The sequence below is a fragment of the Nipponia nippon genome, unplaced genomic scaffold (assembly GCF_047370975.1).
Source record: "Nipponia nippon isolate SJK-2023a ecotype South Korea unplaced genomic scaffold, ASM4737097v1 scaffold_15, whole genome shotgun sequence".
Lineage (NCBI taxonomy): Eukaryota > Metazoa > Chordata > Aves > Pelecaniformes > Threskiornithidae > Nipponia > Nipponia nippon.
The window spans coordinates 750628-1002734 of record NW_028262331.1 but is presented as its reverse complement, the minus strand read 5'-3'; the positions used below and the strand labels follow the sequence as shown (position 1 = coordinate 1002734).

Below are 252107 nucleotides of genomic sequence, written 5' to 3'. Positions count from 1 at the left end.
GACACAGTATTTGTCTCTGTTGAACTTCACGAGGTTCCTACTGTCCCATCCATCCAGCTTGTCAACAAGGCAGAGGGATCTCCAGGTCCCTTCGACTGACTTTATCTGAACCTCAATGATCGCTTCTTTCCAGCACGTTTTCCTGAACAAAAAGCTGCCGGACTATTCCCAGGATCATTGCTGCTGCCGTTTTTGCAGACCGATACAACATGTGCTTCACTCCAGACTTCTGGAAAGCAGTAGCTTTAATGTTAAATTGCCTGCTTCAGTTGACAGAGCAGCTGCTACATTCTTCGTCTCCCTGAGCACTCTCAGCTCTACCATGTGGATCTGGTGTTTTCTTTTTTAATGTATCATTTTGTTCCAGCACTTTTTCTTCTGCTAGCTCAGGACTAAGATATACATCTGCTTTGCAAACATCTGGGATGGGTTAAGAACATATTTCTCCCTGCTCATAGGATGGATTATGGAAGCACTCTTTATCTGCTTCAGTGCAAAGTCACCCAAGTTAAGTTGAACTGTCAAAAGGAAACAGTTGGGTTTCCAGATGCCTCTGCTGCCCTAAAGCAAATCTAGGGGTGTTCCCATGTCCTTTTCTACTTCTGAAGCCATTGACAGGGTCCTCCAGCGCAAGGTGGAAGGAGGCAGAGGCAGATTTCACCTAGTTCTGGTTATGATTGCATTTCAGTCCTGGCAAGTGTTCAACACTCCCTCTCAAGTTAAATCATTCCTCCTGCCCCAGGGCCCTGGAGACACTGGTTTCTCACCAGTGCAGCCTGCCTAGAGGTGCTGGGAGTTTTCAGAGGCAATCAGACCCTCCTGTGGGTCCAAGTGATACCTCTGCTCCAAGGAGGCATCTCGGGCTCACACTAGCTCCAGGTGGCTTGTGGTCTCCCCTTGGAGGCACTGAGGTCTCCCTTTGACTACTGGTGCCCTTCCCTGCTCCTCCAGTCCCTGGGTTGAGGACCTCAGTCGAAGTCAAGATGTTTCTGGATTTCCACCAATATCTTCTTTTCCCTTCTCCTGTTCATGGTTTCACAGCCTTTTCCCTCCTGACAGACTTAAAGTGATTCTTGTTCCTGCCCTCTTTCTTCACTCAAATTTTGTGAGCCCTTAGTGGCTTGTGCAGATGCTGAAACAGCCTCTACATTCAGCTGAAGGACTTTAATTTAATTCCTTTTGTGCTTAGGGCATTTTTATCAGCTTCCTGATTCTCTTGAAAATTCCCTGTCTCCAGCTCAGAATGATCTTTCTCATTTTTCCCATGGTTTCTCCGCAAAACATTGACACTGTGTTGGCATGTCATTACTGGCAGCTCAGTTTTCGTTGCTATAGCACTTTGTCTCTAGTTACTTGAATGTCATTCCTTGAACAAGTGCCCCATAGTTAAGAATCAGCACTTGGATGGACTTCCCTTGATTTCTGTAGGTGCTGGATCAGGAATGACATCCCAGCCACTGCCAGGCCTTCAGGTATTTAACTCCTCTTCAAACCAAAGGAAGAGGCAAGCACCCAAGTATCTTGGAGACCCTCACTCCTGTGGAGCACACCATGGGGGTGAACGTTGCCTCTTCATCCTCTCATCCAAGAGTAAGTCCCATGAGCACATGGATCTGCTGGGTCAAGGCATCACCTCTACGCTGGCTTGGTGTGAAGTCCAAAATCTTGGACAACAGTCTTCTCCAGTCTTGGATTTCAAGGATATTTCTGTATTCACCTCCAACAGCTCTGTCTCACCCAAAGACGCTGGCACAAAGCCTTCCCAACGTCTGCCTCATCCACCTCACCAAGGACTGGGCTTCCTTCTGCAATGCCCGTCATCAATCACCTCTCTGCACCTGGGCATGATCCTGGGGTGAAAGAGTCTCTCCAAGTCTGTGAGCTCTTCTCCCTCACTTCTCCTCTCCTGAAAACACAATCCACTAACCAACGAGCATGGGCACAGGACAAAAAAAGCAGGGAGCAGCTACAGAGCAACACATGAGCTCTCATGGAGCTGGTAGGTGGGCAGCGAGACACGCACAGCCCCTGTTAAACCACTGGCCCAAGAGCCCTCCTCTTACCGTGTGGTCTGTGCAACAGCACAGTGCTTACCGCCCCTTTGCCACCAATGCTTATGGCTCTTTTCCACATCCTTGTTCACTATCTATTTATTTAACCCTCAGCTGGCACTGGCCAACCCCTTCTTGCACTCTCAGAAGGTGCCTGGCTGTGCTCCCCTGCCCCTGGAGACCACCTTTAAGGATGTTGAGCACCACACGTAAGAGCTGCAGTCCTTTCTGGTTTCCTTGCTCCCTGAGGAGGTCTTGTCCAGCTGATGAAAGGGTTGGTCCCTCATTGAGAGCCAGGCATGGGCTAAGTACAACGCTTCCAAATCATGAAGCTGATTTTGAGCTATCTGACAGTTAGCAAGGATGAGAAAAATGTTTGAAAAGAGGAAAACATATTTATTCTGATGCTTACATAACAGAGAAACAGCTGAACGGATTTTGTTCAAACCATCCCCAAATAATTCTTCAGTTTTTTGGGCTGAGATCAAGCATGAACAAACTCAATCCAAAAGGATATTTTTTGAGCGATGTATAAACAACTGAAAATAGGGGTTTCGGCTGGAATGTGTGTCTCAGCCGTAACTCCAGTGTTGCAAGAACGGTTCGTGTGTGCTTCTCCGGGGAGCGCGGTTTGGCGGCGACGTGCGGGATTTAGCTCTCCAGTCTCGCATCCTCCCCTATTGGAGAGGGCTCCTTTACTCTAAACTTAGAAGTATCTTATGGGATCTGTTCCACTCGTGATGGGGCCTCGCTGGCAAGCAGCTCCAGTGTGTAATTGTCCTGTCTGGTAGAAATGTTCCCTATGTTTGACTTCAGACTGGCCCCTGCTCCATGCCAGCATGTTGCTGCGATACTGTCTGCAGCCACCCCGTCATCAGTGCCCAGCTGCATCCTCGCTGCTCTCCTTTTTCGCACGTCGACTTCAGATCTCCCTTATCGGCCGGTATCCAGGTCCTGGCTTGTCCTGCTCCCAGAGTCTCTGCTCCTCTGCAGTGATGCTGAAGTGGGCAGACAGACCATGTTAGAGGGGCAGGAGTCTCCCAGAGGGGTGGGCTGCCCGGTTCCTCGCAACCAGCCTGCTGCCCTCCTACCCCGGCACCAGTGCAGGGAGAGGCTGTTGGTATCATGGACAGGGCTGATGTGGGATGGAGGAGGTCCCAAGCTGCGGTCCCCTCCAAAATGCCCACCAGCTAATGGTTGGCCGTGAGCTAGCCCAGGGAGCCTCTGATGGCCAGGAGGTCACGGCATTGCCTCCCCAAGTCCTTTTTAATCTCACTGCACTCCTGGGAGCCAAACTCCTTCACCAGCCCCTCTGCCAGGTTCGTCCATCTCTGCAGAACTGTGAAGGTCCTGGGCAGGGCCAGCTCCAGCGGTCACCAGTGCCCCACACAGCTGGCCAGGTGTTGGGACAATGTACCACAAGTGGGCCCTCCACTCCAGCCAAGCAGGTTCCTCTGCCCCTTCCCCAGAACAAGCGCAGAATGGTCCTGGCTGTAATATTTTGCCTGGCATGGGCATGCTCTAGACGAACACGCTTGTTATTTCTGTCTGCTCATCCTGACTTTGTAACAGTGACTAATGCTTTTTCTGGCTGGGAGAAGGTTTAGGGGCACGTTAGCAAAGTGACTGCAAGGAAACAGGCAGCTCCTCTGATCCCCTATCACTGGCGACACCACTTGTCCCGTTTATCCAGGCAGGAGTGGTCCAGTCATTGGTCTCATTGCTGGGACCTACAGAAACCGTGCTCTGGGGGCCAGCTGGGGACATGGCACCCTCTGAGCTGGCAGCCAGTCCGGTGTGGGGCAGCCTGCCCTCGGCAGCATGTCTGGGCAAACACTTTTTTCCTGCGTCTGGAATCTTTCCGATGCATCCAAAGAGACCGAGCGTGGTCTCAGTTCAATGCTGAGACCGTGCCGGAGCCCACGGGCTGAACACAAGGCACGTACAATTAATGTTTCCAAGGAGAAACTTGAGGCACAGCACTGGAAACCTGCAAAGCTCTCAGAGCTGCCTCCAAGCCCCATGGAAGCAGCAAACCTTGGCACAAGGTGGGAAGGTGGGGAGGACGGGGAGCCAAGAGGCAGCATGACCAAGCAACCCCACGCCATGTCCACCTCCTGTGTTCCATGCTGTCTCGGCCAAGCTTGCATTGGAAATGAGCGGTGCATCTGGGGCAAGGAGAAAGGGCTGATCCTATCAGAGAGGGTCTGGCGGAGGGGGCGTCCAGCTGTCAGTAGGTGTCCTGTCATGAGCAGGCATGCCATCACGGTGGAGAGATCAGATTTTATTTCCTGTTTCTTTCTGCAAGCAAATTTTTTTGCTTCCAAACTTTGTACCCATTCCCATTCAGACCTTGGCCTGAAACAGTGACAAATAAATATGACTTTTTTTCCACTCTGAAGACTGTCCAGCACCACAGGACAAGGTGAATTCAGATGAAATCCGGGAACTGGGGTTCATTGCCCCCTTGGACAGTGGGGCGTCCTCTGCTTCGAGGTGATGAGGAGGAGGTGGAGTGATGGGTTGCCTTGATGGTGTTGGGGACTGCCTGCTTTCAAACCAAGGCTTCTCCAGCAAGCAGAGAGACATAGTCTTTCTGTATGGAGGGCAAGACAGATTTGTCCCATGTTTGCAAGGGTACATCTGCAGGCAAATGCTATGGTATGAGGGTTTTTGGACCCCTCATCCACAGACCGCAGCTTTCCCCAGCCCTTGCTGTTTGGAGAACCCTCAACCGCTGCTGCAAGAGCTGGATCGGGAACAGCCAGCAAGAGCAGATGTTTCTGTATCATCTGCCAGGATCCTAAAGCCTGGCCATGGGTCCGAGAGTGACAGAGGCACAGTTGTCCTCGGGCTACAATCAGTCAGAAAGTGGTGCTGCCAGTGAAATCACCTCTCCTGTGGCCATCCTAGCACACCAGTGGCCAGCTCGCAGCCTGGTTTGGCTGGTTTCTGCCTCCAGCACGTCTGAGGTTGCTCTGCTGTCAGTGTGGCCTTCACTGGCTCTGGATTGCCACTTCCATTCCCAGCTCCTTCTCTGCAGAGGCCCATGCTGAACAAAGCCCTTGGCTCAGCAGCTGCTTTGGGCTGTCAAGCGGTGCACTCCAGGATGTAAGGACACGGAGGTCAGGATCTGCACTGCTGCCTGATTTCCAGAGTTTTTGTCCAGGAAAGCAGCAGCCCTGTGCACGTCACCATTCAGGACAAGCTGGAAGTCCCGCAGCCTCCCCATCCAGCCCAACTCGTGCTGGTCTGCGCACCTCTGACCCAAAACCTATGGGTGGCGAGGTCCATCCCTGCTGCTGGAGACAACCCCGTGCCCGTCCCTGCCATCTTCTCCTCCTGAGAGCTCTCCTCTCCATCTCACCTACCTCGCAGCACATCACCTCGGAGCCAACACCCAGGCGGGCTGTTAACATCTCTCTCCTCCCTGCAGAACAGACTTGTGCCTGGCTAGCTTCTCCTCTTCTTATCTGCAGCATCCCTCCCCTCCCGCCCCTCCCAGAATCCCCCCCTGCGAGGACCTTGGAGGCAGCTGTAACCAGATCGAGCCCATCCCTCCTGGTATGCTCTCAGATGAGCCCCATGGTGCTCCCACCATCATGCAAGGCCTTCACACCCACAAAAAGTGGTTTGAGTTATTCCCCGTTCTCTCCCCCGGTTCCTTTTTGGCACCTCCAGATTTATTCCTTCCATTGCAGAAGTGTTTGGGATTCCTCTTATCTCTGAACATGGACTACATTCATATGCAGGGGATGTCATTTGATTACATCCAACCCAAACTTTAATCCCTCTATGTAAAGTCTCTGTTGTGCTTAGTCTGTACTGTTTGTCTATGTTAGGATCCTTTCTGAATTTCATTAGAGGAAAGACTTGCTTAAATAATTTGGGAAACAATTTGGAAATACTTTTTCTTATAAAAGCAGTGAGTTCAGTGCGCTGTCAGTCGTGGATTTATATCGCCTTTGTTTGTGAACATCCAGATGGTATTCTCTGACTATTAAAATGCTTTTCATGATGTTCACAATGATCATTCACTTAGAAATTCCCACAGGAAGCTGACAACCCACAATTTGTCAGTCTCCTGCTTGAAAAGCCTCAGCCAGTCCAGCGAGGGGCTGAAACCATCCCAGCCCACCAGGTGACACGACTCCTTTTGCCCGGTGGGGACACCTCACAGGATCAGTGCTGGGGAGCATCTCGTCAGCACCAGGCACCGATCAGGCATTTCGGAGAAGAGGCAAGCAGGTCAGGCACTTGGCTCTCCCTCGAGTCCATCCAGACATGTCCCCCAGGAGCCCCAGCCAGCCCCGTTGCAAGCCTGGCCGCTGTGGCAGCTCTGAATGGGAGCTGGCTTTTCGGAAAGCCTGGCCCCGGCTGCGGTGCCGAGCACCGGGAAACCTGGCACTGAGCTCCTCTGAAATCTGGCTCTTGACACTTAATGACTTTTTCTCATACGACATGCTCTGTTATTTAACTAGGAATAAAAGTCGGATGTTGATTGCCAGACTCTCTCTTCATCCTTTGCTGTTTCTGAAGCTGCTCTGCATCAGCATCCCTCCCACGTTCTGCTGCTTTCACCATTGCTCATGATTTTACGCAAGTGCAACGATCGGCTCCTTGGGCAGTTTCTGTTCTCCACCAACGCCTGTCCCTGGCCTTGCTGAGCTGCACCAGGATGGATCATCCACCATCTGCCACGTTTGCTCTCAGGCAGCCTGCCTGCTGTCCGAGCCAGGAGGAGGACAGTTCAATGATGCCACCTGGATCTTGTTGGGAAGCACAGAAGGTGCCACATCGTGCAACAGCCCCATTCCCCCTCCTGAGCCAGGCACTGGTAGGTCCCCTGATAGCTCCTGCCAGAGCAGGGGTTGCTCCTGCTGACGAGTCACCCCTCCTTGTCTACACCAGATGCCAAGCCCTTGCTGTGTCCCCATGCTCTCAACCTGTCCTGGCCCCAGAGAAGCTGGTGGTCCCCATGCTGCACCATTGGTGCTGATACTTCGGGACTTGCTTACCGTGCCCCAAACCTGGGTATGGGGTGGCTTTGGCCCTGCTGCCTCTCTGCAGCACGTGGGAGAGGTGGGGGGCTTTTTCCAGGGTTATTCAGGTGCATTCCTGCCTCCTCTCCTGCCCTCTCGCCTTGCCTTCCCTCAGCCTCTCTCCCTGCCTGGGCTCGGGATGGCTGAACTTTCGCCAGCGCTGGAAAGCGGCTTCACCGCCACGGAGACGGCGTTTCCTCTTCTCCAAAGCGCTATAAAGCCAGCCGCGAGCCGGCCGCTCAATCCCAGACTGGCCGTTTCTGTCCAAGACCCACGCATCCTCAGGCGCGGCACGGAGATACCCTGCGCGTCGCCTTGCCGCCCTTCATCTCGGTCCAAGCATCCCTGGACCGTCCAGCCAGCCCACTGGACCGCCCTTCCTTCCTCCTCGGGGGGAAAGAGAACAGCCCAGTGACTGCGCATTTACGAAGCGAGGTCTCGGACGCCTCATTTTTCTGCTGGCTCGCCGGGGATGGGAATTGGCTCCAGGTGTTTTTGCTCGGGTCTCACATGCGGAAAGGGTGCTGTGGAGGGAGAGGCTGTCTGCTGGGCTCAGCTGGGGCCACCGGCCGCAAAACATCGCACTTCATCAGCTCCCTGGGGAGCGCGGCACAGTGGGGGGCGGTGGGTGAGTGCCTCCCCCCTTCACACATCCCGGTCGGGGTCAGCTCGGCAGAGGGAGGGAGCAGGAACTGCCATCCTAGGAATGGCAGCCACATGGGGAAAATGGTTTTCAGCCCCAAATACGTCTCCAAAATGAGAACGGGTCCCGCTGTGGGCTGGCCGCGCAGCAGGCACGCTTTGCCACGCGAAGGCGCGCACACGCGTGGGAGGCGTGCACATGCACGAGCATCCTCGCGTTGCTAAACACATGCCCCGTTATACAAACAGCGCGCGGCCGGCCAGGGAACGCTGCACCACCGGCCGCGACGTGCCAGAATGAACACACACATCGCCGAGTGCACCTCATTTACAAAACACCACCAGACACACACTAAACACAAACCACATGTTGGCCGGCGCGCACGCCCTCCCTGCGCAGACCAGCACAACAACGCCCGCCGCCAGAGACGCGCATCGACACATGTGCGCGCACACCCCGCCAGGCATACGCTGCCCAACGTGCTCCCCACGAGCGCACGCTGTGTCCCCGTGCACCTCATTCCCCTTGGAAGCATGCACATCTCCAGCCAGCCCCACACTGATGGTGGACCTGCCCTCCGCATGGGGACAACATCTCCTCCTGTCCTGTCTCGCTCCTCCGTGATGGCGGTGCCAAAGGCCAGGACTGGGAGGTGCCCTCAGAGAGTCCTGGGAGATCTCCTGCTCCCTGGTGTTGTTGGTGTGGCAGGGATCACCCATCCTTGGGATGAGGGACACCTGCTCCGACAGCCTGCAGGCATCAGGGCACCCTGCCCTGCTCTGCTGCCCATGCCAGGAGTGACAACAGGAGTGAGGGACACCTCTGAAGAAGCAGCAGGAGCTTGAGGACCATTAGAAGCTCTCAGCAGAGGAGGAAATCCCAAGTCCCTCTGATGCAGATGCAGAGGAGCTGACTCTGCAGTGGGAGGTTGGGAGCAGGTCTACACCCTCCACCAGAGAAGACCTCAGCACCGAGAGCTGGGACTAGTCTTGCTGTGGACAAGACGTCTTGTCCTCCACACATCCAATACACCTCAAGGCTGGGTCTCATCTGCTGCTGGGCATCACCTTAGCTTTCTTGGGTCATATGCACACACACCCCGAGCCCAACCTCGGGGCTCCTCAGGCTTTGGTCCGTGCAGCCCTCCACTGCAAGAAGGGCTCCTTGACCCATGCCATGCTCCTCTCGTGTCCATTTAGGGCTCCTCAGGCAGCCCAGCACTGGTGGGATTCTCTTGAAGCTCATCAGACCCCAAGCGGAGGGTCTGGACCTGGGCTGAGACAGCACAGTCACACCTACAGCATCCCTGCCCAGGGCTGTATGTTTGAAGAGTTTTTTCCTTCAGAAACACAGCCAGGAGGAAAAGTAAGAAAGCCGCCGCACGAGAGTTGGTCAGAAACACTTAGACAAGACATTTCTCCATTGGAATGTGCTGGCTCATCGCAATGTTTTGTGGAGACAGTTTGATTGCAGTCGAACTCTGCCAAGAAACTGCCAGACCTGCTGCCTGGCAATCCTCCTCCTCCCCCTGCTCCTGAGCAGCTGCCTGGGGCATGGGCAGCAACCCAACAGCCTAAAGAGTCTGCAAGCCCCAGGTCTCCACTCACCGCTCCATGAGAAGCTCAGCTCCCATGGCTGGCCTGGGCTTTGGCTGGAGGACAGAGCAGCAAGAGGAGTAGCGTGAAGTCAGCATTCCCAGGAATTCCCTGGGCCTGGGCGTCAGGGCAGCCAGCTTCACATCCAAGCCCCCCGCCCTCCCCAAAAAAATCTGTTGACTGGAGAAGCTCTGTGTCTTGGGTTCATTCTACGTCCAAACAAAACCAAATCTTCAAATGTCGATTTTTTTTTTTTAGAAATCCAGACTTGCTGCTCTACCCGGACCCAGCTGCCATGAGCGCTGTGTTGGTACCAGGATCCAGCAGCTCCAGGAGCTTGGAGCAGTGGTGAGGGGCTCATGAGGGGCTCAGTCCCTGGGAAGAAGTGTAGGGACCTGATAGGAGAAAGCTGCCCCCTGTGTCTGTCTGCTGAAGGAATGACAGTCCTCCCCAGGTGGGTTCAGAGATAAACTTTGGATAAAAGGTGGGGAAAAGCTGTGCTAAATGTCAGTTATGCACATAAATCCTTCTGACGTGAAGACGTGAAGACGTGAAGTATACATGTTGTTGTGGCAATGAAACAGGGACCAGATCCCTGGCCAAAACTACTTCACAGCACGGGAGAAAGATTTCTCTGCTCTTGGTAGAAAAGCAGAGACCATGCATTTTGGCCAAGATTTGGGGTGTTCATTGCTGCGCCCAAGATGCAATATCAACTCTTGGGAAGGATCCCAGCATGGGGACAAGCAAAAGAGGTGGGGGATCTCCATCCTTGGAGGCTTTCAAGCTTCAGGTAGACAAAGCCACAGCCAACCTGACCTCATGTTGGGGACGGTCCTGCTGTGAGTCAGCCTGGATTTGATGTCTCCAGAGCCCCGCTTCCCACCAAACCTTGGCAGTTTCTGGGAGAACCACCCCAAGGGGATGTTTTCAAAGGCTAGACCTTTCCTGCCAGGAGATCCAGGTGCTCTGCCCACAGGCTGAGGCCCATGTTTCATATGGCTGTTTCTCCACAGTCACATTCCTGCCAGCCAGACTCTGATCACGGGCAGCCACAGACCAGGCAAAGAGACCATGCTTCGTGAGACGTGTGGACGGCTGACAGCCTAGCAGCAGCTGTGCAATTACGGGTGAGGGATCGCCTCCAGCGAACACAAGGGCTCTGCAATGTAATTCTAGAGGCGGTAGTTGTGTCAACGCAGTGCACTGTTATGGGACAGGTAATTCAATCCGGCCCCAGATTTCGATTAGAGACTAAACAATATAAAAGCCACATGGCATACGTGAAATGTAATTGAATGTTGGCTGGCTGTCAGCTCTCAGAAGCAGCTGAGATGAGGCCCATCACTTGCGAGTGAGTTCCTGCAGTCCTGCTCCTCCACTATTTAACATGAAGACAACATGATTAATGTTATAAGTGATTAATGGATGAAAAACATGATTAATATTGTCTGCAGATGGCACAGGCTGTGGTGGGAGAGAGCAACCACTATGCCCTGTGAGAAGCAGTGTGTTTCTAGCCACGTATGAAGCCACTCCAGCAGGAGCAGAGCCCAGACCAGGGGCTCTGGCCCCATATCCGCAGACCGAGGGTCCTGACCCCCATTCCCATGTGTGGGGGGCTCCCTCCCAGGAGGCGGCTTGGGGGTCTGGCAGGTAATTTGTGATCACGCCCCCCAAAGCAGTGACACGGGGGAGCTGGGGCAGACGTGGGAAAGCTGTGAGTGTCCTGGTGTGCCCCCACCAGGGGCTCTGCTCAGCCCACATCCATCACAGGGGAGGCTGGCTGGATGAAAGGCCAGAGAAGAGTCACAAAAATTATTATAGAGAAGAAAGCAGACAGCATCAGGAGCCGCTGAGCTACAGGGGACACTTTATAATCTCCACAAAGATGTTGTGATGGGCGGTATATGGGGGCTCCATGTCTTTATTCACAGAGTCGTGTTTGCAGTCCTTTCAGAGACTGATTGCATTAAGCAGCCCCTCTTGAAGAAGAGGACAAAACTTTGTCCCTGGGGAGTGACAGGGAGGGAAGGTCACAGGTACAGCAGGGTGGGCAGGAGCCAGCGTCCCAGCAGGGAGCCGGGAAGGGACAGCTCACCGTGGTCAGCTGTGGGTGCTGAAACCCTCACGAGGTAAAGGGGACAGAGACCACAGAAAACCTTTGGAAGGGCCAGCAGGACAAGGATGCAGAGAGCAATGTCTGTTGGGTGAAACGCAACAGCTTTTCACCCAACAGTGCTGCAAGGGCTGGAAACAGACAACCCCTGTTGGGAGCGCTGGGTAGGTCCTGGTGCCCTGCGAGTGGTCCCAGCAAGGGAACCGGCCCAGCACCGATGGCAGAGGAGGTTCCTGGGCTCTGGGAAGGACCCCACATCTCTCCTTGGACCAGAGAGCCCTGCGGGCCAGGGGGCAGGGGGGCACCCGAGCAATCGTGCTTTGCTTCCCCGGGAGCGAACTGGACCATCTCAGGTCCACCCAGCTCCAGCAGTGACCATTCCCCCGGGAGGTGGCCAGGGGGATTAGCAGCACATACCAGCCATGAGCAACCGCCGGGTCAGCGCAGTGTGGATCAGCGGGGCTTTACCGGCTGCCCCTCAGGGATTGTCATGACTCAGTGGCACACTTTAATAAATAAATATTTTTCCCTGCAGAAATAGCGAGCTCAGCCAAGCTATGCTGCAGGGAAGGCTGGCAAGGGGGACGCCCTGGGGGATGACCCCCTCCCCGGGCGCCGCCAGGACCTGCAGTAAGCGATAGTGGCCCTGGTCCCCGAGGCCCCGCGGCTCCCGGGGGACGACCGGGCTGCTGGCAGCCAGGGGAAGCAGACATGCGTGTGCAGGCAGGAATGTTTGCTCCGGGCAGGTCCAGCCCCTGTGCTATTTCTGATCCCAAGAGGCCCCAAGGGAGGGCTGTTTATCAGGGATAGACTGTACCAGATTGACTTGGCATCTTTAAAAAAAAAATAAAGCTCACTTTTGGGTTTTATTTTTTTTCTTTAGACAAGAAGTAGTTATGAGGAAGGCTGGAGAAGGAGGGTGACGCAGGATCATTTGGGCTATAAGGGAGAGGATGGGGTGTGCTGGAGGGCCAGGCACAGCAGCTAGCAAAGCTCCTTACAATGCATTTTTGGGGCCAGGTCATCAGCATCCCTGAAGAACAAGAGGCACAGCAAGGATTATGGCGGGTCAGGAGGCTTCAGAAGAGCACAAATGGGTGATACTGAGAACTGGAATAAGAGAAAATGGGCATGGCGTGATGCTGCAAGGAGGTTTTGCGTTTAGAGCTGTCCATGGGAGCTGTGCCGTAAGAGGTGACTTTGTCTGGTGGAAGCCCCTGAGGCAAAGCCAGGCTGCAGATGTCAGCAATGTGTGGTGGCTGTGTCAAGAGGATCAAAGGGTCAAAAGGATCCTGTTGTCACCGAGGGGTCCTGGGATCAAGGAGATGGGATCCTGGTGGATGGAATCTGCCACCTCTGTGCTACCACTTGTTCACGATGTGCCCTTGTCCTCTCCTGGGAAGCACAGATCCATGGTGGAGCTCTGCACAGGCCTCCATGCAGCTCCGTGGGATCCTGGAGGCTGCCCACTGTCTCATGACTATCTCCTGTCCAGCCATGTGCTGGACTGGTTGCTGATGCTGGTGGGGGGGCATCTGGACCACTCAGAGGCGAGGACAGAAGTACTGCGTGGCCTTGGCTCGCTGGAGGGACCTGATGGTTGGGATTTCATCAGAGCTTCCAAGGAAACAAGACCTTGGCCGTTGCCAAGGGTTGTCTCAGGTGGGGTATAGATACCTTTCAAGTGTCCATGCGGGTCTGGAGGTGTCACTGGCCCATGGGATGAGCTCCTGGAGGATGCACACTGGGCATCCCAAGCACGTGGTGGGGCCGAGACAAGCTGGATTGCTCCCAAGTAACGGGGAGACTAAAACAGGAGACACCTACCTTTATCCCACTCAGAAGGAAGGTTGTGAGGACCCACCTTGCTGCTTGGAGCCCAAGAGGGCGCAGGGCATGAGAAGGAGCTACAGGGCTAAGGGGCATTATCAGCCACAGGATGTCCTGGCTGGCAGGTACCCAAGCCTGCGCCTGGGACAGTCTCCCAGCTGGGGAATGGGGCCAGCAGAGGCACGAGGCTGGGGATGGGGACAGGGATGGTGATGACAGCGGTGATGTGGCGGAGATTGTGGCGCTGGCTGCGCGCACACCCGTTGCTCACGGGAGCGAGCGGGGGCGCGTGGGGAGAGCAGCCATCCCCACCAGGGCATCCCACAGCAGGGCAAGATCTGGCACCAGGTGACTCCTTTCAGGAAGGCTCACCCGCACAGCTCTCCAGGACTTGCTCTCTGGCACTGGGAGCCAACTTCCAGGAACTCCTGGCTGCCTGGGAAAGCCTCGGCTGCCTGCACGTCTCCAGCCTTTTAAGGAGCTTGTCCTCCACAGCTGAACTCCCCCTGCATTCTCTGAGCATCCCGGACGGCGCGGCGCAGGCTTGGCCAGCTGCGCTCCAGCACGCCGTGCACCACAGGCAGGGTGAGCCAGGACCCTGCAGCACCACGGCTTATGAGGCAGCGGAGGGGACTACTGGGTGGGAAAGGGCCTGGGCAGGGATTTGAGGGCTCTCCAGACTTGAGCACTGGCAGAAGGTGCTGAGGTGCATCACCGTGACACCTCCACTGAGCACCACAGTGTGCGTAGGTAGAGCATAGAGCCGCTGGGTTGGGGCTGTGTGTCTACACAGGGGCAAACGCACTGGGCAGCATAGCAGGAGGGCATCCGTGGCTGTGTGCAAGCACACACACACACACATGCATGCACTGCTGCACCTCCTTCTCTGCACACATGCGTGTCTGTGGACACGGTCCCGTTGGTGCATGTTTGCCTGGGTGCTCCCATGCACAGCCCATTTGTGCCTGCGTCCTGAGACACGTGCACAACTCCTATCTGTCTTAACAACCATGGCCCCCATCTTCTTGTGTTGTGCTCGCGTGTGCATGCCATCCTGCCACGGCCAGGTGTGTGCAAGCAGGTACGTGTGTGTAGATGTGCACATGTGGCTCTGCCATCACCACGTGAAGCCAGTGCACGCAAGTCTGTGGGAGCCCCGCAGCGAGCGTGGGGCGCTCGCTGACTGCGTGCACATGCGCCCTGCAGTGTGCGCACCCACCTTCCCACTGTGTCCGAACCCCCCAGCAACTGTGGGGGTCCGGGCAAGGGGCTGCATGTGGGCAGGGGAGGGCACAGCTCCTGCTGTGCTGGTTGGGACCATGCCAGTCCCCACGTGCAGTGTCATCCCCTGCCAGCTCTCCTGGCAGTTGTCACTTCCAGAAGAAATTTCAGGGTTTGTCAAGGGACATGGCTTCCTCCAATTGTCCCCCGTCAAGCAGCGGTGCCGGGCTGGGCATGGGGCTGTGATTAGCCCATGGCCTTGGCACTGGGGACACCAGGGCCAGCACCGTGCTAGGTGGGGCAGCGAGATAAGGGGCCCAGACAAAAATAACAGCAAAGCCAAGGCTGCCAAGGCACTGAGACGGGAGATTTCAAGACATGCACCTTCCGGAGGGACACCTTGTTCTTAACAGGGAGGTCATGGCCAGGGGAGATCCGCGCCCATGCCCTGGCGCTGTTGGAGTCAGAGGGGCACCTTGCTGCGGTGTCCCCTGTGTCCTGCTGGTGCTGAGGACTGCAAAGCAGGGTTAGTGGGTGGCAGTGGATGGTGGAGCTGAGAAGCAAGGAGAGGCCATCGCTGCTGGCCTCTGCCTCCCAGCTTGTGGCACAGATGTAGACCCCAGGGCTTGGCCACCTCTCCCAGCTCCTTGCGGCAAGAGACCTGGAGTAACCTGAGGTTTGAGCAAGCGTTTTGTGGCTGGACGGGAGCCTCCTGTGCTAACAGAGCTGCCTGGGGCTTGCAGCAGGCACTGTGCCTGGGTGAGAGGCTCAGACCCTGGCAAGCAGCGTGGGACCCCTCTGAGCACGACACGGGCTGGGTGGCTCCGCGCCATCCCAGCAGAGCGAGGATCCTGGGTGCGAGGCTGCAGGGCAGTGCCCAGCACCGAGGCGGGTTTGGAGGAGGGAGAAAGCACTGGGTCGGCTGAGTCCTCTCCAGCCATGGGAGCGCTGGAGCCATGAGGAAAATCCAGGATAGCGCCAGGTGCAGGGAACCCAGCCAGCACAGACCACATCTTCCCCAGGGCTGTGCCTCTTTAGAGGCACATCTCATGGAAAAAGTGACCTGTGAGGTTCCAGGTTTAGTTTCTTACCACACGCCTTGTGCATTTTTCAAGGCCACTTTGGTTTTTGATCAGTGGTTGGGGAAAAAAGTTGCTGACAACTCTTTCATTGAAAACTTTGTTTTGCATGACTCGTTATAACTGAGCATCTGGGTCCTTAGACTTACTTGCAACTCTCTCCATCTGACGACAGTTTGGTGGAAGTCACTGTGAGGTATCTCTCTGTTTTTCCAGCTGGGATTTTCCATGACCATGAGCAGAAGCCCAAGGGTGGCAGCAGCACTCTGGGTACTGCCTTGCAGCACCAATTTGACAGTGGCCAAGGATCCAAACTCTGTGCTGCCCCATCCTGGGTCCAGACACATCCCACAGTGCCTTGACACAGTATTTTCCAGCCTTTCCAGCTACTTGTTTCCTCCATCCCTCTTCAGCATCAGGAACGTGTCCTTTAGCATCTTTGTCTCAGCCCAACCTCTGCTTGCTGCCAGGGGCATCTTAGAGGGCTGGAGGTGCCCCGGCAGTGCTTGCTCCTTCTGGCACACTTTGGGCATCCTATCCCATCCCAGCTCTGCTTCCTCTGAACACTGCCCATCCCATCCCTCCTGGCAGCTGCTGCTGGACAATTTCTCATCCAGAAACAACTCCTGATAGTCAGGGTGAGTCCTGGGCAGGGAGAGCTTCCTGCACAGCCCTCGATAGGCATTTCGGCCAGCCAAGGGGCCGTGGGAAGGCAGAAAGCCTGGAAAGACCCATTCTCTTCCAGACAGTCGTGTCTCCAAGGCTGCTGTCCCCCAAGGTCCCCTCATGTAGATAACAGCCTCCTCATCTGTTTGCCCAACCCTGCTGCCTCAAAACTGCCAAAAGCTTGTTGAGCAGGTCAAGGTCGTGATTCTGCTTGTCACATGTCTGCAGGGTGGATGAAGAGCCCCGAGGCAAGGGAAAGGGCTGGAGCAGGGGAAGGAGGCTTTGGGCACAAGCTGCAAGGCTGCCTGAGAAAGGAGAAGAGCTTCAGGAAGGAGGAGGAAAGGCCAGGGGTCCCCAGTGTGGGCACAGGACTGCTTGGCCTCCAGTACATTGGCGCACAGCTGCCAAACTGCCAACACGTGGGGCTCAGAGTGTGCCAAGCCCATAGATGTGGTTAGGAGGTGCCCATGGGGCACAAGCCAGGAGGAAGAGAAGCTGGGTCTGTAAAAAGTGTCCCCTGCCCCCAGGAAAGCCCATGCCAGGCTGGCTTTGCTCCCCCATGCATCTGTGAGGGGCAGCAAGCACTGGCAGCGCCCAGGCAGTGCCAGCCAGACCCCTGTGCTGAAAGCAGCCCCTGGCAGCACTGCCACAGCATTGCAGCCAGCACAGGGATTGCTCTGCGGGGAGGCATTTCCCATGTTGCTGAAGCATGGCTGTGCATTGCCCAGATGCCTGGACTCCCTTGTGCTCAGGACATCCATTCCCTGTGGGCTTGCACGCTGCCGAAGCAGTCGAGGTGGACAGCAGGTTGCATGCTGAAATGGTGAGCAGCCAGGAGCTGGCAGTGCCCGGGCAGAGCGGGCAGGTGGGCTGTGGGCAGCCTGCCACATTCTCTGTCCCAGTCCGAACTGGCAGAGGGCCCAGGCGGGCAAGGGGGGAAGGCTGCAGGAACTTGATAAAGGGTGTGGAGGGTGGGGACGCGGGGCTGGCTCCAGGCTGCCCAAGGACAACCGTGGTCACAGCTAGGATCCCAGGGTCAGCACCAGCTGAGGGATGCTGAGGGGGACAAGGAGTCTGGCCTGGAGAGGTCAAAGCACCACAGGGTGAAGGATGGAAACAGGCACAAACCTGCCTGGCCCTGATGGGGAGGGACCGTGGTGTCCTCACCAAGCAGGGAAGGGGTCCCTGCAGCCTGGGCTGGCTCAGATGCACCTGCCTTGCTCAGGGAGCCAGCACCAGCACCCAGGTCCCATGAGCAGCCTGTGCACAAGAGACATGAAGATACCGGAGCAGAGCAGTCATGTTCTGCTTGGGCACCACCTGCACGTTTGTTCTGTCCTCCCTCCCTGCTCACAGGACCCCTGTGTTTTGGAGCTGCGAGGGGCTTTGGCTGGAGCTCAGTGGTCCCTGAGCTGTCTAGGACACCAGAGTCCAAGGCTTCCTCCTGGGCTCCTCCGAATGTGCCCCCAAGGTCATCCCCACCCTGGCGCCGTGCTGCCCAACTAGTCCACCAATAGTTGGGAGTGCTCAGCCCCTCGCTCCGCAGGCAAAGGGATGGTCTGGCACCACCACAGTGGTTCTGTGTGCCTCAGTTTCCCTAGACATGGGCAGATGGGACACCAGGGCTTGAATATGGCTTGTGTGGCCCAAGCAGAGCAGGACTGGGAGGGGATGGTGGTCTGAGACCCACAGGGCACCGCACTGAGACCACAGCCAAGGTGGGAACCTGCTGGCACTTGCCCCAGTGGCTTCCCAGCAGGATGACGCTGGCTGGTGCCAAAGCAGTGGGTCAAGGAGCTGGGGATCAGTGCAGAGGGCAGCCCCGTGCTGCTGCCGTGCCGTGCATGGCCCTGGTAGCTGAGCTCCTGCCCCTCTGCTCTCCATGCTCCCATCCACTGGTCGGACCATGGGCTGGCTTGCTCCTCCTGCCATGTCCCAGCACCTTGCGTTTCCCTATAGCACATCTCAGAGGGATGCCCTCCCCATGGCACCCTGGGGGTCCAGCTCCCTACTGCCAGATGAGGGCTGCTCGGGCCGCCGCTGCCTGCCAGGACGTGCCTGCTGCTGCACTGCATCACCTCTCATCTCCACTCCGGCAACCAAAACAGCCGGCGCTCTCGGAGCCTGCCCAGCCCCAGCCCCTTGTCTGACCCAGACAGGCCCTGCTGCGAAGGAACAGGGGGTCAAGGGCCACACAAACATCTGGAGGGAGGCGCGGTCCGTCCTGCATCCGTGCAAAGGGGCTCCCTGCGGACAGGCAGCACTTGGGGGTCAGGGGTGTCCCCAGCGGCTGTGCCCCCAGCCCCCTGCCGTGTCGGGGAGGGGGACATGCTGGCAGCATTGCTCAGACACAGCCGGTCTGAGGACTCCCAGCAGCAGTGCACAGCTGGCTTGCCGGTCGCCGGCACATCTGGAGCCACTCAGGCAGGCCCAGACAGCTGCCCACAGAGTGCACAGCAGCGAGGGCAGGGCTGCGTTGCCACTCTGCTGGAAGGCAGGCCAGGCCTGGGGCAACAGGGGTGCTACTGCACCCCACTAGAGCCGCACCAGGGCGTGCTGCTGTCCCCACTCACTCCCCTGCCCTATCCCCAGAGGATCTCATCTCCCAGCGCTGGGACAGCATGCGAGGGCTGGGCTGCAGGGACCGGCTGAGCAGCAGAGCTGGGGCAGGGTGCCGTACGGCTGCCGTGCCAGCCGACCCGTCCAGGATGAATGGGCTGCTCTGCCAGCACCCCCTTGCTGCCCACAGGTGTCTCCTGGAGGGGACAGAGAGGAGGGATGGACAGGAACAAAGGACACGAGCAGACTGCAGAGGGAGGATGGCAGCAAGGCATGGGCACAGCTGGCTGGGGAGGGTCAGATAGAGCAGCCCGGCTGCCCCTTGTCTTGTTGGACCTGGGTGTTAGTATCAGCCATCCCTATGGACCCTGGGGTTCTCCTCACATGCAGCCTGTGTCCTTTGCCTGGGATTCCTGCGTGCTCCCATGTGAGGAGCCAGGAAGATCTCAGGCAGGCTTTGGAGCATCTCCTGGAGATGGTCACCCCATGGTGAGGGAGCACGTGGGTGAGTGGGGCCACCAGCACCACAAAACACGTCCCAGACCGACTCCTGCCTAACAACTCCACCAGCAGCCCAGTGGAGAGCCCCAGCACAGCCCTCCTGCCCCACCATCCCTCTTTAGACGACCTGCCTCTCCCTTCCAGTAGGGGACGATGCAGCCCCCCAGAGCAGATGAGACCTGGGTGCCCTCCTAGGGGCTGGAGGGTGGGTCTGTCAGCTCTTGTTGTCATTGCCACGAGCATCACTTCTGTATAAAACAGGCAAAAGCACCAGTTACATTGAAATGGGGCACAGATCCAGAGGTGAAATCCATCCCCTCACCCAGCGCAGCCTGTTCTGCCTCTTGAGCAGATGAGCCAAGCCTCCGTGGTGCCCCCATGCCTTTCCCTACCAGGCACCACCAAGCACCGGCCCAAAGGACAGCTCAGTACAGCCAGTCCGCCAGCACCCTGTTCCCCACCACCAGGGCTCAGCTCTGGTCAACATAGCAGAGGAGAGCATGGCCACCTGAAAAAGACGTTCCCCCTACCCTCTCCAAGGCAAGGCTGACTGCTTTAGAGCAAAGGGGCTCAATCTGTGTGGTTTCTCCATGCCAGTTTGGCCAATTTCTACCAACCTACCAGCCCAGGGAGGCTCTTGCCTGTGGACCTGGTGGAGTCTGTGCTGCCTGCTGCGGCAGCTGGACCACCTTCAGAACATCTGCTGAGCACCAGCCCTTCTCCAGCCAGGGAGGACCCGCTGCTGCCCACCAACAAGCTGGCAAGGGAAGGGGAGAGAGGGAGTGGTGTCCCAGTGCCGGAGTAGAAAACATCATTAAAGAAACATCAGTAGCTCATCAGGGGAAAGCAAGGCTATTCTAAATTAGTTCAGATCTAGATTAGGCAAGAGAGGTGAGTAACAGCGTGGGCTGGACCCATGTAAAGTTATTGGCTCAAATAGACTAAAAAATATACTAAGAAAAAAAAAAGGAAAAAGAAGAAATACCATATTCAGGTCTGGTTTGTTTATTCAGAAACAGAGAAAATTAAAACTTAAGTACTAGGACAAAATATGCCAGCTCTAAATTCTGTCTGAGATGATGATTTTATTAGCAAAGAATCTGGATCTCAAGTTATGTCTCAAAACAACACAAAACCAGATGCAGAGGTCAATACTCTCATGCCTAATAACAATGCTTTCAGTGACATCCTTAAGGAAGAGATGGACTCCTCGGTACTGCAAGAGACTTTTCGAACAAATTTGGACAGCAAAGAAGACAGCAAGATTTCGCTATTAGAATCTGCAATTTAAGTTGAGACAGAGCATAATGGAAGCTCTGTTCCAAATGCAATCCCATGACATCACTAAGACTCAACAATTAACATCAGCTGCTTCCCAAGTAGTTTGAAAAATGGAGATAAAGTCATAACTCGTCAGCTGAAGTCATCCCATAAGAAAAATCAGCGGTATCCTATAAAAAAGGGGGCTTGAAGTCTCAACCTAAAGACATTTCCAAAGGGAATAACAGCAAAACTAGTAGGAAATAAAAAGTATGTGAAAGTCATACAACTTGAAATGTTCATGGTAGAACTAAGACAAATGTCAAAAAAATAAAATTCTTGCAGCAGAATCCAGTCCTGTGGACAAACACTCTCCACCACCAACCAAAGAAAAGACATCTTGAAGGTCAGCAGAGCAGGTCCCAACTTTCCAGGTTTGGAAGAGACTACCCAGTTCCAGAGAATAATCTGGGCATGACAACAGTGTTGTCCACATTAAAAATGCTGAAGAAAATATTCGGAAAACAAAACCTAAAGATTGTCACAGAAATGGTTAAGAGATCCTGCGACAAAAACAAGTACTGGGGGCACTGAGACCAGATGGCATCTGCTATTTGTCTTAAAATCTTTTCTTCACTGCACTCAAGACAAGCAAAACTTTCCAAGCAGTCCTGTAACGGGGGGGTTGCAAAGTGACACAGGGGAGGTGAGAGTTGGCAATGAAGAATGAAGGTTTGGACAGCACAATGTCTGGCTAACTAGATGTCTCCCAACTATTTGAAAAGTTAAGATTGATCGGATGAGAGCTATGACCACTTCAGCAGATGCAGGTATCTCCCATGGGGACAAAAATGGAGACAGATGAATGAGACGCTCCGCAGATCGACTTCTGGTTGCCCGTCGAGTGCAATGGCTCTGCGTGGATATGACACAAGTATCTCCTCCAGCTCCACTCCTATGGATGTGAGAGGCACTGCAAGTGCTGTCAGTGGTATCATAGCTTGCTTTCAGCAAGCCAGATCTCTATGCCAAAGCTGCAATCGAGACATGGTTCATGTCTGGCACAGAGTCTCCCAAGAGCACTTCTTGGCTTTGCTTGCTGCTATCTGTCCTAGAGGAAAAGTTGATGAGGCTCCACCACAAAAAAATGCCACTATCAGTCCCTGCTAATTACTGGCATTTAAGATCCCATAGCAACATGCCAGCCCTGGAGAAGATATTAAGACCTTTTGCAGTTTGAAACAGACAAATATGGCGCCGCAACCATTATAAAGGCACCCAGCCGGGCTGGGAACAGTCTCCAATACCATGGGGAACCCTCTCTTATCTTTAAAGAAAGGCATTTGGCATTTTAGAGCGTGTTTATCAGCAGTGCTGATGGTAAAAAGAAGCTCCTTTAACTCTTGAAAGCCAAATAGTGAAAAAAACCTGTTTCAGATGCTTTGTACTTGCGGTCATGTCTTATGGTCTCAGAGCGGGAAGATGAATGACTGAGATGGTTGGATGGGATGACCAACAAATAAGCCACCATGACCTGAGGGTAGGAGCTTGCAGCACATTTGCATCTAAGCAGGAAGTAAAGCACAGAAAAGCACTGAATGCTTCACGTTTAGGGAATCTCAGAGAAGGTACGAGGCTGATCTCAGAGGAGTTGATAGCAGAAAAGAGGAGGAAACTGAAGGACACGGAGGTGAAGGCTGCCCATCCGCACTCATTCAGCTCCTGGGAGCAGAGAGCTGCTCACACCCTGCACAGTCCCCTCCATGGGTTGCTGTGGATGCTGCTTCAGCCCCCTGGTCCCCCAAAAGCTGCTGCTCCAGCAGCTCGTGCTCTCCTGGCTCCTGCTCACCATCGTTTCAGGTGGCCAGAGGAAAGCACACGTGGTGCAGCCACAGGGCGGGCTCCTTTCCCTGCTCCTAACTGTGGGTTTGGTCTGTGATTTTGGTTTCCTCTCTCATCCTGGGCCCTCGTGTCTGCAGACAGGAGCTCCCAGCAGCTCTGCGCAGTGAGGAAGGTCCAGCCCCCATGAGACCCTGACCCAGCTCTTGCTGCCCATGGAACCCCAGAGGAGTGACTGCAGGTTTCTAGAGAAAACCAAATCACTGTTGAGGTTTAGTCCCTCTCTGGTGGCCTGCCCTGAGCGACTCACACACAGAGGTGAAGACTGCAGTTAGCAAATATTGTGGCTTTTCCTGTGGTGCCTGCAGCTTGGCAATGAGGGAAGAGCTCATCCAACTGAGGACACAGTCTCTCAGCACTAGGTCCAGGTCTACAGACTCGCTGCTCTCCCACTTCCAGCCCATGTCCCAGGGGCCTGGCTCTGACCATGCCCTCTCTAACAGGAATATAAAGCCCACAGGAACCTTTTCCCACCTTAAAAATACCCACATTTTGCCTGGGGAGGCAAAGAGAGCACAGAAGATGTGAGATGGCCACTGATCTGTTTGCTTGACTGCCTGGAGGCAACTGGATGGCTGATGAGCATCATTGAGCAGCAGCCAGCAGCAGAGCACTGTTACTGTGCTTGCGGTCTTTCAGATGCATCGAATTTATGGCCATGAGGCCATAAATATGACTTGAACATCAGAGGCCCAACAAAGTTGCCCTGTGACCATCGAGACCAGGAACTATCTTTTGGCTTAAGATCCTCTGCCGGAGAGGCAGCCAGTCTGCATGTGACAATACTGAGGAGAATTCAACCTCTGCCCTCTGCAATGAGTTCCAGTCATGGTCAGTGTTGAAATATGTGCTAGTCCACATTTGAGCAGGTCCAGGTTTAACTCCCAGCCTTTGCGTCTCGTTATATTAATTTCTCTGCTAAATAAAAGAGCTCCCGAGTACTCACTTTGTGTTTTGAATTTGCAAGGAAGCAAGCCTTATGCAATCATGTGTCAGTTCCTCATACCTTCCTAATGTGTGAAGCAAATTTAGGCAAATTTGACAGACAGCTAGTCGCCTTAGGAGGTAACTTTTAAGGATTTTTTAAAATGAGGCAAACGTGTGGGAGGAGAGAAGCTCTGCTGGTTTCTCTCCCTCCCCATAAAATTCCTCCAGGGAAGAATGTGGAAAAAGCGTTTGTTGGTGTCCACATCTTTCCAGAGCAGATGATCTGGGAGGGGATCTCTTACTCAGACCTCCATTATCTCAGTTAAAATATTGACCCACCAGAAGACAACCTTGGAAAAGTTGTGCATGGAACAGGACATCCACCCCATGAGCTCCTTATCACCGGTAGGGAATTATCCTGCAGTCTCCCATCCAGCCCAGCAGCCCGAGATTTGGCTGCTGGCTCCTGTTCCTCGGTGCGTGGTCCCTTGAGCCTTGCTATCACGGGGGGCACTCGCACCCGAGGGTATCAGTGCCTGGGGATGAGCGGAGACCTCGGAGACAGTCTCTCTGCCTGCACAGCGCTCAGATGCTCCCCGCTCCTCCAGATTTATGCATGCATCACTGGATTTTGCAAAGGGATTTTCCAGGATAAACAGTTGAGATGAACTCATGGAAATCTGTGGCTTGTTAACCCTCGTTAACGGCCTCTGGCAGGAGCCTGGGAACTCGGATTCCCCGTGGGGGGCAGCGGTTTTTAGGGAGAGCTGCTGGGCACGAGGGGCTGCACAGGTGACCGTGGTGGTGGGGCTGGCAGAGCTGGATGTCCTGTTCTCCAGTTTCTCAGCCCAGTTAACATCACCTCGGAGAATGAGGTCATCGTAGCGGTCAGACAGTCTGGGAAAACACTTTCACAGCTCCAGGAGGATTTCCTTTTTCCTCTTTTCAATTGTTCCTCTGTGCTGCCCCCCTCTGCTCCCCCCTCCCCATCCATGTCCTCAAGCCTCCTTTGCACTTGGGCAGAGGCAGGCTCCTGGATGCTGTGCTCAGACTATTCCTTCAAGGAGGCAGGAGAGGCAGCTGCAGCCTGCAGAAGGGCTTCATGGGTGCTGGGGGAGACCCCGGTTGCTGCAGTGGATTCTGCTCTCCCCGTGCTGTCGCCTGGCCATGGGAAGGAGGTGGCTGCAGAGCTGCTCCTGGCTGCCTCCGGTCAGCCCCAACAAGCACGTCCCATCCCTGGGTGCAATGGGGTGTGACAGGGCAGTAGCTCTGTCCTTATCCTCCTCTTGGTCACCTACTTAGGACAGTGATGTCTGCTCAGCGTGACAGGCAGGAGGACCTCTATATTTTGTCACCAAGAATATGGAAGTCCTTGAAGATGGAAGTCTTCAGAGTAAATATTTATCCAAAACTTGTCTTGCGCCAGCATTTGCCAGGATTGCAATGAGGCTCCCTTTGCTTCCTCACTGCAGCTCACAGATCTAGAGATGCAAAAGTCTGGAGATGTCCCCCAGGGTCCATCTGTGGGCCCCTCTGAAGTCGTTCCTGTGGGGCTCCTCCAGAAACCCTGTGACCACGGCTGCCATTGCCCTCCAAGACCACGCTCAGCCACCCAGCTCTCCACGCTTGCTGATGCTCCCCCTCCTCTGACATCCCTTCCAGCCCCAGCACATGGCTGCACAGCCTCACGTCCTCCCTGCTTCACCAGAGACTCCTTGGTAGGACCTAAGAGTTACTCTCATGTTTAACAGTGACCACGTCTTCCACCCACACGGTGCTGGGTGCGCATGTGCAGGATGTGTCCCTGACCTGTGCAGGTGGTGGGCGATGCAGGACCAACCTGCAAGGAAAGTCCCTTTTGGGTTGGGAGCTAAACTGGGGCATGGGAAGGAGGGAAGGAGAGACAGGGTGTGAGAGAAGGACTGGGTTGCACTGGCCAAGCTCTTGTGCAATACAGTGATGCTGCCCTGGGGGTCCCAAGGAAGACTCCTTCTGCCCCAGTAGGCCAGGATTGGGCCCTTGAAAAGGATCTGCTGAACCCCTGCTCCCCTGTAATGCCATTAACATAAAGATACAGGGATCTGCTTTGTCTGTCTGGGTGTCAGGTCCTGCCTGAGAAGCACTCAAGGCTGCTCCAGGGGAGGTAACCCAACCGTGGAGGATCCCGTGAGGCAGCTGCCAGGCAGGCAGGGCTGGCAGCACCTGCATGGGGATCCCTGCCAACCTACATCCACTCCACTGCTCGTGGACATCCTAAGGCCTCGCACTGAAGGGCAGTAGGAGCGGGCGGGCGGCAGCTATCGCTGAATCACGTGGTGTTCATTCAGCAGCATTGCCCTCCCAGCTGCTGATGGTTTGTCTTGTGCATCTTGTTCTGAACTCCTCAGCTTCACATCCCCAGGACCCTGGTCCCTGAGCTGCTCAGGTGCTGCATGGTCACTGCGGTACTTAGCACCCAAGCAAACGAAGAAGTGGAGCGTGACACAGGACCCACATCGCATGGAGCGGCTGGTTTGGGGCATGTGAAGGACAGCGTTTGGGGAGCTTGTGTGCCTGTGGCTTTCCGAGGGATCAGACTCTCACTTTAGGGCACCTCTTCATTCAGACGTTGAAGGGGAACATCCAACATGGCCAAGACATCAAGTAAGAGGCACCCTCAGGACTTGGTGTCCTGGCACTCACCCCTGGGTAGAGAAGGTCCTGACACTCCTGGGCCAGGCTGGCCTTGGAGGGGAGATGTTCTTGAGAAAAGACTGTGTCCCACAGCCATCATCGGGTGCTCCACAAAGCATTCAGGGAAAGGCGATCTGCAAATTCACTTTTCCAAAGGAGCTGCCAGACTTGTCCATGGCTCCACCATGGCCCCAGGCTTTTGCACTCACAAGCTGCTGCCTCCTTATCCTTTCTGCACCGCAGTGTTTATTCCCGTCAGTGCCCACCACCCCTCCTCACCTCGGAAAGTGCTCCCATATGCAACATCACTCTCCCCTCCAGCTTGCCGCCTGCCCTCTGCCCAAAGCAAGCATTCCAGCAAGAGTTCGCCAGGGTGCCGTTAGACATGACCTCAGGCCAGTGTGCAACATGCTGCAGAGGTGCCTGCTTTCCTCTGGGGGAAATCCACAGACCAGCTCAGATACAGGAATACACAAACCCGTCTGATATGTTCAAAGAATTACTGAGCATCTGCAAGGAGAGGGAAAGAAAAACAAACACGCGGATGAAAGGATTCCTGGAACATGACAAAAAGGAAAGAAAAGGAGACGGGGATGAATAAGGCCACCCAGACAGGTCCCAGGCTTTTCTGGGAGCCCACCATCCCCTTGAGGACAGGTACCTCAGCACCTGCTCGGTGGCCAGACTGTCACCACCTGCCAGTCCCCTCTGTTCCTCCTCTCTGAAACATGCAGTCAGACAAGCCATTTGGTGCAAATTCATCAGTGAAGAGGTCCTTTCTGCAAAACAGGGACACTGCTCCTTAACTCCCTGACCTCTGCCCTGACCACTTGGAGCAGCTAATAGTTCTGCAGCTATAAAATGAGCTTCATATCTCATCCTGTCCCTTTTGCATCCTCCCCAAGGAACTCTTCTTTGCTTTCTTTGCATGAAACATTCAGCTCAGGGCAGACTTTTCTTACTGTCCTTGACACCAATCACATCAGACACATCCATCCGTCTTCCAGGGCTCACTCCACTGACATTCAGAAGTCTCCCAGATATTGTTCCATCTCCCCTTTTTCCTGCCCCAATATCAAGCACATGGTTTCATCCATCTAAAACCAAAAATGAGGGCAACCTGTGCTCTTCCAGAATAACCAGAGGAGCTGCAGCTCTAGCTGTACTCAAGAAGACCATTGGAGGAGGACGTTGAGAGTAATTCACATCCCTCAGGAGATGCTCAATGCTGGTCTACAAATTCCACACTGCAGTGCTGAGTTCCCAGGCAGGGATAATCCTCCAGTTCCTATGCTGTGGAAACCTCTGTGGTCCCCAGCAAGGAGCAGGGATGGGGCCGCAGATCTCTAGGAAAGCCACCTTTGGCAGCCTGAAGTCCTGCTTGCCCTGATGGACCTCCCATCTGCAGCTCTGCCTTTCCCCACAGAGCCCAAATGTTGCTGAGGCAGGGATGGGTCTACTTGGTGTCACCTACTCTCAGGTGTCCTTAGCCCTGGGATTTGAAGTCACTACAGTGCTTTGAGGCTCAGAGCCTCTGTTCATTGCTGTGAGGATCAGGCCCACAGCAAGAGATGTCTGGCTCACAAAATAAAGGGATGAGGGAGGATTCCCCCCTTGGTCCTCATGTGCAGGCAGCAGCGCTGCAGCCAGGCGCTGACCACGGGGACAGAAACAGGTCCGCACTACGCACAGCCAATGCTGCCTTCATGGAGAGAAGCAGTGCATGGGCACAGCTCGCTCACCTGCAACGCACAGACCTCTGCCGCGTTGAGGATGGTATTTTAAAGAGCTGTCAGTGTCTTAATGACACCAAAACTTGGAGCTGAAAAGGGGAGATGAACCAGCAGGAAGCTGTTTGCTATCAGGACTGGTTTTCACCCTGCACTGTCTCAGAGAGTGATCAGACAAGGAGATGCAAGTGGGATGGGTGGGAAGCAGAGATCTCCAGGCAAAGGAGGGAGGCAGACGCTTTTAGTGGCTTTAGCCTTTGGACAGACTTTGCTGGCTCATAAAACAAATCAGAATGGGCTTAAGAGAGCTGTCAGTTTGGGACCAATGCTACCTGAGAGATCCCATGGGAGACTGGCTTGCAGGATCACAGCATCAGAGCTGGGAAGGGACCAGCACCAGTGGGACATTGACTGGTCCTGAGCAGCTGGAGGCTCTGGGGCACTTGGAGAGCTGAGGCACATGGGCAGCTCTCCACTGCCCCATGTGCAACCCCAGGCTAACATTAGGTCTGGGTCCATGCCCAAGTCTAGGTCCAGGTCCAGGTCCAGCTACTGCTCAAGGCATGGCTGCATAGCAGGTGCCACTCCAAAGGGAGCACAGGGCAGACCGTGCCCTTGGGGGCTGGCTAACATGGGGACAGCAGGAGGATCCTGGCAAGAAACCTGGCCCCACCACTTCTTGCCCACGTGTCTTCTCTACAGGGACATCTGAGGCTCTCCTCTCCTTGTCTGCTCGCTCCCCACAGGACCCAGCCCCTGCCCCCTGTCTTTCTCCCGCCATGACCACCTCTGATGCTGGACCGATGGGTCCAGTGATAAGCTGGTCTCCAAGGGGTGCTGTGTGGCTGCAAAGCCTTTTTGCAGCTGTTTCATTGGGTGCTATTTGACCTCATGAAGGTGAGGCCTCCTGGGGTCCTCCCTGGGAGGGATGGGATGGGGATGAATCATGCCTTGATGTGGTGTGCAATGGCAATATCAGCCAGTGCCAGCACAAGGCACCCTGAGCACACCAGTTTATGGGGGCAGCACTGGGAGAAAGCAGGGCACGGCCGGCACAAGACACGGACTGAAGCTCAGTGGCTCTTTCTGGGCTGCACAAACGTTATTGCTCCTACATCCCAGGCTGAGCTCTCGAGCCAGCGAGCGCCAGCACCATTAATAGTGCAGTGACAGTGTTTAAATTGGAGCTGCCACCGCCGCAGACACAATAACTCCTCGTGCCCGAGGAACTGATTAGCAATGACCCGGTGCTGCATTTTCCATCACCCTCTGCGGAGCGAGTGAGGGATGTGGCTGGAGGGGAAAGGGTGCAAAGAGGACCTCTGGGGCTATGGTGCACCCTGCCATCACCAGGTCCTTTCCTGCAGCTGTGCCCCGTACCCTCTCCCTCATGTCCAGCCGCTGGAGCCCCTCCTGCAGAGCTTCAGGGCTGCGCTGCGACTTATTGTCGAGTGTTTACTGTCATTGCCGGGGAGACATTAGTTCAGATTATGTCAAAACAAAGTTATTCCAAGCTCAATCCTAGAGAAAAATATTATTGTAAGCAGTGATTGGCGAGGGGCGGTGTGTCCACCGCCAGCAATCCCAAAGCCCAGGGGGTGGGGGGAGATAGGATCTTTGTTTTCAAGCCAGGCTCCCAGCCAAGAGCAGCCAAAGCCGAGGTAGAAGGGAGATTTTGTGAGGCGGCCAGCAATTCAGGTCAAAGCTTCTTTTTCTCCAGAAAAAAAAATCCTTTAAACTGTAAAGAGAAAGTCCTGTTCCAGCCCCAGCCTTGGCCAGGGAGCATATGTGCCATATTGTCCAGGAATTGAATGTAAGGAATCCAGATGTGCCATGTTATCCAAGAATCACATGTAGGAAGTCCAGGAGTGACTTGTTATCTAGCAATCACATGCCAGACACAGCCTGTTAGACAGGGATTGTATGCAAGGAATCCAGATGTGGCACATCAGATGGGGGCTGGATGCAAGGAATCCAGATGTGCTGCATTACCCCGGAGCTGCGGGGAGGGATGAGAAACAGGCAAACACATGCCGGCTGCACCTAACCTGAAAGTGCAGGTACCCAGCGGGCTCCCGCCGTAGCTCAGAAACAGATGAAAAGCAAAAAGTAGCCTCAAAACCAGGGCCTGCGAGCAGGGCCAGGCACAAGCTAGTGGGGTGGGGGACCCGGTGGGGTGGGGGACGCGGTGGGGTGGGGGACCCAGCCGCCAGCTTGCAGCAGGGCAGAGAGGAACTGGCTGGAGGTGGAAGGAGCTCTGTGGGTTCAGAGACTGGGCCTGGAACTGGGGTCAGCAGGGAGCGGTGATGGTCCTTCTCACCAGTGCTGGACAATGGCCCCAGGGCCACAAAAAGAGGTCCAGGAGCAAGAGGGGCCTTGACGGCAGCTGGCGGAGGAAAGGAGATGCACCAAGGAGGAGAGGAGACGATGCAAGGGTATAAATGAGCCTAGAGAGGTGCAAATAAGGACAGCAAAATGCAGGCAAAGTCTCAGGAGAAATTCCCAGACAGTGAGATAGAGCGGGCAGTGGACACTTCTCCCCAGGGCTGGAAGGGGATGGATGGGAGCTGTGGAGCTGGCTCCCCAGGGAGGACAGGGGACGGAGCCGAGAGCAGCCCGGCTGGGCAGGGTGCCCAGCGGCAGGAGCCACCTGGCCTGAGCCCTGGGGAGCTGCACGGGGATGTCTCAGCAGGGTGGTCACCGAGACCACCCCAGGTCCCATCCCAGGCCGAGCGGCAGGTCAGGAGTAGCACAGCCCGCTCAGCCAGGGACATGGGCACAGTGGGAGGCTGCGTTCACACAGGTGAGCTGGCACGGATGCTACCACCACCCCAACGCCCCAGGAGTCCTTTCATGACCCTGGGCAGCGCTATGGGAAAGGAGATCTTCCCCAACACATGTCCCCTGGGACCACCACCTACTTTGGCTGGAGGAAAACAGCTCTGGAGAGTCACAGTCCCACTCCCAGCCCTTCCTGTGCTGCCAGGACATCTTCCCAGGAGCTAGGCAGAGCTTCAAAGCAGCTGGTACCATCCCCTGGCACTCAAAGCTCATCTGGTCCCATCCCCAAGGGAGACTGGGAAGCAGTCCCATCGCCCTGTTGTGGGGCGATTCAGTGCCAGCTAGTGATCTAGTGCTGTGAGCTTCCCATAACAGTGCCCTACAGGGCTCAGTGCGCTGCTCTGACCACATCCCCTCCCCTTCAGCATGTGGTTTCTCATCTGCTTCTTCTTTCAGCATCTATTTTTGTCACTCCCTGCCGCCCATTGAATGAGTACCACAGAAATAAAGCACTGGGCAGTTCTGGGGACTGGCCGAAGCACAGGCTGTGCAAATGGCACCAGGCAAAATGCCCGGGATTATTCTGGCACTGAAACAGTCTCTTGAGAGACTGGGCAGAGCCCTCCCGTTCTCCAGAGCTTCTGGAGGATGAGGCACCCACAAGATGGACATAAATTGTTCCCCAGCCACGGTGATGCACAGAATCAGCGAATCCTCCCTTGCTTTTTGAGGTCGGGCTGTAGGATGGAGCAGAGGAGGAGGGAGCGGGCAGGGGTAGGACAGCAAGGATTCCCCCAGGCAGATGGGCAACATGGCAGCAAGCATCCAAGCAACTCGGTGGATGTTCTGGGAAAAGAGCAGCACCCAGTGCCTGATCCTGCCCGTGCCATCTTCTGGGCACCTCTGCTGCATGATGACAGGCGCTTGTCTGTATTATCATGTCTGGTGGCTTATATCTCTATCCCATAGCATCCTCCATTCCTTGCACTGCCTCATCTACCTCCTGTATCATTTCCAATGTCCACCACCATCCTGGTTTCATGGTCCTCTGTGGGTGGCTTGTGGCCTGAGCAGCTCTTTGCTGCTGGACCTGGACCCAGATGCACTCTCCTGCGAGCACTCGGACCCTTTGCTTAGCTGGATACCCCCTACCAAAGGGTAAAGCCTTTTTCCCCCATTAAAACTACTCTGTCCCCTCTCAGCAGCCTGTCCTCACCAGGGAGGAAGGGGACATGAGCAGGGACTTGCTCCTGCTCTGGGAATCTCCTCCATGCATGGTCTTGCTGGTCCTGTTGGACAGCCTGGAGTGGCTCTCAGCGATGTGACAATGCTGTGGCTTGTGAGCAGACACCATGGCTCCCTCTCCTTTGCAGCTGTGGCCTTGCACTACCTGGCCCAGGTACTCCCATCCTCTTCCAGTTCCCAGCTCGGGTACCAGAGCTGACACCCTTTAGCTCACGTGCCTGCACTGCCTTGCATGTGAACCATGACAGTGGAGAGGTGACAACCTGTGTCCCCTCCTCTCACAGACCTGGCTCACAGTAGGTGTCCTCCCAGCCCTGGGAGCTGCAACATGGTCCCTGATCCTCCAGTTCAACCACAACACTGTTTCCATGTCTTCCACCCTGGTGCTGCCCGGAGCCCTGAGGTTGATCAGAAACCTTCCTTTAACAAGAAGCTGTGCACACCGTGAGCACACCAGCCGGTTCCCCACAAGGGCCATGAAGGAACGGGATGAACACCATGATTTGATCCTTGTCAGCAAAGGTTACCTGGAGAATTTCTCCTACAAGCTGGCCCAAAGCCTGGCTTGCCGGAAGATATTGCGCTGCAGCGCCAAAGCTCCAGGCAACGGTGAATCCTTCCAGCATCCAAAAATCTCCTCCAGTGCCTGGTGACCCTCGAGGAGTGGGAAACTGCAGCTTGTTTCAAGGCTGAATTTGTCTAAATTAGGTTTCCAGCCAGTGGACCGTAGCATGCATTTGTCAACGCTCCCGAAAGCCTCCCCCAGCAGGAAACATCTTTATGTGCAAGTACCTATAAAAATGATCACGTCACCTCCCAGGCTTCTCTGAGTGAGCGGGATAAACCGAGCCTCACATCCTGCAGTTCATTTCCCAGCCCGTGGGACCAGGGGTCCATGATGAGCGGACATCACGTCTGGTTGCACGTCCCCCTCCCTGGGCCATCAAGCCCTGCCTCCTGACAGATCTCCAAGCCCTTGATATTGTCCTGTCTTTCCAAGACTTGTTCAATGTCAGTGTCAGCATTTCAGGGACTCTTCCAGCAGCTCATTCCCAGCTCAAGGGTGTAAGTTAACTGGGTCTGTGGGTCTGCAGTTGCACAGCCTCCTCCATTACAGATGTTAATTTCTTAACCCCCCCAGGATTGAACGTGTCTCTATGCTTTGACCCAAGCATGGACTGGAGTCATCTATTGAATACTTATGGTTTTGCTTGTTACAGTTTGATGCCATTTGCTTTGCGCAGTGCTGGGACTGGGGGTTGGCTTGGTTTGGTCATCCTGAATGTATATTTTCAAAGACTTCTCACTGCCATTAGCCAGTGACAGCTCGTTGATTTCTTTGGCTTCCCCTTCTACCACCTGCACACTTTAACCAGCAGTTCTTTACGTTGCTGCAGCCCTCCCTTTTCCCAGTCCTCCCTGGAGTGCTCCAGCTTCTCCAGCCCACGGGTTGGACCTTGGTTTTCAACGCATCCTAGGCTCTTGGCAGGAAGCCTTCTCCACGCAGGAGGAGATGTCTCCCGCCTGCTCTGCATAAGAGATGGCAGGACAGATGGGAGCATCCCATGGACCAGGCAGACACTGCTTGAAATGCTAACCCTGGATATTTCATTGCCGCACCTACAACCTTCTCCTAGGCTACAGCAGAGCTGTGTCCAATTTTTAAGGGTCTTGAGAAACTGAATTGCACCATTTTGATGCTCAATAACAACCGATGGGAGTGACAGCCCCTGTGTCTGTCCACAGCCAGCCGGCCAGAGCCCTTCCTGAGGTGGACAAGAGCTTGAGCCACGGCTCTGCTTGCCTGATCACACCTCTCTGGTGGGATGGAGCAGCCCAGCCAGGAGGATGGTTGCTCTGCTGGGTGTAAGAGCAGATCCTTTCTGAGGTCTTCACCAGATACCATTGTCCCATGGTCCCAGGAGATGCCACCAAGGTCTCTTTTCTCGCCTGAGGGCCACTCTGCTCCACACCACCAGCCTTCCCATCACCTGACTCTGGCTGCTCAGCATGAGTCACCCCTCCAAAATGCATGGTCAAAGCAGAAGAAAGAGGATAAGGACAAGGGAAAGGCACGCTGCCCTCTCTGAGGCAGCGAAACAGAATAAACACTTCGGCCTTCGTTCAGCTTCCCTCCCTCCACCCCAGATGCCGGCCAGGCTCCTGCCTAGTTCCCACCTGCTCCATCACGCAGGGCAGAGTGGTCCTCCCCCTCCGGCTGCGGGCCACGACGCTTACACATCCAAACCGCCTCTGACAGCTTCTTCCCTGGGAGAATTATTTTGGTGTATGAAATCATGGCTTTTGGGGCACTGTTGGGATGTCCTTGAATGAGTCCCAGTTTTTGCTAACACCTCCCACTCTAAATTTACAGTCCCAGCCAGTCACGCCAGCGATTGTTTTGCATTTTAGCAAATTGACCTTTCAGATGTCCAAATAAACACTCTGTTCATTGACGTCCAAGGCGAGCGCAGCCACGCCGCTCTCTGGTGCCTACAGATCCCCCATGGCCGAGCCCAGCAATTAGCTTCTCGTTAGCAGAGCAAAACCCACTTGCTCGTTACCCTGACAGTGTCCAGAGCTTTCCATAACGACCGTCTCTTATCTGTGATTGTTAGAAACTCCCGGGAAGTTACATTGCTGGCTGCACAAGACATCCGTTAAGCCTCTACCAGGCATCTCCAGGGAAAGAGCTCTTTCCCTCCGCAAGCCTTTCCTGTAAGCTGCAGTCACGTTTCCCCTAAATGACCCCGTCTCTAATTAAAGAACCTGGGCTGTCCGCGGGGCTGCGTGTGGATGCCAGAACTATCAGCGACAGTGTCTGTTCCTCTCCTGCCCCTGAGTTGAATCAGTGCATCTCCCCGCAGCCGCTGTGTGCCCGGGGTCATGGTGCTCATCGAGCCTTTTTATCAGCTGTTCCAGTGCTTGAACAACCCTTCCTGGCAACAGTGCTTCATTCATTCCTCATCCCATTTTTCCCTCCCTGTGAGGCAGTAAAATACTTTACCTTTGGGGGTTTTTTTCATTATTCGCCACAGATAGCTCTGCAAACACCCTGAGTTCGGACTAGTCCTTTGCCACGTTTTTGGCAGCCCCGGGAATTGAGTCCCTCCCAGCCGCCTTCGTTCCTAAGAGCTGGTTTGTTTGCCGTAACTCGCACTATTTCTGGCGATGGTTTCACTAGACTGACTGCTGCCGCTATATTTGTATCGTCTGTTGGGCAATAGCATGAGGAGACTTCATGTTTCTAAAACTGGCTATTTTTGGGACACGTGTGTAGCGATGCTGCGGCTGAGGTCAGCCATCCAGCCACGCGCATGTGCCAACCTCCTGGAGACTCCCCTACCCCATCCCACCTCGTGGGACATGCTCTGACACCCAAGTGCCCCAAACCTGTGCCAAAGGGCTCAGCGCATCAGCGCAGGTCACTCACAGTGAGGACCATCCAGCAGCAGCCGACTTGGGGTCGTGTGCCCACCAGGCTCCCCTCATTCACACATATGGTCCACACCAAGCTCTCAGCGCCTCCTTGATCTCCCAGGGGGTGGGACCACTTGCAGGAGGAAAGTTGGCAAGGTTTGGATGCTAAGTTTATGAGGTCTCCGCATGTGGCTGGGTACTGGGTATGCTCTGCTAGGCAATGGAGATGATGTGGGTAGTCCTTGCTTGTTGGTCACACCAAGAACTGCTGCTCCAGGAGGTGCCCATCCAGCGCTGCCTGCTGTCTCCCACCCCCATGTTACCCAACAGCGCATGTGACTGGTCCATCAGCAGCGGTGTGAACCTGGCTCCAAGCATGTTGCGTGGATCATTCCCTCTCGATGCACCTCCCATGTTGTCCGGATGCCTCCGTAGGGATCAGCCAGGGAAGGAGTGTGGTCACCTCTCCCCCGATGGAGCCACATCTCCAGCATCAGGGTCTGCATCAGGCCAAGCTTTCTGCACCGTGTGGGAGAGGGCCAGATCCCACCACGCCAAAATGGGCACTGCTGACAGATGTTCCCACAGGTGGAAGGACAGAGGCCATAGCATCCCTTGGATCTCCTTCCCCCCCAGGCGGTGGGAATGGGAAAGGCCGTTGGCTCCAGCAAAATGCTGGTCTCCTCCAGGAGAGCCCTTCTCCCACGAGACAGACCTTTCACCTTGAAGATCTGCAGCGTGTCATGCTGTCAGGCTCGGGTCCATGGAAGGAAGACGCAGGTCCAGAAGACAAGGTGGCAAGGGCTGTCCAGGCTGCTGCTTGTAGCTGACAAAGATGTCCAGGGGGGCTCATAGGTCTCGACGGACACTGGTACCCACCTGAGCTCCCCATGGGTGTGGAGCAGCTCTGTTCTGGGTGTCCTCAGCATATCCAACATGGAGCAGCCCCTGGGCCACTGCGCTGGGTTTCGGAGGCGCCGTCAGCAGCAGCGCAGGCGTCGGTGACTCATGGAGTGAGAACAGGCAGTTCTGCAGGACCGGGGAGACAACAACAGTCTGAGATTTATTCCACAAAGCAGCCTGAAAACAAACCCGAGGAATGTTTATTATTTTTCCTATGTGGCAGGGAAATAAAGCACGATTGTCTCTCGCCTGGAAATGCTGGCATCCCCACACACGGTTCCTCCGCTGAGATAGCGTCCGCAGCTGGACACTCCCAGCCTTGAGTCAGGGCTGCCTCTCCGTGGTCCACACCGCAGAGGAAGGAAGATTTATGGAGTGACTGAATCGCTGGGATGGAGCCCACTGGGAAAGGTCATCCCAAGCCACAGGAGCACCTGCCACAGCCGCAGCCGCTTGGGTTTTCTTTCCCTCCAGCACAGCCCCTAGGCTAAGAGTGATGGATACGGATCGAGGAGGGATGCCATCAGCCCTTCCCCCAGAGCTGTTTCCCCCCTGACCGGGGGAATGCACTGTTGGCATAAGAGGGCTGGGACCTGCTGTGGGGCTGCTACCTCGGGATGCTTGTGTTGAGTCCACACCTTGCACACTGGCTGCAGCCTCCCTTGGCATCCTTCCAACCCACAGCCCCACTCCCTCCCCTCTCCGGACCCCCAAGCCCCCCCTGGCTCCAGCAAAGGCCAAGCAAGGTAACACTTGGGACGTCATTGGTTCAAACAGCACCCACCCCAGCCCAGATCCTTGGCAACGAGCAGCCAGCAGTGCTGGCGTCACCAGGCAAGATGTTAGAGACTATGCAGACTAGGGAATATCTAGTGCCTAGACACCCCTCAGACAGCACAGATTCACCCCAAAACCCAGCTGGTCTCACCCTACATCACATCCCATCCAGATGCTCTGTTTTGCTCTGGTAACACAATGCTTCCAAGAGATGCAAACCTTTGCATCCCTTCCTGGGGTGCCGTTCCCCAAAGGTACCAGGGCTGCACCCTCCTGGGGTGCCATTCCCCAAGCTGCATCCTCCCTTTCCCAGGATCAGGAATAGCAGCACGGAGACTGGTACGAACGGGGTGGGCATGGGGATGGAGTGCAAACACTGCTGGGAGAAGAGCACTGCTGGGAAGGGAAGGTGTTGGCAGCACTCGGATTAGCAGCTCATCAAGATGCTAAAACATCTTAGTGCGGCCTCACTGGGCACCCAGGCTGGAAAAACAAAGGACGGGCTGCTCCAAAGGGTGGATTGAAGCCACTAAAAGTCAACGTCAGGAAGATGAGGAACAGACTGGAGTTGTAAAACTTCCAAGTGAGGAGACAGAGGACCATCAGCCCACCAGCAGCGCCGCCGCCTTAGGATTTCCAGAAGTGGGTGAGGATGGAGAGGGGAAAGGCTGTGGGTACTGCTAGCCCATTGTCGTGGTTTAACCCCAGCCAGCAACTAAGCAGCACTCAGCCGCTCGCTCACTCCCCCCCGGTGGGATGGGGGAGAGAATCGGAAGAGTAAAAGTGAGAAAACTCATGGGTTGAGATAAAGACAGTTTAATGGGTAAAGCAAAAGCCGCCGCACAAGCAAAGTAAAGCAAGGAATTCATTCACTACTTCCCATGGGGAGGCAGGTGCTCAGCCATCCTCAGGAAAGCAGGGCTCCATCACGCGTAACGGTTACTGGGGAAGACAAACGTCATCACGCCGAACGTCCCTCCCTTCCTTCTTCTTCCCCCAGCTTATATACTGGGCATGACGTCATACGGTATGGAATAGCCCTTTGGCCAGTCGGGGTCAGCTGTCCTAGCTATGCTCCCTCCCAGCTTCTTGTGCACCTGGCAGAGCACAAGAAGCTGAAAAGTCCTTGACTGGTGTAAACTCCACTCAGCAAGAACCAAAACATCAGTGCGTTATGAACATTATTCTCCTCCTAAATCCAAAACACAGCGCTCTACCAGCTACTAAGAAGAAAACTAACTCTGTCCCAGCTGAAACCAGGACACCCATACACACTGACTGCAGCCGCCCCAGCTCATGTTTTCCACACACCGCCATCCCCTTGACAGGCCAGCCTGCAAGCCAGGCTCCTGCAGGCCAGGGGCCTTCTCTGCGATCCGGTCTTGCAAGTTTTTCCAGCTTTGACCTCAGTCCTGCTGCAGCACATGGAGCCTCGGCAGGCTTGGGAGGGCTGGAGCTGGTCCCACTCCCTGCCCTGTCTTGCAGGGCCCAGCTTTTTACGAATCAAGAATGTTTTTTTAAAATAATTTATTAAAAAAAAAAAAACAAACCTTCATGGAGAGCTAGGGAAGCCTATATGTGTGAAACTAAGCTTCAAAAGGGCAGGCAGAACCGGTCTGTGCCTCATAAAATAATGTATTAGGAAAAGATCCTTAAATACCACAGATTAAAAAAAGCAAAAGCATCTGGCACAGCCCTTTTACAAAGAACATCTCTTGCCTGAGAAACTTAATTGTTTTGTCAGGAAGAATTACTGGACAAGGCCAATTAGAGCTGGATTTTGGTTCGGTGCCTGGTCTGATGGCCCCAAAGATTAGCACCCACACGCATCTGTGTCCCAAGCAGTGCCACACTGGTTCTGGCCCAGCATGTGGAGCAATGTCTGGGAACTGCTGGAGAGCACAGAGATGTGTCCTGGTTTACGTGGTCACCAGCTGCCCTAAGAGGGGGTGTGGGGTCCGTTCCTGAGCCCCGGGACCAGAGGGGCTGGACTGCTGTTGCACAGAGACATGAAAGCAGCAAAGCAAAGCCCTTGAACCCCAGGATCCCACAGCTGGTCCATGGGGGACATCCTCTGGAGGGTCTGGGAAACTGGACTGTGGAGAATCGCCCTGAGAGCAGGAGAGGACAGTGAGGAAAGATGAGTTTGCACGGTGATGGGGCAGCAGGACCATCGCCAGGGTGCAGGCTCGTGAGCAGAGGCACCGTGTCTGGGAGCAGCCCATCACAACCCGCTCTGGTACCTGGAAGAGGATGTGCAGCTCCATCGACACAGCAATGCTGGTGGGTCAGGACCATCCTGGTGTCGGGTGCTGGAGCCAGGAGGAGGGTCACATCCCAGACAAGTACGCTGGAAAATCAGCTTTAACCAGAGGCTGCAATGAACAGCCCAGGGCTCAGTAACGAGGTCAGGGTCCCAGGACACACTCAGGGAGCAGCCCCATCCTGCCTTTTCTCCAGTCCTTTTCTGCAAACCTCCTTCATGGTTTGCCACTTCTCTGACAGCCCCCAGTGGTGCCATCTCTCAGTGCCTTCAGCCCCTCAGGAATGACTGTCACCTCACTGGGAAGTGTCCCTGTCCGCTATCAGAATATAAATGAGTAACTGAGGTTGGAAGGGTCCTGTGGAGGCATGCAGTCCAGCCCCACCCGCCCAGCACAGCAGGTCCAACATGATGGTGTTGGCTGCTGCCGTCTCCAGCCAAGTTCTGAACATCTCCAAGAGCGGATGTCCCACCACCTCTCTGGGCTCTCGTTCCCATGTTTGACCACCCTCGTGGGGAAAAAATTTCCATCAGGAAAAATTCCAACAACAATTCCCTGTATTGTAACCTGTACCCATCACTTCTAGTTCTCCTGCTGCATCCCAGCAAGCTGAGGGTACCAGATTGTGTGAGGCAGGGAACGGTGCAGCCCCCGGTGCCCCTTCCTTGCTGCTCCCCTCATCCTCCTCACCCCCATGGTCCTGCTACATCGTCCCGGCCAGTCTCCTGGCCCCCTGGTGAGGGGACGGGTGGCTGGTGGGAACGCTTGCCCTCGTGGTAGGTCCATGTTTGCAGGTGCCATCCTTCCTGGGAGCCTTTGCCCTGGCCGCACTGCAGGGGCTTTGGGCTCAGGGCCAAGGGGAGCGTGGCGGTCTGCGAGGGCAGTGCGGGAAGTGGAAAAGGGCAGAGACAGGGAAAGCTTTGGAACAGCCTTTGCTAAGGGAGACATCCATTCACGGCAGACAGCAACCCAAAGCATGAGTGAAACCAGACCCTGGCGGAGAGATAACAGAATAATTACAGTGAAACTGGAATTCGAACCATGGCTTGCTTGCTCTCAGCCGAGAAAAGAGCAGACAAAATAACAAAAGACCTACCACACGCACACAGCCCCGGGCACCGGCCCCTGCCTGCTGGGCACTGCCCCAGAGAGCTCACCCTTGGCAGGAGCCAGGGCAGGGGGTCGTGCCCAGAGTCGGATGGGGCTGGTGGCACCCAGGGATGCTTTTGTGGGGCTCCTTATGGTATCCAACCTCTGCAGAGCACTGTCAGCCTGGGGGCCAGATGAGCATCCCACCCCACTCTGGGGGCTATGCCCACCGGCCCCCAACGGGTAGGGAAAAGAGGGGTCTGAGATCCCACACGCTTTGCCAGCATCACCCCTGACGCCAGGGCTGCCCAGGACCTCGCTTATTTAATTAATGGCTGGGATTTTTTTTTTTTTGCAAAACTGGCTGCAGTCATGGAGTCTGAGCCCTGGCAAGACACAACCCTGGTGCTTCACTCTGGCCATGGGGGATGACCCAAGGCAATTCCCTCTTCCAGGCTGCACCCCATAATTGTAAAAATCATTGCTCCTCCTTCTGCATAGGCGGGAGGCTGAGGGCCAAGCAGGGGAGAGCCCCCCTGTCAGCAAGGAGCAAGCAGGAGCAAGGGTTGCCTCAGGTCGGGATGGATGTCTGACAGGGCCATGGGGAAACAGGCTGCTCCTACCCAAAGCCCCACCAGAGAGCTCAAAATAGCAGCAAGCCTGGTGGCCATCAGATCTCTAGGTCTTGCTCCCCACTGCAGTCCCATCACTAACCCATTCCCCCACCAGTATCAGTCACCCTGGCAGAGGGCAATCAGGGACAAGCCCAGGGACAGCAAATCATAGAATCATCGAATGCTTTGGGTTGGAAGGGACCTTAAACATCATCTGGTTCTAACCCCCTACCGCAGGCAGGGACACCTTCCACCAGACCAGGTTGCTCAAAGCCCCGTCCAACCTGGCCTTGAACACTTCCAGGGACCAGGCATCCACAGCTTCTCTGGGCAACCTGGGCCAGCGCCTCACCACCCTCATAGTGAAGAGTTTCTTCCTTATATCTAATGTGAATCTACCCTCTTTCAGTTTAAAGCCATTACCCCTTGTCTTACCACTTGTAAAAAGTCCACCTGCAGTCTGTCCACTCGCTGACTTGGCTCTGAGAGGAGCAGAGCATCTGCTGTGGATGCATTGCCCTGAACTGTACATCACCAGTGGGTTTAGGGCTCTTATAACACCATTCAGGGCCATGCATCCGTGCCCACCAGCCCCGCACCCCAGCAAAGTTACCGGAGCAAAGCGCACTCTTCCACAGCCTGTCACCCCCATCCTGGCAGCGAGAGACCCCCCAGAGAGCTGCATTTTGGGGTGGGTTTCCCTGCCTGGGCAGGTTTCTGGGCTGGGAAGCACCCGTCACACCAGCCTAGGAACAGGGCAGCAAGGGGGCTGAAAATTTGGGATTATGGGGTGTCATCCTGGGCATCGGACCCCTGGCACTCTCATCATGGGACAGAAAACATAAACTGGTCCCTGGGAAAATACATTGGGAAGGGGGGTCTCTCATCACTGCTGAACCCACTGCTCCCAGGATTGGTAGGGGGCTGCCCGTCTCTGCCTGTGAGCCCCTGCGAGGGGACGGGGCAGCTCCACGGGGCACCGTCGGCCCCAGATGGCCGCAAGCTCTCCACTCGGTGCAGAAGCACACCATCCCAGGATGTGCTTGTCAGGAGGAGGAAAGCAAACCATAAATCACTCCAGCTGTGATGGGAGCTGGGTCCGGGCCATGACCGTGGCAGCCCCTTCTGCTCCCTTTGCCAAAGTGAACAAGCAGGGCACAGGGGTGCTGGCTGCGCTGCCGCGAGACGCAATCCGTCTGCAATGCTGCTTGTCCAGCCAGGGGGCTGGGCAGCTGCAGTGTATATTTATATCAAACAGAGGGAAAGGTTGTATTATTTAATTTTATTTTTTTTTGCAATACAGCAGGAAATAGCTGGGATAGTTACATACCTGGCGAGATGGCCGAGGAACCAGGGGCCAAGAAACATAGAAGATCTGGCATCACCCGGAGCATCTGTGCTGCACACAGCTTGGAAGCATCCGGGGCTGCGCGTGTATCTGCGTTCCTGACAGGGGAGCAGTGGGTCACAGCAAGGACCCCCACGGATGGCCAACACTTTGGGAACTGGTGGTGAGCAGCCAGCATGTGCGGGGTGTCCTGAGGTAAAGCACTGAGCTCCATCCACCCAGCGGTGAAGCACGGCTCTCCAGCGAGCTGCAAGTAAGCACACAGAGCCCAGCTGCCTTCCCACCTTGGGGCGGGTTCAGACACCCCCTCACGTCCTCAACACCTGGTTTATCTGCTGACCACAGCCCAGGAAGGGACCAGGCTCCTCCACAGCCCACGGGGACCATAGGAGAGAGGTCCAAAGCTGCTGAGTCCTTGTGCCTCCTCCTGTCCCAGCCAGGAGCCGGGACATCACCGCAGAGCAGTTCACTGCTCCTGCAAGGGACCGGGCATCAGGCTGGTCTCTGGGGTTGGCAGTAGTAGAGGTTGAACTAGGGACCTCCTGAGGTCTCTTCCACCCAGCATTGCCATCGTTTCTGTCCCAGAGCCAATGCACATTAAGCTCGGCTGTCCATCCCGGACACCCCATGGTGAACCCCAGACCAGACATCCTCCTCCAAGGCCTGCCATGCCAGCCGGGGACTCACTGCTTGCAGACCAGACCTGGTGAAGGTCACCTGGCTGTGGCACCAAGGGGTGACCTCCCTGCCTCAGCCTCGTGGCAGGACAGCTCCAGGGGAGAGCAGCCATGAGTACTGCTCGGTCTAGAAGAGGAAGGCTGTCTCTGGCTTGGCCAAGCATGTGATGTCAAGTGGGCTGCAAGAGACCAGCCCTCAAAAGCAGGCATAGGATAAACCTGGAGACTCTCCTAGGGCTTTGGGCACAGAAGTCTCCTCCAACACTGGTACTTCACTGCTGCTATCTGCAACCCCCAGATCCCAGTCCTACCAGCAAAGCATGCATGGTCTTCATTCAAGGGCGTTGAGGATTGCTCTTTGGGAACCACATTTGCACACAGGTTATAATAGTCCCAGGTGATTCATGCTCCCTGCTGAAACAGCATCAGATGCCTTTCTGCAGTCAAGGATCAGACACAGGCCTTTTCCACCTGCCTTTTCATTTGCTCCAGAAGGAGTTTCGCTGCCTTCCCCCTGCGCTGAAAGTGCAGTGCCCCAAGGCACCATGCATCCCTGTACATCACCACCAGCAGAGGTGAGCAGCAGAAACACAAGACCCACACAGGGTGACACATCCTCAAATACTTTCCCAGCTTACAGCAGTTTGCAGCTCATGGACCTCCTGAGCCAGAGCCGAGCCTTTTAATGTGATAATCCATGGTGGATTTTTCTTTCGTGAACTTCAGCTGAACCCACCCTTTGAACACACGTGAGCTCCTAGTTTACTTGTTCTGAAAGATAATCCACAGACGAGATTTCTTCAGCCAGTGTTCGAAGTGCCATAAGACAAAAGGCCATCAGGCTTTTGAAAATACGGGGTTTATCCAAACACCCTTACCCAGACCTCCAGCCCACCCTAGCCTGAGCTCTCAGCCCTCCTGGGAGGTCACCAGCTGCACTCCCCACCCAACGCCAAAGCAGAAAAGGAAAGTAACCAACCAGCCATCCCAGAGCCAGCCATGGTCACACCTCTCCAGGACCCCTGGGACCACCAGGGACCACCTTCACCTTCCCTGTAGACCCTTGAAAGTATATCAGCCATCTCCACCAGGTCACGCTGCATCTGCCCGTGCATTCATGTTACCCTGTCTCTAATGATTTAATGTCGTTTCCACTGTCTGGGCCCCTCCTCCTTGTTCTTGAGATAATTGCAGAGATTTCCATTTTGCCAGATTCCTAGCCTGTCTCTGAACTTACTCCCTTAAAGCCGTTTCTGAAGGACCAGGCAGCTGCTCTGCGGTATCCTCCCTCGCACATGCTTCCCAGGAGTTATTACATAGCAGTTCTCAGTCCGTAGTCTTCGTTTTGCTGCTCTCCCTCCTTCCTTTTCCAAGACATTAATTGCACATCCTCTTCTAGCTGCAACTGTGAGTTAGGATAGACCCACCACTAGACTGCCTAACCAGGTCATTTGGATCAACATGGGTTGGAGAGCATTCAGGCAAGCAGCTCAAGCCAGGAAATCCAAAGATGCAATCCTCCGGCAAAATCCTCCAAAGCTGAAATCTTCCGGCAAAGGGAGGGCAAGACTCAACAGCCAGGAGTGCTTGGTTGACATCGTTTCAACCACAAGAGAACGTATCGTCGAGCTCTAGGTTGGATGAACTCTCAGTCCATGGTCACCATCACCCAAACTGTTGTCACCATCTCAGCCCATTGCTCTCTGCTGGTCAACCCAGACTCAAAGACACTTCTCTATCTTCTGTGCATGCTTTCCCTGAATGTGTTATATGGTCCATGCCTGGTGATTTGGTTCCAGCTGGAATTGGCAAAGCTCAGCTCAGGTTCAGCTCAATTCAAGAAAAAAATAATGGTTTGAGCTATTTGGCTCCACTCCCAAGGGAACCCCACAATCCTCATTTGGGCAGGATGGGCAGGGGGTGAAGCAACCGAGGGATCCTCCATCCCTCCTACCAAAGGCAAGCTGCGGGGCTCACAGCAGAGCTGGGATTCACAGATGCCCCTGCAAAAGGAAGGCCTGGGCTCCAGGAGGTAACGCAAGAGCCTGAGAATAAAATAAATAGGGGCAAACAGGTGCAGCAGCCCACCCTCCTTCCTGAATAGCTGTAGAGTTGGGTGCTAGCGGAGAGAATTACAAATTGCTTTTTAAGATTCAGATACCCAAATGCCACCTAAGTCCCGGTGTAGACAGAGTTGAGATGGCTTGACCTCACTAAATGTCCAGAAGTGCTTTAAGATCATCAAGATGGACCTCAACAGATAAGGTCCAGACTACCCAGGGCTCACCATGCTGTCTGCTTGGGCTACACCCAGCCTCACCGAAAGCACTGAGTCATCTCTTACAAGCCACAAGAAATTATCTGTTTATTTACGGCCACTAATCCGCTCATATAATTCCTGCTCCAGTGAAAGTTTGCACCTTGCGCTGAACTTTGCTGACTCCAGCTTCCACCCCCCTGGATCTCATCCAGCCTGCCCTGATGCTTCCCGGGAGGTGGCAGTCACTTCCCGGGGTACGTGGCCAAACCAGAGGGCATTTGACCTGGGGAGTCACAGGGATCTTGAAGCTGGGCTGAGTCTCATGGGTGCCACCTGGGCGGTCAGGCTGATGGCAGGGGAGGTGGTCGGGGGGATTTGCACCCAGCCATGGTCTGCAGCCCTACCTAGAGTCCCAGGGACATGCTCCAGGCTTTACACAGGGATGGGATCAACGAGTCACGCTGTGTCTCAGGGCAGGAATGGGAAGCTCCCGGGGTGTGCCCGGGGAGGGACGCCGAGTCACGAGGGTGCTGTCCCACAAGGGACACTGAGTCACGGGGCTGAGGTCTGCCGCCGTGTTCACCACGCGATGGCACTGCCTGTGGGCGTGGGAGCGGGGAGGCGGCGGCGTGGGGTGAAACGGGTACCGGACGTGATGGGGTGTGACGGAGCAGGCAGGGGTTGTATGGGTGTGGGTGGGAGCAGGTTCTCAAGGTGCGTCAGACGTGGCCAGGGTGGGAAGTGGAAGTCGCTGGTCAGGGGAAGAGAGCAGATGGCAATGGGGAGCAAGGGGGAAGGGGGAAAGTGCAGTTGGGACAGGCATGGGAGTGAGGTCCATGGAGTGCCAGAGGGACAGGAGCACCGTGCATGGGGCGGGGGGCAGTGGGGATGGAGCATCGTGCATTTGGGGTGCAGAAGGGGTGGGAGCACCATGCATTTTGTGGGTGTTGGTCTCCTCTCCCAAGTAACAAGCAATAGGATGAGAGAAAACGGCCTCAAGCTGCGCCAGGGGAGATTTAGGTTGGATATTAGGAAAAACTTCTTCACCCAAAGGGCTGTCAGGCCCTGGCCCAGGCTGCCCAGGGCAGGGGCTGAGTCCCCATCCCTGGAGGGATTTAAAAGCCGGGGAGATGTGGTGCTTAGGGACATGGTTTAGTGGTGGCCTTGGCAGTGCTGGGTTAACGGTTGGACTCGATGATCTTAAAGGTCTTTTCCAACCTAAACGATTCTATGATTCTATGATTTTGTGTGCAAAGGGTGCGAGCACCATGCACTGGGGATGCAGGAGGGGTGGGAACACTGTGCCCTGGAGATGCAGGAGGGGTGGGATCACCAGGTCGTGTAGGTGCAGGTAGGATGGGATGCGGGTGACACACGTAGAGAGGCTGGGGCTGATGTGGGAGCACGGTGGCCTGGGGATGTGCTCGGTGTGGCAGGGAAGCCCTGCTGCACAGGGGCCCTGGGGAGCATCTGTGACCAGAGCCCTGCAGGGTGGCAGGCCACAGCCGGGGTCCCCAGGGACTGCGTGTGGCATGGGCAGCATGGCTCGCTGGCAGGAGGACAACCCTTCCCAGCCATGCAAGGAGTCATGAATCAGCTATGTGAGCTGCTCCCCCAGTCTGCCTGCCTGCTCCGTCGCTCTGATCTCCAGCCAGCTCTGTGCCGTGCCACGCTGATTTATATCTCAGCCTCTTCTTGCTACCTGGTCATGAGCCATGCGGGCGTTAGGGGCCAGTGCGGATGGTTTAGTGACAGCAGCCCTGGCCGTCATCCATCACAGCAATGCCTGGATTTACAAACTGAGAAGCCGAGCAGGAGCCCGGCGATCCGGGGGTGCTCGTGGTGCTGAGTGCTGTGTGTTAGGGGGCAAAATCCACTTGTCCCTGGACACAAGAGGGCTGGGTTTTAGGGAAGGACTGGACAGTTCAGGGGCTGATGGACTCCGGCCACATTTGGATGCTGGGAAAGGAAAAGGCTGTGTCCTCCAAGCATGCAAGTGCGGAGCCATCCCAGCCCATGGCAGCGCTGGTGTGTGACACCCCCCCGGCCACCCCATCCGTCCTGCTGTCTGCTGCCTCCTTGGCCGCAGGGACATGCACCCTCCTGCCTCTGCCTCCCCACAGGGGCTCTCCAGGTCCCTCCTGCCTGGCACCCCATGGGGTGTTCCTGCCCTGCCCTGCTCGTGGCCCAACTCTGCACCGTGGGGCGAGCCACAGAGCACCCCGCTTCAGCAGGGCACATCCTGCGTCATTTGGGGCTCAAGTGCCCCATGGGATGTGCAGCAGAGAGCTCAGAGTGCCATCAGGGGTCCCTTCCCAGAGCTGTGCTGCCTTGGGATGCCCTGAGGACATTCCCTGTCTCTGGCATCCTCCCCACACCACCAAGGAGGTGGAGAAGGGAGGGGGTACAGAGATGAAACACGCAGCCCACGACCCTGACACCCTTTGGTGTCAGTCACAGAGACCATGGTGACTGTCACCAAAGTCCTCTGGGCCAGAAGCTGCCAAGTCCCCAGCTGGCACCATCAAGCATCTGTCCCCCTGCCCATCCCCAGGGAACACGTCCACCCCACGGCTCAACCTAGGGGCTGGAAAACACCCAAGTGCCAGACTCTGAGCACCCATGGGCGCGAATATTTGGGACCAGAGAAGCATGTGCAAACCCCCATGCAGCACAGAGCCACCCACGCAGCCCACGCAGCCCACGCAGCCCACGCAGCCCACGCAGCGCACCCCAGCCCCTGCAGAACATCCTGCCTGCCTGTTCGTCATGTCTGAAGGCTACATGGAGAAGCTGGACTCTCAGCTGCTGCTGAAGGCAGCATCGTGCTGCTCTGGGGGTGTCTTTTGGCCATCGTGGTACCCAGGACCTGAAGGGCCCCTGTCCCACGGGGTGCTCTGCGTGGGGCAGAGCACCTCCGGGGCAGGGCGATGCACCAGGCTGTGGTGCTGGGGCGGGGGAAGCAGAAGGGAGGCACCTGGGAGGGCTGGCAAAGTACAGGCTGAAGGGGTTTGATTGCTCCATAAACTGGAGGTGGAGGTGGGTGTCAAGGCAGCCCTGGGCTGGGCTCAGGCTGGCGTGCCTGCGGCTCCTGTGAGCTCCCAACAGCCGATGCCGGCGGGAGTCGCTCGGAGCAGGACACGCAGGGCACTAACAGGGGTGCTCACTGCAGCCTCCAGCCCGCATCCCAGCCCTCACCCCACGAGCACAGCCATTGTGGCTGCTGATGGCCTGGGACACAAGGACGTGTGTGTGACCGCTGCAGTGGTCCTTTGCCATCCCTGGGCCCAAACCACCATGCGGGTCCCACCAGCCTCAAGCTCTCAGCATCTCAAACCACCCAGACCTCTCAGGGTGCCCACAAGAGCACAGGCCTCGTGCACACACCTTCCTCTGTGCTCCTGCCGGGGACCATCTGTCCGTTGCTAATTGATGCCACTGGGCTTATGCACGGCCTCATGGGCAACCAAGCAAGCCTCTGGGGCATGTGCAGCCATGGCACCAGGCATCCCACAGCTCCACCCCATTGGAGAGGGTTAGTGACTTCCCTCCGGGATCAGTTTGTCCGGGTGACAGCGTTAGTCCCACCCTGAGGGCCAAGGCCATGCCAAGGATGCCCTGTACTGGTCTTTGGAAATGCAGGCCCACCTGCCCAGTGCATGAACTGCCACCACACCCGTCACCCCGGTCCAGGACCGGCTCAGATGTGGGACCTGCAGGCAGGTTAGGAGCAGAGGACATTGCTAGAACTGGAAGAGCGCAGCCTGGAGATGCCTGGCCCTGCAGGGGATGCAAACCCAGCTCAGACTTGGTCTTTCCCATCACCTGTCCCAGCTCAGTGGCAGGTTCAAGGGCAAGGGACCCATCTGAGCTGCCCTTCCACCCCTGCACCTCCCTCTTGGTGAGGGAGGGCAGGCGAGGTCATGCCCGAGGTCTGTGGGCTCGGGGTGGCCAGCCAAGCCCCTGCCTCAGGGACGCGCATCACCCAGCCTCCCCGCTGAGGGGTGATGGGGACACCCCACCGTGGCGGTGGCACTGAGCTGGCCCAGCCCCAGCTCCAGGGTCCCAGTAGGACAGGGCGATGCACCCCATGCAGCCGGCACAGCCAGGGCACAGCCAGACCCCCTGTGCCCAGGCAGGGCACAAGGACGTCATCCCAAGGAACTGCACCGCGGCAGCAGGACAGCACGTGCCCGAGTGGGAGCCCTCCAGCGCCAGGCCACGTGCTGGGACAAAGTCCAGCCTCGGCACCGGGCACGGGGAAGCTCCAACCTGCCACAATCTGCTGCCACCCTTTGCAGGAGTCCCCACTGTCCTGCTGTGCATCCTCAGGGGACAGCCTGGATGCTCCGACGTTGGCAGCAGGTCCAGTCCAAACCCCGGCTGGCCGGTGCTGGGTCCAAGCCAGCCCAAAGCCGCTGTGATGCCGGGCGAAGCTGTTTGCACAGCTGTGTGCGGCACGGCGGAGCGAACCAGCCCCAGGAAGGCAATGTTTGGAAAAGCAACGGCTAATTTGGGACTGGATCCATGCAGGTCAAGGCTCAGGGAAGGCATGACCCTGCTGCGGCCCGGAGGGCAGTGGAGCCAGGGCAGGGGGACGCTGGCAGCGTCCCCTGCCTCTGGTTTATCTTGTAAATGAAGGTCAGACTTCAATTAATGGCAGAAACCGTGCTGGGAGTGTGAAAGCCACTATTAGAGGCCCAGCCACAAAGCCGTCGTCACCACAGTGCCGGGGAAGGAGGTGCAGAGCTCGGGGGCAGGACTGGACCCGTGTTGGCAGCTGCAGAGGGGCCAAAGTGCCTGTGGCAGTGGCAGGAGGTGTCGCAGGGCCGCAGCCCCCTGCGGACCCCATCCGGGAGCCGTCCGTGTGTCCTTGGCATAGGTGGGAAGAGCCCCAGCCCCACGCGTCCCCTCTGCCGCCCGCCGAGGGATGCTGCGGGGGTGTCCCCGGGGGTCCCCCCGGGGGTCCCGGGGCAGTGCCACGCCGGCGGTGGCCGAGCGCGGGCGGAGGGCTCCCTCTCGAGGTCCCCGGCCAGCACTGCCCGGCCGAGGGGCAGGGCCAGCCCCACGCGTGACCGTGGGCAGGTCCCCACGGGGCTCCCGGAGCAGCTGAACGGAGGCGAAGCAGCCGCCTCCGGAGCGGTGGCCAGGAGGACGCGGGGACAACGGAGGAGCGTCATCAGGCTGCCCGAGCTGCCGAGCAGGAGGTGCCGAGAGCCACAAGCGTGGCCTCGGGGCGGCCACCGGCTCCTTCAGAGCACCCTCGTTTTGCTTCCATCATTAATTAGCAGCTGGATTTGTGTGGTTCGCTCCTGGAAAAAGCCAGAAGCCAAGCGATGGGTCACAAGAGTTGAGGGGGTCCCACAAGTTTGTCCCACGTCCTCCCCGACGAACGTCAAAGGTTGGTTTAGCAGAAGAGTCACTCCCAACACAGTGGAGACGCACCGAGCAACGAGGGTGCGACCTCCCATGGAGAGCACCTCCAGTTGGGGTCCTATCTACCCAAGAGCTAACGAACGTCTCTCGTTAATCTGCTGGCTATGGTACATGACAAATGCTGGGCAGCTGGATCAAGGGAGAAGGTACCGTACCCCCTCCTTGTGCGTCGCGTTGGCATTCACTGACGTTTCTTGTCCTGCTTCCCATGAGCAAAACCCAAATCTGATACAACCAAGACGTTCTGCCTCCTTCACAGCCACGCTCCTGTCCTCTGTCCCCAAGCTCTGCCTGCTGCGACCCCTCGTCCGTGGGCAGCACGGACCGACGGCCCACGGGGCTGGTTGGGCAGCTGGAGGTGGGTGGACACGTCAGGACGCACAGGACCTGCCCTGGCGGTGGGTGCCCCCGTTCCCCGGGGGGGCGGGAGAGCTGCTCAGCGTCAAGACATCACCTTTACAGGCGGTAGGGTGCGACGGGATGGGTGCGGGCGGTGGGACAGGATGGGTGCGGGCAGTGCGGTGGGATGGGTGCAGGTGGTGGGATGGGATGGGTGCAGGCAATGGGACGGGATGGGTGCAGACGGTGGGACAGGATGGGTGCAGGCAATGGGACGGGATGGGTGCAGACGGTGGGACAGGATGGGTGCGGGTGGTGGGACGGGGTGGGTGCGGGCAATGGGGTGGGATGGGTGCGGGTGATGGGACAGTGTGGGTGCGGGTGACGGGACGGGGTGGGTGCAGGCAGTGAGACGGGGTGGGTGCAGGTGACGGGACGGGGTGGGTGCAGGCGGTGGGGTGGGATGGGTGCAGGCGGTGGGACGGGGTGGGTGCGGGCGGTGGGACGGGTTGGGTGCAGGTGACGGGACGGGGTGGGTGCGGGCGACGGGACGGGGTGGGTGCGGGTGACGGGACGGGGTGGGTGCGGGCGATGGGACGGGGTGGGTGCAGGCGGTGGGGTGGGATGGGTGCAGGCGGTGGGGTGGGATGGGTGCGGGCGGTGGGACGGGGTGGGTGCAGGTGACGGGACAGGGTGGGTGCGGGCGACGGGACGGGGTGGGTGCGGGTGACGGGACGGGGTGGGTGCGGGCGGTGGGACGGGTTGGGTGCAGGTGACGGGACGGGGTGGGTGCGGGCGATGGGACGGGGTGGGTGCGGGCGGTGGGGTGGGATGGGTGCAGGCGGGGGGGGGGGATGGGTGCGGGCGGTGGGACGGGGTGGGTGCAGGTGACGGGACGGGGTGGGTGCAGGCGGTGGGGTGGGATGGGTGCAGGCGGTGGGGCGGGGTGGGGGCGGGCGGTGGGACGGGTTGGGTGCAGGTGACGGGACGGGGTGGGTGCGGGCGACGGGACGGGGTGGGTGCGGGCGGTGGGACGGGTTGGGTGCAGGTGACGGGACGGGGTGGGTGCGGGCGATGGGACGGGGTGGGTGCAGGCGGTGGGGTGGGATGGGTGCGGGCGGTGGGACGGGGTGGGTGCAGGTGACGGGACGGGGTGGGTGCGGGCGGTGGGGCGGGGTGGGTGCAGGTGACGGGACGGGGTGGGTGCGGGCGGTGGGACGGGGTGGGTGCGGGCGGCGGCGGACCGCGGCCGCCGCTCGCTCGGCGCTGGCAGGGGATGCTGCGGGTGCAGGCGCGGCGGGGACCGCGCAGCACGGGGAGGTGTGGGGCGGGAGGAGGGGCCGGGCGGGAGGCGGCCGTCCCGGGGGCAGAGTCGCCGCGCGTGGGCCGTCAGGGAGGCCAGGGACTGAGCCCACGGGGGACAGAGCGGCAGCGGGGGGGGGGGACGGGGCCTGGGGACGCTGCAGGGGGCGAGCGGTGGCCCCGGGGCGCTCGGCGCCAGCTCTGCCAGGGCGCGTGGTGCCACCTCCGTGGGCACTTGGTGTCACCCCTCCGGGGCATTTGGCGTCACCGTCCCCGGACACTTGGTCACCCCCCGAGGGCGCTTGGGGTCACCCCGTTAGCACACTTGGTCACCCCTGCCGGGACACTTGGTGCCACCCCCTCGGGACACTTGGTGGCCCCTTGGGGCACTTGGTCGCCCCCCTCCCCCGGGGCACTTGGTCACACCCGGCCTACTTGGTCCTTCCCCCCCCCCCGCCCCTGGCGCACTTGGTCGTGCCCGCCTCGCCGTTCTCCCTAACGGAGCGGAACGGAGACGGCGGCCAATGGGACGCTTGGGGGCGGATCCGGGGCGGGGGCACGGAGCCAATGGAACGCTGGGGGGCGGATCCGGGGCGGGGGCACGGAGCCAATGGAACGTTGGGGGGGCGTATTCGGGGCGGGGGCACGGAGCCAATGGGACGCTGGGGGGCGTATCCGGGGCGGGGGCACGGAGCCAATGAGACGCTGGGGGCGTATCCGGGGCGGGGGCACGGAGCCAATGGGACGCTGGGGGGCGTGGCCGGGCGGTGCGGCGGGGATGCGGCTGCCGGCGGGGGTGCGGGAGCGGGTGGCGGCGGTGCACGGCGGCGGGGCGCTGCCCCAGCGCCTGAGGCTGTACGACGGCTGGGCCGCCCGCTACGAGCAGGTACCGGGGGGGGGCCGGGGGGGGCCGGGGCCGGGGCCGTTGCGGCGCCGCTGACCGCCGTGTCCCCGCAGGATGTGGCGGCTCTGGAGTACCGGGCACCGCACCTGGCCGCCGCTTCGCTCGCCTTCGCCTTCCCCGCGCCCCCCGCCGGAGCGCGGCTGCTGGACGTGGCCTGCGGCACCGGGCTCGTAGCGCGGGAGGTACCGAGCGGGACGGGGGGGGACGGGGCGGGGAGGTAAGGGTGCCCTGGGTCCGTCTGTCCGTCTGTCCCCGCAGCTCCACCGCCGCGGCTTCCGCTGCCTGCACGGCGTGGACGGCAGCGCGGGGATGCTGGAGCGGGCACGGAGCACCGGCCTCTACCGGCAGCTGCAGCGGTGCGTCCTGGGCCCGGAGCCGCTGCCCGCCCCCGCAGGTAACGGGCCGGGGCCGGGGGGTCGCTACCCCGGGGGGTCCCCCCCGGTGATGCCACGCGTGTCCCCGCAGAGCACTACGACGCCGTGACGGTGGTGGGGGCCCTGGGCGAGGGGCAGGTGCCGAGCGCGGCCGTGCCGGAGCTGCTCCGCGTCACCAAACCGGGTGAGGGGGTGTCCCCCGCTGTCCCCTCGCCGGCGGGACCCCCGGGGTGGCAGGACGGGGACACCGGGTCCTGGCAGACGTGGGTCCCCGGCTGGGTGCTGGCCCTGTGGCACGGCCAGGACGTGGCCTTGTCCCTGCTGCCAGGTACAGGCAGGGACGTGCGGTGGCACCCAGGTCCCTGGCCCTGCCTGCAGGCAGGGTTCAGGCAGGGGGACATGGCAGGAGGTGGCACTCCCAGTGCCTATGCTCAGGTGTTACGTCCTGCCTGTCCCCTGCCCGCTGGCCTCCTGGCCTGCCTGTCCCCTGCCCACTGACCTGCTGGTCCCCTGCCCGCTGGCCTGCTGGATGACGCCCAGCAGGGTCTCACTGCCTCCCCTTACCCCTCACCTTCCCGAGGGGATGCCGTCCCCATCAGGGGACACCTGGCATCGCCGTCACCCATCCCCTTTCCCGGCAGGAGGCTTCCTCTGCCTGACGACGAGGAGCAACCCCTCGAACCTGCGGTACAAGGCGGAGCTGGAGGCAACGCTGGAGAGGCTGGAGAGGCAGGGAGCCTGGCAGAAGGTGCTGGCCCAGGAGGTGGAGCACTGGGAGAGGGCCACCTCCGAGGAGGAGAGCACCCAGGGCACCGGCTACATCTCCGGGGTGGTCTACATCTATCGGAAATGCCCCGTGCCCCCCCTCGAGGAGGGCTGAGAGCCAACGGGGCTCTGGGGAGGGGGACAGTGAGCACTTGGCCCCTTGTAAAACCCAACCCAACGACCCCCTCCTGGAGCAGGGCGGCTGCTGGGGGGTGATGTTTTTGGGGAGCGTCCCCATTCCCTTCCCCGGCTCCTTCCCCCCTGTGGTCTGGGCCCTGGCGACCTTGCCTGCTCCTCAGCGTGGGGAGGGTCTCCTGGTGTCACCGGGGTCTCCTGGGCACTGCCATTACCTCTGACATTCAGGTACTGTCCCCGACACCTCAGCCCTCGCCGTGACATCTGGCAGACCCACCTGGCTGTTCAGAGCCATCTCCTGTCCGGGATGTCTTCTCCCCGCCATGCCCACCTCTCAGCCCTCGTGCTCAAAATCTGGCTCCTCCTTTGTTTCCCCACCCCAGACTCCCATGGTCTTTACCTGGGGACCGTTGGAGGTGGGTCCCCATTGCCACATCCTGCGGCCCCCCCATCCTCATCCTCCCCGGGAGTTAACCCAGCGCACCCTGAGGTGCAGGAGACCTCCGCATCCGAACCAGGAGCAGCTATGGCGACAGGACACCCAGCCGGAGGAGCAGCTTTCCAAGCGCCACATCAGCCTTTCATCCCCCAACAGCTGCTTAAGTCTCTCATTTCCCTGCAGCTTTGTAGTTAATGGTCTGGGTGGGAAATGAGGCTGGAAGGGACTTCAGGAGCCAGTGGCCGCTCCCCACTCAGGAGCCGCCCGGCATCGCCTGCCCAGCCTGTTCCCCAGCCCCTGGCCCTGCTGCCTCCACCCCTCCTCCTCCGCTGCTCCCTTGGGAAGGTTTTTACCCAAATCTCTTGCTGGGATATTTCCTTTTTTTCCTTTTCTTTTCCCCCAGACCTGTTCCTGCTCCTCCTGTTCCCGTGGCCCCGGGACACAGGTCACTTCCTTCCCCTCAGGAGCTCTTCCCAGCGGGAGGCGGTGGCTGTGTCTGTCCCCGTCCCCAACCCGGGGCATCCCGCATCTCCCACGCTCGCCCTCCCCGTGGCTCTTGTCACCCCTCCGCATTGCCCCCCCCAGGCCTTGGGGGCCTTGTGCCCATTGTGGGTAGCCGCGCTGCTCCCCTCTCCCCCTGTTTGTCCCCAGCGTTGTCCCCTGGGCAGCTGGGGGTCGTGGCTGGCCCCATCCCTGCACTTGGCTGTTGAATAAACCCCCTGCCTCCGCTGCCTGCCTGCCGTGCCTTGTTCCCGCAGCAGTGGGGCTGCGGACCCTCTGGGGTGGGCAGGGGAGGGTGGCCAGGAGCTGGAGAGGGGGGATTTGGCTTTTCTCTGGGGTCCCCTCCCAGTCTCTGGGGGCTCAAAGGACCAAGCTCTGGGAGCCTGGTGTCATCCTGTGCCCCCTTGGCTCTCGGCACCTTCTCCCTGCCTCAGTTTCCCTGCTGGGGGACGTGCAGGGAGTGCCCTGGCTGGCTACCGCCGCGTCCTCCTGGGGACACGCCAGGCGCTGGGGCAGCGGCCCCCGGGCTGGCAGCAGGCTGGCAGGGCGTGACACCCATGGGACACGTCACCGTCCTCCCCCCACCGCGCCGCTTCGCAATGAGCCCAGGCAGCTTTGGTGGCACCACGGTGTTTATAGTCCACCGCGAGCGCAGCCCCTGCGCGCCAGGGAAGGGGACGCACGGGGGGACCGTGCCAGGGGGCGTGGGGACGGGCAGGAGGAGGCAGCGCGTGGGCAGGGGGGGTGGCGCGTGGAGGCAGGACGGGGACGGCGGTGCTCTCCCTTGGGCTGGCAGCCGGGCGCGGTGGCTCACACGTAGTCTTTCATGGGGTAGCTCATCGGGCTGCAGGTTGTCACCGCTCTGTACTTCTTGGGGTAGCGGTCCTGCTGGAATGGGGGTCCCGAGCAGCACAGGATGCCCCCACCAAAAAGCTGGAGGGCACTGGAGGCCCAGCCGATGTAGAGGGCAGCCCCCAGCTCTCTCTTGAGGGCCTCGGGCACCATGGGGTTGTAGAAGCTGCTGACGATGTTGTTAGCAGACCAGGAGACAGGGATGAGCAGCATGATGCTGGCCAGGATGAAGATGACACCTGCCACGACGGAGATCCTGGTCTTGGTGCTCTGGTCATCCATGCAGCGGGTGCAGTCCGCCCCCGAGACGGCGGTGAGGAAGGCAAAGGAGGCCACGAAGATGGAGGCCACCACCAAGGCGCGAGCCGCTTGCAGATCGGAGGTGAGCTCCAGCAGGGAGTCGTAGGCCTTGCACTGCATCTGCCCCGTGCTCTCGTACACGCAGTTCATCCACAGCCCTTCCCAGAAGACCTGGGCCACCACGATGTTGGAGCCAATGAAGGCTGTCACCTTCCACATGGGCAGCGCACAGGTGAGGATGGAGCCCAGCCAGCCCAGCACAGCCAGCGTCAGCCCACTCAGCTGCATCGTCATCGTCGCCATTGACAGCACCTGCGGGGACAGGGCACAGCCATCACGGACACGGCCCCGAGCCAGGGGGCTTTCTGAAGAGCATGGGCTTCATGCTGGGTGCGTCCGGTTCCCCATCTGGGTGGGAAAGGCTGCAGGCCAGCATGGGGACGTGTGGCATGGAGCATTGATGCAGGCCAGCATGGGGACATGTGTGGCATGGAGCACTGATGCAGGCCAGCATGGGGACACTTTTAGCATGGGACATTGCTGCAGGTCAATATGGGGACACACGTGGTACAGATCGCCCAGGTCCCGAGGAGGCCGAGGCGCGGGAGCCCCCGTGCGTCGCGTTAGCAGCTACATTGTCCCCACGGCACAGGGCAGCCCTCTGCCATTGCCCCAGCTTGGCAAGTGTTAGGGAGGGGAAGGCTTTCGGGGAGCAGGATGAGGGGCTCGCTGTGCCCATCCCAGCACGCTCCAAAGCGCAGACCCCCCACCGCCCCCCACGCTCACCCCATGTCCTGCCGTGGCAGCCACCCCACAGCACCCGCCCTGTACCCTGCTCCATGGCTGGTGCCTCAGCCTCCCTGCCCTCCCCGGCCGTGAGCATCGCACTGGCAGGCACGGGCAGGCGAGGCAGCCCCCTGCCCTCACCGCAGCCCCCTGCCCTCACCGCAGCACCGGCTGCTCGCCGTTCAAGGGCAGGTTTTGCTTTGCCCTCGGCAGCCGCCCTGCAGCACCCTTTGGACCTGGGATTTCCCCTCTGGGGTGCTGGAAATGGGTCATAGCTCAGGTCTGCCTCCGATCCTGGCTGTGGTGCTCAGCGCTTTTGGTGATACCCACGCTTCCTTTGCACTGGGAGCAGCATCGAGACAGCAAACCCCTGGCGAGGGGCTACAGAGCCCAGGGTCACCGCAGGCATCACCCCTGTAAGAGGGGTGGCTGGTATGGGGTGACACGCCGACGGCTCCACCACGGTCATGCACGGCCACCGTGGCCCCAGGCTCAGCCCAAATCACTGCTCAGCCCCATGTGGAGCAGAGCCCCTGTACCACCATGGGGCAGAGTGCACCCATGGGTGCTGGCACCCACGCTCGGCAGCCGGGACCAGCTGAGTTTTTATGAGCCCTGAGCGGCGGCAGAGTATCGGCTGTGCAGGAAGTTTCGCCGTGGTTTCTCCAGTCCCGGTTTCGGTTTCTCTGGCCTCTCCTCCCCCATTGTGTCCCCACTCCTTCCCCAGCACCTTTCATCCCTCGGCATCCTGATGGACACCCGCTGCTGGGACTTTGCCTCCCCTGGTCCATGAAAGCCCCTTTGGCCCAAAAATAAAGTCCCTCTCTCCCAGAGAAAGGGAGATCAGCCTCCCGGGAGGCCAGGGGGCCAGGATGATGGGAAGCCATCCTGGGCACCCTTCCCCAGCCAGTGGGACCTGGACCGTCAGAGACACCCAAAACGGGGCACAAGACTGCCCACAGCGGGGACGAGCGGTGGCCCTGTGGATCCTGGCAGGGCTGCTCACCAGAGAGCATCACGCTCGCATTTCCACCCGGCCACCTGCACCATGGAGCCACGGGAGCGTTTTCCAACATTCCTGCTCCCAGGGAAGGAATGGGGGAGCTGGGAGCCCTCAAGCCCCCAGAAGAGACACCAACAGCCTCGTGTTTGCCAGGCAGCCGGCGTCACCCGTAGTCCCTGTGCACCCCGAGGCACAAGGGAAGAGCATTCCCAAGCCGGTGTAGCGCCGGCTGCGCCCCGGCACGGCTTGCCATGCCGGAAGCGAGATAGGCAAAACACCTGGCATTGCCCACGCCGGCCCCGGGGTGCTCCCAGCCGGGGCTGTCGAGTGGCCCCGGGGCCAGCGCGCCCCGACCCGCCCTCGCCGGCGCCTGCCACCTTCTTCCTGCTCAGGTGGGAAGATCGTGCCGGGACAGGCGTGGGCAGCCCCGACGCCACATCCAGTGCCGCCAAGTTACCGTGCCACAGAGGCACCCGTTGCCACCCCCCTGGGGAGCAGGGGCCCCGGGTGGCCTGGGGAGGGGAGCGGTGGGTGATGCCAGGGCTGGAGCAGGGGTCAGGGGGCGGCTGGGATTGCGGGAGGGTCTGGAGAGCAGATTTGGGGGATCTCAGGGGGACGGGGGTCCGCGGCACAGGAGCACCGGGCTGTCCCGCCACCGAGGCGGGCGTTGGAGAGGGCAAAGAAAACGAAGCACAGCAGGGTCTGAGCAGCTGCCGTTTAATGTGGGAAGGCTGCGACGTGAGGACGGACAGCAGCACAGCCGGGGGGGGATGCCGAGGGGGGCCATGGGGCTGGGTGCACCCCATGGGACAGCACTGGGTTTGGGAGCCATCCCCCTCCGCGCGGGTGCACAGCCCCGCTCCGCTCCCACCTCTCCGACCGGTTCTCCCAGCCCGGCTGCTGCCTTCCCACTCCCAGGATAATGATGCCCCCGCCCCGGGGAGCTGCCGCGAGAAATCACACGTCTGTAGAGCCGCTCCGAGCCCCAAAAGTAGGTCAAAGTCAAAATTCAGGGTATCGGCAGGTGAGAGCCCCCGCCGCCCCTCGAGACCCTGCCAGGGTCTGCAGAGCCACTGTGTCCCCATGACCACGTGGGACAGGTTCGCTGTCCCCACCGGCACCGCCACCCACCCCAAGGGACGCGTCCTGGGGGATTTTACTGGGCGAGAGCCCTGTGCCGCCCGCGGGACGGGTCCCTGGGAGCTGCATCACCGCACGGCACACCCCGATACCGGGAGCCAGGAGACGCTCCGGGGCGGGGGGAACGGGTGGTGTTGTGGAGAAGATGCCGCAGCTGGGTGCTCCGGGGGGAGCGGGACCCCCGCCGGGGCGGGCAGCCAGGACAGGATCTCCCTGTTCCCCGTCTCAACCGAGATTAAAGAACCAGCTTCAATCCCCCAGTGAACAAAGGCAGCTCTGTCTGCCCTCCCTGCCCTGGCACCTGGCCCTCCCCGCCCCGGCACCCGGCCAGCCCCCAGCCCGGCCGGGGGGGGTCCATGGGCCAGGGGTGCCCCAGGAGGTCCCGGCTCCCCGCTGAGGCTGGGGGGGTCCAGGCGGGCGCAGAGGCTCCTAGACATAGTTGCTGGCTGGAAGCGAGCGAGCGGCCGTAAACTTGGCGGAGTAGGGCTTCTCGCCCCGGGGGGGGCAGGTGCAGCAGAGGATCCCCCCCCCCAGCAGCAGGAGGGCGGAGGCCGCCCAGCCCACGTAGAGGGACGACCCCAGGTCCCGCTTCTGGGAGTCGGTGACCAGCGGGTTGTAGAAGTCCCGGATGATGGTGTTGGCCGACCAAGAGATGGGGATGAGGATGAGGATGCCAGCGACGATGAAGATGATGCCGGAGACGATCATGACCTTGGCTTTGGCAGTGTCATCCTCCACGCAGTTGGTGCACTTGCCACCGGCGACGGCGAGCAGGGTACCCAGGATGGCCAAGATGATGGCCACCACCACCATGGCACGGGCGGCTTGCAGGTCCTGCGGCAGGGCCAGCATGGAGTCGTAGACCTTGCACTGTATCTGCCCCGTGCTCTGCACCACGCAGTTCATCCACAGCCCTTCCCAGATGATCTGGGCCACCACGATGTTGTTGCCGACGAAGGCCGTCTCCCGCCACATGGGCAACGCACAGCAGAGGATGGAGGCCAACCAGCCGATGACAGAGAGGGCAATGCCCAGCACCTGCAGTCCCATGGAGGCCATCATTCGCTGCCTGCACCCCTGCCCTCCTCCTGCAACGCAGTGCCGGCTGCCAGGACCATGGCAGGCGTTATATGCCTTTGCCGAGGGAGGAGCACCGGCCGCCACCGCCGTCCTGCTGCCGGCACCGGATGGAGGGGTAAAACCAGTTTCCCGGGATTCCTCCGCTTGCATTTCTCCCCGCAGCGATGACACTTAATATCCCGGCTGCTCCCATGGAGGAGAACGCAGGGGACCGGGATCAGGCCACCCAGGCGCAAGAGTGTGCCCCACTTGCTGCCCGTGGGCGGGCAGGAGATGCCAAGGGCAGCCGCTGGGGCTCAGCCTGGGATGCCGAAGGGGAAAAGCCAGTGTCCGGGCATCGGGATGTCTCTGCTGTCGCTGCCAGCACCTCCTGCTCCATCACTCGGATGGGGTCCCTCCATGCTTTCATGCCTCAGTTTCCCCCCAGCTGGTGGGGCGGCTGCTCCAGCAGCGGTCCAGCCTCCGGCCCCCCGTGGCCCTGCGCCGGGGAGCAGCATGCTGTCCCTGCCCCGCTGCCAGGCTCCGTGCCCAGCAGGACACAAGCAGCTCTTGTTTGTTCCTTGGCATCCATACCAGCTCTTCCCAGCCCTCCGTCAGGCCTCGGGCAGGAGGTGTCACCACCCAGACCCACAAACCGGTTGGAGCAGCTGCCGGCTCCCCATGGAGGAGAGACGGCGCTGCCCGGGGCAAGGGGGGGGCAGACCCCAAAACCCACCCCACCTTGTGCTCCACCACTGAGCCGGCGTTCACATGGCAGCCCTCGGTCCCAGCCCTACCCATGTCCTGCTGCCTGCTCTGCCTGTGCTGCCTGCACTGCCTGCACCGCCTGCACCGCCGGCCAGGCTCAGTGGGTCCGGGCTGCGGTGGGCAGAGGTGGCCTCGAGGTGTCCCAGTGCCAGCACTGCCCCAGTGGGGACTGGGGTGCCAGGCGCAGGCAGGGCAGAGGGGCTGGCAGGGCCATGTGGTGCTGGCAACATTTTGGCACAACCGGCCGTACCCGCTGGCCACGCTGTGCCGACGCCAATACTGATGCCGATGCTTTGGGCGCTGCCTGACCTCTCCTCCTTTAATCCACGAGCCTCCCGCACACATCCCCTCCTCCTTCCCTCCAAAGTCCCTCCAGCATCCGCACAGGCGCAGCACGAGGCCAGACAGACCACAAAGACGGACAGATGGACATTGCACCATTCCCCCACCCTGGCTTAATCCCAGGCCTCTGAAAAAAGATAACAGGGCCTGAGACAATCTTGTTTTTTCCAAACGCTGGGGTTACCGATACGATCCAATCACTTGTGCTAATTATTTGGTGTGATGGGCTCTAGAGCTGTCACTGCCTACACCGGGATGTCCCCGGGCATCGCGCCCTAACGCGGTGGGATGAGCCGGGTGCTCCATGCGCCGCGGTGCCACGAGGATGCCAGCAGCGCCTGGGCTGGGGATGCCGGTGCCCGGCGTGGCAGGAGCGGGCAGGGCAGAGCCCAGGCACTTGGGGACTCGGGTCTCACTGCAGACCCTGCACAGGTCCTGCCTGCCCGACCTGTGCCAGAGGAGCCACCCAGTCCGTCTGTCCTGCCGGAGTGCCCGCATTGCTCACATACCGGCATGCCCTGGGTGGGCCGGAGCCTTGCGGTCAAGGACTCCCTTTCATCTGCAGGGCTCTGAGGCATCGCCGCCGGGGCCAGACTCTGCCTGAGGCTGAGCGTGGCTTTCACTTCCCAGCCGGCTGCCGTAACCACCAAATTATTTGGGGTTGGAGAGAGGCACGCGCCCACGTGTGTGTGCGCCTCGCATGGGCCATGTCCCCACAGGCAGGTGGGGCCATGCCTCCGGGCTGGGGACAAATGGCAAGGTGGGGACAGGGACTGCTCCACGCATGGAGCATCAAACGCCCAAGCCACTCACGCTCCCCCTCGGAGGCAGAGCAGGCGCCAGCACAGCCCTCCGACAGCCAATTACTCTAATTAAAGCCGGAACGTGACATACATTCGAACTGGCGGCTGCCACCCAGAAACAGCCCCCGTGCCTGTCCCCACGTTCCCCAGCAGTGCACTGCCGGCCAGCACAGCCAGCCCCATGTCCCCGGCACTGCCGGCCAGCAGGACAGACGGACGCGGGCTCGGCAGGGAGCGGAGGAGCAACCTCTGACCCTTGGGGCAGCACCCTGTCCCCAACACGCACGGAGCCAGGGGATGCTGGTGCAGCACGGGTGGGACTGCGGCACTGCCGAGCCCCTCGGCACGCACGGACACCAGCCCCACAGCCCCGGCCCAGCTGCCCACACCCAGGTGCATCCCGCAGGACCTCAACCCCAGCTTCGTCCCAGTGCCACCTGCAAGGGGACATGGCGCATGGACGTGCCGTGATGGGACCACAGCCTACCCGCTGAGCAGAGAGCTCCTCCACCCCCAAATGGAGTGCTCGTCCCATCCCGAGCTGTCACTACCTGGTACCCGCTCCAGCACCCAGCTGGGTGTGGGAGCCCTGCCCCGAATCCAGTGGGATTTGCTGGACCCATCCAGTCCCTACTACACCACACTCTAATGGGGTTGCTGAGGGCAGAGCTCACATCCCAGCACATCAGCCACCGGCCCTCCGTGTCTCGGGAAACACCCTCTGCCAGTCGGGACGATTCATCGGGATGGGGACATGTCGCATCCACGGCTGGCAGTGAGGCCATCCACAGGCACGGAGGTGGCATTAAACCAGGTGTCACCGCGATGCCGGGCACCGCCGGGTGCACAGAGGAGGCTGCGCCGCCCTGACCTCGCACAGGGCAGAGGACACCCCGCAGGGAGAGGGCTCGGGGCACGAACCCTCCGTCAAAGGGCTCGGGGACATCCCCACCCCGGACACGGGTGACATTCCCACCTCACGCACACACCCAGCACCGGCTCAGCCCCGCGCTGCTGAGCCGAGAGCCTCTCATCCCCCAGCACCCATGCACAAACTCGCCGCCCCGGCTACCTCGAGGTCCCAAAAAGGCGGGTGAGACTTGCCGGCAAGCAGCGATCCGCTGGGATCTCCCCCTTCACATCCACCAAGCAAGGCACGGCCGCCAGCCTTCCCGCCCAGCTGCCGGTGGCTGGGGATTAGTTACTGGCAGGCTGGAGACTGAATGTTCCCAAAAAAAGTCCTTGCCCAACATAAAACCCCCCTGACCGGCTCAAATATGCAGAGTCAGGTTGTTTCCCGCTATGGGAAAGCAAAGTCTTATCGGCTCGGCAGGAGAGGAGCTGTGCGCAGGGAGCAGCGGGGTCCCCGGGGGGACGCAGCCGCCGCGCAGCGAGAGCTGCTGCAAGAAATGGGACCTTCGGCCTGAAGTCACCCCGAAAATAAAAGCCCAGCCCAATTTGCTGAGCAACAAGTGGCTCTGAAGGGGGAAAATATGGCCAAGTGCTGCCGAGGTGGTCGTTAAAGGGATGGGGGAGATGACAGCCACGGCTCAGGAAGGGGGATGCGAGCGGTGCCATGGGGGTCCCCCCGCGGGCGATGCTCGGAGGAAGCGGGATGCTGCAGCAAAGCCCTGGGGATGCCGATCCAAAGCCGTCGAGGCGGGGATGCCCTGGGCATGCTGAGATTTCGGGTGTCCCGGCATCCCCCGGGCGAGCCGCCAGCCCCCTGCCAGGTCCCACCGGACCGTGCCCCCCGCCGCCCCCCAGCTCCCCGTGTGCCGGCCGGGCGCCGACGCTGCCGGCTGCTCCGTCCCCGCCCCGCCGGAAGACAGAGCTACCATTGATGCTCAGAGCCGCCTTACCTGCTCTCCGTCGTCGCCAAAGGGGCTTCAACAATGGGCTGCCTGTGTGCCCTGGCCGGGGCAGAGCCAGCAGCCCCACGCCTGAAATATAAGCAGCCGAGGCAGCATTTACCGCCCCGGCCCAGCTCCCCCGGGGGGGGAAACGTGCCGTCACTCCCGAGACCGCAGAGGAGGGGGAACACCCCAAACGTGAGCAGGACGCGGCCCCGCGGTGCCCGGGGTGGTTTCTGCCGTCACCTCCTGCTCGCCCCCGGGGTGCTGGGTGCGCAGTGGGGATGGGGGGGTGCCTGCGGTGGGTGCCCCCCCCCCCCCACCAGCGCAGTGTCTTTCCCACAGCACGGGCCACCAAACCGGCATTGCTCCCGTGACCGTGGTCTGGGGTCACCACGTCACTGGGGGGGGGGGGGGGGCAAACCTGTCCCTGTGTGGCTCCATGCGGCCACCCCACCTTGTCCCCATCCCGAGGGACCTGCTGTGGGTGATGCTCCCCATCCCTTCCCAGCTGTGGGGGAAGAGCAGAGGGGCTTCACCAGGGTGGGGGACGCAGCAGCAGGAGGGGTGGGGATGCTCCCAGGACACTTGGCAGGGACGCTGACCCCGCTCAGCTGTTTTCGGTAAACACCGGCAAGCCGGCACAAGCCACAAGAATGCATCCTGAAGCACGCGGTGGCAGCCGGCACCCCGAAACCCCGGTGATTTGCCCCTTCCTCCGTCGTGAGTCAGGCGGCAGCGGCTGCCCTGGGCCGGCGCGGCACTGTGCGTAGCCTGTACTTTGGACAATTTGGGGTGACGACATGGGGACGCGGCGTGTGGGGCTCTGATTGCAGGGTTGGGGGCTGCGGCGCTCCGCCTGCCCCGTCTCACCCCACCCCTGCCCCAGTAGCCGCTACCCCAAGGGTATCCCCACTGCCCCACACACCTGCCTGGGGTATCCCCTCTTCCCCTGCCCCACATCTCTACCTGAGGGTAGCCCCCCCCGCCCCACACCCCTACCTGGGGTATCCTCATTGCCCCCCACCCCTACCTGGGGTGTCCCCCTGCCCCACACCCCGACCTGGGGTATCCCCATTTCCCCCACACATCTACCTGGGGTGTCCCCCTGCCCCCCACCCCTGCCTGGGGTACCCCCATTGCCCCCCACCCCTGCCTGGGGTGTCCCCCTGCCCTCCACCCCTGCCTGGGGTACCCCCCTGCAGCCGTGTGTGTCTGTGCCGCTGCAGGTGCACGTGCTGGTGTATCTGCAGCCGTGCGTGTGCCGTGTGTGCACCCACAATGCCGTCGCATGCCTGTTTGCCTCTGTCTGTGCGCATGTGTCTGTCTGTCTGTGCTGCTGCATGTCTGGGTGTCCCTACCGGCAGAGGGGGTGTGAGTTTGTGGGTGTGTGTGTGTGTGTCTGCATCTGTGCGCCTGTGCGTACCCGCACCCCGGGGCCGCTGGCACAGCCCTGCCTGAGGTGTGCGCTGCCGGCACCCCTGTCTGCGGACCTGGGGGGCCCTCGACCAGCCCGGATCCCACTCTGTTTGGGGGTGCCAGTGTCGTGCCAGCAGCACCCCGGCAGCCACACCCTGTACCCACCATCACCTGCCGGCAGCACTGGCATCACAGGCACCCCAAGGTGCCCCCGAGGGCCGGCACCCCCAGCACCCCCAGGGACAAGGGCACAAGGCCCTGGGGTGCCGCTTGCATGGGCTCCCCCTCAGCAGCACATACGGGGTCACCCCTGGGTACCCCCACAGCCACCAACCCCGGCTGGCTGTGGGGCGCTTGGGGTGCCCTTGGCAGGGTGATAGGGTACAATGGGGTGGCAGAAGCCCACCTGGCCAGGTACAGGGGGTATTGGGGTGCCATGGGGTGACAGAAGCCCACCTGGCCAGGTACAGGGGGTATTGGGGTGCCATGGGGTGACAGAAGCCCACCTGGCCAGGTACAGGGTGTTTTGGGGATGCCACGGGCTGGCAGAGGCTAACCTGGCTGGATACGGGGTATTGGGGTGTCAGAGTGGTGGAGCTCAGACACAGGGTGCTGCAAGAGGCCAACCCGGATGGATACAGGGTGCTGGGGTGACATGGGGTGACAACAGCCGACCCAGCCAGATATGAGGTTCAGAGGCTGACCCCGCTGGCTATGGGGGTTCAGGGGGCTGCAGGGCAGCAGAAGCCGACCCAGCCAGATACGGGGGTTCGGGGCGCTGTGGGGCATCCAAAGCCAACTCCCCCCGGCTATGGGGTGTTGGGGTGCTGTGGGGTACAGCCAGGCGGACGCGGGGCTCCCCCCATCGCAGACCTCGGGTGCCCGAGCAGGGAGGGCTCCCTCCGCGGCGCCAGCTGCCAGCATCCCGCCGCGCTCTTGAGTAGTTAATAAGTTGTAGGGGAGATTTCAGCACAGGCAGGGAACAGGCAGGAGCAAGCCTGCGTCCGGCGGGGGCCAGCGACCACATTCCGGGGGGGGGGGGGGGGGGGAGCTGGAAATGCCAGCACCACCACCAGCATGCCAAGTTGGGGGGACGGTTGATGGGGGACACACATGCACCCCACAGCCGCCGCTGCCAGGTCTGAGCGTGACCGCTGGCAGCCTGCCTGCACCTGCCTTGGTTTATTTTTTCCCTTCGCTCGCTCGGGTTGGTAGGGTGACGCTGCCGGGGCAGTTACGTGCGTTATCTGTTTCCTTCAAGGCCAAAATATTTGCGCAGGATGAGTAAAGATATTTGTCATCTGGTCGGGGATCCCCACCGGCGCTCCGGGCCCGGCAGGGTGGGAGCAGGATGGGGGCCAGGCAGGGGGTCTCCCCCCATCCCCCCACCTCCCGCTTCCACCCTGCCAAGCAGGGAGCACCCATGGGTCCCCTGGGACGGCGGTGCCGAAACAACAAGCATCCCGGCACGGCGAGGGGGTTGCACTTTGCACGGTGATGCAAAGGTGCCCGGCACTTGCCAAACCCCGGTTAAACGTGAGCGCTGATAAGACGCTCCAGAAATAAACCAAACCCTGACCCGCTGGCACCTCCGGGGGGGGGGGGGGGGGGGGGGGAATGGCGAAGCCGAGGGATTTCCAAGTCCCCAAAGGGGGTTCGGTGGCTCTGAACGAGCATGGTGGCCGTGCTGCCCGGTATCCATCACCCTGAAACCCAGAGGACGGCCTTGGCAGGTGGCGTCTCTCCCCCTCCCGCCCTTCTCCGGTAACCCGGCGCCATCTCTGCAAACAAAGGGGAGGGTGTGGGACACGGGTGACGGTGACGGAGGAGCGGGAGAGGAGCGTCCAGCAGCGAAACCCCACCCCGGGCGGGCACTTGAGCCGGCCCCGCCAGCCCTTATAAGCGCAGGTGCACCCAGGTGTAAGCTGATTCCCCCAAGGGCTGCGAGCGGCGACGGGTGACGGCGACGGTTTCGGTCCGTGGGTTCTTCTCCGCCATCGCCTGGAGCGCAGCAGCTAACCGGCCACCATGTCGATGGGGCTGGAGATCGGCGGGGTGGCCTTGTCGGTGCTGGGTTGGTTGTGCACCATCATCTGCTGCGCGTTGCCCATGTGGAGGGTGACGGCCTTCATCGGCAACAACATCGTGACGGCGCAGATCATCTGGGAAGGGCTGTGGATGAACTGCGTGGTGCAGAGCACGGGGCAGATGCAGTGCAAGGTCTACGACTCCATGCTGGCCCTGCCGCAAGACCTGCAAGCCGCCCGCGCCCTCCTGGTGGTGGCCATCGTCTTGGCCATCCTGGGTTTACTGGTGGCCATCGTGGGCGCCCAGTGCACCCGCTGCGTGGAGGACGAGAGCACCAAAGCCAAGATCACCATCGTCTCCGGCGTCATCTTCATCCTCTCCGGCGTCATGACCCTCATCCCCGTCTCCTGGTCGGCCAACACCATCATCCGGGATTTCTACAACCCACTGGTGCTCGACGCGCAGAAGCGGGAGCTGGGCACCTCGCTCTACGTCGGCTGGGCGGCCTCCGCCCTCCTGCTGCTGGGGGGGGCCCTGCTCTGCTGCTCCTGCCCCCCCAAAGACGACAGGTACCCCACCGGCAAGGTGGCCTACTCCGCCCCGCGCTCCGCCGTCACCAGCTACGACAAGAGGAACTATGTCTGAGCCCCCCCAGAGCCCCCCAGCACCCCCCGACATCCCACCCCCCCACCCCGGGACCCTCATCACCCTCCACAGGGACTGGGGACGACGGCACCGGGTCGGGGACGGGGAGGGGGGGCGCGAAGGAGGGGATGGGGACGGCCGCGGGGTCAGGGCCGGGCTGTGTAAATAGAGACAGTTTCGGTTGAACACGAGGCGGTTTCGGGTCGGCGGGAGAAGCGGCGCCCGGCGTGGCCCTGCCCGCGCCGATGGGACAGGATGGGGACGGGGATGGGGACGGTGCCCTCCCCCCCCAGTGCGTCCCCCCCCATCGCCACCGGCTGGGCACCGTCTGTCCCTGTTACGCGTGGTCTGTACCGGTTACATTTGTCAATAAACGTGTCCTGTTTTGGTAGCCTGAGTATCCTTGGAATGGGGGGGGCAGGATCCCACCGGGTACAGGGAGGGGGGGCCGGGGCAACGGCCCCCCCCAAGGAGCAACCAAGCCCCCTCTGCTACAGCAGCGGATTTGGGGACGGGGGTCTCACACTGCAGCCCCTCTTCCCCCCCGCCAGCCCAGGGGGGTCTCTGCTCGGGGAGGGCCGGAGGCCCCCCCGCCCGTTCGGGGCAGCTTTCTGGCAGCCGTCGGGGTGGGAGGCAGCGGAGCAGCCGCTGAAATCCGGCAGCGGCACTCCCTGCCTGCGCGGTCCAAAGTCTGGCTCTGCGGAGGGGAACACGGGGCGCTTCCCCCCCACCCCAAGAGCAGCAGCTGGGGCGAGGCCGCCTTGCACAACCGCTCCCGCCGCCTCGGCACGGCCCATCGGCACGGCACGGCACAGCGTGGCATGGCATGGCACCTGCCTTCCCCGCCACGCTCCAGCGGGCAGGGACAAAGGGGGAAGGAGCCGCTGCAGGTGCATGGCCAGATCCTGCACTGCCCACGGCCGAGCAGGCAGCGGGGCCGAGCAGGCAGCAGGGCCGAGCAGGCTCACCAGCTGCCTGCAACCCGCACTGGGGTTGCCTGAACCCGCACTGGGGCTGCCTCAACCTGCCCTGGAGCTGCCTGAACCTGCACTAGGTGCCTGTAACCTGCCTGGGGCTGCTTGAACCCACACTGGGGCTGCCTGAACCTGCGCCGGGGCTGCCTGAACCTGCCCTGGGGCTGCCTGAACCTGCCCTGGGGCTGCCTGCAACCTGCCCTGGGGCTGCCTGCCCCGCTGCCTGCTCAGGGGCCTGGAGCAGCTTTTGGGAAAGCGCTGCCTACGGGCAGGCGGGCGGTTTTGCTGCCCTCGGCCTTGGATGCAGCTGCAGGCAGGAGTAGGCAGGCGGCCCGCCCGGCTCGCCCCCCCCCCCGCCCCGGGCCCCACCGCGCCCGGCTGCCCCTCGCTCCGCCGGCAGCCGCCACAAGGACCGGCAGCGCACAGGCAGGGCGGTCGGGCCCGGCGGGGCTCGGCGGGCAGGGCGCGGGCAGGGCGCGGGCAGGCGACACCCGGCGGGAGGAGGAGGGGCGCCCTCCCGCCGCCAGGGGGCGCCCGCCGCCGGCGCCGGCAGCGCGGCAGGGGCGGGGCCTCCCGCCGGCACTGCGTCACGGCCCGCCGCCGCCGCCGCCGCCGCCGCCATGATGCTCCGCCGGTTGGCCGGCGCCCCCGCCCCACCATGGCGGCCGCGCCCCCCCACGCCGCCCGCCGCCGCCGCCGCCGCCGCTGCTGCTGCCCGCTCCGTGGTGACGTAAGCGCCCGGCCGCGCGCGGGGCGGGGGCGGCGGGAGGGGGTCCCGACGGGAGGGGCGGAGCCGTTACCCAGGGTTGGGTCACGCCCCCCCGCGTTAACCCCGCCCCCAGGGGCCGGGCTCGCCTGTGGGCACCCGGACGCAGGCCCCGCCCCCTGGCCGTGGCCCCGCCCCCCGAGCGTGCCCCTGCCCCCAAGCCCCCCCGCCACCCCACCCTCCCTGCCAGCAGGGCAGCCCTTGGCTCCACCCCACCTCTGGCCCCGCCCCCACACGCCCCGCCCCCACACGCCCCGCCCCCTGCCCCGCCCCCAGGCGCCCCTCTCGCCCGCAGGGCCGTGCCGCTGGCCCACGCCGAGCTGGGCTCCCGCGGGGACCGGCCGCCCCTGGTGCTGCTCCACGGGCTCTTCGGCAGCCGCGGCAACTTCCAGACGGTGGCCAAGGCGCTGGTGCGGCGCGGGAGCGGCCAGGTGAGGCCCCGGGCGCGGGGAGGAGGCCGCGGCGCCCCGCGGAAGGGGGCGACGGGTGGGCGATGCCCGGCGAGACACGGTGCCCCTGCCCAGGCAGGTGCTGACGCTGGACGCCCGGAACCACGGCGGCAGCCCCAGCAGCCCGCTGATGACCTACGAAGCCATGAGCCTGGATGTGCAGCACCTCCTGAGCCGCCTGGGCATCACCAAGTGCATCCTGCTGGGACACAGCATGGGCGGCAAGACCGCCATGACGCTGGCCTTGCAGCGGGTCGGCAGGCGCGGGGCGCCCGGGGCAGCGGGAGGCTGTGGGAAGGGGGGTGGCGCCCGTGGGGGCCGTTCACCGGTGCCAGCCGTGCCCACCACCCCGCGGGGGGTGGCTTTTCTGCGTGGCGGTCCAGGGTGCTGTCCCGCTCGGAGCTGTAAGCAAGGAGCGAGTCTCTGAAGCCCACGCTCTGCCCCATCCCTCCGGCACCGATGGCAAGGGAGCTCGGAGATCTCCCGTGCCGAGACACAGGGACTCGGGGAAGAGCACGTGGAGCTCTCCGCTAAGGCAGGAGGGAGCTAAAAGCCTCCAGGGAGTCTGGGTGGGAGCGGAGCCCTGTGCCCGGTGCCGCTGGGGAGACCTCGGCTGGCACCCATCTGCCCTGCTTGTGTCCCCAGCCAGACCTGGTGGAGCGCCTCATCTCTGTAGACATCAGTCCTGTCTCAACCACGCCCGTCTCCGAATTCTCTGCCTACATCTCTGCCATGAAGTCGGTGAAGATCCCGGATGGTTTGTCCCGCTCTGCAGCCCGTCAGCTGGCTGACGATCAGCTGCGTCCCGTGGTCCAGGTAGGAAATCCCGCTCCTTGGATGGGGTTTCTGCTCCCAGCCTGTCCCTGGGACCGGAGCACAGGGTGTTAGGGCCACGGTCCCAGCGGGACTCTTTCCCGGGACATCTTGCCGGGGCAGGGGCGATGGGGAGACGGGCAGAAGAGGGTGGAGGGGAGGACGGAGGGAGCCAGGACATCTTGCAGGCTTGTTGCTCTTACGGAAGAGTGTCTGCTTCCCTTTTGTGGCAGCTCCCGCAGCTGAGACAGTTCCTCCTCACCAACCTGGTGGAGGTGGAGGGCCGCTACGTCTGGCGGGTGAACCTGGAGGCTATTTCCTACCACTTGGCAGATATCATGAACTTCCCCGTCTTCCACAAGCCCTATCCTGGCCCTGCACTCTTCCTGGGAGGATCCAATTCACCATATATCAGGTGGGACCGGAGAGAAGCGGTTCAAAGTCTGCGGGTTGACCCCTCGCGCTCTTCTGCGGCTCTCCAGGGTGGGAGGAAGCCCCCGAGATGGGGAAGGTCCTGGAGCGAGCTCTGTGCCTCCAGCAGCCGGTGACAGCAATGCACCAGAGAGCGAGGGGGAACCTGGGGGCAGCCCCGGGCTTTCCCAGCAGGAAAAGGGGACGTGGTTGGACCTGGGACCTCCTCTGCCTGGGGAGGGTGAGGGAAGGCAGCTGGGCCGACCTCTGACCACGCTTCCCGTGGTGCGTTCCCTTGTCCCGCAGCTCCAAAGACTACCCGGAGATCCAGCGCCTCTTTCCCAAGGCGGATATCCAGCACATCCAAGGTGCAGGCCACATAGTCCATCAGGATAAATTTGAAGAATTCATCACTGCTGTCCTCAATTTCCTGCCCCCACCGTAGCGCCGGGGAGCAGGGTTTCTGCAAGCGCCGCGTGGGACCTGAGGAGCTGTGGGCAGTGACGTGGGGCTCCGTGAGAAGGGGCTCGGCCTGCATCGGCTGCCCGCTTTGCAGCCCGATCCTGCCTGCCAGGCCTTCTCCCACCCCGGGTGGCCTGGAGCCGGAGTGGAGAGGCACCTCCGTCCCGCTGAGCTCTCCTGCCACCTCCCAGGGACGCGGGGTGGCACCGGCCCGGTGACACAGCCTGTCCTGCCTGTACTGGAGCGTCTCGGATGCTAGGAGGGGGCAGGAGAACCCCCTCGTTTTCCTGCTGCCAGACCCCCTGGTTGTGGATCTGGCTGTGACTTTGCAGAAGGTGCAATAAAGCTGAATCCATGCCAAGGCGGAAAATGGTTTGGATGTGGCTGTGGGGGACAGGGAGGGCAGTGGGGGGCCGGGGAAGGGGCCGGTGGGAGGTGACAACTGGGCTGGGCCCGTGACGTGCCGAGCTGCGGGAGCCGTGCACATAAGACGCAGGTTTGAGGATCTTTCTTGGCTCCCAGGGGGGAATCGTGTCCTTCCTCCACCTCAGGGGGAGTGGGGGGATCGGGGATTGGGGGGAGACGCTGTGAGCTTGCAAGGGGGAGGCATGGAAATCCCCCCCGGAGCAAGCGCGTCTGCCCAGCCTGCCCCAAAGGTGGGCGTCCCCTCCTCCCTGAGCTCCCTCTGATTCCTCGCCTCCCGCCTACTCGGCCTCTCCCGAGAAGGCAACCTAAGAGCAGCTACTGCCGGCCGTAAGGACTAAAGGCAGAGCAGCGGTGCTGTCAGCTGTGAAAATCCCTTTATCAGGCGATGGGTAAAGCCAGAGACGGGGCAGAAGTGGCGCTGGGGGTGATGGGTCGTCTCTGTCGCAACTGGGGACGGGCTCTGTTTGGGGACAGTGAAGAGAGACATTAACCAGCCTCGCTTTTGGTGGTCCAGAGCTCTGCTGCTCCCTGGGAAGCGTTCGCTCAGTTTGGGGTTGTGCGGAGGCCACAAAAGGAAGGGAGGACAGGAGATCAAGGACTGTTTTATTTCAGGTCTGTTTGCCTAGCAGAGGGGGCACAAGTGGCTGGTTTGGAGATTTACTGTGGTTCTGCAGAGCTGTTCTTGGCTTCTCCGCTTGTCTGAAGAAGCGCATCTCTGGAGCGGGGCTGCGTTCACCTTGAGCTTGAGCTTTCTGCTGTGTTACCCCAAATTCAAACACTTTTGCTGTCCATGTATTATTTTTTCACCTGTGAAGAACATTAGATTGAGAAACTCCTGAGACATGGGCTACTGAAACAAGTTCCTTGAGTGCCTGTCTCTCCTACGGCCAGCTGGGATGGAGTCCGGTCACTGGCCGGCTCCAGCTACCAGCACACAAGTCCTTTGGATATCCCGGCTGAGCCGCAAGGTCTGGAGTCCGGGAGCGGTGGGGAATTTCTCCCCGCTCCTCCTCGCTGGCCGGGTACCGGATTTGGGGCACAGACAAAAGGCTGCCGCAAAGGCGCGAGGTGAAGAGACTCACCGTGGGCAGGAGCTCAGTGGCCTGGGAAGAGGTAGAACTTCTTGAGCATCGTAGTCCGTTCTTGTGATGGCAACTGTCGAGGGAATTTTCCAAAGGCATTTTGGACCTGGGGTGAGAGAGACAGCGGGGAAAAATGAGAGCAGCTCCGTTTCCAGCATGGGAAGGGCGCAGGGAGTCAGGAGGCATCCCCAGGCACGTGTCTGGCGGCACGAGGGATGCTACGGACTGCGCCAACACGCCAGGCGCTCGCATGCCCACCACGTGGCGCGGTGCTGATGCCTCCAGAGATCCAGCCGACTTTCCAGGCCAAACCAGACCCCTTTTTGACAGAGCCTGCTCCCGAGGGGCCTCCCGAACAATGGCCTGCCCCAGCCGAGCTCTGCGCTGAGCAGTATTTCTGACCATTGACATGGCGGCTTAACTACAAAGCCTCACCTTTCGGAAGATCTCCTGTAAGTAGCTGTTACAGGCGTGGTTTCGAAACTGCTCTATCAGGTGCTGGATGAAAAGGGAGCCTGTTACTGGGCTTCTCCAGGAGACAGTATCTGGGGAGACCGAAGATGCCAAGCGTGATTTCACTGGTGTCCCTCACTGCAGCAGCGATGAACGCTAGGTGCTGCAGCAGGAGGCTGGGGCAGCTTCTCCGAGATCATTACATTGGGCCCATCCAACCCACAGCATGGGAAAAGGACAGGGCATCCCAAGGAAGACAGAAGTGACGTGAATATTTTCTCCAAGCCCCCCTGCTCTCCCGTGCTCCCAGCCATGCCAGCTGCCAGGCTGGCATGGCCTGGAGCCATCTGTGACCCAGCAGGAAAAGAGAATTTCCCCCGGCCAGCCACTGCGGTGAGATAAATCGGCTGGGGAAGGAGTGCAGGCAGAGCCGGTGGGGGGGGCTGGAGCCGGGGCAAGGGAAGGCAGCCAGGCAGGGGCACAAAGCTCTGGCCCTGGCGCCGCTAAAAGGGATCTGTGGGTGTCCTGGAGCAGCCTTGTACCCTGGCATCGGGGGACACTGCCTTCTCCAGAGGCTGTTGGAGCAATGCCCAAGCTGTCACCAGATGGAGGGGACCCCCAGCAACCCACCCCGAGGAGGAGGAGGAGGTGTGGAGGAGACCCATGGCATCAGGAGTGGGAGTCCTGTCGCCCTTGCCTGCCCTCGGGCAGGGCAACTACCTCCAGGAACTGCTTACTAGGTGTGGAGGAATGTAAAGTGGCAAAATCACTCTCCAGGTGGACTTCACAGATTGCATCATCTTCCAGCCCTGCAGGGATCGAGTGAGCCGAGCTGGGAGCAGGCACAGCAGCGTCTGCGGAGTAGCTCACCATCACGGATCCTACGTTGTCTAGGAAGGCAGGGCCAGCCATCAGCAATGATGGGGTGTCCCGTTTCCCCCCTCACGCTCGGGGCTCACGCGCCCTGGGAGAGCCTGGCCGGCTCGCTGCCCTCGCAGGCACCTCGTAGCAGGGACTCACCTCCACGGCAGGACTGGATAATGACCACTTTGGGTTTGCCCAGCAGCGCACGGCAGTGCTTGTTGTCGAATTTCTTGTAGATGGTGTCGAGGGAAAGGATGTCTGTGGTCTCATCTCTGCTCTTGGTCCCGCAGAGCCCAGCCCTGACCCCATGGGACATGAAGACCAGGAAGGTGCTGTCAGAGGTCCAGTGGTCTTTGTGACCCGCAAAATCCGTCATGACCGTAGCCATTGCCTACAAACCAGCCCAAGGAAGGAACCTCAGCCACCTGTGACCAGCTGCGTGGAGACCCAGCCACCAGCTGTGGGCAGGAGCCACTGCCATTGGGGACAGAGGTGTCCCTGTGGAGCCTGAGCCCCCCAGCGCCAGCACATGCAAGGAGGGTCTCTGTGCCCCTCCCGGGGCCGGTGGCAGCTGCTTTGTGCAGTCCTTTACCTGGGAAGTTAAGTTGCGATGGACGTCCACCACGTAGCCCAGCCCTTCCAGCAGCCTTGTCATCCCCTCCACATCCACTTCAGCCCCATTCCGCCGGCTCAGGTGCTCAAACTCGATGTTGCAGATGAGCAGGGCCCTACGGGTTCGCGTCTCCCGCGGTAGATGAATGGGATAGATCTGTGAGGATGGAGGGAGGCAGCGCTCAGCGGTGGGTGAGTGCAGGGGGCTTTTTTTGGAAGGCAGCTAATAGCAGAGAAGGCCCATGGGTGCAGCAACCACACCTCCCTGTCCCTGGGCCATCTGCCCACATCTCCTGGGTCAGTGAAGACGCTGGCTGCCCTCGGTAAGCCCCTGCCCGCTCCGGCAAGGCAGCCGGGCCACGCTCCAACCCTCCTCTCATCAACTCTGCCCGCAGCACCTGGTCTCCCTCTGTGTCCCTGATGCACTGGTACTCGCTCAGGGAGCACTGCTGGATCCACTGCTGGCCCTGGATGCCAACGGGGGGCCCAGGGGGGGCCTCAGTGCCGAGGGAGGCCAGCTGCGCACCAGGGGACCCTGCAAGCAGAAAGCCCCACAGTTATGCTGGGAAGCGCCTGCAGCAAGAGGGGAGCGTTGCAGGGCACGGACAGATGAGCAGAGCTGGGCTCTGCCCTTCGGGGGTCCCTGTTCAGCCTGACGGGGGACGGCCACCCCCGAGAGCCCTGTCGTTGCTGCATGGCAAGGGGGACTCAGTGCCGCAGAGCAGCAACACTGGGGACGCCCAACTGCCTCTTGCCTTCAGGCCTCGGACACTCGCCAGGGCCAGGCTCCCCTCCAGCATCCCACTGGAGGCACTGGGAGCCCCAGCATAGCCGCAGGCAGACCACAGCCCCGCATCTCTTACCCAACTCAGCAGCCAGACCCAGCTCCTCCACCAAGGTGCCATCGCGCTTCCTGAGGCTGTCGATGAAGATCTGGCTGGCCTTGAGGCCCTTCAGGCGCACGCTGTCGATGAGGCAGCGGGCCTTGTCGGCACGCACAGTGTATCTGTCTTGCACCTCGTCCACTTCCTCGAGGCTCAGCACCCCTTGGGCCAGCAGGTCATCCAGCAGCCCGGAGATCACTGGCTTGCTCACACGCCCCACAAAAGCTGTCCGCACCTTCAGGAGCAGCTGGTCTGCAGGGAGGCCCTGTCAGCACCCGGAGCCCCCACGCCACAGCTCCTGCTGCCCCGCTGCCCACTCTGGGTGCTTCTTCTTCCCCATCGCCTCCCCTGGGTGCTGTCCCCTTCTCTATTGCTCCCCCCAGCTGCTGATTCCCCCCTCCACCATCCACCCTGGGTGCTCCCCCTCTCCCGTTGCCCACCCAGGGTGCTGCTCGCTCCTTCTTGCCCACCCCAGGGGCTTCCCCTGCCAATCGCCCACCTCCCCCTTTTCCCACACACCCACAGAAAGTGCCCCAGGAGATGCCCGGCAAGGAGCAGAGCCCCAGCTACTCAGGGGTGCAGTGTCCCGGGCCCCAATCTGCATGCTGCACTGTCCCACTGTGCATTGGGCTGGCCAGGGTGAGCAGGACCTGAGTGGGACCCAGCCAGGCCCCCATCCTACCACCGAGCCCCAGCACTGCTGGTCATACTCACCCGCCATCGCCTCTCAGTCCCTGGCCTGCCAAAGGAGCCGCGACATGTTTCCAGTGTTGGTGAAAATGAAAGTAAAAAAAAGTTGCCGCTTCACTTCCTCCTTCCCCACTGGGGCCACCCTCCTGGGCCGTTGCTATTCCCCACCCAAGGCCCCAAGGTCATCTATAGGCCAGCACGCCCCTGCGACCCCACTGGGTCTGGGGCAAGAGCCCCTGTGCCCTTTGCAGCCACGCTCGGATTTCCTCCTGGGGGTGCTCAGCACATCCCCGTGGCACCGGGGCATCATGAACACATGTAACTGGCCCCAGTGCTGCAAAACCCAGCCCCCGTGGGGCAAGGAGAAGGCTCCCAGCCCTCCTGCACCTCTCAGAGCCAGGCGTGGGGCAGCTCCACTCGCAGCTCGCAGCCCCAGAGCCAGGCAAAGGTGGCCATCCTCTGCCAAGGCCTACCATCCCCTTCGTTCTCACAGCCCCAAACCCTCCAAACCTGTCTGGGGCTGAGCTCGACTCATCCCTGCCCTGACTCACGCTGCCCTGTCCAGGCGCTGGCAGGGAGACACCGCTTCGGGCAGCAGCATCCTCATCCACCCAAGGGCTGGCCAGCCCCGTCTCCATCCCGCAGGCGCTGGGGGCGAAGGGGAGCCGGCCTGAAATGTAAAATCTGGACTGTAAGAAAGCCTGAGTTTGCCCTGTAACTATATTAGCCCTGTTTTGCAGGGCAGGTTGAGTGTAGGGTGAGAGCTGGGCGTGAGTGGCAGAAGTAACGCCAGTGATGGGGAATCCCAGGGATGCGCCCTGGGGAAGAGGGACATCCAGCCCTTGGGGAGGTAGAGGCAAGCAGCGCCTGGCTGTGGAGCGCAGCAGCTGCCGAAGGCCGAGCAGGGCGGTAGAACAGGGAGGCCTTAAGATCTTTTTACCATCCCAAAGGCTTCCGCAGGCCCGTTGGGTGCTGCCCGGCGGGTGGGTGCTGCCTGCGGAGGAGGACGGCGTGGGGCACGTACCCCCGGGGGGCTGTTTATGGGGCGCAGGGGGTGCCGCTGCCCCCAGGCCCCCGGCCGCCCCCTCGGGCCGCCTCCCGCCCACCGGCCCCGACGCCGCCGGTTCCCTGCTGCCCGCGGGCGCAGGAGCGGCGGGGGGAGGGGGGGGCCCCGGTTCCGGGTCCCCCCCCCCCCCCCCCCCCCCCCCCCGGTTATTTTCGCCCCCCCTCGACGCCCCGCTGACCGCCCGCCCTTTTCTGACGGACAGGGCTGACCGGCCGCTGATTGGCTGCAATAGGACGCGCTGTGATTTCTCATTGGGCGTCGGGCGCCGGGTCCCGCCCAGCGCTGCGCGCCGGCGCCGGGTCACGGGATAGGCTTGCGGGCGAGGAGCGGGGCGTGCCCTGGCGGCCGCTGGCGCTGGGCGGGGACGCGTTCGCTCTGTTCATTGGTCGGCGGTGCCGGTGGTGCCGGGCGCTGATTGGCTGAGCCGCGCGGGTCGGTGGGGGGCGCAGGGCGGGGAGCTGCACGCGGCAGAGGCGGGAGCGGCGCGGACGGAGCCAGGTGAGGCCCCGCCGGTTCCCCTTCCCCTCCCGCCGCCGTTCGCCGCCCTCCGGGGCCCCGAGCGCGGCCCCTGCCCCCTACCCGGGCCCCGCCGCATTCCTCGGGCTTCTCCCCGCCGCCCGGCCGGGCCCCGCTCGTCCTCCTCGCCGCCCGGTGAGCGGGGCCTCCCCGGGGCCTGTCTGTGAGGGGCGGCTGCGGGCCCGGTGGCGGCAGCAGCGCTGACGGGGCGGTGGCGGGCCCGCGGCCCGGGCCCGGTGGCGGCGGGCCCGAGCCGACCTGCGCCGCTGCCCGCTGCGGCGGGGGGTGGCTGGTGACGGCGGTGCGGCCCCGAGGTGCCGCCGGGGGGTAAGGGCTGGTTCACGGTAACAAGAAGGAACGGGACGCGGGGCTTCCGCCCGGTCAGGCCCAGGGCGGAGGCTGCCGGCCCTGCCGCTCCGTCCGGCGGCTCTGCTGGGCCTCCGCCCCGTCGTACCGGGAGCGGTGAGCCGTGCCCGCCGGTGGGAGCCCTCGGCTGCGGGCCCGGCTCGCAGGCGCCGGGAGGGCAGGGCCTCCAGGGCCTCCTGCCAAGGGCCGTCCCTGCCTCCCCCCCGGGCAGGGGCTGTGGAGATCCCACCTGGAAGCACTTGGCAGTGGGAGATCCTTGTGCCACGGTGACCGTGGTGAGGCCACGGAGCTGGTTATTCCACCAGAGGCTCCTCTTGCCTGCCTCCCACCCGGTGGGGTTTGCCGGGTGCCCCCCACGGGAGGTCACACATTGCAGGTTCTTGGAGAAGGTGCATCCCCTCCTTGTTGGGTGGAAGCCGGTGAAGCTTTCTGGGCTGGTTTGATACTGCTGGTGTCTGGAGTTTGGTGGTTTGGTGTGGAGCCAGTGTCGTTTCAGGTTTGACATTTATTCAAAAAAACCTCAAACAGCTATTTGTTGTAAACGTAGGTTTCCCTAAAGGATTTGATATGATGCCTTTGGGCTTTCCTGCTGAATTAACTGAAGGGGGATGAGCTCAAAATAACCCATGTTAAATTGGTGGCTCCCAGAACATTATTGGGGGCATAATGTTAACCGTCTCGTAAGGGTCCTACTGCTGATTTTGCCGATGACCTGAAGAAAGTTTGCAGCTAAAAGCTGATGGAGCACACAAGCAGCTTGGAGTGCTGAGCAGAAAATAAGAGGCTAGGATCTGATACAGTGGTCTCGTTACTTTGGCACTATGCTTTTGGCGAGGCCACGCATCGATTACCAGGGAAGGGAAACTGCTCAGGAGTCATCTGTTAGACCAACAGAGAAGCAAGGGAGGAAGGAGAGAGTAGTTTTGCATGAATTCATGGCCCTGTTGAGCACAGAGTGGGGCCGGAGCCAGGCAGGCGGAGGTGGTCTTTGATACCTTGCTACGGCTGTGGAGCAGGAGAGGGTGCGTTAGCTCCGCTCTCGCTGGTGCAAACGCTGCTGCACCCAGGTTTGGTGCCCGTGTGTGGTGCGAAGGCTGGTGGAAAGCTGGGCAGAGTTCAGAGATGATGTACGAGGGTGGGATTAAAGGTGAAAAAAGCTGCCAAGCAGTGACGAGAACTCTTATCTGCTTCATTCATGGAGAAGATTTGGTCAGCCTGTGTGTACTCGCAGAGGACATAAGTTGGATGCTGGGAATTCAGTATGGCTGGTGGTGGTATATGAGTGCGTGCCAAAGCATATATTTTTAAGTGATAGAGAATCACGCATGAGAACAAAGTTCCCGAAGTCAGTGATGACTTTGTATTTGCTGGCAACTTTTACGTCAAGCCCCTCAATACTTTTCTTTTTTCGATAAAAGCAATGGCAAGTATTGCAGCTTGGCTAACAGCCTGGGAAGTTCTGTGGTCTGCTCTGCTTGGGAGTTTGTAAGGTGGCCGTAATGGCTTTCAGGGTGTTCGCTGGAAGATGAATATCTAAGTAAACAAACAGAGGTGAAGACTGGGAGATAAACTTAAAGATTTACTTATAGATATTAATGTCTAGGAACATCTGGTTTCCTCTTTCCATTGCTGTGTTCGCAGAAATCTGTTTACGCTGGCAGTGACAGTTATTTGATTTTTCTGAGTGAGCCTGAACAGGGAAATTTCCTCAGGTGTATCATTGCTGTTAGTTCTATGGCAATGTCCTTCCAGCCCTTCTGTCTTGCTGCCAGTGTCACTTAGCTGTTGGATTCATCTGTAGCAAACTAAAAGGTAAAAAAAAAAACAAAAAACAAAATCCAGGGAAGCTTTAGGGCTAGATCTTACCATGATACGGAGGCTTTGGAGAATGCCGCTGTGCCAGCTTTTATTATCTCGATCTGCCAAAATATGCCCTGGCTTGCTTTTGTTTTATGTTCACGTGGGGCTTTTCAAAGTCTCCCTTGTCCCAGCTCTGGTGGGAGCGAAGGGGACGATGTACGAGCGATTCCCTCTCCTGGTGGGCTGCGTCTCGCTGAGCTTTGCTCACCTGAAGGCAGGCATCAGACCTGGATGGCTCTCGTCCGCCTCGTTTGTGAGGATTGCTCCGGGATCTGGGCCTCTTCCTCCAAGACACGCTGCTTTAATCTGTGCTTTTTGAGACAGAGCTATTTCCACTCCTATTCTGTATCTTCAGCTCATCTTTAGAGGCTGCTGTCATCTGAGGGAGGGAGTTGTTCTCAGTAATAAGGTGGTAAGTGAAAAAAATAAAGAGGCTGGAGAGAAAATGAGATTTTCTCAGGTGCGTGTGTGGTTGCGTTGAAAGAGTCTGTGCAGTTACATTGGAAATGACTGAGCATTGTTTTACAAGAAAATCAAGCGGTATAATCTAGCCCAGATTATTTTTATCAGGGAGAAAGGTGAACAAGAGGAAAAAAAAAAAAAAATCAGTGCCGTATACTTGCACGTCACGCTCAACTTTCCAGGACAGGAATGTTCCCCCAGGAATTAATAACTAGCAAGCAATTATGAAAGTTCATACCTTTCTCTTCCATCCTTGCTTGCCCACCCTCCAAGGTAGCTCCAGCCAGCCACAGTTTTCCGCTTGTTGGCATTTCTGGATTTCGATACAGGCTCTTATCGTGGGACTCCTCTATCGCTGCTTGCAGGAAAACATCAACATTTGCAGAACTAAATCAGAGCCCTTTTTAGATAACGATGAATGGAGAAGAGAGCTATTTAAAAATTTACTTTGCTCTTAGCAAATTAGCGTAACAGATTAATCCCCGCTTGTAATCCCTGGCTCGCTCTCCAGGAGGATGCCTGCGCTGTTACGGAGCAGCGAGGAATTTTTTCCGGGCACTTTGAGTGCACTCCTCGATGATATAATTGCTTCCCTTCTGTTCCTCCCTAGCAGTCCTGCGGAGACTGTGCAGTTACACGCGCTCTCGACGGTCCGAAAGGATAGGATTTCCCTTAGGAGGGATCAGATGATTAGCTTATAAATAGTAAATGCCTGTTCAGGCCTACTTTCGAGTGTGTGTTATTTGGTCGCTGTCTTGCTCTCTGCCTTTGCAACAAGTACAACTGCATCTGTGCCTCACGGCCAAGAACCAAATCCAAGGAAATGGGGCATGCTTTCCGTCGGAGATGATGAATTTCTGCGAGGAAGGAATCTGGCCTGGTGCGAAGTGCTTCAGCTTTGCAGCCAGAGCTTTGGGTCTGGAAGGCTCCGGCCGCAGCGATGCACTGTGCTGCTGTGTACACCGGGGTGGTGCCTGGCTCCTTGCCTGTGCAGGAAAATCAGCTCTTTTAACTGGGAACAGGAGCTGAAATGAAACTGAAATACGTTCAGTGGTTGAATCCTGTTTGAAATGAGCCCGTTTTCCTGCCAGAGAGCATGTGCTGGTACCGGGGAGCCCATCTCTCCAAGCCTGAGCTCTTGGAGTCCTTCTTGGGCCCCACACACGCATCCCCCTTACCTGCCATCTATTTCCCTCCAGCTTTGCTTCGTTTGTCTCTGGTTTGATCAGTCTTATGGCTGCTGAGAGTGTTTGATGCGCATGGAGGCTTAGGGTCTATCGAGACTCCTTCCAACACAGCTCCCCGACAGCTCTCCCGCTGGGTTTATGCTCGGCCTTCCTCACGCTGAGGTTTTGGTGTGGAGCCTCCATTCACTCTGATGTATCTGGGTTTGCCTCCGAGTTGGAGGAGCTCCGTCCCCTTCTCCAGGGCGCTGCGCTTCGCTGGGGATGGGGATCGAACCATGGGAATAGTTTTGCATGGGATTTGTTTTGCAGCATCTTTCTGCAGACCTGAGCGATCTGTGCACGGTAGGTTGGAAAGCAGTGTCTTGCCTTTCCTAGGGGAGATAACATGAACGGGACATAGCAACAGCAAAACGAATCAGATGGTTCCTGCTTTTAGCAGTGGTAATGACTTTGTTGTTACTCATTATTTTGACTATGTTGCTTTTTCTCAGTTGAGAGATGCCCTCAAATTTCTTCTTCAAGAGGGAGAAGCCTGCGCAGGGCCTGTCCCAAGAGAGGAGAGTTACACGGCTGTATATTCTGTTTCAATATGCATCAAGTTACTGGCCTCAGAGGCTTCCTTTTATGTTGTGTGCATTTGTAGGTGTCTTATTCCTTTTAGTCTCTGATTTAGAGCGACACCAATCTTCCTTCCCTCGTGGATCATATTGCTTATCTTCTAGGTGGAGTGTTTGCTCAACAGCGTGTTTGATACAGCTGATCTCATGCACTATAAACGCCGTGAAGGTCAGCTGTCCTGAGCGTGCAGAATAGAATTTTGCTTTTGCCAATATTTATTTTCCTGGGGGAAAGAAATATCACGCTGTCTCTTGCAAGGGTGCAGATCTGATCGCGGTGTGGAGGACGGGCACGGTATTCACGGGAGGGATGGCGATGAGGACTGAGGTTTACTGAAGCCTTGGGGATGGTGTTAGCTAGGAATAAAGTGGATGGGACTGTTCTGATAGCAAAGTACAGGCTATATATTGGGCACCTCTGTCTGAGACGTAGCAAGAAGCCAAATCTGCTGCCTTTTGCTGTGGCTGCTAACTGCTGTCAGCTCCGCTGCTCTTTGGAGGAGTCCGTCCTGGCAGCAGAGTCGTAGGTAGACACGGCTCACAACTTATCTGCTCGGGGGCAAAGTCTTGTGTCTGAACTTAAACCCACATTCACGGCAGGGTATTCTCTGGAGCTCAGCTTTCTTCCGTTTCATGGCTCAGACAGCACTGACTGGAAAGCGGAGCCGTTGTTCCTTATCCAACCTGAGCAGTTCTTCGTTGCAAAATGAAATTGGGGAATTGTTCACTCTGGCAGAACGTGCTTGGACATGGTACTGCTTGTGAGTGACAGCTTTATGGTAAGGACCCTCAAAACATTTCTGCTTTACAGTCACTTCAATTGCTTAGACTCTGCCAGTCTTTCTCTAATGGCCTGTGTTGAAACTGAGGACTGCTCCGAGCGAGGGGTGCAGTTTGCATTGTTCCTTCTGGAAGCTTCAGAGGGTTTTGTTGGTTTGTTTTATTCTAGAAACTTGTTGAAGTAGCCAGCTTTCTCCGAGCGGATCCAAGTGCCTTGTGGCAATCCAGCATAAATCTGTTCAGTTGCCTCTCATGTTTCAACTGTACTGCCTGGATTCACAATAAATTTTTATTTTTTAGTATCTTTCAAAGCCATCAGCGGAAGTGCACTTTATTGCTGGAGCATGACTGGCACATAGCACTCGGTACCACCAGCGCGCAGCGTGACAGAGCCAGGTGGAACTCTGTCTCGCTATTTTAATGTGAACAAGAGGAGCCGTTGTCCTGTTCAGTATCTCGTTTATGAGGCACCTACACCCAGTTTTGAGAACATCTCACCGAGGGTACGCGGGGAGAGCGTGGCTGGCTGCCAGCCCAGAGCTGGGGCCGGGGCCAGTGCCCGTGCTTCCCGCAGCACAGCTTGCCTGCCGGTACCACCTGGCAGCATCGTCACCCGACAGGCTGCTGGTGAGCTGGGCTGTTCAGGTGTAGGTTTAGGAGGACTTAAAGAGCCCCGGAGTCATTGCTTTTCACCCCAGTCAGCATCATTTGGGCTTGTAGTTGCTTCTGCTTTCTGGCCAGACTGCACAGCCCCCTTCCTGCCTCCCGCCAGGTCCGGGCTGCAGCCGCCCCAGTGCCGAAGGCACTTCTGCCTTCCTTCCCTAATGGTAGACTGACTTTCCCAAAGGCTACAACGCTCTAATCTTGGTGAAATCTTTGGAGCAAGCGCATGGCGTCTGGGCGCAAACTAAAAAGCCTGTGCTGCCCTGAAGGTCAGACGTGGGTAGGTGGAAGTCAGCCTCTTCAGGCACAAGGCTCGGGGAAGCCGAAGTCAGAAGTGAGACGGAGCAGCCTGTGCGTGGTGGGGCAGAAGGCTGTGTTTGGATGGGGGGGAGTACAGCTGTAACCTGCTTGCGGGGGTTGGTGGGAAGATGCACAGCCAAGCGGGATTTGGTGAGCTCCTCTGGAAGCATCAGATTTTTTTTTTTTTAAGATGCTTCATATATGACTGAGGATGCTGTGTCTGCTCTGTGTTACCAGTGACCTGGGGTGTTAAATTTGCCCTCTGGCTGTGCTGAAGTACAGTTCTGGTTTTGGAGTCCTGTTGTCAACTTTCCTGCGCCCTCGAGTAGGGCTGGGCCCTTGTCAGCCCCTCATTCCCTCTCCAGGGTTTGTCACAGCCTGATACTTTTATGTCCTCTCTATGTGGGAGTTATTTCCTTTGATGCTATAGTTCAACGCTGCTTTTTTTTTTAAAGCTGAGGCCCTCGTGACTTGGGGAACTGCTGCTGAGTTCTGGTGTGATGAGTATCTGCCTGCCTCTGTGTCTGCTGTGCTGCTGGGCAGCAATTTCCCTACAGTCCCAATGGGTTAGACAGCATAATGGCTGGGATCCCTGCAGGGTGATTAACTTTGTCTCCTCTTTCTGGGCTATCAGCTTTTCTTTCTGTGTATTTGAATCCTTTGTGCTTCTAGACAATATGCCTGGTTCTTCTCAGTCCTCTGCAAACATCTCTCACCTGCGCAAGGCCGTTCATCACCTGCCTGGTATGGAGGGGAGATCTTCTGCTTCTAGAAAGTGCCAGCGCTTAATATTTCTCTGTCAGTGGAGCTACTGGCTTGTTTTTCATATCCATGCCCTCTACAAGCAGCTAAGAGGCAACTACTGTAGGAAAGGAAAACTCCAGTGCTGTTTCTGCACACCTCCGGCACCTTGATGATATCCCAAGGCCATGGATATGTTTGCAAACCCAGCAAGTAGCTGTGGATATAGAGAGAGGGGCAAAGAGAAATCTCGTCTTGCTTGCAGCAAGGCACCTCCTCCATCTGTGGACCTGGTTTTCACAAGGTGCCGGGGGCTCTGCACGCTGCCTCCTTCCCTCCCGGAGGAAACGGGAATAACGTCGTGTCCAGGGAGACGACAGAGCTGAGGTCAGCGGTGGCTCTTTGCATAGACGTTGTAGCCCAGCTGAGCTGATAGCCTGTTAACCAAGGGACTGTGTATTTTGGTACTCTGACACTGCTAGGCTCGGGTTAGTACTAGAGCTCGTGCAGTATAATGCCTTTTTAAAGTAATTTTGTTACTAGTTTTAGGGAGTTTTATCATCCCTGGGATAACCCTGTGCTGTGTATCCTTTCTGTTCCTCCTCCAGCTCCCACACTGCTGCCCTGCTCAGGGCCTTGTTGCCTCTAACTCAGGCAGGTGAAAAGTATATTGGGCTCTGAAGGCCTGTTATTGAGGTATGCTGGGCTTTCTTGTTTGGTTTTAGCTGCCTATGGGAAGAGAAAGTACCTTGATTTCAAAGGAGAAGTGCTTGTTTAAGCTGTGAAGTCCCTATTTTCCAGGGGGGTTTTGAACTTGTGCCTCATCTTAGTGGCAGTCGTAACTCAAGGGCACGTAACAGCCAGAATACGCAATCTTTTTGTTAGAAGTCCTGCGGTCAGGGAAGGGGCCATGGTGGGAGACTCCCAAGTCTGTGCAGAAATCCCCAAGGGGACCTAAGAGCAAGTCGCAGACTTTCCCTGTAGCTTTGCCAGATTGCACCATCTTATAGGGCAGTGTCAAGTGCTCCTCTGCCTGGAGCGGAAACCTTCAGCAAAGTTGTTGCTGGAGCAGCTTTGCTCTGATCCTTCTGCTGATGTTGGCCCGACGGCTGAGACAGCTTCATGTCGGTTCCTCAGCCTGGCAGTTGTGATCCTTCACGTGGGTGTCTGCAGTGCCTGGTGAGAATACCGAGTGGCAGCTTTGGGGAGACGGTGTCTTTCAGAGACGTGACCTGGGCCAAATTAATCTTTGCCTTAAACATTAAGCAATGATGTTGACTCTGTGTTCCTGTATAATGTTGTGATACTGTGAGTTATCAGGGTGCCAACCCTGGAAGAGCAGATGCTTTCTTCTTGTAGCACGGCAGGTCGGTAGCATGAATAACCGTGTTGGAGAGGAGCTTTTCTGCTTGCTGAAGGTGAGGGATGAGACTTGTGCAGGAAATTATAATTAATGGAGTTGCCTCAGGCTGAGATTTGATGGACTTAGAGAAGAGCAGGGCCTGCGGGGAAGCCCCTGCCGTACTTTAAGACGAATAAATCATCAGAAATGAATGAAGGGGCATGCTTTTGTCTGAAGAATTGGTAATGTCCTTTCTTGTGCCTGTGGCTGACTCGTACCACTGACTGTTCCCGTTAGGAGAGCCGGTAGCTTCTAGCATCCAAGGTACTGTGCTCATTATAGGGCGGCCTGGAGACATATTGCAGGCAGCTGCCGCAGGGAATGCCACGTTACCGGCAGGCAGCCAGCATGAACTGGATGCAGATCCACAGCGGGAGCGGATGCCAGGGCTGGTACGTGCCAGCAAGCAAGTGACTCATACCCTTCCCTCCTGTCCTTTGCACTTCCTTGGACTGGCACGAGATCATTTCTTACCTACTCTGTTCTTTGCTCTTTCCCCTTTCTGTAATTTTAAAAGTTAATGTATTCAGTCTGCTAGCAGTGCTCTCTGGGGAGTGCCACCCCTCCTGGCATGCCAGCGGGCAGCCAGATACATTTCTACTGCCCGCTCTCTGCGTTTCCATCGGAAAGAGGGTAGCCAGGCACCTTTGGCTGCTGGATAAGATGATCCTAGACAGAGCCTGTTTTGTTCAGCGAGGAGAGTAAACGGAGATTATTTTCTAATACAAAACTGTTGAATGCAGAGGTTCTGTGCAGATCCTCTAACTGCCTCGTTAGGAAACAGTGTGCAGCTTTCATTGCCGTTGCTAAATGAGGCAAAAGAGGAAGCAAAAGCGTTTTCATCCTGTAAAGTGGACTAACAGTTTGGTTTTACAACAAAACACAGACCTGATGAGACGTGAAACCCTCTCCCTCCCTTTCTGTCTCTTCTACTGCATCTTTCCTTCTTCAATAGGTGTTTCTACTAGAGGAATTTCCAGAAGTATGTGAGAAACCGTTCCTCCTGTGGGCTTGCCTTTTTTTTTTATTGAAATACAAGAGGAAGTTACTTAGACTTCTCAGAAAAGGTTCAATAGGTCTTGTGGCAGAGGAAGTCACATTTTCAGCGTGTTTTACTAATGACGAAGCAGTCAAAATTGAAGCTCGAACGAGCAGCCGGTTCATCTGTTAGCTTCCTAGGGAGCAGGGAGCCCAGCGGGTGGGATCCCACCGCACTTGTGCTGTGGATAGCTGTCCCCTGCTGCCCCCCCAAAATCACAGAGCAAAGGGTTGGTACTGGAGCGACAGAAGATGGGAAGCGGGATGCCTCCTCGAGTGCTGCGGCTCCGACTTCTTTCAAAGACGGAGCTTTCCGCTCTGCCTGCACTCCATTACTGCCGGCACCCAGAGCTGTTGTGCTGCAGCCCTGGGTGCTGGCTTGCGTTGCAACGATGCTGAAATGAATACGCAGTGCTGGGGAAAATCTGGCTTCAGCTGAAATTGCTGATAGATCTGCTGCAGGTTTCAGCGACCATGGGATTTCATCTGTGTGTGTCAGTGATGCGCTGACGGGAGGCAGGTGACTCTTGTATTTGAGTAAAGATGATGAAAATCCCCTTGTCTCCTGAGATTTGTCTTTGTGTTTAGATATAGTAAGTCTGATGCATTCAATTTTTGTCCTAAACCTTTTAGAGGCAGGAATTTGATCCTTAATGAGTTTTAATACAGTCAGTTATTAAAGGTAAGAAATCCCAGGCTCTGTTTTTAGCACTAAAAAAAATAAAATGTGTGAATTGCAGCAGATGAGTATAAATCCTCAGGCTCCTTTCAGTACCCAGCTTGTCATGTGGCTGTCTTCATACCCTGTCCTGGTGGAAGCTGGCAGCGGGGAAGGGACAGCGCGTGTGAATTTGTGCAGCTCTTACTGCTAGATAAGCAGGGGACTTGCTATATATATCGAATTGCCTGCTCTTTCCTTTTATTGATCGGCTGGGGATTTCCCTCTCTAAGAGTGCCTTTTGAGAGGACGTCATGGACAGCACTGTTTTTAGAAAGAGTTAAGCTCATGGTAGAGAGCAGAGATGGTAGCAATTAAGCTCACCTGAACTTGCTGTCCTGCCCATGTTGTTTGAGGTGAGTTTATTAATGAAAGCAGGTCAGTGTGCAAGGCAGTCCTTTCACGTGATTTTCCACTGCTAAAGTGCAAAACATTTTTGAAGGCTCCAGACACCTAGAACTTAAAGACCAGTGCTCTAGTTTAACCTTCTTAAACCAGAGATTTCGGGGGGCTTGGGGTGGGAGAGGGGAATTGTTAAAGGCCAGGTTAGGTACTGGGAGGGAGCAGTGTGATACCACCCCCAGAAAAAGCCTCATGAGGTGCAGGTTTCCGAGTTCATTGCTGTGCGTGCCTGGTTGGGAAGAGCAGTGGTGACAACACGAAGCCCTGAGAGGGCTCCTCTCCGCAGCGGCACAGGGAAGGAGGACGTCCAGGCTGTCGTCATAACGGACCACGTGGAGAAGCTGCCCACAAACCCGGCGCTTACGCAGGAGCTGGCAGGTTTGACCATTGGATGACCATGTTCGGCAAAAAGCGAGAGATTTCAAGCTGAACGTGTAATCGAAAGTGAGCTCTTAACTTATTAATAACAACTCTCAAGGGTTTTCCTCCTGTCTTGTGGTCAGCCGTCTTCCTGTAGCTTGATGGTAGAAACCCCGAGCAGATGTTTGTCACTCTGTTTTAGAGCACTCTTCCTGTGGAAGGTGGAGTTGTGTACTTAATCTGATAATGGTACAATTAGTGCAAGTGTTAGAGAGGAGCTGGGTTTCCCACAGGAGCAGGGAGGAGCGTTCAGCAGTGGCGTCCCAGCCACATTTCAAGCAGTTGGATGTCGTTGTCAGCGCTGCGGACCCTGGCACAGGATCCTCCTCGTCGGTGCGGCTGGTTGTGGGGAGGCTGCTGGGGAAACTGGGCTTGGTTTGGGTGACTTGGTTTGGGTGAGTCAAGAGAAGAAATCTCGATGCTCTGTTGTCCTCTCAGACCTGCTCTAGTTTCGGTTGTAGCTTTTTCATGTACGTGTTTATGCGGGTAACTAAAACGTTGTTAATTTTTCTTTCTATGGAGGAAAATTACCCTTGGGGAAAACAGGTTCTCCTTGAAATTTTGTATGCGAATGATGGTGCACGGGTTCTGGCCTGGGTGCTGCCTCTGGTCGGCAGAACAAGCCCGGGGGTTTCAGCTGAGGAGTCACAGCTGGGGCTGGACGCGTGGCCATCTCAGGGCTGTCAAACCCAGTAGTGTTGCAGGACCGTTACAGGGCATATGATCACCTGGAAAAACAGCGATATCTTTTTCTTTCAGACACTGTTTCTATGGAAGCCCAGGGGGGATTCAGATGCTTGCAGGCAGGTACCAGTTTAGTCTGACGCCGGTTTGGGTGCCAAAGGCATTCTGCCTGGCCTCCAGCTGCCTTTGCCAAGGGGTATGGTTCCCTCAGCAGTCCAGTCCTCCAGCTGCAGGCAGATGCCTTAGGAACCTTAGGACTTCTAAAATAATACCGGATGAGTATGTTTACACACCTGTATAAAAGAATAATAGAAGTTATATTTGTAATAGCAACTGGGCTGAAGTTGTGTTGCTACTGTTGAGTTGAAATTATTTTAAAGGACCCAGATGATGAGTACGGGCATATTGCAGCTGGGTGCTCCGAAGAGCCGTGAGCTTGGCTGGGAAAGCTGGGGTGGGGCGGAGGGGGGCAGCAGCACGCTTCAGGACTTTCTCTTTTGATTTCTGAGCCTTCTGGTGCATTTGGGTCATGTATTTCAGGCTTTTTTTCTGCAGTCACAAAGATTGCCTTTCAAAGAAAACCGCAGCTGTCAAAGACTCCACAAGTTGACAGGAATTAACAGGCAAATTCTCCTGATGCATAAGAAGAAATGAGTGTTTGCACAGAGACCAGTTTAGACAGCACGGCTCCAGCCTGGAGACTTGGGATGTGACCTCAGTAGCGCAGGCACCGTTTCCTCGAAGCCATTGCTGCTTCCTTCCTGAGATTGAGTTAAAATCTGCGCACGGCGCGGTGTGGAGAGAGATAATGGGGCTGCCAGGAGCAGAGCGAGAGGGAGCCCAGCGCCCGTGCGTCTCGCCGGGGCTACAGGCAGAGGACTGGGAACAGGCAGGAGCTTGGATTGCAGCTGGGATGGGTCCATCTGCACGGCTTTGGGTAGGGACCAGGCAATTGTTTGTACTTGAATAAAGGCTTAATTGTGACTTGAAATGTCCCAACTGCTTTTCTTAAAGAAAAGCAAACAAAACTGGAGAACAAGGGGCTGGAGTTACAGGGGGCTTTGGAAAGGCTTGCCAGAGCTGTGCTTCCTGTCTCCGTTAGGCCAGTGGTTATGAGGTTCAGCTTGGAGCCTTGGCTTCGAATCCCTTCTCTGCCGGCCCGCTTGGGATGCAAGGCCTGGAGGGTGGAGATGGCACGGGGGCAGTGGGGACTCTTTGGGTCCATGGTTCTTCCATGTGTCATAGAAATGAATGAGGAGCCTGTCTTGCTCTCTGCTGGTGTCTCAGCTTTTTGCTGGCTGTGACGGGAAATGAATCAGCGCGGCGATAGCAGCGCGTGTGGCATCGCGCAGAGCCTTTGCCAGTCCCTGTTCTCTGCCAGTTCGATAGGAAGATGAAGGAGGCAGAGGCTGACCTGGCAGGGGAACATCCCTGGTGTGCTGCTGCCACCTGGTGCCACCGGCTGCCCCCAGCCCCTTGGCTGCTTCGCCTGCAGAGCAAGGTATTTCGCTGCCACAGCCTGGGTAAGAGAAAGGAGATGGTCTTGAGTAAGGCACGGTAACGGTCCTCGCTCTGTGGTATGTGGGGCTTCCTTCGCAATTACTGGTTTCCCCTTGAAACTCTGATTTCACTGTTATTAATGTAAAGAGTGGAGTCAGCTGGCAGGCAGGCTGCTGAAATTAATTATGCTTAAAATCATTGCAGTGATGGATAGCAGTGCTCGTGAGGGGTCTGGCAAAGCGCTGGGCTCCGTTCTCTTCCCTCGTAATTCTGCACACCCTGATGACATCTGGGTGGTACTGCTGGACCCTTCTTGCTGGACACGTCCTCTGACCTGGAGTCTATCAGAGTCTATCAGCCTGTCCACTGCCATCTTTCACATGGTGTAAACTGTTTTCTGGCTCCTCTGTGTATCCTTCTCTCCTGACTCCTGGCTGAGTGAGATGTGGCAGAGGAGAGGATGGGACAGACAAAATGGTGCTGGAGAAGCGGTCCTGCAGCTTGGATGCACCATAAGGATCCCCCCCCCCCTCCCCTGTTTCTTCACTATTCTGCAAAACAAGTTGCCATTAGATTGCTTTGATAGTGTCCCCAGGCCAAGCTATTCCCTGGGCCTGAAGGACAGAGATGGATGGCAGGTCTTCGCTACGTACGCATCGCTGGGTCGGCCTATCGAGTTCGGCGTTCTTCAAATTCTGGTGGTATTTTCCTCCCCCTGAGCTCGAGTCTTGTTTGCCCATTTCCCCCTCCAGCTCTCTCCACACCCTCTTCTACATTGTTGCACGCTTCCTTTTTGCTGTGTCTTCCACCCTCGGCAGTCCTCACTTCTACACCGTTCACCAGCACGAACCCCAAAACTGCCTGTGTCCTGGTGCTGCTCCCATCCCGGGGCCCTCACCCCAGCTCAGCTCAAGCGGAGATCCGTTGCCACCAGAGTCTCTGCTCTCGGGGGCTGCGTTGCTCTTCCCAAGCTCTGCCCATCTCCAGCCCATCTTTCCTCTCACGTATTTACTTTCCCAGAACTTCTCACGTTCATTCTCGCTTTTGGCAGCGGCGCACCCATTGCAGCATTCGGGGGTCAGGCCTGCCTGCAGCGTTGCGGGGTCAAGGCTGGTGTTGGATCTGCTCTGGTCTTCGCTAAACGAGAGCTTTGCTTTTGTCGGGCATTAAGCCCGTGGCTGCTCTGGGCACACCTCTGACTTCTCCAGTCTTCTTTCCCCTTCCTTTTTAATGCAGAGGACCCTGTTTCTTTGGAGGGAAAAAGGCAAAATGCTGTGTCAGTGTCCCCTCCTGCCTCTCTGCATTTCTCATGGCACTCTTCTTCCCCTGCACCAGGCACAAGTTCTCCTCTGGTTTGTCCTCTTGCCTCTGACCCCATGCTGACTATTCCTCCTCATTGCACCATTCCCCCTTCTTCTCAATTTCTCACCTGCCTCTGAACCCGTCCCCATGCTGTGTAGTTTCTCCCTTGTTAAAGGCAAAGCTCACTGCTCCTGCTCACCTCCTGTGACTGATTTATTTCCCCCACTTTCATGGTAAGTCATAGAATCACAGAATCGTTAAGGTTGGAAAAGACCCTTGAGATCATCGAGTCCAACCGTTAACCTGTCACTGCCAAGCCCACCTCTAAACCATGTCCTCGAGCACCACGTCTACCCATCTTTTAAATCCCTCCAGGGATGGAGACTCAACCCCTGCCCTGGGCAGCCTGTTCCAATGCTTGACCACCCTTTCGGTGAAGAAGTTTTTCCTAATACCCAACCTAAACTTCCCCTGGCACAGCTTGAGGCCGTTAAGTAAGTCCCCTGTACGTAGCCTCTTCGGACTGAAGTCCATCGCTTCCTAGTGCAGCAGGTAAGGCAGGTTGAGAACTGCTGGTGCAAAAACCTTGAGCTTGGCAAAAATCTCCAAATGATTCTCACCCCTTTCACCATTCGGGAGATTTGACTCCATGGCAGTTGTGCCCCTGAAATCCCTTCCCTAAACTCGCTCTGCCTGTTTTCTCCCTCGCTCTGCTGCTCCTGCAGCACTTCCTAAGGGATTTGCTCTCCCAACGTGGCTCTGGTTTCCACCCTCGCGTTGCTCTGCTCTCTGTGTAATCTTATCTACGCGCACGCGTTCAGCTACCCTCCTTTGCAGCTGGCACATGCATATACAGTTTCTCTCCTCCTCGATGCCTAGCTATCAGCGAGGCAGGGTTGGATAATCCATCCCGATGTCACCCGCGTGACTCCGTGACCGATAACGGCGCTGGCTCGGAGGATGGCCTCTGGCATCTTCCCTCTACAGCTGTATAAACTTGGTCTGCGAACGTGCATGAGGGCTAGCAAAGCACTAGCCAAATCTGGGTGTGTTTTTGAGGGCTAAAAGGTGAATTTCTCCTGTAGGATGGGGCTGTGTAGTCAGGAGCGTTTCTGGCTACAGCAGCTTTCCCCGCTCTCTCTGCAGTCCTGCAAATTGCTGCTTTGTGTGTCCTGGTCTGATCCCTTGGGTGCAACCCTGCGTTTGAAAGCTAAATGTTCCTGCTTTGAATGCAAGAGGAGCCTAATCAGTCTTCAAAGAGATCTTGATCTTTTTTAAATATGAAGGAAAACACTTTCAGGGCATTTTAATCACAAACTGACTCTTAGATTGGATTGCCAGGGAGGGTTTGCAAGCCGTTGCCCTCGCGCAGTTGCCGCGGGGGTGAGCCGGGGTGCTTCAGCCTCGGGCAGCACGTGGTTCCGTGCCGCGGGCTGAGCGAGGCGATGTCCGGGTCTTCCTCCTCGTTGGTCCGAGACCGTCCCCCGGTACTGGGGACGGGTAATGCACGTGCAGCGCTGCAGTGCCGTGGCAGGTACCCCCCTCCCCTGGGAGAACATCCCTTACCCTCCCCACGTCTCGCAGGTGGGATGACTTTCAACGTGAGATTCGGTCTGTAATCGTGAATCACCGACCTCCTCACGAAGAGCAGCTGGAGGTGGGGTGTGCCGAGGGCATCGTGGGCAGCTCTGCTTACTCAGAGGCCTGTGGGGATTCACATATTCAGACCTGGACGAAAATAAGTATCTGATCCGTTTTAAGTACTCTAAGCAGTAAAAAGGACAGCTTTTTTTCATAAGCTTGATGGAATTTATCCAATTCTGAAACTTCATCTACCAGTAATTGGACTGAGTTATATCCTTGTCAGCAGAGTTGCCCAGAGCTGACTATACTTTGCATAAATACTTAAACATATTGAACAAGTCTTCCCTTTATTTTCATTTTATTTTTAAGCTGCATATGCGAGCTTGTTTTGCTTTGGATCACTAGATGGGTTTTGTCTTTCTGCTTCAAACCCTCTGTCTGAGCTCTGCCCACCTGGAAGCAGTCGTAGCCGTGGCCCCAGCAGCGCTGGGGTCAGAAATGCCATCAATTCACTGCCTCTGCTGTTACTACTTTTATATATTATTGCCGTAGACTTTTTGCCTGCTCCTTGTCCGGCAGCTCACACAGAGGTGACTGGGGGGTCCTCTAAGGTACAGGACCTGCTGTTTTCCAGCAGCCCTTCATCTCGTGGGTCATTCTGCACCTCTGAACTCATACCTTCCCTCTGGTTATACCCGTGTGCAGTTAAATTGTGAACGCTTAGCGTTGCAGAGCAATCTGAATACTTCGGAAACTCGTCATCATCATCTGGTATTACTGTGACATTCCTAAGCTCTGGTAGCCCAATCTTTTCTTTTTAATAGTTATTCATCAGTAGAAGTTTTTTTGTTGTTTTAGACCAGCTGGTAGCGGCCTTCATTAGAAACGGCCCTCAGACCTATAATTTTGCTTAAAATAACACTGTCCCATACAATCTGCTTTGCATGTAACTATGTGGTCCGACAATTATATTTTTAGCTTCTAATTAGTTGAGAGGCTTGAGATGGTTGTTCTGTTTCATTTGGGATCAAAATAAGGCTACTAGGATTCCTGCTTGTTTCTTCTAACGTCCCCTGTTTAATATTGGGACTTGTTTTTTCGCATGAAGTACATCAGGCCTAACTCTACCATTTTAGCTGAAATTAAAACAAAAATCTCTGCCTGGGGCAGGCACTGAGCGCAGAGAGCTTTGCTCCAACTGCAAACAATTGGTGAAGTTTTACAAGCAACTAAAAACCAGTCTCCTAGCGGGAAGCGTGGAGCTGCCAGAGGGGCCACCCACCTCGCCTGGGGTCCGCACCGAAAACTGCGTCATAGCAGCGCTAACGAGGCTGGAAGCCGTAATCGGCGCTTGCTGCCTTTCCCACCTTTCCAAAGCTCCACGTGCGCGTCTGAAATACCCCTGCATGGCCCGATGGGCATCCTTCCCCCCTCCCGAAGGACCTCCGCTCCCCGCAGCGTGCCGGCGGCAGGTGATCGCAGGGAGCGGCCGTGCCGTTCCTTATTATTCAGCGTTTCCCAAGCCTGGCTCGCTGTTGTTAATCAAACTGTGCTGAAGGCAAGGCTATTGCGTTTTTCACAAGCTTTTCTGTGAGGCTTCTGTACATACACACTGGTGAAGCAGCGATATGCTTTCGTGGTACCTCCGTGAGACGTGGAGAGGCAGAGAGAGTAAATGTTTCATCTGATTTTTTTGACAGCCTAATTGTTTGCTTGACGAGACGGGTTTTCCAGCACACGTACGGTTTGTATCGCACCTTGACTTGGCTTGCAGCTGGGTGGCAACCTGGGTGTTTGAGTCCAGAGCTGCAATCCAGAAAATGGAGAATAGTCTGTGAAATGTCTGGCTCGGGTGGTGCCTGAGCATCCCGGAGGAGGACAACAGGTCCAGCTCTGAAGCAGAGCTCGGTCCTTCTGTCCAGGCTCTTTTCTCGTAGCCCCCGCATCTCTTCTGGCATCTGCAGCGAACAGGGACAGAGGTTTCAAGACGGCTGCTGCTTCGGTCCCCGCCGCTCTGTTTTGCACTGGGAGAGGCAAAGATCCCTGGAGGAAATAGCGCGGTTGTGTAACGAGGCGCACAATAGCACGCCTGAGTCACACGGGCAAGAGGGCTACGGGGAGAGCAAATTAAGATTTTTTTTTTTTTTTTTTTTTTACGAGTGTTCTCAACTCTGACACTTCCTTATTATCTGAGGGTTTGGCTTAGGGATTAATAGTTCTAGGGCAGGATACAAGCTATAAAAATGCTCGAGTGAGTTATTTTCTCTACTTCTCCTGACCCAGGTGTGTCAGGCCACATCACCCCGATGGCCTCGTCAGCAGGACCGGCACCGCTAGCGTGGTCCTGTGCCTCCCTCCAGCCGAGCAATGGGGAGGGCAGCGGGCAGCCGGCTCTGCTGGCCCCCGGCCGTGGGGTGCAAGCCCTGCGCTCTGCCCGTGATTGCACAGCAGCAGAACAGCGCGAGACTCTGGGCTGTGGTTTCTATTTGTGTGTGAAAGGGTATCGTGCTCTTTTATCTTCTTTCCAGCTTCATCCTGTGTCTTTCTCCCTTATTTCTGATCCCCTCTTCATTTAATTCAGCAGCATCAGCCTCTGCCTTGGCTGGGTGTAGCGGGTAGCCAGGTCCAGCCCGTCCCCTGTGACCAAGATTTTAGGGGAGCTTCTGACTGAGATTTTCGGGGAATCCAACCTCCTGCATGGGAAACCGCTGCTTGTGTGGCTGCAAAGCCACATGCCTGACTTGCGAAGAAGAGGTGGTAGGTGCCAGCCCAGAGAGACGCTGGGGACATTGGGCAGCTGCCATCCTCCCTCCCGAGGGCTGCGGGCTGCTTGGCTGGAAGCCACGGCGGCAGAGCCGGGAGCCAGTCGAACACGGTAGCCTTTGAAAGGAGGAGGACCGCAGCCAGCCCTGAAACAGGGGGATGCGTTTGGGATGCCAGCAGAGGAGCACGTGGAGCAAAGTTGCCTGCGGATGGGTGGACTGGGCCAGGTGTAATGTGGATAGCGCTGGAGGCCCAAGGCTTTCCTGGGTGGTACAAGCAGCACTTGGGGTTTTTGTGGTATCTCCTGGCTTCCATCACCCCATAAATCCTCAGGAGCCCCTTCAGCTTCATCCCTGCTCCAGCCAGGACGAGGAAGCCCTCGGAGGCGGAGGAGCGGCGGCATTCCTGCGGGCTGAGCTAATGCGGCTGCCGGAGTCCCGGCCGGAGTGTGCTGCCTTCCTCTTGGGCAACCGGCTCTCAAGAGCAGCTTGGGGGATGGGAGCAGGGAGGAACGTCCTCAAACATGACGCAGCCAAAGAGAACTGCCGTTTCTAGCAATTACTGACTTCTACAAGGGAGGAGGTGTGGAACTGAAGTAGGCATTAGCAATGATATAATAAATTGGTACAAAGCGTACTGCAGGAAAAGTACTCGTGTGTCATTCGGTGTTATCAATAATTCAGGTATCTTCGGATTAGAGAACAAAGCCCATTTAACATGGTACTTCCTCCGTGAACGATGCTTTTCACCTAATTTGTAAGTCACCAGTTGGCAGCGACTCTTCTGGTGGCATAGTAAGCTACTACTAGATTTTTTTTCTCTATATGAAGTCTGATATGTGTGGTCATTTTGCGAAATAGTGGGGGAAAAGGTTTTTATTGTTGAAAAAAGACAGGCTGGATCTGGGTTTGAAGGGGGATATTGCAGTATTTGGCTTTTTCTGTCTTCCTAGGAAAAAAGTTGATTCCCATTGTGGTTTTTTTTTTTTTTTTTCATATTTTCCTGAAACTTGCTGCTCTGCTTTTAAATGTAAGGTAATGTAGCGCACAAGTTTTGAATCCTTTCTGAACTCCCGTTCCTTTCTCCTGGCCTTTCTCCTGACGGCACTGCGGGAGCAGCAGTGCTGAAGGACTTGCGTGCTGCTTGCTCGTAGCGAAGATTATGTTTCCAAAATGACTCCTTAGTGCTGGCATTCAGCTTGGCCTTCGGACGTGTGGGTGTCAAACCTCACATAATTCTGGGCTGGGAAAGAAATCCCTGAGTGGAAGGAAAGCCTGAGCAGGAATTCAGGAACTCTTCTGTAGCTGACCTGATTCCTCAATGGTGGAAGAAGGAGTAATTCTCAGCCGGGGTACTTTGTGCGAGATGTTTAGATGCTCTCCAATTCCACATTTGTTGGCGTTTGTATTTCATCTAAGGAGGAAAAAAGTTTACACCAAATGGCAGCAAAACTTACCAAAGACATTGAGGATTCCTGGAGCTTTGGCGCGCTACAGGGTGCTGGTAACTGGCAGAAATTGAGTTTGGTTGATGAGCTCTAAGCCGTTTTCAGGCGAGGCTTAAATACTGAACGTCCCCACTTAAACCACCGTTATTTTAAGAAACGTTTGGGACGCATGCGTGCAGGTTTCCATGCTACTTGTGCACACAGCGAAGGGGCTGCGCCGCTGGGTGAGTGGCACAGGGCTCTCAACCCGTTTCTAACTGCAGTGTTTAATTGTGTGTAATTCAGTCCCTTGTGTGGGGCTGCAAGAGCAGAACGGAGGGCAGGATTTGGACAGATGAGAGATGTTGGTAATCAGATGATCTCAGATTGGGGTCTTTTCCTCTGTGGAAATCCCGGGATCACCTGTGGGACCAGCTGGTGGCATTGGAAAGGATCTTCTCGGAGCAGGACCTTGCTCAAGTTTTGCTTCTTGGCTTTTGCCGCCCTCTCCCCGCTATGAAACCCCTCCTGTGACCAGTCCCGCTGCTCACGGGGAAGCTGGCAGAAGGGCTGCTAGTTTTTGTGTGGCACTTTGAGCTCTTGCGTCCTGCCCTACCTCCTAGGCAGCCAAGATTTGATTTTCGAGGCAATTTTCCCCCAAACCAACAGCCGTCTTCTCCAAGCGCCCAAGCTTTGTACGAAGAAGGGTCCTCCCCAGGTCCTTGAACCATAACGACCAAGTCTTTCTTCCTTCGGCTCCCTCCTGTCTTGCCCCGAGGTGTGTTTTTGTACCGCTGGGGTACTGGCCAGCGTGTGCCGATGGGTAGCAAGTCCTGCATGCTGCGTGTAGTGGCTGACTGAAAGGATTTGGTGTCCCTCTGTGACGCTGTATCCGATTTCCAGCAGCTCCTGAGAAGGGCGCTAAATAGAGGTTGGCAATGATAGGTACAGGGTGCTGGGCTCTTGGGCTTTTGTTTTTCCCTCTCTATGTGCACACTGAAGTATCATTACTGTTGATCTAAACTTCTGCTCTGGGTTGTCTCTTATTTGCTGCAGGCGAGACTAGTGGAAGAAGAAGGCGAGACTGAGCTGTGATTGAACCAGGAGATTTTGGACGGTGTCTGAGGATGGTGAGTACATATTCTAGTCTGCCTCTGTCCTCTGTGGGTGGTTTTGTTCCTTCTTTGTGTGTCCAAATCCTGTACTGCTACTAAATGTATGAGAATAAATACAAGAATGGGAAAGAAGAGTGCTATAGTGTTGTATATTATATATAATAATAGAGTATAGAGAGCTCTTATTACTGTGGCCAAGATGCTGTTGGTAGGATACATTTACCCCTAAACTTGTTATTGGCATATACGGGGGGAAAAATAAATAAGACTGGAATCCTCTTCTGCCTCCTTGGACTACTGACATAGTCATCCAGTTTTTGTGGCTTACTGATTTATTTTTACTTTCAAAGTTAATGCTGGGGTTTCTCATTCTGTTCCTCTGTCACCTCTCAATGAAGATTTAACACCATGTTAATAACATGCTCTGGTGCCACCAAAGTAGCAGAAATTTCACAATAATTAGTCACAGAAAAATATGGTATAAAAGAATCTGGAGAGACTGAAATCTAGCCAGAACAGCCAGATTGCTGATAAGCTCAGCTAAAGTGCCTCTAATGCCTCCAGCAAGAAATAAACCAAAATATGTGCGATCTGATGAGAGGGAGAAAGCTGGAGACCAGGAATGCTGAAAGATTCTGGAAGTGTCGTTAGGGCGGTGGTTCGAATAGGGGTTTGAAGGCGACGTGGGGATCTGCATATCGGGCTGTGGGTGGGCAGGGAGCCTGAGCGTTGCTGCAGTAACACGGTATTATCACCAGCTTCGTGCTCGCCGCTGCCAGAAGCGTATTATTATGTTGGAAGGAGTGCAGAGGAGAACGGCAGCAACAGTCAAAGGGCTGGAAATTCAAATTGAGGACGTGAAAATTTAGGTTAAACATGTTAAAAAAAAAAAATAAAAAATCTGGCAGACTGCTTGAGAAAATAGTGACGTCTCCTCTGGGATTGTCCCTCATGTGATCTATTAACAACTGGAATAGAAAAGGAAATGTGCTCTCTGCATTAATTGAACTGTCAGCTCTAGTAGTCACACACAGAGCGTTTTTGGTGTAGTCCCTATCCTCGTGCTCTCTGGTTTAGCTTCAAGATCTCTCCTGCTTTCTGTTGGAAGAGCTTCTTGCCACGCTTCAGGTTGAGGAGCTTGCTCTGGGGTGGAGAGATGAAAGTACGCCCTTGTTGTAACCTGATAAAGCATCTTACGCTTCAAGTTGGAATTACGCTGGTGTCGTATTGGAAGTGTAAAAGATGCAACAACTTCTCTCTATGGGATTGAGCTGAGACCGATGCAGAGGTATCCAGATATGAATGAAAAAAAAAAAAGAATAAACACATGGAAAATGCATCAAAAATCCCTCCAGGTAAGACGGTAAGGGTCAGGCTGGGTCCATCGAAGGCCTGGCTGGTCAGATAGCCCATTGAGGGGGCTGCCGGGGAGTGCTGCAGGGAGGGCCTGGGGGGAGCATCTCCCTGGTCTGTGCCCTCACCTGTCAGGATCTGCAGCTCAGCGACTTGGTAATCCAGAAACAATTTATTGATGTTCTACGAGCCCTTGGTGGATTTCTCTTCTGTGAATTCATCTAGCTGCTTCTCAAAACCAAGTAAAGATTTGCAGTCGCGACACGTTGCAGCAAAGAGCCGCGCTGCCGAGTTGTGCGGAGTAGCCCCTCTTGTTTTTCAACCTGCCCCATGCTGTTTTGGTTGATGGTCCCCGGTTCTTGTATTGGGAGTAACGCTGAAGTGTGGCGCTGCCTGCAAGCGTCGCCATGCCCTTTGGGATTTTGTAGATCTCTGTCACATTCCCCTGAGACATCTGAAGAGCTCTAGTCTTTTAAATTCTTCTCTGTAGAGAAGCCATCTCTAATCCTTGTCACCCCTCTCTGGACCTGCATTCTTTTTGGGGTGCGTAGGCCGGAACTTTGGACTTATTAAAACATGGAAGCTTTTGCTTTTCACTGTGCTCCTTTCCTGTGTCTTGACAGATTCTTATCCTGCCCTGGCCCTGGCCCGCCCTTAGTTGTAACCGTGGAGGGTTTGGTTTCTTCTAGACAAGAGGGTCTTGTGCTCCTTCATCTTCATCCTGAAGATGACTTTACAGTTTCAAAGGACCTTCTGAAAAGGATTTATGGGTTTTTCATATTTTATTAAAATGTTCCTTTGACTTTTTTTAAATTATTTTTTTCCTGAGGGGGTGGGGGGGCAGGGAGGGGAACAACAAAAAAACCCTGCTCCCCTCACCCACTGTTTTGGGAAGAGAATATAGGCTTTTTGTCTCCCATAGCAAGGGAGAGAAAGCAACTTATAATTGCGAGCTGTAGAAATAAGCACTTGCCTCCACCTACTTACCTGAGCTTCTGTCAGCAGTTGAGGTAGAGGGCTGCCGTGACCTCTTGACAACCTCCTTGCGGGTCCTTTTGCAGCCTCGCGGGAGGGCTGTGACTTCTGGGTTAAACGCAGGTCTGCAGGGAGGGGTGGAGGTCGGTTGCTGGTTAACGGATGCTCGCAGGGCTGTCTGCTAACCGGCGGGCGCTTCAGGGCTGGGCTTCTTCAGCCAGCTGCTGGGGGGTAGGTTGGAAACCCTGTTCCCTGCAGGCATGCTGAGTGCTTAGTTAATTACCCGTGATTTCTGCAGTCAGAGGGCGCAGCACCAATGCCCTCTGGTTAGCAAGGGCAGGCCCAAAAGCTTCTGCCTTACTCAGCAGCACCCCAAATGCGGATCACCAGCTGCTCTCCCCTTTCTGCTGCTACGAATGCTTGGTCTAGCGTCTGTTAAGAGCTTCGTTTGCTTTGACTCTCCTCATTTCTCCCCCAAAGACTAGCTGCTGATGAAAATGACCTTGAAGACAGCACTAGTGGTGGTTTAATCCTTAACTCTGGCTAATGGAAGTCCGAACGAGCACCCAGTACCTTAATACATTACTTAAAACTAACCTGGTGGGTAAGTTAGTGCAACCTGCTGTGCTGCTCTGCCGGCAGCTCAAGGCTCAGCTCTTACCGCATGCCGTGCGACTCCCACGGCAGCATTCCCTCTTCTTACTGCTGGGGATGCTGGGGCTGTAGACATCTGGATTTCCACAATGACTGTTAAACTAGGTGGGGTTTTGCAGCTTAGCCATCCCTCGTCCTCTCTTGCTGGCGTACAGAGCTGGTAGCCCTTGACTTCTGTCCTTTCGCCCCTCTTCTCAAAGGCTTCTTGCTTCATATTGCCGTTACGTGCACACCTCTGGGGAGCTTTCTGAACAAATATTAAATGCAGTATTACAGATCTGTAACCTCTTCTGTCATCCTGTAAAGATGAAAAGATGGCACTCGCCATCCCAGTCCTGATTTACAGGGAATAAAATAGTAACTTCACACAAGTTTAGGGGTTTATTTCTGGGAGACCACCTCAGTGGCTCAGCAGCTTTTCAGTTCACCCAGGGACTTCCTTAGGCTTTGAGGAAATGAAGTATTTTTGCGGAGGGACCTGAAACAAAGATGCCCTTCGTGCAAGAAAAGTAGAGAAGGCAGAACAAGAAGTCCCTTTGGCCACAGCTAGTCGGCTTTCTGCATCGGTTTATGTAGATCCCCTGCCTAGGCAGTGGAGAGAAATAGGAATACGTGTCTGAGTGGAGTTCATCTCACCCCGCTGTGGGTATCCGCTAAGCAGAAAGAGGATAAATTTTAACTTTTAGGATGAGATAAATGATACAAGTCTCTCCCTTCCCCTCTTTACCTGTCAAAAGTTCTAGATAACTGGTTCCTACCTTGATCTTCATCAAAAATATTCAGACCTGGACAGATAGAGACTAGAGTACTCTGAGAACACCTCTGCTGCTGGGAGCATCTCAGCCTGCAGCAGCCGGCGAAGGCTTGGTGACTGCCGGAGCCCCAGGCCGCCGGGCAGAGCCACCCTGGCTCCCATGGATTTGCCTCTGGTGTCCTGGGAGTGCCTGCCCAGGACGATCACCTCCTCCTGCCAATTTTCCTGTGTTTTTTCTCCAGCTGGAGGCAGATTAGGGAGGTCTGTGCAACGGATGCACTACCAGGGACAGGGCTGCGGATTCAGATCTCTGCTGTCCATGGCCATAGCCCCTTGCTTTCCCTCCTCTCCATCTGCAGGGTGATGCACCATGCCGTGATGATGAAAAGCCCACCCTGAATAGGTAGAAGGGATGGGAGCGGTGCCCTCTGCCTCATGAAAGAATATTTGCAGTCATTTTATTTGTGGTGCCAAAAAGAAATGGAGGATAAAGATATGTCAGGGTGGGGAAGGGTATAGCTGTACTCAGAAATCCGAGTCCAGCGTGCCGGCGGTGGCACCTCCCTGCAGCGGACGGGACCAGTTTTCCTCTTCTCACCCTTTGGCTGCCTGCTTCCACCTTTCCATGAGTGATAGACTCTGCCGGCACCTGTATTTCACACGGGTTTGGGCCCCTCCAGTACATCTATGTGTCATTCAAGCTGTTGGAGGCACTTGCAGATCTTTGCTTGGGTGGATTGTCATTTTTTAAGGGGAGAGATTGAGCTGCAGACCTACGAAGAGGAATCGGAGGTGACCGGGCAGGCGGGTGTTAGCTGCTCTTTGAAGCACCCTTTTGCTGTCTTGCAGAACGCTGGGCTAGCCGTTGACAAAAAGATGCAGTTCAGGGTGTCGACTGGCTCCAGGCCACGAGAGAGATTTCAGCATCTCGGTGGCTGTCCTGTGCTCCCAGTACGGATTCCCTGGGCACCTGGGACCAGAGGGCAGCTCACCCCTGTGAACCCCCTGGCTGCAGGCTGGGCTCCTGGTGCATGCAGGCACGGCTCCATAGGGAATGTTGTCTCCCTCGCAGGCCCCGCCGAGTGCCAGTCCTATCTTTGCCAAGCACTGTGCTGTCTCAGAGCCTCCAAATCCCTTTTGGGACCTTAAAGAGAGGTTGCAAGCTGTTTACCTGCAGCGTGCAAGCAGAGACATATGGAGGGGTGGGAGGAGCAGCGCAGGAGAGAGCCACTCGCAGTATGAACAGCGGGCATTGCTAGTGGGAGGAAAAAGGGTTAATCACTGCCCACTGGCTTTAAGAACATTAAAGCCCACGTTATACTCAGCTCCTCTCTTCCTCAAAGTACATGAAACCTTTAGGATTGTTGTGGTTGGGAGAAAATGAGGGGGGTTTCTCTCTCCCCCCGCGTGAATGTACGTACGCACGACACTCGGAGGAGCCCAGTTATGTGAAAATAACCTTGTCTTCCTTGTTCGGTCTGGTGGTGGTTAATGGTAGGGGAGCGAGTACCAGCTGTTCAGCCGGGGAGGCATCTGAGGTGGCATTTAGGAAATCCCTCTAGCTAAGCCAGCGAAAGGAGGCTGCGAATGCTCAGCGTTCCTGCGCCTGGCCCCCCGGGCCGCCCGGCACCGGGCGGTCTCACCGCCACCACTCCTGTCCTCGTCTGGTTGATTGCATGGAAATGAGAGCAGGTATTTTGTGAACTGTTGGAGGAAGAGGTGAAAGTGGTGGAGCTTGAATCCGGTTCCTCCTGAAACTCCGTGAGCCTCTGAGACGCTGCTGAACTTGAGGGCATGGTCTACTGCTGCTCTGCACCAGGCTCAGCTCTTGGGCAGACGTTTCTAAGCCATGTGTGAGTCTTTTTCTAATGCTAAAAGTGCAAAAATACTTCCGTGAAAGCAGGAGAAGATCTATTTGTGGATGTTCAGGTCAGCTTACGTTGGAAATTCAAAGTAATGATCTGATGAGCAACCTTTTAACTGTGCGCAGCTGCAGCTCAGGGTTACAAAGGTCCTTCTGCAACTCAAGCTGGAAACAGTTCCCGTGCCAGGCCCTGAACTGAGCGCTGGTCCTAAAAACGTCACCATGGGTTGGAGCAGATGCCTTACCTGCCTCGTCCGTGGTTTTGTGTGTTATAAACACTGGTCATGCGTTGTATGCACTTAATACGTTCGACAGCGATGTATGCTCTGACTTTACCTAAGAGACGTCTGTGCTTCAGCCGTTATCGACAGACATCCTTTGTTGCTTTTCTCCTGATACATCAGGCAAAAAAAAAAATATTGGTTTTACAGTTTTTATAGCTACGCTTTCTTATGAGTATAAAAGGTTCCTTCCCCCTTTTGCTGCTCTGGTTTCTCAGCAGACCTCTGGCATTCACCCCAGGGGAGAACCCGCAAGGAGCAGGGCACCTCTCCTGCCGTTCAGATTTGGCCAAGACCAATCCGCGTCCGTAACCCTCTGTTCTTGTTAAGTGTTGAGTTTGTGTGTAACGCAAATGCGTTTTGGTTTGCGGGTGTCCGCTGGAGTCGGGTGCCCCCGAGGCTGGGCAACGCCTGACGCTCGCCCACCATCCACCAGGTAAATGGTGGAGCGGGATGGAGCCGAGGCGGTAATGGGATTTCATGGTTTATCTCCAGGTGTGATCACGCTTTCTTCTAGGGCTTCTATCCTGAATGGTGAAGCCCTTGTGACCGTGGCCTGTGTGTGTGGTTTCTCAGCAAGGGAGTTCATCAAACGGCTTTTTGCCTGGGCACTGCTGCCCTGCAGCGACAAAGGGCAACAGGTCTGGGTGTTGCAAAGCTGTCCCTTGGCCAGAGCAGCTCAGAATAATCTAACCCTTAACAAATTTGCAGGGAAATGCCCAAATCTTTTATCTGACTTGAGAAAAACCTTTTGAGATGCTGTTGGTATTGCTTGGTAGAGCAGTCTGCGGTGGGTTTAGGACAACCACATCTAAGAGGAGCTTAATGGCTACAGGCTGTGCTCTGTTTTGATGGTCCAGGAGCGAAAAAGCTGGTATGATATGAGCAAAATAGTTGGGCCTGGGCCTTGGAGGATTAATGAAGGGCTGGGTTTTAATTTTGCATTTTAAGAAAGAGATTCTTACTCTGGCTCAGTGGTGGGAGGTAGAGGGGCTGAGTGGCAGCTGGTGATAGAAATGGAGATGGCATTGCCTGGGAGGCTGCTGTCCTGTGGCTTCTGGGACGGGCTGTGACCTGGGCAGCTTGCTGTTTGCTTGTGGACTTGACGAACAACAGGTAGTAAAAGGCAGCTCTCGGAGGGCCGGGGCAGGGAGCTGGCTCTTCAACCCACAGCGTTTCCTACGCCCGAGGCATTTCCCTGATGTCTGCAAGCATTGCTGGACCAGAGTTGGTGAAACTTCCCGTGGGAGGTAACCATTCAGGCGGTCAGCGAGGGGAGCGGTGGCCCTGGGGAGCCTTGTCCGCACCAGGGACCAAGCTCCAGCACACGGGTACTGGTGGGAGCCAGAGCCATCCAGCTACTCCCTGCAGCCATGGGAGCTCCTGGGAAGGAGGACTTAAAGGCTCGGGAGCATTGAGCAGCAAGGAAGCAGCAGGGCAGCCCCTTTGTCCTCCCCTCCCTGGCAGAGAAGACCACAGGCAGCTGCTGGGCCGGCGTGACGATCGCAGGCAAAGGTTTGCAGCCGGAGGCTCTTGGCTAAGCATCCAAAATACTTTTTGGATCCTCAGCTGGGGCTGAGGGCTCGGTGCCAGGGTGCAAAGCCTCCTCGCCGCTATTGTTCCCAGCGCTCCCGCACGCGCCATCAGTGCAGCACAAGGCAGGTGCCGGTGGGGAGGAGTGCCGCAGGCCGGGACTGCATCTCCCGGCAAGCTGCTGCGCTCGGCCGGCGGCTGGGCGAGGAAGGGGATGTGTCGCTGGCATCCGCCCATCGGCAGGGTGCTGGCTCTGCGTATGGGGATGGGAGGGGGAGAGGAGGGGTGATCCCCCCGTCGGTCTCTCCATTTTCTGTCTCGCCTGTCAGGGAGACACTTAGATGGCAGAGCCGTGCTCGGCGGCCTTTGGAGGTAGGTGGAGTCTGGCCGTCCTCCGCCCTCCCTCTCTCCATTGTCAGCGGCAGCGAGCGGTGGCGGTGGTGGCGGGCACCTGCTCCGGCCGCCAGCGGCAGGGATGCTCCTGCCCTTCGCGGCGGAGCGGGGAGGCTGCAGCAGTCCCGGCGCGACGGTTTTGGAGCCGCTACCAGCAGCAGCAGAGGGCCCGAGGAAGGAGATGCTGCTTGCGCGTCCCCGGCCCAGCTGCCACCTCGGGAAATGAACATGAGTCTGCCAGGCCGCGTCTCCTGCTCCATGCTCAACTGCTTTGTAAGTGCTGCTTTTTATTCCCCCCTCTCCTCCATGCAAGCGGGACTGTAAGCCAGCTTCTCTCTCCGGCTCCCGTGCTGAGTCGGCTGCCCCAGATCAGGCCTGTCCTTGAGGTCAGGCTGCACGCGGATCCTCCTGCCCTGGATCTGCCCGGCCTGGCCTGCCGCCACCCTGCAAAGGGGGATCCCCTTCTCCTCTCTCCCACGTGCTGCCGGAGGACGCTGTGGCCCCCATCGCTGCTGGGCTGCTGCTCTGCCCGGGCCCAAGGGCACGGCAGCGCCCGGCACCGCAGGTTGAGGAGGCTGGAAGGCCCCGGCGAGTGTGCTGTGCCACGCAGGCTCCGGCCAGTCCTTGCCTGGAGCTGGAAAATTACTGTGTGAGAACAGCCGACCTGAGGGGAGCTCTGTGCTCCCACCATGGCTGCGGCGTGCAAGGCAGGGGTGTGCGAGACCCCCTCTCCTGCTGATGCTGCTGGGAGGGCGTTGCAGTGGGAGGGGGTCCTGGGCTCTGTCTTTTATACCTTCGGGGAAAGGAGTTTTCTTGCTGAGAGGAGATCTGATGCTCGTTCCTGCAGAAAGCACCCCCCAGAAGGACTCGTGGCCAAATGGGCTTTGAGGGCTTTAGAAGATGGCTGGCTTGTGAAGAGAGCAGGGTCCTGAGCCCCCTGCTCTACTGGTGCCCTGGGATGGGGCTGTGGCAGGAGGAGATGCTCGGCCTCCCGCCCGTCCCGTGCTGCAGGCGAGGAGGGACTCAAGGACACCGGGGCCAGTGGAGAGCTCTGGCTGCCCTGTTCCAGTTCCTGCTGCTCCCTGGGATTTCTCTGCAAGCTGCAAAGTGGTGATGGGAGAGGAGGGGGTATCTCTGCTCCCCAGCTGCCGCACCGGCACGCAGGCACACACCTTTCCTTCGTGCTCTCCTGGGCTAGCGCCTCAGCGTCAGAGCATGCCGCTGGCAGGAGAGGGCCCCAAGCCCCCTCTGGTCTCCAGTAACTGGTGGCTGCTGGAGCCGGTGCTGTGCCCTGTATGTCCCTGGCAGCTTCACGCAGGGACCTGGTGAGTGGGTGAGGAGGGGCAATGCCTTTGCCTGCAATCAGGGTTGCTGCCGAGTTTTATGGTAGCTACAGGCAGCCTGTGCGTGGGTAGCTCTGGACCGGGAAGGCAGGCTGCGCAGGGTCCGGCTGCCCTGGTCTGAAGTCCAGGGAGCGCTTCGGGACCGGCTGTACCTGTGGGTGCCGAGGCTTGAGCGGCTGTCAGCAGCATCATTTTAAATATAACGGAGCCAGAAGGGTCAGGTTCTCATGTGTTCAGGTCAAAATTTGGGGTTCTGGCTCAGATGACTTAACCAGAAAGATATTTCATTTTCAAATATTATTTAATGCTTATAGAACGGAGTATTTCCTAATAAATGCTGGAGCCTAGAGGAGCTATAGTTAGAGAGTGAGAGGCATTCTGAAGAAAACACTCCCACACCAAATACCTGTGGAATTTACCCCGTCCTGGGCTCCCAGCAGGCGAGCGTCCGCAGCTGCGTGGACGCTGCTTGTTCGTGGTGGTTTGACAGAGCGTGGGGTGGTGAAAATGAGGACCGGGATTTCATGAGTGACTGAAGACTCGCACGTCCCAAACTGAGACGCTCTCTCCACTTTTCCAAGGATGGCGCGGCCGGGATCCGCGTGTCCTCTTAGACCACTTCTCCGAGGCCTCTGTGGGCTTTCCAGGGGGTCCGTCTGCGCAGGTTGGACATGTTCCGCTGCCCTGAGGGCGAATGCCCTGCCAGGGTGCTGGCCCCAGTCGGCAACGCGTGTTGTGAATTGGGTACACTTCGGTGCGGTTGTTATGGGGTTCCGTTTCACCCTTGTGAATTCTCCTCTAAAAGCTTCAGGCTCTTCCCAGATTTCTTTGGGCTAAGAGAGAAAATGAAAACTCCCAAGAGCGTGCAGTCCTTATGAACGTAAGAGGAGGAAGAGTAGGTCAAAGCTGTAGGTGGAAACCCTCTGTGTTAAGTATTTCTGCTGCGGTGCCGTAGGTAATGGGGTAATCTTTGACATGACAAATTACTGTCACGTCAGTCCAAGGTGCTGTGCATGGTCAAGGTGTTTCTGCTTGGCTTTCCAAATGCCACACGGTTGGAAGAGACAGGACTTGGAGACCTGTTTCAGGCTTTCACTGTGCTGTGGGTGTTCTGCAACAGCCGGAGGAACTGCTGGGGTCCTGCAATGCAGAGAGTACGGTCCAGAGGCGGAAGAGGCGTTTCCATGCACAGGTCCAGGGGATCCCCAATGCATTGGGGTGCCAAGAGTATCCAGCAACTTCAATTTTTGCCTTTTCATAACATGTGCTGGCTGGTGCCTGTCTCAATGTATGTTTTGTTTGCAATGCAGGGTGAGGAAGGCCCTCCCAGTTTGGAGTATATCCAGGCCAAGGACTTGTTCCCCCCGAAAGAGCTGGTAAAGGAGGAAGAGTCATTGCAGGTAAGAAAGTAAGAAAACCGAAACCGTCCGCTTTGGGATGCGGCAGGCTCAACTCTGGTAGTGTGAAACCTGAGAGCAGTTCTCCAGCCCAGGACGCGTTCTGGAGGCCGCAGGCTCGCCAGTGCTGTAGGTCACATTCGGACCCGCGGGTCCTTCCACATGCGCGGAGGCCGCTGACGGCAGTTCTGTACGCCCTGGCCCTGCCTTCCCAGCCCTGCCAAGACGCTGCGATTTGTACAGCGTCGCATCTGCCACTTGGAAATACAGCTGGAGCATGATGCAATACGGAGCCGTCCTGGGTATTCCCTGTCCTCTGCCTGTGCTGACAGTGAGAAATTGTGACGCTGCCTGCGTAGCTCTCTGCAGCAGGTAGATGCTCTCTGGGACAGGTGGAATATCAGGGCTAGGCTCTGCTCTGTGTAGCCATAGCATGTGATTGCAATGGCTGATTTGGCCCTAATACGCGTTGCTCCTGGCATTTTCCTGCTGCAGAGCTGTTGGAAAGAGAAACCTCCATATGGTGCCAGCCTCCTGCTGCAAGAGGCCCTTGAAAAAGACCTGGGTGCTGTTGCTGCTGTGCAGCAAGGGTGGTATCCTGAACGGTGGGAGCCAAAGCGTCCTGGTGCTTGTTGCTTCCTTTAATGTAGCTCACTGCCGCCTTGTCCCAGTGCTTGTCATCCTCCTCCTGTGGCTGGAGCCAGGCTCACGTTGTGCGTTCTCACTGCTGCTGCAGTATTTGAGTTTGCTCTGTGATTGGCATCGTCTTGGTAAACAGTGCTGATAAAAGCAAGGACTGAAATGTGGCGACGGGAGGATTGGCTTGAAGGAGCAAACGCGGGCTGAGGAGTTGCACGGGGTCAAGGCTGCAGGTCTGCGGCCTTCGGGAGGCGAAGCCGCTGAGACGGCTCTGAGCTGAGCCTACCTGGAGCAGAGCAGAATCTGCTTTAGTCTTCTGCTTGGAGGACCGTGAAGTTCACCCCTCCCAAAGGGTAATTTGCCTTCAGTAAATTGTTACTCTCTTAATGTAAAGTGAAGTCTAAAAGGACGCCATCGGCTTACTAACAGGCTGTCTTCAGGCGCTTGTCGGTTTATTCCAGGATTTCCCTCTGTCAGTTCTTGCAGTTTTACCATCCCGTTTCTAATCTGTCTCCCTTCTGTTGCTGTGTGAAAGAGCCACGTAAGCAGAAGAAACACATGCCAACTAAAAACAGCTCTGGCAAGCGTGCATAAATAAACTGCAGAAATAGAGTATATTCTCTTAATGCCACATAATTAACATTTTTAAAGACTTTTCAGACAGGTGCCAGTCTGATGTTTTTATTTTTGTACAAGTAACTCAAGAAGGGAGAAGTTGTTAGTACAATTGCAACTTGCACATGAGGTCTGAAATCCAGGAAACTCAATTTGTAGGCACCATATACCCAAGCCATAGAAGCAGCTTAGAAATAAAGACAAGGTGGTCTGACTTGTACTAATTACAGTGTAATTTCATCAGATGCCCTGTCTGGCAAGTGATGGGCTCTGACTGAAATGATAAATCTTCATGACATTTTTGCATAATTGGTTCCCAACATTCACCTGCTGTAGGTGGCATTCAGGGAACAACGAGGAGTCTACTTAGCTAAGGGAAAAGGAGCCTGATGAATTTTAGGCTGGTCCACTTTTTTTTTTTTTTTTTTAATGCAAGAAAAGTCAAACTTGGCCATCTGCCAGGATCCCTTGTTTTAAAAATAGTTACGGCATGTCTGGGCCGATAGGCAAAACCAGAAAGACTCTTGATTATCCGGATTTTTTTTTTTTTTTTTTTTTTTAATTTCTCATACAGGTAACTTCATTGCAGTTTCCTTAGTAGTACAAATAACTGAACATAGAGATTCCCTCGCAGCCTTGTCAGCAGAAATTGGGCAGAACTTGATTCATTTACTTACCGGGATTGGTACCAGCAAGTCCCATAGTGCTGCTAAGAGCCCCCTTCATTTACATGACGCAGCAGGATCATGGATGCGACGCTGCCTTGGGACAGAGGACTCCGATCGTATCGGGCTCTGCCTGGAGCTGTGCAGAGCACTCCCCAACTCACCTCTGAGCTGCGCCTGGGGTTGTGTCCTTTATCGTGCCGCTTGCGCCAGGGCTGTATTTACCCTCTCCGAAAAGCAAGGACCGTAAAGCCCTCTGCCCCCACGCAGTACCCTCGCTGCCAGATGCCCACGGTTGGTGTACATAGCGTTTGTGGTCACACCTCTCCTCTGATTATCCATCAGGAGGTGCTCAGTGGCTCCTGAGGCGTCCTTGGAAGAAGACCCATCCCCTGGGGCTGGGCAGTGGGTACCAGTGCTGTTTCGTGCTGTTGCCTGCTCTCGGTGCACGAAGAGCACGTTGCTGTGAATGATTTCCCGCAGGAGATGCACCGCGGGGGCAGCAGGAAGAGCGGCTCTTGGCATTTATGGTGCACAAAGTACTCTGCGTGTGTCTTGAATTAGTGATGTCTCCCTTCCAGGTCCCATTCACTGTGTTGCAGGGCGAGGGAGTGGAGTATCTTGGTCATGCAAACGATGCTGTGATCGCCATCTCCAACTACCGGCTTCATATCAAATTCAAGGATTCTGTGATCAATGTAAGTCTGGATCTGCCTGAACCATAATCGCTCGCAGTATTTCAGGGGGGCATAAGCCATTTCTGTGGTCTGCGGCCTGGGAGCTGTGCCTCTTGAAGGATGCCAAGCCTGACGCTGTCTCTCGTTAGCGCTGGTCACGCAGTTGCTCTTTTGCTATTCCACTTTGGCGTGTAGATGGGGTTCTCTGCTGGATAATAATTAGGTCTTTCCCTCACCGTCCTTTTTAAATTCAAGCATTAAACTTGGTGGCTTTCAGACTGTTAAGGTCTCTTGCAGGCCAGTTTTAATGAGACTTCTACTACCTGGAGACCAGCAAGCACGAGTCAGACAGCGGGAGCCTGAGGCTTTCTCTCGCTGTCTTGACTTGCCATCTTTTATTGCAGCTTTTGTTTGGCTCGGTTACCTGTGCTTGTCTGGATGCGATGTGGTAACTGGCCCCAGGTGGGAGACTGCCCAGGGACAGAATAAAAATCGGAATAGTAATTGCTGGAGGAGGCTCTGTGCTGGGTCATGAAGCTTCATAAACCTCGGAGTGGGTTTGCAGTTTGAACTAGAAGCTCGTGATTGTTGGTAGAGCCATGACTGTGCCTGATGGGCCTACAAGCAAGGCTGCTATGTCCGCTGTGTTGTGTGGTATGTCTTGTCATGCCCTACATCTGTCCCTCGCAGGTGCCTTTGAGGATGATGGAAAGTGTGGAGTGTCGGGATATGTTCCAGCTTCACATCGTCTGCAAGGACTCCAAAGTGATCAGGTATCCGGTTTGTTGCTATATTGTAGGTGGCACTGCAGGCCAGGTGCTGTGTTCAGCTCTGGTGTCTCCCTCTGCGTTACTGTTGGAATCGAGCTGTTCGTGGCCAAGGTTACTTGGTTTTTCTAAGACATGATGCGTCATTCCTTTTCCTGGTTAAGCGGAGCAGAGCTCCCTGTCTGTGCGTCTTGGCTGGACGAACGTACCCGCTGAGGATGATTTTCATTTGGGTTCGCAGGTGCCATTTTTCCACCTTTAAGCAGTGCCAGGAGTGGCTAAAGAGGCTAACTCGAGCCATCGCCCGCCCTGCGAAGCCTGAGGACCTCTTTGCATTTGCGTACCATGCGTGGTGCTTAGGAGTCTGTGTTGATGAGGAGGATCAACATGCACATCTCTGCCGTCCGGGTGAGCTCCTGGCCTGTCCCCTTCCTGCTCTTCTGCCCAGAAGCACAGCAATGCAATTTGAACTGTGGTTCATAAACGGATGGCTGGCTGTGTCTGACGTTCTGCTGTAGCGATAGCCCAAGTTCATCTTGCTGAGGGGCATCCCATACCTGGCCTGTGGATCCAGCTGATGTCCAGATGCAGCTGGATAACAAGCACAGTAAAAGGAATAATACTAATAAGCACAATAAGAAACATTCTGAGCCAGCAATACATAAGCTGCCTCTCCCTTTGTCCTTGTGAATGAAGAAAACATCCCAAACTCTAGTACTTTCATCATGATGACAGGGAGCTCAAGCAGTCTTGTCCCTGGCTGGTAAACATCATCAGCTTTGAGGCAGCATAATTAATAAGAGTCCATCTGCGTCTCCTCTCCAACCCCTAGAAATGCCACGAGATTCCGGTGGTCAGGTCTGTGGAGGTGTCTGGCTCATTCTTACACAGGCACAAATAAAATCTTTGAATCCCTAAAGAGAAAACCAGAGCTGTGATGGTGCCCTCGTGTGGATCGGGAGTTTCCCTTCTCTGGGAACACGAAGTTCACTTGCAGTTGCTTTGTCTTTAAATAGCTTCAGCATGAATAAAAGGGGATTAAAATGAGTGACAAACCTGGCTTTAGACTTAAAAATGTGCTGGTATTAGAGGAGAGAAGTAGTAGCCTGAATGAAATGTCCATACACAGGTTGGGATGGAGGGATGGGGTTGAATAGTATCGCTGAAAGAGATACCAGAAAGAAGCTGGCAGAGGAGAGGTGACTGCATGTTCTTACCCTGTCCCAAACACCAGCAATTAGGGGATATTTGCTGTCTCTCCTTTAGAGAAAATATTATTCTCTAGCATAAACAAACTTACCTGTGGAAATTGTTGCTGCAGGATATGAAAGAAGTGAAGAGCGTTGCAGTATTTATTTATTAACAACATTTGACACTCGAGCAACAAAGACATCCAGGATTTGTGAGGCGAGGCTGGAACATAAGAGAGCAAACGTGGAGTCAGCTCTGAGGGAGCAGTCTGGGAGAAGGAACTGCCCGGGGTGGGTGCTCAGTACAACTCTGCCATGGGGTTCCTGACATCCGCTTCGGAAGCCATCTCTGTCAGAAGGGCAAAAACGGATTAAATTAACCCCCTCCCCTGGATGTGGGAAGGCTGTTTCCATGCCGCTCTGTTCTCAGACTGAGAGGTGATCTGACTTGACAAAATAAGCAGGGGAACCCCTGTGAGGGACAAATCTTTTTGGCTTCTGAAGCAAGATCCCTGCCGTCCAGCCGTCCTCTAGTTTCTCTCCAGCCTGTGATAGTTGCTGTGGAGCTGCCACTAACACGTTTAGATTTCATCAGTTCTGCTTAGCTGTCAGTAAATCCCCTGTGCTCTGCTCTTCCAGGAGACCATGTGAGATACCGATTTGAGATGGAGCTGGTGAGGATGGGCTTTGACTTGCAGAACGTCTGGCGCGTCTCTGACATCAACAACAATTACAAGTGAGTGTTTCACCACCAGGCTCTCCCCGCTCTCCTCTTTCCTTACCTTCTTCCCTTCGCAATCCCCGTGCAGAGCAGTGGATGAGTCAGACTGTAGCTAATCCTCCCTCCTGGCCTCTAACTTTCAGGCAGATCAGCATATGAGCCAGATCCCCTTTCTTTTCCACCTTTCCCATTGTGGAATTGAAGAAGGAATACAGCCCAGACATCAGAGCTCGCAGCACTTGTAAATGCTGACTCAGGTAGTTTATAATGTGGTGGCCATAATTCCTCCTTGAAGACATTCTGGAGTCTTGGAGGAACCACCCATCGTAGAGTTGCCTTTCTGGTCAGTTGTTCTCTCTAAAATGCTTGTGCTGTTTGAAATGAAAAATACAAAGTTTTTGTAAAGTCGGGCGCTTATTCAGCTCTGAGAAACTGGGAGCAAGCCAGTGGAGAGCTGTCGGGATGCTCGGAAGTCTGAGGAACGAGCGAGGCTTGTTCGGTCAGGGGCAGAAGAGGCTAAAGGGGGATCTGCTGGCAGCCTACAGCTGCTGGAAGGGCAGTTACAAAGGTGATGGAGTGAAATTCTGACAGTGGCAGATAGCTGAACAAGAGGCAACAGCCACAAGGTGCAGCTTGGGAGGTTTGGACTGGGCGTGGGAAGAAAAAATAATCATTCCCCAGGAGTGTGGGGCTGTGCAGGTGGGGATTCTCCGTCATTATTCAAGTCTCAGATGATCTAGTGTTGGAGGTGGTCTCCTGTGAGCGGGTGGTTGGAGCGGGGATCTCTCGAAGGTCTTTCCCACCTGCACATCAATGATTCCAGCCTGTCTTCTACTCCTGGAAAAGAGCACAGGAGCTCTTGGAGAAGCGCTTCTGCATTCTTTGCAGCAGGTGGCATTAAGCCAACAGGATTTTATTAAGCTTTGACGGCCGTATTCATTTCTGCATTCCCTATAATCCCTTTCTTGAAAAGACTGGTATCCCTCAGTCTTTTCCCTATGTCTCAGCCAGTAAAGGCATCCCCATCACCTATATATCGGGCAGTTCCAGGTCACCGGTTTCTTGTGGAGACCATGAGAAACCTCGGCACGCTGGCCTGGGGAAATCCCGGTGGAGTTTGCTGCCTGCTCTCTTCCCTCTTCCTCAGGAATCCAGGCAGCAAGCCCTAGTTTGGGGGTTTGATTTACAGTTTTTACTTGGCCATACTGACCACGTCGTTGCTTTTGGACTATTAACATGGAGAAACTGCGTAAATGCCGTCAAAGGATGTCAAATAAAAAATTGTTTTCCTGAACTGCTCAGTTCTGGAGTGCGCAGTCGGTAGGTCCCTGCCCTAGGTAGAGTCTCTGCGTGTCTTTGAGAGCAGTCAGGCTTTCTCCTGCTACTAGATTTTGGGATGTGGTTTCCTCTGACTATTTCAGAAGGTTCAACTTAGACTGACCATCTGTGGTTCGCTTCCTGGCCAGCAATACACATCAATTAGCCAACTTCTCTAAAGACAGATGTTTTATTTTCAACCGAACCAGGGAAGAACGAACTTGAAACAGACCTCAGCAAGCTGGATGCAGGCCTGGTTTTGCTTTCCATCTGCTGAGTTCCTACCCGGGGATCCTGGCAGGTCACGGCTTCCTGCAGACATCCCGAGATCTCAAAGGTGGTGTAATTTGCTTGTGCAACTCGGAAACCAGTTCTCTCTTGCTGCTTTGGGGAGTGTGTCTTTAAATCCTGCCTTGGCTTTTGATCATTACCACCTGCCTCTATTCACAGGAATCGGGTTACTTTTTAACTGTTTATAGTCCTTTTATCTTTTATTTCCCAGCATTGGCAAAACAGTGTTGTTAGAGACAGGATACTCCAAGGTAATGGCTTTGTTCGTTGTCTTTCAAGTCTGTTCCGAGATGTCCTTATCTGGAAACTATTATCTTCTTCCTGGCGACAGCCATCATAAAATTAGAGCAATACAAGCATATAATAACCACTCCTTCGGTCTTGATAAAAGTATACTATTTCAGCATACAATGATAATAAAATTATTACATGATCTCTCTGTGGCGCTCTCATCTTCAGCGATCTGTATACCCAGAGAAATGGACGCATTCTGGCATTCCCCATCTGGTGCACCCAGGCTGCCTGAGATAAGAGTTGTTTCATATTGGCCTTAATGCTGCTGGGTTTGGTGCCCGTGTAGTTCCTTCAAAAAGGAAAAAAACACTCACCTTTCCTTCAGTGTTGATGCTTGTTGCCAGCTTTGATCTTTTTACAATTGTGGTTTTATTTATTTTTGACTTTATGAGGAAAAAGCTGTCTGGAGTTTTGTGCTACCAGTTTAGACAGCTGATGTTTCCTACTTGTTTCTGTAACTGCTCTTGATTCCTATTTTGTCTTGTTTTGTTACGATTCTCTACAAATTTTAATACTATCCTTCGCTTTGTGATAATTGGGGTTCTCGCTTGTATTTGCCATATGAACATGTAGACAATAAGTCTGCAAGGACCGTTAGCGATAAAGCGTGTGTTTTTGCATTCTGCGAAGGCAGATCCCTCTCGCTGGACTGGCTCTTACCTTTGTGGTAGGAAGACGCTTCGTCGCTCCTTGTCCGTTGGTGTGGCTTGTGCCAATTCACGCGTTTGTGGTGTTACAGCCACCTTCTTCTGGGATCAAACCTCACGGTTGCAAAAATGTCTCGTCCTGTGTTCCGGCTCACCGTGGTCCCAGGAGCGTTCTGGGCCGCTCCTCCGTGACCCACATCGCTTCGCTGTTGGTCTCTCTTCCACATGACACATATTGCACAACGCAGGGACAAGCATGGTTCCCCTTTGGACTCCCTTTGTTATGAAAAATGACCATTAAGGTTCTGTACTATTTCTTATCTTTTTCAAGAGTTACCGTTTCATAAGAGGAGCTTCCTTCAAGCCTTTGGTGAGCCATCTGTTAAAAACAAAAAACACACACACACAAAATAAATTTCCAAACAACCCTTCTGAAAATCCAAACGACTGTCAGCTACAGGAGCTGTATCTGCTTGTTCAGCGATGTTTCCAGCAAACTCTACACGCTCAAAGGTGTGACCCCCCCCTCCCCAAAAGCCGTGTTGACTCTTCCCAAGTGCACCGTATTTACCCTTGCAGCAACTGCGACAGCTCTGTACAGAAGTCGGGCTCCAGTGGTTTCCCACGTTCGCCCCAGAGACCTTTTTACAAAATTGATATCATGTTTGCCACCTCTCATTCCTCTGGCTCCCAAGCCAATGTAAGCAATAGCTTACACATCTTGGTTAATCATTCACCTGGTGCACATCTGGGTTGCCGTAGAAATGTTGAGCATTATCTAGTCCTGGTGATTAGTTACTCCTCGTTCCGAGCAGATTGTTCTAAAACTTCCCCTGCAGAAGTTTCCACGTTAAGCTCTTCTTGTGCCTTGTCCCTTGTAAAACAGGGTTAGGTCTGGCAGCTTCTCTGGGGGCTCTTCTGCTGAGCACCAATGCAAGTAGTTCTGATTTTCTGCTGTGACCTTGCTGATCTGTCAGACCTTCAACTTCAGTAGCAGGCTGGTACCTCCGAGATGTTTGAAAAAGGTCTTCAGAGTTTTAATCTTAACAGGTCATTTCTCAAAAACTGCACAACGTGTCTCGTTTTTGCTGGGTTTTAATTCAGGTGTGCATTTGGTTCCTCTCATGTCCCTTGGAAAGACGTCCCCTCTTTGAGGGATGTCCTTTTATTTCTAAAATCCTTCTTTTGTTCACTGTTTAACTCTGCCAGCTCTTTCTGATCTTTTTGATGCGTTTTACATTACCATTGAACAGCATGTTTAAATAACCGTCCCATCCTCTGCAGCCTTCCCCCCCCCTTTTCTGAAACCGATTGTTACTGTCGCGGGAGGCTCGTCCCCTCTAAAAATATTGTTGAATTCTACTGCATGATGAATACTGTAACAAAGTGATTTTTCTATTTTGGAGCAGCTTAGGACCAAAGGAAGAGTTATGTACTTTTGTGTAATTTGGCTGGTAGCACCAAGCAGCAGCTGATGGCGTCTAAGAAAAGGTCACCTTCGTCTCATGCGTTATTGTGACACTTTTGTGTTTTATGTGGAAGCGACGCAAGTCTCCCATGGCAATTTCTGCCCTCGTAGCCTTTCTGAATCTCTTCCAGCCTCTCGTGGATGGCGTTACCGTCGCTCCCGTGGCTGGTAGCGTAGCCTCGATGCTCTTCTGTTTCTCTTTAGGCTTGGGATTCGAGTCCATGCACATTCGGTGTTGCTTGTTGATGCTGGTAACTCTTAGCCTCACGCTTTTACCTTCATGTTTTCCTGGAACACACCACACTTTGTTCACCAGCTCCGGTCTCCCTACAAAGCTTGTACTCTGAAATTTAGGCTACCACTAATAATCTTCCTTGTATAAAGTTTATAAGATGCTGTTAAGCCAACATACTCACTTATCCTGGCTTTTCAGTTCCTCTACTTTGTTTTTTGGAATTCTAACCTAGAAGCACAGCTCTGTTTGTCTTGACCTCATTGCCTGTTTTTATGCGCCCTGCTTGAATTTGGCTTAACTTCTTGAGACTGTCCTGTTTCCTACCTGAATTTTATTGAATTCTGTCTTACTGTTTTCCTAAGGCTACAGAGTTTTAGTGACTTAACTCTTAGAAGATATGCTCCTGAACCTCTCCTCTATTGACTCTCCCCAGTTTTTAGTTTGAGACATCTCCTGTAATGTTTCATCTGAAGTGCCAGGGAACTGATTCTGTTCTCATTTCGATGAAGCCCGTTCATGTATAGACCCAGCTATGCCTAAAGTTCCTCCAGACCTTAATAGGCGCTGACCCTCTTCCACATACCTTTATTCTCAGTCACACTTCGATGCTTCTCTAATTTCCTGACCAACTTTATCCATGGAATCTGAGGCATTTCAGAGATGTCCAAGCCTAGACATCCTACCACAGACATCCTGGTCTTCAGCTTCTTACCTGACAGCTTTAATTTTGCTTCCCGGATTCCTCTTCCTCGCCCTGTTGTTTTTATCCCGTAGACCAACCTTGCTTTCTGCCTGGGGCTTTCTGAGAAGCTGTCTAGACACCGTGTGAAGTGCCGTCGTCTAATGTGGCAGGCAGCTCCTCGCTAGCATCGCAAACTAAATAATGCTAAGCGCTGTATCGTGCCTATTGCCGCTAGCCGGGATAACCTGGACTCAGGGGAACACCAGGCCACCGCTGGAGCTTACCAGCTGGGTAGTTTCACCCCCCTCGGTTTGCTTCCCACCTGCCCCGAAACATTCCTTCGGAATGATGTGGGTTATAGCCTGGGGCTAGAGCTGCTCTTTGATGTTCCTTACCCTTGTACGGCTTTGCCTGCCTGGGCTGCTGGAGCTCAGCTGGTCCAGCATCAGGCAGTGCTTTGTCTCTGAAGCCTGCGACCTGCCTGCCCTGCCTGCAGCCGTAGGGTGAGCAGCAGGGGCAGGATAGCAGCTGCAGTAGCCAGGAAGCCCCTGTGCTCCTGGATTTTTACGTGTGCTTCATTCTTCTTGCATTGCTCTCTCCCCGCCTCCCCAGCACTCTTTGACTCTCCCCCTCCTTCCCTTGGCTCCCCTCTTGCCCTGCTGATAACGTACTTGCAGTTGGGTTTTTAACATTTTTCTTGGGACTTAAGCATCTGCGATCCTGGTGCCTCTTCTCATCTCCCCGTGAATTTCCATTGCAGCCGAACCGCTTTACACTTCAGGTTTGTTCGGATGTGGGGCTCCTCTGGTACTGCAGCTCTGCTCCTTGAAGAGTTGGCTGCCCCCCGCTATTAGCGGTGCCCGCTATGAGTTTCTTCCCCAGGGGACCAGGTTGGCAGGGACTCGCCCATCACATTCCTCTCACGCTGGCCTGTGTTCAGATGTGTATTAGGAATCTGATTTCTGGCACCCCACCAAACGAGATATTCTTTTAGATTTCCCTCATGTCATTTTATTATAGCATACACCAAATCACCGTTGCCATCTCTCTGGGCAGAGTTATGTCTTCCTTGCAGAGAAATGCGTAAAGCTTATCAGGGGTGACCTGTTTTCTGCAAGGCAGAAGGTGGCCGATCATCGTTTACCAGACGCTCTGTGTGTTTCTGGGTTTGCGAGCGCTGCACGAAAACCAAAACCCCACATAAATTAATGACTGTTCCCCTAAACCCTCATGAATTCTTAAATCCAGAGGATATTCCAAAGGCATCCTTGGGAAGTACTGGGGTACTTAGTATGGGCCCAGAGGCGAGTCCTGAGGTGAAAGGAGGTTGTCTTCTCTCACCTCATTCCTGATAGCATTTTTTGGGTCGCTTTTCCCATGTTGAGACTGTACTGAGACAGATATGAAGAGGAAGAGCCAAAGTCCTGCATGCTGAGTTTGGGGAAATGGGAGCTGCTCCTGCCCTCTCTTTGCAGAGCTTCTCTGGTGCAGATTTTTGATTGCCAAGTCCTCATCTTGCTGTCGTGCTTTCTTTTTTCCAGGCTTTGTTCCAGTTATCCCCAGAAGCTGCTGGTCCCTGTCTGGATCACCGATAAGGAGCTAGAGAATGTGGCTTCGTTTAGATCGTGGAAAAGGATCCCTGTGGTGGTGTACAGGTAAACACAAAACCAAAGCAGTGCTCTCCCCGACACCCGCACCAGCTGCCCTTTTCCTCGTAGCCTTGTGCAGGGCGAAGCCGGGTTGGCAGAGCGCGCGTACGGTGCTGCGGAGCAAGGCGCGACAGCGATAGCTGCGTCCCGGTCCTCGCGCTGCATATTCCTTTTGCCTCCCACCTGAAAACATGCCCCTGCCGGGATTCCTCCTCCTCCCAGCACACACGTCAGCCTCTCCGGGCGCTCGGTCTGCGATGGCAGCACAGGGTGTTCTCCAGAAGGGAGAAACAACGTTCCAGCGACTGTTGTTTCTTTCCTGCTTTCGGTTAGATCTGAAGATGTGGGTGACTCTCCCCCTATGGGAGATGCAGCAAGAACACTGTGTCGAATTCAGGTTTTCTTTCTTTTGAGTTTCAAAACTTTTTCACAGATTGGTACTTGCCTAGCTGCTGCTTTGGAAAGCAGTCTTGGCCAGAAGAAGCCTGCTGTGTGGCCCTGCTCTCACCTAGGGATTCAGGCCTGGGTGTAAATTTTAATACCCAAGTGCAAATCACTTCTGTTTTGACCGAGTTCTGAGAGTTTGACAACATCTAGGTAACAGAATGAAATGTTTGCCTGTGGCTGAAGGTTGTTGAATCAATAGCTGGTAAATATACAGAGGACCTGCTCCCTGGTCAGCCTCCCGAAAATACTCTAGAGAGGGGGATGCGGGAGGCTAGGCAGCAAATTAAGCAGGGCTTTTCAGGGTAGGGTTTCTCATCAAAAATGTCTGCTAGGAGACCAACGTGTTTGAAACTAACAGGAGACTGGTTGAATAGGTGCACCCAGTCAGCGTGCATGTTTTAACGTACATGATGGTTTCGAGCCTTAGACTCTGTGTTAGCAATTACTAAAACCAAATATAAAAAGCTTTGAAAATAACAGAGCTGCACAACAAAGGACAACCCTGGGAAGTACAAAAGCCAAGGAAATAAAACCGGTGAATTTACACGTCCCTTAATTCTACGTCTTCATGTTACGCGGTTTGCTGTTAGACGGTGGCAGAACGCAGTGTATTACTTCTTCTAGAAGAACTAATTTCTACAGCAGAGTAATAATGAGCGCTGCTTATTGTATGGAGCCTTGCCCTCTTTGTAGCCAAGTCAGCTAAGAAGTTAATTGTATTTGTGATTACTTTAGCTAAAAATGGCCTGGCACTGGAGACTGGCCCAGTGTGCCTCCCCACCCGAGGGCAAAGCCACGTCTTTTTGCTACTCTAACAATTATTTTGTTCCTCGCGTTACTGCAATGGTACCCAGTAATTTAGAAGCTGAGCTGCAACCCTTTGCAGCCTGGGATCAGATTAGAAGATGCTGACAAGCGATGTTACAAGATGGGACAAGTGCTTGCCCATATGCGTATCTCATTTTCACGCGCTCTTTAGTCTTTGCCCTCAAGATTGAAGTCGTTTGGCCAGGAGGGTCCGTGAGGGCTGTGGCTGTTTCTGGAGCGCCTTGTGCTGTATGGAAGGGAAGAAAGGCAAAGCCTCATGCTCAGCTCCTCCTCATCCCTCCTAGTTCAGGAGAGAGTGGATAAGTGGGCTCAGGTGCGTGCATCCCAGGGACTCAGTAACCACAGGACTGTTTGGTAGCCTTCGGAGCTCTTGGAGAACAAGGCTGAATTCATTAGGTCCCAGTCAGATCTGTAAAATGTGACGCTAAAGGTACCACATTATCAGTTTTCTTACAAAAAAAGTATAATTTAGCTGTTAAGCAAAGCAGAAATTCAGGTCTCCATCTCTGAGTCCTCAGTGGAGACGCTCAGTAGAGATGCAGGAGCCTCCAAGCAAAATTCCCTTTTAAAACAACGCAAAGGATGCAATTAATTATTTAGCTCACTACAGAGGCAGGCAGGCATTGCATGGCAGCCGCTCCTCGTTATTACTCTCTGTCTGCACAGCCACCTTCAGAAGACCTTGGGACTATGGTAGCAGGAGAGCTCCTCACAGATGCTCAGCATCACCTTTGCCCGCGTTCGTGCTGCAGCGAAGCAGCAGGCAAACAGCGGACGCCGCTGCAGCCCCACGGCTGAGCGCTCGGTCTCAGGCTTTCAGATCACACCAGAGCGAGCCAGGAGCTTAACCCAGAGACTCGGGAAATGAAAGCACTTGCATACGTGCATCTCGGTTGGGAACCTTGAGGTGACAGCTCTGTAAACCCTCTCTCAGCTCTTTCTTATGTGTTAAGCTAAGCTACTTGACTTGGCATTGTGGATGAGCACTCTTATGGCCAGAAAATACCAGAGAGGGGACTTGGGAGATATTAGCTGATGCTTTCTGGATGATTGCTATGGGTTAAATGACATGTACTAACAACATCGGATGTGCTCTAGCCTTGTGCTCCGAATGAATCTGGGAGTAAAAGCTCAACTGATAAACTACAAAGGCACCTCAGACTCCAGCTTTGGATTCTGAAAGGGTTTCAAGTCATTAAGACCGAACTGAACATCCCTAAGAAATAATTCTGTCCACCTAAGTTAAAACATTATGGCACCTTCTGCCATTCCAGTTTCAAGAAAAGAGCTTTTTTTCTTTGAAGAAAACCTCCACAAAAATCCCAGTAAGAAAAGACCTGAAATGCTTCATGGGCTCGTGCTAGGGAGATCAGCGAGGGAATGCAGCGTCAAGCTACGGCTGCTCCCCTGACCTGGGAAGCGCACTGCAACCTCAGTTGTGGTTTTCGTTCGTCCGCTGGCACCTGCTGCGCTTTCTGCTTGCTGATGAGTTCATGCTCATCGATGCTGACCGTATTTCCTTGTGTTTATTGGCACATCATTGTGTCTCTTGAAATTGGCTCCCTCAAGGCCATCCTCTGCCCAGCGTTTGTTACCGTGCTGAGAGGTTTGTGCTACCAAGAAGTTTTCTGAATTTAATATGACTCTTTGGCAATGTTTTTAGTATTACATTAAGCAGGCTACCACTGACTTCAAGCGGCCTACGTAGCTCTACTCTCTTTCTACCCTCTGCACCCCAAAGCAGTGCCATCACATCCAAGCAGCCGGCTCAAAACGTGCTCAGGCGCTGGCTGGGAAAGTGCTGATTGGCACAGGCCAAAAACTGTGGGTGTGCTAACAAACAAGCTTGGATGATCACAGGCCGGCGCTTAAGTCCACACCTTGGCTCTGTTTCATTTACTAGTATAAACAAAGCCTTTGCTGCTGTCTGTGTTAACCATCCTTGAGTGATCCTGAAGACAGGAATAGAGCTCCTGGGAGTGACTGCTCTGTAAGCCACCTCGCAAAACAAACCAGCAGCAGAGGAGGGCACTGAAAGAAAAAGGACCTCGCAGTATTGTGGCTTAGCTGAACACGCGGAAGTCTCCGGTTTAAAGTCTTCATCAGTATTATCTATGAGATGTCATTAACGGTAGTACATCTTTGGTGTTGATTTGATAAGTTGCCTCAGGAGAATAAGGGGACCTTGTCTTTGAGAAGGAAAAACATTCCTGCAAACTGCAGTAGCTGCTGGTGAGATACTGTGCACCGCTGTTAGGAGGAGGTCAAAGCCTCGACGCATTTTGCTGCCTTACAGCAAATATCATGAACAGGCACTGTCATCCTCTGTGGAGCAGCAGAGCCCCTCATAGGGGGCCGGCATGAGAGAGAGATGCCTTCAAGGGTGCTTCTACCACCTCACTGGCAGCTGAGCAGCCTTTGGGTGGTGGGTGGAGGCTTGTGCTCGTGCGCTTTGGGATCTAGAGCGTTATGTCCCCTCCTTTGCCACCACCGCAACTTTTTCAGAGGCGTTGACCTACAAACAAAAAAATACTACGTGGATGTGGTTTGTCAGGTGCTTTATCTGCATCTTTGGTCTTACTCCAGCTGATCTTCAGAGAGGTGCTGCATGCGGGGTGGCGGGGTGGGGAGGCGCAGGCACTGGTGGTGTGAAGAACGGAGGTGCAGGGCTGTCCAGTTTCTTACCCTGTGTCCAAGAAGGGCCAGGCACCAGGGGCAGCGTCTCAGGGAAGTGTAACAAATGGGACAGCTATGCAGGTGTTCTTTCCTGGCACATCTTTGGAGCGGCCGGTGTCCTAGATTTCCTACAACAGATATTCAGGAGAATGTGTGGCTGTGTTTCACGGTGGCTTGGTGGACCTACCTTCCATCCCTTCAATGCCTTTTGGAACCAACTTACCCTACATTGCGCTGTGGCAGTGAGTCCGCTGTCTGTTCTGTTTGTTGTCCAAAAAATACTTCTCGTTTTTCTTAAACGTATGGCATGACCGTTCCAGCGCTTGTTTGTTTTTCTATTGGGGAAAAATAAGACCAATCTTCCAAACTCACTTTTTTGTATCTTTCATCACCTTTTATGCCTCTCATCCGTACTTGTCCTTCTCTCATGGTGGGGCGTTGTTTCCTACTTAAGTTGTCCCTATAGCGAAGCTCTGCTGTACCTCTGATTGTCCTCGCCACCCTTCTCCGGAGGTGTGAGTACTACATTATCCTGTTCGAGATTAGTGAGAAATTTGTGTCATTTTGAAGACACGTAAGGTGCCATAATATTTTCTGTCTTCATCTTTTCCAAATTGCTGCTATCACATTCTTAACCTTTTTGCTTCTCTTGAGCATTGAGCTGAGGCTTTTTGAGAGCTCCACAGTGACTTCAAAGTGTTTGAGATTTGGCTGCTGATTTGTACTGAACTGCTTCATGTCATAGCTGGGGTTACGTTTTGATCATCTGTACATACTTTTCATTTATTAATACTAAATTTCATACTCTATTTTTATCACCCAGTATCACGAGACCCTTTGCAACGTTTTCCAGACAGCCATAGACTCTCCTGGATAATTCTATATCACCAGCAACTTTGTCACCTAATCGTCCGTTCCCTTTCCAGGCCATTTATGAATGACTTGACTGGTGTGTTCATGTGAAAAATGAACGCTTCTTCCTTCTGCCAGGCGTCAATAAGCAACAGCCAGGGTAGGGCTCACGTTTTAGGGGTTGTTAATAAACACCGGCTCTGGCCTCCACCCAGGAACTCACCAGTCTGATGCTGTGTGAGCGAATCTTTTGAACTTACAAGTGATAAATGAAATGGTTTAACAACCGGTACGTACTTTAAGGGGAAAAAAAAAAAAAGAGAATGGGAGAACAGAACGGTATTAAAATAAATAACTATTACTTTCCCAAAGTACAACCATAATTGTTTAGTTTTCCTCTCTGGTTTAATATATAAATATTGACGTATCTATATACAATATTATATACTTATAGATAACAATGTATATTTATATATTATTGTAAATAAAAATATAAAAATAGCTTAACAGAGTAATGGCTAGAGCAGCTGGCAGCTTCCCCCCTGCTGCAGAGGCTCCTCAGTCGTGTCAGCAGTAGTGGAGTCCCAGGGCACAGCGTCGACCCTCGTGGCGAGGCCCCATGAGCTGCAGCTGACCCCGGAGCTGCCGCCGTCCGCTGGCACCGGCTGTTGGCGACAGCCGCTCCTGCAGGCGCCGCAGCGACCCACTCCTCTGCAATCTCGGCTTGCCCGCTGTTCCAGCTCCAGTCACCGCTCCTGTGCTCGTGACAGCCTCTGTGTTGCTGCTTTTGTTATGAAGAATGGATATCTGAAACGCCCTGTCCCGTTTCACTGCTTGAACGCAAGAGCAAACGCAGTGGATAAAGCAGCGAGGAGGGTTGCGCGGGTGCTGACCGTATGTAGGCGAAGTTTGCTGGGGTTGCTCCTCGCCTCTCCAGGGAGGCTTCACGAGGGCTCTCGCTTCCTTTGCAGACATGTGCGCAACGGGGCGGTGATCGCACGCTGCAGCCAGCCTGAAATCAGCTGGTGGGGCTGGCGAAATGCTGACGACGAGTATCTTGTGACATCTATTGCCAAAGCCTGTGCCTTGAACCCTGGAGTAAAGGCATCCGGTGGCGTGCCGCACAACGGGAGCAGCGACGGCAGCGAGGCCTGCGATACCGACTTCGGTGAGACAGCTTACTTCCCTCCGCTCTCTCCTAAACGTGTGAATTATTCAGTGCTTCCTACACCTAAATGTGGCTGCCAACAGGGCTGTTGCAATGCAAGGTTTAAGCCCGATATCCAGATGGATCATCTGGGCCCTCTCGCGCCTTGACTGCAGCGTGTGGGAGAGGTCTCTGGGCTTGTTCGCGGCCAGCATTGGGCGGCACTGGGGGCCTGTCGCAGGAGGGAGCGAGGTGCCGGGAACTCAGTCCGTGCTGTCTCTGCAGACTCGTCCCTGACCGCGTGTTCAGGCGTGGAGAACGCAGGAACTCCTCAGAAGCTGCTGATTCTTGATGCCAGGTCCTACACGGCGGCTGTGGCCAACAGAGCGAAGGGAGGCGGCTGCGAATGTGAAGGTACGGGGGGGCTAAGCCCATCCCAGAACATCTTCCTCTTGGACTTGCTTTGTTGAGTGCGTCCTAGAGCGCAGCTGGGGCTCGGGTCGGCATATTGGTACTCAATCTGTGGAAGCATGTTCCCCTTCTCGCTCGTGCAAAGTCCGTTATTCCAGATAAATCGCTGCTGGCCCGCAAGGCTTCTGTAGAAAAACTGCCTATCTGGAGCCCAGAAACGGTGCTGTGCGGGACAGCTAAACTAGGCGTGTGGAGGCAGTTGCTGCAGTGGCAGCAGCTCTCTCAGAATGTTTCTGTCTCTGTTCTGTTCAGAGTATTACCCAAACTGTGAAGTCGTGTTCATGGGAATGGCCAACATCCACTCCATCCGGAACAGTTTCCAGTATCTGCGTGCTGTCTGCAGTCAGGTGCCAGACCCCAGCAAGTACGTGACTGTTCTCCGGCTGAGTCTGACGCCCTATCTGTCAGTGTCCTGGGGGTTTTCCCTCCCTTTTCCTTTTTCCTATCCCAGGTTTCTACCTCAGAAAACGGAGGGATAGGAAAGCGCTCACAGTGCTTGAATGCTGCTTATTTTGATCCCTGGTAATCCAGGAGGGATTGCAGCACTGCCTCAGTGTCACTTGGCTGTATGTGTCCTCTGAGGGTTTCTAAAAGGTAGCTGTATCTGGGAAAAATTGATATCAGGGGTTGGATTCTTTGCACTTATTCCCAGGCTGGCTGGCTCCTCTTGAACATGTTTTAGAAAAGACTGATTTTTCACTGAGGACTCCAAAAAGACTTAGTTTAAAATATATCTTTTTTTTTTTTTATGTGTGTGTGTGTGTCCCCTCACTGGAGAGCTAAGCAGCAATTTTCTTGCTTTTTGCACACCTTCTAGCTGGCTTTCAGCCCTAGAGAGTACCAAGTGGCTGCAGCACCTTTCTGTCATGCTGAAGGCAGCAGTGCTGGTCTCCAGTGCGGTTGACAGAGAAGGGCGTCCAGTGCTGGTTCATTGCTCAGACGGCTGGGACAGGACTCCGCAGATTGTAGCACTGGCAAAGATTCTTCTGGACCCTTACTACAGGACCATGGAGGTATGAGTTGTGCTGTGCTGCTATTTCGTGTCTCTTAAAAGGCAGCTTTTATCTCAGAGGCTCCGGAGAAAGGAGCAGGATTGCATTTGGCAATGAGCTTAGTGGCATTTCAGAGCTGCTGTTGTGGGTGCTGGGTTTTTCCATGTTCTCTTCCTGCCTGTTTTCGGTGAGCTGTCCCTCGCTCCTCTGCCCATTGGTGAAGTACTGTGGTAAATAACCTCTTGTGTTCAATATTCACCTGCTTCCCTCCTCTTAATTGTGCATATTCTTGTTTATTATATGGAAATAACAGCTGTTAGTTTGTCTTAGGAAGCCTCTGACGGTCAGGCAGCTTTGCTCCCAAACCGAGCACCGGGGCAGCTCCTTTCCAGCCCTTCCAAAGTCCTGAGTTTGCCTGGCGCTGCTGGCAGACGGGGCTTGCCTCATCCTGCTACAGGCCCACATCAAAGTGTCTGTAGTTAAGTTTTTTTTTTTTTTCTTTTATTCGCAGGGCTTCCAGGTGCTTGTTGAATCGGATTGGCTGGATTTTGGTCACAAGTTTGGTGATCGCTGCGGTCATCAGGAGAAGGTGGAAGATCAGAACGAGCAGTGCCCAGTTTTTCTCCAGTGGCTGGATGCTGTTCATCAGCTTCTGAAGCAATTTCCTTGCCTCTTTGAATTTAACGAAGCTTTTTTGGTAAGAAATATGCATGCAAACATCTCTTTATCCCTTGCCAGATGTGAGCAGAGGCCGAGGGAAAGCCATGATATTTTACAGTGTTGTAGTTGAAAGAAAACAAAAATTGAATTATTGAAGAATGGGAAAGTGTCTGGAGTAGCGCTTGGGCTCTCCGCTGGCATTCCTGACACACCTGCACTGCGTGGGTCCAGCCCTGCCCTTCAGTTGTGGTATTTTGACCTGGTTCTGTACGTGTGCTGCTTCTGCCGGCCCCTGTTCAGCTGCTCGCAATTTCCTCCTCCTCCTCCTCGCAGCGGGTGCTGCAGGCTCGGGGTACCTAGCAGATTGCACAGCAATGAAGGATTTATATTCTCTGGTGTCTTTGAGCCGCTTCTTCTCCAGGTCCCTTTCTAGCCCAGTGAATTCAGCTGCCATCAGCAGCACTGTTTTGATTAAAAGCCTGATTTGCTTATCTTGAAGCAATATGAGTCTGGAACATTTAAAAATAATAAGTTAGGGAAACGATAGCTGTTAATCTTTGTCTTACGAGATAATACAGGTTAGGGTTATAGAGGGATGGGTATGGTATCAGTTGACGGTTGCTTTCACTTTCATAGAATCATAGAATCGTTAAGGTTGGAAAAGACCCTTGAGATCATTGAGTCCAACCGTTAACCTGTCACTGCCAAGCCCACCTCTAAACCATGTCCTCGAGCACCACGTCTGCCCGGCTTTTAAATACCCCCAGGGATGGAGACTCAACCCCTGCCCTGGGCAGCCTGTGCCAGGGCCTGACAGCCCTTTCGGTGAAGAAGTTTTTCCTAATATCCAACCTAAACCTCCCCTGGCGCAGCTTGAGGCCGTTTTCTCTCATCCTAAATCTTTAGGACTTGCCAATTAAATCACTTTAATCTGAGTGATTCCTGTCGCTGTTCCCTGTCCTGCCCTGTGCGGCAGAGGACAGCAGCAGGGTCACCGGCTGGGTAGGGGGTGCATGTGCCATCCTGGCGGAGTGGGAGGCGTTTCCCCTGTAGACGGGAGACGCCATTTCCCAACGGCCCTGACAATTGTTCCCCTTCTGATGCTGTAGGTGAAGCTGGTGCAGCACACGTATTCCTGCCTCTATGGGACCTTCCTTGGGAACAGCCCCTGCGAGCGAGAGATGCACAACATCTACAAGCGTACCTGCTCCGTCTGGTCCCTCCTGCGGGCTGGCAATAAGAACTTCCACAATCTTCTTTATATGCCAGGGTCCGAGCAGGTCAGTAGAGCTCCTGGCCCAGCTTTCCAGGCTCGCCGCCTGCCAAGCACCAGGGACTGCGCGGGGAGAGACTGGAGGGGTTTCCTTTTGCGTTCGTCTCTGACCATAAGCGGTTGTCGCAGGTGCTGCATCCAGTGTGCCACGTGCGAGCGCTGCACGTCTGGACAGCGGTGTATCTCCCGGCTTCCTCGCCACATCCCCTGGGACAGGATGATATGGACATTTACCTGCCCCCTGGATCTCAGAGCCAGGAGTTCAGCGGCAGATGTTTGGACAGGTGAGAGCCTCAGTGCCCCAGTCCCAGGTTGCCTCCTGCCCACAGGCCTTCTTTCCCTCCTTGCTCGTTGTAGTTCCTCTGGTTTACCTGTTGTTCTCGCCTTTCCTGTGGAGAGTGAGAGCTCTGTAGCATTGTCCCAGCCACTCGGAGACGAACGTGCACAGCTCCCTGCCGCACCTAGCGAGGCAGACTGCGGAGGCCAGGCTGCGGTGTTGTGTCTTTCAGCTCACGCTGCTGCACCGCCCCTCCCCACCCACCCCATGAGCCGTAATTAGGAACATTTCCCATCCCTCATCTCAGTTTTGACTGAAATGAGGGAAGTTTCAGGAGGGTTTTTTGTGAGATTTGCTTTGCTTTTGGGTTCTAGATTACCAAAGACAAGATCTATGGATGACCTGCTCTCCGCCTGCGACTCCAGCAGCCCACTGACCCGCACGTCTAGCGATCCGAACCTGAATAACCACTGTCAGGAAGTCCGGGTGGGCCTGGAAGCCCGGCATGCCGCTGCTGAGGGAGCCGAGCTGCACTTGGGTGAAAGCAGCGCGGTGGCCGCAGGAGAGACGCGGCAGGCGGACGAGCAAGAGGAAGACGCTCCCCTGCAAGCCAACAGCGCTTGTAGCAGCCGTGCTGAGCACGAAGGGCAGAGCAAGCAACTGAGCAGCTGGGCTTCTGTGCCAGGAAGCAGTGTCGCTCTGGAGGCAGAAAAGGGAAATGGAACATACACGGAGGAACTGGATGGCACGTGTCCAGCTCCAGATCCTTCCGGACAGGAAAATGTTGACAGGGTTTCCACCGGTTCTGGCAAGCAGCTAGAAACCGATCCACAGGAACCTTTGAAGGCTACTGGCATGGTGGCCAACGGAGGAGGCTGCCCCAAGAGAAACACCACCTGCCAAGACATTCCCAGCCAGGAGTCCCTGGGACCAAGCGCCCCGTGTCAGGACATCCCAGGCCCTGCCCCGGGCACCCCCTGCCTGGATGAAGATAACGGCAAAGGCGATGCTGGAAGGAGTGTGCCCTGCGAGGAGCCTGGCCGGCTGGGGAGAGTCCCGCTAGAGCAATGGCGCAAGCCCATTTCCCAGAGCCAAAGCAGCGAGTTCTCCTTCCTGGGGTCCAACTGGGACAGTTTTCAAGGAATGGTGACATCGCTCCCCAATGGGGAGCCCGCACCCAGGCACCTCCCCTCCTACGGCTGCTGTAGCAAGAGGTTGAGCAGCAAAGCTCTGCGGGCACCAGGCCTGTGCCTCAGTGGCCAGTGGTCTGCCAGAGAAGGTGCGAAACCCTCAGGCTGCTCTGGCCACGTCGGCACGCATTTTGCGGGCCCTGCAGGGAAGCCTGGCCGCTCGTGGCTACCCTGCCACCTGAAACAAGCGTCTGGTCCCAAGCACGTGCCACCAAAATGTCCTTCTCCTGTGCCTCCTCTCTACCTGGATGATGACGGGCTCCCCTTCCCCACGGACGTGATTCAGCACAGGCTGCGGCAGATCGAGGCCAGCTACAAGCAGGAGGTGGAGCAGCTGCGCAGGCAGGTACGAGAGCTGCAGCTGCGCCTGGACATCCGCCACTTCTGCGCCCCTCCGGCCGAGCCTCCGATGGACTACGAGGATGACTTTGTAAGTAACTGCCTCTAACACCCCAACTCCGGCAGTGCGGCTCCTGGCCAGCGGTGGGCCCTGCACCCTCCGTCACACTGCCCTCCCCAACCCACAGTTCTCACTCTCTTGCTTTTGGAGCGGATGGTTAAGATTGTTGCTGTTTCCTCAGCCTTGTTCCCCGCCTGTCCACGTGCTGTGTCCTCGTGCCACACAGAGGCATCCCTGCTTCTTGAGGGCCAAGCAATGGCTCCTACATGGTCATGAATGCTTCACCTCCTTGTACGGGGAGTTGTGGAGCCACCCACGTGCCCCTCACAAGCACGGAGCGTGCCCGGAGCAGGGAATGCCCTTGTCTCGGCGACTGAGGCAGCTGAGGGGATTTGTGACTTTGTCTCTTTTTGCAGACATGTCTGAAGGAATCGGACGGCAGCGACACTGAGGATTTCTGTTCCGATCATAGCGAAGACTGTTTGTCAGAAGCGAGCTGGGAGCCTGTTGATAAGAAGGAGACTGAGGTATGCGTCCTGTTACGGCAGCAGGAGAGAGAACGTTTCTTTCCTAGCAGCTAACTTTGGTTACAGCAGCAGAGAGCAGCCACCCTTGTCCTTTAACACCTCCTCTGCTGCTGCAGCAGCCGATAGAAGGGGACTTGCGGGATGGGCTCGCTCTGGGCTGGCCCGTTGTGGCCCAAAGCCTGCGCTGGGGTCCTGAGACCTGGTCTGTGGGGCGTTACAAACTGGAAGCTGATGAGGACTGGTGTCTGCCCTAGGTCACGCGGTGGGTTCCAGACCACATGGCCTCGCATTGTTTTAACTGCGATTGTGAATTCTGGCTGGCCAAACGGAGGCATCACTGCAGGTAAACGATACGATCGCTGTAGTTGCACTCTTCTTCTCAGACTGTTTCTCGTGAACCTCACGAAAGGCTGGTCTGCGATGTTCGTTCCCTCTGGCTCCCAGGAGAAAGCTTTAGGTCTTTCCTTTTTTTTGCCAGGCCTCATAAATTCCCTGCAGATTTCCATTCTGCATTGCTCTTGTCTATTTTTCCAAGGCCTTTGATCCTTCTCCTGGATAGTAATTCCCGTTAGTCCCTTTTTAGGGCTAGCCAGTCAGCTTGCCCTGGAGACCACAGCATATACTTTAAGAAACACGTTGACAAGTCATAAGCAAGGCTGGTACTTCGCCCCCGAACCGGATGCTTTGCGCTTGCTGAAGTTGTGCTGTGGTGTTCCCAGCTCTCTTTTCACTGGTTTTCTTGCTCCTTGACAGGAACTGTGGGAACGTGTTTTGTGCTGGTTGCTGCCACCTGAAGTTGCCCATCCCTGACCAGCAGCTGTACGACCCTGTCCTCGTTTGTAACTCCTGTTATGACCACATCCAAGTGTCTCGTGCCAGGGAGCTCATGAGCCAACATCTGAAGAAACCCATCGCCACAGCTTCCAGCTGAATGCCAGCCGAGGAACCTGTCTAAGCCCAGCCTTTCCTCTCGTGGGTTTGAAGGGTGACTCTGCCTCCACTGTAATCGTGAAGGCCGTTGGTGCAACACTTGAACACCGAGCTTGAATGCACTGTCTTCAGCAGTCTTACTATCAGTCTGGAGCAGAGGAGCTCACATGAGGGAGTGTGGTGTGTGTCCCCGCTCTGCTACCGGTGGGCCCGTACATTGTAGTCTGACGACCTAGGGCTAAAGAGGGGATTGCAACCTCTTTCTTTTGTGGGCCAGAAAGCAATGTTTTCACAGATATTGCCTGTGCAAAGTACCCCCAAAGCAATAGAAAGGCATGTTTAGAACCAACCCCCCCCGCAAAGGCAGGCTGCTGTACAAGGAGGAAGAGGGCAGGCTCCAGGTGGTACCGTGTGCTTTGGAAGGGCCTCAGCCTGGAGCAGTTCTGTAGATTCTCTTTCCATGAGTGTGATTTGCGATCAGCTTGGTGAACGAGACTCGTTAGCCGTCACTAATGGAGTGTTCTCTTGTGCGTTGAAGAGAAATTCATTCTGGCTGAAAACGGGCCGAGCAGATTTTGCCCGTTTTCACGCTCCGCTGGGATTGGTGAGCGCTCTTGACTTTGCCCCTGCCCCCCAAGACTGCGGGGAGGTGGGAGATCGGCTTTTTCACTTCTGCTCTGCCCGTCTGCTTTGTCTGCGGTCGTGTCACAACCTGGTGCTAACACGGGAATGGCACCCTGATCCTCTCCTGGCATGGAAACAGAACTCGTGGTCCTGTGTTGCTCCTCCTCCCCTTTTCTGCCCTCAGCTCTCCACTCCCTACTGCTCTTTATCCTGAAAACTTGATACCTTGAGGGTATAGGCCATAATGTGTTGTTTTACCTCCTGGAATGTGCTGTCTGGTGTATGTGAGGGTTTCGGTCCAAATGCTGCTATATATTTCTGTGCACTTAATGTAACCCGAAGAAGGGAGAATGAAGCATCGATACCAAAACGGGGGTGGGGAAGGACACTGGCTGCCGTCGACACTACGGTCTGTGCTTTTCACTTTAGGATGTACAGCCAAGCTACGGTGATAAACGTGACATGTGGCATCTGCTCCGTGGTGGAAACGATCTCTCTGACTTGCCCCAGCGCTACCTGAAATGCCTCTTGAATTTGACTTCTTTTTTGTCTCCTGTACAGCGGTCAGAGTTCAGAGTTGCCAACTTGTAATTGCCTCTCTACTTCTTTAAAGTAGAGAGCAGGAATCCCAACTCATTTGAAGGAAAAGGAACTGGGTTTAGAAAGAAAGAAAGGTTTAGAGAGAAAATGGGCTTGAGGTGGGCTTTTAATCCCTAGGTCCCTCGGGGCGTATCCATCCTGCCTCCTTTCTGAGAAACCTGCAGATGTTAATGAGGAGGAAGAGTTTGAAAGTGGGGCGTTTCTTTGCGGAAATGCAGGTTTTCTTTCCAGCTCAATGAAAATGTCCGATATCCTCCGCACCTCGTGAGCCGAGACTTTGTATGTGGGGGGGAGGACCTGTGAGGACATTCGGTCTACTACCAAGGCAAAGTACTTTACGCTGTCGTGTTCTCCCACGTTTTTGGCTAATGGTTTGTCATCTCCGTCGGAGGGAGTGGAATCATGACCCTTTCCTGCACTTTGATCCGTCAGCCTCTGGTTTTGTCAATCCCAATAGTGCAAACAAAGCTAGCATCATCTGAAGACCCTGTACTTACTTGGACTCTGCTTCTTTTCCGTACTGGGAACAACCAATATGGCTTTGGGAAGAGAAGGCACCTTGCTTCAGATCCTCCCCTGCCTTGTACCTTGCAGTCATTGCCAGACATGGAAGAGTGACCCTTGGGCTGGCAGAAGAAACTGGATTTGCTCCCGTTTTGCACATGTTGGAATGACTGCAAGCAATAAGGAAGCCAGAAACTAGGTACTGCTGGCCCTTCCGTTCAGGCCGTTAGTCCAAACTGCTTTTAGCTCTTGTGAGTTTCAGCGTCACAATGTGCTGGCCAAAAACTCTAAAATCAGTTCGATAGCATTGTGACAAACAAAATGTGCTGTACAACTCAATACAGTCGAAATAAAATCTCTATATTAGTGCTGCTGTGTGTGGATCCGTTCTTTAGTTTGTGGTGAACTCTTCTTGCGCAGCGTTTCCCAGGCTGCTACTTGCTGCTTTTTGCCTTGATTTAAGGTATGTTAGGAGTTTAACGTCCCTTCTCCCAGATAAGAATCAAGGGTAGGACAGAAAGCACGCTGCGCTGTGGTCTTCTACTCGGAGCCCCTCTGCTCTCTTCCAAACCAACCTGCAGCTGCCTGGGGTACCGGCCCCTTCCAGCCTCTCCCGTAAGGAGGGATTTTTCTTTTCCAAGGAGGAGCGGTGAGGCAGGATTCACCAGCTCTTCACAGACATCTTCATACCCCTTCTGCCTGCTGGGCTGTGTGGATGCGCTCCTCTCTGCAGGATGGGGACTGTTGTGCTCAGTCAGCCCGACGTGCCCAGGGTGGTGCAGGTGAGTTATCGTTTGTGGTGGAGCTGGGGAGAACCTTCCAGAAAGCCTGTTCTTAATTCAAAGCATCCAGGGATCTTAAAATGGAGCAGATGCCTGGTTAACTACTCCCACAGCTCAGCATTCATGTCAGACAAGTACTACCTAAACGCTTTGTTGTATTAGAAATGTTAGGAGGAAGACAGCTTGTCGCCTTTAAAAATTAATCATTGCTCCTGGAACAGTCATGCAAAAGAAGGTCGTGTTTGGAGGGAACGTTGCTGAATATTAATCATGAGTGATGTTTTTCCAACGAAGGACGGTCTACTGATTAACTTCCAGGCTCTGGTCTCAACAGTTCCCGTGCCCTCTTGCTCGGCAGTGGAGGGCTGGCTGCTGGGGCTGTCGCAGGGCCCGTTGGCTTCTCGTCACCAGCAGCGTCTCCTTCAGCAGAATTCCCCCTGTGCACTCGCAGCTCAATACAGGCGTTTTGCTGGAGACGCTGATGACTTGTAGTGCCAGGCCGGCCACGCCAGCGAAGGGCACTTAACGCTCATGATTACTGAGCAGGGAACAAAGCATTATCACTTCAAGAATATAAAGCCATAACTTGCCACCACGTTCACCCTGACGTAATCTATATGTGCACTGAAATGTGGCTAAACCTCACACAAAGAGTGAGATCAAAGCCTTCCCCTATCAGCGTGCTAACTGCCGTGGACTCTTTAGCAAATCAACAACCGGAACTGCTTATGATGTGCTATAATATCTCATCGGCCACTGAACAAAATAAACATAGATTTAGGTGTAGCAAGAAGCCAAATCAAGCTCGCGATGGTGTTATTCAGCTGCGAAGCCATCGATAGATAACGCTAAAACTGCAGGGGACGCGAAGAGACAGACGCGTTAGGCCTTGGTTATGAAAGCAGGGAGGAAGGTGAGGCGCGGCCGCCCTGTGAGCGCTGCGCAGGAGGCCCTTTAAAGTCGAGACGCGGGCAAGAAGGCTGCGGGATTTCTGAGGGCGCGTTTGGTGCCTTTCCCTCCGTTCAGTTTTGGGTGTGAGAGCGAAACAGTAGCACGCTTCTCTCCCAAAACGTTAGTGAAAGTGAACTTCGGGTGCTGCCATTTATTTGTGGTACCTTGGCTGTCTCTGCATCTCCTCAGTTAAAACTAATATGCCAAATTGTCCTTAGATAAAAGATGCTGCACGCAGTCTCCAGTATGTTTAAAACAATAATTAAAAAAAAACAGTTGCCCAAAGCAGGACCTGACTTCAGTCTCTCAGAGTTAAGGCCAGTCGTGTGATGCTCTCCCACGTGAGCGTAGTTTTTCCCGAGGTGTTTGTATGAATTTTTCCGTACCCAACGCCCGGTCGGTTCCGAGTCCCTGTGTTCAACCTCGGCGTCGAAAGGCCGGGCGCTGCGCGGAGCGGCCCGCGCCGAGTGGAGTGCTCAGGCCAGATGGCAGCCGCCTGAGGGTAAGCCTTGCCCAGGGGGTAGTTACAAGCTTTGTACGTCCCGGGACAAAATATTCATCAGCGCAACTGCCGCTGCTCTCTTGTGACTGTAAAGTGCTCCCTGTCACCTTCTAATGAAGCAGCATCTTGTTCAAAAACAAGCTAGAAAATTTGATATAGCGGCAAAGAACAATGTATCTTCCCTCATGGTCAGAAATAAATGCAGATCTCATTTATTTGCAGAAAGGCATTTTTTTTTTTTTTTTAATGGCTGCAAAGGCACTCGCCAAAGGCAAGCATTTGGCACCGCTGTGTCAGAAATAAAGGCTAACGTGTGGCTTAACAGATTCAGGATATGCGCTGTGCAGAGCATCTGCTTTTTGAATGCACCGTAAGTAAACTATTTGCTAAAACAGTTACTTCAGGGGTATTGAAGCATCCCAGGCTTGTAACAGGTGAGCACCTGAAGAGGAACGGGTTCAACAGAGTCCACAAAGCCGGAATTCCCGCATAGAGCGGCGGTTCCCAGTTAGTGATGGAGTTGGGGAGGCAGCAGTAGTGCTGCCGACCCACAGCTGGGCGCGAAGGGAACTCGGGCCCCGGGGAGGAGAGAACCGGTGCTGCCGGGTGGATTGTGCTCCTCGGGCCTCCGCGGGGCCAGAGCAGCGTCGTTGGGGGCAGAAAGAGTGAATGCTGTAGGGCAGTGTGGGGCTGGAAGGGTGACAAGGCAGGTGGGGAGCGAAGGCTGGAGGAGAGATAAAAGCGTGCGTGAAGAGAGAGGTAGGGAGGGAGCAGCAGTCAGGCTGGCTGAAGAGGCTGGGCACTGCTGACAGCATTACCTGTAAATCCTGTGCCGTCCAACGGCTTTTGGCTGAGCGCTACACCATTTCTTGCTAAAAAGCATTTTGTTATGATTGAGCCGTTCAAGTGAGAGGAAACTTCCAATGTTCCCAGAATAAGTTGTTCTGGGGAGCCCCTGCCTTAAGTCTAAGGCACGAGCAGCTCGGAGGCCGATCTACGCGGAGAGCTAAAGGGATCGCTGCCTTTCTTCTCGCCATCAGGCTGCCTCGGGGAGTCAAGCGCGCTCGCTGCCAGAGAGCTACGAAGCCGTTTCCTTCACGCCGCACCTCCTGCCGCGGCTGCTGAACGACCGCGTCCCGCGTCACCTGGCGTGAGTACCGAGGCGCTGAGCCGTGGCTTCGCCGGGAGCACGCAGCGCTCTGGGTGCTGATGAAAAACATCGTCCTGTCTTTAAAAATTCATCTGTTTTGCAGCTACGGGCTCAGCTTCAAAGTACTGAAGGAAACGCTTAGAAGGGACCTATGTTTCTGGGCTTCAGTTTATTTTTAGGGACTCGGTCTCTGCATCTCATCTCATTGCTGGCTCTGTATGGATGATACAATAAACAATGCGCCTATCCCACCGCCAGGTAGTCGTAGTCTTCTTGTGCTCCTGCTGCACAGGGAGAGAGGAGAAGCCTTCACTTATTTCATTGAAGTAACGCAAAAGACAATCTCAGGAATATGGAGAAAATGTTTTTGTGAAGCGGACTTTTATCTTGATTTTTCAGGTTTGCGTTCAGCAGGCTTTACTTCAGTTTTGGCTGTTTACACTGAGCAACCATTCCGTAATTCCTAAGCGAATAAATTATTGCTGAGGAAATAAAAGTGCAAAGCCTCTTGGGAAGACGGCGGCATGAGTTCGCTAGAACTGCGGGCCATTAATTCCTTGGGTAAAGCGGCATCCTTCTGTGGTGCGGGATTTTAGCTTTGATGACAACGCTGACAAAATTTCTGCTCCTTCCTGCTGTTGTTACTGACTCAGAATAACGATGAATGTGCTAAACCTGCCAAAGAGAGGCAGAGACTGAGAGAAATAATCAGCCTGTCTGCTGAAAAAGAGGCAAAAATAGTATCTTCTGATGTCTCCTTATCATCATTTTGCGGTGTCCTGTTTTACCTGTCTGCTTTAATTTGAAGCAGGGAACTCTGTTAGCAACCCCACCCAAAATATTTCAGCTAGTCAGGCCAACGTCTTTTCCCTCACCTCAGCTACGCGGAAGAGCAGAGCGATTTTGCTTTCAGTGTACAAATAGGAACAGCTTCCCATCAGCGCACTCGATTTTGTCCCCTTTCCGAAACCTGCTGCGCTTTCGCTTGCCATGGTGGTTTGGGGCTGCGCTGTGAACCAAAGCAACAGGGATGATTTCAGTTAAAGAAGGGGTTCGGTTTTGTACCTTCTTGCTAAGGAATCTTATGACACCTCTAAGATAATGTATTTAAGGCCATGAAATACGCAAGTGCTCAATCTTCTCACTGCTTTCTTGCTCTGAGGGCAGCCGAGATAGCGGAACGTCGTTTTCTGCTGTCGCTGCTGGTGACGCAGGGATAGGGTGCGAGCAGAGAGAGATCACCACGCTCTGCCTTTCCCAGCTCCTTGCTCTTCTTCCCCTTTTGGTTCATAGCAGATTCTTGTTCTAAAACAGTAAGAATGGTTATCTAGGCTAGGAAAACAAAAGTCTCTGTAGTCTGCCTCCAGTCACAGCTAACAGCGAACCCTGAGAAGAGTTTAAGAGGGCAGACACGTGCTGGTACGTCTCGGGTAGGAGCTCTGAGCTTCCACCCGCGCACGCTTCGAGGACTAGCAGTGGCAAAGGTGCCACCTTTAAGAGCTGTATTCTTTGTGAAGATAGCTAATGGTTTTTTTCCTCCAGCCAAGTAACATTTTGCTACCCAAAACATCCCATGGCAGTTAGTTCCCCAGTTTCCCTGTGATGAAGTACCTGATTTGATTTCTTATATTTGACGTCCTCCATTAGCCATGCTCACCTCTTTTATACTACCTACAATCTACCTACCTACCGCTTTAGAGAATAAAACCCCCTCTGAAGATTTCTTTTTCAGTATTTCTTTCCGTTGACACTAGTTCATGTCCTTAAGGCTGATTTTCTCTACCCCATTTTGACTCTACCCAATCTGTTCTGGAGCGGGGCAGATCAGTACTGCGCGTTTGAGGATTTTTAGGGCAAATGGGACACTCAGAATTCCTGATTTGTTCTGTATTCCTCTTCCGCTCCCTTCTAACCTCGTTTTCTTTTCCCTTTTGTGAACTGCCAGTGAACTTTAAGCTGGCACTTTCAAACGTCTGCTCATCGTTTCTTCCCTGAGTGGTAATCATCAGTTCAAAGATCATCACTGTGTACATAAAGTTAGGATTAGGTATTGTGTATTTGTCAGCACTGCGTTTCCCCGATGCCCAGTGTTTTCCCCAGTCCGTAAGTACCGCGAGGCAGATCTGCAGTCCTTCACCCTGCTCTTGTCCTGAAGAAGTTAGGATGATCAGCAGAAACCATCACCTCATTCACCACCCTCTTCTCACGATTATTCCTCTGGGATTTAATTTAATTCCTTTTGCGACACCCGGCCCTTCAGTCCCGCTCTTTGTTTCCCATCATTTGACCCCCGGGAACACCCCTGGCCGCAGCCCTCCTCCATCCGCAGTTGTGCGAGGCTGGGGGCCCCATGAGGACGCACCTTCCCCATTCTACCGCGTTCTTCACCCCCGGGTCTCAGCCACCCGCTCCCTCACGGGACTGATGTGAGCTGCCGGTGGCAGCGGGGCTGAGGGGGACAGCGGGGCTGAAGGGACCGGGCAGCCGCTGAACGGACGGCGGGGCTGAGGGGAAGCGGGGGCTGCTGAGGGGACAGCGGGGCTGAGGGGACCGGCAGGCCTGAAGGGACGGTGGCGCTGAGGCAATGGCGGCGTTGAGGGGATGGTGGAGCTGAGAGGAGATGGCGGCGCTGAGGGAGTGGGGAGGCTGAGGGGACAGTGGGGCTGAAGGGACAGTGGGGGCTGAGGGGACGGCGGGGCTGAAGGAGGCTGTGGGGACTGAGAGGAGGCGTCGGGGCTGAGGAGACTGGTAAAGGAGAGGGAATGGTGGGGCCCAAGGGACTAGGGTAGCTGAGGAGGATGGCAGGGCTGAGGGGACTGGTGGAGAGGATGGCGGGACTGAGGGGACGGTGGGGCTAAGAGGGACTGAAAGGAGCGGTGCTGAAGGAATGGCGAGGCTGAGGGGATGGCGGGGCTGAGGGGCAGCTGTAGGGACTGAGAGGAGGTGTCGGGCTGAAGGAAGGGGGAGGCTGAGGGGATGAGGGGGCTGAAGGGACAGCGGCACTGAGGGGATGGCGGTGCTGTGGGGGGGCTGTAGGGACTGAGAGAGGGCCTCGGGGCCTCAGGGACTGTGGGGGACTGCGGGAGACGGCGGGCCTGAGGGGATGGCGGGGCTGGGGCGGTGCGGAGGGGACGGCGGGGCCGAGGGGACGGCGGGGCTGAGGGGACGGCGGGGCCGGGGGGACGGCGGGGCTGAGGCGGTGCGGAGGGGACGGCGGGGCCGAGGGGACGGCGGGGCTGGGGCGGTGCGGAGGGGACGGCGGGGCCGAGGGGACGGCGGGGCTGAGGGGACGGCGGGGCTGGGGCGGTGCGGAGGGGACGGCGGGGCCGAGGGGACGGCGGAGCCGAGGGGACGGCGGGGCTGGGGCGGTGCGGAGGGGACGGCGGGGCCGAGGGGACGGCGGGGCTGGGGCGGTGCGGAGGGGACGGCGGGGCCGAGGGGACGGCGGGGCTGGGGCGGTGCGGAGGGGACGGCGGGGCCGAGGGGACGGCGGGGCTGAGGGGACGGCGGGGCTGGGGCGGTGCGGAGGGGACGGCGGGGCCGAGGGGACGGCGGGGCCGGGGGGACGGCGGGGCCGAGGGGACGGCGGGGCTGGGGCGGTGCGGAGGGGACGGCGGGGCTGAGGGGACGGCGGGGCCGAGGGGACGGCGGGGCCGGGGGACGGCGGGGCCCAGGGGACGGCGGGGCCGGGGGGCCGGCGGGGCCGAGGGGACGGCGGGGCTGGGGGGGCCCGGGGGGGACGGCGGGGCTGAGGGGACGGCGGGGCCGAGCGGACGGCGGAGCCGGGGGGACGGCGGGGCTGAGGCGGTGCGGAGGGGACGGCGGGGCCGAGGGGACGGCGGGGCCGGGGGGACGGCGGGGCCGAGGGGACGGCGGGGCTGGGGCGGTGCGGAGGGGACGGCGGGGCTGAGGGGACGGCGGGGCCGAGGGGACGGCGGGGCCGGGGGGACGGCGGGGCCGAGGGGACGGCGGGGCCGGGGGGACGGCGGGGCCGAGGGGACGGCGGGGCTGGGGCGGTCCGGAGGGGACGGCGGGGCTGAGGGGACGGCGGGGCCGAGGGGACGGCGGAGCCGGGGGGACGGCGGGGCTGAGGCGGTGCGGAGGGGACGGCGGGGCTGAGGGGACGGCGGGGCGGGCGGGCCGCGCGTCGTGAGCGGGGCACGTGGCCGGCGGCGCGCGGACCGGGCCCGGCGGCGCTGGAGGGGGGTGGGGCCGCCCTCGCGCGGCGGCCGTTGGAGCGCGAGCGGCCGCCGCGTCCGTCCCGCCCCCGGCGCCGCCGCCATGGAGGAGCCGCGGTTGCCCGCCCCGCTCAACCCCAAGAACTTCCCGGCCAAGCTGTGGCGGCTGGTGAACAGCCCGTGCTTCCCATCCATCCGCTGGGACAGCCACGGCGAGGGGCTGCTCATCGACCAGCTGCTCTTCGAGCGCGAGCTGCTGGGCGTGGGGCCAGGCCACGCCGCGGGGCCGGACGGCGATGGGGCGGCGGGAGCCACCGGCCTCTTCAAGACCAAGAACTTCACCAGCTTCGTTCGACAGCTCAACCTCTATGGCTTCCGCAAGGTGATGGCGAGGCCGGTGGGCAGCGTGGCGGGGCCCGGGCCTGGGCCAGGCCCCGGAGGTGGTGATGACAATGGCGGCAGCTCCACCAGGCCCCTGCACCACTTCCACAGCCCCCATTTTCGCCGCGATCGCCCCGACCTCCTCATCCACCTGAAGCGCCTGACCAGCGCCAACAAGGAGAAGCTGGCGGCCGGCCTGGAGGTGACCAGCCGCCCTCCCCACCGCTTCCAGCGGGTGCTCGGCATGTCGCCGTACGGGGACCCGCTGCTGCCGCCCTCGACGCTCGGCGAGGCCAACAGACCCGGTGAGGCGGGGTGGGCCACGGCGGGTTTGAGAAGCGCTGGGTGGCACGGGGTTTGGAAATCAGCGCTCCCCTGAGGGAGGAGGGTTACCTGTCCTTGCTGGTGGCCGCTCAGCTCACCTGGTGTAGAAAAACGGTTGTTCTTCATGCAGGTAGATCTGCTGCCAGTAAGCATGGGTAACGTGGTTCACGTGTGTTTCAGTCTGCCTGTAGACTACAATACAGTCCCTGTTGTGGACTGCACTAAGAACACCCTTGTCTGATCTTTGTGGAGCTGACACAGCTCTACCAGATGAACGTTACTGCTCCTTGCCCATCAGCAGGGATGCTTAATAAGCTCTCATTAAATCATTGTGAAATGATGGGTCGTGTGAAGTGACAACTAGAGCATCCTGTCAGTTTTGTGCAAAGGAGAAAAGACCTGGTAGTAAGATTTCTGTCAGTTGTCTCCTGAAAAAGAATTACAAACTAGTTTTTAAAGAGGATTGAATGAGTAGGTGAGAACTAAATAGAAAGTAATATCGTTCGCAAGCCCCAGAACATGTTTTCTTTCTTTCTAACCCTCCTTGAGAGGATCTGAGTTTTCCAAGACAAGTCTGAGCTCTCAGAGGATTATTCCACAAATTCCATGTAAGTTGGAGAATGTTGCAGTTGATGCTGTGTAAGGAAGATGTAAGGATGAAGTATATCTTGTTTTTGCACTGCTCTTTGTCTGATCGAACTGTGGGCTGCTACCAGAAGAGCAGTCTTCCTTCCTATCCCCTCGGTCGCGTGTTAACCGCCATCTTCCTTGCGGCTGATACAGCAACCGTGTTGGTTCAGCACGGTGATCCGAGGAGAAGACTTGAGCAGCCTTTTTGCGGCTGGCTCCCGGGCCAGGGTGATGCACCACGTGGGTGCAGAGCTGTAAAGCTCGGTGCGGGAGAAGCGGCAGGACTGTGTGACCAGGAGAAGGGGAGAAGCAGTTGGTGGTACCGCTGCCGGCAGCACCAGCCCGCGTTTCGAACAGAGCAGGGTAGCATGATATTTATTCTTGGTTACTGTTTCAGAGTAGCAGTCGTCATCTAATTCAGGTGGTGTTTTCTGTGACGTGTGTGGAACTACACCTACAGTACCAAGAAAACAAAATGAAGCATTTGAGAGGGGAAGGAACTTATTTCAATACCGAGGCTAGGAAGCATTTAAATTAAAGATGTGGTGTTAACATTGTTAAGACTAAGATGAGTCATTACAGACTTCTTCAGTGAAATCTGGTCTGACTGATGTAATGCAGGCCATTAGTAGAGTAAATGCTAAGAAAGATGCAGCCTTTTAATTTTTTTGGCCTCTGTTCTTACGGGTACAGTTTTAGAGAGCTTTTGCTCTAGGAGTCTCAGTTTCTAGAAGGACAGAAAGAACAAGGAAAACATCGGGTTTTATATGCAGTCGAGTTCTGACAGGCTGACAATTTACTGTGTGCTCTGTACTGGCTATTTAGGGGCACGTCTTTGCTGTAAATGTGAGGTAATTTGATAGATAAAAGATATTTTTGTTTGCAAAGTGTCAGTCTGTTCCAAATGCCTTGCAACATGTAACTCTGTTAAACATCTAGGAACAATTCCTGTGAAGCAACTGGTGCTTTGTAACTTGGCGTCCTGTGGTGTCTTGTTTATGTGTTAAAACTAGATAATCTGAATTTCCCTATCCGAAGGTAAAACATAAACAAAGGAATTGTCATACCTCTGTTTATATATGGTAAAAATACTGAACAGGAAATAAACAGTCCTCTACATTAATAAATTTTCAGGGCCAGGTGGTACTTATTTAGTGATTCTTAATGATTTAATATGAACTTGCAGAATAACGACTGTACATTACCCGTTTCTTGAATTAGTTCCCATCAGAGGAGTGAAAGAGGTAAATGTGAGGCTATTTTTTTAAAAAGTCCTTTAGAGTGAGACTTGGGAACTACAGGTCTGAGAAAGCCTGGCTTCTAGATAAACCCTATTGACGTAAACTATCCTGAAACTTTTAATTGGCATGGCTATATACAATACTGTGGAAGAGTCACAAATGCAGTAGTTCTTTTAGGAATTCGATGAGCATAGGTGTTCTCGGTGTTACTGTCAGTGTTTCAAGAAAGTCACCAAAACCTCTAATAGAAATCGAGCTGTCATGGTATAAGAGCAAATACCATTTCATGAAATAACAGACTAAGAGAGGAAACTAAGAAAAGAATAAAAGGAATATCTAGGAAATAACAAAATGGCAAAGTCTGGGATATTTTAGTCTAAACTGAACTAGCTGAGCTGACTGGAAAGAAGTTGGCTTTGAATTTTTTTTCTTGACAAATGAAATGAGTTGTCACAAAGTACTTTCAAAGTCACTTGGAGGATTTTGACATTGCCCTTCTCTTAGCCATCTGTGAGCTGTCAGCGTTGGAGTTTGGTAAAGTCTTGCTTTATGATTTCCCCTTTTATTTTTTTAATGCATTGTCTGATTTAACACACAGTACTGTCTAAATTACTTTTGTTTGGTTTACTAAGTTACTGCGCATTTTGATTTGTAGCACATTTCTAAATACTGCTAACTTGGTATTGCAAGTTTAAGGAGATTGAATGCTACGTAGACAGCTGCGTGTTGGCACTGCATGAATACGCCACCGCAGCAGTTACTGGATGTTCACGTGTAAGAATACAGTCTGTTTCAGGATTACGTGTATTGGAGCAAAGGTAGTCTTCCCAAATAACGTTGTAGAGACTTGGCTCCTCATGTTGCCTTTCATTGCCTGCGAAAACTCCTTTCCTTAACACTTGTTTCACTTTATTTTGTCCCCACTGCAGGACTGCTGACTGTAGGACAGTTTCACCAACCTTATCATCGAGACAGTTTCTTTCCTTACTCCTACGTATCGACCTCGTCCCAGAACCACGGCACTTTACCGACAAAAAGTTTAGACCAGGCTCCAGTCCCTTCCAGAACATGGCAGGGTTCTCTTGGGTTGCTTCCAGGGCATGAGGCTTCCCCAACTTTTCCAGATAAAGGGGTTGCCTTTCCAGTATTCCAGAGGTTTCCAACAGAGGTCACATACACGCTCCAGCCTGTTGCCTCTCTTCTGCCACTTCAGCAGGGGTCTCAAACCGTTGCCACTTCCCTTCCACAATACAGCAGCTACGCATCTTCAATGCAGTACTCACAAGCCTGCTATCCAACAGGTATGGAAAAAATTTCTGCAATTGCTTTTCAAAAAGGTTTTTAAAAGTGATACTTTTAAATACTTTTCTACAATGCTCTGCAATGTGTATATCTCAAGCGAGAATTAGATAGAAAGTGTAAAGTCTAAAAGGAAGAGAAACCTTTAAAGCAAAAAGATTTTCTGTTTGGTATCCTTCCTCCTATCCTTCCTCCAGATTTTAAGCGTCCCCTGTTGATTTTCCAGATGGCCTCTCTGTTGAGGTTAAAGGGCGAGGAGAAAAACATTTGTCCACAACTAGTCAGTGTTAGCTGAACTTTCATTTTTTTTTATTACGCAAAACTGGGACGATGATACTAAAGCACTGAGAACTTGTTGAAAACTAGTACACTAGTCCTTGGTCTCATGTTTTCCCAGGTTAAGTTTTTAAAGTCAAAGATGAGTCAAAAGTATCGTGTAGAATATTTCATCTGCTCATACTATTTTCATATCTTAATCGTTTTTCTTGCTTAGCTTCTTTACGTTGTATTTTTTTATGCATTGAAGACTAGAAAGTACGAAAGTCTTGACTCCTTTCTTTTGTCTAAAATGTTTTTGCTAAAATTTTCAGTCTCGCTTAAGTGTTTTTATTCTTCAGAAGAGAAGTTGAAGCAAATTATTGTTCTTTTCCTTGCCCTTACCTTGAATTGGAAAGATCACGTGACAGGTTATTTTTTTGGGGGTAGTGGTGTGGGTTTTTTTTTTTAAATTTCTCTTAAAACTTCTGGAACTCAGAACATAGTGACTCTTTCCTTGAACAAACTAAAGGTCAGTTGTTATTCTTTCCTTCTGTTGGTTCCTCCCTTGGCAGCTGCGCCTTCACCAAGACAGATATCCCTGTTCAGAAGTCCTACATGCGGTGGCTGCTGTCTTTCTCCAAGTACGCAGTGAAATCCTCCCGTCTTTTGTGCCTGTTTTCTGAGACCTCTGCTGAGAATGTTTCAGACAGTAATCGCTAGTTTCCGTAACATTTTTGTCAAGGAAGGATTCTGAGGAGCTAGGCATTTCTTGTGGACACTCTTAAATGTTTAAGAGACAGGCAACTTTTGCCGTATGCTCCTTGCCCTGTGCTGCTTCCAAAGACTACCTGCTTACAGAGATTACTGCAGTGGCTAGAGCCTGTGTTACCAGCTGCAAACTATTAAGTCTCCTCCCAGGAGCAGGGTGTCCTGAGAATCATAGAATCATGGAATGGTTTGGGTTGGAAGGGACCTTAAAGATCATCTGGTTCCAATCCCCCTGCCATGGGCAGGGACACCTTCCACTAGACCAGGTTGAAAGCCTCATCCAGAATACCTGCTGAAGGTGGGAGATGGTCCCCACTTCACGTTTCTGTCGGTTGCAGAGCGTAGGCTGAAATTCGGCATACTGAATTTTAGATGTCTGTATCTCAGCCAGTCCCCCAGACCTCTTCCGTAGTCAAGGGAAGGAAGTGGGCTTCTCTAGGGTGCGGTTCATATGGCTCGGTTTAGAGTCTGTCTGGGGGCGAGGTTACTCATGTCCTGGAAGTGCCTCTTTTGCAGTACTGACTGTAGAGGCGTTGAGGGAGAGCCTAGCGTAGATTTAGACAGGAATACGTAGATCTCTCTAACCGGATGACGCTAGTCTCTCTCACTGGAGTTATAAAAGTTTAAAGAATAAATTGGCTATGTTGTACAGGTAAAATCTTCCAGGGCAGGAGGTGCGGGGGGAGAGCATGATGAAAGCACACCAAATTTTGCAAGGTACAAAAATCAAGGTGTAATTCAAACTAAAATAGAGAAACTTACAGAATCTGAGGCTTTTGAAAACTCCAGTGAATTCATGAGTACTTCTGAGAAGATATGTTTGATATTTCACCAGAGAGTATTATAAATCTTTTAATTTTCACTGTCACTTAGGACTGTCTCAGTGTTTTTACTTCTGTTCCTGTGTATCTCTCAGTCTCTCCACTATCCTTTCTTCTGTGCATTATAACATATAGAATGCTGAAAGCTTATTTCTTCATATGTCCACATGAAAAAGTCTGCTTTCCTTCATCTTGAGAGCACAGCACCAAGATTAGCTTATTTGGAAAGTGATAGTTAATCTTAAAATATGTATTTCATAAGTGAGGGGACTAAAGAATATACGTTCAACCTTATTCTTGACTCCTTTCATTTCACTTTTGAAGTCCCATTGAATTAAATCAAAGTAAAACTTTGTCAAAAGGTTTCTTTTTATGTATATTCAAACTTGTTTGTTAACTTCAGCGACAAAAAGATTTCCCTGGTTTTTCATTATGATTCTTATTGAAAGGACAGTAAAATAAAAGATGCTCATCTGGATCTTTTTTTCCCGCTAGCATTAGACCATAATTATTTTAAGGATTTAGTTCTGCTTGCTTTCAACTCTCTGCAAAACCTTTGATAGTAGTAGGATTGCATCAAAGAAATGCAGCGAAGCTTTATTATCAGAGAGTATCCTAAGAATGAAAAATCAGTGAAGGAGACTATGGGAGAAATGTCGGTTATTGGTGCCACCTGACGCCGCAAGTCCGATCATGCCTTTCGAAGACGTCTGGGGCTGTAGGCTTCATTTCCATATGATAACCTTTCTGGTGAGTGGTAGCTTAGGAGCGGTCATGTTATTCTGAATGATAAACCTTCTGTTAAGAGAAATAATTTTCTTTGTATGTAAGGCTTAAAAGTCACATGGTCAAAAGGGGGTTCTTTAAATCAGCAGCTGAAAATTCACATCTGTTTTAACACAGCATGTATAGCGCCATATTTTCCCTTGAGAAAAGCAGACTAGATGCATTAGTAATGCACTTGTAAAACTAGCTGTAGGATTCAACTTGCCTAAGATTCATCTGAATGTATAATAGTTGTATATGCCTGGGCTTGTCTTCTAGATTACATATATAGTCAGTAGAGAGAAACAAGCACCTCCCAGAGGTTGAGTCATTCCAACTTTCGTAGACGTATGCCTTGGGAAGACAATTCTTTTCTTTCTGATGAGCCTATTTGTTCATTGACTGTGCAGAGAGTCGACAACTGCTAGACATCCGAGTCTGTGTAGCAGGACGGTAATTAATCCCACCTAAATGTTTAAGTTCAAACAACATTGTCTTTCCCATTTTCCCTTATCAAAGAGACCTTGGGTATCATCTTCATTTTCATCAGTCTTTTGATTGGTAAAGGGTGGGAGCTTGCATAGTTTTTGTATTCAGGTCCGTTCCGATATGTTCGTTGATCCAGCAGGAAAAGGCACAGCTGCATTCCCTAATTTCCTGCACAGCTTTGAGTACTGTTGACCCAGTTGTCCCATGAATAACGAGCTTCTTTTAGGCATAACTTTTGGACCTGACATGATAAGTTCACACTGAAAGGATGGTCTTAAGGTTCTTCCTTGGCATTTCCCATGTAGTGCGTGCTCGAGTGGAATGGAAGATGCTGGAGAGCGTCAGTCTCATGCCGTGTGGCCCAGCTGAGCTGATAATAACACTTATTCATGTCTGTTGCTGTCTTGAATATGTAGAAATGATACATGTGTTCCTTCAATTTCCAACAGATCTTTGGAGAAATTATGGTGGTTTTTCAAGCTTGGAAACGATCTGCTGCTGATTGTATTGGGTTTGCATTTATTTTGGGGCTTTCAGCTTTCCTGAGCTTGCATGTAGGATTGGAACCTGTAAAAAGCATGCAGTACAAATGTGTATACATTGAACTGTATGCATGGAGCTTTTTGATTTTCTTTTAGGTTTTAGTTACATTTAGGTTCTAACTTCCAGATCCATTTGGCAAGATACATCTTTGCTAAAACCATGGCTGAGCTCAAGCGTAGCTGTCTGTGTCTATGCTACCGTATTAGACTTTGCCAGGAAGAGGGCCTGGGTGTCTTGATCAGCTCTGTCGTTGGATCGTTAGCCTGGTTAGCACTCTCCCCCAAAAGTGCTATGCTTCGTTCAGCGGTTGGCGTGGGCTTGGGACCATTCCCAGCAGCCTGTTTGGATGTGGCTGAGGGAGCTGGGGTTGTTTAGTCTGGAGAAGAGGAGGCTGAGGGGAGCCCTCATCGCTCTCTACAACTACCTGAAAGGAGGCTGTAGCAAGGTGGGGGTCGGTCTCTTCTGCCTAGTAACAAGTGATAGGACGAGAGGAAACGGCCTCAAGCTGCGCCAGGGCAGGTTTAGGTTGGATATTAGGAAAAACTTCTTCCCCCAAAGGGCTGTCAGGCCCTGGCCCAGGCTGCCCAGGGAAGGGGCTGAGTCCCCATCCCTGGGGGGATTTAAAAGCTGGGTGGACGTGGTGCTTAGGGACATGGTTTAGTGGTGGGCTTGGCAGTGCTGGGTTAACGGTTGGACTTGATGATCTTAAAGGTCTTTTCCAACCTTAATGATTCTATGATTCTATGTTTTGACTTGGAAGAGTAAGAGATTTTAATAGTACTAATAGTGCCAGAGAATGGATCTGGGTGCATTTAATTTACTGGTTAGAGCTGTAGCCTTCATGTCTTCAGCAAAGATTATGGTTGATTTGTTCTTCTCTATTGAAACATTGAGAGCCCACAAAATAGTATCGTCTCAAGAGGAGGAAGATGTATATAAGAATGTGATGTTAATATTGTCATCCCTCCAGCTAAATTTCGCATGCTTATTTTTATACAATTCATACAATTTTTATACAATTCATACAATTTTTCCAGTGTTGAGAAAACAGGATTTAGTGAATGCCTCAATAATTCTCTGCTGAACAGGTCACTGCTTTGGAGTTAAGAACGCTAGCCTTGATCAGACCAAATGTTGATATAGCCCATCGTTTCCTCTGACAGTAATGCCCAAAGAGGAGTGCAGGAGTAGAGCAAGAACGGGCTGATGCTTTTCCAAAATACTCCAACAGTGTGGGCTCAGGGAATTAATAAACCGTATCACGAGTTATATTTAATAGCGCTCAGTGGATTTCACTTCCATGAACTTGTCTGTTTCTCCCAACCAATGTAGGCTTGTGGCATTTACAATATCTGTGACAAGGACTTCATTTCACAGCTTAATTGCATTTTGTGGAAGGAGCCACCTTTTCTTGCCTCTTTTGACCCTACTGCATATTCATTAAATAGCTATTTGGTTTTTGCATGAATGTGTCTATATCCATATCCCTCTCACTGCACCGTTCATGGTTTTAAATACTTCTTTCTTAGTTCCTTCAGCTGCATTTTCTCTAGAGCTGAGACTCCTGCCCCACTTAGCTGTTCCTCCAGAAAGGTGTTCTGTACATGATCCGTGTCGCCTTCCCTGTTACCTGTTCTGTTATTATTGAGAATGTAGAGTCCAAAAATATACACGGTGGTCAAGGTATGGGTGAATCATGGATTTATACAGGGGAATAATAATGTTCCCATTTCATTCTCTGTTCCCTTTTGTATTATTTCCTAACAATCTGATTGTTTCATTTGTGACTTTGGAGGTCTTTTCGACAGCTGCTGAGTGTCAAGCTGGTATCTTCCTGAAACTATCTACTATACTACCAAGATCTAGTTCCTGATTATTGACTGACAACTAAGAACCCATCATTTTCTTTGTGAAATGAGTTTATTTTTCCTGAGTGCAGAGCTTTATCTGGTGGGTTGTGACTTCGGGAAACTCATAACGATTTTTGTTTTCCCATCTTCATAGCTGACTGCTCTTTTCTGACATGAATAACCTGGTATTATCAGCAAGCATCACCTCACTGCTCACTCACTCAGTTTTTAAAGTACTTTACTAAAATGATGAGCAGCATGAGTTCCAGTGCAGGTCCTTGGGGACCACCACTGGTGACCTCACTTACCTGTGAAAAGTGACTGTTTATTCCTATCTTCTGTGTTTTATCTTTAAAACAGGTTATTTTTTAAATGTACAGCCTTCCCTCTTGTGCTGTTGTGGCTCAGTTTTTGTAAGAGTTTCTGATGATGACTTTGTTAAAAGCTTTTTGGAAATCTAAATATCATATCAGCAAGATCAGTTATCCATGTTTGTTTACCTACTGGAGGTCTTTCAGGAGGGCAATGAAGGGTGACTTCTCTTAAACAAAAGAGACAAATGTTGACTCCTCCCCATTATATATTATCCAGTGTCAGCTAATTCTCTCTTCCATTGTATTTCCTTCTAATTTTTCTTATTCAACTGTCAGATTTATAACTTGTATTTGCTTATAAATTTTTTGTTAACATACTTTAAATAACTTCCTTTAAAAGTATTGATTTCTTTGCCTGATTTCTTTGCAAACCTCTTTAGATAGCCAAAGATATTTTCAGTGTGGGTGAAATACGGTCATTCGACTTCTGTGCAAGAATATTTGTGATGCAGAGTGTTCAGTCCTTTCCTTGTTCTGGGAACCGTGCTCTTCACTGATCTCCGCTTGTTCTCAGGGGTCCGTTGCTGGGTTGGTTACAGCCCCGCTGACAGCAATTCCATTTTCATAAATCAGTGTTCACATTCAGCATATTGTGTCCTAAAGAGGGTGTGAAATTTTCCACCCATAGCTTGTATGGGCAGAAGTACGTCTCTTTTTTGGCGGAAACCAAATCTATTTTGAGGCTGATCCGTCTTGTTTGATGGAAGGGGCTGTATCTTTTTAATTTATTCAGTAAATATTCATTTATTCCGTAAGATGCCATTCATCCCTGTCTCCTTAGTATTCCAATGAGATCCATGTTCACTGTCAGTTATTTCATAACAGCCAGTGACAGAATGTGCTTTAGCTGGTAATTTCTTCTGGGTATGACTAGAATAACTATATCTTGGACAAAAGAGCTTAGAAATTTCTTCTCTCCAATTGACAGGGTAGGACAAAAGCATGTGAGTGAAGCAGGTATGATTGTTGAATCTTGATTCAATTTGAAGACTTGAAGTGTTGTAAATGAATCGACACCTTCGATAACACTGCCCGTCAGTAAATGCTTTCTTCAGTGTTATTTTAAAAGTTGTTCGGATATATGATGACTCTCCTTTTGTGACCATGGGTGATGAGTGGTCCTTACCCAAAACTGGCCTCCATCTTATGGTGGATTTGCTTCTTAACTGGCTACCATTAAGACTGCGTTCGTGTTTCCCATGATATTTCCACAGATGCAGTTGTTCTTGCTGTTAGATCAGTCACTGCCGTAGCCTATAAGCTGGCAAACAAAGTTCTTGTGAGAGTGAAAACCATTCTTTTTATGCAACATTCTGCGTTTCAGAGGCATTCAGGATCGGTCAGCAGCCTAGTCTTCTGCACAGTTATTTTTGTTCCCACTTTGATTTACAAACATAACAATTTGATTAACGAGTTGCTTTTGCTATAAGCTCTACTGACTGTAAGAATACTGTCATTTATGTTTTACTCGTAGCTTTTTATAGCATATAATCTGGACTTCATGTTTTACACTTACCTACTGTTTCACAAGCACTTCTTCCCGTCAGGTCCTTCCTTTTCGTTTCTTAGAAAATAGGTTCTTTGTAATATGTTTGTTTTTCCTTAGAATCACTCGAGCAGGTTACAAGAAATTTCTCCTTTGTCATTGCTCTCTCGCGTTTTTTTCACAATAGCCCTTCAAAAGTTTTCTTTGGTGGTTTTCTTGGGTTTGCAAACATACTTGGGAGTTTCCAGTGAGTGAAACTCAGGTATCATTTAGGTTTTTGGCAATATCCAGAATTGTAATATGTTCACAGGTCATTGAATGTTCTTCTGAAAGATGCCCAGATTTCATCATAAAGTTGCTCAGAATTAGCTTTTGAAGTAACATGAGTTATACGTATATCTCATGCTCCTTGAGAAGGATGTCCATGAGCTTTTTCCGCGTTGTTTAGCTCCCGTGTTTGTTGCTCCAAACTGCACAAAAATTCAGCAACATCATATTAAAAAGGGCAGTAGGTATAGATAGTAAAACCCCATCTTGGGTATCGTAGCACCTGTCTCATGTGAAATCCCATGTAAGTGTCAAGCATTGCAAAGAAATGGATCTGATCTGTTTGCCATCTCAAGTTACACTTACTACGTTTAGTTATTATGAACATTGGACTAAATTGGATTTCATCAAGGATTTCTCTCTCTCTTTCAGAATTTTATCTGTCCTTCAAATAATGCCTTTACTTTTAAATTATCTCTGCGTGTCATCAAAAAATAATACCTGCAGAATACTGCCTCATCTACAAAGTTGCTTTTTAGAATAAAATCACTGTGTAATTTCAGAGTGTGTATATAAACATCTAGGCTCTTCCTATGTGATTCTGCTTTCTGTGGTATCTTGTGATGAGAAAGTCAAGCAGCCAAATCAAAAAGGTGATATTAAGATACAAAAGACTATGATTATGTGTGTGTATATCGATTTTACAATATATATTTTTAATATATGTACGCATATATTAGAATAAATATTTTTTAAGATGAAGAAATCAATCTTAAAATCACCTGGGAGGTAATAATACACTTCTGGAATTTAGTTTACTGTGTGGTTACTGAAATGAAGTAAGCAATAGAACTCTGCATACCAAACACAAATTCTGGAGGTCTGATAACTGTGTTTGAATTCTCGCAGCTGCCATGCAGTGTTTTTCACCACCTGCCCACGCAGATCCTCTGACTGGCTGTGCTAGTCCTACAGCTTCGATGTACACCCACTGCAGCTTTTTCCAGGTGAGTGTAGCACACTTAAAATCAGGTGAAAGCGGAGGAGACTGTATGAATGAACTGTAGGTTTATGGACTTCTGGAGTGAAGGATATAAATTTGAAAATTGATCTGCTTGAGAAAGTGAAAGTCCTGTGGTTTACAAATACCTATTTCAAAGAACCACTGAACGTTAAACGGGTAGTTCTGTAACTCAAGTTAGGTTTCAGGGTACCAGCGTAGTGGGTGTCCTCATCAGTGGAGTGGTTTTTACTGTGTACGTTTTTTGCTTGACTTCACCAGAATTCATTTTAGTTAACGAGTCTACATTTATCTTTGAAGAGTGTCCTTGCTTGGACAAAAAGAGATTCTTTAATTTTATGAAGATACTGGGAAACAGCTCTACTTTTTCGTCCCAGACAGCTTTGTGCAGTCCTGAGTTTCGTTTGATGAACGAGGGAAACGAAGGTGCCTTTTGGAATTGGCCCCACCTCAGAGATGCCTGGTGAAAGATAACTACAGTACTTACTGTAAATGCTGTATATAATTCCGGTGGAAACTGCACCTTATTTGGAGGGCCTGGCTTATCAAATATCAAAAGATCTGAAGTGAAAATGCAAGGGCTTCCTTTTCTATTACAGCATAATGCATATACTTTTTTTTTCCTCACAGAGGACAAGCAAAGCAAGTTATGCTTATGTATGTTGAAAAAGGGTTGACCTACCCAAGCTTGATCATCCAGTTTGCTGTCTTGCAAATATCAACCTTTGTCTTTTTATTCATGTTTTTTTTTTTTATATAAGCTTATCCAAGATGGCCAGGTTACGGCCAGGATAACATGTTGGTGTAAGGATATAAATAGCCACTGGCCAGTCATGCCATTGATACTCTAGTATTATTTTTCACACAGTGCATCTTTGTCCTCTCACTGTCATCGTGAGCTGCTTTTTCATCCAGGACATGAGCGATGGGAAGTCACAATCAAATAACTTCTTATCTCAGAAGGCTGAGATCAATGTTTGGGATAGCAAATCATTCCAAAGGAGTCCTCAGGGGTGGTGTTGTGGCTAGATTGAAAGATAATATAAGGAAGGGTCTAGTGAAACTCAGTTGTTTGGAGAAGCAAGTCCATGGCAGCGTGTGGAGTCAGAAGAGGTGTAGGCCACTTACCTAGTGGATGCTTTGCTAATACAACTCTGACCAGGGAACTCCCAGTCAAAAGCTGCTGGTGCATCTGGGCAGAGATTGCGGGAAGGTAATCCTCCGTGTGAGCAGCCTGGGGGCAAGCAGCAGCGTAAATTGGTTCTACCAGGTCAGTAACTGGCTGTCTCTGAGCAGGGTAACACAAATATCATACAGAACGGATCAACAGGACTTCTTGAGCTTTCTGAGTCTTAGCGTGGCATAGATCATTTCTCCTGGAACATGGTGACAGGGGCTGTGGAGACGGTACAGAAGACAGCGGTTTGCCTGGGGTTCTCGCTGAGCTGTGGGGGATAATCAGTTTACCTTTTGCGTGCTCTGGGGTAGATACTTCCCCAACCTTCTGCTGAGGGACGCAGCCAGCTACAGTATTGATCCCCCTGCCCTGCTTGTGTATTGATCATCAGTAACCACTTGCACAAATCCTCAAAAGCAGTAAAATTAGTGAACCCTGGCTAACTCAGCATTTTTATCATTCTTCACAAAAAACAGAACATTTGCATTGTATCCTTCCACTCAAGATCTTCGACCAGTTGCAGGAATTCAGTGCAATGCTGTTGAAGGGTGGTCTGCAGAGCATTTTAGGCTGTTTGATCACACTGTGGCCTACTAGATACCACTGGCAAAGTCTAGACAAAACTGGAGCAGTCCAGAAGACAGGGAGCCGTATCAACACACTGGCAGTCAGCAAGCTGATTATCAGCGCTGTTTCTGTTGGATCCAGGCAGTGCTTTGTGGTCTCAGAAGGAAAAACAGGCACTGTTGGACAAGAAAGCCTACACCTTGTGCTAGTCCTTCCTGAGTCTGGCAGAGAGCATCACTTTACGTTTAGGAGAGGTTAAGACAAGTACGGTTCCTTGGGGCTTGGAGGCCAGCTGCTGGGCTCGTACTGTACACACCTGACCTGCTGAAACGTAGGTGACCTTGGCTGGAACATGGGCAGGCAAGGCCAGTAAGTAAAGGTCTGTCTGTCTGCCTGTCTGTCTGTCTCTGGAAAAAGCTCCACAGAATTAGCACATGGACGAGCAAGGCGATAGAGATGGCTGTACCCAGACATAGTGGCTGATTAGGGTCTACCTCTCGTCAGGTTTCTGAAATCAAGGTTTCAGAGATTCGTGTTACACTTTCATCGCAATTGGTTACAAAACTGGGAGCTCAGGTTGGACTTGATGATCTTAAAGGTCTTTTCCAACTAAAATGATTCTGTGATTCTGTGATTCATACTCTTTTGCATTTGGGTTCTCCTGAAGTGGGGTGTGGATCGGTGCGATAAATCGGTATCCTTGCACAGGAATGAGTCTTGTGAGAGAAAACTCCTGCTATCTTCTGCAACAGCAGTTCCGGCAACTCACAACTATTACTGCAGTATTTCCCTGCTGCTTTATCGTAGATGTGAACCGAGGCTACATAATGGATTTTAGTGATTTTTTAATTTTTATTTTCCCTTTTTTTTTTTTTAAACTCGCAGCCCTGCTATTTGATTTTTGCAATTAGCATTGTTATTAAGCTGCCAATATTTCCTTGCGGAACTGAAGCAAGAGGAAATGGAAGAAATAAATGTGGGAGAAAAAAGAACAACAACTTTCCTGACCTTAAAAGCAGTGCTAAGCAGTTTGCTTTTGTTTGTAATAAGAATGAAATCAGCCATGTTATTTAAAAATGAAACTGAATCTGAACTACTTCTGAGTGATTGCCCAAGCGCTCGAGCCAGATTGTTTTCATCCTAGCAGTCCCTGAAAAGGTGCGGTTGTGCTTTACTTCTTGAATACACTATGCTAATCTTATAAGTGAAATGCCCATCTTCCCGTTCACCACTTTTGCTAAATCAGACCATTTTTCCTCGTGTGCTCAAATGATCAGCAAACTATTAGTCTTTTGAGTCCCGACTTCTCAATCTTTAATTGCTTTTCATTGTGTCATTGCTGCCTCCCTCGCATCCTTGTCTGCCGTATCTTCTCTAGATAAACTAAAAGGATTTAAATTGTACCTTTGCATGGGCACTTTCTCCTATTGGAAATGTGTACGGGATCCTATAGTGCATCCAAGAAGATGATAGGTGTTATAACAGCTTCAAGCTGAGGTCCCCTAAGAAGAGGCAGAAGAAGCTGCAGTGTGGGTGGGTTGGTTGGTTTGCTTTTGGCAGGGATGATCTCATCCCCGGACAGTTGACTTGGTAACCCAGATCTTACTTAAAATCCTGGCTACTGAAGGCAATAAACAAGCAATGCAACACAAGTGAAACACCTTGTTAGTATTTTACAAAATACAACTGAAAAAAATATTAAATGAAAGGAACTATGTTTAAACCTGTATCATAAATATATAAAGGTGGCTTGCCTTTAATGAAAACACTTTGCGTAACTTAACCTAATTTCTCAAATTCCAGGTTTTATCTTCCCCTCCTTCCCCTCCCACCCTCCAAAGTTTATGACTATCTGCAGACTGGCACATCTATGTGAATCCACAACAGGACTTGACTTCATACACCCAGAGGAAGGGATCTCATCTCTTTGTGGTATTTCCTTCAGGGACTTCTGATGTTCATGCTGCTGAGAGACCAGATCCTTCACTGGCATTTGATCTGATATGGCTTTCCCAGTAGGTGATCCTGTGGCTTCCTGTTCTCTAATTTATTCATCTATAGAAGTAGCTTTTTATTAACCATTACCTCAGCTAGAAGGTCTGAGGATAATCAAGCACTAAGGACTAATCCTTCATACTAGATCTCTTCCAAAATAAGGTTGTATTTTAAATATACCTGGGTTTCTGTTCAGCGTCATTATATGGCTTGTATTTGTCAGAAGAAATTACGCTTCCAGTGTCCTTGAACTCTGAGTCATCTCCAGAAGAAAGAGCAGTACAGACACTGGCTGTTAAAATGTGATTTATCATTTCACTTGGGTAGGACTTGCTGCTTTTGAAAAACTCTTCGTTGTCTTCTTTCTGCTTTAAACGTTCTTTGATTTATATGAATTCTACTAAAAAAAAAAGTATCATTGGATTGCTGACTGTGTCCTGTCATCTTGTGATGTCATTGCAGTGAAATATTTTAGTGGTGTTCAGACCTGCTCTGTGGTGGCAAAGGCAGCCTCGACAGGTTCGCCAAGAAGTGTTTCTGACCTGAAGATCTCTAGGGCTTTTATACAGATTTATGTAGACTTTGAGTCGTGCATTTGTTGGACACCGTGTCGTGACAGGAGTGTCCAGATGTGAGGCTGTGACAGACAGGGCAGTTCTACAGTATTTGTTTTCATAGGTATCTGAACTCCCATTCATTTTGGGACTGGAGCATCCCTGGGAATCACCCCTTGTGTGGGTGCGTATATGGACAATCACTTGAAGAGGAAAAAGATGTTATTGGTAAGTAACTGCGAGTTCCTCAAGTTGTGTTGTCCATATGCACATTTACAGCATACGCGCCTTTTGCTCTTGCTTAAAAATCTCGTGGTTTGTGCTGTTTTTATGTACAACAGGAATGCTTGAGTTTTAGAAGAACTGAAGGCAGGTAGATTTGCCCTATCATTTTCTGTCATCGCATATGTGGCCTGTGAAGGGGGTGGTTCTAACGTACCCCCACAGATCCTACTAAGACTAGAAGTCTCTGGTTTGAACGCTTGGGTTTACTTGTAGGGTAAGTGCAAAGGGTGTGCGGGCAGTGCACCTGAAGGAGTACGCAGCTCCTGGTAAGTAACCTTCCTTTCGCTCCAGGAGAGACAGTGAATAGAAGAAAGCAAGCGTGCCAAGAGTAAGGTGGTTAATGAAAAACAAGACAAAGTAGTAGCCTTTTTTTTTTTTAATCAAACTGGCTGTTTTAGCTGAAAATAACAGACAATCTTTCAAGCTTTTGGGTAAACGAACACTTCGGTTGATTGCTCAGGTTCATTTCCAAAGCCTTACAGAAGGAATACACATCCTGTCACTGTAATTTTTTGATAGAAAAGTTCACTGTATTTTGTTTCTTCCAGAGTCCTCCAATGCAGTCACCTTATGCAGCTGAATTTCTGCCCTCTGACTGGCCTTGCAATGCATCTGAAGAAAACAAGAAGACAGAAATAAATCTTGAAGCTGTGTTTCAGATTGTTGATGAGATGCGTTCATCACCCAAAGCTGAAATGGTGAAAGTGGAACCTGTGGAGAGCCAGTGTTCAACCCCTCAGTCTAACAGAGGTCAACCACTGCTGGTTAATAGTGAAAACAGTGATACACCTTCTTCAGCTGAGGAAAACCAACTGGAATCTCTTATTCCTGTAGCTTCAGCCACATCATTTGTGATGGGAGCAGATCAAGCAGTAACTTGTTCTCCATCACAGCCTGCTGAATTTCTTTGTGCTACCTATACCACTGCGTCTGTAGAAAGTGCTGCCGCTGAAATAGTGCAAGAATCTGTGACCACACAGGAAGCCTGTGAAAAACTGAGAGAACAACCATATCGCTACCCAACTCAGTCCTCCGTAATGTTTGTTCAGGAAGGACCATTCAGTCCAGAGCAGGTAAGGGGTAAAGGGAGATAAAACAACATCTTTCTTGAGATAACTGTATTCGATAGCAATGCTAGGGTCTGACTGATAGCTTTTTAATATTCTTGCCTGCTTAAGAACTAAAGGCTTCTTTAATTAAGCTTTTAATGGACAGTGAAGGGTTTGCTTGGTAAAGCAAGCTTTAAAAAAGAAGAGGGAATGAAAAAGTATCCCACGTTAACGAGCATGAGATGTGTTAGCCTGTGTTGGCCAAGTTAGGGTGCTCATTTGCATGGGAAAAATACGTAGTGCAGGTGTATTCCTCAAAATTTCATTTTTGGGTGTGTGTTGAAGCTGCTGTTCTGTTATGCTGTCAGTATCTTGATGCCTTCAGTAGAGTTTATAGCTTGGAAATCCTCAGCTGGTGCAAACTTGATTGTTCTTACTCATCTTCCTCTTGGGGATCTTTCTAGGAAGAGCTGTATATTCTGATCAAGTCTCTGCAAAGCTCAAGCCTAGAGTAGACGGTTCTGCTCAGCAGTGTGTAGAGAAGAGCACGTCCTTGTGCTAGTGCCTACAGAGTTGGCAGTGCTCCTTAATGAGGGTCCACTGATTATCTTAAGTGTTGATCGCACGTTAAACATTGTCAGTTTTGACAACTTTTGGAGTGCATTTTTGGCAGTATATTTTTCCATTGTTGAAGGCCTTTGGAGTTTATGGTCCAAACTCCTTTGTTAAGAACTGAGGGACTTAGTGTGTGAAACATGGAGTTGTTTGGGGAGGAGGTGTTTCGGTTTTGAGGCTCCATTACTTGTGTATTTGTTGAGAATCCCGGTCTGTTTACCTGGATGTTAACTCGTTAAATAACTGGGGCTTATTCTGTGTTGAAGAGGAATTCAGGGACTACTAGGCCTTTTGTTTGACAGATTTCTGCTTTTTGTTAGAAATATTCTTTCTCTTACTAGTCTCCTCTTCCCAAACTGAAGAGAGGCGAGGTTAACTTAACCCTCCAGCTGCCTCTTGTCTAGTGGTGTTTCCAGAGCCTGGGATCGTGGCAGGTGCAGAACTGTCCAGAGAAGGCTTGTACTCCCATCAGGCTCCTACACAGTTTGCTGCCTTCCTTATCCCTGAATCTGGAAGCCTTCCGAGGCTTTCGGTAGCTGTCAGTGCCATGTAATTCAGAACAAGCTTATGACAAAACAGTGGCCGTGCACAGAAGAGTTTTAGTCCTCTGTGTCGCAGCCCAGGAGGAGCAAATTCCTCCAGTGTTAATACAAGAACATCAAGGCAGCTCTGCTGGGTCAGATCAAAGGTCCGTCTTGCCCAGTGTCAAGTCTCAGGACAATAGCGGTAATCTGACACACGGGGAAGAGCAAGAACAGGGCATGCAAATAGAACAGGGCATTCCTCCTTATGCTTTCCAACTACTTTCAACTTGAGGACTTGGAATGATACCGTGTACTTAATCTTAGCTTTCTCTTCTGTGGACTGAAGTCAGCCCGTGAAACCACGGCGATTTTAGCACACAGATGCTTGGCTTCCACCAAACAGATACTTTGCTCACGATCTATTGCACAAAGAGCTTCCTTTCGTTCCTTTTGAGCCTGGCTGTTACTAGCTTCGTGTGATGCTTCCCGGTTTCTGTCTCAGGAGAGACGTTCAGCTGTCATCCCTGCCCGCTTACGGCGTGTCACTTGTGATTTTACAGATCCCTTATCACAGCCTCCTCCGTAGTCTTTTTCCCCGCCTGTACGGTCCTGCTGTAGTTTCCTCTGCACGGCAGCTGCTCCGCACCCCTGGTTAGCTTTAAGTTTGTTCTCAACTTTTTCCATTTCTACTACCTCGTTTTTTGAAAGGAAGAGAGCATTGAAGTTGTGGGAAAACTATCCATTTTTACAGTGGCGCAAAGATGTTTGCTGTTTCGTTCTCTATTTCTTTCACAGTTATTTCCTAGCATTTACTTGCTCTTGTGACAGCTATTGAGCCTTGAACTATTCTCCTCAGAGAACTAACAGTTTAGTAGAAACCTGCTTTATCCTGCTTTCCTGATTTCCTAAAAGACAGCAAATTAAAGAGCAATTCTTTATATGAAAAGAGTTAGTACATTCAATAGTTCAGATCCAGCATTGTCTTCTTAGCCTGAGTGAATTCCTGTCCTAGGCTTTTGTAGGTTTTGGCCTTTAATGGGCTTCATTTTATTCCACTCCTACTCATAAGAAATATTTTATGATTTTCTTCTTAAAGTGGAAATACAACATTTCTGTCATGCTAGATCAAGATGAATTTGCCTCCTATTTTGTTCAGTCTCCTCGGCAGTATGTCTATGTGAAGGTTGAAACTCTTGCTTTCTTTGGTGAAGGTTAATCCAGCAAACCCCATTCATGTGAGTTGTTAATTTTAGTGCCTTACCTTCTCATCAGTGTTCCAGCTGGGTATAGGTACAGTAAGTCATGTAACCGGTGAGATGCAGCAGGTTTGGCATTTTTCAATAATTGAAGTGAACAGGCAAAATTTTCACATCTGTCAGTGTTGGTAGCTTTGTTTGATTCTCCACCAAACAACGTTTGGGACTCTGAAACTGCAGGATTACTAGGCCTGAGTGAAGAGTCTGTCCACAGATGTGGTAAATCCATGGTCAGAAGCATGTGCGCTTAAAAAAACCCAAACAATAAAAAAAAGAGATAACTTGGGAACCAGATTTGTGTGGGCTAGGCTGACGCTATTAGGATGAAAATCTCATTATTGCCTTTTTTATATTAGATTACTGAAGAGTTGGTGTGTAAGATCCTATAAACACAGTGATAAAAAGGAATCTGAAAGGGGCACTGTGCAGTATCATCGCTCTTCTGTTCCCACACACACAACTAACTGTAAGGCTTAAAATTGGACACAGTGTTGCAAGTACAGGTTCACCAGTGGGGGGGAAATGAAATTCCCTCAGTGTGCTGGCCACGCTCACCCCCGTCCAGCCCAAGGCTTCGTTAGCCTTTCTGGGCACGGCAGCATCCCCAGGTCCTTCGTGGAAGAACTGCTAGTCGGAGTTTCTAGACTTCATAGAATCACAGAATCGTTAAGGTTGGAAAAGACCCTTAAGATCATCGAGTCCAACCGTTAACCTGTCACTGCCAAGCCCACCACTAACCCATGTCCTCGAGCACCACGTCTGCCCATCCTTTAAATCCCCCCAGGGATGGGGACTCAGCCCCTTCCCTGGGCAGCCTGGGCCAGGGCCTGACAGCCCTTTGGGGGAAGAAGTTTTTCCTAATATCCAACCTAAACCTGCCCTGGCGCAGCTTGAGGCCGTTTCCTCTCGTCCTATCACTTGTTACTAGGCAGAAGAGACCGACCCCCACCTTGCTACAGCCTCCTTTCAGGCAGTTGTAGAGAGCGATGAGGGCTCCCCTCAGCCTCCTCTTCTCCAGACTAAACAAGCCCAGCTCCCCCAGCCGCTCCTCCCCAGCCTTGTGCTCCAGACCCTTCACCAGCTTCGTTGCCCTGCTCTGGCCACGCTCCAGCCCCTCAATGTCCTTCTTGGAGTGAGGGGCCCAAAACTGAACACAGCACTCGAGGTGCGGCCTCCCCAGTGCCCAGTTACAGGGGCACCATCACCTCCCTGGTCCTGCTGGCCACACTATTCCTGATACAGGCCAGGATGCCACTGGCCCTCTTGGCCACCTGAGCACACTGCTGGCTCATGTTCAGGCGGCTGTCAACAAGCCTTCTTTCAGCATGTAGGCTAGTAATAATAATGGTTATCTCGATATGCATTTGGGTTTTGTTTATCAAACAGTGCAGTTTGATTTCTACATCCCCTATCTGATATTGCCCTTCAGTTCATAGTGTATCTATTTTTCTCTTTAAATAATGACATTTGTAGAATTGTTTCTAGAACAGTTGTCCCGTGGAGTATCCAAATTAGGATGCTTACTTGAGAAATCTTCCCTTCTCTCACTAGTGGTTAAGGCTGCTTACTCATTTTTCTAGAACTTATTATTATGTAAATGTCACCAGGAATGCAGAGGTTTAGATCATTACTCATGAAATTTGGATTCTAGCTGGTGAAGGTAGTGAACTACGGTCCTCCTTCCTTCTCTTTGTTTTTATGCCTAGGAGGGAGTTGTGGTTCAGCTGTTAGACAGCAGGCATTGCTAGCAAAATGGTTTTCACATGGCCTTGTTAAGAGTACTAACGCAAAGCATACAGACAACACATTTCAAAGAGCAAATACTGCGGTAAAGTAGGTATCTAGCAAGTGCAGGAGGCGTGTCGGGGGGAGCTAGCTCTCCCTGGCGTATTCGCTTACTGTATTTGCACAGGCCTTTTTGGATATTATTTGGTTATTATTATTATACAACTTTGTCAAAGAATGTGGATGTATTTCTGTTAATGTGCATTCACATTGCCTTTTATGTATTTAACATTGAGTAATGACAGACTCAGGGTGGAGAGTGTGATTTTTGGAATTACTAATATCTGATTACCAAGTGTGATGACCTTTTGTCCTCTGTCAGCTCACACATACCAGTTTTCAAAAGCTTTGTTTTCCTTAATAGAAGGAAACGTTGCAGGCTCTGAACAATCGTTCTTCTTTAGGATATTGATTGATAGGATATTTGCAGAAGAGATGAATATTCTAGAACAGGTGATAGTGAGAACGTCTTTCTGTCTAAAGGTAAACTCCAAGTGCTTAACTGTGGGCCTTTACTTCCTCAGTGGAATAGAAACGTAACTTGGTTGTTTGGCTTTTTTTTTTTTTTTTTTATTAACCTACGGATTTTTACCACATGATCATGGAAATACACCAGTTCAGTAAATGGTTGCCTGCAAAATACATATGGAGCAGCAGCAGAGGGCTCCAAAAAGCAAGCGCCACGTTATAATTGAATGTCTTAACGATTGGGTGGGGTGAGATTTCCAACCAGAAATGTGCGGCTCGCATGTGTAGTTTTGCATCACACAGCTCTGGCAAGTTGTTTGAGCTAGATCTGTCATTGCTAATCCACGTGTGGGTAACAATGACTGCACCTGGATTTCTTCTAGCTTATTTCTTATAGCTAGTTTGATAACTGAGGACAAAGCTCGGACTGTGACGACATGTACCCTGACTTTGTATATTCTGGTTTTCTGATTCCATGTTTTGCTTAATATGACATTTTGTAAGAGCTTGAGTTTCAATTTGGCAACCTTAATTCTGAGTCAAAACCACTTATTATGTAAACCACCTAGGCAGTGTTCAACACTTGTTAGATGTCCTTTCGGAGCGGAGAAGAATAGTTATTATTTTGTCCCTAAAGTGATTACAAGAAAATATTGAGTGATCTTTGGTTTTATTTCTTTGTTTGTTTCTTTGTTTTTTAAGGAGAATACTAGAGTTAAATGTGAATCCAGTACGTCAGAGATGGAAAAGAGACACTTCACTTCAGGAACTGAGCCTGTGAACAAATCTGTAGAAGAGACAGACTCATCTGTAAAACCTGGATGCAGGAAAAGAAGACGCAGTTCACACAACAGCAAGTCCCCTGGTAAGAAGAGATTCTACATTTTTTAGAGATTACCAAAACAGCTACTCTGAAACTATTACAGAAAGGGGAGATCAGAATAGTTGAGTTATTGTCTGCAGTGCAAGTACTTCATTGTGCCTTCAGTTAAAACATTATACTTGTTCAACCTCTTAGTATACTTACCAACATGCTTCTATAGATATGCTTACAGTAATTACTCTTATGTGGAAAAAGGTATAAATTATATCAGTCAATAAAACCTGAAGTTCTGGGAGTTGTGTCAGAAACCTGGATGTCACAACATTGAGATGAAGTCCATAGATATGTTTGCTGGAGGGTGCCAGTGCTACGAAGGAAACACTGCGCGATGAGGTGAGTATTGAAGTAAAAGGGAAAAAACCCCACCAAACTGATGAAGTTAGTGTAGAAGTCCAAACCTTTTGTCTCAGATCACTAACTAAATTTCGTACCAGTCTGCTGATACGTATGCTGAAATACATGAGAAAAACAAGCAGCAGAACGTCGGAGGCCAAACAATTCACAATTCTAGTAACTAAAGGAAAAACCTAAATGTCCACGGATTGGAGAGACGTAAGAGGACACAGGGAGGATGGCCTCTTTGGATCCATTCTAGAGGAGAAGTTGGTGCAGTCTGCAAGTCTCCCAAGAAGCTATTTCGGCTGTTCATCAAAGAGCTGATTGTAGAGTTTGAAGAGCTGTTGCTCACTTGAAAGGGTAGTTTCTAGATTCCAGATAATGATGCTAGTTAATAATGCAGCTCATAACGCCCATCAGTTTCAAACATTTAAGTAAGGAATAAAGTCTTTTTGTCAGGAAGCTGAGAAAAAAGGTTGGATGCCATCTTGAAAGAAGACAGGCTTTTGTTTAAAACACAGAATTGAGAGTTCTTGTTCAATTACTTCCTGGGATCACGGATAATTAGCAAACTTCGCAGCTTTCATATCTAAAGCAAAACATTTGCTTAATGTGCCAGTTGTAAAGTTATGTACAGGAACATTTTGGAAAGCATTTCCATGGGATTGTTCCACAGAGATGAAACACTGTTACGCTAGGGCTAATTAGCAACAATTAGCATAGAGTCTGCTCTCTGGGAAAAGGGATAGTCATCCAGGTCTGCGTTTCCACTGTTGCATCTCTTAGGCTTCGTGTCCATGCGAAGGGTAGAGACGGACAGCGCACCTGAGCCAAACATGATCAGGCCCAAAATAATAAATTGGGCACGTGATACAAGCTTCGAAGCTGGCATAGCCCGTCTCCTGCATCTCAACCGTAAGCCTGAAGCAGACAGGTTTAAATATAAGCTGACGTCTGTTGCTCTGACGACACGTTTTTCTGTCAGTACCTCCCTTCCTCTGTGAGCCTTTGGAAACAACTTCTTCCTTCATCTTTCTGTGCTAAAATATTGCATCATGAAAATTTCCAGGTGTTTCTTCACAGCTTATCCTCTGAAAGTGATTGAGTCCTGTCCGTCTTCCTCTTTTCCTTTAGTTACTCATTTGCAAGTTTTCTGAGCCTGCACTTGGCTATGTATCCTGCTATGGAGAAGGCTTTTGTTCCATATATTTCAGCAGGCTGCTGACATGATTCACCTGTCTTTGTCATGCGGTGACACCAAGTTCTAGATATCACACAACGAAAGCCACCATGATGTGGTACCAGAGGCTGCTGCAATGAAGCTGGAAGGAAATGTCACTTCTGTGACTGGGAGCAGCTCTGGGCGAAAACCAAGGTGATAATCTGTACAAACGAGCAAGAATCAAACCCTCCCGTGTGGAGAAGGTGGTGCTTTCCTTTGAAGAGCTAGACCAGGTTTCTTTGCCTTTCTGCACCTATCCTGTAGCAAGAGAGACAGCTGGTGTGTTACTAAAATGCAGTCCCCAGGATTTCCCTCCATAGCTGCCAGCCCATCTCTGCAGCGCCAGAAACCACTGAAATAGGTCGTCTGTTTTCTTCAAATGAAAAACAATACACTTTTAACCAACTTTCTCAGCTAAATTCTAGTTTACCAGTTTTAAGAACGTCCTGCCAACCAGGGTCAAGACGAAAGGTCTCTCTAGTCCCTTCTCCTGTCTCCAACAGTATCTTTGGCATTTTTGTACTATTAAGTAGAAAAGGCCTCAGTAAACTTTCCTTCAATTAATTTTTCTGGTCACTTCTTGAAGCCATGCAAACATTTAGCATCCACTGTGGTTTTTGTAAGTTAACGTCATTAACATAGGTTAATTACACAGTGGGTGAAGAACCCTCCTATTTGTTCGTTTTGAATGCAAGTGTTTGTTTTAACCATATCTTTACTCCTCATGCACTAATTGTCTTTGTACCTGACAATTTGGCAGAGGGAACCCGTTTTCTTCGGTAGCAGCAGGAGAAGAAGAACTATTTGTGAGTCCTCCCAGGAGTCAGAGGCTGCAACAGGGGGTGCAGAACTTAACTCAGCTCTAAGATAGATCATTGCAAATGAGCATAGGCTGTGTCATCTGTTCCCTTCCCACTCTTTTTCTTGAGAGACAGTGGCCATGGCTCTCTAGTTCCTGGTGTCTTTGTCACATTGAAGTCTGCGGGATATTTTACCTTTCAGGGACTGCTTTTTTCAGCCCCAGGCTCTTTCTTAGAACATAGATTTGAAGGTGCTGACGATGCATCTTCTTTCTCTACTACGTTCTAGTTGAGCTCATCTATAAAATGGGACTTTTGGAATAAATCTGTCTGCTTATGTTGGCAGCATCCACACTTGCAACAGGAGTCCTTTGGGACTTCACAACTGATTGATAGGAACTCGTAAATTCTTCACGTATCCTTCCCCATCTCCTCTGCATCGTACTCTACAGGTGCGCTCCGCTAGTGAATACAGCTGTACTGGACCTAATACCTGTGCTGTGTGCTTCCTCTTCTAAAAGAGTACATAAAAAGGACCGGATTCTGACTGGAGATATTTTTGTTTGCAGCCCTTCTTTCTGGAAATAGGGATCTCAGAGTGGAGCAGGTGGAATTTGTTACTTCTGGATTTAAGCATTTAAGCTGATACCGATACATTAAGGAAAAAGCTTTCTTTCGCAGTGGCTGGCCATATATTTTTTGTGAGTCGTCTAGTCCTTCAAATAATCTGGCAACTTCTTCTAATTTTTTTTTGCTACAAGAACGCAGACGTAATACCGAGATGCTACTGACTCATGTGAATCCATCATTATCACGCTGCGAGGTGCCCTAGACATTCACCACCCCCTCCCACGGCACTGCGGTTGTCTCGCTGTGCATTCCCTCTCACTCACTGCAAGGTAAATAGATTTATAGGTGCAATTGCTAAGGGCAAATCTTCATTCAGGCAAGGTCTCCCATGCTATCCTATGTTCGCTTCAGCTATTTCCTACACCTGCCAGTCAAAAATAATTTCATTTAGCTCATTAGTGTCCCTAATAGGTCACAGTGAGATCTCCTGCAAAGGTGTTAAGAGTTAATGTGGGGACAGGCCTGGCCCTGAGCTCTTCAACGCCTCCCGTCGGAAGCCCAAAGCGGGGTTGCTCTCAGGAGTCTGAACTGCAGCTTCTTGCTCCAGCCCGGTTGCCATTACCTTTACTTCAGTATATCTTCAGTGAAGGACTTTCAAATTGCCCGTCCTGGCAGTCTGCTGTTTTTGATGAGTGGATGTTAGATGCTGTCTCCTAACTTTACCTAATTCAGAGTCGCGCTGTTACTAGCCCCCTCATTTCTCTGTCCCTAAGCATTTTCGAGATTTGTTCCCAACAGAGTCTGCTTTGGCAGGAGGCGAATGTCAGAAAGTGCAGAACTGGTGCCTACTGGGCAGGAACTTTGTAGTGTAGAAAAAGAAGAAGGGCTGGAGTACTTTTCCTAAGATGTGAATGTGTCTGTTTAGAAAGGAAAGGTCACACAGGTAGTGCTGTTGTGACTTTATCGAGGTATTTCTTCACTTTTTTGACCTGCACGATCTGGCCATGCCTTGGAAGTATCTCCGTTTTGCCGTGGATCAAGGCAATTTTCAAAAAAGGAGTCTCTTGTTTGTCCCGTCTGTGACGCCATGAGTTTTCTCTCGGATCTTGGCACCGGCTACGGCGTACTTTGAGGCAGTTGTGCCTTTTATGGCTAAATGACGGTGTACGTCACAAGCAGAACAGGCATTTCTGTAGATCCTGCCAGGGGTTTATAGTAATTAACAGTTGGTAACCACAGTAGTGAGCGCACGTATAAATAATGTATCTTGAAGAATGGGAGCGCTTTTATTATAATTTGTTCTGTTGTTGTTTTATATTTAAGTTTTGCAAAATTAGAGTAATTCCTATTCTTTAAACAATAAGCCTCAAATTCTCCAGTTATAGTCTGCCTTTCAGGCCATATTTTATAGTACCTGATAGAAGGACAATTGCTATGTATGCTGCCAAGGGAAACATATACAAGGCCTGATATTTACTCAGTATTTTCTTTTCTTCCTAGATCTCCATCTGCTGGTAGATGTGCCTTGCAAGCAGGGCTGCTTTCCGCAGGAAGAAACAAGAGAGTGAGAAGTGGGTGACAAGTATGTGAAAATGTGCAGCAGCTGCCAGCTGGGTTCCCTTGTCAGACTCCAGCGGCAGCGCTTTGCACACAACAGGCATTTTGGATCATTTCAACTCTGTTTTTTAAAGAAAAAAACCCCAAAAAACCCCAACTGCTCTATTTTTTAGCTTTCCTTTTAACTTTGTAGGCTATTAGTCGCTCCATTTTTTACACCTCTTCCCTTACATTTTCTACCTGTCAAGTTCTAAAGCATCTAGTGGTCAGAGTATTTAATATGAAGTAGTTACTTAGCTGCTCGTATTCTTTAGATATGGAAAGTCTGGACTTTTTGTGAACGGGAAGCCTTCAGAACTTTCTTACTGGGAAGCAAATTGGTTTTAGCGCTGTATTTGGAATCTTTTTATTTGACGTTGTTGGAAGCTACAGCGTACTCGGCACAGATGGTGTTTGGTGCTCTCGCTGTCTTTGCTCGAAGCCGTACTGTGGCCCTTTACTGGGAATTGTGGATGAAACAAAAGCGGAGGAAAGTCACAAGATTCTGGGTCTGACTGGGTCAGGGATTTCAGGAGAGCAGCTACAGGAAAGATGAGCTAATTTTCTGAGTGATTAACCAGGAAATGCTCTTCCTTCCTAAACCAATGCTCTGTTTCGGCAGCAAGTGTGTCCTCTCTGGTGGGTATCCATTACATATGACAGCTGCTGGTCTTTCACGTTAGTGGGGAATTCTTCTCTTTTAGTCATTTCCTTTCGATTCTAATAGTATCGGTAATGATAAGTTATTTGTTGTTTTAATACTTTGTTTTCAGTAGGTCTTCAGAGTAAATTTTTAACTTTTAAAATGTGATTGTATCGATAGTAGATCTTAAGTTTGTAATAGCTGTGCATTTGTATTTATGTTAAAATACTGTTTGAAGGATAAAGGGGGCACAGTATATATTTGTGGTGTTAGGGAAATACATGTGGAAGAGCACTTAAAACATAAATTTCATTGCTTCATGCATGTTGATACTTCTTTTATAATTAATTAGAGCCAGCCCTGAGCAAAGTGCACAAGAAAGGGGCAGAGAGAATTTCTCAGGGCCACCTCAGGTCTGCCCTCCAGAGCTTTGTGTAGCTTCCAGCTATGGTCAGGATGTCCTGAGTGAGCACGGAGCGGTGGGACGAACTGAGGCGAAACCTTTAATTACTCACCAGCAGTCCGAACGAGACGAATGCAATCCGAGGATGCTTTTAGGTGGGGCGCGTGGGAGTGTTACCATACTGATAGTCCTCGGATTTGTTATTCTTTACCATACATTACATACGTGCAGCGCAATTCCGGTTGACTTGAATAGTGAAAGGCCAGGTGCTTACGTTCAAGTCCTCCTCCAGTGAAACAACACGGAAAGCATTTCTAAATGGACGAGAGTATTCCGGTAGTGAAAAGGAAAAGACGTGCGGTAACATTGCTGCAGCTTTGTCCCCCGAGTTCGGTTTTGTGCTCCCCAGCGGATGCGGCTTGAGACCGGTGGATGGCATGCCGCGGAACTAGCGGGGGGTCCGTGTGGCCCGCGGGCAGTGGTGCCATTCGTGGTGCCAGGGTTTGAGAGCGTGGGTCTGGCCTTCCTGGCTTCAGGGTGAATTCAGCCTTATCAAACTGGAGCTGCTACCTCTTTAATTCAAATAAAATACAAAGGGACCTTCTTAGCCTACCTTTCTGGCTCCTGTGTACCACCAAAGGATTTGATACTTTTGGAGACTTACGTTAGGGGAGCCTTAGGGTCTTATCGCTCTGTGTCTGAAGCCAAATGATGAAATCGTAGTATTCAAATTTTTTAACGTGGTAATTTTAAAAGGTTATGGAGCTGGATCTCCTGCAGTACAGCATTTTCAGGATACGCGTGCGTGTCAGCTCCATTTACCCTTAACCAGCTCACGGACGGACTGTGAGAGGGCGCAGGAGAACGGGCGCTCGCTGCGTTACGAAATCGCTGTAATATTGACAAGGCCTCGCAAGCCCCGGGTAACCCTAGATTGAACGTCTGGCGTTTCAGCACCTTACCGTGGATCTAGCTCAGTTAGTGAATAATAACAAGTAACTTCTGTCACGAGACTTTTTAACGATGTTCTTGTTAACGGGAACTGTGGGATTTGGTTTACCTCGAGGATGTTCTTTTATACTCCTGCTTAGGCAGCATGGTTGCAGCAATCTGCAATAAATTAAACTTTTAAACCGAAATGGGTGTTGCATTCCTATTTTCTCTGTGTTTTAAATGACAAATGGTAAGAGTAGCATGGTTGAAAAAAAATGCTTCATGTTTCGGTGGTTTTTTTCAACTGTTATCACCAAATAACCATTACCAGACGGGCAAGTTTAAAAAAAAGCAGACCAATTCTGCGTTTGCGTAATTTATTAATTGCTGTGGAGCGACCCCAGGGATGAGTTCGGCTGCACGTGTACCGATTCGTTCCCGACTGCCCTCTTCCCCGGGCGCCTGGCCGGCCGCGCGCTGCCCTTGCCTTCATTCAGCTAAGTGGTTGAGTCTCCATCCCTGGAGGTATTTAAAGGACGGACAGACGTGGTGCTCGAGGACATGGTATAGATGGACTTGGCAGTGCTGGGCTAACGGTTGGACCCGATGATCTTAAGGGTCTTTTCCAACCTTGACGGTTCTGTGAGTCTATGATTGCCGCGCGCCCTCTCGAAGCACCGCTCCATCGCGGGCCGAGGTACGGATTTCCAGTCCCAACCTTCCTTTGAGGTTATAGCTCTGACCTATGGCATTATTCACCTCTGCGTGATGTCAGAGGAGAACAGCAGCTGAATTCCAGACCTCTGACATCAGCCTGACCTGAAGCCTCCCCGCAGCAGCGACTCGCGAAGGGCGGCTGAATCCCAATGAGCGGCAGCGGGGGAACGGCCGGGGCCCTGCGCGGAGGCCGCCATCGCTCGGGACGCTCCGCCGCGGCGGGCAGCAGCCCGGGGCCGGGGCCGCCGCCCCCCCGCTCCCCGCTCCGCCCCGGCCGGGCCCCGGGCACCGGCGGAGCCGCGCTGCAGGCGGGAGGGGGAGCCCGCGGCCCCGGCCCGGCGGGGGGCGGCGGCTCCGGCTGCTCCACCCTCACTTTGTGTCAGCAGGTAGGGGAGCGCCGGCCGTCCCGCGGGAGGAGGCGGCCAGCCGCAGCCTGCCCCCCTCGCCGGGCCGGCCCAGCGGCCGAGTTCTCATTTTCTTTCTTTTTTTTTTTTTTTTTTTTTTTTTTTTTCTCCCCCTTTTTTCCCTGGAAGCAAGGCTCCGCCGCCGGAGCGGCGGGGGCTGTCCGGTGGCTGGCAGCCCCTGCGCCCGCCGGAGCGCTTCGCCTGCCCGACCGCGGTCCGGCAGCCTGCCGGGCTTCGCTGCCGATGGTCCGGCTTTGCTTCCCCTGCGTGCTCCCCGCGTTTAGAGCCCGCAGCCGCCTGCGCTGCAGCGGGAGGAGAGACTTGGGGATTTTAAAGGAGTTTTTCCGAAGTGGTTCTGGGTTCTTTCTCAGGGCTGTAGATTACATGCGGACACTTCGCTTTCAGCCATGCCTGCCCCGGGAGCTTTCTGTCTGCAGTAATTTTCTCCCTTTGATCTTGCTGGATTCTCAGTCGGGCTGCGGAGCTCCGCTCGCACCTACCTGCCTGCCGCATCTGTGCCAGAGAGATTTCTTTCGCTTTTTTCCCAATGGTTTTTTTTATTATAAATACCACGTTTTTTCCTTTTTTTTTTTAAAAGACCAAAACCAAACCTCATCAGACCCGCCGAGTTTTCTTAAGCTACTGGAAATAACTTTTGCCTAGGATTTACAGCAGCGTTTCCATCCGTCCCGGCCCCTGCCGACTCCAGCAGGCACACTGCCTAACAGGTTTGCAGATCTTTTTTCCTTTTTTTTTTTTTTTTTTTTTAAAATCACTTTTTCTCTTCATAGCTGTATGATCACTGTCACTTTGGTTTTAACTGAAAATATCCTCTGTCGAAACTCTCCCAGTTATGAAGACTCCTCGATACGTTTTATGTGACCTTTGGGCAGACCACGGAACTTTATATTTTATTTTGTGGGGCCTTTAGTCGGGATCTTCTTAATGTGTGCTTGGAAGCGGTCATACCGGAACTCAGGCGGGCACAGAAATAGTGCGAGAGAAACCAGATATGCTGTAACTTTTTGTTTGATACCTGTTTGGCTCGGTATCTAAACTTTTAAAGCGTTTTGGGGCCTTCGTATTTCCTGGGAACTTGAAACGATGAAGAGGAGCTCCGTGCTTTATTAATTATCCTGGAGAACCGCAGCCGGAGTCAGACTGAGCATGGATTGCTAGGAGAAAAGTAAAGTTGATCTCCGAGCTTGAATGAAGCACTTCTGGCATGAGAAGGATGGAAGGGATCGACTCCATTTGGAAGAGAATGGTACAGAAGCAAACTTCCTTTTCACGGTAAATTCAAGAGAGACCTGCATCGTTTCTGGGAAGGATCCCGATAATTGCAGATAACATCCAAGGTGAAGAGCTTGAGCCGACGTGGGAAATGCTGGCCAGAAGGTGAGGTGTCTCGCAAGGGTATTTGAGATGGATGTTTTGAGCCTGTGGATCTTCCCAACTCTTGGGCAGGAGACACGAGGACACGGCGTCCGCGGGGAGATCTCCCCGTGCCTCACCTCTGTGGGACTGACGAGTTCCGAATGCTCCCTGGCGTTCCCGTAGATCTGAACTGATTTCTTGCTTGCAACCTGTTTCGCTGATCTTTCCGGATTTATCTGCTGGAGGAGGGACTCGTAATTTAGGATTTTTTTTTTTTTTTTAGTTTGTTTGTTTAAAATATGCCTTTGAGCTCCCAGCGGCCTTTGAGCACGTGGCACCAAGGAAGAGAACCGGAGAAGTTGTCCGGTAAGCAGCGCTGGCGGTGACTGAGCCCCTCTCTCCTCTCTCTCCCGCCTCCCCGTCGCTGGGACCGCGCGCTCGGAAACCCGACGAGCTTTGCCGACGGCCGGAGCCCGCCGCAGGGTGAGGACGCGTTCCTGAGCGGTATGTGTGGCCGGGGCCCGCTGCTGCAGCTGGTAGCATGAGTGCTGGCCCCCAGCTGCAGCTGGCTGTCCTCTGGCCTTGGCTGCTCATGGCGACCCTGCAGGCAGGACTGGGCCATAAAGGGCTGGTGCTGGCGGCGGCGGTCGAGTCGGAGAGGTCGGCGGCGCAGAAAGCCATCATTAGGGTGATGCCCCTGAAAGTGGAGCCAATCATACTGGAAGGGGAGTTTGCAAGCGTTGCTGAGGTGACTCCAGCCGAAGGAAAACTGCTCCAGGTAAGAGCAGCTTTATTTTATCCAGCTCCATCTGCCGTACCTCCCCACTCCTATGCTTTCCCCCCTTTTTCCTCCTTGCTGCTTCAGCTCCCGGCGCAACGCGTTTGATTGTATTTCCCGACTGCAGATTTTTAACCGAAGCGACGAGGCGTTTTTTATGTGAGCTGTCCACCTGCGTGTTTTGTTCCTTTGTGTTGCTGCTCCCCGGCCCGGCGCGCTGCTTTGGGGCAGAAGCGCTCGTGCAAACGGTTGATTCTTCATTCGGCCCCGATCTGTAGCTCCGCTTGTTTTAATGTTGAGTTTTGGATGTGGTCGGTTGATCCCATGAAGATTATTGCGTATCTTAATTGATGTTATAAAGTTGAGTGTGTCGAGTCACATGTTGGGACGCTGAACATCTGACAGAAAACATGATTTTTTTTTTTTTTTGGTGAAATCCGTAAGGTTTTCTACAGACTTCTGCTGATAGCTGGGGTCCTGTTACAGCTAAAATACGCATCCAGACTTTGCCCGCCGGAATTACTGACCCTGCTGGTTGTTGTCTTGTGTATTGCCTGTACCTGAAAGTGGAATTTTACCCATACAGGGGTTCCTGTGGTGTCACCACTGTGTGTTTTTATAAGGCAAATTAATGCTGGTTTCTGACCTTTACTAAGGAGAGGGCGGCTGAGCATCTCGCCGTGAGGTGCGGATGCTGCTAAGAGACAGAGCCGAGCTATTCGGTGCGAACAGACCCATCTCCTGCATACGCTAAGTTTTGAGCTCAGTTTCTTGAGGCCTGGTGTGTCGTCTCTCCTCCCTGTCGGTAATTTGCTTGGCAGGCACGTGCTTTACTCTTGAAAACAAAAAATGACAAAACAGCCTGCGTTAATATGAAATCTTAATTTTTGTGTGGCTTTTTCCAGTCTTGACTTTCCAAATGTGGTGTGTTGTGATCTTAATTAAATTTGTAGCTTGGAAATTTAAATTAAAGTAATAAATTTTGTATAGTCTTAGAAGAAAAGAAATACAGTTGAGCCAGCGTTCGGACATGGGCACCTGTCTGCAAATGAAAACGGGCAATTTGTGACATTTATAAAGCCTGTTTTTCCACGCCTTTTGAACTACCCAGGATGAAAGCTATGCTATAAAATTATATTACCGGGCTAAAAAAATATCTTAGACAAATGTACTCAAGGTCCTGTTCTGTCGTGAGGCAATGTCCAGGAAAGTCAATATTTATTCCTTACAAAAACTACGGTGGTGTTGCAACTGAGCACAAAGTATAGAGCGTGGGCCTTTTCGAAATGAGGTGATAACCTCTCTTGTGTGACGGGTGGACGTTTTTAACCAAATGCACTGATGCGGAGTGGGATTTTTGTGTCGCCTGCCATCACGGCAGCACAAACGAGCCGTTTTGAATCCTGAGCCGTGAGTAGGCTTTATTTGATTTACAAATGGATTTCATCCTTTAAAAATCGTCCTTAAAATGGAGAGGGTTGGGGAAACACTAATCTAATCTGCTGCGTTTGCGTACACAGATACTGACCTGCGCTGTGTATGTTTTTAGGCCTTGATTCCGCCACCGTGTGCATGCAGGTGATCGTTCCTATTCCGTATCCCACTGAATCCAGTGCGGAAAATCATCCGGGGCTGGTTTCAGACGGCGGTGTTGGAATCGGGGGGTCAGGCTGTGCTTTCTGCAGCAGGGTGTTTGCCCGGTGCCAGGCACCGCGCTCTGGGAAAGCTTAATCAAGTGTACCTATGACCTCTCGCGTGTATCTTACGGTGTAGTTTCTAATTCTGCCACTACGTATTGAAACTAGGAATATAAAATGCCATTTAAAATTGTTTGCGTCCCGATCCTGCAGTGGGTTCCTGCCTCTGGAAAGACAAAATGGGAAACGGAGCCGTAACCGTTAAGGTACAAAATAAGTAAGAAATTAATGGGAGGAACTATTTTTAGATCGCATTTAGATAGTCAGATATTAAAGACAGCTGAATTGGGCTTTTTTGGAACATCTCACTTTACGTGCGGTTGTCAACATCCCGATCTTGCAAAAACGTTAGGTCACGTGCTTAACTTTGATGTCATTGGGACTCTTCCTTAAATAACCTTAAGCCTGTTCACACATACCTGCACAGTTGGTTCTTTATATGTAATTTAGGTACATAACGTGATTATCTTTATAGTTAGTGAGTTAAGAAGTCTAGTTTTTACACCATTTTTGGATAGGTCTTCTTGGTTATGTCAGACCCCGTGAGATGCAGTCAGTCCTCGTGCCCGTCGCAGGAGAGCACCAACTGCAGAGCTCAGCTTGGAAGAGAAGAGTGGATGGCCCGGTCCTGTGCTCAAAGCAGCGCTCTCTCAGTGCCGTGGTGTAATAAGGTTGCTTAAGGACAAGTGGTGCAGAGTTAGCCCTATATTCAAGTAAAGTCCTCTTTAACTTGTAATTATCTTCATAGTGTTCTGGTCAAGATATTTTTAGAAACACATTCTTAATTTAATACAGAAAATCCCGCACGTAAGTGATGGAGCCTCACCAAATGCACTTCTACCAGGCATTTTCTCGGTTTCATTTCTCCCTGCCATATTCTCTAGGATCATCTACAGAAACAGACTTTGATCGTAGTGTGTTACGTTCTTAGAAGCTAACTTCAAAAATATCTTCTTCACCTGCAATAAAGTAACCCCCGTGTCGAATTCCTCCTCCCACCCCTTGCCCCGGTGACCGGTTCTTCTGGGAGATCTCTGGATTTTCATTTCGCAGGTCACTGAGCCGTGGTGGGTGGGCAGGCAGATGCCAGGCAGCTGCCCGGGACCCGCCTGCCGTCGGCCCTTTCGGTTTAAGCGGGCAGCGTTACCTCTGGCACTCCGCACCGTGCAGCATGATGCAAAGGGAGAGGAATTTCTCAAGTAGGCAGAGCCACTTAAGACTTTATAGGTCAAAAAACCAACACCTTCGACTTCTTACAGAAATCATCTTCAAGCTTGGTGAGAGCTCAAGCTTGTTCAGATACCGCATGCTCTAAGCATTAACTATTGCTTAACATAGCAGTGGTGTTCTGAACTAGTTCACAGTTTCCAACTGGCTGGAAGTTTAGATCTCTGTTAGGCTTAGTGCAGGAGCCTGGACTTCTTCTGAAAAGGCCCAAAGGACGATATTTAAAAAGAGACAGATAAACTCAAACTACTGTACTTACTGTAGAGAAGGCAAAGCAATCGCCAATCACCTTACATGCCTACACGTAGAAAAAACGTGTAGATATGTAGAACAGTGGAACAGCTTTCTTATTTAACAGGCAAAATATATAATCAGTTTTCCCAAAGCATTATTTTGTCACAAGTCTCACAATACTTTGTTTCATTTCTGTATAATCTTAGCAGTTACGTAGTTAGGTGATTATAGGAGAAAGTCAGCTTTCCTTTACCCACTGAGCACGTTGTTTTAACTTATGACTGCAGGAAAAAAACCCCTTGAGACCACAGAACAAGCTCCCTAAAGGCTCTGAACCCCAAAAGCAAAGGTTATCCTCTTTCCTCTCCCCCCAAAGAAACAAATTATTCAAAAAAAGTTATTTTTAAAATCAATCTTCTCTTTAGGGTGGAATGAGTGAGAATTAGAGGAGGATCCTGAATCGTCGTTTTTTTAGTGTGTGTACAGTTTTTTAGTGTTGTGTACAGTTTAGTGTTGTGTACAAGTCAGAAGCTGTAAATCCAACGTAGATATATTCAGAAAAGAAGCGTGGTGCATATTCATAACAGCAATGGCAATTAACCCTTGAAATTGCTGCAATGAGCCCAACGTGGTCATCCTGGAAATGGAGAGCGTTTCCAGTGCTGCAATGCGTAGTGCTATTGGAGAATTACAATCACCTACTTAACTGCTTATAGAGGGTTACGCTCCCAACCCATAAGAAAGTAAATATATTAGTAGTCTTCTATACTACTAGCTCCTGGATCAACAAAAGGATGTTGAGTGCATAATGTTGACAGAGATCAAAGAAGTGGGAAAGTCTAACCAAATGATAATGGGGACTTAAATTACCTGTGAATAAACTGGTCAGATAGCACAATAAGAGTAAGTTCAAAGAAGCAATTTCTGCCTCTTGGAACAGCTAGTACTACAGTACACAGAAAGGTATTCTTGACTTAGTGTTAAGTAATGTGCAAGAACTGACTCAAAAGCTAGAAATAATTGAGCCACTTGTATCGGCGGCAGCATAATAAAATTCATTGCCTAAGTACCACAAAGGGGAACTCTGACACTAACCTTTAGGGTGGGAAATTGCACTGAAGTGAAACGGAGAGACGAATGGCTCTTACAGCTTCAAAAAAAAATATCTTTAGATGTGACATGGATGCTACTCCGGAAAGTAAAAGCAGTCTAGGGAAACATGCAAAGCATTGAATCCAAAAGGTGGTAGTAACCCAATACAAATACATTGGTAGCGTTCAAGAAGCCATTGGGGCCAAACAGGTCTTTTAAAAATTGGACCCATAGCATTAGTGTAGGATTGGCATAGTATCTAGTATAACCTGCAGTGTAGCTTTAGTATGGTGTTAGTATTAGTATAGGATTTAAGTGTATCTGAAAGGCGAGCCATTAAAATCCCAATGTGGACTAGGGAGTCTCAGCTAGAGTTAGCTGCTAGACAAAGCTGAGCTTAGAGGCTCTTTCTGATCTTCCATCCCTCTCCTGAGCATATGCAGAGGCTGAGCTGGAGCTTTGCATGGTGTGTCTTCTCCATTCCTGATCCGGAAAATGTGTGGTGGGAAACTGTTCCCTAAGAAGGAGTTTGAAGGACATTAAACCTCAATCTTCCAGCCCCCCAGTGCACCATCTGGTGCTGGTCGTTCTCCCAGTAGAATTATTTATGACACATGTAGACATAGACCCATCTTGAATTGAAGATTTTCAGTACTAAAAAGGTCACAGATCTGGAGGCCCAAGTAATTACATGGGGTCAGGCATAAATAGGAGAAACAAACCCAACTGCAGCGGAGCAAAGATACATGGTCAGAAGGGTAAATCAACAGGGCTGGAGTGAGTGACAGTCAACAGAGGACTTCTGGCCACACACCCCCGTCCTGGAATCCATCCAAGGAGCAAGTGGACATTTCCCAAAGATAAGCTGGCAGAGGGGTGAGATTACAGGAGAAGGGAAACGGGCCTCAGTCGTTCCTGTTGGCTAGAGCCAGGCTGGATTTGTGGGTGAAATGGTTCTGAACCATTAGAGACATTACTTTTTGGTCTGTGCCTCCATAAAACTAAAGGTTTGGCAGGCATTTCATACAGATTATGGAAGGCCGTTCTGAATTGCATGTGAATTGATTATTTTTAAATGAAAACTTTCAGAATTGTCAAAGTAATACGAACGTCACAAACTTTGTATGATCAAAGGGAACACTATTGTATTAGACTTTATTTTGGACAAAAATTGGCACGCATTTTTATATCTCTCTATTTTTCCATGCGTAGAGCTCTCAAACATGCCTAAAAGCTTTCTGTGCACTTTCCCCCCAAAGTCTTACTTAGTCTGAAAACAAGCAAGATTTAACCTAAAAGGAAAAGAAGGAACAAATAAGTGCGATGGGAAATGTGCAGTGCAGTCTGATCTTCGGGTCTGTCTGTCTGTCTGCGGTATTGTAACAGTCTGCGTTGCAGGGGTTGCCACGAGTCAAATATACGAAATTTTCGTTTGCAGACAAAGCAGAGTTGTAAGTTGAACCTCAGCACAGGGGTATGTATCACACTCGAGCAATGCACCTGCATATTTTATCACCCTTTTGGGCTTCCCTCCATTCTAAGTCTTGAGATTAGATACAGACAGGAGGACGAGGTATAAAGTAGGCATAAGTGGCATGGATGGTCATGGTGGTCTCTTCTGTCTTTGAGTTCTGCAATTTATGGGTTTTTTTTTAACATCTGTTTATTTTTCCCTTATTTCACCGGCTGTAAAGAAGAGGAAACGTACTGCCTTTCATTTGCCCATAACAATTTCAGTCTGCATTAAGGAATCGTAATCACATCTCATGCTTCGGAGCTTCGGGCTTGCTGCCAGCACGGGTCGGGCGGGAGTTGGCCAAGAGTTGTGGTGGGACCTTTTCACCTTTTTTTTTAGGAGCACCAGGGATTGGCCTTACCTCAAAACAAGGCGCTAAAACACATAGGTCAGTGTTCAAAGGTATTAGAGAGACTATTGTTTCGAATATGCTTAGGTTCTATGGGTTACTCCCGCGCGCAAGATGGAACAGATTGCCAGATTTAAGTGGAAGACTCTGTTCCCCCCTGCAGCCAACCCATTCAAATTATCTGAAATTTTGGGTGTGTATCCTCTTCCTCTGCAGCTTGAGACATGAATCACCTGCCTGGATCAACGGATGTATTCTCACCTCCTCACTTCCCTAACCCTAAAGGGGCTTGTTAAGGGCATTAGTGGCCCTTTGATCTCTCTTTTGTTCTCCATCTCAGTAATTTGGTCTCCAGCGATCAGATGGGTTGATCTAATGCGTATTACTGTGCTCAGTATCAGGATAGTGGCAGAAATGCAACGGATTGTCATATACAGAAATTCTGACTAGGTAGCTGAATTAATTCCTCTGGCCATAAACTCTATGAAACAAATGATGAGTTTTTTACCAAGTTCAGTTATGACACGTTAATTTTGAATGTAAGTAAAGCAGCTTGGGCATTAAATTTGCTATTGTTTTGGCAAAAGGTATGTGAATTCTAGTTCAAAATTACGTGAAAGAATAGAATTTAGATTTCCGACTTCTAAAGCACTTCAGCAGCTGTTGTTCCCTGGGGTCTCTGTTCAGCTAGGTGCATTTGCTCAAGACTGCCGGTGCATCGCTGTAGAGAGGATCCATACACTGCAGAAACTCGCAGAGAAAGACATTGGGATCGCATTGGATCCAGTTGTGAAAAATGAATAGCGCTCCAGTCCTATTACAGACGTGAAGCTAAAAGCCCCGTAACAGAGCAGAGCAGAGCAGGTGCGGTGAAGACAGTGGCTGAAAAAGGATTTGGGGAGGTTGCCACATGGTAGACCAGAAGAGACAGCTTGAGGAGATGGTCTAGGTAGTGAATGGAGAACGTTGGTTCTTCCATTAGTTGAATTTTGTGCAGGATCCTGGATAAAATATTACTACTGCTTTAGGATTGTTTAAATAGAGGAAACATTTTTAAGGATATGAAAGTCAAATAACAGAGTGCACTGTGGCAATTCCTGTGACTTTGAACTAGAAGTTAATGCTTGGCTCTTTAGGCCACCATCCACCGTAGAAATACAGCTGCAGAAAACCTATGTCGACTATGTTTTAAAGTAGTAAGAGAGCTGACATATGTATGTCTGTTATTGCTTCAGTCTTGAATCATGTTACTTGCAACATTATCTTAATAACTTTTATTTCCTAAGACAGTTTTATTCCAAAATAAGTGGAACCTCACAAAGATCCCGAAGAGATAAGAAAGAGTTCCCTGTTGTGCTGTACCTCGGTTATTCTTTCGTTCCGTAAATGTCTTATTTGAATGGTAGGCCTCATCTGCAGCCATGCTGTGGGTGCACATACGTCCCTGAATGTCAATGCCAGACAGAGACTTTTCTCTAAACGTTTCCCTAGGGCCACAAAACTCCCGTCTCTGTGCTCCCCATTACCCTCTATTTCATCTGGTCTCATTCACATAAGCTTAAAGACACCCCAGGTCATATCGTTCCTCTCAGCTGTTTCTTTCTACTCATCTACTCTCCGAAGTTTCTTTGTTTTGTCTTTGCCCCTTACATTTTCATCTTACTTTTTCTCAGAACAGTGTTTATTCTTGTTAGTTTTCTGTATGTGGTCTTCTTGGTCACTACTGGCGCACAAAATGGTTTAGGCTGTTGCCTGGCATCATTTGTCTCCAACACTTTGCCCTCATCCGTTCTTCTCTGTCATCATCTGATCTTTCTGTTATCTCCTTCAGAGTACCTCTGGCATCTGTTTCGTCTCGAAAGAGGAAGAGGCTGTACAAAAAGCTGTTGTTTGTAAACTTTTTACGAAGTACATACCTCCATGAGAGATGCAAATATCTGATTTGGTTGGGTGATGGACGAATCCCAGGTACTTGTACAACATGCGGGTCCTGTAAGCCCTATGTTTGAAAAGGTCATCAAAATAATTTGTGTAGGTTCTTGGTTGAGAAATCACCATGTGCCGTTTCTGACAGTAGCAGCTCATTGTGGCCTGAGTTGGTGCCAGCCCGTGTCTTCGTGCTCCGTCGCTGGCTGCCTCTTTCATGGTTGCTTTCTCCGTAAAACAAAGACTTTTCTTCCCTGAGGAAACCAGCCGTAGCTTTCTCTTGCTGAAGACATCTGAGTGGAACATCTTGGGTTCATGTGACATTGCAGAGCCTTCAGCTGGCCCGTCACTGCTGTGGGCTGAGGGAGATCAAGGGGCGGGAAGTGCAGCGGTTATGGGAAGCTTCAACTACGCCCATTACCCTTGAGGGAGCTGCTAGACAGGGGACCAAGAAGGGGAGAAGCAACGCTGGCCTTGGCCTTTTGCAGGACCTCATTCAAAATCTTGCTTTTGAAAAGCTGCTCTGTAACAGTGACAATAATGGATTTTGTTCCTGCCAAGATGTCGAGCAAGAGGCCAAAAAGTCGTACACAGTTGTGTTTTAATTCAGAGAGGGGAGTTACGTGAAATCGAATAAGCTTGTTAAAAAGAAGCTGAGAGGGCAACTAAGCGTTCCATCCTTGCAGTTGGCATGAAGGTATTTAAGGACACTACAGTAGGAATTAAGATCAAATGTACCTCTCAAGAAATACTTGAAAAGTGATAAAAGGATATCAGCATACCTAAACGTAAGGGCAAGAAATTTATGAAAGCATCCTGAAAAAGCAAAAATTTTGGTAAAATGAGAAAAAGAAGAACAAGCTAAAAACACAGTGAAAAGAGGAAACCAGAAATCGCTTGCAGATGATAAAATAACTAATAATACCTACTTTTCGGTCCCCTCAGAAGCAGAAAGCTTGCCTGACAATCTGTAGGACCTATACAAAATTTAAATATAAAAGATGCTCTTAGGGCAGCTAAACCAATAGCAGAAAAACGAATGCAATTCTTTTTGTGCTTTCATCTGTCTCAAGCTGAAATGTTTGTAGGTGAGATGGTGATGTAGATAGACAAAAACAAGATTGTCAGTCGCTGGGATCTGGTGGTATTCACCCGAGAGTTGTGGAGGATGAAATCGCTGAACTATTAACTATGTATGTGAACTCTTGTTTAAAATCACTGGAAGGGGGCTGATGCGATACCAGTTTTTCTATGGGCTCCAAGTCATTCACCAAAGCCCAGACCAGTATGCTGTAAAATCTGTATGGAGTAAGTTGGTAGAAACTATAATGCGGAGTGTAATAAGTGGATTGAAGGAGTCAACAAACCTATCAGTTGGGTAGGTCCAGCTGAATTTCCAGACTGCCTACGTCCCTCAGCAGAGGCTTTGGAGGAAACTAAGACGTGGAATAAGAAGGAGGCTCCTGGATAAATAATTATGAGGAGATAAGAAGCAGATGGTAGGAATAACTGGTAGATTTTCACAGGGGGAGAAGCTGATGACCGTAGTTCTGCAGGCGTGTGTGCGGGTAGCCGTGCTGTCCCGTATGTTTTATATGCATGTGGCACCGGAGTACTTGGTAATGTTTTAGAGCTTTCCAATACATTAACTAATTTGAAGTAATGAAGACAAGGATCAGCTAAGAAGCATTGCAGAAGAACCTTACGAAACTAAATACTGTAAGGAAATGCACGTGGAAGATCAGTCACTTCTTTACATTAAGGTGCTGGGCTCTGATTTGTCCATTACCACTTAGAAACTGTATCTTGGGATTATAATAGATTGTTCCATGCAAGTGTCAGCTTAGTACTTGGTGGTTGTCACGAAGACAAAGAGAACATTAGGAATGAAAAAAAAGAGAGACTAAAACAGAGAATATCTTTAAGCTCCTCTAGAAATCCAGGATACACCCACATGTTGAATACCGTGTGAAGTTTCATCCCCCACACCTCTAAAAAAGATGTAGCAGGACTGCCAGAGGTTTGGAGAAGAACATGGGGATAAGAAAAAGTATAAGCTGTGTTTCATACAAGGAACAACTCACTGGACTAATACTCTTCGGGCTGGAAAAGAAGCAGCCAAAGGGTGGTATGAAAAAGATCTACAGAGTCATGAATAGTGACTGACTGTTAGTCTCTTTCAATATGAAAACAACGGGACATCGCATGGGGCAACTAGTTCAGAAGGACCAAAAGAAGTGCTCTTCATACAGTGTACAATTAACCTGTACAGTTCCTTGCTGCAGGAACGGCTCTGGATGCTAAAAGTTTACAGAGGTTCAAAAAATAATTGGAACTAATGAATAGGAGAAGACTCCATCAATGGCTATTAAGTAACTGGTACCAGTTTTGCCTCAGGAAGTCTATAAAATGGAGCTTGTGGGAGGCTTGGAGAGTGTCCTGGGGGAAAGCCCTACATGCTTGTCGTGTTCTTACTTCTCCTTCGGAAATCCATCGTTGGCAACTGTCAAAGAAAAGATCATGGGCTAGATCGACCTTTGGTCCAAACCCATACTGCTGTTCTTGTATTCTCATCTTCTACAGAACACCTTTTCAGCTGTTTGGCCCACCACCTTCAGCACCTGCCCTTCCAGTCCACCTCTGCTCCGTCTGGGCAAGTCTCTGTGGAAAAACTGCGATAAGTACATCCTTCACCATCCATTACTGACTTGGAGCTCAGCTGTTCATTCACTTAGCAGGTACAGTTCTTCAGGATCCATTATCACAAATCTCCTCAACATGTAGCCCTCAACTGGTGCTGTTAAGCAGCGTTTGATGCCCTTGACGCTTTGGCCTTCGTGTCTTCCTGGGTGTATAATTTTTATCCCTCGTCACCCGCAATCTGCGTGATCCCATCCACTGTGCTGTCTTGATGGGATAGTAACCATTGTAATTTAGTCATGTATGCCCCCTGCCTTTGTCTGTTCTTTAATGCAGTGTTATCACCTAATGAAATATCAACCCAAATGTTGCTATAGGTTCTTATCTTTGTATCCAGCCATGTCCTGCTCGCTTAGAGCCTGCATTGCATAAGTGATGGAGCAGAAAATCCTGTATTCCTTGAGAAATAGCACAGTAGCTTCAACCCCAGTGGCAACAGAGGCAGACAATCCCATATGTGATAGGGCCAGGCTGGCTGTATCGCATGAACATAGGATGAGACGTGGAAGTTCTTGGTCGTAAACCTTCACAACTAATTCTCATCTTCATTAGCTTCATAACTACATTTGGTATCTTCATGATGGTCATCCCCCATAAATATCTTGTGCCCCTTTGGAATAAAGCAGGTGTACCAAGATGACTTTAGGATTTGTCAAGATCTTGTTAAAAAACAAACAAACAAACAAACAAACAAACAAACAAACCTACCTCTCAATTTTTGTGAGTATTTTGCCCTTTTCATTGCAGAATGGACATCCATTATCCTTCTCAATTATGATAGCCCAGCTTGGATACTCCTGTTTGGGCAAAGTTCAGAGTTTGGGCAACCAACTTCTAGCAGGGTGGATAAGTAATATTTATTGAATTATTTTATTGAATTTTATTTGTTTGCCGCATGCTCTCCATCTCTGATTAGATTAGGTGCTCAATTGAGTATATTCCTCCTAATATCAGGATGCCATTGTCCCAGTAGCCTTCAGGAATAGCAAGAACGGTCCTGTGGGCCGCACTAGGTGTGCCTCTTGTGACTCCTGACTTGGTACATCCAGTGTGCCTTTAGAAGTCTAGTCTTCCTAAAGAGGTAAATGTCTTTATGGAAGACTTTCTTCAAGTATGTGGACTTCAAGGGTGTAGACTAGTAGGATGCACCATGTCTTTAACTCACGGAAGAACTCATGTGCTGCTTATGTTCTCTAGGAATCCTATCTTTGGCACTGGCAGAAAGACCCCAATATCGGGTGCATTCATCAGCAATATCATTCCTTTCCAACATTAGCCAGCACTGAATTCTAGAACCTGTGACCAAACTATTAGCAGTTCTGTACGTTCGGGTGCACCTTGCAACATCCCGCTCCTGTGCACCAGCTCTCAGGATATAACCACGAGATCTTACTCCTTCCACCTGTTTCTGCCATTTCTGTCCTCCCTCTTCCCCCATTTTGGGTACAGCCTAGGCACCCAGCTAGGGCCAACGCCACAGCACCCAGTCAGTGCTAGGGAGCAAGAATTAGATGTATACTGTTCAGCTCTGGAGCTCGCCGACCTTTTCAAGGACCTCTGTCGCAAGGTACCGTTGTGGCAGGAGACTGAATGTATTCATCCCTCCTCACGTTCCCAGTGCATATTGTACATTGTAGGCAACAGAGCCTGCATCTTTGACGCCTACCAGAGTGTCTGGGTAGAGTACCTGCTCTTGGGATTTAGCTTCTCTTTAAATAACTGTATCTCAGTAACAGTCAGATATTCCTGTGGTTGAAATAAGAGCCTCTCTACATATTAGACAATATTTTTTTTTACAGGTCTGTTGGCATATATACCTCTCTCCTTGCCTAGGGAGTGAACCTGAGAACATCAGGTATTTGGTCACCAAGAAGACCAGTTGTGTTAAGTCAGGAATAGTTTCAAACCCTTGCCAACCATACCATTTGCATCTTAAGGTCTTCAGGTCATGTCAAACAAGATATTCTGAGGTCCTGTCCTTTCTGTCAGAAGCCACGAGGCAGGGAATCCAGCGTGCCTGGCAGGAACCCAGCGACAGGAATGCTGAATATATCAGTGGTAGAAAGCTGTTTTAGCTGACAGACTACAAATGAGAAATGTGGGATAACGTCTGAGGGGACTGTTTGCAGAAGCTAGGGGTTTTGCAAAATTGACTTCTTTTCCTCAGATGCCAACAAGTACTGGCTCTGTTGCCTATAGGCTAGCTTGTTTCTTGGATTCCTGGTAAACACATTCTTGGTTCTGTAGTCTGAAGGATTAATTGATATCTATCTAATCCTTCTTCCCCTGAAAGCCTACTGCAAGATAAGGCAAGATGCATTAGTGGTGATCCTGCAGACTTCAGTCTGGCTGGGACAGGCCTGAGGAAACACTGAAGCCGGATTTATCAGAGAAGCTTGTCCATCCTCCTAGACTGACCCGCACAGAAGTCAAGACATTTGCTCCCGTCCGTCCTCTGAACTCCTGCCTCTAGATTTTGCTGCTAGATAATGGTTGTTACTAGAAGCACCCTGTCTGATCTTAGACATCTTGTCCATACACAGACCTGTGTTTCAGTGATTTTGGTTTGTTCACTGGGACTAATGAGCGGTAATGTATAGATTACATCAGCACAGATACCCGAGCAACTACTTCTGTCTCTATGAGGGATTTACAATTTTCTTTGACCCCGTGGTCAATTCTGTATGGTAAAAGAGTGTTGACCTCTCTCCCAGCATGGCATGTTAAGCAGGGTCTCACCATCCAGACACCGCAATAACATGAGCCTGTGGCAGCTTGTTTATTATTCTAACCATGTTCTTAAATGTGACTTTCCTGGTAGCAAGAAGTTCTGCCAGAGGGCGAGAAAGGCCCACTGCTAAATGTCTAACATCCAGCGTCTTTATTCCCCCTTCCCAGATAAGGTTTCTTATATGCTTTCCTGAGGTCATATCTAAGTTTCACTGGAGCCAGAAAATAGCCCTTCTTTTTCCCCCAGCAAGCCCCAGACCTTCGTGGACAACGTGGTATGTCGTCTCAGACGTTTGATGTCAAGCAGACCATCTCCTTCCTGTCTGCACAGAACCAAACCCGTCAGGTGGCCTCTGTTCATTTGTAGCATGAACTGGGAGATAAAGAGGTGCAGTGATACTGGTAATTGCATAACATATTGTATCAGGAGATGTTATGATACCGCCTAAGTGTCTGTGCCTCTGGCCATCAGTGAATTCCATCAAAGGTCAAGTTGTACAATGGCCTCTCCAGAGGATGTCTCCGTTCTTGACATCTGCAGAGCTGGCATGTGGAGTTCCATTAAACTCTCTACCATTGCAGATGCTTCCAGGAATGATGCCAAATTAGGCAGATTGTGGTTTGCAGACTGCTCTAAAATGCTTGAGACGCCCTTCCCCACTTACCTGTGGGGAGAGACAGAGAGGGAATTTCTGCTTGGAGTTACTCACCTTCTGAATATGTATGTGGATCATCATTTGAAGAAGAAAAGAAGATAACGTGATAGTAATTGGGCTGTTTTGAGATGTATAGTACAAATCCACATTAACTGCTCTTGCCACTTCCACCGAAATCTTGTGGTTGGGATGAGTTGCAGGCCCACAATGAAGAGTATATCCATGCTTACCGTACTGAATACATGCTTATTGACAATGTGCATCTCAAAGAAGACTGCTTAATGACTTCCACAGCAGTAATCTGACCCTTGTGCCATGATTTATGAAGTGAGGGAAAAAAAGGTGAAATGAAACCAGTGGTATTTAAGGGTGGACATACTGCTTTGAGTAAACAAGATGAATGCTGGTATTGAGAAGCCTGATGTTTCCATGAAGGCAAACTTCCTTATGTTTATTTAACTCTGTTGACCATGTTAAGAACTTTGAGAGATTTTTAATAGCTCATAAACTCTGGTTAAGCATCTGTATGAACAGGGATTTAAGTAGGTGGGCTGAAGAACTGTAGATGTTTTGTGAATATTCCTGTGCTTCTCTACAGTTTATGTAGGACTTGAAAAGTCCTGTAGAACCCAGGTGAAAGCCGCTAACTGACACTTAAGACCTTTTGGGATTTTTTGGGGGATGTCTTTATGTTAGCACAGGTTTGAAGGAGATTTAGGAAGATTTTATGTTGAATTGTAGGGTTTCTGTGTCCTGGTGGAGAGATCACCTTGTCTGGAGATGTTAGCGACAGTCTGGCTGCCTCTTGGCCGCGCAAAGCAGTCCGTAGTTTGGGCGTATGTTAAGGATTTCCTTTGATCCAGTATGGCGATTCCTGTGATCTTCAATCTCCTCAGTCTAAATTGTACTCACGGGATCACATTTGACCTTTTGACCATGATATCACACCAGCAGCGTACGTTCATTTTTTATTTCGTCATGATACTGTCCTTTCATCGACCTTTGGTTGTTTTCAGAGTTGGTGCTTTCAAGGGTACAAGTCCCTCATCCTTTGAGTATTTTCTGAGCTCCTAGTTCTTGTATTATATTGGTGCCTGTGACTGTATCTGGATGTGCTAAACTGTCCGTTGTTCCCAGGTGGCCAAGACATCAGAGCTGGTGGCAAGCCTCGTTTTTGACGTTATTTATAATGGTGTGGGACTTTGTGTTATCTACAGCAAGGTTGCCAGAAAGAAGTAATCTAAGTTTCTCCGTTTGATTGACTTTTCTGGTTAAATAGGGAGTTCTTAAATGGCATCATTGCAGTTCAATTTAAATGATTAAACTCAAGTGATTAGAGCAGGGTGAGGAAAACAGAACGATGTATGTGCACACGGAATGCCGTTCTGATTTATTCTGCACCTTGTGCCTCACCTGCGGATACTTAAGTGTGTAGAGTCTTGTCCGTATAAGTGTTGGAAGGCTGGCTGTTGCACATACCTGAATTCTTCATTAAGAGTGTGCAAATTTCCTTTTTTTCTCATCTCAGAGAAATGGAAATACTAGTGTAAAGAGCTAACTGAAATATCGGGTTTATCAAATGTTTTCGTAGAAGTTGTTCTTTCTGTTATGCTCGGTCGATGCAAAGCCCAGCCGAGTGATGCGTTCGCCCAGCTTTGAAGGAATCCGTGTCATTTTGTCTGTAACTGCTACAATGCTGAAGGCTGGCAATATAGAAATCGTACAGTTTTTAAAACAAAAATGTCATGTAGCAGGAGAACAGATAGCTTGTTTGAATTGCTCGAGCCCAGAGCTGATTTCTGCCCAGAAGACATCCGTGAGCACTGGCGGAGGGGGAGAACTTTGAGTCTCAAAGGAATTTTTCTTTCCTCTTTAAATTTTGATATTGTGTTTTGCTAGAGCTCAGAGTAAATTCAGGAATTCAACTGTCTTTCAGATATATTTACAGGGAAAATATATCTGTCATTTCCACTCAGGCTGCACCTGTAAGCTGATATCCTTGGGTTTCTCTTCGTGTCACTGTTTTGTTTTGCTTTGTTTTCCACCATGTTTTAACAAGATAAGCATCTCTCAGTGTATTTCCCCTTCATTTCAGTAATTGCCTTCTCTAGTGACTGGTTTCCTGTGCTCTTCTGTTCATTTATTACAAGACCTCGGTGTACAGCCCACGTACACCAGTGCAGAGAGCCCTCATCTCAGGTAATTCATTAAAATCTCCTCAGAGCATCAAATGGAAAAAAAAGCACTAACTTCTCTGAACTCGCTCCCCGAAGACGCAACCTGTGTAAACAGAGATGCTTACCAGATGCCTGGAAATTTGACATCATCAAACACCGAGGTGGGAATTGAGTTTCTTTCAGGTTTTCAAAGTTCTTTCACTGAAAATGTTTAGCCCCCCTGAAAATTCAATCCAGGTGTTAGAAACTCAGCATTTGCCACTGTTCCGACTTGCTGCAGAGCAACGTAGAAAAATAAATAGGTTAGAGTACGTATAAGATGACTAAAATGCGATAATTAAAGTTCGACATTAAATAAACTAGGAAGCGATTTTGTCTCTTGAAGCCAGATGTGATACACTTTCTTAAAATGAGCTAAGCAAGTATTCAGCTTTATTCTGCATCCTCAGAGCTTGCTAGTGATCTTGCCTGGTAAAAAAATACCTAGTGAACTGCAATGCAATCTCATCGAGAAGCGAGGAGATGGCTACCTTCTAGTAACGTAAGAATGCAATGTACTTTTGCCCGTTATTGACTGGAAGTTCAGGATCAAATGAGAAGGCAAGGTTGTAAATTTGGATAACTGAACAAAAGTCAAGTTGATAATGCCTTTTCTCTTTCTTCTTATTGCCTGGCAATACCGTTTCAGCCTTACTTGGACAGTGTTCCGTCAATGTTTATATAGGCATAACACTGTCTGAAGCCAACCAAATACAGATTATTGTGTTGCATCTTCACTCTTCCAAGGTGTCCAGTGACCTTGCAAACGTGCTGCAAAGGGAGGTTAACAAGAATGAGCTAAGCCAGCCTGAGGACGGCAGGAGAGCGACTGTGCTGCACCTCTCCTAGGGCCTCCCACAGAGATACCAATGATAACCCCAGCCTTGCTAAACTGCATGATTGGTTTAATTATTTGACATCAAAGCCTGGAGCCAGATTTAAAGGAAGTATGAAGGCAAGAGTTTATTTCTGTATAGGCTCTTCTACGTTGTTTATTAGTGTATGAGATAGTGTTGAACCTCTTCCGTCAGCACAATGAGCAGCATGGGTACCTATGTTCATAAATTGCTTCTTCTGTCATCATCTCCTTAGGGTAAAACATTTTGTGTAGAAGAGTGACTTACTTTACTGGTTTTAAAAGAATAGTTTTCTTACATTTATTGGAGAACATGAAGTCAAAGGTGTCTTTACCTAGAAGTGAAAACTAAAATCTGCGATGATGCTTGTTTCTTCAGGGACCAGTCCATACTGTTAGACTTGGTCCCTCCAAAGGGTTGTCTTGTGTGCGGACGAGTTTTACGCTTTTTGTGGAAAGTCACTGGAAAGGACTGGGACTTCTTGGGCTCAACTCATCTACTACAGTGTAGGCATCTATCACAGGGCAAATGAACCATGTATTACAAGGGCTCTGGTTTTTTGAGTTGTCTCTAAAGGGAGGTGAGGCAACTAGCTCAGCAGTACATGGGCTACCAACATAGGTATACGTGGTAGACACTTGAAGTTAGGAGAAAAAGATCAACGGGGGTATGTCCTCCCAAATCGCAGCAGTCAGTGGCTTTGGGGGCACCTGGGCTGGAAATGACAGACAGGACACTTGGATTGGTAACTGGGGTGGATCTTGCCCACATGGCTTTCTGGAGCTTTTACACCTCGACATCATCTTTCATCAGGGAATGTAACTCTAGGCCTGTGAAAAGAATTATTTTTGTTTACTTTAAACCTTTTGCTTGGCAGCGGTTTGAGGTGCCCCTTTCATCCTTGCATTATGAAGAATAGTGAATAATTATTCTATATATGTATTATTTACAATCTTCGCAATTTTACAAGGCTCTGTCCTCTTCTGGATGGAGCATCCTAGGCTCTTATACACAAGCCATTCCACACCTTGTTGCTACTTGTCTACTTTTGCTATCTGTGTACTTTTTTATATTTTTCCATTTTGAGGGAGGGTGACCATTGCCAAGTGGACTGTTCGGCTATAAGTGTACCACAGATGGCATTTCCCGATACTCTTTTCCTGTACATTCCTAACTTTGTTTGCTTTTTGGGATAGTACAGAAATATATACAGAAAAAAATGCATATACAGTGCACACAAATAGTGTGATGTTTTCAGAAAATGTTCCAGAATGATTCCAGGATCTTCTCCGAGTTTAATTAGCTATTTTAGAGCCTATCATTTTGTCCTTGCAATTAGAATGATTGTTGCCCAGGCACATCCCTTTGCACTCACTGATACTGAATTTCACGTGTCATTTTATCACAGTAATAGAATCATAGAATCATAGGATGGTTTGGATTGGAAGGAACCTTAAAGATCACCTGGTTCCAACCCCCCTGCAGGGACACCTTCCACTCGATCAGGTTGCTCAAAGCCCTGTCCAACCTGGCCTTGAACACTTCCAGGGATGGGGCATCCGCAGCTTCTCTGGGCAACCTGGGCCAGCGCCTCACCACCCTCAGCGTGAAGAACTTCTTCCTTATATCCAATCTAAATCTCCCCTCTTTCAGTTTAAAGCCATTACTCGTCCTATCACTGCATGCCCTTGTAAAAAGTCCTCCTCCAGCTTTCTTGCAGGCCCCCTTCAGGTGCTGGAAGGCTGCTGTAAGGTCTCCCCAGAGCCTTCTCTTCCCCAGGCTGAACAACCCCAGCTCTCTCAGCCCGTCCTCATAGGAGAGGTGCTCCAGCCCTCTGAGCATCTTCGTGGCCTTCTCTGGACTCGCTCCAACAGGTTCATGTCCTTCTTATGTTGGGGGCCGCAGAGCTGGACGCAGTGCTCCAGGTGGGGTCTCATGAGAGCAGAGCAGAGGGGGAGAATCGCCTCCCTCACCCTCCTGGTCACGCTTCTTTGGATGCAGCCCAGGATACGGTTGGCTTTCTGGGCTGTGAGAGCACATTGCTGGGTCACGTTGAGTTTCTCATCAACCAACACGCCCAAGTCCTTCTCCTCAGGGCTGCTCTCAATCCATTCTCCGCCCAGCCTGTATTTGTGCTTGAGATTGCCCCGACCCAGGTGCAGGACCTTGCACTTGGCCTTGTTGAACTTCAGGAGGTTCACATGGGCCCACCTCTCCAGCCTGTCCAGGTCCCTCTGGGTGCCATCCCTTCCCTCCAGCGTGTCGGCCGCACCACACAGCTTGGTGTCATCGGCAAACTTGCTGAGGGTGCACTCGATCCCACTGTCCATGTCGCCGACAAATATTTTAAACAGCGCCAGTCCCAATACCGACCCCTGAGGAACGCCACTTGTCACTGGTCTCCACTTGGATATTGAGCTGTTGACCGCAACTCTTTGAGTGTGACCATCCAGCCAATTCCTCATCCACCGAGTGGTCCATCCGTCAAATCCATGTCTCTCCAATTTAGAGACAAGGATGTTGTGCAGGACAGTGTCAAATGCTTTGCACAAGTCCAGGTAGATGACGTCAGTTGCTCTTCTCTTATCCACCAGCGCTGTAACCCCATCGTAGAAGGCCACCAAATTGGTCAGGCAGGATTTGCCCTTAGTGAAGCCATGTTGGCTGTCATCAAACACCTCCTTATTTTCCATGTGCCTTAGCATAGTTTCCAGGAGGATCTTGCTGGGCACAGAGATGCGACTGATCCCAACTGATGGCTCCTTGCTGCTGAAAGAAAGACGACTTGCTCTTCTCTCTTTTTTTGCCTAATTACTGCTTTCCCCCACTCCTACTTCCCATGTCATAACTCATCCCTCACTTGCTGTGGCCCCGGTCCTCATGAGAGCCTTTCCCAAACCTGTCCAACTCATTAAAACTGCAGAAGACGCTCAGCTTTATTGGCTAGGTTCATTTTCTGATGTTTTCATAAGCTAAATGAGCTCATGGAGAAGTCAAGGAGGGGGTAAGCAGTGGGGAACGTGTGGCCAGGACCACGGGAGGAGGTAGGAGCTATTGGCATGCTGTCGCTCATTAAACTGTACGCCGAGTAGCCTGAGATCCTTCATACAAGTCTTCACAATCGGCTTGAGATTGGATAATTCAAAAAAATATTGTTTCATCTGCAAATTTTGTCACCTCATTAATTTACCCTTTCCCGAGTAATTTATCAACACGCTGAAACGCTCCGCGTGGGAACTTCCTGCCTTCCTCTGTAGCGAACCGTGAGGCAAACAATTCATTTGGCCTTTTTTGCAAATATTTTTTAAGTGCATCTTTCATTCCCTATGTTATTAGCCACAGAAACTCACTAATAGGCTTCCTGCTTCGGATGTGTTGAAAAAGGCTTTATTGTTTGTATGTAAGCCCCTAGCATGTTTTTCTCTTTTGGCCGGTCTCCGTAACTTGCCGGGATTACAGTCTGTTCTGCTCTCATCATTCGGATGCAAGTTCCACTTTTCAAAGGTTGCCTTTTCCTTCTGGTATTCTCCTGTCCTTTATTGTTCACTGTCGGGCTTTTGGGGTCCAGCTAGGGTCCTTCGCTCGATGGCATAGGTTTACTCCAAGCATCTAGCAGGAGATCACTAACTTTCTGTGCCATCCAGAAATATTTTATCTTTTCATTGTTTTCTTAAGTGTTTTTCTAACTACTTTCCTTATTCTTGGAATTTTTTATGGTTTGGGGATTTTGTTTTATTTATTTATTTATTTTTCTTTTCCTACGAATAGGGGAATTTGAATATATAATGATCACTATTAACAGAAATAATCCGTCTTCAACCAAAAACCCTGTGTACTCTGCAGATTGCATCTACTTTGAAGGTTTCTCCAAATCGCTCCATAAAGAAGTCGATAAAGATACCTAAAGCTGTCTTTTGGTCAGACCTCAACACCACCTTTGCCCTGCCTGTATGGTGATGGTTGAAGTCACCCATTAATACTGTGCTTTTCCACTTTTGTAACCTTCCTGACTTCCCTTAGCCCTTCCTGGTCTCTGGCATCACCACGGATAGGCGGTCGGTTGGTAGCTTTAATACTTTTTTTTTTTCTCCATACAGGCATGGAATTTCAACCTACAGATCTTTGGAACTCTTTCATACAGTTAAATATATATTACTACAGTCTACTGTATTATTCCTCTATCTCTATTATTGCAGCAGCCTCTGGATTAACTTCCTTACCTTGAATTTCCCAGATGCTTAGGAAATTAATATTCTAATTTAAAAGTAGGCGTTTTGTTTTACCCGTCTTAACTTCAGGCTTGGATTTTGTGTCTGCAAGACAGATAGATAGATATTTTTATATATATATATATACACACACAGATGTATATATCTGTATATGTATCTACACAGATACATAAACACACACATACGTACATATATATACACACATATACACATTTATCGATACACACAGCATTCTTGCATGGTGGATATCAGCGCAATATCCCACTTTTTAGGTGCAGGAATAGAGAGACAAATTTTATATCCAGATTCCAGCTAGGAATGCATAAAGCCTGACATAGAAAATTACTTTTGGCATCTCAAAGAGCAGTGTGGGGCGGTGGGTGCTGCTGGCGAGGGGAGCGCCGAGCGCTCTGCATTGCCTCCTAAAAGCGCAATAAATTGGAAAACGCTGGCTTGAGTCGCGAGCACAGAGCGAGGCAGAGCTTGAGTCGGGTACAGACGAAGGCACCGATCGAACGTCTGCAGTACTTAGTCTCTGCAAATGTTAATAAAAGTATTAGGCAGGCAACATGTTTCCTCTTGTTTTGTTATGGTTGAATTTCATATGCAGACAGCATGCCACGAACCTCATTTTCCCTTGCCATCCCTTCACACCAGCAGCAGCTTTCCCGAGCCTCAGGCACCGCAAGCTCTGACTCATTTACTTAATATTCCTCTAATGAAACTGCCCAGAGCTCTGGACCTATTCTCCTCCAAAACAATCTTTCTCCTCCCTATTTTTCCACACCCTACGCTTTCTTCTCCGCTCCCGTCACATTCCTAATCAGACGTTAGCTGAGCTTCCTTCAGCAGACCTTCCCTTACTGCCAGCCCCTCCATTCCCTGCCCAGTCCCCTCCGCCTCCTGCCCGCCCAGCTGCGGCAGACGGGCCGCGAGGACCAGCCCGCAAGCCAAGGCTGGTGCTGTGAGATGGCGACGGAGGTCCCAGGCGGCCTTCATAGTGAAGCCAGGAGGGCGAGAAACGAGCAGGAGCGTTTCTTCAGCCGCGGTGCGATGGGGAGAGGGGGACGGCCATCGCCGTCTCCTCCCCACCTTGGCTTTTTAGCGGGACCCCGGGTAGCTTGAAGCTGCGCTGATTTGTAGGGCATCCTTTGCCAGAGGACCGCGGGGGCTGTGGCAGGGGAGCTGGAACAAGCACGGGGTGTTCCTTGCAGAAAGGATGGGAATGGCAGAAAAGGCTGTAACTGGTCTGTGGGAAAACCCGCCCGCAGGGCTGGCTGTAGTGCCTTGGTGGGCTGGAGCGTACTGGGACGAGCTGAGCCCCAACCCAGGGGGCTGCCCCCGGAGATAACCAGAGAGCAGCTGCGGTAACTCTTGCCCAGCTTTGATGAGGACCACATTACCACCTGAAATCCACAGCTGACGAGGGGGTAAAGGGAACTGCGGGCGTTCAGCACATGCTCAGTTGCAATGCTGGGGTCCAGAAATGGGGAGTTGCAGCTCCTTCCTCCTTCCAGGTCCTTTGGCTTTGCTTTCTCCTTGCTCAGAGGCTGGTGCTGAACATTGGGAGCAGCAGAACAGCTGGGATGCAGCTATTAGTTTATGCATTATAGATATATATTATTATATTAGCCAGCAGCACTGCATGAGAGACTGCGAAACCTGATAGTGAAGCTGTGTGGTGGGAGCAGAGGGAGAAAGAACACATATTTAGGGGCAACCAGCACACCCGTGAGTATTCCTGAACGTGGGACGCAAATGGTGCTGGAATGGGTCTGACCCTCATTGGACTGCTCGGGACGGCACGGCTGCGTGAAGAGATGCTGGTGGGCTAATGGTGTTACCATTGCTGACGATGTAGAGATCTTCAGGGGGAATTTCAAACCCATTCGTAAAGATTTCTGCGTTGTTGATGTTTTTTTTTTTTTTGTCTGTATTTGTTATTTTACTGAAATGTACAGTCCCGCTTTGAGGGACTTTGGTCCTCATGGGAAGACGATGGGGCTGGTCCAGAGCAGGGCTGGCTGCCCCAATCCGTGAATGGCAGCAGCGTTACGAAAAATACAGGAACGATGCTTCTTCATAGGGCTGAAAAACACGAAACCTGTGAAGCTTGGCTTCTCAAGCTCAGTGATGATTAACAAATTGCTTGCTCCTAAGGAACACCGTTCTGCCCAGTTTGCAAAACGGTGATGCTTTATGATCCTCAGGATTTCTTTTTATAAGCGTTGATTTAGACAGTCACGGATTATTCGGTGGCATCTGCAGAATCACTGCGTCCAGTGCTTGCCGCAAGCGGCAGAGTAATTTGATGGGGTATTGATGTTTAATAGGTGGGTGGCTGTCCCTGACCAGGTTTCGTGGTCAGTGGATGGAGGATTTCTTCCTCCTGAGCAGCTCCGGGAGGACGCAGGGGCAGGTTTTGAGCAGCGGGAGAGAAGGATTTATTTTTGGGTGGATGATCCGGCGCATGGGGGCGGGGAGGGAGGCAGGGGAGGCCGCGCGGGGCAGGTGAGTTGGGAGATGCCGGGGAGGAGGTTTGCCTCTGCGGAAGGGGATTAACGGGGCGAGGAGGATGAGGTCTGTCCAAGGGTGCAAACGGGAGGAACGAAGCCATTTTACGTGCGCGGTGCAGAAACTGCAGGCTGTTAACGAAGCTCGCGCGTTGCGCTGGCAAGGAAGGGGCTGGTGTGTGTTGTTGTCGGCGTTGCACACACAAAGCTCTCCTGGGCCGGCTGCTCCTGCAGCCTGTACAGACAGGCCTGCGCTCCTCAAAGACGAGGGATCGGATTCTTGCCCTCCGGGGGTTTCCAGCCAGCTCGCAGTTCAGAGGCGTCCTTTCTTTCTCCTGCTGTTCACGCCCTGCAAAGAATTTTCTATCAACAAAAGAAATTGTTTTATAATCAACTTGATGTTCATCCCCGGTCCTGGGGTATGAAAGGGGTTTTGAAGGACCAGGGAAATGGAGCCTGGAGGTGGTGGAAGCAGGGGATGGCAGCCAGTGGCACAGCCCTGCCGGGACGGGGCAGATGAATTTTGGGGGCACTCCAGAGTCAGTGAAGCTCTCGGGTACAGCTCTGGGAGTGGGAGTAATCGGACAAAATGCCAGAAAAGGAACAGTCCCTAGAAAGAAAGGGTTGGGGGATCGCTGGTACGTGCTCTGGTAGGCTGAGAAGACTGTTACTCCTCCAGCTTCTGTGACTGGACTCTGATGTCTCTGTTGGGTGCTCCATCCCATGAAGAGCCTTGAAATGTTGATCATAGCTCGGGCTGTACCTCAGAGTCAATAGGACCATGTAAAACTCAGAAGGATTTTCTTTCAGCACTGTTGGTCGTCATTCTAGGGAAAAACCAGTCTAGTTGAACCCTAGTTGATGGCAGCCCTGTCACGAATCTTCTCCTCTGTGCAGAGGTGCAGAAGTGGGAAGCCATGAGAGGCTGGGGAGGTCTCACCAACATCAAGTTCAAGAGCTGTGGGACAACCTAGGGAAAGAAGGAAGTTTTCTCCTTGAAGAAGACACATACTGTGGGGTTTGCAGTGCATGGTTTTCAGAACTGCAGCACGTAGACGTGGGTGACCGACAGATTTTAGTTTGTCCCTGCCAGTGGAGGTACTGGAGAGGGCTCATGGCACACAGCTGGCCTTGCAGCTGGGAAGGACAGACATCATTCCTGCCCTCAGGAGCGTGAAACACGTGCAGTCAGTGTGCAGGCTCTGCCAGCTCTGAAACACGGCTGCCCCCAGCATCTCCCGGAGCACTTATCTATCTGCCACCACTGTTACAGATGGTTTATAGTGAGAGATAGAGAACTTTTTGTCACATTTTTATGCCATTTTTATCACAGAGAGATGCCCTGCAGTCTCCTCTTAAGTGATGGAAATATTAAATGCTTCCAAATCCTGTTTCCACTATTTCTGTGCAAATTACAGCCTCGTTTGGAGCCCAGGTCTCCTAGTCCTGCCATGAAGCCAGTAACTGTTGTTCATTTCTTTGCCCTTTCAGGCTGCGATTACATGTATGTTTTCAGCCTCTTAAAGCAAAAATTTCTCAAAGCTCAGAAAAAGCTGGGGCCCAGACAGCCAGCAGGATGAAGACGGGGCAGGGTGGTGGGCAGCTTGCAGAGGAACATCATCAGAAGGAAGGGCCTCCAGGTGGAGGCCCAGCCTCCACTCTCAGGACACATGGAGGAGGGGGGCTGGCAACCTCCAGCTGGGCAGAAAAACTATTTTGAGTTATCTGACCATACTTCAGGCTTTTGTAAAGCAGCTGTTGCTTCCCTTTGCAGTACAAATGTCCCTGCCTGGGTCTGTGGTGGTGGAGTCAATATTTTTTTAGAGAAAGATGGAAGCGTGGGCTCAGGAGCTGGACTCGGTTACCTGACTGGTTTTCTTGGCTTCCATGGATGTGTCCAGAAGCTGGTGAGTTTGGAAAGGAATTTTTTTGTGCTTACGAAAGGCGGTTTTTAAATGTCAAAGTTGAAAGTACTTTTCCTTAGCAAAAAAATCACCACCAAGCCATCCAGAACTGGCTGGGCATGCAACCGTCTGAGCAGCTGGGCCGACTCCGTGGCATTTTGTAGGAGATTTTTAGGGCTTTAAAGGTAGCCCCATCTTGATGTTGTATCTCCTAGCCAGGAGCACACACCGAACAACCCACAACAGCCTTTGAGCTGTTTGTCTCAGAATTGTTTGCTTACTTAATTTTAAAACGACCACATCCACATAATCGGAGGGATTGCCACATCATGATGCTCTGAAAGTGTCCTTTGGCTCTTGATTTACAACAGCTAAATAGCAGTGGGGTCAGTGGCCAGCTGGCCACCAAAGCAGGAAACTGAATGACAACGAGAATAAATAGTGTTTCATGGAGCTGGAGTGTCTGACAGTGCTAGAAGCTGTGAGGACGGATCAGCCTCCGGAATATTATCCATGGAGAGGGCTCTCGATGGTTGTTCAGCTCTTGGCCAGCAGCGATGGCCGTGGGAGCAAACGACATATGGATTCATACCCCCTCCCCGCGCACACATGTGCCCCTGCCGGAGCAGGAGCATTGTACTGCCCACTAAGATGATGATTTTTGCTGGGGATGGAAGGAATGATTGATACAGTTATACAGAAGTGACATCTCTGCAGGTTTCCGAAGAATGAGAAACAGGCATCCTTGGACAGATCTCTCGGAGAAGCAGCAGTGTTTGGGAATTCCCCAACCCCCGGTAGCAGAAGTGATTGATGCGAGCTGTGAGATTATAGGATTGGTAAATGAGAAATAGTGTTTGGGCTGTCAGCTTGCCCACGCCGTGAGGGGTGCTCGTGATTAACAGCACTGTCATTTCGTGTGTGCCAGAAGAATGGCAGGCGCTTTGCAGACATAAGGACTTGATCACAGACGCGGGAAGAGAGCTCAGGCCAAGAAGAGCGGGAAGGAGGGGCCGTGTCGATTAGATTCAGCGAGGAAGGTCACTTCCAGACTATTTTTTGGTATTGGAGGAGGATTTGAATGCGTCTCCAGGAACAGTGCCACCCCCGCTACCCCACAGCAGTTTGTCCAAGTTGACCTCAGCGGTTTCCTGCCAAAAATACCTGTGAACAACAATGACTTGTTAACGATTTATCCCTGTGTTCTCAAGTGCTGCACTGATTCCTAATACAACAGAAACCATCGAAGCAGTGCTCTGCAGGCTTTGGCTACAATGGCTTTTTGTCCTTACGCAGTGACAGCGATGCAGATTGCATGAGGGAGCCGAGGGCTTGGCGTATTGGGCAGTGTGAATGCACGTTGTTCGGTGTAACATTGGGGAGTATCGGTGGGAAAATCAGCTGAGTTGTATGGGGGGGAGAAACCAGCTGAGCTGTAACGAAGGATTGTCCCTTCCAGAGTTTGCAGACAGTCGCGAACAGACGCTTCAGCCGTTTCCACGTGCTAACGGCAATGCCAGCGAGGCAGAGCTGTATGGAGAGTTTGCTTTCCGCAAAGAGAGCCGCAAATTCGCATTGCGTGGACCAGGCATGGCCCTGGCGATGGGAGCTGTGAGAGCAAGCTCTCTCCTTCCCTGGGAGACGGGCACCTGCCATTTTCACAGGCCACCAGAGCAGAAGTGTGGAGTCTTATGGCACGGAGGGACGAGATACAACATTAAAAACCTGTTCACTGTGCTTCCAGCAAGGCTGTGTAATAAACCTTTGATCAGCCATCCTGCCTCGGTGAGGGGGAGCGCAGCAAGATGAAAAGCAGCAGATACGGAGGCAGAATCTGTGATTGCAACAGCCACCTCCACCTCTCAGAACCAGGAGGAAAGGCAATCGAGCCTAGGAACCGGAGTCTGCGTGAGTCAACTCAAGGTGTAGATGGCCGATTTTACACAACGTAGTGTAGTTGTATCGCTGAGCAGCCATATCAGGAGCTCTAGACAGTGCTAGATCCTCTTTTCCAATGGTCTTTCTCTGGCAGAGACCAGGGTCATGTTAAGAAAAAAGCAGAAAAAAAGCAGAATTGGCAGGTGTGAGGCTGGCAGCTCCGTCCATCGTGTCTCCTGCTCTGCAATAACCAGAGATGAGAGAGAGAGACTTCCCTCCTGTCAGCGGAAGGGCTTTTCTCCTTTCTGAACTTCTTTTAGTCCTGACTACTGTGACTCCAGATGTCCTCGTTATCCCGGCACTCGTCCTCCTCTTGGCTCTCTGTCCCCTCTCAAGGAGACGCAGGTTGACTGGAGCTGGATGCTCCAGTGGAGGTGATGTCGCAACTAACCTACTTTCGCTGCCTCAAAGAAATGCTCTGTGAATGGCTCCCTTCCCGTTTTGCAGAGTGAAAAAAGCTGTTAGAGCTCAGTTGGTCTGTACCGTTTTAAAGTAACGTTTGGTCAAATTGTCTGGTGGTCTCGAGTAGAGACAGTGGGTAGGTAATCTTCTACGGGATCACATTCTGTTGGGAATAACTTCTGCAGGGAAGTTATTTCACTTTCTGCCCCATTTGTCCTTGATCCTGCGTGTTCGCAGCTCCCTGCTGCTCTGAGCACTGCAACAGAGGTGGCCGAAAACGGAAATTTCTTCACCTTTTTGGCCTCAGCCTCTTGAGTACTGGGCCAAGAGCTGTGTCATCCTCATCCCTAAGCACCTCCGCGTGGAGACGTGCCCTTTGGTGATGAATGCTGGAGCCTTCAGAGGCTCCCAACAGGCTGAAACTAAGGGGAAGAGTTTTGTGCTTGCCCGCTTCAAGCTCCTTTCACAGCGCGCCAGCCCAGCTCTTTGAACGTCTGTGGTATCTTCAGTTGCTGGACTCCCCAGGGTGCAAGCTTGGCTTACAGGCAGCAAGGATGGTAATAGTCAAAGGTGCATCTCAGAGCTAACAGGGATTGCTCTTGGAAGTGTCCTGTGAGAATACCTTCACTCAAATAAAAGTAGTTATTGACTTAGCTGAAATCCTTTGGAGTTCATTTGCAGAGGATGTTGTAGCACAAAGTATAAATGGGCGAAAAGGGAATGAGGCATGGTTGTGAAATCCTTCAGGCTGTTAACCACCTGGCTCTGGATGCGTCCTCCAGATCAGTAACTCCCCAGCTTCTGTAGGATGCTGGAAAGGTATAAAAAGTGGAAGATGACTCTGTGAGTGATCTCTGCGGGCTTGTGAGAGACGGGTCACAGGGTTACGTCAATTTTGGGTCTGACCCTCTGTGCCTGTGCTGGAATTCTTGTTTCTGCTCAGCATCTGAAGACATCGGTGAAATAAATTTGCAAACAACTCCAACTTTGCTGTTTAAACTAGTGCAGCCTTGTGTGACCGTGGGTTGTGTGACCATAAAAAGAGCACTTGCGTGTACATTGGAAGGGGAAGGCTGTAAACGAGGCAGGACTGGGACCCAGACACCCCATCTTTCGTGCCTCCTGTAGCAGCCGATGAGCTCAGCATCCCCAGGAGCCTGGAGCTGCATTCTCGGCATTCCTGCAGCTCCTTAGATGTCAGTGATGTCATCGATAGCAGCCAGGGAATTGCGGATCCCAGAGGGCCTGAACTCATGTCTTAGCAAGTAAGCGTAGGAGGAACCAATTTTTGTAGTGTACTGCACTGTACTAGCAAGTTTTAGTGAATCAAATCACAGCAAATCTACATTTTTGTCTCCTGGCAATACTACAACATCCAACAAGAGAGGTACTTGTGTCCTTCACCAGCCCCTCTCTCATGCCTGTTTAAAAAAACTACATGTGAGCAATAAAACAATGGGAAGCCGGTATGGTATGTGATTAAAAAGCAAGTAATTTATTCCTTTAGCTATTCAGTCTTCACCCTTGTGCCTGGGACCTGCTGACATACATCGTATTTCAAGCGCACAATTGGCACCATGTGAAGGCATCAGCCCTTCTCTGGAAAGCATCCCTTGGAAACTCCATCTCTTGTCAGCCTGCAAAAGAGATGCTTTTGCATTTTTTGTGCAGGACAAAATGCCTTGTTTTGGGAATGCAGGAGCAAAATTTTAACATACGTTTTCATACTTTTATTATCTGGCCTTTTCTACAAAGGGCTTTTGGATGATGGCATACCAGCGCTGCTGCAGCCTCCCGGTAGGCGTGGGATGCATCAGTTCATGCTGCTGGTGTAGCTGGGTGTTTTAAACCTCGGGCTGGACTGAAGCAGAGGGTTTTTTAACAATGGTTTGCAGATACCTTGAAGCCATGGTAGCTCAGCCTGCAAATGGTCTAGCGAGCAGTATTAAATAGCATTTTACAGTCTAAAGTTTGGTGGTAAGGGAGACTGATGGTCCATGAGACACGTTTCTATCTGAAATTGAGATTTTAATTTATTTTTTTTTTCCTAGCTGTATTTAGGAAGTTGCCTCTGACAGAAACTTCCAGGAGCAATGCACGGTGCAGGGATGAGCTGCTGCGCTGGCTGAACCTCCCAGGTTTCCGCGGGTGCAGGGCCGTCGGTAGGACGGAGCCGTCCTCTGCCGCTGCGGTATTTCCTGCCTCGGCAGCAGTTTGCTCCGTAGCCTCGGTGCTGCTTGAATGTGGCTCTGTGTTACTCAGCTGTAATTAGAGCAGCTTGCCAGTTCTTGATTTCATCCCTTCGTTTCAACGGGATTTCCAGACTTGGTGGTGCAGTTTGCCCCAGAGAGCTGGGGCTTGTTTTCTAACCCGAATCTAGCCAGACCTTATACCTACACCTGCATTTTTCCAGCTACAAATAACAATGGAAGTGATTTTATCTAATCTCCCACCACCTGGTTTGTTCTTGTCCACAATCTTAGGCATGAGGGTGTTGAAAACGCTTTTGGCAGGAGTAGCTTGAAGCTGTGTAACCACCGGCATTAACACAACCGCCCAGGCTGCGTGTAAAGAACGAGGTACGGATGGCAGCGACCTCGTGCAGGGAGGGAAACCTGGAGAGCCAGACCTCGTGGGCTGTGTGGTGTCCTCTAATAAAATCTGGAAGCCAGCACAGGCAAAGCCCTGGGTGATGCCCTGCAGGGAGGAGCCCACCCCGCAGGGACCCGCGGGGCACGAGGGGCTTTAGGAACCTCTCGGGTGTTCCTGTGTCTCTACGTGACTTGGCGGCTGGTCCCCAGGACACCTCGCCAGAGCAGATCTGTGACTTTCTAGCTTGGGTTTCATGATCGAGCGCCGAAGGCCCCTCCTCTACGCCGGCATTTCGGCGCTGGGCTTTGGAAGGACTCCAGGCCAGCAGTGAAGGGCTCTTTGATAATATCTGACGGGCGGGTAAGAATTTTGGGCAGCAGCCAAGGTACACATTGCCTGTAATCGTTAACTCGGTCTGTAAACAGTTCAAACGGCACTGAAGAGGCCGTCAGTTATTACATTAGAAAAAAGCCTTTCATCTCCCCGCTCAGAAGCCAGCCGTACAGTACCGGCCCCTGCTGAGCCGACTGTAGCTGCAGGTCTGCAGGCAGGGCAGGCAGTGCAGGCAGTGCTTGGTCATACAATGAGCCCCGCGCTGAATGGCTGACCTTCAAACCTTCGGCGCTGAAGCAATAACTAAATCATTAGTTTCCTTTTGTTCTGCACCTGGCTGAGGCGGTGGAGCCCAGGGATATTCAAGGGGGAGGGGATCAGGCGATGTTCCCCCCGGGCGCAGCGCCAGCCGGGAAGGCTCCTCCGCCCCGTGCCCGTCTGCTGCCTGCAGCCTTTCCCTGGTGAGCACAGGTTCATGTGCAATCGTGACACATGTCCGTGTTTCACTCGTGACCAGGTAAGGCTTCCCTGGAACGTTGCTGGTTTCTCCAGAAATGGCCACAGTGGTGGTTCAGGTCCACGTCGGGGCCCTGCAATCTCCAAGCAACACTGCTGCTGAGCTTCATCTTCAGAAGAGTCCTAGAGGATTCCCCTGTCCACGTCAACCTCGGGAGAGCCCTATGGTCTCCTTCCAGGAGCAGTTCAGCCCTCCTGGAGATGTGTGATGCTTCAGAAGAAATTATGGCATAATCTGCCCCAAGGAGAATTTCCTTGTCAGTCTTTGCTTTTCTAGATCTGTTATCTCCTTTCTAGAAGAGCAAGAATGCTCTTTGGGGCATCCACTTTCAAGGCTTTAACTTCGAAACCCACTGCAGAAACTTGCTGGCTGAGGAAACCAATACTCCAGTCTCCGCGGTAAAGTGATCTGGGCTTGTACCCACTTGTAAAGTGATCTGGTGTGTCTTTGTGCCTGGCCCATCACTGCAGAGCTGCTTCTAGGGTCAGAGCTGCCTCCTATAAAGGTGTTGACATATCAGTTGTGGAAGACCTCGTCTAGGAAGACCTATGCCACCTCTTAAGTTGGCCCCAAGTGACAATACAGCTTTGTGCTCTGAGTGGTAGGAAGGATGCCACCGGGCTGCCGTGCTGTCTGTACCACTTGGGTTTTGCCAGGGCTTTGAGGTGTTGCTGAGGGACACGGCTTGCGTGAGATTTGTGGAATAGTTTTAACCTCCAAACCACTGTCAGCACGGTGCAGAAGGTCATTGTGTAAGAGGGCCTTGAAGTATGGAGATTGCCAGGGGCATTGTCCCCCAGGGTGGGGACAAGTTGAGCCCTCTAAGGTGTATGAGGTGAGCAGGTCAACGGGGGTTGGGTGCTGTTCATTGGGTTTTGAATCCAGACTGCTTGCAGCGTGCTTGGAGGCAGCAGGACCGTGAGCTGTTCTCCCATGGCTTGGGCCAGCTTGCCTTTACTTTCATTTAGTGGTGTGAGTCAGGGATGACCAGAGAACCTCTCTTTGCCTTTGATATTCCACAATGGATGTGTGGACCAGAGAGGAAGGGTTGAACCAGACATCGTGGTGAAACTTTGCCAAAAATTTCCTTGTTGGCCCGTACTATCGTCATGGTGGCTGTGCTAGAAGAAGTGACGCTTGCTTCCCCTGTGTTGGACCTCTCTGTCCACAGGAGAGCAAACTTCAGCAGAGCTGTCAGTAGGACAGTGAGGTGTAGCCAGAGTTTTCTCCAACACCGTGGCCATGCTTGTGCAATTAGACGGAAAAGGTCCAGACTTAGTGACTCACCTAAACCGTCTAATCCTGCACATGTGATAATCAAATAAACATCCCTTTTGGGGTTCAGCGCTTCTCTTTGTTGCTCACCAGCTTTGTAATGAAAAGGAGAAGGAGATGCAGTTCTTGATCAGGGACGGATTGGTTGTATCAAACTCTGAGGCACTGCTGACCCTTGAGACGGGCCAACGATAGCGAAGCTCATGAGCATGCGTGAGGGCACAAGCATAGGAGTATTGCCTCGGCAGCTCGTCGATCCTTTGTCTCCTCTCCCACCTCTTGCCACGCCTTCAGGGGACTCGGATGGTTGTCTGAGCTATTCGCGTGTTGAGGTAGGACCGCAGTCTCTCGAAGAATAATGTGTTTGTTATCAGTGGACATGTTTGTCTGTGACTCACATGTGGGTAAGGTGTGTTTGCTGTTTTAACAGCTCTTGAAACTTTATGCAGGTAAATTAAAAAGCCCCATATCCTGATGGCTAAGCTTCATGGCCAGGAGTCATGGAAGCTGCAATTTTTCCTCAGGCCCCTTGAAATACTCTGCCATTCTCTTCCATGAGCCATTTCCATCTTCTTCCCACTTAACATCCGCTTCATCCCCCTGCCTCATCCCTCCTCATTCTCCTGTGTCCCAGCAGCATCCCCCAGCACTTTGCAGCTCTGCTGTAGCTGCATGCCGGCCTCCTGACAGCATCTCCTGTACCTCCTGCCCCTCGTTCCTGCTGCTGTGTCTGAGTAGCGTGACAGCTACGTAGCGGAGTGATCTCGGTGTAAGAGGGGCTTCTGTTGAGCTGATAGAGCTGAGGGTTAAGATAAACTGGGAAGAGCCTCTCTTATAGAGGAATAAAGACGTTCATGCAGCATGAGTGCTGAGGGAGACTGGGGACCGAGGATCTGATGCCTGGGGTGTCCCAGCAGGGCAGCGTAGCTGGCAGGAGCATTCCTCGGGCTTGCCCTGTGCCACGGGAGCGCAGCACTGCCCCGCATCGCAGGCTGAGCCCGCTAAGGGCCGTCAGTGCTTCGGTGACACAGTGTGTAACTGAGAAGACCGGGGAAGCCCACGTGCCCTGTCCCACCCCGACCATGCGGAGGTCCCCAGAGGTTTCCCTGGTGCCAGCAGTTGTGACAGGGGCTGTGCTCTGACGCTTCTGGGAGATGCGCCGTGCGGGTGCGCATCTGGCTTTCAGAGCTGGTACGTCTGCCCCGCTCCTTCCTGCGGCAATCCTATCGCGGGTTCCCCGTCTCCATCTCCTGATAGACCCCGGCAGAGGATCTCGCCCAATAATTCTCACAGCAAGGTCAGTGTTAGCAGCAGAGATGGGGAGGTGGGTAGTAAAGCACTTCCACTTGCGCTTTTGAAGGCTATGAAGGAATATAAACCTGTGAAGGAATGTAATTTATTTAGCTCAGAGCCTCACCGACAGACTTCCAGCAGGGAAGAGGGTGGATTGAGCCAGACGTTGATATCCACAAATACAGAAATGTCCGTATTCTGTCCTCACGAGCTCGTGCCCTGTGACAGCGACACGGCACAACTGGGTGAAGCAAGCAGGTCAGTGGGGAGTGAGCATCTCCGAACGACAAGCAGACACGGCATGGCGATGCCCGAGATGCTGCGTACCCTCAAAAGGCTGCCGTTCGCTGTGCTTTAGGCTCCTTGCTTGTCTCCTCTCCTTTCCGTTTTGGAAAGCCAGGCTCCTTTCCGTTTTGTCGTGTAGCTCACCTGCAAAGGAGCTTTTCCAACGAGGCATTTCCATCCGCTGCAGCCTGCGGCACCAACGGCGCATGCAAAATGCTGCTGGCCTGAGCTGCAGCAGTGGGAGGGCTTGCTGTCCTGCACAAAACCGCTGCGTGCTTCTCCTGGCCCTGCCCGCTGGAGTATTCCCTCAGAATCTCGTGTGGGATTGAAGCTGCCGGCATGCCTGCGAGAGGGAGAGCAGAGCTGGTGCTGGGTCACGGTCAGGAGTCACCCCGCTGTCCCCGTAGGTGAGGCGGCAGCTGGCTTTGCTAATGTTCTTCAGGAGCCCACGGGCTGGAAGAAGCTCTCCCGGCTCTCTGGCACTGACCACGAATCTCAGCTTTATTCCAATAGTTGGTTTCTAGCCCAAATATTTGTGGCAAAAGTCTTCCAGCGGGGAGGTGAGCGTGCAGCCCGTGGTGCTGCCCGGCGGGTGCAGCAGACCGGGGCAGCACCCCCACGGCCGCAGTTCCCCCGTGCAGCCCCCAAAGGCGGAGGGAACGGGCAAATACCAAGTGATGTTCCTCTGCAGCTCCCCGGCGGGCTGCGCTCGGAGGCGGCCCGAGCCGCGGCTGGTGTCTGCATCTTTGCATTTCACAGCTCTTTGTGGTCTTCTGTTCCATGAATTCTCCGTATTTTTTATATTTTTAGTGGTGTTAGGTAGCTCTAACATATCCCATCTGTACTAAGCTGAAGAATTCTTGTTCACTTAATCTCTTCTTGTACAGAAATAGTGCCCTCTGTTTAAGACGGCGTGAGTAGGACTTCTTGTAGTATTCAAGATGTTGACACACTGTAGCTTTATCTAGTAGATTTTCTTTTTTTAATTTATGTGTTACAGTATTGCCTAACAGTCTATTTGCCCTGTGACTGCTTTGGGTGATTCAACAACGGTTTCTATAAAACTCCCCGCAATGACTCCAAGATCTTTCCTGTTCATTAACAGCTAACCTGGAGCTCGCCCTGTGTAAAATACCTAGATATAGTTTTTCATATTTGCATTTTTTACCATCTTTTATCAGTCTATCACTCAGTACCACGAGATCCCTTTGCAGCCGGTTTTAATATCTACCAACTTGAATATTTATATATTACTGAAAAACTTTGGCCACTTCACCATTCCTCTGATTTTCCAAGTCCTTTGTGAATATTGGGACAACGCAGTTTGCTTCTGGGACTGTCCTGGTCAGGTCACTCCGTTGTAAAGGCTGCCCTACTTTTTTCCCTTCTGCTTTCTGGAGGCGACCCTGGGGAGTACGGCGTGCTACTCTGCCATCTGCCCTTGACCTTGTGGGAGAACAGCGGAGATGCCAGCCTACGGCATTCACTGAACTGCCTTCATCCCCACGCTCGCTGGCTGCTTCGCGGAACCCCGCGGGTCTGGGAAGCATCGCTCTGCTTTTCCAAAGCGCTGTTGGTTCTTCCCTTCTCTTCGTTATGCTGGGGTTTTTTACCATTTTTTTTTTTGGCAGGGAAGTCAGGATTATCCATCTGCCATTCCCTGCATCGCTCTCAACTTCTTCAAATTCAGTTTGGTATTTGCTACCTGCAATTTTTCTGGTATTGTGGTCAATTTAGCGATGAGTTACGTGTTGGTGTTACCAGTTCACCAGTTTAGTCCATGATTTTTCTAGAACCTGTTGGTGAACACTCTCGTCCTGCTCTCTTCCTCTCTTTTCCATGCCAACCTTACTGATTGCTTATAAAATTTTTACTGCCGCTTCAAATCAAATCAAATCAAATCAATCCTTTTGACTCATCCCCCGTGAAGGAAGGGTGTGAATTACTCTGAGTTCCCTTACAGAGAAAACTGAGGCTGTTGGGGACTTTGCTTCTCCAAGTGCTTTTACAGCCCTTATCCCTAAAGACACTTTTGTGAACAGAAAGGGGAACAGAAATGTTTAAATGGTTCTTGGGGGAAGAAAAAAAAAAGCGAATAATCTCTTTTCCATGGGCATAGTTGATTCAGTGAGAATTAACAGGCTTAGACCGCAGCAAAACCGATTCAGATGAGGCGTTAGAAGAGGAGAAGGCAGCCCTGGAGTGGGTGAGGAGTCTCCCTTTTTGGAGGTCTCGAAAACAGGTCGAGCGAGTGTCTCTGAGGAATGTTTTAGGTCTGGCTGATCCTGCCTTCGGGCAGCAAAGGGGGCTAGGTGACCTCTCGGGGTCATCTTTTTTTTTTTTTTTTTCCCGACTGTTTTATAAATGAAGCCCCCAAGTGAGAATCGAGCACCTCTCCATGCCTGCCTTCCCCCAGGACCTTTCCACGGCCCCTGCGTTCCTGCGGGGGAGCTCCTGGCTGCTCGGCGCAAGCTGGGAGTGGTGCTGGCACGGCGGGAGGGACGGGTTGGCGTGAAGATAGTGGGTCTGGTGGGAATAAAGTGGGAAAGGCGGCGAGGATAAGTTAGAAAAGAGAAATTCAGTATTTTAGGAGAGGTGGATGGAAAAGGTAGAAAAGAAGGCGATGCCACAGGGTAAGGAAACAAAAAAAAAAAAAAAAAAAAAAAAAAGCGGTAGCAAGCACATAGGGATGCGGAGGAGCTCTGCATCCCATTGAAGGGGTGACAGGAGGGACGTGGTGACAGGGAGAGAGGCGGTGACAAAGCCGGGGGTTCATGGGTCTGGCTGACAGCATCTTGCAAGCAGTGCCTGGGCCAGGGTACGGGCAGAGCTGGCACGGCTGCATCGCCCAAGAGCGGGTCCAAACCCTGTCAGGGAATGAGCTGATCCCAACCCCACCTCTGGGATCCCAGCAGCACAGAGCGAGCCAGGGATCGTCCTGGGAGAAGGGTCTGGCAGAGCATCGATGTGGCTTCGAACAGGGAAGCCCCAGCTGGAGCAGCGCTGTGGGATCCAGCATAAAGGCCATCGAGGTCCTTCTGCTGCCTGGGAGCCCGCGGGAGCAGGGAGCACTGGTTCAGGACCGCGGTGGGATTTAGGCAACGTGCACAAGACCTCTTTCATTTTGGATATGAGCATACCTCCGTTCTCCAGTGACTGGATTTTGCCTGTCCTTTGTCTACTAGATCAGAGAGGCTTTCTGTAAGAAGAAATGGCTTTTTGGCTGTGGCAGTCGGTGCTACAGAGGTGCCCAGCCCAGCAGAGAGGGGATGCTCTGCCTGCAGAAACGCTCTGCTCCCGCCATCAGCGGGCCCGTCTGCAGCCACGTCTGGTTTCAGAGGGCGGGAGGGATCCTGACTCTGCAGCCAGGGCCACCTCTTGGGGCATGAGTCCTCTGCATCGAGGAATCTCGTAATATTTGGTTTTCCACATCATCCTTAGATTATTTTTCAAGTTGACTCTTGCCCTGTGAGCACAATGTGCAGCCGTGGTCGCTCGCTCCTAATGCAAGGGTTGCGGGCAGTGGAAGTGCCAAGAAATGCGGTTGTAGGATGTAGACAGTAAGAGCCAGGTCTTGCTGCTTTGCTGCTGCTGGAGGAGTTGCCTTTATAGCCCAGAACGGGAGGAGAAGATGGTAGGACGAGAGGGAAGAGGTGGTCTGGAGCAGAGCGTGTCGCTTGGGTGGATGCGCGTGTGTCGCTTGCACGAAGAGGAACCCTCCCGAGCTGCCCCCTGCTCGTCTGGTACCGAGTGCTGAGGAAGGCACCTGGGCTCAGCCTCCAGAGGTGATTAGTGTCAATGAGGTACCCGTCACGGAATAACGAGGGGGCCACCAGTCTGCCTCCGCTCCACGGGCAGCTGCCCCCGTGAGGAAGGGTCTCGGCTGGCGGGGATCCTGCGTGGCTGTTGCTCTCCCGGTGCTGTCTCGGCTGCCTGCCTTGCCCGGCGTGGGTGCAGTTGTGCCCTGGCAGGAATGCCCGAGGCAAAGGAGCCTGGCCTGGCCAGGGAGGGTGGGTGTCCCCGAGGGAACGAGGAAAAGACCAGTGTGCCCAGTCTTAATGGAAAATCAAAGGGAAGGTTTTGGTGCACTCATCAGCAGGTCTTCTCCAGATTTACCGACTGGGTCCCCCTCCAAAATTTTATATACACTCCCCACGTTCATGTGGAGCTGCTTCTGCATAGCTCGTTGCTCTTATTCCCAGCGTTTATCATCAGTGCTGCGATCAGGCCCAGCAATCCTCATCACAGCGAGGCTGCTCCCTGCTCAGCACACAGGACTGTCCCTCGCCCCAAAGAGTCACTGCCCCAGGAATGGCACAGCACCCCGAGTCACTCCCACCCGGAGTCGGACGCGGCGCCGGGAAGTGCGACTCCTTCCCCAGCACCGGTGGCCTGGGCTCCTCCGGGCTCCGGGAGCAACGTGGTGAAGGCTCGATAACGCCGGCAGCAGGGTTATCTCTGAATTATTAGAAGTATCACGAGACACGCTCTTTGCATTTCCTGTTTTGTGTTTTTCTGCAATTATTAAGATGATATATTAACCAGAAGCCGGAGAACTCCCAGTCAAGCAAACAGAGTAATGGCATGGCTTGGTGAAGCCAGCGGGATCGCGGGCGCTGCGATGCCGTGTTGGTCTTGGTGAGGGCAGCGCCGGCCATTGCTCGAGTGAAGCAGGGGGTTATTGGGGAGCTTTCCCTGAGCGCTCCCAAGTCAGATTGGATTGCTTCCCCAAAATCCTGAATTTAATCTAGAGTTTGTGGTGCTTGCCTAGGTACAATTGCGCTCTCTCTGGCGTCTTTAAGTCTGAAGTGTAAATTATATAGCATTTTGACATTTTTCTTCTAATATCACTATGGACTGGAGAGGAGGACCCCAAGAGAAAGACGGACGAGGGACTGCCAAAGGCACGCAGCAGTTCATCAGGGCCGGCCTACCCCGTGCAATATTTTAAAGCGTAGCAGGTTATGTCTTAGCTCATACTCGCGGTGCCATCTCTTATCCTCGGCTCCGAGCTCCTGAAGGTGAGGTGAGAGTCTGGGGTTTGATTTCTTCATGCCCTTGTGACTGTAGGTGTTGCCTACCTCAAAATCTAGGCAATTTGCAGATATCTGTGGTTGTGGGTTTGTTGTTTTTTTTTTTTTAATCCTCACTGTCTTAACTCGCTTTCATGGCCTTGTGAGACCTATTCTTGTTTTGTAGCCCAAGACTTAGTGCTATGAAACGTAGCACTACCATTTTGCAGTCCCTCCTGATTTTGCAGCGCCGGGGGGCTTGCGCGTCCGGAGCTGGGGCCGGGCGGTGTCACAGCCCAGGCTGCGCAACCCCCCGCGATTCCAGCAGCCTGCCCCGCAATTCCCTAACGGGTACAACGCGGCGACTTGGCGGGGGGCAGCTCGGGGAGGGGCACGGGGCAGCCGGGGTCCCCGGCGGGAGCCTGCAGCGGGCCCCGGCCGGGCCCCGCGGGGACCTCGGCGGCCGCCGCCGGGCGAGCAGCGGCCCCGGAGCGGCTCCCCCGCGGGCGCCCCGCAGCCCCCGGCGGGGCTCAGCCTGCCGGGATCCGGCCGAGAGCCCCACCAAGCGGTGGCAGCTCCTGCTGCAGCCCCCGGGGCTTTCCCGGGGCTGTTGGGGGGAAGGGGGGCATCCCTCGGCCGCGGCTGTGGGCCCCGAGCTGGCGGGGAGATGCAGGGCGGGAGGCTCCAGCCTGCGCCCGGACCGGCTCCGAGCCCGCAGCCCCGGCCGATTTAGCGCCGTCCGCTCCGGCCTCTCCAGCCAGGCAGAGCTCTCCTCTCCCCGTGCCCAGGAGGGCCAGCGAGGACATTTGCATCTCCGAGTGAACGGAGGTGCTGCTTGCCTCCTTTGGCTTTTGAAGGCTTCCGTGCAGATGGCTGCATCCGAGCGAATCGCCTACACTCTGCTGTCGGGCATGGTGCATCTCCTCCTGAAGGACGGGACTAAAACCAGCCCGGGTGAGTCGCGCTCCCTTGAAGGACCTGTTCCCACGACCTGCTCGGACCTTAAAAGGCGACATCGGCATGTCTGAAGTTAGGTGAAATGAGCCCCGTTCTCCCTCTCCCCCACAGCTGGATTTCTGCAATAAGCAGCTGGCAGGGAGGAGGAAACATCACCTGGCTGTTGCCCGGCCTGCCCCGCTCCCCAGCCCCCGCCAGCCCCGTGCGAGGGGTGAGCCCGCGTCTCTGGGTGCCCCGGCTCCGTGCTGGGGTACGCCGCAGCCTGAGGGTGGGGGCAGCACGGGCACGGCCGAGTGCGGATGCAGAGCGAGGGGTGTCCCTGGGCTGCTCTGACAATTCCTCCCCGTTTTTAAATCTGCCAAGACAACAGCCTTTTTTTCACAGCACTGGGATGCTGTTGCAGGATTACCTGCAGGGTAGGCGAGCCTTCCGGGCGTGCTTCTGGATGGGCACCAGATACAAAGCCTGCCCTAATCCTCCCAGTTTATAACTCTGAGCTTTCTTGCCTGTTTCCCACACTTCCACACACGGATGCAGTAACAAAAGCTGTCCGGCAACCTTAGTATTTACAGGCTGTTCTGTACCATAACCTGTGTGCTTCATACACCACAACGCAGTCAGAGAGGGGGAAGCCAGATGGCTTCTGTAGGACGAGCTGGGGGGGCTCGTGCAAGATGATGGGACTCCTAAGAGGGAGCCAGCAGCCGAATTGCAGTTTCCTTCAACCTCCTGCCATCCAGCACAGGACCAGTGTCCCTCCACCACTAGACTGGAAAATCAGAGGCAACGACACGCTTTCCAGGCAGGGGTCAGAGCGGCGCGCGGTGGATGTCATCGTGACGGCGAATGCACGGGAATGCGGTGCAGGCACGGGAACGCAGTGCAGGCACGGGCAGCTGGCACGGCCCATCCGAGCTCTGCCCCGGCGGCAGGACAGGCTCACCTCCAGTGGACTTGACCACTGAAACCCAAACCGAGTGCCACTGGCAGGCGTGAGCCCCACAGCCTGCGTCCCCGTGACACGCTGGGCCACGCCGTGTCCCTTCTGTAGGATGCCCTGCAGAGGTGTGTACCCAGACCCGGTGCCTCGACCCTGCCCCACCTCAGCTCCCTGCTGCCAGCGGTTTGCCTCAAGCTGATGAACATTTTTCCAGGACTCACTGACGATGTGGTTATTGGGATCTTTTCCTCTCCCTTCTCATTCCTGGTACTTCTCTGCCTGCTTTCAGTTTTTCACTCCTTCCTTTGGCTTCTCCTCTGCAAATTTATCATAAAGTTGTTGAGTTTGGTGGCTGAGAAACAAGAAGTGCTGGATGTTTGAGGGCCCCAGAAGTTTGCTTTTGTTGTGGTCCCTTCGCCTTGCCCAGAGGGCTGGCAGCGGGCAAGCTGCCTGCCGGCAGGGAGTCCTGCGGCCCCAGGATGCCAGCGGTCCTTGCAGCACCAGGACCTGCGCTGTTGGGACGCTCCGTCCCAGCAGTCAAGGGCTGCGGTCTCACAGGCTGCTCTGGCCTCACGGATCTGTGACTGGGACAAAGGCGGACCTGAGTGCAGCCACCACAAAGGCAGAAACTCCACCTTTCTCTGGGACGTTTTCCTGGTGGACCAAAACTTTGACAGTGATTTGCTTCTTGTGGCGTTCAAAGCCTCGCTGACGCTCAGGCAGGGCCATGGGCCGTAGCAGCGGTGGTGATGCCCACCGCAGGGGTGTCCTACAGCCGCTGGGCAGCTCCTTACGGCATGGTGGGCTTGAGCCACCCTTTGCAGCGCTGAGCCCCAAGATCTGAGTTTCCCTTTGCTTTTGTCCTGCAGTCCCACCCGCTCTCCCTGTGCAACACCAGCGAGGATGAACACACCGAATCGGGATTCATCACCATCGTCAAGCTTGAACAGCCGGATCGGGATCCCAACCCCTGCCTGTCGCTGGCTAACAAGGTAGGCACAAAAATGCCTCCAATGGCACCAACCCGGGAAGTGAAACCCATGGTGCGGGAAAGAGCGAGAGCAGGAGGAGGCAGCAGGGTAGGAAAGAGCTGTTGGAAGGGGGAGAAAAGGACAAGGATAGAGCAGGGTCCTTGGCAGAAGGGGTCCTTTGGGAGAGACGCTGTGCCAGCCGTCCCCAATACCCATCCCTCCTTATTTTTCGGACTGCCTGGCTTTGTAAAAGGTGTGGAGTTTTCCCTAACCCGACTGCTCTGGGACAGCTCAGAGCTTTCCCCAGCATCCCGTTACGCTTTGCTGCCTGGCAGCCTCCCCTTGTCCGCTGGCCTGTTGGGGGGATCTGCGTTTCTCCGTGTCCTCTGTCCTGTGGGAAAACACGGACACAGAAAACATCTTCTGTGGTCCTGTCGTTAAAAATAACACTGTAATACTTCACTGGCTGAGGCACGCAAAGAATCAGTGCTGAGCAATTCGGACAAACGCAGAGCAGACGAGCTAGCGGTGGGATGTGAGTCTTTAACAGCGCAGGCCACCATCCGCCCTCCAAAGGGATAGGAGATCTCGGAGATCTTCAGATCAGGTTTCCTGTGAAAGAGGTACCTTAGTTGAAACAGCAGCTACAGTGTCAAAAGCTGAGGTCACTGGTACAATTCTCCGGTAATAAGGAAGTCAGGTAGGAACGAGGGTCATTTTAAGGCTTAAAATCTTTGTGTCTCTGATAAAGTTGCATGGATAAGGCTAACATTAGCTTTTTCTTCAGTGGTTCACCGCGTCCTTTTATTGTCTCTGTACTAAATGTTGTGTTATTTTCTACAAGCGCTGTACAAACATGAGAACCCCCTTGTTTAGCTCTTCTTGGCTGTATCTGGATTGCATTGAGGTCTGCCTTCTGCTGGTAGTGACATGCTGGGGATGGGGACAGGGTCCTTTTCTGGCCTCCCTGCAGCTCGGCTGAAGAGGGCAGGCAAAACTTGTACCAAGCAGTTATTCCTGCACGGCAGGGTTTTTTTTCGCAGAGGCTGTGGCAACAAAAGCAAGGCAAGGGATGTGATGCTGTGATGGATTTGCCAGCCCGTGCTCCTTCCCCCCAGCTGCATGGACAGCCAGGCAGCGATGCCTTTCTGGACCAGGGCGGAAGCTTAAATTTGGTTTGCTGCTGCTCTGGAGACGATGCCAGCTGTTAGCACAAGGCAGTGCGCTGGCGTTACCCACCTCCTATCCGTTACCGCACATCTGGAAAATGGCCTGGTCCCACCCGTGGGGGTTAGTGGTGCACGAGGATGGTGGGATAGTGAACCCGAGGGCTTCCAGCACAGCTGGTGATAGACGTGAGAGCAAGGGCTCTGCGGGTGCCGTAGGGAGCACAGCTGCTTACTCCAGCTCTCTCGTGTCCATCCAGACGTGACCATCCCGTTATGGTGGTCCCAGGCTGCCGCATCTCACAGGGGAGGATGCTGGGTTGGGGCCAGCAATGGTTGGGGTTTGGTCAGTGCAGCCACTGTGGAGGATCTTGAACAGGAGGAATGAGCAGCTTCAAAGACTCATCGTCCACTTAAGAACCTAAAAGGTTTAAAAACTGTTTTGCTAGTTTTGTCCTTAATCTTTGAGTCTCTGATCACAGTACTGGAAGTAGCAATGTGTTACTGAGTGCCGGGATCGGCTGAGGAAGGTCTGCACAGGGAGGACAGGACATGGTGCATGGCTGCACTGCGGTCGTCCTCACTAGCCTTGATCCCTTCTCCAGGACCACTAACCCCCCAAAGCAAATAAACCCCTCAGTTCATTGCCATGCTCACGGCTTGATAAAGTGACAGTTCACTGGCCTTTAGGCATCATCGCTTGGTTACCAGAGCCGAATCCAACACTGGATTTTGAGATCCAGCTGAACATGACATCGGTTGCCATCCTGCCTGCAGGTAGCCCTGCTCCAAGATCTCACCCAGGAAGGCTCACAGCTCTTCTCCCCCCAGACGGGACTAGTTTAGCCATGAAATACAGGCAGCTGCTCCTTAAGCTGGCCACATCCCCGGGCCCTGTCTTGTACCTTGGTTCCTCCATCCCCCTGCAATTGCTGTCGGGCTGCTTCTTCATCCTCCTGAAGCCTCTGCCAAGCTCCTGTCCCCCAACATCATACAGATCTCTTCTTCAAAATCCCTGGCCAACGCTTCTCCTCAAGAGCGGGGATGTAGCTGTGGGATGTGACCGGTGCTCACTGGAGCAGGAGCCTTGTTTTCCTGGCATGTCTTTCTTGCGGTAGAGCTTTGCATGTTGAATTGCAGCACTGTATCAATGACGATAAAAATAACTGTGTGCAAGGTGTTATCATAACCTCTGCTTTAGCTGTCACCCAACCAGGCAGTGCGTGCAGGGAACCCTGCCCAGCCCAGCAGGAGGAGAACTCCACCAGCCACCCGATGCACTTTGCTGCTTCTCCTCTCTTAAATTCTAGCACTGCTTCAGCATCCAAAGCCAAAACCAGTAGGGAAGGTGTTTGGTCTGCACGGGGAGAGGAAGGCATGGAATATACCCCTGGAATCAATTCAAAGGGATTTCTTTTTCTTTCTGATGCATCATTTGTAATTTTTTTGGTGGTTTTTTTTTTTTCCTGAGTGAACCATTGATTGCAAGTCTGGTTGACAGACTGCTGAAACCTCCTAAATCATCCTGTAAATACATATTTGCACCAGAAGTGTTTCAGTCCTCAAACAGGGAGGTCAGCTGTGCCACGTGGCTGAGGAGATCTGACGCAAAGACAGCAAGCACCCAGAAAAGGATTGCAGCAAGCAGGTTGCGAACAGCCCGAACAAAAGTTGTGTCCTTTGCAACGGGAGTCAGAAGGATGCTGGGAAGAGTCACTTGCCCAGTCTCAGTTGTTCGTTTCCCCGTCATCGGTGTCCTTAGCAGGATAAAACCTTTGTAGAGCTGTACGGTGTTCATCAAAGCTTGACTGGCTCCAATGGGTGGAAGTCACTGCCTGAAAGCCCTGTTTCTTCTTCGGTGCTGGCAAACGCTGAGGCTCCTTTGATCCCAGGCAGGACCCCAGTCTCTGATCCCTGCCCCAAGCCTCTGATCCCACTTTTCCAGCTTCCTTGTCCCACCAAACCCAAAAGTGTCAAATCCTATCAGCAACTCAGAGCCTTCAGCCCTGCCTCCGTGGTCTTCCCGACCATCTGCACCTCCACTCACATCCTCATCCCTGTCCCCAGACCCAGGCACCCAGCTTCTCCCCGTCGAGGTGCGTGGAGCACCTGCAAGCGAGGGATGGAGCCAAACCTGCTCCGCCGCTGCTTGCTGCGCCAGGAATGCCCCTTCCCTTCGCTCAGCCGGTGCCCTGCGTTTGATATTGCAGCTGGGAAGCGGCGGCACTGACCTCTGGCCCCTGAGCTGGGGTTTGGCAATGCAGTGGGTAAACTGCTGCAGCAGCTCCGGCAGCTCCCTGTTTGCACAGGCGCTCCGGGACGCGCAGATCAAAGGGCTCCGCATGAGTAAGAGCGGCCCAGCCCTGCACTTTGTTCACGTTCCCGTCTCCCTTTCACAAGAGGCTGCCTCTGCCTGCCTGGAGGGCTCGAAGGGCTTGGTGGGAGGACGTGGGTGACCCCTCAAGGTCCTCCAGGCAGCGTGCTTTGACCTCACCAGGGTGGCATGTGTACTCATTTGGGTGGGTCTCAAAGCTGTCTTCCTCGGACCGCAGCAACCGGTGGGCTGTGGAAAGCCATCCTGCTCCTAATCCTAGTCCAGACCTGCAGCCCAGGCATCGCCTGAGCTTCTCCCTGAGAAATGTGGGGGACAGGGACCAGGGAGAGCGATGTGTATGGGAGTCAGGCTCATAGGCAGCCCACAGCTGGTGCGGCCACGGTGAGAAGTGGGGACTTGCAGAGGTTTCTGCTCTCCTGGGACGGGAGGGTCAGCGGGGCTCATGGGGCTGCAGGTCCCTCCCCAGCAAATCCCGCTCTGAAGCAAAGGGGCAGATGGCACAGAGAGCTGGGGAATTTGGTGTTCAGGTTTATGGGTTGCTGTGGCTGCAAACCCACCAACTAATTTGCCTCCGCAACTATAGGGAGAAACTGTCTGTGAACCGCAGAGCTCAACACAAGTACAGAAACCAAGGTGCAAACTGTTTTCTCAATCTAAGCAGCAGGTGCTTCTTTCTCCTGTGAAGAGCCGGGGGGCAGATACATATCCAAATGGTAGATGTTAATACAGATGTACAATACAAAATGTCCACTGAAGCTTCTGTTTTTTTGGACAGGCAAAGCTGGCAGGGGAGCGTGGAGCCCGTGCGATCCTTTTTGACATTACCGATGATGAAAGCGCTGCTGATCAGGTACAAACCCTGTTGATATTATCAGCTAAACCACAGTGCCCCTGTCCCATCCCAAAATCTGCCCAGGTCAGGACCCACCAGCCACCAACAGGCAGTGGGAGGTCCCAGGAGGATGCCGCGGGCTGGCTTTGAACGTTAGCTCAACTGTGCACACAGGCAGCGCTTTTCTCTTTTGCTTACTCCGTGGCATGTCCAGATCTCCGCACGGCACAAGCAGGCCAGCAGCTTGCGAACAGCACCTCGCTGCTCTTAAAGGATGGCGTCTGGGCAATGGAGCTTTTCTGCCAGGAGCTGGACGCTTCCTCTTGGGAAGTCACAGATTACGCGATCCCATCTAGTACAGACGAGGGTCTGCCTTAGGGGAAAGATGATTTCTCGAGTTTTCACGCCAAAGTCACGACCGCCCTGCTATGCTGTTGGTGATACTCCTGCTGCAAGTTTAACATCGGTTTAGAGACCTTCAGAGGTCCCTTCCACCACCACTGCTGTCATCTCTGGAAAGGAATAGGTTCCCCATCGAAATAATCAAAGGATAATGAAAAGCATCCCGCATTAGATAAGAGGACAGATAGGGGAGCTGGTGCCTGAGCTTATCAAAGCTCTGAGCTGACTCCTGCTCACTGGATCCATCCCTCGGGGTTCCTTCATGCACTTACAACTTAATTTCTGATGCCAGAGAAGTGGAGCAGGGAGCACAGGCCGGTGAGGTGATGCTGAGGTGGCTCGGTGAGGGTACGGGAAGCGGCCGGTGGGTCAGATGGCCACCCCGCTTCAGGCCAGCCTGGAGGAGAGGGCAGACAGGGACACTTGCTGAGCCAGCCCGTGCCAGGCTGCCTGGACCGTGGTGGAAAACTGCTGGTACGATCAGCAACAAGCAGAATGTCCTGCAGGTCACAGAGGGAGGAGGGGGAACGCTGATGGGGCTCACAGGAAGAGAAGAGGAAGCATTTCTGTAGCGAAGGCAGCATCAGCAATGTTGTTGGCAGTTAGCATATGGAAGAGAAGAGACCAAGAACTTTTGCACAGGTGCTTGAAAGAGGAGCACAGGAGGCGCTGAGCAGTGCCCAGGTAGGTGTGCATGAGGAGGCCCCACTGGAGGAGATGAAGAAAGCCATGGTGAAGAGTTGGGAAAGAGGAGGAGCTTCCATCTGATTTCATCATAGAGGGACAGTGCAAGTTTGGGGGAGCAGTCAGTCTCTAAAGTGTGTGCAAGGAGCATCGGGAGGAACCAGACGTGCCTGGGGGGCCAGGATAGTCCTTGTTTCAGGCTGCTCTGGACGGTGTCTCACTGTTTGTTTCTTTACAGCTGAGAAAGCCCAGAGGTCTGAGTCAGCCTGTGGTTCTGATCAGGGGCCACGATGCCGAGCTGCTCATGGGTGTCGTGAACAAGAACAGAGAGGCCCACGTGAAGATAGAGGTCAAGGAGCCACCAGCTTGGGTGAGAGACACACCATTCCCCCTGCCTTCTGTATCCTCCCTCCCAAGCTGCCGTGCCATGGAATAGGACCTTCCCAAAGATGTTGAGCTTTCCTCCCCAGGGATGGAGATCACAGCCCTTTGCAGGAGCTGCCTGTCTGCAGCATTCAGATGACGTGCTGCAAATAAAGGCTCAAAAGCGCTTTCAGCTTATTTAGTTTCTTTTGCTTAAACAGCACATGTGAGGCGAGGGGATTCCCTGTCTCTTCAGGTGAGACCAAGCCTTGATTTTCTCATCTTGTGCTACCTTAGACCATGGCCCCTAGGGAGCTGAGATGCTGCAAGACAGGGAAATGCCATTCCTGCTGGAATGTGCAGAAAAGGCTGAACCTTTTTTCTTTTACCTGTAAAGAGCAAGGAGGTAGAGCTCGGCCAAGGATCATGTATTCAAAGGCTGATGGTCAGGAAAAGATCGGGATTCCCCTGCCTAGCCTCTACTTCCCACCCCGCCACACGAGAGTAATTTCTTTCCTGTTTTATCCAACAGCCAGACTACGACGTGTGGATTCTTCTCACGGTGGTCAGCACCGTGGTCGTCATCATTTTGATTTTTGTTGTCCGCACAAAGTGCCAGCTGAACAGGACTCAGGTAGGAATCGCACGGAGCAGATGTGTCTGAGCAGAGACGCGTGAAGGGCAGGGACAGACACAGTTTGGGAGGGGAAGTGTGCCTCTGTGTGGAGCGAAGATGTGGCCGCGTGAGGCAGGAGTGGCGCAGGGATGAGCGGAGTGATCCAGGGACGGGCTGGCGGCATCCCTCGTGCGGTGGCCTTGCTCTCCTGCTGTACCACCAGCACTGCAGCCGGCAGTCCCAGCACCTTTCAGAGCTTGTCCCAGCACCCGAAGCTGCAGAGCTGGCCCACAAGCTCTTGATTTTAACAGTGTCGTCTGTATTGGTAGAGAGTAGAAGATTTAGTATTTTTAATAGACACTAACAAATTAAATAATCGTCTTTCCAGAGTCAGATGTATTTCCAGATTTGAGAATACCCCATTTGTCCTATAGAAAGACAAGCCTTTGGGGCTCAAAAATTCAGCACTGCTGGTGACAAAGCCTGCTCTGGCTAAGTCAGATGAGACAAAAAGTCACCTCTGGAAATGAGTATCACCCCCACGTTCCTGATAATCCCATTTTGAAAACGGACAGGCAATGAGAAGTACGGCAATGTAAGGCTGAGCCTCTCCTTCAAGCCTCCTTTCTCCCTGGCAGGACTCCCTGCAGCAGCAGACCATGCAGGCCATCGGGCAGCTGGCCACCCGCAGGTACCAGGCAAGGTGCCGGCAGGCGTCGCGGTGGGACTCGGCCAGCAGCTGCAGTTCAGCCCCGGTCTGTGCGATTTGCTTGGAGGAGTTCAGCGAGGGCCAGGTAGGCTGCGGGCACAGCCGCTGGTCAGCCACGGTTCTGAGCCACGGGTGGGAGCTGCAGTGGGAGCTGAGCAGTCTGGCAGGGGCGGGAGGCCCTTGGGATGTTTCCTTCAGCGACTCCTGAGGGTTGGGAAAGGACCGGCATCGATGGAGGTCTGCCTGCCCCTTGGCCAAAAAAGCCCTGTCGCTGCTGAAGTCACTTGCCTGCAGATGCAGATGGGTCTCCAGCTGTCGCTGTAGGGTAAAATGTCCACAATATGTCCGTGTTGCAACAGCAGGGCAAAAGCGGGGTTCGCTTCTCCAAAGCACTCAGCCTGAAACCCTGCCATTCCCGAGGAGCAGCACCTCTCTGGATGTTCACACCCCAGAGCTGGATGCAGCGAGCAGAACCAGAGCTGCCAGGCTGCTGCACAGCCGCCTCCGTGCAAAGCTGGGCTGCAGATTGCTCGCCATTAGATATCCTTCCATCCTACGAGGCTCGCTTCCATGAAGAAGGACCTGTCCAGGTCTTGGGACATGGTTCTCCTTGCTCACGCTCCTCCTCTTCTCTCCACCTCTCTCTAGGAGCTGCGGATCATCTCGTGCTCCCATGAGTTTCACCGGGACTGTGTTGACCCCTGGCTGCAGCAACACCACACGTGTCCGCTTTGCATGTTCAATATTCTTGGTAGGGCTCAGACACTGCATTTCCCAGCCAGGGATGGGGTTGGGTGCAGAATTGTGGCCAGGAGGTCCGTGTACCCTTGGGCAATGCATGCAGTTGGTGCGTCAGCAGGAGCCTGTGGCTCTGTGCACGTGGGTGTACAGGACGGTGTGGGCATGGGGAGGGGTCCCGGTGCGTGGGAGCCCCCGCAGCGTACAGCCGGGTGCTGGGCTTGGGCTGGGACCTGCACCAAGAGGAGGGGTTTCCAGTCCTGGGACCTGCAGGGAGGGGAGGTGGGATCTGAGGGTTGAGGCAGCAGGGAGGGTGCTGAGCGTGCAGGACCATCAAGGTGGTTTGGTGGTGGCAGGGAAGAGTTGCAGGGCATGGGTGGGATGTGGGACTGTAGTGGGAGTGCAGTGGAGGCTTGCCAGTGCTGGGGCTACTGCAGCTGGGCTGTGGGACGTATGCTGGATGCTCCCTTCTCTCTCCGCAGCCAGAGACTCGGTGGACCAGGCCACGGCCGCTGGCTCCAGGCTGGCCCCTCGGGACATGGAGCCCGGACGGCGACTCCACCTTTTCCGCCAGCACCCAGGACATGCTCTTTACCACCTCCCACACGCATATCCTCAGAGGAATCTCAGGAGCTTTCCCCTGGAGCCAGCCCATGGCAACCCCTTCTTGCACTCTCGGGAGCTCTCCCAGCTGGATTTTGCCACCATCCACTATATGCCCTACAGGCCAGCCACCTCCCTGCTTGCCTGCAGCCGCCCGTCCCCGGGCTTGCTGGGCCAGCAGCATCCCAACCCCTCGGCATGCGGACAGACTCTTCCACCCCACAGGACTTGTTCTCTCCAGCCCCAGCCCCCCTGCCTGGGGCTCAAGGCAGCCCTGGTGCAGAAGCAGCATCGTGCACCCGCCCTGCGCCGGGGGGTCGGCCACGGGCACCAGCACAACAGCAGCGGCTCTGGGGAGAGCTATCTCACGGAGCACAGCGGGTACCTGGCAGACGGGCCGGGCAGTGACTCCAGCTCGGGGCCCTGCCACGGTTCCTCCAGTGACTCCATGTTGAACTGCACGGACGTCAGTTTGCAGGGCATCCACGGCAGCTGCTCCACTTTCCGTAGCTCCCTCAGCAGCGACTATGACCCCTTCGTGTACTGCAGCTCGGAGGGACCCGCCACGGACAATGGCCAGGAGCAGCCGCGGCCACCGAGGGAGACACGGCCCAGGTCCTTGGACCTGATGGTGCCTGGGGGTGCTGCTCCGGCCAAGCCCCAGGTGCTCAGCCACGTCCACTACCACCACCACCAGCACCATCACTACAGAAAAGATGCGGAGTGTCCACCTGGGCGGGCCGGGCAGGGGCCTGGGCAACGCAAATCCCGGTACTCTGGGGCCAAGGTTGGCTTCCACAGTGCTCGGACACAAAAGAGGGCTGAGAAAAGCCATCACTGTCAGCAGCCTCTGGAAAGCAGCACCGTGCTGCAGGAGGCAGCTCCGGCAGGACAGCCAGCCTGTCCCCAGCAAGGCCGGGAGCCCCCTCATGCCCCCTCAGCTTCTCCAAACAGGTTGGACTTCAGTGTAGATGCCAACAGACAATCGGGAGCAGCTGGCACATCCCCTGTCCCGTTGCCCCCGAGACACAGCTTACAGAGCCGTCATCACCGAAGGAAAAGAAAGTGTCCCCTGGAGCCTGACCCCGCTCTCCTGCCCGAGGACTCAGCCTTGCCCAAAGCCTGTGACGCCCACATTCCTCAGGGCCATTCTGCTGGCTACCGCTGCTCGCCCGAAGTCCAGCCCCTGATCCCAAGCGCTCCCTTGCCCTGCGGCTCAGGCTCTCGGCCGCTCTGGAAGTGTTTAGTGCCGCAGTCCAGCTCCGAGCTGAAAAAGCAGGAGGAGGGGTTGTCAGGACGGGAGGGAAACCGCACGGTTCCTGCGGATTTCTCAGGGACGGGCACCCCCAGACACAGCCTGAGTCGCCACCTTCACTGCCCGTCTCAGCAGGGTAGTCGGGGTAAGTCTGGTGTTTGCCTCTTCTTGCAGCAAGCAGGTGAACGAGGGTGGTTTGCTGAAGGTATTCTGGCTGCCAGTAGACCTGGTGCCTTTGCGGTGGGCTTTCCTACAGGACCACTGACAACAGAAGCGTTTCAGAGCTCACCTGTCTGGAGATGATGGCCTGAACAATTAGCAAGTCTGTTAATGAGCGCGCCAAACCCTGCACTCTCGTCCTAAAATAATACAAATGAGAAAGAAGGTGGTTATTTTTAACTAAACATCTCTAGCAGCTGGAATATCTCCCAGAGGAAGGGGTGGGACCACGTTTCTCAGAGTCCTTACATCAGTCTGGATGTCTTACTCCCAGGGTCGTCATCGTTAAGGCTTGGTGGGCCCCAGTTGTTTTAGCCAACCCCAGCTGAATGGAATCGGTAAGGAAGGAAGCGTGCATGGCCGCTGGTAGTAGGAGAACAGACTAAATGAGTTTATGGATTTGCACATCCCTCATTTCTCACTTGCCTCTGTTGCGTGGGAGTTGCTTTTTAGCGTCTTTTAGGAATCAGACATAATTAAGGTTTGGCCCTTTGCCTAACTGCTGTGTATCTCTTGCTGAGAGAGGGAAAATGCGTTTGAGATGAGGCTGTTTGAAAGAACCTAACTGAGTTTAGCTCCCAGGTCTTGCTCTCTCAGGCGCCTCTGAATACAGCAACCTGCGAGTCAGCATGGGCAGGTGCTGGCTCCCAGCAGAGCCTGGCTCCCTTCCTCACCCTGCCACTGACTCATTGCAGGTCCTCGGGCAAATCATTTTGATTGAGGTACCAAACACAGACCTAACTGCCTAATTTCTGTTAAAAGGCTGGCCATAAACTCATGACTCACCGTGCCCATTGTGCCGCGGAGATAATAACTTCCTCCCCGTGCTCGTCTGTCCAGCCCTACACCGCGCCCAGGCTCCCGGTGGTGGAGCGCCTGCCGAGGAGGCGGCAGGGAAGGGGGAGAGGCTGGATGGGGCCCGGTGCTGGCTGCCTGCGGCGCTCCGGGCTCCCAGACTCCCAGGAACAGATTTTTTTTTCCCAGGCACAGAAGTGCCTGACACTGCAGATAGGTGAGACGAGAGGTTCTTCGAAGGGCCCAGGGGGATGCTGCCGTTGCGAGAGATAAGGAGGCAGCAGTGCAGAGATGTCTCTCTGGTTTGCAGGTAGCTCTGAGTGCTGATGTCGCCCGAGTTGGAGGCGGTGGGCAGTGATACCGCCAGGACACAGCCCTCCCAGGATCACAGCAGTGGGACTCCACATGGAGAGAGCCCTCCTGGCGCGAGGGCAGGCTGCTCGGGAGTTGCTTTGAGCTCCCATTTCAGAATGAAACTGGGAGGACTCCCCAGGCCACCAGAGCAGGAGTCTGTGCACCGAACGCGGGGCGCTGGGTGCTGCAGTGTCCAGGGCATTGCAAGTGTCCGTGCTGTGGTGCCTCTGTCTCTTTGTAGACGGTCCCGGCGGCCCAGATCTGTGCCCACCTCCTGATGGCGTGATGGGGGAAGGCTCTCTGACACCCACCCATGCTTTGCCAGGCACACACAGCCTTCCTCCCCTCTTACCGCCCTTTACCAGCAGCTAGAAGGACCAATCTGTTTGAAAGCAGTGTGACTCTATGTCTATTTGACTGCAGTAGCTTCTGTGGATGCTTTCGGGACCAGCCAGAGAGTCACAATCTCCTTGTAAGATTGAGAAAATACACAGAAAGGAAGGATTTAACTTTATTAGGAACTGAGGACACTTGAAGAGAGTGGGAGCTCATGCAGGGCTTATGCTGAAAAGCCATCAAGCTGAAAGCACGTTGGTTGACAGAACACAACCTCCGAGTTATAATCGCATTGGTTCTTCATCTTAGAAAGGGACTGGACATAAATCAACAGAGAACAAGTAAAAAGAGCAAAGAACAATCTCAATAGACAGTCCCATGTAAGCAGGACACAAAAAATAGACAAGGAGACCAAGGAGGAATGCATATATGCCTCTAGATAAATGTTGTAAGGCTGAAAATATAAGTGGATGAATTAGAAAGCCTGGCTTTAAATTAAAGTTTTGACATAAACTTTTCAGAAACCCAGTTTAAAAAAAAAACAACAGTGGGACCCTGTAATTCCCAGGTGAAATTACAGAGAGGAGAAAAGTGTGTCTCTTCTGGTGGCATGGGAGGGACACCCCGCGTTACGGAGAGTGTAAAGTCCAGTGACAAGTAACCCAAAAATCCCCAATTGCACCTAAGTAGGAGGGGTATGGTACTAGGGTTATCATCCACTGCGTTAGCACAGGCTGCAAAAGAGGAGCCTACGTACACGAGAATCTTCTTCAAATAATGCTGGCAGAAGCAGTCAAAAGACTAAGATGCTTTTGGGCACAGGGATCGTCTAAAGCCCCAGAAAAGGGCTGGCCAAGCAGCAGAGCAGAGAGGGCAATTAGAAGCAAGAAGCCGTTCTTCCAAAGCGCAGGTGTGGCTAGACACAGAAATCAGAAAAGAGCTGGATGCACAGCTAAGTGCAGAGCCGCGGTGAGGCAAGCCGGGAAGATTTCTATGAATAACATGTGAAAAAGAGACAGACTATTAATGCAAATGTTTTCAACTCCATCAGAAGGAAGAAGGCTGCCAGAGGCTCTGCAGGCCCAGGGAGTAACGCAGATCTAAGAGGGATGTTCAAGGGCTGTAGCTGCATAGCAGAAGAGCAAACTGAACTTATTGCGTTAGTGATCAGCATGGAAGCGCTTGAGGAGGTTCTCACCCTGGTACGTCTCCGTTCAGGGCATGGGGTAGAGGATCGCTCATAAATCAGATCATCGGTTTGAGCATTTCTGAAATGCATCAGTAAAGTGGATGGTAACAAATTGCCATGGCTACCGATCACTCACCTGGGCATCGTGCAGGGGCTCAGGCATAAAACTGCTAAATCACGAACGTGGACGGCAATCTGCTACCCATGCCCAGAGCCAGAAGGAAGAGCTGAGGGCAATATCAGCTTGAAAAAGCTGAAGGCACAGAACGATGAGCCTGACTTTCCTGCCAAGCAAATTGATAAAAATTCAAATACAGGGTCTGACTTGTAGGCACGTTGCTAAATGTGAAAGCCAGGGGAGGAAGCAACACGACTTTTGTAGAGAGAGATAATGCCTCGCAGATCTTTTAGGGGAATGAAGCTCTCAAAGGATAAAAGGGAAGGTGCTCTCATAGGTAAATAACTCGCTAAAAAATAGGAGACACAGTGCAGATCAGTCTTAATGGAGGAAAGTTACTCGGAGAAGGAGGAAAGTGGAGTTCTCCAACTGTCTGCATCTTTCAGCAAGCTCATAAATATCCTGGACGAGGAGAGGAGATAGCAAAGTTTATAAAAGACAAAATCCTTTGGGATTGTCAGCTTTAAAACCGGTTACAAAGCGTTACAGAAGGATCTCCCGTTGCCGAGTTATCGGGCAATAGTGTGGTGGGTGAAATCCCATGTAAACAGCAAAAAATGCCACGCACGAGCAGAACTGCTTCTAAGTAAAAATCAAATTACTGTTAGGAGCTAGCTGGGAACGAATGTGGGACAAGCAGAAAGTGCCATTACGCAGCTGCGTAAGTCTGCGGTGCTTTCCCAGCCAGCGTCTGCCACTGGCACGGCTTCTCCAAAAAGGATAGAGCAGACTTGGGAGAAGTGCAGAAAGGTATCGAGTGCAATCACAACGATGAGGTTTTTCTGAGAAAACAGAAAGAATAGAGAGCCTTTCATGTGGGGAAAAAAGATGATTAGCAGAGGATATGAAAGCGAGGATATGAAATCAGGAGAGCAGGGGAGAAGGCAGATAAGAGAGACTCGCTGGTGCTTAGAACAAAATAAGTGGTGGCATCAAATGGGAACCAGAAGCTTGAAAACACCCGATAAGGGAACACACGCTGCGTAGTGAAACTGGGGTTCATTGCCCAGAGGATGTAGGTGCCAGAAGTAAAATGGGTTTGAGAGCCTAGATCAAGAGCTATCAAATGCAGAGATGCAAATACGCTCTCTGGCTCAGGAAGTCCCTAAACCAGGGTTTCCAGAAGCTGACGGTGCTCCTGTGGGACGCAGCGCCCTCCAGGTGCGTGCTTACCTCGCCCAGCTGCAAGGGGAGGCTGAATCTTGGTCCACAGCCCCTGGAGAAACTCTACTTCTGCAGGCAGGGCCATGCACTGGCATCGCAGGGAATAACGCTGCCCGCAGCCATCGCCAGGGCGCCGCAGGTGGTCCCGGCGATGTTTGCATGATCTTGGAGTTGATGCCGCTTCCTTGAGCACCTCCACCAGCTTTTCTTGGTGGGGTTGGCTTAAAGATACATCCTGCCTCTCTTGCCTGGGAGACTGTACCTGGGAGTTGTTTCACTGAAGAATCAATCCTCAAGCAATGCTGAACGGGTCCTTTTAAGAGAAGTCAGACAACTAGCAATGAAGGACAGCTAGATGGCTTCCTAAACCACCCCAGCACGCATGGATCTCATCCCAGAACAGCCAGATTACTCCCAGCACAGGCTGATGAAATCTCTTGATTTCTCTCTCTGGGAAATCTCACCTCCTGCAGCACGCTGTCAGCATCCTCCCCCTCTCCTCCATCTCCCGCTCATCCTCTCAGCCATTCCCTTTCATGTCATGTCTTTGATCTTTACTAGAGAGGGGGGAAAGGGATTAGAGGGCAGCAAAAGACCACCGTTAAAACCTAATACCCAGAGAACAAGGTTTCTGTTGTATCACCAAGGTGTGCTCCTTCAGGTCATCGCCCTGCGTGGGTCTCGGTGGCCAGTTCAGCAGCTGAGGCTCTACCACCTCTCCCAGTTCAAGACCTTTTCCTAACCTTCCTTTCCGCTCACGTAACAGGGGACACTCACACAGGCACAGTTTTCAGAAAATATTTTAATAATGCTATTTGAGACTCAGGGCATCTGACTGATCGCAGGTGATCAAAGCTGTACGTTCTCTTCTGCGTTGCACGTAAGCCGGTGTGCGAGAGAAGCAGTTGGCACTGGCTTATTCAATGCACCGGTGACACAAATCAGAAATGCCAGATACGCTCAAACTCTGTCTTCTGGTACTTTGGCCATGCCTACACACATATGTACATGTATAACACTGTGTCTGTGCATTAATTTTCCCACGTCGATTAGCTACATTTTCAAAGCAGAATCTCATTTGTTTGTTTTCTTCCCATATATTTAATTTTCAGAGTGCCCGTTCCTACAGCTGGTGATTTCTAACAAACAGGAATTTGCTGTGACTGTTTTGAAAAGTTGTTTTGAATTGAATATCTGAATATCTGGATGGGCATTTATTTCCTTTGGATCTCAAGAACATTCAGGAAAAGGGAAATGTGAAAAAATAACGCGTGTATGCCTTTCCTGGGCTGTGCTGACCCTGCCTGAGGGCTCTGGGCAGAGTTAGACGTCTGGGAAGGGGACTGTGGTGCGTGCGTCGGTGCGCAGTCACTTAGAGAGAAAGGGGCTATCTGAAGCAGTGACGCAGGGTGCCCCATTTCTAGGCAGCCCGTATGTTGAAGGTTTCAGAGTAAACGTCCTCAGCGCTTGCCTGTCCGTAGTTCACCAGGTGGAAGGGGCTGGTGAAGAGCATGAGCCGCAGTCCTTGCTGGCTGGCCACGAGGGACTGGCATTTGTGGCCGACCACCACTCGCTCATTGGGTTTGGCTTGTTTGGGACTCAGAAGCAATTTGTGCGGCACCTTGAACACCGCGAAACGCACGTGCCGGCCCTTTCTTGCAGGCACACATCACTTGCAGTCTGCTTTTGTTGTCTGGAGTTTCTGTTACTGTTGTCCCCTGTCCCTGGAAGGTGCTGCCGTGGCACTGTGTGAATATGAATCGGTGTTATTTTCTGTTGCTAATAATTTTTAAAACGTCTATACAGATTTTCCTCAAAGAGCAAAAATCAAAAAGCCTCAAAAGGAAACATCTAGTAGCGATGTGAATCCTGGGGTGCACCATGCCCTTAGCCTGTATCTTCTGAAATATGTAAAAAGTAGCTTGACATCTTATATTTACGTTTTATTGTCCTTTAAGTTAGAGGAATAAACTGAGTGGGGAGGTGGCCAGAAAAGTCCCTCCAAAATACTGGGAGAAATGTAGTGGCTTTTCCTGAGGGATCCGTTCTCCGTATTGCAGGGTCAAGGCCCCAGCAGCTGCAGAGCCCGGGAACGTTCAGCCAGTTGTGGCTGACACTTTTCTTTTTCCTTTTCTCTGAATGCAGGAGCTGAAGAGGAGGTCCAGGACGTCCATGAACACTCAGTTTAATAAAACACTGGCCTGTTTGCTTACTGGAGAGCTGGAGTGGACAAATACGTTCAGCGCACCAGCCGTAGAGGAGCTCACATCTTGCTCTCTGCACAGGCGACACGCAGTAACCGGCCCTGGCCTGCACGGCCCACGCCAAGGTGCAAACTGCAAATAAGCAATGTGACACTTGTGGTCTCCTCACATGTTCCCACGTTGCGATGGTCACACAAACGCAGAGCCGTGTTCTCCGGCTCCCCTTCTCCTTTGAAGGCACAGGCAGCCCGTCTTCATCCTGTGGCATCTGCCTGCGTGGGCTGGCTCGCTCAGAGACCGCGCTTGGGAGTCACCAGCTGGAGAGCTCGCGGAGCGAGTGCAAGCTGCTATTTTGGCATGTTCATGCCACAGAAGGTTTTGCTAAACACTTCAAAAATAAACAAGCCTTCGAGACCGAAAGCTGCAGAAATTACTTTCTGTGGCCCGGTAGCTCCTGACTTCATTTCCTCACTTAGGTCAAAAGCCAGACTTCATTTAACCTTTCCACTCTTATTTCAGACACAGGAACAAGCTATTCTCCATCTCACCACTCACAGGTCTGCCCTGCAAGGTGCTGCTTCTAACTTCTTTGGAAACCAACAGCTCTCGCCACTTTTGATCACTTCGCTGTCCCTCAGCTGACGCCATCTCGGCCATTCGCTGCGCTTTGCCAGCAGCAGGAGAGGTGAAGACGCAGGGACATCGGCATTTCTGGGAAGGAGCTGGGTCAGACTCTTTCCATTGCAAGGAATCCACCCTCTCATCTGGCAGTGTGAACAAGTCTCTCGCTCATCCTCTAACTCCTCCACCTACCCTCAGAATAGGTGTGATGGCCGGCCCTGTTCAGAGCAACTCATTTGTTGAGCCTCTTTCAAACCTGAGATGCCCCCCGTCACAGGAGTCATGGAAAATCCTTGAGTTCACGTGGCTCCTGCTTCTCTCCTTCCTCCCTCGTTTCCCCAAGACCCAGCAAAAATTCCCAGCAAAAGCATCCATAAGAAATGCAGAGCAGAGCCCCATCCATCACCCAGCCTTATCTTCATGTTTCTGAGGCACCTGAAATGATCCTGCAAAGGGATTTTTCAAAATACCCTTCTGCCTTTTCTAACATTTTGATGATGGAGAGAGAAAACTTGAGCAATTGCTAGGCTCTCGGTTTATTACTTTTTTTTTCTTCCCATTCATGGGGTTTTTTTGGAATGTCACTAGTTCTTATTTCCTACATCTCATAATTTGGGGACATTCAAGTAAAGTAAGACCTGCCAAATTGAAAACACATAGAACCCAAACAGTTTTCATACAGCAGGGAGTTAGACTGTTTTGTTCACTGCCCTAAATGATCGTTCAGGCCAAAGGATTAACCAGATTCCCACGTGAAGTGCACATTTATACGGCACCAATTGCTTCCAGAGTTAATGCTAAGGAAGCATTGGTGAGGCTACAACACTGGAGCTGAAGGTAACTCCTGACAGCCTGAAACCCGGCGTAGGGACAGACTTCCCCCATCCGCTCAGTGCTCAGTAAGCTTTCTGTGTCTTCCTTTGAAGCAGCAGCTTCTTCTCCAGTTCAAGAGAGCGCACTGGTGTAGTCCCAGTCCAGGATAATCCTGCCTCTGCCTTCCTTCGTTGGTGAGGAAAGCTTTTTACGGGGTTCGCTGCCCTTAATGTTTGAAAAAGGCATCTTTGTCCCAGCTGCTAATCAGTCACTGACATTCCAGTGATGTATTAAAAGTCAGCCAATAGCACTGTTTTAAACAAAACATTATTCCCTTGCTAGTGTTCATTTCTTCTCTCGGGTGACCGAGCCACTGTAGGACCTTTCAGTCTAGAGAAGAGCTGAATTTCTTTCATCAAAGAACCCAGCAGAATTATATTTTAACCTTTCCAGGCTCTTCTTCCTTGTCCTACAGAGCAAGCAGAAGACACAAGCTCAGATGTTTTCTCCTTTGCAGGGGAGTCAGTCTTAAACTAGAGGAAAAAAAACCAGGAGCGGGTCTAGATTCCCCCTGTTCAACTTTTGTGCGTGTGGTCCATGGCTTGTCTCAACCAGCTCCCTATGTCCTTGACCGTCCTGGACGGCTCAGATGACTTTACAGAGGGGAGGGTCATGAAGTCCGGGTGCTCCCGCTGGTTTCTTTAGGAGTCAAGAAGGCTGAGAGCCTCCAGGGATGCATTTCACTGCCTCAAAGGAACGAGCGTCTAGTTTGCAGTCTAAAAGTCCTCCTCTCTTTCCCTCCTTATCCTTAAAAAAAAAGGAGGGCTCTGAATCTGCGGCAAGCCCCAAGCTTCTTGGAGAAAGTGGTCAGCACTAACGCACCCTTTCCATTCCCTACTGCAGTATTACCAGGCTGCGCAGGGCAATGCCTGCTTCAAAGTGTTTTCCTTTCCTGATGTTATGCTGCTGCTCCTTTTCATCTAGAAAACGGCCATCCTAGATGCTGGGCCCCATCCCTGGGGCTTGCAGAGCTGAAGGAGAGCGTGCAGGTCTGCTTCGGTGGGTTCTCGGGTGGGAGGAGAGGGAGGAACTCTCTGGGAAGGTGGTTTTTAAGGTCCTCTTCAGTAGGTGGACTACCATCCTTGGCTGCCTGGAAGGGAAGAAGCAATATCTGAGAAAATGGCTCCTCTCAGTTCCTGCACCTCTCACTTCTGGGCGATGCTTTCGAGTGCTCAGTACCCATGGGCTCCGTCACCGAACTTCTTCAGCATCACTGCAATGAAGCAGAGCTCGTTTTCCTTCGTTGCGTCCAAAGTCCCAGCTGAAAACTGATGGAAGCCAGAGCATCCCGAACTCCCTCCATCCCAAACCGAAGCCCCAGCCTTTCCCCGGGGACCGCCGTCTTCCCGGGACCCCCAGCCCACCGCGATGGGTGCCGCAGGCCGGGCTGGCGGCGCCTCCTCCCTTCCTGCGCAGAGCCGCCGCTCTCCCTTTTATAATGTTCAGATCCTTTTGAAATGTGAATATCGGTTTGTGTTTTTGTTGTTGTTTTTTGTTTTGGTTTGGTTTTTTGTGCCGAGTCTGTCCTGGCTCTCGGGGCTTGGGAATAAATTATGACCCCCAAAAAAGGAAGAATACGTTTTATATATATGCAAAACTGTGTATTTATGTCCGATAGAAACAAAGATGTGTGAATATGCTGATGTGCTCAGAAATATATTTATTTACTAATATATTTATCCATGTACCCGGTCTGCTCGCCTGGTTTTGTTCACTGTACCGAGCCAGCGGGGCTGCGCTGCCAAAGCCGCCTCCGCCCAGTGCCCAGATCGCTTGGATCCCGGCCCCGGCCCCGGCCCCGGCCCAGCCCCAGGCCCGGCGCGGCGAGAGCGGCCTCGGCCCGGCGGCGGGCCCGGTCCCGCTCCGCCGCCAGGCTCCGGCCGGGCCCGCGGGCCGGCTCCGCCCGTGACTGGAGCCAGGGGCCCGCCCGGGCCGAGCTGCCGGCCCCCCGCTGCCCTCGGCGGCTCTCTGCCGCCCTCCCCCGGGCACCGGCCCTGGGCCCGCCGCCACTGCCGCGGCTCCCGGCCCGGCCCGGCCCCGCTCTGCGCCTGCGCGGCGGAAGCGCGGGCGGCGACGGCGGCGGGATGGCGCTGGAGACCGTCCCCAAGGACCTGCGGCACCTCCGCGCCTGCCTGCTCTGCTCCCTCGTCAAGGTGCGACCGGCTCCGGGACCGCTTCCCCGCCCGGCCCCGGCCCCTCCTGCCCCGGCCCGGGCCTTCCCCCCGCCCGGCCTGGGCCTTCCCGGCCCCGGCCCTTCTCCCCCGGCCTGCCGCCCGGCTCGGGCCTCCCTCGGCCTCCGGGCGCTCCCCCCTTCCCGGGGCTCCCTCCCTCTCATCCGCCGGCCCTGCCCGGCTCTCCCCTCCCCTCCCTTCCCTTCCCCAGCCCCAGACCCCCGGCCCCGCGCTGACGGCTCTGTCCCCCGCAGACCATCGACCAGTTCGAGTACGACGGCTGCGACAACTGCGATGCCTACCTGCAGATGAAGGGCAACCGGGAGATGGTCTACGACTGCACCAGCTCCTCCTTCGATGGGTGAGTGGGGCCCGGGCCCTGGCCAGCCGCGTTCCCCGGGTGCCTGGGGACTGCGGCGTCACCCGGCCGGGAAACGGCCCCTCACTCCCATCCCTCCCGCAGGATCATCGCCATGATGAGCCCTGAGGACAGCTGGGTCTCCAAGTGGCAGCGAATCAGTGAGTGTTTTTTCCTAGCTGGTTTGGGAGCCGCAGATCCCCTTTCTCCAGCAAACCCTTCTGGGGGTGGTAGGAGTCATAGAATCGTTTAGGTTGGAAAAGACCTTTAAGATCATCGAGTCCAACCGCTAACCCAGCACTGCCAAGGCCACCACTAAACCATGTCCCTAAGCACCACATCTCCCTGACTTTTAAGTCCCTCCAGGGATGGGGACTCAGCCCCTGCCCTGGGCAGCCTGGGCCAGGGCCTGACAGCCCTTTTGGGGAAGAAGTTTTTCCTAATATCCAACCCAAACCTCCCCTGGCGCAGCTTGAGGCCGTTCCCTCTCGTCCCATCGCTTGTTCCTGGGGAGAAGGGGCCGACCCCCCCGGCTCCAGCCTCCTTTCAGGCAGTTGCAGAGAGCGATGAGGGCTCCCCTCAGCCTCCTCTTCTCCAGGCTGAGCCCCCCCAGCTCCCCCAGCCGCTCCTCCCCAGCCTTGGGCTCCAGCCCCTGCCCCAGCCTCGCTGCCCTGCTCTGGCCACGCTCCAGCCCCTCCATGGCCTTCGTGGGGTGAGGGGCCCAGCGCTGAGCACAGAGCTGAACAGGAGTTGCTGTTTGGGCTGCGGAGGGGGTTTCTGCTCCGATGAGGGGGCACCTGCGGAGGCTGGCAGGGATGCCTGCCCACCCGGCTGCTGCTGTGTGGGATAACTTGGTGTTTTCTTTCCCCCAGGTAACTTCAAGCCGGGCGTCTACGCAGTGTCTGTGACCGGCCGCCTGCCCCAAGGTAACGCTGCCGGCTTGTGTTAAGGGGAGGCTCCCGCACGGGCGGCAGCTGGGGGGTTATTCTGCACATTAGGTGCTGGGGCTGCAGCCATCTCCGAGGTGACGAACGGGGCAGTGCGTTGCGCTGTACCTGCGTGATGAAATCGGGATTTGGGGGTTCAGTGAACACTCTGTATTGTGAAGAGAGCACAGGCTGTGTGGGTGAAGGGATTAGCAAGGTGACGGCACGAAGGAGATGCGAACAGGAGGGTGGTTTCAGGGTTCTGCAAACAGGTTTTCTACCTGCAGTCAGTCAGCCCTACACCTGCCAGCAGTTGATAGTGAAGATGTTGCTGACTAAAACCTGTGATACCAGGCAGGCTGTCAGAGGGATAAACTCTGATTAATGGGTGATTCCAGAAAGTGGGCGCATTGCAAACTGTTCAGCTACAGGGCAACACAAAGGTTGGTCTGCAGAAAAGAGTTTTGCAGGGTGGGGTGCTGTTATGGCAATCTCGGTCAGCAGATAACCCCTTTCCATCGTCTTACTGCACAGAGGGCTTACGTTAAGGTGGGGTTTGTGCGTTTCTAAATGGAGCGGAGGGTGTAGAGGGTTGGCTTTGCCTCTGTAACGCAGAAACTGCACCGTCCGTCTGGCTGAGAGCCCCTGCCCTGTACGTAGCCCCGGAGCAGGCTCCTAACCTGTGCCCCTTCCCAGGAGTGCTGCAATCCCGTATCCCCAGGGTGAAAGCTGTGCCGTGTCTGGAATCCCAGGCTCCTTATTTCTGACCTGAGCTCCGCCAGCTGAGTTGGGAAGGAGCTGGAACATCACAAGGCTTGAAGCCAAGGCCCGCTGGCGCAGCTTTGGGCACAGCCGAAACAACTGGAGTGCAGCAGATGATGGCGTGCGCTCGATGCAGCTGCAGGCAGGGAGCACAGGGCAGCAGGCGGAGGGAGTACCGGTGGGAGACGCTGTCTTTGGCCTCGCTCTGCCCATCCTCGCATGGCGGGGAGGAGCGGGAGGACTGGGGAGCGCGGTAACCAGCAGGCTGCACTCGTGGGCTGTCGTTCGGCTGTCCCTTGGTGCGTGGCGCTGGCGAGAGCCGTGCTGAACGCCGTGGTGCTCTTCTGCTCTCCCTGTTCTCAAGGGCTTACTGAGAAGGTGGGACACGCAGGCAGGTCACAGAAGTGACTGGAAGATTTAGGTAGTACCCTTAAGAGCTTGACCTGTTCAGTACAGTCATAATCAAACATTTTCAGGTAGGAAATAATGTAAATAAAATCTCCACCTGGTTCTTTCCTGAGGCAAAACAAGAGTTGATGTTTGGGAGCTCTACCTAGGCATTTAAACTAGCAGAGGGAACACTCTTAACAGTTCCATTAGAAGAAATGAAGGTTGTCCACTTCTTGATCTCTGCGGTGGAGGCTACATGACAGAGGAACCAGGTTTTTTCAGGACTCCTCATCCCTAGAGAATACTGAAATGTGTTTGTCTCCTTGCTGCAGGGATCGTCCGAGAGCTGAAGAGCCGTGGCGTGGCTTACAAGTCCCGAGACACAGCTATAAAAACCTAAGGGGCTCTTGTGCTGCCTGGAGGATTCCCCGGTGCTGCGTTCGGAGAGGCAGCGGGCACGCGGGATGCTGCTCCGAAACCTTTTAGCTTTAGCGTGTGGGAAAGCGAGCCTGGACTTGGAGGGAACTTGCTGACTCGGCTCCTCTCACTCAATACCTCTGGACTCGGCCCACACAGACCATAGACCTTTTTTTGAGCCTTGACAAGGGGGAGGGTGCGAGTAGATCTGGGAACGCGGTGTTTCATGGTGGTGCACAAGCTTTTTTACAATTGGTGTGGAAAAGAGGAGAGCTGGGATATAGCTGTGTAAATATTGCAATAAAACACACTGCCTGGGCAGAGTTGAGACCATCTCTATACTCGGTCCCTAGTTTCACCTGCGGCAGGGAGCGGATGGTGTGGTGAGGGGTTTCGCGCTCAGCCCCCCGCCTGCCAGACTGGAGCCGATGACTGCCGTCACTTCTTAGGCCATGGACCACATTCCTGCCTCGAGAGGGAGATCCTGCCCTGACTGAATCGGGGTGTCCTTCGCTGTAGGAACAAGCAGACTAGCGATTTGTGCCTTACGGCTCACAGCTGGATGGAAGAGGTAAGATGACGTTAAGTATTTCGTGTGGAGGTTGTTATTTGGGGGTCACGGTGCCCCGGGCCTGCAGGGTGCTGTACGAGGGACGTGGAAGCAGGCTTGAAGGACCTTCCGCTGGCCGTTGCTGGCCTCCAGCAGAGCGAGCTGAGCCTGTTGCTGGTGTGGCTGGGAGGCAGCACCGGGCCTTGCAGAGCAGAGGGATGGACAAGCAGGGGTGGAAACACCCATCCAGCCTCCCATTTGTAGAGGTCTGGCTGTTTTGAGTGTCAGCTTGGGTAGTGGCTGCGTTGCACGGGCTCCTGCGAGATTGGGCCTCCTTAGCTGATGGCTCTTGCTTAATTTGTTCTGTTGCAGTTCAGCAGCAGCCACCGATCACAAAGGTGGCTTGTCCAAGGGCAGAGTCCTAGATCAGTAGCACTGTGAAATAAGCTTTTTTTTTTTTTTCCCTGAGATAATGTGTAGCTGGAAAGCTCAGTTTTTGTTTTCAGTAGACAAATAGTGGAAAACCAATAAATACAGCCTGAAAACTGCATTTGCTCTGGGATGAAAGCGGCTGCAGCGAAGGGAACGTGTCGCTGTTGGGGACTGACGCTGTCAGGAGCGCGCAGGCGACGTGCTCTCTGTCCTGCGCTGCTTTGTAGAGCCGGCCCCAAAAGAGAGTCCCAAGCGCTCCAGGTCAGCCGGAGCATGGCTTCCCGCGGGGTTTCGGAGCGGCTGCGTGGCTGGAGAAGTCTGCGCTGAGCCCAGGGGGGCTGGGGGGGAGCTGCAGCATTCGTTGAGATGAAACGCTGCAGAGAAAGACGTCTTAAACCACGGCTCTCGTGGGGACTTGCAGACATGATGCTGAAGTCAAGAGTACTTGCTCGGTGCAGACCAGGACCAAGGCAGGCTGGGGGTGCGCTCTAGGCGTCGGCAGACGCCTCCGGGTGCAGATCGCCTTTTGTGGGAAGAGTTGAGAGTGCTTCAGCCCCTGGCCTGGGGGTTGGAGCCTCCCCTTGGGAAGATGGAGCAGCAGATGTCCTCAGGCAGAGGAGGGAGTTGACCGTGATTTTCACACATCCCCGGTGAACGTCCAAAGCACTTGAGTTACCAGTATCCTCCAGGCTTGCCTGGCTGCAGAGACTGGGCAGGAGACGTAGCTTGGAAATGCCCGGCGGGTCAGGTCTGTGGGAGAGGCGTGACTGTCCCGGCAGCCCAGGGCATGGCTCCGCAGGATGCTCACGTTTAGGCATTTTGGCCACGGACCTCTGGGCCCTGGAGGGCAATTTTGACCCGGCTGTGCCGTGAGAGGCACGGGGTGAGCTGGGAGCGTTCATCCCCTGCGGAATGGTCCAGGAAAGCGGCAGCCAGTGCTGTCTGGGCAGCTGGGTGAGGCCAGGAGAGCTGACAAGGTTCAGAACGAAAGGGGTCAAGGAGGATGAGATGGGCAGCTCTTTCTCCAGCTGGAGGGAGATGGCTCTGGGGAGTGAGGTGTTGGCTCCGGCCAGGTGGGAAGGATGGTGGGGAGGATAAACTGCCCCTGCCATGCCCGGCCCTCGGAGCCTCAACCCTTCCAGTGCCACGGGGTGGCAGCACGGCTTTGTGGAGCGGGGCTGGAGCCTGGTGATGGGCTGGGGTGAAGCTGCTGGAGATGGACCTGGGCAGGAGAGACCTGAGGCACAGCTCCATTTTCTGCTGTATTTCCCAGCGCCTTTCGCTCCCTGCTAGCTTCCCAGGTTGCATCCCCCTTCCCTGGCTCCAGGGATGGGGATGGCCATGCTGGAGCTCCTCCAATGCTGGAGGGACATCAGGACCCCTTCCCCAGTCCCAGGCCACCTTGTTCCCTGGCCCCACGGTGCAGAGGAGGTGACAAGAGGGCTCTGCAGAGGACCCCGGGCAGGGTGGGCTGCTTTGGTGGGGGTCTGCAGGCTCGGTGCTGCACGTCTCCCCTCCTGGGAAGCTGCAGTCTTGCAATAACACAGTCACTGCCCAGGGCTGGGAGCTTTGCTTAGGAAATTGTCCCCAGGGAGCAGCATGCGTTGTCACTGTGCCTCTCGGGGAAGGTGAGGGGGCTTGTAAACCCCACAGGGGCCTCGCCCCTTGCTAGGAAGCGCAACCGCTCCAGGTTATATCGAGTTAAGGCCGGCGGGGGCTGCAGTGCAAGTGCGATAGAGCCGGAACAGCGAGGCAAACGGGCTGAACGCTGGTGGTCTTTCAGAGCCAGCTGCACCTCCTCTGGTGCAGCAGCTCGCAGCGCTTCCAAGCGCCTGGTGCCTCTGACCGGGCTGGCTCGGTGAGCCTCTTCCCTGCGAGCGAGCTCGCTCACCCACACGGGCACCGCATCTCCCAGCCCACGCCGCCCAAGTGATTCATTGCTCCCAGGCTGCTGGAGCTGAGCGTTGGACCTCTGCAAAGCACCTGAAATGAGCATTTCAGTTAGACGTCGGCCCCGGAGCTGCCAGGGTTTTGTAGCAGCAAAAAGCAAATGGATGCGGAGCTTTGTTTGCTGAGAAAAGTAGGGCAGGGAGCTCTCACGTTGAAGAAATTGGAGGAAAAATGTGCGGCGGCAGCCCGGGCTGTAATCGGGAGAGAAAGCGTCAACCGGGCAGGGAGCTGTAGATCTGACTCAATTTAAGACGGCTCCTCCCCCTGCACCAAATGACGCTAAAATATTTCAGCCAGGCCTGAAAAATCCTGCAGGTTTGGCATCCGAAGCAGGCTGGCGGCTCTGGGGCAGCGGGGGGGGCCGGGGCAGCCCCCGGCAGCGCGGGGAGGAAGCACGAGCCAGTGGATTTCTTTGTGCGGGTTTTGAGAACCGATACCCCAGCTCGCCCTCCGGGCGAGAAAAGTGACTTTCCAAAACCGCAGAGCACACGGTGTTTCTACATGAAGCAGCTGCCGGCGGTGCTGGGAAATGCCCGGCCGAGCCGTCCCCACCTGCGCGGGGGCCCCTCCGCGTGCCGCCCCGAGGACAGGGACCTGCCCACACACGCCGCTCCCCGCCGCCCAGGGATGCAAGCGGCTCGCGTTGGCCTTTGTCTTGTAGCTTGGGCGAGCTGGGCTTCAGGTGAAGGGGGACGTGTTAGAGCGCGTTGGGCCCCGGCCAAGGGGGACTGTGGCTGAGGCGGGGTGAGCCCCCCCAGTTTTGCTCCCGTGGGTGCTCTGCGCACGCCGTGGCATCCTCCCCCGCTGTCACCTCTGTGCTGGTGCGAAGGCAAGCAGGCAGAGGTGCTGCCCAGGACCGGTTGCAGCAGCATCAGGCCTGCTTTACCCTAAATCTGCTTGCACTTGCTGCCTCGCTGCCTTCCAGCACGTGGACGTGGACTTTCCCCGGTGCCTCTCGGCTGTCCCTGTGCACCTGGGGGGGCTGGTTACCACAGGGGTGCTGAGACCCTTGGTGGTAGGTGCTGGGGGGGGGGGGGGGGAACACAAAACAAACCCCAGCTTAAAACTGTTTTCCTTGGAAACTGGCCGAGGAGACCTTGGCAGGGTGGAGGTGCAGGAGATGATGACCTGGGTTGTCCTCCTGGTACCCGTGCTGCCGGCCCAGGGCCGGGGTGAAGCACTGCTGGAGCGAGGATGGCAACGCCGCCGTGCATGCCGTTAACGGGTGGCCCATCCCGCCCATCACCTCCACGTCAGGGCCCGTGGGCAGAAGCCACCGAGGCATCTGAGCGTGTCTGATGTGGTGGGGAGAGGAGGGGGCCCACGGCCAGCTTTCGGCAGCAGCCGTTTGGACGGGCTGCAGAGGGGATGGGTGCAGGTTTCGGAGGTGCAGGCAGCTACGAAAGCTTTCAAAGCGTGGCAGAAACGAGGCACGGCCGCCACGTGCGCTGTCCCAAGGGGTTCCTGGGGCACCGGTGGTGGAGGCGGGTGGGTCAGGAACTGGGACGTGTTCCCTGCTGAGGGGATCTGCAGGGAAAACGGGGAGCTCTGATGTATGATGGGTCCTCTGGGTGTTTGCCCCTCAGGAATTGCAGTGGAAGGAGGGGGCTCTGCTTTGTGAAGGAGAGGCAGGCTGGTGGGCCGTCAGTTCCTGAATTAGGCCTGCAAAGGGCAAGTGAAGACGGTTCTGCCACCCCTTGCAAGCTCAGTGCTGTCTGCAAAGAGGCCCTAAGCTGCTTCACGGTGGACACCCCTAAACCCACTGGTCAGCCGACAGCGTTGGGGTTTTGGTGGCTGGGGGGACACGAGAAGCTGGTGGAGGGTCCCTGACCTCCTGTTGGCTGAGACCTCTCCCCTCCCTGGTCTGCTCCTGCAGCTCTGCATCGCGGGAAGGGGAGATGCCAAGGGTTGGTGGGGCGGAGCGGGGTCTCACCCTGATGGCGGAGGTCGCGGGGGGTGCCGAGGGCACGTTTCCTTAGGGCAAATAGCGAAGCGAGACCACAGCTGCAGTCACAGGAGGGATTTGAGAACCTGATGGTATCTACTTCATCCCCAGCTCCCCCGGACCTCCCGCTGTGGCCCGGGTGGCACTTGCCCTTCCTCCTCCTGACCAGATGTGCATCACCCAGGCTCTGCCCAAAGCAGGCGCTGGGCTGGAAGGGGCTTTTTTCCCCCCGAGGGAATGGTCCTCCTGCACGGGCGGTTGCAGAAGAGCCATTGAGTGCCCAAACAGAGCCCTGGGATACATGCTGGGTGAGGACGTTCACCTCCTCCGGTGGGTCCCCAAACAGCCCAGGAGCATGGTACAGGGCAGGGTGTCCGCACACCCCGGTGGCCGCAGGATCCGGCCCCTTGGCCAGGCTGGGGGCTTTGATACCGCTCTGCCAGCATCGCCTGGCCCGGCCGGTCTGGAAAGGTGCCATCAGTGCCAGGTTTGGGGAGATGCTTCCTGGCAGCCCTGGGTGCCTGTCCCCCCTCCTCGGGGTCTCCGGACCTCGGAGATGCTCAGCTCTTCCCGCGCCTTGTCCTGGCGGGGCCTGGGACTGCTGGGAAAGGAGGGACTGTCACCACAGAGCTCAGCCCTGCATCTCCTGAGCCCGTCCTGCCCTGGGAGGTCCACAGCCTGGTGGTCCTCTCACCCCTCCTTCCCCGTATTGCTGCTGGGCTCTGTCCCGGAGCATCCTCCATCCCAAACGGGCCCACCCTGGCACAGAGCACCCCGGGAGGTTGCACAACCCTTGGATTAAGGTGGGAAAGGGGAAAACAGGAATCGCTCATCTGTGCCGCCGCAGTGCAGCGCTGGGTGCCGTGGGGGGCCTCTCCGGGGGTGCCGGGGCCCCCCGACCCATGGCCTCCCCTTCCCCCACCTGTGAGGCCGGTTGCAGCAGGTGACATGGAAAATGACGGGGCACTTTGTGCCCCGCCAGCACCAGCCCAACGGTCCCGCGCCCGTCATTGGCGCAGACGGGCCACGATTTGTCTATATATGGGCAAAGCGAGGCGCCCGCGTTAACCCGTGTGTGTCCCCGCGCCCGCCCCGGCGCGTCACTTCGGCTTTTTGAGGTTTCCCTTCGCGCTCTCATTTGCCTCCCGCTCGCCGCCTGTTTCACCCGGCAGTTTCTAGTTGACTCACTTTTAACGGCCTCGCTCCAACCCCGGCCCCGCCGGCAGCGGCGCTTCCCAGGGGGACAAGGCAGGGTGCGGGCAGCGGGGCCAGGCTGGGCGCGCACGGGGAGCCCACCCCCGCATCCTGGTGCCCGGTGGTGAAACGTGGCTCAGCCCCATGGGTCTCACCTCTCTTTTGGGCGCAGAGGTGGGCGCTCGACCGTGCCCCAGGTGCTCCAGTTCTTCCTTGTGCCCCATTGTGCCTGGCAGGAGGGGGGCAAACAATGCTCTGCCCATCCGAAAAGCTCTCAGGAGGTGGCTTTGGCACCCGATGTTTTTGGTGCAGCAGCAGCCCTCCCCACGCTCTCCAGGAGCATCATCAGGTCAGAGCCCTCGGTCCCAGGGGTCTTTTTTAAGGCCACCCCTTGCGCTGCAAAGCAGAACGACCTATGCCTGTCCCTGCGCCTCTGTCCCCTGTTCTCCGAGGGGATATGGTGGCTTGTGTCAGGAACACAGTCATTAGGCTTCAGTGTTAACAGTGACACGACTGAGGCACTGGGACTCTGTTGGGGTCTGGCAGAATGATGGCCAGGAGATGCTACTTGTTGTCTGTGCCAGTGGGGCTGTGGACCCAGTGGCTAGCAGACCCCCTTTCCTACTGGCCCCAGGGCAGTGGAGGGGGCTCAGGGAGGCTTTGGGTGAGACCACCCCCTTCCTCCTCCTCCTCCAGCACAGCTCTCAGGCCCACGAGGTGCTGGATGGATGGGAGCCGTGTGGGCACGGCTGGGCAGCAGGCAGCTGCCTGCCCCTGGCACAGCGCCGGGTCCACAGGCCAGGGTGCCGGCAGGAGTTCGTCTCCTTTAAACACGGCGCAGGGGCCGAAGGCAGCCGGCCTGGCCGCCACTTCCCCTGCGTGCAGCGAGCGCGGCGACCGCAGGCGAGGAGGGGAAGTTGCTGCAAGGCGCGATAAGAAATATCAGCGCTTTCGCAGCGCTCGGGCTGCGCGGTCCAACAAGGGCCCTTCCCCCTGCCCGTGGGCTGGGGCCGGCGTCGCTGCTACCCCCCCGAGTCCCCAGCTCCCGCTCCCCTGTGCTTGCCGATACTGGGAGAGTTACTGGAAAAGCAACAGCCCGTGTCGCGTGGGCCAGCGGGGAGCCCGCGTCCTGGGGGGTGGCGGTGGCGATGCACCCTTGGTGCTCAGTACAGAGCAAAAACTGGGTGGCACCCCTGGGTGCACGGGGATGCTGCGGGTGTCCGACCCACATCTGGGTGCCCCGAGACAAGGGCAGGGGAGGCCTGAACCAGCGGAGAGGTGCCATGGTGGGAGACGGTTTGGGTTAGGGAGCCATGGTGGGTCAGGGAGCTGCACGCCGGGGAGCAGCAGCACCCAGCACCCTGGGGGTCCCTCGGCAGGTTCCTGGGTGATGCCGAGCAGGTGGGCAGGGTGTGGAGAGGGGCCTCGGGAGCGCTGGGGATCGGATGCTCTCACAGGGTCCACGGGGGAGGAAACGCAGCTGTTTCAGCCTCCCCCAACCCCAAAAAGCCTCTGTGCTCTCAGCCCTTTGGGAGCTGTTTCAGTCGGGCGTGCTGAGCAGAGCCGCACCGCTGATCCAGGGCCGAGGGCTGGGGTAGAAATTCCCGCAGCCTCGTTTGCCGGTCAGTAAAATTAACCAATGGCCAGGGGATGTGCTAAGTTCATCATCAGTTGGAGACTTTCAGATCTCCTCGGCTGAGCCCGAGGAACCAGATCTGCTGATTTCCTCCTTTCCAAGAGGCAGTGCAGGCGGCGGGTGGCCGCTGCTGGCAGAAGGAAACCAGCTCGGGACACCCAAAATGTCATGTTCCCTGGTTCGTGCTAGGCCGGGGAAAGCAGAAGCGTCGCCTCCCCCCACTTCCCTGCCGGGAAGGCGCCCGCGGCCCTCCCGCACGGCTCCTCGACACGCCGGCACCCGGCTGGGTGCAGGCAGCAGCACGGGCAGGCGGTGGGCAGTGCTCTGCCGGAGAGCCCTGTTTTGGGAGGGCACAGCTCCTTCCCTGCTGCGGTCCCCACAGCGTCCCCCGGCACCGGCCACGTGCTTCGCCCTCCCCCTGACATCTTGTCCTCCGGCGCGGTGCCTCCCAGCTGCCTCCTTTAGGGAACACATCTTCATCTTGCTTCGCGACATGGCTAGCCTTCAATGGGCCTTTTCTCGCGAGGGCCTGGCTTCTCACCTTCACCCCCTGCCTCCCAGCCCTCTGTATTTAGCAGGGGCCGGCTTGTCGTGGGAGCAATGCACGCTGCAAGAAACGTGGCCCCGACCCCGGAGCACAGGGGAAAGTCCCTCAGCAGCACCTCTGGGACCAAAGCTCCTCCTGGCTGCCCCGAAAAAGGCTCCTCGGCTCTGCTGTAAGATCATGGGTGCCTGTACGCTGTGCAACTTTGACCCACTGAGATGGCACCCACCACCGCTGGGGACCGTCCCGTGGCACCGAGGAGGCTGACAGCGCTGGGTGCTGTCTCCGGGGAGGGGGTCTCTGGGTCGGGAACAACCTGCTCACACACCCAAAATGATGTTCACGCATTTCAGGTGTCCCCAGGAGGGCTAATTCGGGGAGCTCAGGAGGCACCTAGCCCAGCTCCACGTGGGAGCAGCCATGCACGTGGTGGCCTCTGCGGCTGGCAAGGAGCTGCTCGCCACATGCCTCTGGCGAGGCAGAGGGATGCTCTCCCGGGTCAGAGCTGCATCGGCTGCCAAACGGACCCCATGGAGACATCACCAATGCCTGCTTAGATTTCCCTGTTGAGTTTCACCCCAGTGCGGGGAGCACGATGTCCCCAGCCTGGTGACCATAAGGGATGGAGACGGGCAGAGGGCCAGTGAAGGGAGGGAGACAGGGCAGCCCCCTGGGGCCGGAGGCGCAGGGACAGGGCTGGCTGGGCAGGCAGGCGGGCTTGCTCCAGCCATTTCTGTTTTGGTTTTTTTTCCCAGTGAAACTCTTTGAGCAATTCAACCTCGGTTTGGAAAGAGTTTCCCGACCAATTCCATCTCCGCCAAAGCCCCTTCTACGTGCTGTCGTCAGCGCATG

General features: G+C 53.3%; 10 protein-coding genes and 1 long non-coding RNA gene across 22 annotated transcripts; 8 read left to right on the top strand and 3 right to left on the bottom strand.

The window, feature by feature from the left end:
• Positions 1-50230: 50230 nt before the first annotated feature.
• On the top strand, positions 50231-51044 carry LOC148056281 (uncharacterized). The gene is made up of 3 exons (XR_015703377.1): positions 50231-50574; positions 50739-50755; positions 50869-51044. It is a non-coding gene; the product is annotated as an uncharacterized LOC148056281 (long non-coding RNA).
• A 1967-nt stretch (positions 51045-53011) lies between these two features.
• On the top strand, positions 53012-55596 carry METTL27 (methyltransferase like 27). Of its 2 annotated transcripts, XM_087751770.1 has the most exons (5): positions 53012-53136; positions 53208-53336; positions 53413-53548; positions 53620-53712; positions 54170-55596. In XM_087751770.1, the coding sequence occupies exons 1-5, from the start codon at positions 53029-53031 to the stop codon at positions 54406-54408; spliced, it is 705 nt and encodes a 234-aa protein (XP_087607896.1). In that variant the 5' UTR covers positions 53012-53028; the 3' UTR covers positions 54409-55596. The 2 variants fall into 2 exon arrangements, with proteins under 2 accessions (XP_087607896.1, XP_087607897.1); XM_087751771.1 differs by lacking the exon at positions 53620-53712.
• Positions 55597-56130: 534 nt separating this feature from the next.
• LOC104012426 (claudin-4-like) lies at positions 56131-56826 on the bottom strand. Its single transcript, XM_009464802.2, has one exon. It carries the CDS (start codon positions 56821-56823, stop codon positions 56179-56181), a length of 645 nt encoding a protein of 214 aa, XP_009463077.1. The 5' UTR covers positions 56824-56826; the 3' UTR covers positions 56131-56178.
• A 3052-nt stretch (positions 56827-59878) lies between these two features.
• LOC104012427 (claudin-4-like) lies at positions 59879-60518 on the bottom strand. The gene has a single exon (XM_009464803.2). It carries the CDS (start codon positions 60509-60511, stop codon positions 59879-59881), a length of 633 nt encoding a protein of 210 aa, XP_009463078.2. The 5' UTR covers positions 60512-60518.
• A 7119-nt stretch (positions 60519-67637) lies between these two features.
• CLDN3 (claudin 3) lies at positions 67638-68757 on the top strand. The gene has a single exon (XM_009464833.2). The coding sequence runs from the start codon at positions 67722-67724 to the stop codon at positions 68364-68366; it is 645 nt and encodes a 214-aa protein (XP_009463108.2). The 5' UTR covers positions 67638-67721; the 3' UTR covers positions 68367-68757.
• Positions 68758-69936: 1179 nt separating this feature from the next.
• Positions 69937-72602, top strand: ABHD11 (abhydrolase domain containing 11). 4 transcript variants are annotated; one of them, XM_087752050.1, is made up of 6 exons: positions 69937-70070; positions 70402-70537; positions 70635-70808; positions 71205-71371; positions 71602-71783; positions 72086-72602. In XM_087752050.1, the coding sequence occupies exons 1-6, from the start codon at positions 69999-70001 to the stop codon at positions 72222-72224; spliced, it is 870 nt and encodes a 289-aa protein (XP_087608176.1). In that variant the 5' UTR covers positions 69937-69998; the 3' UTR covers positions 72225-72602. The 4 variants fall into 4 exon arrangements, with proteins under 4 accessions (XP_087608176.1, XP_087608174.1, XP_087608175.1 ...); XM_087752048.1 differs by having other exon boundaries at positions 71201-71371; XM_087752049.1 differs by having other exon boundaries at positions 70631-70808.
• Positions 72603-73253: 651 nt separating this feature from the next.
• On the bottom strand, positions 73254-78385 carry LOC104012458 (caspase-1). 3 transcript variants are annotated; one of them, XM_087751722.1, is made up of 11 exons: positions 78120-78385; positions 77763-77922; positions 77277-77301; positions 76542-76814; positions 76077-76213; positions 75659-75835; positions 75223-75457; positions 74940-75092; positions 74185-74294; positions 73750-73855; positions 73254-73474 (listed from the first exon to the last, which is right to left on the bottom strand). In XM_087751722.1, exons 3-10 carry the CDS (start codon positions 77281-77283, stop codon positions 73763-73765), a joined length of 1185 nt encoding a protein of 394 aa, XP_087607848.1. In that variant the 5' UTR covers positions 77284-77301; positions 77763-77922; positions 78120-78385; the 3' UTR covers positions 73254-73474; positions 73750-73762. The 3 variants fall into 3 exon arrangements, with proteins under 3 accessions (XP_087607848.1, XP_087607846.1, XP_087607847.1); XM_087751720.1 differs by having other exon boundaries at positions 77804-77922; XM_087751721.1 differs by having other exon boundaries at positions 77804-77922; positions 78193-78385.
• Positions 78386-78750: 365 nt separating this feature from the next.
• Positions 78751-137336, top strand: MTMR4 (myotubularin related protein 4). 5 transcript variants are annotated; one of them, XM_087751752.1, is made up of 19 exons: positions 78751-78816; positions 100106-100179; positions 110625-110714; positions 113212-113328; positions 113998-114080; positions 114316-114482; positions 115904-116000; positions 122461-122574; positions 128343-128539; positions 128804-128932; positions 129242-129353; positions 129807-130002; positions 130493-130678; positions 131751-131921; positions 132044-132198; positions 132566-133811; positions 134198-134308; positions 134563-134651; positions 135062-137336. In XM_087751752.1, the coding sequence occupies exons 2-19, from the start codon at positions 100177-100179 to the stop codon at positions 135237-135239; spliced, it is 3441 nt and encodes a 1146-aa protein (XP_087607878.1). In that variant the 5' UTR covers positions 78751-78816; positions 100106-100176; the 3' UTR covers positions 135240-137336. The 5 variants fall into 5 exon arrangements, with proteins under 5 accessions (XP_087607878.1, XP_009463079.2, XP_087607877.1 ...); XM_009464804.2 differs by lacking the exons at positions 78751-78816; positions 100106-100179 and adding an exon at positions 107883-108244; XM_087751751.1 differs by lacking the exons at positions 78751-78816; positions 100106-100179; positions 110625-110714 and adding an exon at positions 112543-112924.
• A 7296-nt stretch (positions 137337-144632) lies between these two features.
• HSF5 (heat shock transcription factor 5) lies at positions 144633-173707 on the top strand. Of its 2 annotated transcripts, XM_087751904.1 has the most exons (7): positions 144633-144922; positions 145022-145210; positions 148024-148406; positions 156935-157032; positions 162173-162697; positions 168024-168186; positions 172633-173707. In XM_087751904.1, exons 1-7 carry the CDS (start codon positions 144633-144635, stop codon positions 172698-172700), a joined length of 1716 nt encoding a protein of 571 aa, XP_087608030.1. In that variant the 3' UTR covers positions 172701-173707. The 2 variants fall into 2 exon arrangements, with proteins under 2 accessions (XP_087608030.1, XP_087608029.1); XM_087751903.1 differs by having other exon boundaries at positions 144633-145215; positions 148035-148406.
• Positions 173708-176089: 2382 nt separating this feature from the next.
• RNF43 (ring finger protein 43) lies at positions 176090-239526 on the top strand. Its single transcript, XM_009464805.2, has 10 exons — positions 176090-177226; positions 177489-177983; positions 220243-220365; positions 224621-224695; positions 226002-226133; positions 226659-226760; positions 227381-227536; positions 228100-228202; positions 228672-230192; positions 236428-239526. The coding sequence occupies exons 2-10, from the start codon at positions 177747-177749 to the stop codon at positions 236469-236471; spliced, it is 2493 nt and encodes an 830-aa protein (XP_009463080.1). The 5' UTR covers positions 176090-177226; positions 177489-177746; the 3' UTR covers positions 236472-239526.
• A 446-nt stretch (positions 239527-239972) lies between these two features.
• Positions 239973-243337, top strand: SUPT4H1 (SPT4 homolog, DSIF elongation factor subunit). The gene is made up of 5 exons (XM_087751763.1): positions 239973-240133; positions 240406-240512; positions 240615-240670; positions 241382-241435; positions 242920-243337. The coding sequence occupies exons 1-5, from the start codon at positions 240065-240067 to the stop codon at positions 242985-242987; spliced, it is 354 nt and encodes a 117-aa protein (XP_087607889.1). The 5' UTR covers positions 239973-240064; the 3' UTR covers positions 242988-243337.
• The last annotated feature ends 8770 nt before the right edge of the window (positions 243338-252107 follow it).

Excerpts from the sequence above, each read along its gene's own strand:
- LOC104012458 (XM_087751722.1), bottom strand. Across the intron at positions 75,836-76,076 it reads GGGACACAGAGGGAGACCAG|ATCTATCCCATTCATCTACC; the intron begins GTGCTGCGGGCA and ends CCATCCTCACAG. Across the intron at positions 75,093-75,222 it reads TATCCAGTCCTGCCGTGGAG|ACAACGTAGGATCCGTGATG; the intron begins GTGAGTCCCTGC and ends CTGCCTTCCTAG.
- CLDN3 (XM_009464833.2), top strand. The coding sequence starts at position 67,722 with ATGTCGATGGGGCTGGAGATCGGCGGGGTGGCCTTGTCGGTGCTGGGT.
- SUPT4H1 (XM_087751763.1), top strand. The coding sequence starts at position 240,065 with ATGGCGCTGGAGACCGTCCCCAAGGACCTGCGGCACCTCCGCGCCTGC. Across the intron at positions 240,513-240,614 it reads ACCAGCTCCTCCTTCGATGG|GATCATCGCCATGATGAGCC; the intron begins GTGAGTGGGGCC and ends TCCCTCCCGCAG. Across the intron at positions 241,436-242,919 it reads GACCGGCCGCCTGCCCCAAG|GGATCGTCCGAGAGCTGAAG; the intron begins GTAACGCTGCCG and ends TCCTTGCTGCAG.
- LOC104012427 (XM_009464803.2), bottom strand. The coding sequence starts at position 60,511 with ATGATGGCCTCCATGGGACTGCAGGTGCTGGGCATTGCCCTCTCTGTC.
- MTMR4 (XM_087751751.1), top strand. The coding sequence starts at position 112,712 with ATGGATGCGACGCTGCCTTGGGACAGAGGACTCCGATCGTATCGGGCT. Across the intron at positions 129,354-129,806 it reads CAGGTGCCAGACCCCAGCAA|CTGGCTTTCAGCCCTAGAGA; the intron begins GTACGTGACTGT and ends CACACCTTCTAG. Across the intron at positions 134,652-135,061 it reads AAACGGAGGCATCACTGCAG|GAACTGTGGGAACGTGTTTT; the intron begins GTAAACGATACG and ends GCTCCTTGACAG.
- METTL27 (XM_087751770.1), top strand. The coding sequence starts at position 53,029 with ATGCGGCTGCCGGCGGGGGTGCGGGAGCGGGTGGCGGCGGTGCACGGC. Across the intron at positions 53,137-53,207 it reads GGGCCGCCCGCTACGAGCAG|GATGTGGCGGCTCTGGAGTA; the intron begins GTACCGGGGGGG and ends GTGTCCCCGCAG. Across the intron at positions 53,337-53,412 it reads CCGGGCTCGTAGCGCGGGAG|CTCCACCGCCGCGGCTTCCG; the intron begins GTACCGAGCGGG and ends CTGTCCCCGCAG.
- RNF43 (XM_009464805.2), top strand. The coding sequence starts at position 177,747 with ATGAGTGCTGGCCCCCAGCTGCAGCTGGCTGTCCTCTGGCCTTGGCTG. Across the intron at positions 177,984-220,242 it reads CCGAAGGAAAACTGCTCCAG|TCCCACCCGCTCTCCCTGTG; the intron begins GTAAGAGCAGCT and ends TTTGTCCTGCAG. Across the intron at positions 220,366-224,620 it reads GCCTGTCGCTGGCTAACAAG|GCAAAGCTGGCAGGGGAGCG; the intron begins GTAGGCACAAAA and ends TTTTTTGGACAG.
- LOC104012426 (XM_009464802.2), bottom strand. The coding sequence starts at position 56,823 with ATGGCGACGATGACGATGCAGCTGAGTGGGCTGACGCTGGCTGTGCTG.
- HSF5 (XM_087751903.1), top strand. The coding sequence starts at position 144,633 with ATGGAGGAGCCGCGGTTGCCCGCCCCGCTCAACCCCAAGAACTTCCCG. Across the intron at positions 157,033-162,172 it reads CCCACTGCAGCTTTTTCCAG|AGTCCTCCAATGCAGTCACC; the intron begins GTGAGTGTAGCA and ends TGTTTCTTCCAG. Across the intron at positions 168,187-172,632 it reads ACACAACAGCAAGTCCCCTG|ATCTCCATCTGCTGGTAGAT; the intron begins GTAAGAAGAGAT and ends TTTTCTTCCTAG.
- ABHD11 (XM_087752048.1), top strand. The coding sequence starts at position 69,961 with ATGATGCTCCGCCGGTTGGCCGGCGCCCCCGCCCCACCATGGCGGCCG. Across the intron at positions 70,071-70,401 it reads GCTGCCCGCTCCGTGGTGAC|GGCCGTGCCGCTGGCCCACG; the intron begins GTAAGCGCCCGG and ends TCTCGCCCGCAG. Across the intron at positions 71,372-71,601 it reads AGCTGCGTCCCGTGGTCCAG|CTCCCGCAGCTGAGACAGTT; the intron begins GTAGGAAATCCC and ends CTTTTGTGGCAG.